This window comes from Aphidius gifuensis, linkage group LG4, assembly GCF_014905175.1.
Source record: "Aphidius gifuensis isolate YNYX2018 linkage group LG4, ASM1490517v1, whole genome shotgun sequence".
NCBI lineage: Eukaryota > Metazoa > Arthropoda > Insecta > Hymenoptera > Braconidae > Aphidius > Aphidius gifuensis.
The window spans coordinates 16,824,175-17,050,269 of NC_057791.1; the positions used below are offsets into that span (position 1 = coordinate 16,824,175).

Below are 226,095 nucleotides of genomic sequence, written 5' to 3' on the forward strand. Positions count from 1 at the left end.
TTTTTTTTTGTTGAATTACCGGTATTGATGAATCAATATTTATTAATTCAAATGATGAACAAAATACATGTTAGATTGATTGATTGATTGGTATGCATTTTTTTTTTTATATATACACTTTTTTCCAATCGGGAAAATTAATGTCATTAGCACGACTCGTGTGAGTCTCATGCCCTCATTAACTCAACACTTGATTTATAAGTTGTATGGTTTTTTTTATTTTTTAATATTACGTAGGCGGGAGAGCCACAGGCTTCAAACTACTGTGTTGCTTTTGCTGATCAAAAAAATTGAAATATAACTAGCTCCTGAATGAATCGACTCAACGACTCCCCAATAAATCCTGAACTTTTAGTAAATTTTTTTTGGTAAATAATTTAGTACTCTATTTTTTTCATCAATTTTTTTACTGATGAACATGAATTTTGACAATGATATCCACCTGATAGTCTCAGGAAAAATTGAGACAATCATAGAAAAATCTCAGGCAACTTTCTGAATATTACCAAAAGTTTAAAAGTAATTTTTTAAATCGTCCTTGGAGCTTTATGGGTCGTTATATTTTATTCTGAGGTTGATAATAAAATCATCGTTTATTTAAACAGTGATGTAGTAAATAATTTTAAAAAGTTTGAAACGATCTTTCTAATGTCATATGTTAAATTAAGTATTTCAAAATTTCACAAGTATTTTTTGAATTTAGTGAATAACAAATATTAAAAAAAAAAAAAAAGTTTTCTTAATTTTAAATAGCAGAAAGGACGGTTTATAAATTGCACAATACATAATTATTTGAATATATATTTTCATTAAAATATTATTAAATAATTTTAACAATTACATTAGATAATTTTGATATTTTAATACAACAAATAAATTGATCATATAATATAATTATAATCAATACAACAAGTTATAATTCTTGACGGTCATCAGCCACAAGAGAAAGTATTTAATATATATTTATCATTTCATTTAATTTAAATTTTTATACAGATAAATTTGATGAATCATCATCAGTGTGTTGGTTATTATTATGACATAATATTTATAATGTATATGCGGTTTTTAAAGAGACCAAAATGTGCAAACGATATACTCGTTTATTCGATGGGGAAAGCAGTTAACTTAAATTGTATACACATATATATAAATAAACAAAATATACATTAATACATATACAACAACTTTCACCAGTGATCAAACAAATAAATGTAAAAATTGCACAGAAAGGCAATAGGACATCTATCTTTGTTTTCTTACCAAAGACTTGAATTTTCTCACTATATATTTTATTTGTTTTATTTTTTTTATTTAAATTTATACAAAACACTTGTTTATTTAAATTTTTCATATTTAAACTTTCATTTTTTTATTAAAAATAAAAATATAAAAAAAAAAGTTTTTTGAAAATGTCAAATGGATTTTCCATCATCATGAAACTACATTAAAAATCATCAACTTATGAACTATATAAAAATATTTCTATATCCACTAGAAAATGTATATAAAAATGCAAGTAGATGGATTTTATATTTTTTTATTTCTTTGAACGTGTCTGACTTAACGCTCCTGTAAAGGGAGTGCCCTTTAATAGCCATAGCACGATCATTCGTCGTGTTGTTGGACCCTCCCCCTCACCCAGCCCTCTCAAGCAATTCTCCTTATTCCAGTATGAGTATAATACAACTAAAGAAAATATAAAAAGGGGCAAAAAACTAGTCAACATCGTAGACAGTTAAAAGAAACAGCTAAGAAGTGAACTAGAAAAATGGAAAAAAAAATAAAAAAAAAAATGTTAAAAAGACTGATGGAAGACGAAGAGAATCAAGTCGGGCACACTTTGGCTAGTACTTGAGGCCTTTGACTCCATCAATGGTCTATACAATATATATTCCATCAAGAATAGTATCAAAAAAAAAAAAAATGTAAAATGTATACAGAAGAAAAAAAAAATGATGATGGAAAAAAAAAAGAGTATGTTTATATATGGTACACAAAAGATATATGCAAGTTTAATATTTTTAAATAAATCAGTATGAGGTGGTTGTTGAGTAGACAGTTATAATCCATAGATAATATGTACAGACAGAGATATAATATTGTACGTAAAGTAAGGCGGGCACTTTCGAATTGCATAATATGCAAGCAACCCGCGACTTCTTATTCGGTTATGTCAGAAGAAAGTTGCTGGCGCTTATACTCTTTCCTGGGAAATTTATATTTTATTTTTGAACGAATTATTTCAACTGAGAATATAACACGATGATGATTATGATGAAGTAATATTTAATAAATTTTTTTAAAAATTATAAATGTAATTTTATTATTTTTTTTTTTCATGAAGAAAAAATTATTTAAATAAAATTTCTTTCGAGTGTAAAATTAATGTAGGAAGTAATGATTATTTTTGTTGGTATAATGACGATTGTTAATGAATCATATGAGACATATTAGTGAGAAGGAAATGAACAATATTATTAAGTTTAAAAATATAATAAGTTAAATTAAATAAAAACATGTTAAACGTGATAAAATAATAAAACAAAAAAGAAAAAAAAGTTAAATAATAGAAATTAGATTTAAAAAAGAATAAATGATAGTTTTCATTGTAAAACTTTTTTTTCGGGTAGAAAAATATATAAAAGAAGAAAAAAAAGAAAAATGTAGAAAAGTAAGAAATTTAGTTTTTAAGTTGACATGGTGATTTTAAAGTAAATTAACCCCCTGTTGTATGTCCTAAGGAGCTACAAACTAACTTAAATCATCAAAGACACCGTAAGTCTATTGATTTATCACCCACTGTTACTCAAACTTATTTTATTTTATTTTTTTTTTCCGAATACTTTCACGTTGAATACTGATCGTCATTCATTTCATCAATTATTTGCTCAACACTTTCATCGTTATCCCTTTTTTTTTTTTTTTTTTCTTTTTTGTATAATCCATTCATCTGACAACCCTATTTCCATTTAAGAAAATAAGAAAAACAAGGTCAAAAGTGTGACTAGACAGATCAGAAGAACTTTGACTCAAAAAATAAAAAAAAAAAAAACTAAAATTTCTGAATATATTTATCACAGTGCTATTGTTCATTGTGGAAAGCATTCAAACTCTTTTGCTCGTAATAAATTGTTTCTTAAAAAAAAAGATAAAAAAAATTCTCGTTTTCAGTATATTTGGCAATAAAAGAAATGTATTATTTTACATTTTAAAATAATTGGAAAAATTCAAAATTATTAAGAAAAATAAAGTAAAAAAAAAAAATTGTCGGAAAATTTGTATGATAAATAGGTCATGTCATTAAATTGACATAACAAAAATAAGGAATAAGACCCTGGAAACTTTCTTTGTGACCTTCCTTTTCCTCCTACAATTCAGTCATATAAATTAAGCTAAAAATAAAATTAAATACATTATTCGTGGCAATTTAACAATTTTCTAGTTTGCCTTGAATATATTTTTCTTCTTTTTTTTTTTTTTTTTTTTTCATCGACCTGAATCTAATCATAGAACAAATAGACGAAAAAAAATAATAAAAATCTTCGTTATAAAAAAAAATTCCATAAAACTAAAAAACAAATAAAAAAATCTACGAAATATATGAAAAATAGAAAAAAAAATTGCTTCATTTGATTAATGATACCTGTTGAAATCACGGAAGTGAATTAGTGATTTTTTTGGTATTTATTTATTTTTGAATTTTATCAAATGAACAAGAGATAAGAGAATTTTTATTGTGTAGTATATACATATAGTAGAATTTTTTTTTTATCTTTTTTTTTGGTGACCGTGTTAAAATGCAAATAAAGAAAAAAATAAATAAATAAAATGTGAATAAATAATGAAAAGAATGAAGAGAGAAAATTAGGTCAGAGGCAGATGATGATGATGATGATGTGTGTGTGTCTGTTTATTCTTCTTTGCTTACGTTATTTTGCTGCTCTATAAATAATAATAAAAAATAAAATAAAATACTCACTAGCGCACGCATGTGGCTTTTTTAAATTATGGCGGGAGCGTGTGTATACATGCGCCAGTTAAAATACAAACCACAACAACGACAATTGCGACACGAAAAAAAATAAAAAAAAAAAAATTAAATGAGAGAAAGAAAAATAAAAGTATATATATGACGTGGGAGTATTATTAGGTCTCTTCATCATCTTAATTTTATTTTAAATATAAAACTTTAATACCATTTGCAACCTTATAAATTGTTACAACAATGAGCTTGTGTCCGAGGGCGATAAACTTTCATAACATTATTGCCTCATTATTATTATCTATTTCAAGACCTTCCAATATATACTAACAAATAATTATCTATCATTTTTTCATTATATTATTAACATATATACTTTCTAGTTAGACAAAACGATTACATATTGGCCATTTAGTTATTTTATGCCTCAACAATTGATCACATATTATTGTTATATATATATCAAACTTTCTCATTGACATGACCTCTGAAATATATATTTGTTTTTGTCTTCAATAAATTTACAAGAGTTAAAAATCAGCTTTAAATAATAATAAATATTTCATACAGATATAAAATTTATTTAAAATCGCAGTTGGTGGTATTTCAGAGGTGTCCCAAATCAATTGCAAAAAAAAAAAATAAATACATTTATTGTCGATCGATTGGGTGAGTTAAAAAGTATATATCGGTTACTCTCAATTCGTGTGGATCGTTAGATTCAATGTGCGATATCGATGGGTTTAAATAATAGTGGGGAGAAGTGATCGAAATACATTGATTCTATCGGTGAAACTGTGTTCGATTTATCACGGATAAATACAATGGTGTAACGAATTTCTGTGGTAAAAATAATAAAATATATAAGATTAACAAAATGGATATAAAAAAGAGAATTAAAAAATAAAATAAATGTATACAATGTATTGTAATAATGATAAAATTACTAGATGATGATATTGAGTTGAAAGTTTTTTGCTTTTTATATTGATTCAAATATATATATTTGCAAATAGATTCTATCAATGTGGCATATAAGAAAAATTGTGATGTAATATTTTAAAATTTTGTAAGAAAATAAGAAGGCCAAAATAATATAATAAAAATAAAATAGATAAAATATAAATATTAATCAATTATAAAGAAAAAAAAAACACTTTTATAATCAAATAAAAAAAAAAAATAATATATAGATAAAAATATTTTTTATTTGTAAATTATATAAATGATAAATATATAAAAAATTATATATTTTTTAGGTGAATTTTGTTGGCAAGAAAACGAGATACACGATTGTGTCCCAGTGGAATACTAAAGGGGCAAAAATGTCTGCAAGGCACATAATAAAAGTGGCCATTATTTCGACACACAACATCCAAGTTAAAGCTAAGATATTACATAATATCAAACTGCTGTTATTGTAGAGTTGTTGGTTAAAGTATTTTTAAGAGAGGGCCCTATAGCTAAATAAAATTTTAAATATATAAAATTTTTCAATGAATTAAAATGAGAGAATGGAAAATATATTAACAAACAAGTAAAAGGGAAATTTATTATATTATTTTTTCTACATTCAAATAAAGTTTATTATTTTTTTTTTTTTTTTATAGAGGAAAATATGGTACCTCCCATTAGCATGTCATCTTATTATCTGGTGGTCCTCTTGATGTACATGAGAATTTTATTTTCAAGGATGCAATACGTCTGTTTCCGGTCAGACCAACAACAAAATGAAAAATTATATTTCTATATAATTTAATTTTTTTTTTCCTCAAATAGAATTTTAAAATATTTTTTTATCATTTTTATTTTTATATTAATAGAATTTTAAATATATATATGTTTTTTTATTAAAAAAAAAATATTCTTTTTCTTTGTATATTTTAATAGAATTTTAAAATAATTTTTTTTATCTATTTTATTTTTTTTTTAGAATCGAAAAGAGGTTTGCGTTTTTTTTCTGGGTGCTTTTTTTTTTTTTTTTGATTGTATATTTCTTGGTTGAGTAAGGTAACTTGGCCAACATTAAATTGGGCAATAGCCCAACACCTTAGATGCTTCTCCCCTGGACCTTGCTCCCATTTCTCCACCCGAGGCTAGATTTACAAATAGAATGTGTCGTTACCTCGGCTTTAATGTCTAATCATATAGACTGCGTGGTGTGTGAAAGGCCCTTGCCATCAGCAAAATTAACAATCACATTATAAGTACAATAAAATTATTTAAAATATGTACTTAAAAAATTAATTAATTAATGTATAATTATATATTTCAACAACTTTATACTTTTTTTGTTATATTTATCTTAATTATAATTTTTACTAGAAAGTTTAACATACCGGAAATATTATTATCATTAAAAAAATATAATTTAATTCATAAAAATTCAAACAATTAAAATTAATTTACGTATTTTTATATTGTTACATTTCAATTTCGTTTTTTTCTTTAAACAAAAATTATATCTTTTTTCTCTGAATTATGCTATAATATATTGATTTTTTTTTTACAAATTTTAAAACTCATAAATCACGAAATTTTCTACTGACCTAAAATCCCAAAACGAGATAGTTTATGGCCTCGAAAAAATAAAAATAAAATAGGCCAAAGGGTGAGAGAAAATAAGAATAAAAAAAAAGGGTAGGTATTGTGGTGGAATTTTAAGGTCAAAATAAATATAGCTGTACATCGTAAATGGTATAAAAAAAAAAAAAGGAAAAAAAAAAAAATTGTCTATTGTAGGAAAAATCTTGGAAATTTGTTGAATTATAAATTTTCCCCACCACAAAAATGACGTGTCCTTCTGCTTTTGCTTACCTAATCTCTTACGTCTTTTTATTTTTCTTTTTGCTCATTATTATATTTTTATAAACATACATTTTTTTTTTTTCGCGTCCTCGAGTTGTAAAACATATACTGACTGAGAATATTGTCCATAAAAAAATGAATAAATAAAATGTTAAGGAAGGAGCTGAAGAGGTGCACGATGATGAGACATTCACGAGACTTGAAAAAAAAAAAACAACCGGTTAGAAAAGTATAAAATTAAATGATTAAAAAAAAAAAGGCTAAATGATCTTGTACTATATTTAACATAGTCAATGTATACCAAAGATAAAAATGAAAAAAATAAGGAGCAATATTATGCGAAGAGAATTGGTGAACAATTGGTTGAACGGCCATGAGACTTTTTTTTTTTATTTATTTTTTTAACTTGGCAACCATCACGCGTCAAATACCGATTCTGAAACGATTAGTTTCTTACATAACCCTGAATTATTCCTTTTTAAATAAAATTCTAAAATTTCTTATATGTAACATTTCCGTTTTCTTCTTTTTTCCTTTCATCTGAAATTTGATGTAGAAAATATGGCTTTTTTCTTTTTTTTTTTAATGGTTTTATCCTAAATCCAAAAAGTCATAAAATTTTTGAAAATAAAGAAAAAGTAACAGATGAAAAAAAGGAAGAAAAAAAAAAAAACCTTTCGTAGAAGATTTTTATGTGCCATCGGTATTTTCAAACTTTTGTTCATCACATGATCTGTAAAATTTCGGGGAAAGAGGGTGTTAAGCAACAAGGGGTCTTTTTATAAGTGTGTTTATTACTCTAGTACAAAATTGCGGAAGTTGGAAGTTTGAAAAAAAAAAAAAAAACTAGTCCTCGATCGTAAAAATCGAACACTACTGGACGCTTTCCATTGAGGGTTGTCCTGTCGTCATGGCCGCTGCCATTTTGCTACGCAAGAAAATTCAACTACAAAAAAAAAAAGGTGGAGAAAAAAAAATACATAATCGAAAGTGGACGTGGCTTCCATTACAAATATCATGACCTTTTTTTTTTTTTTTCTATTTTTAAGCTTAAAATTTGGAGGTCAAATATTATTATCCTACAAGGATTCTTGTTGTGTAAATTATTTAGTATCTTTTCAATACAAAAATAAAAAAAAATAGACAATATTTTACAATAATTTTACGGCTTTTCTCTTTTTTTTTTTCCCTTTTTTCATGCTCTTGTTTTTTTTTTTTTGAACGGTCTCAAACTTTGGTCCCCTTACAAACCGTAAAAGAATATATTTTTTTTTTCATTTCCCCCTTTTTTTTTTATCATATAGTTTTTGCTATGGTAAAAACCGAACTAGTTTCACTTTTCCTTGGGCTTAATGCGAGAATTAGAAATTGACCTTCATCATGTTGCAATGTTATGCTTTCAAGGGCTATTACATATTTGATCTGAAATTTTTTTTTATAGGTATACTAAAAATTACTTTGACCTTCTCAATATATTTTTTCAAAATGATGATAGTCTTTCAAACTAATTCAAGGATCACTGTATATTTAAATAAAAAAAACATGACTATTAAATAATTTATAAAGCTTTAATAAATAATTATAAATATTAAATTAAAAATAAATTCATAAAAATAGTAATAAAATAAATAAATATACAAGAAGAAATCTTTTGATCTTTGAATCTAATTTTATCTATAGCCCATTACTTTATTGCACAATTTCATGTCCCCAATAGTTTCAATTTCTTTTGCTGACTATCCTTCAATAGTTTTATTTATATATATATTTTTTTTTTTTATATTTTTCTATCTATTCGTGGCTACCGTTGAATATACGTCTTGTATGGTTAGATATCTCTAAGTTGGCCGAGGCTATATACATTTCACATATTATTTGTGTTTAAACATATATATATACATAATATATCAGTGCTCATTTCGTTCCTATCTGTCGCGTCAAGGTTGACACTTAATCTCGCAATATTCGTGGCGCCCTTTCTCATCCAAAGCAAATGTTATGACGTATATTTGAAAATAACAAAAAAATATATATATCATTAAAATCATATACCTAAACTATTTTATATTTTTTTAAAGATTTAGATAAACTGCGAATAATAAAATATAAATAATCATAATAGCATTGTCGTAAATAAATCTATGGTGATGGGAAGAAGTGATAATGTCACGAGTGTCTCTCTGTGTGTATTGAGTAAAAACTATCACGATAAAAAATAAGAAAATAACAAAAAATTAAATACGATATAAATGTGAAGCTTGAAAGATTTATTGATAGTATCAAGTCCATATTAAATTTATTTTTTTCAAGGTTATCAGCAAGCTGAGATAGAGAATAATATCATTTAGTGTTTTTAAAAATAAATAGAATTATTAAAAAAAAACAAGTTTTATGTGTTTTTTATTATTTTTTTTTTTGGCTGTTTTATTATTTGGTTTTTTTTTTTTTTTATGTGGTAATCTGAAGAAGCCTAACCTCTGGGAATGAAAATATGGTAGTTTTAGTATGTTGAATATATATTTGTTGACCTAATTACGCAATATGCACATACGCGTGTCACTTTGAGAATATAATCTACGACAAGAAAGAAAAATATAAATGAAAGTGTGAAATATATTTCTCTCTTGGAGTCTTGGTTCATAAAAAATTTTTTTTATTATTTATTTTTCATGTTGCAAATGAAGTTGATATGTTTATGAGTTTAAATATTATTCATCTATTTATATATCTACTGTATTTTTTTTTTTTTTTTTTAAATAAAATTTTTCATTTAGAAATAGCTGAACAAAAAAAAAAAAATTGTTTTCACTATTGTTTTGTTTGTGTAAATTTATGTTATTTATTTTTTTAAAAAATATATTGCAACTATGTATATTTAACAACATAATAAATAAAAGAAAAAAAAAAAACTTAAAAAATATATCATGTATTTAAAGTGACAATGTGTCGATTTAACAACAATTTTATCACCGAGAAAAAATTCAAGGCTTAAAAACTCAACCAACTAAAACACTTGTTGCAAAGTAAAAAAAAAAAAATACAATAAAATGTTTTTATTTGAAAAATAAAAATGTGGTTAGTTTGTGTATGTCCACACTGATCCAAATCAAGAGTTAAATTTTTTTTTTCTTCAATATAATGATAAAATAAATAATAAAATAAAAAATTGTTATCAGAGGTAGAAAAGTTGAGTATAGTTATTGTTAAAAGTAGAACAACCTTAAGAATGTTTTTTTCCTTCAATTTTTTCTTTTTAAATCATAAAATGTCGAATGAATTGAAGACACAGTGCTTACAGTCGTTTATTATTTTTAAACACAAAATGAAACATACACATACACACAGTATGGTATAAAGTCTTTGAGGTCTCCGGCGCTCGAGTGTAATCTCAATTACATACAATGAATATTATCACATAATAGAAATTAAATAATAATAATAACAACAATAAAAATAATCAGAAAATTACCGTTATGTTTTCTTATCTTAATATCACGATGATAATTAATTTTTGACAATTTAAATTAACCTCCATTATAAATTTAATAACAAATAAAAATTCTTGTACAATTGAAAATAAAAAATAGTATATTTGTATTAATATTATGTATGATATTGATGGGTTATATATAAAATGGGTTAGAAATAAATGCACAGAAGCCGGGTAACATAAAAACCAAAGAGTTGTGTATGTTTATATTCATGCATACACTTTTACAATTGTAAGTAAGTAGGCCACGGTGCTTTCACACGATAAGGTCTTATCAAACGCATGCGTAAATATTAAAAATTACATTTTTTTAAATTTTTTTTCTCATGCAGTGTATAGAGTACATTATATCTCAATGGAATTTATTTTTCCTCTCATCATTTGTCGGTAAAAAAAATGACAAAAAAAATGAAAAAAAAAGTCTCACGCGACATGAAGATTTGCAAAGCTTCTTGCGACACTGAATTAAAGTGGATTTACACGACCACTCGATTTTCTACCATCATTCATTCTTTGCTTTTTCTGATATGTATTTTTTTATTTTAGGGATGAAAGCACATGTATACTTGACATCAGTATATGAACATTTTAGAAAAGAGGCCTTGTGCGTTTATAAGGTTGAAAAGAGGGCTTCGAGAAACCCACTCGACACCTCTAAAGCCTTTTTTAGATTTTTACAAACTCTTTGTACATTTTTACACCTACCCTATTTTTACTTTTTTTTTATCTTTTTTTTTTTTTTCTCTTTGTTTTTCATTACCTTTTTTCAAACCGTCTTTTGATGTCTTTTAATAATTTTGAAATTTTTTTTTTTTCTTTTTTATATTCACTGTAAACATAGGTATACCTTTTTGTTTCTTTTTTTTTTACAAATTTTTGTATTATTAACAAAAATATTTTTTTATAATTATGATAATAATTTTTATATGTAATGTTGATCTTTAAAGGTTCTTTTTCTAATTGAGATCAAAGAGAATCTGTGTGAGAGAAAATAGGGCAAAGATTTTTATTTGGCAAGTCACCTTGAAAATTTTATTGTTTTAAATATATTTTTTCATTTTTTTCATTTTATTTGTTGGCGCAATATGCTTTGCTTGCTTTCACCGATTTTATTGACATATCTGTCTGTTCAACGAGCATGAAGGCCCATTGTTCAAAGCACGTACAAATATATATATTTCAGGGTTTTTATTAACAAAAAAAAAAAACTAAAATTCAGCTTCTTTACTGGACATATGATTTTTGGTAATTTTGTGTAAAGAGGAAATTGGGAGGAGCATTAACTATTGTTATATCAGCAATATTATTATGATTATAATAATTTAATTTTTTAGTTTTTTATTCATTTATTTTCTATTATTGTTTTATTATTTGTTTGAGAAGGATGCGTATGGGAGTTACCGCATGTTTTGTCTGTAATGCAGCTGATGTCCCTGGAATATTGAAAGAAAAAATAAAATTTTTCTACAAGTGTATATCTGTGTTTATAAAGTAACAAACAATGCCGAGACCTTGAAATTGTAATACATAATATTGCAAGAAGAGAAGGAGTGAAGTTTAAAAAGAAAAAATAAATAAATTATTGAGTCTATATGCATTTATTTTATGTATTAAATATTCGCATAATTTTATAGATAAATTACGCAAGAGAAAATGAAATGCATGACTTGGTGAATGTGTGATGCTGTCGTTGGTATTACACTTATTTAAAATAAAAAAAAAATAAAAAAAACGATAATCATTAGAACATAAATAAAGTAAGATATTTTTGCAATAAACAAGAAATTATAAAGGAAATTACAATATCAACAGAAAAACAATTTTTAATTTCAATTATCATCTTTAAAAATTATTGCTTTTTCAATGCATAATTAATTTTTAATTGTATATTTTAAACAATGCAATTTATTTCAATAAACCACTCATAATATTTCAAGTTAAAAATTTAAATATATATTTGTTTTTTTTTAAAACAAGAAAATCTTCAAGAAAATTCTCATAAAATACGTCTTGTTTTTTTACAAAATCATCTGATCTGTATTACTTGCACATTAGTTACAAGTAAACTAAAAAAAAAAAAAAGTGCAGCGAGGGGGTTTCAGGGGGTGCCAAAGAAATAAATATATACTTGCAAACCATGTACGTTCAATTGCTTCTAAGAATGAGATCTAAAGTTGATTATAAAAGAAAATGAAAAAAAAAAAAAGTTAAAACGCCGGCGCATCATGCGTTTATATATATGTCGTTTACTTTTAAATCCACATAAAATAATGAGAAAACGATTTATCGATATGTACAAATCGTGATGTGTATTTTAAATGTTAAAAATAAAAAATATATTGTAAAGTAGTATTTAATATAAAAAATAATGAATAAAATAAATCAAATAAAATTTAAAATAATACCGATAATATAAACAAATAAATAATTATTGAGTATGTATTTGTTTACCTATGATTTTATCAAAATACCCAATTGAAACACTAATTGCTAAAATAATGTCTAAATATGTATAATTCAACGATCCGATTGCAATCACATATTATGTCATGCATGATCGCACACTTTACTCTCTAGTCATTTAACCACCAATACATGCCTATTACCATTGACTTAATTTTTTTTTTTTCATTTTTTAAATATTATTATTATAAACATGTATATATTTTATTATAATTTAAAAAACATATCATGTTAAGAAAAAAATAAATATAAAAGATATAATGAATAATTTTAAGTCAAGTATATTTTTTACACGTGTATAAAAGTAATTAAATTTACATGGTAATGGTAATGAATGAGTGTGAGTATATCGGTGTATGTATGTGTATATTTAAATATAATTGTAAGCAATGTATAAGCATGATGTCTAGTCAAGTTAAATTTTTTAAACAGTGTAGACATTTTTTGCAACATTTTGCACGTAATTTGCGTGACAGTGTGGATATCGTACAGTTGCAATTGCACAGGAGTTACCAACCTTGAAAATTATAAACCAGCTACATACATATTATCCACCTTCTTGTCACCTCAACACTAATATACATTTATGTATATATTATATATACACCACATTATATTTAAATGAAATACATTTATTAAAATTGTATGAAAAATAAAATTTTATTTCTTTTTTAAAAATATTGCATGAGTCAATTGTAATTAATTATATCATTCAACAATAAAAATAAAATAATAATTATATCCGGTAATGTTTTTTCTTTTTTAATATAATTTTGTTTCTTTTTTTTTTTTTTAAATAATTTTTTTGATTATTTCATGTTTAATTTTAGAATTTTTTATGTCAAAGAATTATTGTTGAATGGAAAAGTGAATTTTACAAGTTAATAGCTTGTGAAATATATATTTTTTTTTTAAAATTACTGATGTACATATGGATAAAAAAATATGAATGAATATATATTATACAAAAAATAATTTCAAAAGATAAATAAAGAAAACATTTTGCATATAAAATAATAATCATGTTAGAATAGAGTAAAAGGGATGTGGATTCTTTTTTTTTTTTTTGATATATGTATTAATAAATTTTTTTTTTTCTGTATATTTGTAAGAAAGGTGCAAGTGCGATTCAAATAATGTGGGAGGAAGTTGTGAATGAAGTATAGCTGGACAACGGAGGAAACGGAAGTCGAATTGAAGAAGAGGGAGGTACATTGGGTGAATTTATTTCAGCAAAAAATAATCTTCTTTTGCTTTATTTATTTATTTATTTTTTGTATATAAATATAGTCAAATTTTTTCGAAAAGATAAAAGTGAATGGAAGAAAAAAAAATACCAAGAAACTCAAAATGCTAAAAATTGGCATTATGATCTATTGGTATGATTAAAATTGTAAAATAATTTTTTTTGTCTAGCTTAGTTAAGCGCAATTTAGTTTTACGACTCTATTCTTTTTTTCATTTGCAAATTTTACCGTCAGTTATTTGTAAATCTTATTCTAATTTTATTTTCTCAGGCTACTGTATAGAGATAAGTATAAAAATAAAATAAACAATAGGTATATTATTAAAAAAAAATATAGATAAATATTTATGGTTTTGTAGAAATTTGTAATTAGTTAACTAATTAGTGGAGCTGAATATGAAGATAATATGATTACAACTTTTGATATTGGAAAAAAATAAAATTAACTGTAAAGGGTCGGAGTCGAATTCTATAGTCGGACCGACTCTGTTTGCATTATTCTTTGTTCTAACTCAACGCAACGTACGAAAACTCTAAAAATTTGTCAGTTTATACTTTAAATCATTGAGAAAACAATTGATAAATTTTTGATGTAATATGAATCTTCGGTATTAGGGAAAAAGAGAATTTGGCATAGGGTCAGAGTTGAGTTGCATGGTCGGCACCGACTCTTTTGCATTTATCTTCGTTCCAACTCAACAAAAAATATGAAGACTGTAAAAATTTGTCAGTTCATACTCTGAATCATTGAAAAGACAGCTGATAAATTTCTGATGTGATAAAAAAATTCGGTAATAGAGAACGAGAGAATTTAGCGTAGGGTCGGAGTTGAGTTGTATGGTCGGCACCGACTCTGCAGAGTCGGACTGTTTGGACTTTTCTTTGTTCCAACTTAAGGAAACATACGAAGACTCTAAAAATTTGTCAGTTTATAGTTTGAATCATTGAGAAGACAGCTGATAAATTTCTAATGTGATAAAAACCTCTGGTATTAGACTAAAAGAGAATTCGCCTGAGGGTCGGAGTCAAACTCGCGCAGTTAAGTCGTGCGGTCACCGACTCAACTACACTATCCCGTATACCAACTCAACGATTCATTCAAATGACTTGAAAATTTGAATGAATATACTTTGAACCATCTCAAAGACAGTCAATGAATTAATAAAGTGATTACAACAATCATTACCGGTAAAAACTTGAATTAAACCAAAGTCGAAAAAACCAAACGAACGAAAAAAATATTAACCGCACAAATATCGTAAAATTAAAATTAAATAACATATTCATTCTTGATTTTTATTATTATAATTTTCTTTTAATTATACTGCTAATATATAATATATTTTGAAAAATAAATAAATGATACATATGTGCAATAATAATAATTTATTGTACTGGTAATTTTGAAATATAATAAATTGAATGCAAGTTACTGTATATATGGATATGCACAAGTACATGTACATTTCCGTATACCAATTACGCATTGGTTGGCCTTCCGAGTGTGCATTTAATTTAGCTCAACTGTTCAGCGTCTACATTTAAAAAAAATAAATAATATAATATATATATAAGTCAGAAATAAAGCGATAACTCACATATTATAAAAAAAAAATTAAAAAAAAAATATTGTAAAATAATTTTATATGTATAAATTAAAAACTTGATAACTTTGATTATTATTAAACTCATTAATAATAATTCCATTAAATATTTATCATTATTTAATAATGTATTATATATATTTTTTTTAATATAATTATAAAAGTGTGAAATTCTTTAACAAGAAAAGCGTGAGAATTATAACAACCACAATTTTTTTAATTTAATTTTTTTTTTTTAATTCAATAAATTTATCTGTGCTCTAGATGTGTAAAAAAAATTAATTTATCTTATCATGTAGAAAATTTAAAATTGATAAGAAGAATGGAGAAAAAATAAAATTTAATTTTTTCATATATTATACGTTTATATTTTTCTTAATATAAAAAACAATTTTTAGAGAGGAGTTTAATTATAGATATTTAAAAAATGTATGTAGTAAATAAATAAAAGACCGGAAATTAAAAAAATAGTTTATATATATATATATTCATTTGATATGTATTAACCTTGAAAAAAAAAAATATAAAAATAAATTTTTCTTGGATTTAAAACTTGTAATTTTAGATAATATTCGACCTCACTTGTTCTTATCAAATATATATAAAATAATGAAGACAAAACACGTGTATCAAAACATTAAATTTCCCCACAAATAAAAATAATTTAAAAAAGTAAAACAGTCTCGAGGCCAACGGCAGAAATTTTCCGACCCAATTTCTCAAATTCTTTGGCAACAAAATCAACATCCTGCACACCCAAAAATGTTATATATATTTAGTTTAAAAATATAATTTTATTTTTCATTATTTAATACTGTGAATGAAATTATTAGCATTGATACTATCAAAACTATTGAATAATTTATCATCCAACATAATACAAAACAAAAAAATCATAAATAATTGTGTAATATGAAAATTGCAAATGAAAAATAGTTAAGTAAATTTGTGGCGCGTTAAAATATCGAGTGCCTGGATAGAAATAAAAATAGATCTAAACATATATGTACATGAAAAACAGTAGTAAGTTGTCATGTTAAAAAAATAAATAATATCCAGATCAAGTGTGCCAAGGGAAATGCCCTTAAATAATTTTTATCTTAAAAGAAGCAAAAAATAAAAATTATTATTGTAAAATATAAAAATAATAATAGTGAAAGGAATATTGCAGATAAAATTCAACGGAAAAGAGGATAAATGATAAAACGTCATAGTATATTTCAAGTGCTTTCATCATTGAATGAAAAGATCAGAGAGGAAGAGGAGGGTATGTACCTATATAGAAAATAAAAATAAAAAAAGATAAAAAAAAAATTGACCGACAAAACCGCAGTTGTATTAAATTCAGTTCACGTTACCGCATCAGGGCCAAATAAAAATATGAGAGTTTGATTCTCACAATATAAAATTGAAAAAACATATAAATTTGGATAGAAACGAAAAATTAAGAAAAATAAATAACTGAGAAAAATAATAATAGGAAGACTAGAAGGTTGTATAGAAAAAAAAAAATAAAAATAATAATAAATAAATAAATAAAAGTCACACGTAGTTGAAGCTGGCGCAGTGATGACGCGGTTGCCTAGACAAGAGTGCTATTTGTAATGTAATAGTTACGCGAGAGAGAGAGATAAAGATAATAAAAATAGAGAGAGAAAAAAAGAGAGAATAAAAGATTGAGTGTGGGGAGAAAGGGAGAGTAACTTTGTCGAGAGCAAAAAGCAGCGCACGAGGCTAAAGTTTAAAATATTATGGTGGGAGTGTCCGGTAGTATATACATTGTTGATGATGGTAGTGGGATTGGCTCTGGTGGTATATCTAATAGTACTGGTACTAGCATATGCTTAGAAATAAATAATAATAAAAGGATCACAATTCCCAAATGAGCTTAACAACTTTGACGAAAAAAAAAAAAAAAAAAGAAAAATAAAAGAAAATAGTGAAAGAAGAAAAAAAAAAAAGTCAAATCATCGTTGAACAATTGATGAAAATAATCCCTTTTTCATTGGAAAAAGTACTTTCTCCAAATCTTTCCATATGTATTTTTCAACCATTAATCAAACAGCATTAACTCAAAAATTTTATTATTATAAAATCGATGTATATAATTTTTTTAATTTTTTAAAATACAAATCTAATATATCATCTATATATACATGTATTTAAAGCTTCTCAGTATATATGTATATGATGATAATGATGATGATGATGATGATGATGTTGCATTAGTATCTGTTATTTACCCCTACTATTATTCTTAAATTCACCCGCCCTCTACCAGTTCTCTTGCCTTCATATTTCCCCCGCCCTATTGACACAAGTTTATTTTCTCTGTTACTCCAGTTGAGTAAAAACCTGACAACAAGTAGAAAAACTAATACATATACAGACATCAGTGAGATAGGTAGTAGACTTACAGAGTAAACTTGACTACTACCTACCTATAAACCTACCTCTTTAAACAAGGATAGAATTTATAGTTTTTCCAGTTGGTAAAGTTAGGGTTCTCTCACCCGCAGGTTTCTGCAAAAATTTCGAAAGAACGTGGTGTCAGTGAGGAATACAACATCAAAGACACCGGAATAAAAATTTATTGTAGTTGTTGTTTCTTGTTTAATTTTTTTTATTTATTTATTTATTTATAAATATTATTATTTATTTATTTAATAATATTTATCATTTAATAATTAACAAAATAAAGTATATTATTTTTTTTTTTAAATACAAAATAAACAAATTGTGACAAGTGTGGATTAATTTTTTGTATTTACATTTATTTATTTAATTTTTTCGGACTTTTCAAAAATATTCTCGACTATCAAAGTACCCGGGTTTATAAATCGCGCGTGCGCATTATTAAAAACGCATGCGCAACAGCTAGAAAGCGAAATCCGAGGGAAATATAATAAGGAGTGCGAAAGCGAAAGTGAGAATTAATCCAACCTCGGGAGTGAATTGTAAAAAAAAAAAAAAAAATAATAAATTTGAAAATAATATTTAAGAAAGAAAGAGAAAAAATAAAAGATATATAATAAATTCAAGTGAAAGCAAATATGGATAATTAAGAATAATATTTTGAATATTATAGTGAAGTGGATAAAAAAAAAAAAATAAATAAATAGACACAAAACTATGTATATAAAATAATAAAAGTTTTCAAAATTTTACACTAACATTTGTGTGGCATAGTGAGGCAAAAGTTTATGTGGCGCTGGTGTATATATATATATTATTATTTTTTTTGAGGTATATAGGAGAGAAGAAGTTGTGTAAGAGCTTGAAAGTAAAAGTTGAAACCGCGCCGACTTCATCGGTGACGGTGTGAGCGCGTTAAAATTCGATTCAAGCGACCAGACCCGAATATACCTTTCCATTTCATCGCTTTCGCTTTATCAAAAAAAAAAACACCAGATAATAACACAAATTTTTATAAAATTATTATCTATTTTTTTAATTGATCTCTGTGAATGATGCTCATCATCATCAGTAATTAAATGAAGTTAAAAAAAAATATATATATAACAAATAAACAAACATAATAAAAATTAATTTTGATAGACGAAAATTGATCGAATTTAGTATCTTCACGTGTGTTTGTCCTTGAAATAGAAGAGACGGGAGTGAAGAAAGCGGGGTAAAAAAATTATGTTATAGTGATGAAGAGCGGGAGTAACTCAAAAGATAGATACAAGAGAGGTGGAATTCTCGTTGATGATCCGCATTGCGTAACCGGAACGTAACGCGAGCCAACGTAACGAGCTAAAGAAAATATATATAAAAATTTATAAAAAAATAGAAAAAGAAAGAAAGACATTTGCAACGTGTCGAGGACGAGGACACTCGTTGACGTTACAGAGAGAATATAAAAAATAATATAAAAAAAATAAGGAAAAAATAAAAAAAAAAGCGTGATAACGCCACTGTGTTTTTTTTTTATTTTAAAATTTTTTTGCTCCGAAGAAAGACGAGTTTTCATTCTGTACAAAGTCACACGAGTAGTTAGACCACGATCTTCGACAACGCAACTTCCAAGCAAAGTCACGCACATACACAATATATGGCCCTCGACGATTATGGAATTTTAAGTGTTTCATTCAAGAACAAAAGATAATATTATAAATAAATAAAAAACAAGTGATTTATTTAAAAAATATATTTTTAAATTTTTAAAAATGAAAAATATTGATAAATTTTTGGCTGATAATTTAAATAAATATATGAAAAAAAATTTAACTATTATTATGAAGAGACAATAAATAAATAAATATAAAATTTTCATTTTACAACTAAAATAAGGAAGTGATAATATTTCGGAAGTCATGCTGATACTATTTTTGTGTTTATCTAATTTGACTTTTACTTTGGTTTAATATTATACCTTGGTAGTTTTGTGGCGTTTCGTAAAAGGGATTACAAAATCGACAAGAGGCCAGATATAAAAAAAAAAAAGAGAAAGAAATATTTATAATATATCCAAGCAAAGGAAACCAATGTGGGGAAAGTAAATGTGGCAGCGTTGATGTGTGACTTGAAGCAAACGTTTAGTGAAATTTTTCCCTTTTTTATATAAAAAAAAAAAACGAAAAATTTATACACAATAATTTAACAATATCAAAGACAAATTTAATAAAAAAAAAAAAATTAAATATAGTCGGTTATTTGTTGAATTAAAAGTATGCTTAAAAAGGTTAGCGGGATAAAAAAAAGTTGTGAAGAAAAAGGTAAAAAAGACACGCGAAAGGATAAGAGAAAGGAATAGTTAGGAGACTTCTTGCGCGAGTCCTTGAGAGTAACCAACGGGTAAAAGTGCCGAGCCACAGCCGGCTGACCCTGGAGAACACACGCCAGTCAGGGAGATACTGAAGAGGGAATATTTTTCAAACGTGTGTGTACAGTACAACCCGCCGACAGTGGCGGGTGTGACGAGTAAGAGACCAGAGGAAAAACTCCCAACAATTTTTCTTTTAAAAAAATAAAATAAATATAAAACAATTATTAACTTAATAATTTTTTTTTTTTTTTATTAATACAAATAATATAATTAATTAAATAAATAAATTATTGTGTTGTGCTTCACGCTTTGATCGAGATAAATATGGATTTAAAGTGAATCAACCGGAAGAAGAACAGTAAAATAATACAAACACACACAGGAAGTGACAGTGAAAGTGTCAAAAAGTTTTATTTAAATTCATAAATAAATTAATTCAATTAAGCAAAGTGTGTTAATGAAAATAAGTGAAGCTTTTAATTATTTTTAAGTGATTATCAAAATAATTTAAGTATATGGATCTCTTAGTGTCAATGTGTTTAGCAAATTTTAATACTCATAAATATATGGATCATCAGTGCATCGTTAAAATGTTCCGGAACTCTTCCAGAGAGTCCTAGTTTTTATTTATTTATATTATTATTATTATTGTTATATTATTGTTTCAATAATAATTGTTTAAAAAAGTGACAATCGGTAAAGAAAATTTATCGTCATACAGGATAATTATTGATGTCAGTTGCGTGACTGGACGGAGGATTAATCAAGGTGGGTGTTACTAAGAAATTTTTTTTTTTTTTTATGTAAAATTTATTTTCTAGTTTATTTATTATGACAAAAAAAAACAAACATAATAAAATAATTTATTAAATGTTTATAAACATTTGTAAATTAAAATTATTTAATCGTGTGTCGTTGACCTATAAATAATTTTATTTCATTGATAATTTATAAATAATATTAATATATAAATAAAAATATATATGCTTAATATCATTGCCAAGTATTTAAAATGTATATAAATGACCTCAAATTGATAAATAATGCATAATATATTGCATGCAATTTAAAGCTTATCAAAAATAAAAAAAAGTAAATGTAAAAGAAGCCGAGAAAAATTCTAACGATTACGTGCAACCTATAGAATTGCTAACAAGTTGACGCAAAGCTTACAAGATTACAAGAGTGATATTTACAATCTCATGAGTATCGACATAGGTACATTTAAAAATATATATATTATATATTTGTACATTAAATAAATTACACAAATAAATATAGCTAAAGTAAGTGAAAGTTTTCAGTGACAAAATCAACTTAATCGTTGAGCTGCATAAAAATCACAATCACAAAGAATAAAATGAATTTTTTAATATTATATTTGAAAAACTAATTATTACAATTATCATAATTTTTATCTAATTTATTGTTTGTTTGTTTTTTTTTTTTTTTTTCAATTTTAATAGTATTTGTTGTTGCTTTTGATACGTAGTTTTTTTAGTTATTAATGGAAAAACGAGGAAAAGTATTTACAAGGTCAAATACCGATATCGAAAATAGAAAAAAATAAAAACATTCTAGATAAGGATATATTTATTTTGCCATTATTATTATTAAAAACTTGATAAATAATTATCCACTTGTTCTATCGTTATTTGAAAATTAATTTTAAATTAAAAGTAATAAATAAATAAAAAGTAGCAAAAGTAAGACATTGAAAAAAAAAAAAAAAATACAGTCGATTTTTCTTTTGAATTATCAAATTATTTTCCAATATGGATAATAAAAAAAAAGGATAAAAAAGTAGTAGCAGTAAGTACGAGTCAGTCATTGAAAAAAGAAAAAAATGAAATAATTAATTTTTTTTATTTAAAAAAAAAAAAAAAAAATAGAAATAATAATTAAAAAAAAAAGCTTTTCAAAGTGTTTTTTCTTCACTAGAAATTAAAAAAAATATTTTAAATTGCAAATTAATCAATCGCATTTGAATTTGAAGAATTAAAACAAGTAGAATTAGTAAATATAGGTCAGACATTGAAAAAATCAATTAAAAAACTTTTTTATTTAAACTAACAAAAAAAAATATAAAAAAATTGAATTATCCTAGTTTTTTTTTTTTTTACCCTTTGATACTTATCATATACTCGACATAATAATTGTGGTTTAAAACTGCATACTCTTCGTGTCACTACAAATAATAAAATAAAAAAAAAAAAAAATACAAAATAATGCTCGGTATATTATAGGACGTCCCGGATTAAGAACATTGTAAGTATTATACTATGTCATTACACGTGTCAACTTTGTATAAATGGATTAAAATTTTTAAATATCATTTTTAATAACAAAAAAAAATATATTTACAAAATAAATATACAATAAAACTCAACACTTAATACGACAATTTTAATAAAATATTTGCATCAATTAAATACCATTCAAAAATAAATAAATATCATATTTATTTAAAATTAAAAATCAAAATTATCTTGTCAATTTGACACATTGTCTTCGAACATAAATATCTGATGATAAAAAAAATTAATAAATAATTTAAATCGATCATTTTTGTTGTGATATTATTAGCTCATGTGTTGAACAATTTTTTTTTTTTTATCATTATTATACAAACAATTAATTAACTTGTGTTTCGAATTATCTAATTAACACCATTTGTCACTTAAGTAAATACTCGATATATAAATTCTGATGTGTTGATTTTTTTTTTTTATAATTTTTTCCTAGAATCCTCTCTCAATCAAATTATACCGTTTATAATTTCAAACTTTCTCTTTGGTCTAATCGTTGTTTTTTTTTTTTCAAACACAAATTTTTTTATAATAATTTTTTTGTTTTTTTAAATTGACTTATCAATGAGTGATAAAGAAATACTATTATAAAAAAATTGATAAAAATCGTCTATCGATTATTTGTAATTCTTTGAAATAAGCTTTTTTTAAAAATTAAAATAGATACATGTTTACGAAGAATAAATTAGATGATAAAAATGGAGGATAAAAAAAAATGATTATTTAAATAATAATATAGATAATAAAAATAATAAAAATAACGTATTTGTCCGTCGGATGAGAGAAGACAACAACAATGTGGGAAAAGAGGAAGCTAATCAGGTAGCGGAGGTACGCTCCGATGAATCTCAGGGCCTTGAGAAAAAAAAACACACACACACTGATATAAATATTATTTTAAGTCAGTGTAATTTTAAAAATTTTTAATTGCAACTACATTTATACACTGTACATTCATTGCATTTTATGTGTAAATTCATACTCAAACAAATAAAATAAATAAATTATTCTCTGGCTCATTCGCATTTCTTTTTTCTCTTCAAGTCTTCTTAATTTTTTTTTTTTCAAATTGCTTCTGTGTCTTTTCATCACACATATAGTCTTGTAAGTTTAAGCCGACGGCAAACGAGTGATGGCCATGATCATTGAGAAAGGTACAACAGCAATGCGTGAGGAAGACTACTTTTTTTTTAAATACAAAAATAACCTGCACTTTGTTCATTCTCATTAATGCTCGATGGGAATCGCTGCATTAAATTGAATATATAATTAAAAATATTTTTTTTTTTTTTTTTATAAATTCTATTTTTTATTATTTATTTATAATATTTAATTAATTAATTAACATTATGAGGGACGAAAAAAAAAAAAAAAAAAATTATATAAAAAAAAAATCCTCAAGTGGGTGTGGATTTAAAATTTTTTTTATTTGGTCATACCCTTCCTCAAGTTTTTATTACAAACTTGTTTGTTAGTATCCGGACAATGTGGGTCATAGTGACGTTTTTTTTTTTTTTTCATTTTTTTTTCGGTCACTTTGTCAGTCTCTCCATTCAACTGACCAGTGGGTTACCCCCTCTTACATATTACCCAATTAGCGAAAGTGGTCAGGAACACTGACCCGCAAATATTTCAGTCAAACGTGTCAGTGGCAATTTTTTTTTTTTTTTTTTTATTATGTACTAACTATTATGCTTCAAAGAAAATTATGTTTATTTAATGCACGTGATCATGGGGTGTCTTAAATTACCTGTTGCTTCAAAGAAATAAAATTTAAATTTTCATCCCTTATTTATTTATCTTTTGATACTTTTGTTGTACCATAACAATGCTTTTAACTTATTAGCTATTTAAAAAAAATGATGATTCATCTGTCTGACTAACCCAAAGGTAATTAAATTCTCTCTTGTAATATTTTTATTATTGTTTTTTAATATCTTTGTTAGTTTATCAAAATTCAAGAATTTTTTTTTTTTACCAAGAAATATCATTTTTATGACTTTTTATATTTTTTTACATTATTATTGGAATATTTGATATGTATAATTTTTAATGTACAATAAATTGTTTATTTTATGATTTATAAATATTTTTTTTTTTTTTTAAATTACTGATGATGGGTGAATAATATTAACAGTGGGTAATTCTCATGGTGATTGTAAAAGTTAAAATGAATTATATGAAATATTTTATATTCACTGTGTTCCAATGACGAATGAAGCAAACATTGATAAACAAGGACAACTAGATTGTTGTAAGAACAAGGAAAAGAAGGAAAATAAATTTGAAAATGAAAAAAAAAAAGAGCAATATACCACGAGCACCCTTTCTACCTTCCCTTTCACTTTCATCAATCCGTGTTATATTCAGCCACTAGACTCGTTCTTACAACTTGAATATATCCGCCTCGCTGGTTTTTATATTTATATATATAAATAAAAATTCTTTTTACGTCTTATTCATTTTTTTATTTTTCTCTTTTTTCATTTTTTTTAAAACCCACAAGTTGAAAAGGATACAAACTAACTCACGAGACATATACTGCGATCTGTCTAGTTAGCAATTTTATTTTATTATTATTTCCCTTCATCTTTAAAAAAATAAAGAAAATAATATATTTTTTTTTTTATACCCTTCTATTCAATTGGTACTTGAAACGAGTTTATCCTAGTGTCTTGACTTGTTTCTTATTCTAGAAAAAAATTTTATCCAGGTGTTTTACGCATGCCTGGATCATATTTGTAACGAGAGATAAAATTTCTGAGTAATAAAACGATGAGCACATGGATATCCTCGATATGGTCTTGGTTGGGTGAATCATGTACCAGAATATTTAAAAGATAATAAAGAAAAACTACTAGCTGAATTACAAGTCTGCAATAATTTTTTTTCCAAGCAAAAACAATACAGATTTTTAAAATTGAAAATTTTTTTAAAGCTTTTTTCATTATTCATTCATTTAACAATTAAAAAAATTTTTTAGTTTAAAAATTAAGTAATTTGTGTTAAATCTGATTAATGTTGATTGTTGGAATATTAAATTTTTTTTTTTTTATTTTTTTTGCCAACGTCATTTTAGCGATAAGCATTATCGTGAATTGTTTAACGACCTTTCTCAACAATTTTTTTATTTTCGCAAGTCAATGCTTGAGAAAAAAAATAAAATAAATAAATAAATAAAAATATTATGACATTTGGTAAGAGAGTTTTTGCAAATGTTAAAAAATAAAAAAAATAAATATATAGTAACACTTATATATGAAATTTATTATACTCCGAAATACCATTATTTTAAACTAAAAGATAAAAATAAATAAATAGTTCATATTATCAATAAAACTCTATTTTTTTTTTCTTTTACAACCAATAAAAAAATATATATATAAGACACGATTTGAAAATATAAAAAAATTTATAAAAAATAAACTAAAATAATAAAAAAAATATCAAAATGTTTAAAAAGAAAAAACAGGTTATGAAATTGTATTTTACCTTGAGGTAAAATGACGCATCACAATATGTTTTTATGATTTTTTTTTGTCTTGATTGCGTGTGTTTGAAACTCAAAAAATATCAAATTTGATAACCTTTGAATTTATACTATTCATATTCACCCACATAGACTTATTTATTTATTATTTCTTTAAACTACTGCATTTTCCGGTGAGTGTTTGTTTAACATACCCGACCTCTTTTATTCTGTAACAGATCTCGCAATAGTCTCTCTTTCATGACACACGCTAATCATCCACGGTGCTTGTTTTGTCACCACTACAAACACACACATTGACCCAAATAAAATTATAAATATTATCTATAATATTTAAAATACCATATAATGATAACAAAAAAAAAACAAAAAATTAAATTATTTTTTAAATTATAAAAGCTGAGCCAAACAAATATAAAAAAAATAAATAATCATTATCATTTTTATAAAGTTGAAATATATAATTAAATATTATTAAAAAAAAAAAAAATAAATTTTAATTTAACACGAGGGCAATATCATTCAACTGGATATAAATTTAAACGATCCTCTCCGGAGGATATGCATCGCCACACTCTCACCACCTATAAAATCATATATATATTTAAGTAAAAAATAAACGATGATAGTCACGTTCCCCTACAGTGGATCCAAAATGTCTCTTATGCAATAGCTGATCAAAAAAAATAACTGCATAATATATACACACAACTACTGTCACAAATAAACCATCAACAAATTCTGAAGGGCAACAACAAAGAATTAAAAAATCAACATAATCATTGTGTGTCATTTTAATCAGCCCATTAAAAATCAACGTGTTGAAATTTTTAAAATACATATACATTTCATTTATTTTATTTTCAGGTCATTTTTAAATATTATATTTTAAAACACCTTGAAATCAATAAACAAATTTAATATTATAAAGCTTTTTTTTTTTTCTATTACAAAAAAAAATTTAAATTAAACAGGAAATAAAAAATTTTAATTTTCAATTTCTATAATATTTCATTGTAATATTAATTTTCTTTTTTATTCATTTTTCATTTCATTATCCTCACCCACATATAGACCCAAGTATCGTCACCTTACGTAAGAAATGATCGTGCTGCACGATACATAATAATGACGACGAGAAGAACACAAGAAGGAGAAATATATAAAATAAAATAAAATTGTTAAACATAAAAATGAGAGAGAGAGAGAAATAATAAAGAAAAAAAAAATTTATATATAAGGAATAATATGTGTGTATATAATCTTGTGAGGCCCATTGTAATCCTTTCACTTTTCGTCGTTATAGTCGTTATAATATTCCCACGTCCTGATGGCAACGAGATCTCCTTATTTTATTCGAACGATTCTCGTCCTTGATGACTCCCTTTTTTTTTTTTTTTTTATTATTCTATTATTTATAATAATTTTAATAATAAAAATTTTCTCTCTATATATAAATAGATATAATTTTTAAATGCAAACAAAGAAAAGGAAGAATAAGATGATAAAAAAAATATATAAAAATTTTTTAAGGACAATGAGATATATATTTTTTTGTGGTTTAGTTGTGACAAGGTGCGTCCATGTCAGCTGGACAAGTAACATATATTGTGGGTGGGTTTAACAATATGACATTTGCACAAGAGCATTTGTGTATTTTAACTCTTGTCATATCAAATCATCCGTTACATCTCAATTATCTTTTATTAATTAACCTATATATTATTATTTATATTATTATGTTTATATTTTGTAGAATTAAATTATTTTTTTTGTAATTATAATTATATATTTATATATATCAAGTATAATATTAAGTACAAAGATTATTAATGATTGAAATAAAAATTAATTCATCTTTCTATGTGTGTTGAGTTGTAATGAATATATGTTTGTCTATTTAATCCCCACTTGATGGAAATAACTCTTTTAACCCCCTTCTCTAATTTAAACACATTAAAGATGCTATATGCATTGAGGCCTTGGATGGTACGACGCAATGAAAATGATCGACATAGTTTAAAAAGTGCATTATAAAAAATCGACATTATTACACTTTATCATATACAATTGATTAATTTTTCCTTGGAGACAATACAAATATAACAAATAAATAAATAGATTAAATAACAATTTATCATTTTATTTATCAATTTATATTGTAAATTAATATATGTTTTTTGAGCTTAGAAAATTCATAATTGACTGACTAAAAATTTCAAGTATATTTTGAAAGGAAAGTTTTATTTCGTATCTGTTTATTAGAAATCTAAAAATTATTATAGTTATTTGTTTAAATAAAGAAGGAAAAAATTTAAAACATAATAAAAAATATATATTTAAACTGTGATGCCCTTCAGAATAATAATGATGAAACATTTGTCGATTAAAAAAAAAAAACATGATTGTTCTTATATAATAGATCATATAACTAGCAACTTTATTCGGTTTAACTCTCCATTTGATGTTCAAAGAAACGCCTACATGTAAATGTTTCTCTTCATCACGTAGAAAAATAAAATAACAAAATTAATATATATAGAGTTAGTTGGTTGGATGATTTAACTCTAGTGCAAGTGCATAGAGTTAGTTGCAAAGTGAAATTGTATTGGTGCACGTGGAAGGGAAGTAATCATGATGATGATGATGATGATGATAGAGACTAGTTATAATGTTGATGATGGAGGCCACACGAGTCAGCCTCAAAAGGCTTTTTACTTATGACCTTGAACGAAATTTATCATTCATGTTTCTTTATAACTGCAATATGCATTTACGAAGAAAATGCATTAATGATGTGATCACGTTATTCATATTATAAATTCATATATGATTTTATTATCTACAAATTATTTTATTAAATAATAAAATAAACTATTTATTTTTATTAATGGTTTTAAATAAATTTCATAGTTATTTGTATTTTGAATTATTTGAATTTATTTTTTTTTGAATCATTCAATAACTTTGTGTGTGGTAAATGTTTTTTTTTTTTTTTTTTTGTAAAAAAAAAACAGAGAAAGAAAGATAAATGTCCGACAGATGGATGTTTATATATAAAATTCTTCAAAGAAAAGATGACCCAGTGACACAAGAATTTTGAACATAATAGAATTAAGGTTTTGTAGATTAATTGTGCTAATAAATCAGAAAATAAAATATACATTGAAATTTTTAGATTCAATGATCAGATGAAATATTGAATTTACAATAATAGAATGTCATTTATAAAAATAAACAAATACGTAAATAAATAATTAAACAAAACTCGTTAAAAAAAAAAAAAATAAATAAATAATTATTTTAAATAATTTTTTTTCTTCTAAATACATAAATAAATAAAAAAATTTACAAGGCACTTAGGCACTTATTACATCACATAGTTAAAATGAAAAAAAAAAAAAAATATATAAAATAAAAAAATACACTGACAATTATACCTTTCAAATCATTTGAAACAATCATGGTCACGTAAATAAACTTATTGTCAGATTTTATTTCAAGGACTTTTTATAATTTTCCAGATTTCTTTTTTTATATATTTTATTAGTGACTCAAAATGAATAGACATTTATACCTGTTTTTTTTTTTTTACATGGTCCTGATTGTGTATTGTGTTGCTCAATGAAAGTGGTGACTCGATCCACGAAAAAATAAATAAATTTAAAAAAGAAAAAATAGAGCGGAAATGTCGGGCCCGTAACGAGTAATTTCAGTATCTATATACACATTGCTCAATTTATAAACAGTGTATATATATATGCCTCACCTTAATCATCAGTTGAATAATCGTAATCATAAATATACGCCCTAAAAAAATAATCAGTTCACCTCAATAATAAAAAATCATCATATTGTCTAGCTTGTTAATCTAAAGAAATCAATTTTTAAATTAAAAAATAAGCTACTAAAATAATTCTTAATATTATTTTTATATATTTATTTATGGAGAATGAAAATGAATATATAAACAGTCCCCTGGTAATGTACATTAACATATATATATGTATATAAACGCATTTTCATTTACCGCGACATTTGCGTAACCCAGATTTAGCCATTGTTCGATTCAATGGTTGATCGTAACGTCCGCCATTCGACAAAGATTACAATGAGTAAACTCGTGTGCTTGTTCTATATATTTTATTTATATATACACACACACAATACCAACACATGTATTTAAAAAAAAAAATTGAATATTTACTTCCACGTGTAATATATATACGGGTAATCTTTTTTTGATAAAACGATGTGTCATCATACCTTAACAGTAAAATTTACAGAAAAATAAAAATATAAAAAAAAATATCAAAAGTCATGAACTTTCTCTTATATTGTTTTACTCAATGCTTATATTATTTTTTAAATTTATCAAACAATATCTAGCCTAAATGCATAATAAAGTGTCTTTTGTAAAATTAAAAAATGAAAAAATAAAATTCCCATTGATTTATTTTAACTTTACACAATTTAACATGATATTAGAATACGAAAGTTTAAATTGATAAATTGTCTGACTGACATTACACGATTTTGTAAATATTATTTATTATTATTATTATTATTAATAATATTTTTTTTTTTTAATTTTAAAAGCAACCCTCGTTGTTGATTTTAACCCGATACAATAAATTTTAAAATACAAAAAAATAATGTGTGTGTTGAAAGATATCAACAGGTGGTTAACTAGTTGAACACGAGTTAAAAGTGAGTGGGATTTTTTGTGTTATGTAATAATACAGTAATAATATCACATCATTTATCATTTTAATGGTTATCAATTTTACAAATACTGTATATAATATTTATTAAATATAATATACTGTAAATAATAATTGTCACTTTTTCTTTTCTTTTTTTTTTGCGATGATTTTTATTGTAAATTGACTCTGTAAATTTCCATTTAATATTGTGAATAATAGAATTTACGGGATTATATTTAAATATCAATAGAAAAAATGGTTAATAATATAAAAAAAAAAAATGATATTTGTATGGAATGTTAGATGTGTTGAAATAAATTTACCGACTGCAGGCCGCACCTGATAACTTGTAGGTAGTTTTTTTATTAAAATAGAGTGCAGCACCTGCAGAGTAAAAGGTATCACTGGGTATCACGAAGAAAAGTAGGAGTGGTATATAAAAATTTAAATAAAATAAAAGGCCCCAAGTCTCCTCCTACACAAATATTTTGCGTGCGCGCAACTTTATCCCTCTTAAAAAAATTTCTCAACGATCTATTGATCTATTGCACACGCGCAGTAAAAAACTCAAGGCCCAAACATTAAAAATGTAAAAATAATAGTAATATAAAAAATAAAAAAAAAGAAGACGAAGAAAGACTTGTTGCGCTGCGTAATCCTGACAATTGACCCTGAACTTCAGGTGCTATATAATATCACCTTGGATGCCGCAGTAAATACGATCATTCAGTTAACAACAATTTCCTTATTCAGTTATTTTTTATATATGAGAATTAATGATTTATAACCTATGCATAATATTAATAGTTTAAATAATTATATTCTCATATATATATATATTTCAAGGATTATTATCATTTTAATATTTTTAAAATAAATTTATAATAAATGTGTCATAATATCATCGTTAGTTTTCATCAGAATTCCTCTCTATTCTCAAGATCATAACGTGAGAAAGTAAATTGGCATTTTCCTTATTTTTATTATAAAACAACAATATTACTTAATATATTATTTTGTCTATGCAATCGCCGCATCATCATGAAAATAATATTAAAAATATATATTCAGAAATTAGAATTATAATTTTATTTTCTTCTTTTTATTTCTTATTATTTTTTAATATAACTACTATGCACTCAATTATAAAAAATAATTATTATTATTAATCAAATATTATTTAATTTTTTTTTGTTGTGCTTTTAAGCTTTTTCATGTAAATAATTATGATAACTTCCCGTTGTCTTTGTGCATATATAGCTTTATTTTTTTTTTCACCTTGATAAATAATTATATCAGACATGACCAGCACATATGAATATTCATATTAAAAATATGAAAAAAAAATTAAACTCAATATTATGCACATAGCTAAAAGGTTGTTTAGCTCAATGAAATTAATTTTAAAGAATTAATCAAATTGACATATTATAATATTTGTACTTGAAGTTTTGAATTAAAATATTTTTTATTTAATATAATTAAGTATATTAGTGTGTGATTGTTTTGTTGATTTTTATTAATCCTATTTGTAGAATAATAAAAATTTATAAAAATGCATAAAATGTAGGTGTTTTTTATTTATTTATTTATAATAAATATAAATAAAAGTATTTGTGACGGCAACTTCGTGACTCTTACTCAAGGTCTTCCCCTTTCCAATTCTGTGGCGATCGAAGGTCACATATTCATTGCAATAACGACAATGTTATTATATATTATCATAAAAATATATAGATACAAAATATATGACAATTGAGAATTATATACTCTTGAAATTTACACTACCACAAACATATAGAGTGGAGTAAATATTTTTAATTTTCACGACGTATTTATAATAATTTTTTCATATTTTTTTAAATAAACTTTTGCTTGTCGTTAGCGTGACAATGTCAAAGACAGATAAATATTATATTTTCTACTGTGATAATAAAGGTAATAATAAAATTGAATATTATTATATATATTTTTTTAATATATAAATGACAATGATAAAATAAAAAAATAAAAAAAACTTGTCCTTCAATTTGTGTTTAAAAAAATTATTATAATAATAATTTCATTGTACTGATTGAGTATCAGTGACAAAAAACAAAAAGAAAATAAAAAAAAAAAAAATTTAAACGACTTTATTTTCTGCATAATATTATGTTATTACAGTTAATTCATCAATCTAACAAATTGACCTCCCTCTAAAGATATATCCCGGAAAATTACACCCTAATGAATCATAGAGAAACATGTGTGATATTAAGTAAAGTATTTTTCTTTTTTTCCATTTAAATTTGCAACATGCTGAGCAAAAAAAAAGCCTATAAATTAAATATCTTATGCAATAAAAATAAAATGTAAAAGAAAAATATTTTTAAAACTTGCTACAAATGATGTATGATCAATCAATCAATTCTTGGTTATTAAAAAATCAAGTGCTAGTATGATAGATGATAAATTATAGACAGGATGTTGATTAAAAAAAAAAAAAAGAAGCATGTTTTTTTAAATTGTATATTTATAATTATTTTCTTACCTTACAGACGATGTATACAGACGGTCTACTGACACTCCATTATGGGAAACATCCCGCAACATTGGCTGCTGAAGTTGGAGCATGGTATGCTGGTGATCGTCATGTTGACGTTACACTTGCATGTGATGATGGTTCAGTTGTTCGAGCCCATAGAGTTGTATTAGCTGCTGCAAGTCCATTATTAGCTAATTTACTTTGTAATGAAGCACTTGATCATGTTGTTCATTTATCTGGAGTCAAAAAAATACAATTAAATCATTTACTAGAATTTTTATACAATGGTGAAGCACTTATACCAGTAAGTAAAAATTATCATTATTAAAAATAACATAATTAAGTTATTTTTAAAAACAATTATTGTGTCATATATTACAGTATATATTAATTTTAGTCAACAGAGCTGACACCACTGAGAGAATTATTTGAATTATTACAAATAAAATCAGAATTATTTGATCCAAATCAACCACAAACATCAACTGATTCTGAATCATTGAGAATACCAACACCACATCCATCAGATAGTCAAGAAAGTTCAAGTTATGAATCACAATATGACAGCAGGTAAATTATTTTCAAAATTAAAAAACAAAATACAAATATACAATTGTTTTTCGTACTAATAATATTTGTTTATTTTTTTTTTTTTAGTAGACAATCAAATAATCCAGCAGATTGTTGTTCAGTTTTAATAAAAAGTGAAGGTTGTGATGAAGAGGATAATGAGCAAGATGTTGATGTTGAAGGTGTTGAAAGTGATGCTATACATTCAGATAATAGGGAAAGTAGTATTGAACCACCAAGAAGAAGGGACAGTTCAGATCCAGTTAATTTAAGTCTTAATTCTGGTACCTCATCAAAAAGTGATAGTTCTCATGATGCAAGTCATAGGTAATTAATATAAACAAACAATAAATTTATAATAAATAAATAATATTTAATTTTTATTTTTAGACCAGAAAAAACACTTTTAGAAAGAAGAGAATCATTAGAAGAAGCAGAAGAAAGACGAAGACAGCTAGCAGCAAGATTATCACTTGGTCTTGAACCAGGTAAAAGAAAACCCGAAGAAATACCAATACCAATACCAGCTGAAGCATATGTTGTAACACCACATCGTAAAAGACGACCTGGTTTTCACAATGCACCAGCACAAAATCCAGCTTTTGTACCATTTAATCCTGGTTTTGAAACACCAAGAAGACTGGCAGCACCACATCCACTTAGTGTATCAGCACCACCATATCTGGTATGATTAATTTAATTTTTTTTTCATTAAAATTTAAACAAGATTCAAGAAGACAATTAATATTAATTTTTTGGATTTGTGTTTTTTTAGCAGGACAGATCATTAACACCACCAGGTGGTTCACATAGACCACCAAGTGCTGATCCAGCATCAGTATCAAGTATTGAACAACCTTGGGGTGCATGGGCATTACCACCAGCAAGAGCACCACCACCATCATCACATGATGATCAACCAAAATGTAATCCAGTTCGTGAATATCGTTGTACATATTGTGGTAAACAATTTGGAATGTCATGGAATTTAAAAACTCATTTACGTGTACATACAGGTGAAAAACCATTTGCATGTCGTTTATGTGTTGCAATGTTTAAACAAAAAGCACATTTATTAAAACATTTATGTTCTGTACACAGAGGTGTTATTGCTGCACCAGATAATACATTTTCATGTTGTTTTTGTTCATTAAGTTTTGATAGTTTACAAGAACTTATACGTCATTTATCTGGACCACATAATAATTTATTACTCAGTAAAAATTTACATGACTAACGATGGCATTAAAGCTCATCGAGCGAATTTATCCAAATAATTTAATACAAGTAATACTGAATTTAAAATCAGCTCTTTATTTTTCATTTTTTTTTTTATCTTGTATTTTACAATAACTTTTCGCTACGATAGCTTTACATATTTATGTCATGTTAACAAAAAAATAGGACAAAAAATATACAGTGATATATTGTTAAACAAGAAAAAAAACAACAAATAAGAAAATAATAATTACAAAACAAAGGAAATAATAATTTTCAGTTTACTAATTAAAAATCAAGAACTTTGAAAATTTTTATTTATAAGTAAAAATAAAATAACAACATCCAATCAAGGAATAAAATTGATTATAGTTTGTAATGAATGTATTGATAATGATTAATGAGTAACGAGTATGTGAGTGAGAATAAATGAGTAGTGTTATAAAATTAATAATAAAAATAATTAAAAAAAAAAAACCAATAGTATAAAGTATTTGAAGTAATAGATAGCATTGAGGAAAACGAGGGGTTTAATAGCATAATGATTTTTATTATTATTATTGTTTTTAAAATTCAATTTTTTATAAATTTCATAATAAATAAAATAAATTCCACAATATTGTGACTTTAAAAGTGAATGCAATAAATTCCCCTCGTTAAAAAAAAAAAAAAAAAATACAATAATAAAATTTTATACAATCCTCATTTATTTTGTAAATAATGTTAAATAATTATAGATAAAAATATATTAAAAAATGAATATTATTATTTATTTAACATCTTGAAAAGGGACCAACCGACTTTCCACCGATTTTTTGTTTTAAGTATTTAAGTTTTTAGTAGATTTTTTTTTTTTCTGCCCGTCGTTGCTGTGTTTAGATATTTTTTTTTTTTTCTTTTTTTTTTGTCTCATGTGTAAGTTTGTTTGTTATTTTAATTAAGTAATAATATAAATTAATAAAAATTAAACAAAGTAATAAAACATTATCCACCGACAACCACCGATTTTTAGTTTTTTTTTTTTCATTTTTTTTTTTTTATATATAAGTCTATGACTAGAAAGAAATTAAAAGTAAAAAAAAGAAAAAAAAATTGTTGTTTGAAATTATTATTATTATTTATAGATAAAAAAAAATAATTGTTAATGATGACCTTGGCGAAGCGAGTGCCTTGTCATGTGGGTCCAAATTTGGTTGATTGGGCAGTGATTTCATGTGTTCATAGACTAGATTTTACGAAAGTATACACCTGCTTAATAAACGTCAATATTAATAATTAACGTAAGCAGGTTATTTACAATAATAATAATTGAGATTATCTCAGCTTTTTTTTTTTTTTTTTCTAGTTTTTACAGTAATATTTAAGTATCAATTTGACGCAGGACGTCAAATTAATTTCTTCTTTTTTAAGCTGCCTTTGGCTCGGTTAGAATTGTTTTAATTTTTTTCTTTAAATTTTCATTAAATTTTCTTTACTTTTATGTAAATTAAAATTCACTGTTTTTAGTTAAATAATTAAGTAAATGACAAAATAATAATAGCGCACATTTTGTAAAAATTATTTTAAATTTTTCTTTTTATTTTCAAGCAGTACACCAAAGATTTTGTTCGTAGGGCTATTCGAATGTGTAATAGTAAGTTATCATTTCTCTTTGTTTGTAATTTATGAAAATAATAAATAATGCCGAATTTCACAATGTAACGAAAAAAAAGACCACAAATAATAATTAAAATTTAAAATGAAAAAAAAAACAACGTCGAGACCTGAGAAAATAAAAAAACATTGAATGAATTTGATACAATGCCTACGACAGATCGCTGTACACGCATAATTTAATTAGAAAAAAAATTAAATAAATAAATCAACAAAGAATAAATAAATATTGGATGATACCCAAAATATAAATATTCCTTTTCCCAATGAATGAAACATAAAAAAAAAAAATACAACGAAGTTTTAAAAAATCTGTAAATGTGTGATATTTGTAATTTTTTTTTTTTTTTAATTAACATTAATGAAAGATCAGAAATTGACGAATAATATGCACAATAATATGCAGTTGTAATTGGCAATTTAATTAGCTATTAAAATAATTAAAAACAGTCAAATTTATTTATGCGTTTGATTATTCAAGTATCAACGAGATTTAAATATCTATAGTTAAAAATTCAAACGAGCATTAATACTATTTCTACTTATTTTATTAACTAATTAATCATTTTCAACTGCGCCACAACAACAGTGAATGCAATGTGATACTAAATAATAGTAATAATTAATAATTAAAATAATGTAATTATTTTTAAGGGTATCAACATCACGACGGGCAACGAAATAATACCAATAATTCACAAATTGTGATTAATATTGTTTTAAATTTAAGATAGAATTAAATTAATATACAATTAATAAAAAAATTTAAAAAAAAAAACATTATTTTGACGACATTTCATTGTATAGATGCACGAAAAAAAAAAATAAACTCGCCCAGTAATTTTTGATAGTAACTTTTCGTCGAACATTTCGATTACTATAAAAATTATATAATTTAAAATTTTGTAAAAGAAAAAAATTATGGGCCTTGTTAAAATACTTTATTAAAAGAATAATTTTTGCATTATATTGCTAAATTGATTATTCTTAGTGTTCATAGATTTTTAATAAATAAATTAATTGAAAAAAAAAAAAAAAACAAATCAGACGCAAGCAAAGAAGGAATTGATTGGAATACTGATTTTCATCGTTTCGAAATACCTCACTATACATAATCCTGTTTATCTAATATCCCGTTTTTATTTTTTCTATCAAATAAAAGACATTTTAGAAATGAAAAAAAAAAATTTCAACATTATTAGGATAATAATTATTTTTATATTAATTTTTTAAGTTTGATATATTTGGATGAATAAAAGTGCATTTAAATATTTGAAAAAAAATATATAAATTAACGATTAAATAAAAGTAATAAACATAAAAAAAGATCCGTTATCATGAGCTTAGCTTCAACATATGCAAACAAAGTCAAAAGGTAAACCCTACTTTTCTATGCTAGCAACGATTATTTAAATAAATAATTGATGTACCTAGTAAATTTAAAAGTAACTTGCAATTTCCTGTGCAACAACTATTAACCACCTGTCCAGTTTTATGCTCTTTCTCTCTTATTTTTTTTTTTATTTCTAACCACTCGTCTGGTTTTATAAATCTGTTTCTATTTATGGAACAACACTTGAACACCCTACGAATTTAAAACTACAATTGAATTTATATATGCGTTGAAATGGGCCACGCCTATGTGCATTTAAAAATAAATAGAAACAAAAAAAAAAAAATATATATTACGTTCCAGGAGCTGTCAACTTGGATCAATTGATGTCAGGAAACGATGCAAAATAATGTGTTTACTTCGAATAAATTTATAATAAACGACTTTGAGGCAAGAGTTATCTTGACTTGGTCCATAATTTTACCCACACTCATAAACACAAACCTGATATTCAACGTTACAAATGAGAGAGGGCTTTGACCATCATGTGGTTTGTCCGCAAAAGTTCAATACACCCTCCAAGATGACCAGTAATATTTTTAAATTTCTTAATATTATTATTTTTAATGCTTCTTAATATTCAATTCTCCTTTTATTTTTTATTTTATCAATTTTATTTTCGATGATATTAAAAAAATAATATTATGAAATTTTTAGTCAGTGTGATCGTTGTAAAGATACATCCAAAGCTTATGGAGTTTGAAATGAAAAAAAAATAAAATAATAAATATACAAAGATAAAAACATAGGTCCCGTTAAATTTGAATAAATTAAACTGAAAAAAAAATAACCATAAGGTTTGATATTAATTATTATAAACAAAAATATAGATAGACAAAAATTATATGACATTGTTGAATGAAAGTCGGAACATGCTGTTGTTCAATAATGTGGATAATGAAAAAGATATAAAAAAAATCCTTTGTATTAATTTTTTTGAATTAAAGGAAGTTGAAGATAAAACAACAAGTGATGCTGCAAGTAAGCAGACACGCAACAAGTCAGTATGTCTCGAGCATCATCATGAATGTTCATATTTTTTTTGATGGCAATTGATTGTCGAGTGGACCGGTACCGTAAATATAAGTACATAGGTATACATACTAAGCTGACAAGGATCAAATGTCTCGATGGGATTTCTTAGTGAGTCTGATGCCAAAGGCAAAGAAAAAATAAAATAAATATAAGTTTGCAGGAGAGGTAAGTGAGGAAATAAAAAAAAAAAAAGAAGAAGTGTCCGGTCAACGCTCCTCACCTTCTACCAGTTGTATAAAAGCCCAAGCAATCGACTAACCATACGCCATAACGTTAAGAAATGTTGAAGACAGTCTTTCTCATTGTATCAGCCCTAGCAATTGCTGGGGCACAAGTGCCTAGTTTAGGATGGTGTCCTGAATACGTACCAATGGCTAATTTTGACATGTCACGGGTAAGACTATATTGTCAATAATATTAATTTTTTATTTTACAAATAAATAATTAATTTTTAAAATATTTTTTTTATAGTTTTTGGGAGTATGGTACGAAGCTGAAAGATACTTTCAATTATCTGAAGTTGTGTCACGTTGTGTAATGGCTAATTATACAGAAGGACCTGATGGTAAATTACGTGTTAGTAATGAAGTTACAAACAGATTGTAAGTACTATTATTTAAATAAAATAATTAAGTAATAAAAATTTTAAATTATATAGTGTTAATAATAAATTATGTTTTTTTTGTAAATTATTCTAGTACTGGAATAAAGAGAATTCTTGAGGGTGAAATTAAAAAAGCTGCATCAAGATCAGAAGAGGGTAAACTTAATGTTAAATACACAACATTCCCATTAACACCAGAAACAAATTATGCTGTTCTTGAGACTGATTATAAAAATTATGCTGTTTTATGGAGTTGTCAGGGAATTGGACCAATTCATGCACAAAATGCATGGTTAATGACAAGATCACGTCGTCCAGCAGGCGAAGTTATGCAAATGGTATAATAAATTTAAAAAAAAACAATATACTTTTATTGATAAATCAATCAATTAAAATAAATTATAAAATGTTATTTTTTTTTTTTTCATAGGCTTATGGAGTACTTGATAAATACAAAATATCAAAAATATCAAGAGACATAATATAGATACCTGAATAACAATTACCAATTGAAGAAGCACATGTAACAAATAATTTAAGATCAGCAATTATTCCAGATGCTGCTGATGTTATTATTCAAACAAGAAAAACAGAAATTGCTGATCAACAAGAAGTTGTTAAACCAATTGAAAAGGTACAAGAAACAATTAAATCAGAGATAAAAAGTGAGGAGCTTGTCAAGACAGTACCAATTGAAAAACAAACAATTGAAATTGTCAAAATAGAAGAACAAGAAAAACCAATTGTTCCTGCTGCTGCTGCTGCTCCTGTTGTTACTGTACCAGAAGCAATTTTAAAAGCTGCTGATACTGACAAAGAAAAAAAAATAATTTCAGACTTTATTCCAAATACACCAATCATTCCACCAACACCATTTCCAGCTACGTTGATAGATGATCTTAATGACTTAGAAAAACAGTTAAATGCCACAAAATCGTAATAACATTTTTACAACTCATATCATAGTAATTAATCATTAAACATAAATACAATGATCATTTATTTTTTTTAAATTTTATTTTCTGATCATGCTTCATGGTGATTATTCATTTTTCATAATAATTTTAAGATCAGTCTTTATTAATTTCAGCATAATAATATTTCACATAATACTTAATTTTAGACTGAGCAAAGAAATATATTTAAGAAACTTAAAAATAAAAAATAAAAAAAAAAAAATGAATAAAAACCAATTGTTAATGTACAAAAAAAGAAAAAGAAAAAAAATCACACAAAAAAAGATGTGAATAAATTGTTACAAAAAAAAATACTGTTTTAATTTATTTAATTATACTATTTTTTTTTCTAATTGATGATTATTAAAAGTAGAATTATTTCTATGAAAAATATTTTAAATAAGAAAGTTGAATAAAATTAGCAAAGATGTTGAGGATAAAAAAAATGAAAATGATGATGAGCCAGGTTCGAGTAGGAAAGAAAGTCGTTAATGAATTGTCACTAAAAAAAAATCCCCATGAAATTTTTTTTTTAATTGATTGGTAAAATAAAAGAGTAATCAGTGATTGGCAGGAAATAATTAACTATTTTTCAATTGGTTAAAAAAAAAAACAAAGAAATAAAAAGTAAAAAAAAATAAAATTTTTGCAGACGCAGTTGTAGTTTCTTGAACCTCAACTTTCGATACCGTTATTGACCCACAAACAGACAAAAGTTGTTGGTCGTGTATATGAGAAAATTTCAATGCCAGTCAACGATACGTGGTACATAAGACAAGTTCAAGGGTCTGTTTTCTCACAGCTTGTGTTAATCTATGGGTTTATTGAGTCTTTTTAAATAATATTAAATTTCTAAAATTATTAAAACTAAATCAATCATTAAGATTTGCATTAAACGTGTCACCAAATTTAAACTGTCTTTATACAATTTCAATAAATAGAGTGATTTTAATTTTTAATAATGTTGTGGTTAGCATTAATTATTTGTTTAATAAACACAAGTTTAGCATTACTACCAACATTTGGTGCATGTCCAGATGTGGAAACAATTGATCGATTAAACATGACCAGGGTTTGTATATTGAAAATTAATTTTAAATCATAAATAACAATTATTTAAAAAAAATATTTGTTTTTTTTTTTTCGTTCTAGTTTATGGGAAAGTGGTTCGAAGCTGAAAGATACTTTTCACTCGTTGACATTGGAGCTAAATGTGGAACTTTTAATTATAGCAGTGGTGATAATGGCTCATTAAAACTTGTTAATTCACAAATATCAACAATGTAAAATTATTTAATAAATAATTAAATTAATAAAGCTTTTATTTCTCAATCAAATGATATTTATATTTAATTTATAGTACTGGAATTGAATCAACAGTTGAAGGTATAGCAAGACCATTGACACGTGCTGATGATCCAAAGCTATTAATGTCATATCCATCACTGCCAATTCAATATCCATTACCATATTGGATATTGGGAACTGATTATGATACGTTTGCTGTTTGTTGGAGCTGCACAAACATGGGTGTATTTAGGTAAATAAAAAATTTAATACCATCAACTTGTATTAATAATTTTATGCTAGACTTAATGCTAATCATTTTTCTTTTTGATTTTTTTTTTGTTTTTTAGCCTCAAAAGTGCCTGGATATTAACAAGAGAACAAAAACCACCAATACCAGTTTTGGAAAAAGCTTATCATATACTTGATAAAAATACTATTAGCAGGGCATATTTTTCACGTACTGATCAAAAAAATTGTCCATCAGTAAATTAATTATCTTAAAATTAAAAAACAAAAAATATTTATATCTTCATATTTAATTATAAAACGTCTGTGTTATATTTATTAATTTGATGTAATAATTATATTCATATACTGTTATTTATTTATTCAAATAAAAATTATTTATGCAAGTGTCAAGTTAGTAGCCTCGTCTGTCAATCAACATCATAGTTATCTTTAAATGAAAAAAATAAAAAATGAATTTATTAGATATAATTTAATAATAATCTATGAGAGACAAAGTATAAAAATGAATGAAAAAAATGAAAATGTTATCGTTCTTTTTTTAAGTAAAATATTATTATGTTGTTTATTATTTATTTGTTGATTATTATTAAATTGTCTGAAGGACAAATTGCAGAAGATGGAAATTGTTCTGTTGTTGAATCGAATAAAAAAATTGACATATCCAAGGTAAATTTATTATTTCATATAATTATAAATATTAATTAAATTTTTTTTTTTAAAGTTTACTGGAGAATGGTATGAAGTTGCAAATATTCCAAATGAATATGAACAATTTGTCAAGTGTACAACTTTTAATTTAACATTAAATTCAAATAAAACAATTGACATAGTTGTCACATCACTTGGTTCAATGTGAGTTAATTTATAGATAAATATAAAAAATAGAAAATTATTGCTATTGAATAATTTATGTTACATTGTCAGAGGTGGAAATGTTTTTCAATGGCAAGGCCTTGGTACTAGAAGTGATGAAAATTCAATGTCGTATTTTATTGAATTTCCTGAATTGGCAATTAAAGGAAAAACAATATTAACTATTATTGATACGGATTATGTCAACTATGGAATTTTATTTATGTGTCAGAATGTTGGGGAATTGAGGTAATATTGATTTTTTTTTTTTTTATAATTATCTTATTAATGTAAATCAAATTTTTTCCAGATTTGAGTATGCTTCGATCTTGTCGAGAAAGAGAAAATTTAATCGAAATATATTTAAACATGCACGAAATACATTTAAACACAACTTATTAGTGGCTGAAAATTTAGTTCGTGTTGATCAACATAATTGTCCGTCATCAATTGAATATAATAATGATAAATAATTTATTTAAATAAATTCTAATTGTTCAATAGAATTATTTTACTTTACAGTAATTTTGGTTCAATAAATTTTAATGAGTATTCACTTATAATCTTTCTTTTTTTCATATTTAAATATTGATAATAATTGGAATACATAAATGTCATTATCATATTAATAAATTTAAAAAAAAAATCTATATAAAACGTGAAACTTAATGTGAAAATATATTTCCAACTTGAATCTCATCATGGAGAAAATTTTGCTTTTCATATTTTTAATTAATTCAATAAATTTACAGGGTACTTTAGGTTATTGTCTATCAAATCCTGGAGCTGATAATTTGAATTTAAAAAAGGTAAATCAAATATTAATTAATAAATTGAAATGATCATCGTTTTTTCTTTTTTTTATGCAAATAGATTTCAGGAATTTGGTATGAAATTCAACGTACGCCAAGTTTGTTGCAACTAAATGAAGAATGCACGTATTATAATTTAATTATTGCCAACAATAATTCAATAATAATTGAAGGACATTCTCGAGACGAAATGTAAGAATTAATAAATTTATAAACAAGTATTTATGATTATTATATTGGAAATAAAAAATTACAGATCAGGAGCTAAAAAAAGTTGGAATGGAATAGCAATAAAAAATAAAAATACCGGATTATATCATTTTGAAGGAAAATATTCACATTCTAACAGTGAACAATGTGGAATTCTTGAAACAGACTATGATAATTATTTAATTATTTACAGCTGTGTATCCGTGTCTCGTTCAAAGTAAATTATCAATTGCTTATTTATAATTCAATGATAAATAATGATAATTAAATTTATAATTGATTTTTTTCAGTTACATTTTATTAGCCTGGTTACTCGGAAGATCACCTCAATTAAGTCAAAATCATAAAGACCATTATATTGACGTTTTAAAATCAATACAATGGCCAATTGAGACTATCAACATTAATCAAATTAATTGTTAAATAAATATTAATTTAAAAAATTATATCATTAATGGCAATGGAATAAATAAATTACCATTTTTCTTTTCGTTTGTAATATGAAAATATAATTCGAATAAATAATAAATGCTAATTAATTATTGTAATTGTTAAAAATCATTTTATATCTATAAAAATATTTTTTAATTTAATATTCATTAATTTTTTTTTTAAAGCTTTTTTCTAGCATTAAATTAAATGATTTTTTTTTTATGATAAACTATTATTTAATAATGAAAAAAAAATTAATAATAATATGAGTAATTTCATGAATTTTTTATGTTAATTATCAATGATATATCTAATCTCCAAAAAAAAATATCATTTAATATAATTTTTTTATCATAATCCAGTTTAAACAAAACGTAGTATTTTTTATTAATATAATTGCTTGAAATAAACTAAGTAATTATAATGATACGCTTTATGTAGCTAAGGAAAAATAGAAAAAAATGACAAGCATAAATAGTGTATTGTCGTGGCATTTGTATGTATACATGAACTCAGTGAGTGATAATCTATATCTCATTTAGAATCACCTTGAATATTGTCACAAAAAAAAAATTTATAAAACACCAACAAGGAAGATAGTATAAAAATAAATTAATAAATAGAACTGACTGTTGAAATTATTGTTTAGTTGTCGTGTTTTTTCATAAACAGAAACATTACTCATTGTTGTCTATTTTTTTTTATCTAGAGTTTTTATCGAGTACTGTGTTATTATTTGTGACGAATAAAAATATACGGCTTACGTAAATTTATAATACCACAAGCGAAATAAAAAAGTAAAAAATGTGGCAGGTATTATTTATGTTTTGTATTATTGGAGGAGTTTTTGGACAATCACCAGGTCTAGGTGCTTGTCCAGATGTTAAGACTGTGTCATCAATTGATCTAAGCAGGGTGAGACACATTTAAAAATATAAATTTCATTTTTAAATATAAAAACAGAAATGAGCTAACAGAAGTTGTTTTTTTTATTTGCAAGTATGCTGGAAGATGGTACGAAGCTATGAGATTTTTTACTGTTTTTGAATTGACAGGAAAATGTGTTACTGCTGACTATACTTTGATTGATTCAAATGGAACTGTCAATGTTGTTAATTCACAAATATCTACACTGTAAGATTTACCAACGCATTAATTATCATTTTTTATTATGAAAAATAATATTAAAGAATTGTATTGTTGTGAATAAATTTGTATGTATTTTTAAAATTCAATAGAACAAATAAACGATCAAGTATTGAAGGAACAGCAGAAATAGTTGATCTAGCTGAACCAGGTAAATTGAAAGTTACATTTCCATCAGTTCCAATTAAAAATTCTGGATCTTATTGGGTACTTGGTACTGACTATGATTCATATGCAGCAGTATGGAGCTGTACAAGTCTTAAAATAGCCAAGTAAGTTTAGTTACTAATTTATTTTTTCATGAATTGATAATATTGATAATGCTTTTTGTAATTTTTATTTACAGTCTACAATTTGGATGGATATTAACGAGAGAAAAAAATCCACCTGAATCGGTTATTCAAAAAGCAACCAATGTTTTCAAGTTAAACGATTTAAAACCAAGCAAATTTTACAAAACAAATCAATTAGATTGTCCAGATGACAAATGAATATCATAAAATTCATCAAGATAAATAAATTGAATTATAAAAATTTAATATAGTTTCGAAAATCCAACAATTTTAATAATTTTTCTTGTAAAAATATAATTTTTTCTGTTAAATACAATTGATTTTTAGCAACTAATTACCAATGAATTTTTGCATTTTTTACACGGAAAAAAATTTTTAGCTGCAGCAACGAGCTGGATAGCTGTCTCTCCTATCCACGGCTAACTAACCTTTGGATAGTTAGCAGAGGATTGTTATTTTGGCAATCCACATTTGACAGGTTACTATTTGAAAACAGTGCCTAAGTTACATTATTACTAATTGATAGCTGTGGTATCCAAAGCCTGACAAGCTGGTATCGCTGTAGTATTATTTAGGATTGCGTATGCATAACTATAAGTATATAGACATACGAAGTACAAACAATATATTAATGTACATTTACTAATTTTTAAAATTATTATCTAATTAATTTTATACTAAATTTGATGCACCAAATAAACGCCAACTTGAATACAAAATCTTATGCTAAATTTTTAATAACTATATGGATTATTTTAGTCATTGTTAATAATAATTTGGTGGATCTGTCAAAAAAGAGAGGTTATGAACACAACAGCTGTTGACATTGAGATTATGTCGAATCTGACGAGTTGGTTAGCCACGCTAGCTATCCAGTCGGCTGGAATAACTAACCGATTGTCTTTTTAATATATCGGGCTTGATTATTAAATCAACTATCCTTTTTTAACTATCCAAACGCCTCGTGACTGCAGCTAAAAATTTTTTTCCGTGTATTTTATTTAATTATTGTGATAATAATGATAAAGAAAAATTATAATTTTTTCGTTATTTAGCTTTTTAAATATTCTATCTATCAATCGAAAAAATTATTGACAAGTCGTTGAGAATAAATTAAACTAATCTTATCACCACAATGAATATTCTTCTAAAAATCAGTCATAAATTTAAAAAAAAAAAGAGTATATAAGTACTAGAACTTATTACTCTCAATTAGTATCAACAGGTTTGTTAATTAACAAAAAATTAAAAATTGAAACTATCAAAAAATCATCATGCTTCAAATTATTTTTATATCGACATTGATTGTCAGTGCTTTTGCACAGTTAACAATTTTAGAAATGCCAAATTATACACCAATGGCCAACTTTGATCTTTCCAAGGTGATAACTTTGATTTATCAAAATAATATAAGTTTAAAAATAATATTAAATTTATTTACAGTTTGTTGGAAGATGGTACGAGTTTGCAAGAATTTCAAATATGTATGAACCGTTTCATTCATGTTCAGTAGTTGATTATAGATTGCTAAGCAATGGGACATGGGACATACAGATAAATTCTCTAAGTCATCTGTAAGTTTTTGCTAATATTAAAATATTAATATTATTTTTTACATAATGAATTAAATGAATAAACAATCTTGATAATTTTCCTCAAGTACTGGTGATGTGGTACACTGGAGTGGACAAGGAGATCCAATTAATCAACAAAGCTCACAACTCAATATTCGTTTTCCTCAATTTGCAATGCAAATGAAAACAACATGGTCTCTTCTTGACACTGATTATGAAAATTTCAGTGTGGTATTGGTGATTCAAAATAACAACGACGCTTCGTAAATATAAATTTGATTTAATATTTATTTATATAGCCACAAGCAATTTGATTATTAAATTTTTTTTTGATATCACAGATATTTGGAGTATGTGTGGATCATGTCAAAAAAACCGACACTTGATGAAAAATATTTCACTCGTGCAATTGATGTTTTGAATGCAAATTATATTGTTACCGATCAATTGGAATATATTAAGCAGGACAATTGTCCCGGAAGATTTTAAATGATAAATATAAAAAAAGGAGGATTAATTCAACTAAAGGACTGGCTCTAAATATTTCTTGAAAAATAATTTAATATTATATTGTTGAAAATTTGGGATAACTTTCTTGTTAAATGGTATAATTTTTCTTAGCAATAAACTTCAATAAAAAAATATATTACGATTATTTTGATTATTTATTATTATTTTATTATTCAATGATATATAAATTTTTTTGTAAATTGGCTCAAACTCAAATATTTACAAGAGCAGTGTTATTTATTTATTGTTTAAAAATATAATAATTTATAATTTATAGTTGCACTTTTAAAATTAAATTTGCAAATTTAAAATTAATTTTTTATTTTATTTTTTTTTATTTATTTAATGAAATTGACACTGTGGTCATTTAAGATTGCTACCGGTAGAGTGTGGTCAGTAGATTGGAAAGAGTTTCGAAATGATTTGAAGAAAATTTTACGTAATTTATCAACAGCTCTTGAAGAAAATAACACGACGCAAGTTTATCATTTTCTACATTCTCTGCAGAATGTAACGTACCGGTGCCGGAACGAAAAGAAAAAGAAGAAAATTCAATAGCAGCGTTAAAAACTAAATACAAAATTATCTCTATTGAATTTTTTAATTTAAAATTTCATTAATAACTTTCAAATTAAAAAACAATTTATAATTATTTAAATTCAAACTCATAATTTTATTGTAAAAAATTTTAGAAAAAAAAAGCCTATTCAAAATTTATACATTATTCTAATAATTCTAATTTAATTAACATTTATCTGTCAATCAAAAAAATCAATGACAAGTCATTAAGAATAAATTAAACTAATAAATAAATTAGGAAAAAAGTTATCTAACGATCCAGTTGATAATCCGTTGTTGAGGTTTTATACGACATAATTTTGCATCTGTTTAATATTTAAGCCACAAATTATCTCGTAAATAAAATATATTTTTATATATATTATTACCACAACCGATAAGAAAATTTAATTAGACAGGTAAAATTATTATACAAGATTAAATCTACAACACACATATTAATTATGATTGAGTTATCTATTTTTTAGTTTATGCTGTCACACGTTAGTATATAATTTTTGTCTATCTATTATCTTTAAACTGTTAATCATCAAAGAATAATGTCACAACTTGCCGGGGAAAATATCATGTTTAGTGTCTAATTTAACATTTGTTTGTGGGTTATAAATAAGTAAAGTTTCAAGGGGTAGTTTTACTCGAAGGGTGACAAGTCCCCTGGTACGTCGTATTCATGGTAGAATAAACTACTTCACATAAAAAATTTAAAAACAATAAATAAATTTTCAAATATTATCGTCATCAATATAAGTTATCTCAATAATTTTTTTGAATTTTTAAAAATATTAAAAATACATTTTTATCATTCAAATAGACATTATAAATTTAAATTTTTTACACGTATATTTATAAATTTATTTATTTTTCATTTTGATATATTAGTATCTTGTTACCTTTTCATTTCACGTTTAAAAACATATTTATATATTTAAGTCTCACGCTTATTATACATGAATAATTCATGTCTCATGGGACAAAAATATTTTAAGTATGTCAAAAGTAAATACTAACGACAATACATGTTAAATTGAACAAATAAATAAATTCTAGTATTTATTATTATTTATATTGTAAGGCCACGTGCGCGAAGTAATGCATTATTTTATTTTTTTCTTTTTAGACACGTGTTATTTCAGTGTAAACAGACACTCAGTTGGTCTATTCAATTGCAAACGCTGCGGGATATAATAACCATTGAATTCATTGAATCTATGAAAAATTAATAATCAACAATTCTCACCCCAAAACAAATGATACGGGTTTATTATTTTACACGAGTATAATTTTTTATTTTGTAAATAAACCCCCAGAAAATATTAATAATAAATAATTTTATTTATTATTAAATTTATTCGATGTCGATCAAAAGATGAAAAAAAAGAATTTGAATTTGTCAAAAGAGTGGCGCGCTTTTTTATCAAAGATGACGGCTTGGCAATGAAGATGGTTGACATCTATCGGTGTAATTGCTCAACAAAAACTTGTAGTTTTTTTTTTTTTTTTTTTTTTGAGGAAATAATAATAATAGTAATATAAAAAATTTTAGACAAGGTTTTATGACATAAATTGATATAAATATCGAGTCTTATTGCCGGATAATGATAGCTATTTATTAATTTTATAAAAAACAAATAAGTTTATTGATAAAAAACAACGAAACATTAAAAATCGACGCCGACAAAAAAAATGTCATTGTCGCGGCTTCTTCAATAATAAATCTGTCTGATTTTTCATACGCATCGATATAAAAAAAATTAATTAAAAATATAAATAATAAAGCGGTGTAAAAAAAATTGATAATATTGAGTAATAATTTGAGTAAAAAAAAAATGAGTAAAAATGAATTTGCAACGCAATAATTAGACGGCCATTTTAGGAGCAAAAAAATGTCACGGATTAATGATAAAATTGAAAAATTAAAAATTTATTTTTGAATAGATAAAATATAATTATTAAAAATAAAAAGAGCACTCACCAGAAAAGCAACAGGATTTAGAGTTACGAGTTGTTTAGATCTACACAAACACTGGGAAATAAAACTTAATAAATACTCAAAAAAAACACAACACAATTTACAAAACACATCCTTTGTCTTTCAGTTCACACACACATACTGATGCCTCACTGATATATATTTACGATATTTACCCCCTTGACCGATTAATGCGACGCAATTCGTCAAGACCAATCAAAAAGTGCCACCGCAAAAAATTTTGCGCATGCTCATTGCTCAATAAAGATGTAAAAAATTGCCACAAATTAACAACATAATAATTACGACAATAACAACATTATAAACAAAGGTAAATAATAAAAAAATTAATTAATTAATTATTACAATTTAGTCAAATTATTAATTATATATTTATTTAAAAAAAAAAGGATTAAATTGTGGATGTCGAATGGAGTCTAAAGCACCTTCATGTGATCCAGTTTTAATGACTCATGAAGCATCAAAAATATTGGCTAAAGTGAAAAAAAATAAATATCAAATAATGCAAAATACTATGATAAATTGGTAGTTTCATAGTTGAATACATTATTTATGAAATATTCAACTTTCAAGTGACAATTACATTACGAATTATGATGCTTGTAAGACAAGTCTCTCCAATCAAAAGTGACGTGATAATTAACCTTCAATAATAAAAAAAATTAACAAAATTTGTTGCAGCAAAATTGGAGATAAGTCATGATAATCATTAACATGAAATTGATGTTTATCAACTATTGGTAAATGTTGTTATCATGATGATATATTTGGGGACATTTAGACAATGAATCATCAGTCAAACCATCGTAAGTACCAACTGATAATCAGCCATAAATTATTTATCAATTATCATGATAAAAATTAATTATTAATTATGTACAGATCATAAAAACTTGGTGTATCCAAATATTTTATCATAAAAAGCTTTGAAAATTGCCATCAACTTGACCAACAAAACTGACAAGCAAAAAAATCTTGTTTTAAATGAAAATAATATCAACAATTTAAAACAGATGGTAAAAAATATGGTGATAATTGAATAATTGATTTAAAATATAAAATGAAATAATTAAAAATAAATAAAATTAAATTTATTTTCTAGATTCTTTGAAAATAGTGTGTAAATAGTTCAAGTGATAAAGTGTTTTAAACTTTTTATGGACATTCCACCTGTCTGCTAATTGAAATCATGAGGATGATGATTATGGATAAGCTGAGTTGAAGCATCTGAATACTTCGTGGCTTGTTAAGATTGTTGTCTGTTCTTTGTTGTTTGCTCTTCGTTGGATGCTAAAAAAGGTTAGTGGTGGCCTTGGTTTATAAATTTGACCCCTCAACGAAATGGGCATCAATGACCTCAGTACTTGAAAGAATTTATGATGATGCTCTTTGAAACATCGTGATAATCCTCAAATATATTTTTTGTTATTTATATTCTTTTGACAACTTGGCTCAGCTTGGTCATCTTTTTTTATTTATTAAATTGCATATTAGAGAAAATGGGATTTGATTGATCAGGGTGTTTACATGGATCAATCTCATCCAGCTTTGTTATATATTAATCGTACACTTGCAGCTTTGAGCGCAGAAAATTATAATCAATATATTTTTTATTATTTGCTTCAGGTACTTTGAAAGTTTTCAATTTCTTTTTGTATTTTATTTAGTGATTATTTAGTTAACTTTTCATAGCAAATAGCAACTTGACTGTGTAAGTCTGTAGCATTCGTTTTGGGGGGTTGAATTATTATTAATCTGGTATTTTTATTTCATTATCTATATTCTTGAAAAATCATTTTACATTTTGCCACAATTATTGTTATTTTAATCAGGGATCCATCAGAATATCAAGGGATAAAAATTAAAATGAAAAATGAATTTTTCTTTCAATTTAAAAAATACGATACATATAAAATTTTTTCGATTGTACATCCTGTTCAATTTTTGGATAATTTTTTTCGAGAACTTTAACCATGTCCCTTGCCAAAATTGAAAAAAATAAAATTTTTAAAAAATAATTTTTTTTTACAAAACGGTTTCACGTTGGAACGGACGTACGATCCTTAATAACAGGGTAAAGATGAAGCTAAACAAACATACACGCCCATGGCATGTCTCGCTGTAGGTATATACGAAAAAAAAAAAAATTAAAATTACAAAAATGCAAAAAAAAAAAAGGGAAAAAATACAGGGAGTAAGAATAAAAATAGAATGTTAAAAAGATGCATTAAGATTTTAACGAGAAAAAATTTTTAAAAAAAGGCAAAATTTCAATGCACTTGCGTATATATCCAAGGTCGATATATCACGAATAAAAATGAAAAAAAAAAAAAGGTTCTACATAATGTAATCCAATGTAAGAGAATAACATATATATATAAAAGTTTTTTTATGTTTACGATGTTATATACCCAGGGGATAGGTGCACGCCTTGAGAGATTGCAATCCGTCAAGATTCATGAATTTTTTTTTATTTATTTACTCTGTTCATGAACTGTAGTTTATACTGGCAAATGTGATTATAGTATATGCTTTCAGGGCATCCATTAAATTTGGATTACAATCGTGCAACTCAAGTTTGTTATTTAATCAAAAAAAAAAATATAATAATAAATACTTAAAAAAATATTTGATTTAATTTCACATATGCAAATATCAAAATTCATTTAAGAAAACAAATAAAAAATAAATCAGCTAAAACAAAAAAAAAAGAATAATAGGATGCGATTAAATATAGTATCGTTTTTAAATGTTAAAATAAAATAATAAAAAAAAAAATTATAAATTTAATTGTTGATGATTTGTGCAACGAATCGAGTCAAGAAGCCGAACGAACGACTTCCCATTATATGTCAGTCAAAACATACGTGACTTTTTATTATTATTATTTTATTTCTCATGGTTGAATACACATGGAAAAAAACATTTTTATATATACGATACCCTGGAGGGTTGTGTTCGAGTAATTCACGTCGTTTAGAAATAAAGAAATCTTGAAATACACAGCAAGTGGTCTTGGATTTTATGAATGTATGTCGTATTGTCAGTAACGTATAAAGTACTTGAATAGAACGGTTACGATTTGAAAAGTCCTTAAAAAAAAAAAATAGACAAGAATGAGAGAGAGTAAAAGCTCAAAACCAATAATCTATATAATAGGGAGTGAGGGGAGAAATTGTGAAAAGCACCAGATTGCAAGTTAACGTGGGAATTTCTTGGTAGTTGGTTTGTACAAAATTGCCTTGTTGTAAAATTAACTAATCATGAAGAGAAAAAATAAATAAAAAAAGATGATGATGAAAATGAAAGAATCAAAAATAAAAAAGCAATTTAATTTGTTAAAAAAAAAAAAATTAAATAAAAAATTTTAAGTAGGGATGAAGTTCATAAAAAGGACAGACGAGAGAATAAAATGAGTGTGGCTCATGTCGAGTTTGATTTCGCTCAGGGTGGTCTAACGTCAACATTCAGCCCTCATGAAAACGTTTCAAACTTAATCACCAAGTGCTTGAGAATGTGTATCAAAATGAGAAAAAAAAAAAATAATACGTAACCCAAAGCTTCAAATTTCAAGGGAGTCATGCAAAAAAACATCTGTTGATATTTTAAAATAAATTTATTTTAAAATAAAATATTATAAAGAATAAAATTAATTAAATATATATCAATGTCTCAAGTGAATTTTAAATATTCAAATAAAAAAATAATTAATTTCTCTTTTAATTACATATAATTTGAAAATTAAAATAACGTGACAAAATTGCATAATGAGGGAAAAAAAAGTTTTTTGTTAAAATAACCAGGGAATATAAAAAATTGATGAGCAAAAAAAAAGAGCATGTATTTTTATTTCTAGTGTGAAATGATAAAAATATTATGACAAAAAAAAAATACGTAACAACAGTATTGTATGCTCAATGAGTGTAAGGAAGTAGCAAAAAATAAAAAAAAAAAGAATGAAAATGAGACTCTCTGAGGAGTTTCAAAGAGTGCAAAAGAGGTAAGAGGATAAGTTTTTTAAGTGAAAAAAATATTTAAATAAAAAAAATAATAAAAGAGGCACATGATGATGAGGCAACAAGGGATTCTGGTTTGTGGGCACAGCCGTTGTTGCCTGCAGCCCACAATTATGATAATAGCCCCCTGAGTATCTGAGTCTTGTTAGCCCAACGCGTACATATCCAAGTCTCAATTTTTTATGTATATATTTTTTTTATTTCCACTCTCTTCCTCGTCATTTCATATGTACTTATTCTCAAATTTCTTTATCCTTACTCAAATAGAAAAATAAAAAAACCTTTTTTTTTATATGAAAAATATAATTTTTATACATTTTTCTTCTTCACACATAAGAAAAAAAAAAAAAAATAACAATATTTCTTATATTTGACACTTCTCTTGTGCCTTACAACACCTCTTTAAAAAACTTTTAAATTTTTTTTTCGCATTTTTTCTTATATTTCCATTTCTGTGTTTCTTCGTGCACAACCTTTTATACCCTTGGGGGTTAAAAAATGTATATTTGCACGAGATATGACGAGGAAAAGAGTCTTGAGTTATATGTATCAAAAAAAATAAAAAAAATAAATATATCATTTAGGGTCAGGTGAGTTCAAACACCGTAAAATGCCAAGTGTCGAGGCATGCTGAGGGCAAAAATTTTCCGCGTGAATGATTTTTCCAACGAATAAAACTAAAAAAAAAAATTATTTAAAACTATTTTTTTTTGATTTTCTATATACTTTTGTGTTGTCTTGAACAAATTCTCATCTTAAAGTACACTTCAGTGATTTATAAAACTGGTAATTGAATAAAGTTTTTGGCAGACTTTTATATATACATCATCTTCTTTATTCAACAATTTTTTTTCATCTGGATTAAAGTCTTATAAACAAACGAATAGAAAATGAATCTCTCTCTCAAAGGATTTCATTGACTCTTATTTTTCTTATAAAACTTTTGTATTATTTTTTAATCTTTATTCAATTTAAATTTAATATTATTTTATATATGTTTTTCATCAAATTCGATTTACTTATACGATGCGTAAGACGAAACTAAATAAATAAAAAAAAAATAAATAAATTTTATTATGGTCTGGCGGTTCTTTTGAACGGGTGGAAAAAGATAAAGGGTGGCCATGTCGGTGAATGCGTTAATTGGAGACTGTGTGCATGATCAAGTAAACAACACGATTTTAAAGCGGTATATATTTTACTTTTTGCTTCTGAATAAATTAAAAAAAATATATATAATATTATCAACAAAAGATTTTCATTGAAAGTTGAATAAATTTATTTTTTCTTTCACTTGAAATTAAATTATACATTTGATAAATTGAAAACAAAAAATTAATTAAAAACTCGTTAGAAATATTAAATTTTTAATATATAAAAAAAATTAATTTAAATGTTTATTTAAAGTTTTATTTAGTATACTAAATTTATATATACTTGATGATGTAATTTAAGCTCACATAAATTTATTAAACTTACACTAATTGCAGAGTGTTTTAATTTAAAACGATGGTGATTTATTTATTAATTTTTTTTTCAAATTAAATTAAGACGAGTTTGTGTGTATACTTGAATATACTTGAGAAAAAATGATTAATATATGTAGTTGTTTTTTTTTTAATTATCAAAAATAGCTTCTGTTTGCATTTTGCTGTGAATTTTTATTTTTTTTTCGAAGTATATTATTATATATAGCTTGAATATAACATAACGTGTAAAGAAAGTACCGAGAGAGCAAAGCTGTTTCGTCTGACATACGACTGTTTGTCCTGGATTACGTATTAAGTCCCGACAAAGAGGGCCTTTTTTAGTTTATATATATATTTTTTTTTTTGTTAAGGTAAATTCTATCTCGTATATATTTGATCTAGATTAAAAGACCAGCAGGCGTCGCGGCTTCCAGGCCTTTTTGTCTGAAAAAAAAAAAATTCATAAATATAATCATTATTCAAATAAAAACAATGATATTATTTCTTTTTTTTTTTTAATTCAATTTATAATTCAAAAAAAAAAAAAGGAAAACTACTTGATAGACAGTAAAAATAAAAGGGGATTTTTTTATTTACAAATATGATTATAAATATAATAATAATCGTCGAGATGATAAGTGGTTTTGGCAAATTAAATTTACCTGTTTTATACGTGTACATGATATTTGCAGTATGAGAATAATGGTGAAAGAGAAAATTAAATAAAAAAAAAATTAATCGACAAGGATATAAATGGCAAGATTCAAGGTTCAGTTTGTCTTGATTGGTAATTGTAAATTAACTGTGAATACAGTCTTGCTAACAAAGTGTAAAAAATAGTAATCACATAATAAATATAAAAATATATATAAAAATTATATATTTTTTTTAACTCACGTATTATTCAATCAGCTAAAAATTTATATAAAAAATTAATCTCTGCGTATAATGATGTTTCTCAACTCGATTTATGTTTCATTTTTTAGAAAATATAAATTACAAAAAAATTCGTATTAATATTTGATGGAAAATTTAAAATATAAAAAAAATATTATTATCAAATTTGTAAAAAATATTTTCGGACGATTAGATGACCCACGATTTATTTGATTTTTTTTAACCTACCCTATTTGTAAAAATATTATTAGGGGATGTTTAGAGGGTACATGTAATCATAAAAAAAAATTTAACAATTCAAGCATGAAAAATAGATTTTTGATGTGGTAGAAAAATTTTCTAGCAATATGTCGTTTGAAAAATATGTAAAAATGAAAATTTTTTTTGATCAAATTTCATGAAATCCCTGAGGCAATTTTAAAATTTTATGTAATACATATTCTCAGAAAATATACCAGGAGTATCTTCTTCTCAAAAAGATCAAATATACAAAATTTTGAGCATCTCAATTGTAGAAAAAAAAAAAAAAAAAAAACAATAGTATCTCTATTGTTCAAAGAATAAAATGTTAGCAAACATTGCAAGATCGTAACAAATTCATATTGTCATTCGACATATATGAAAGCGAACAAAATCAATTCATTCCAGATAATATTGTCACAAAAGTATTGAAACCACCTTGGTCAACCTTGTATATATTTTTTCCTATTAACTTTCTTATTCTCTTTTATTTTATTTTTCCAAATGGTTTCCTTTACCACTTGTTATGAATTGTCTGAAGCCATTTTACTCGGAAAACCATTTATCTATTTTCATGGATCCATGTATCTCCTATAACACACCAGGTGCATTTTCAATTGTTGTAGAAAAAAATTGACGGGGGTCTAGTCAGTCTCAAAGAAATAAAAAAAGTCATAGAATATATTTGTGAATATTATGTTATGTAAAAAGACAACTCAAAAAATAAAATACAATAGATTTTTCACGAAAAAAAAATATTAAAACTACCTGTTACATTTTAGAAGGTTTAGAAAATTATCAAGTCCAAGGTAATATCATCAACTTGTGAGATCAACTTCAATATCTAAAATGAAAAAAAAAGAAAATTCATTTAATTTACAATATTTCTATGTATTTCAAGCTTATAATAATTTATTTATCATGAAAATTTAAAGTTTATTTTTGCTATTTAACGTCCTATACAAAAAATACCACCCAACTTTTTTGGTCTATCAAATATTTTATAAATTCATAGTGAGTATATATGAATAATAAGTAAATAATTTGATAAATCTACTAACCAGTAAGAATACTAATTGACATTGATAAAAATAGTAATTTCATTTTAGATATTAAGTACAATTGATGAGTCTTTGGACCTCGATTTTTCGTATTCTACAAGCGAACATCTTTTTTTTTTCTATTTGTTATTCTTCTATATTTTTTTCTGTCTCTCTTGTCAATATGTCTCTCTTTCTCCTATGGTTTTAACCGTGATGACTCGTGTAAGGTCGTATCAACTCGAGTAACATCGGTCTGGTGGCTTAACGTCGACCCTGGACGACCCATGGCGGCTGTAGCAGAACTGGTTGTGGCATTCACGAGGCAACACATACAGTTTTTACAACGCCAATAAAATAACATATTCAACAATTTATTTATCTTAAATATCACAATCATTTAAATTATTTAATATTTTTAATAACAATTATCATACTGTTTTAATTATTGTGATAATTAGTGGACAATTATCGTTAACGTGTTGCTTTTTTATCATCACGTGCAAGTGTTTAACTGTCAAATGATTATATAAAAAAAACAAGAATTGTGCGTTTGTGTATAGTTTGTATATCAATGCTACTGTCGGTTTTTTATTTTATATAAAAATTCATCGTGAGTTTTATAATTTAAATTCAAATATTTACAAATGAAAATTTAAAATGTTCATGTTGTGGTAAAAGTACACTTGAAGTGCATCATTATTATTTGAGAGTTTTTTTAAATATTATTTATTAATTTGTTGTATGAAAAAGTGCGAGTGAATATTTTAAATGTGAAATTGAACCAAGTTTAAAAACGTTTTAAGAAATTATTAATTGGAAAATATATTACGTAGATTTTTCGATTTTTTTGGAGCAATAAAAAATTATTTTATTTGTGATTGACGAAAAAGTTAAGGCGCGCGCATATACACGCGGTATTATCTGTCTTTGTCAAACATATATAGTATTTGTGGTACACGTGGTTTTTAAAATTATTTAAACAATCATGATATTGTTAAAATTATTGGTGTTTATGTTTATCATTGCAAAGCCTTGTTATGGCTATTTTAATTTTTTTCTCAACAAGGCTGAAGTTCGTAAACTTATGGGTGAGTTTCTTTTTTAAATTTATAAATTTTTATTTATTTAAATATTATAATAATTTATTATTAATCTGATTACTCTGATTTTTTATCTCACTAAAACTAAATACAATATTCAATCCCAAAAATAAAAAAATGAAACCAAAATCAATCAACAAAAAATAAATATTAAATCCCAGAAAAAAAAATAAAATAAAAAAATCAGTTCAGCTTTTAAAACCCATAAAGATTATTATTTTATTTTTTCAATTTTTGTATGACCTTTTAATTTCACATGAAAAAAAGCTGCTAATAAATTGCTGTCATTTGATTTTAAAAATTAAATTAAAAAAATTAAAAAAATATTCTTTAAATTGTTAATCGAAAAAGCATATTCATTTATGACAGTGGTTTTAATATGTGTCAAAAAATGCGGTAAATTCAACACCAATAAACATTGGTAACATCACATTCCCCACGAATGATTTTCACAACTGGAAATAATTTGTTTTCAGTTCGTTGGCTTGCAAAAAATTTTCAGCTCGCTGATTCGAAATTGCATGATGCGACATTCAAACACCTGAACATGAGAATTAGTAAAATTTTCTTCCATTCCCCATTCATTCTACTTTATTTATTTATTTTTAAAAAACTTTTTTTTTTATTTATTTTACACACAGTCTGGCTTGTTACGTAATTTGCCCAATTTCAAAAAAAATAAAAACCTATTTACCCTTTTTCTTTTTATCTTTGAATTCTTTTGAATTCTTCAATATTTTTAGAAAAAAAAAAAAAATGTAAGATAAATATTTGATGATTTAATATTAATATAAACTGTTGATGGGCAAAATAGATTATCTAAAAAATGATGAGAGACTTAATCAACACCAGTATAATATTATTGATGATTTTTCATAAGAAAAATTGAACATGTCTATTCCCCTATTGCTCTAGATTATTTTTTCTATCACACTCTATTGTTAGACATATGAAATTCGAAATTGTTGAAATAGCATATGAATTTTTTTGTGTCTGTTTCGAGTCAATTTATGTTATTTTATTAATTTTCCATGTTGCCAGAGACATTTAAATAAACACATTATATATTTTTTATTTTTTCAATTTTATTTCTAAATAATCTTTCCTAAAATTACGGTGTGTTTGTTTAGGACAGATCTCTGCACTATTTAAAATTTTTTTAAACCTCCCCCAGGTCATTTTTATATATTTTCTAAACTTGCTGCTGGTTGGTGTATTTTTCTATAGTTGAATCAGACCAGATCACGAGAATACACATCAATACTATATGCTTGTATTTTCTTTCTCGAACCTCGAGGGGTTTTGCCTGGTCGAGTCGAAAAATTTACGATCCATTACACCTTCACTGGTCGAACACAGTCTTATATTTTTTTATATATTTTTTTATTTTTCTTTTATCTCGCGGTTAACCCGTGTATTTACGCACCAATACGTATATTTACGTACATGAATTATATATCGTGATTTACCATCAAGCATGTTCAATTTCATGATAATGACGTGTCGACAGAAATAATGGATAATTTTTTTATATTTATTTATTTTTGACACAATAGAAACTAGCAAATTGTAATGTTTATTTTTTTTTTTAAATTTATTATTCATTATTATTTTATTTAAAATTCAAGTCCATACAATAAATATTATAATATATTTTTTGTTTAGTCGTTAGTCACATGTACTTACTCATCTTTGGGTTCGAAAAAAGTTTTAAAAAAAAAATTGACCGGAGAGTCGCCGCACCTTTAATCTGATGTATGAAAGTGTTTCGAGGTAATAAAATATTATAACGAGGTCCTTGTTAAGCTATATTTGTGTATAGTATGTTTAGACCTGGTAGGGGACCAAAATTCTGTGTGTGTGGACCCGGTTTTCTAGTTTGTTTAGACACCGAATAATCGAGTCTCATCTTATTTTTTTTTTTTACTCAAGATTCTTTTTTTTTTTTTTTTACCATCTTCGTATTATCCTAGTAGCATCTCATTTTTATAACCACGAATATATGCACAGTTCTTGACGACCATAAAACTATATACACACGCACATTTAAATAAGAAACTCGAGATTATGACTTTTTTTTATTGAAAAAAAAATATTAAAGGTTTGTCGTTAAAACATGTTAGAAGATCTTTTTCGATATGAACAATATATTAAATATTAAAAAAAAAAAAAAATGTTATATTCGTCTTAAATTTCGTGGTCAAATGTGGCTTCTTCCACCAAGTCAAGAACTTTGATAAATCAATACTCTCGTTAACCATGTAAAAAATAGAAAAAATAAAAAATCTATCCATAAAACTAGTATCGATAACTGGATAAATCATTCTACTTTCTCGCATTACCCAACTGAAAAACGTCTCGTTTTACAATGCACAATGAAATTTACTTTTTTATTTTTAAATTGTTCGATTGCCAGTGAAATATAATCTATTGTCCTGCAGGGTTTTGAGCCTATTCGTTTATTCACTCGTAAAATAATCATAACAGTCATAAAAACCCAATGAATGTTCCCCGTTGAGACTAAATCACTTATGAATATATTCATAATTTTTTTTTTTTAAATGTACCTGTTGTTGTTGTTTTATTTTAAATTTTTATTTGCTCGTCATGATGAATCGACTGTGGTTTTGATGGATGAACAAATAGCAATGTTGTTATCTATATATTGTGGTGGTAATCGTTTATATTTCTCAATTTTTATTTTTAACAGAGAGACATATTATAAAAAAATTCCGATAGCAAAAAGCAATTTCAAAGGGACATGAATCAACCACCACAGACTCTCTGTTGGCTATGATTTTTTATATTTATATTTATACTTTTTTTTTGTCGTTGAATTGCTAATAAAACTTTCACTTCTTTTGGCTATTTTCCTCACGCTTCTACTACACCATCCAGTATAATAAATTCATTGCTCGACAAATTTAAAACTCGAGGAGGATATACTTGTTCGTAGTTTATTTTCCAATTGGAGTTCTCGTTGAAAATTTAAAAGTTTCCGGTAATTTTAAAATTATAAATTACTAAATCTTTGAGTTAAAAATTTTAATCTTTTTTTTTGTTTAAAAATAGTATATATAAATTTTATTTTTAAAAAAAACATTGTAAATTCAACACCACATAAATAAGACAACTCTTTTGTTGAATAAAATATTTTAATATTAAATATTTAAATTTTTTTTTAAAGATAAAAATCCTCATCATCATTTTCCCACTGATCTTAAAAAATGCTCATTTAAATAATTCAAAAATAACTATCCATAACATTGATGTTTATACAAACTTTGTAGATAAAAATCACTAAACAAAAAAAAAATAATAATATTAATGTTGAAATTTTTTTTCGAAACTTATCTTGATATAAAATTTCACAGAATTGATTATAAATATTTATTTATTTAATGTTGTAAATTAATATAATATGAATTATATAAGAAAAAATAATATTTCAATATTAAAAATTTAATTTATTACTTGAAAAATATATTTTATTAACTTGTTTTTTTTCTTTATTTTATTATTATAACTTGTAAAAGTCATTTCGAAAAATTGTGGTCCAAGTATTCTCAGTAAAACTTGTCCAAATAATCTGCAGAAAACCAAAGAAAATATACAAAAATAAATCAAAAGATTTACTTCAAAAAACGTGCAAAAAACATCTTTTTTTTTATTGAATAATAAATTAAATATTCCGTTAAAATTGGACAAATCATCTGTCAGAAGGTCCCATGTCAAAACAGCCCTCATCTCGGATACACTTAAAATATATTTTTATTTTTTTTTCTTGACTTCATGGTGGTGTAGCCTCAGGGCCCAATAGTAACTATCCCCACTCCTGATAGGGAACTTCTTGTTGGCAAGTACGGCCCTATCTTGTTAGGGCCTGACATGCCTATCTTTCTCTCGATTGTATTGCCAAGGTAGCGCGCAATGGGCCTTTTTCTCTCAAAGGACCCGACGGGGATCCCATAAAACCGTTTATATTTACGTACACTGGCGTCACTTATAGTGGTCCTTATATTTTTTAAAATTCATTTTCTATTTAGATTATTTTTTTTATTACCTTTACTTTATTTTAAAAATATTTGTTTTATTTTATTTTATTTTTTTGTTATTATTCTTTTTATTTTGCAAACATTTATATAAATTGAAAACGTTTTGAATTAATGAAGCTTGATTAAGAAACCATAAAAATATGCATTTGTATAATGAAAAAAAAAAATAAATAAAAAGAAATGAATGAATCTTTACATAAAAATCCTTTAATCTTGGTTGACATTAATAAAAAAATAAAAAAGAACTCAATTTGAATGAGAAAAAATTGCAAGTTGACGTTGCACGAAAAGTGCAGTATGTCACGACATAGTGAATAGTAAAAAATTTAAAATAAAAAAAAAAAAAGAGTAAAAGTCGTTTGAAATGTTTTGTATAATATATGTACAATGCATACATCTTGCTTTGGTTATACACACTTGGATCGATAAATGTGCATGATGCACGTGCCAAATAGTGGGTCTTTTCAAGTTGGTACCTTGTCGAATAGAAAGTGCACAGTTGAGATTTACCTTCAACAATGGAGCGTGTCTCGGTCATGCTGATGAAGATGAATAAAAGAACGGGGTGTGAGTTGGAAAATATAAAAAAAAGGGAGAGAGATTTTTATAGTGTGAAAAATAGCAAAAAAAAAAAATATATATATATGTAAAATGAGGACAAAACCAAGTGCTAAAAGGCGACAAAATTTAGGCCAAGTGGTATTTGACAGGTTGTGCATTGAATTGACTTGCTTCAATATTACTTTTTTCTTAAATATATAATTTAAAAAAAAAAAGGGTCAAGTAACACATTAATAGGTTAAAATTTTTTTACTTAAAATATAAAATTAAACTTTTATTTTATACAGAGCTTATATTTTTCCATCAAGTCGGTTTTATTTTTCTTTTTTTTTTTTTCTTTCGAGTATATTTATATGTCGAATAAAATATCGTGACTTGCTGCGCCGTTGTGAGCATCAATTTGCCTTCAACTCCTCGTTAAGAAACTCGCAATATTACCACTTGTGGTGTGACTCAAGCATATCCAACACACCACGTGCATACATTTAAAAACCAAGAAAAAAAATAAATAAAAATTCCCATTTACATGAAAATGAAAAAAAATATCCATAACCATTTCGAAGACGAGTTGTACAGGAAAACCCCCCGTTGATAGTCTTGTAAAAACAATTCACAATAAAAAAAATAACTTTTTTTTTTTCGTTTCATTTTAAAACCTGACACAGTGTTATTTCAGGTCTGAATACCATACCAAATTGCAGACTATAAACTTGTTAATAAATTTAAAATATACAAGCTTTAAATAAAGATAGAAAAAAAAAAAATTACACCAATTTTATATATCTTTAAAACACAAAATTATTTACATACAAAATTGAATGTGTTTTTTAAACTATCTGAATTTTATTTTAAGCTTTATTTCTTGGTAGAAAAAATAAAAAATATAATAACTTAAATTTCGTGTCTTCCGCTTCACTGACCCTTCTCAAATTTACAAAATTTGAGCATCAAATTTCCCAACGTTTTGTGATGGTCTCTTGAGGTTATATCAATCGAATATCAAGGAGTATATAATGGAATTGACTTTGGGATTTTTTCTCGTGGACCCTTGAGGACAAAAAAAAGCAAATTCGATAGGACATAAGACGGTTCATGTCACTTGCCAGTCACAGCTTGGATTTACCTCAAGTCTCAAGAGATTTTCCTAGATTTTTTTATTCTGCAAAGTCAACGTATATAAAATTTTCTTGTGGGAGGTACCAAAAAACGAAGAAAAAAAAAATAGTAATAATCGTGGGGTTTTAAAAAGCACTCGGAAAAAAACGAAAATAAAAATTTCTCTCTTTCTCTCCCCTAGCATCATCATCATCATCATCCACTGACATTATTCATCATATTTTTAAAAAAATATTCTCATCCCTTTTCGTATTTATCCGCATCTAAAAATCTTTTAATCCTCGTCAACACATACGTGTTCGACGTTTACCTGAATGAATAAGGCTCTTGCTATTTGATTGACAGAATCTTAACGAGCATCTGTTAGTCTCGAAGATGAGTGATCTTAAAAAAAAATATTCAGACTCTTCGTATATTTATTAAGTCCTACAATGACGTCTAATAATAAAATCATCGCTGTTTATTATTATGCATTTTATTTATTTTTATAATACTATCATTATTATATTTCTCAATTTAAATTTAATTAAATATTTTCTTTACTTTTTTAAGTTGCTCTTCAACCTGATGTGTTTGATCAGTTTGAACAGGTACTTATGTACAATGACAAACTAAAAAACTGTTAGCATTTATTTTTCCTTCATCAAACAATTTATACATAAAAAATATTCGTCTTTTATAAATTATATATTCAGAATAACTTAAAATAAATATTTATATATATTTTTAAATGAAATAATTTATTAAAAAATTGAATAATAAAATAAAAATAATTAATTTAACATTATTTATTTTTTAGTTTAATAAAAATAAAATTAGTAATTACTGATTTATTTATTTTTATTTTTTATAACCCTTGAGACGATAAGTCTCTTTCGTGCTCTTGAATATCTACAAAATTCGTATTTCGTTCGGTACACAATTTTCTATAGTTGTTAGAAGAGAGGGTGGTGGTTCGGGGAGAGATTGAGGGAGTTGTAGAAGAGTGTCTCCAAGGCTTATCTTAACATCGACGCCAAGATCGAGGGGACAAGAGAAATAAGCAAGCCCAGGTCGAGCATCGAGGACCCTCAAAGAAGATACTATAAAAAAAAAAACTGAGACGAAAAAAAAATATATAAAAAAAAAATTTCAAGTTTTCGTCTGCATCAAGTTTTGGGATCTGCTAAGGAGAAGATTTCTCTCTCACGATAGGGGGGCTTTTCTGGGGACTGAATGACCCCAAGGGGTCCCATACGACCCAATACCATCTAAAAGTTATAAATCGTTCACGACATTTTATACAAACGTCACCACAGGGTTTCCTCAAGTAAAAAATAAAAAAAATATACAATTTTATATTCACAAGTGAAAAAAAATTATCTTATTTCAATTTTTCACCAGATGGTGGTATTCTTAGAAATTATTTACTCATTTTTTTTTTTTTCATTTTTAGATAACATATATTTTTCCAATATGAGGTCAATTTTTATCAATAGTAAATACTTGTAATCAATTATTTAAAAATGATTACAAAATTTATAGAAACGTTTTAGTTTTAAAAGAAAAAATAATACATTTAGTTTTTGTTGTATTTATGATAACTATTATTTTTAAAAGCAAAAAATGATGATCATGATGATGATGATAAAAAAAAGAATAAGGGAAAATAAATATTTATTTTTTTATCTTGTGAGAGTGCTGCTACAGCATAGTTTCAAGTGAATCCAGACGTCTCATAATCCAAGAAAAAGGCTTCCGCCCCCAAGATTAACTTTCCTTTATGGATCCTAAAAAATAAAAATAAAAAAAACAAGAAACGCAAAGTAAAAAAAAAGTAAAAATAAATAAAAAAATGTCTCGGCAAGGATTTTTCCGGATTAAGATACACGCGTTGTAAATCTGACTGGTCGATTTTTTTTCCTTTTTCATTTTACATCCATAGAATATTTTTTTTTTTCATTTCATTTTCATTTTTTTCTCGGCTATTCATCCAATTTCCATTGCCTCATATAATCTGCGTTTTGATTTGAATTGAATAATAGAGCGAAAGAAAGAGGGAAAAAAAAAATATATATATAGAAAAATTGTATTATTATTTTTTTAATCAGACGAGTATTGTAAAAGAAATAATTGGCAAGTCAGTTGAAGGATTTCACACGTATATTACTACTGTATATCGATAAATCCAATGGAAATTGAGTTGACGATTTTGTTGGAATAACTAAGAACTTCTGTGGCAAGTCTGTGTGGTTTATATTGAAATCAGAAATCAGATATATGTATAGATTGGATGAGAATATAGACATGAATTAACGTGAATGTTTGGTGACTGAGTTATGCGACACATGGCACGACAACTATTTCTCTTCACTACATCTCAATCAGTGCTCTCCATCTGTTAATTCTCTCTTTTTTTTTCCGACCCCCCTTGTTGATATTCCCCCTTTAAATTCTATCCACTAATAAACTCGACAAACTGATGGAAAATCAGCGAAACACAATCATGCCTAGGGGTTGTCAAGAGACAATATTATTTTAGCTCTAAATTCAACCAACTTGAACACGTCATAATAGGAAAAAAAAAAAAAGGGGCACATCATGGTTTACTTTGGAGTTCATATTTCAACTATTCAATGTCCCCTGTGATGAATACACTTAGACTATACTGTCTCATGTGTTTTATTTCTCACCCTTTTTTCCTCTCTCTTCTCACTTTTTTTTTTTTAGTTTGATTTACAGTTAAATAAATATACATGTCGTTGAATTTTCTCGTCTTTTAAAAACCACAAATATGTTAATTTTTTTCTCCTTCAATTAACAAGTAGTTTTTTTTAAATATATTATTTTTCTTTCAGTAGTTTATATATATATTAAATATTTACCTGTATAATTCTAGTTACTGTTGGTGTTATAAGCATTGTTTAAATTATGTTTGTTAATATATACATGGCAAACTTGACGCCCATTCACGCCTACACAAAATGTAATATGATATACTCAAACTTAATATCCACAAACATCATATAAATTTAAATATTTTTATTTACTTTTTTATTTTACACACAAGTAGGATGTTTCTCGTTATGGTATAAACTGAATAATTATTTATTTTGCAAGTCCATTTATATTATCAACAAGTGACAAATTACTTAATCATTCTTTTTTTTTTTTTATTTATTTTTTATATTAAAGATAAATTTAAAAATCCATTTTCAACCAAGTCATAAATTAATTGTCAAGTATATAATAAAAAAAATAAATAAAAGACTTGATAAAAAAAAAAAAGAAATTTATACTCAATGTTAAATACAACCAAACGTAAATAAAAATAATAAAAAGACAAATTGGCTAGTTGTTTTTTTTATTTTTAAATTGGCCTGTTTGCAATTTCGTCGACTAGACCATTGAATTTTTATATTTTTTATTTTTAAGGTACAATAAGAATGTAAGAATAGTGTACCAGACCGAAAACCATTGCCAAGTGTTCATGAAAAAGTCCAAAAAAATATTGAGATAAAAAAATTCCTTAGATTTTCGTTGGTTTAAAATGTTGAATATTTTTATTATTTTTTCAAGTAGACTACGACCTTTACCCATCTTACTCAAATACCAACAAAGTTGAATGCATCCATATACATTTATATATCTTAACATCCGGGTTTATAATCCTTCCGGAGGGACAAATGGCATCGTAAAGTCGCCCTCACATAACCAGAGGCCAAAAATGTATACTTAAAATACCAAAAACCATGAATTTCATTTCAAACTTAAATCTAAATTGCCATCACATTTAAATATATCAAAAATATACTAGAAAATATGTATTATCATGTGTGAATTACTTCTATTTTAAGAGGGTTAAAATAGACGCGTATAAATTCAAACACACCCTATCACTTTTTAAAGGATAAAAATCCAAATGAAAAATAAATAAAAATAATTATATATTTGTCGCATGCACATGGGGTAAATTTTATTTTTCTTATTATTATATTTGTCATGTGGGTTTATTTTATTTATATGTATTTTACATATTGTATATGAAAAGAGGAAATAAAGGTTGGGTCAAATATATACTACAACTACTTGCATTTTACCTTATGGGTTATTCAAAAGTACCCGGACTTTTCTCTCTCTGTGTCCTGATGTGGTCGTCGTTCAATATATGCAAAACAGGGTATTTTCTGTCGCGTTGTCATTTATTATCTTAACATATATATATATTTTTTTTTTCATGGGTGTGGGTGGACATTGAATATGGCACACATGATGCACATGAGAAATAATATACAAACTTTTATGAATGCATCATGTGTGCCATTCTACCAACAAAACAAATATATATTATATATTTTTTTATATATAAAAATAAAAAAAAAGTTTTGTATACTTTACTGAATGCAAAATTATATATATTAAATATTTTTTTATCATTTTTTTTTATATTATAAATATGACAAAACAATGATAATAACAGACAAACTTTTTTTGTTGTCAAATCGTTTTTTTTTTTTTTCTCACCAAACACAAGTGACAAATGAAAAAAATGTCGAGGTGTGAAAGGGCTTATATTTATTCCCCTCTTTTCTATTATATTTCTCAAAATAAACTTACACAAAACGTCTGTGTACTTATCGTCTGGAGGAAACGAAAAAAAATATAGACTAATGTCCATTTGTATTGTATAAAAAAGAACATTATTTATTTAATATTTATCAAGAATAAAAAAATAATTTTATAACTTTAAAATATGATGAATTTAAAAATTCACTTTTGCTGAAATATAAAAATAAAAAATTATGGTTTATAAATATTTCTAAGCAAAAATTTTGATGGTATTGTTGATGGGCGTTGGTTCAAGTAAAATCAACGTTTTTTTTTCTTCTTTATTTTTGGATCCATTTTGGATTTTAGCGCCTTGGCTATTGTGGACCTATTTGATCCATTCCCTTTAGTATTATTGGGTCGTACCTTTACTCTTGGCATTCATGTCTTTTGTGATATATTCAGTGACACCACCGGGCACGGTGGGACCTTGTTATAATAGTCGGGATCTTGGTAGTTTTTTTTAAATATTTTTTTTTTTTCTAAAAGGTGTCGGATTCTAGGGAGACCATAGTGAGTCGATCAAATTTTTCGATTGTAATATATTTCAGTGTGTGTGTCTGTGTATTTTGCTGTATGCATAAAAACTTTGCATTCAAAAAAAATTTATTATTCATTCTTCATTTTTATTGTTATATATATTTATTTTTCTTCTTTTTTTACCATCATAAAATCCCAGCGTTCTTATATGCATTTTATTTTTATTTTTTTTCTTATTTCTCATCCGGTTTTTTTTTCGTTTCGTCAACTTGGCTCAATGCACGTATTTTGACAGTCGAGGACACGGATGTCTGCAAAATTTTACCGGGTGTTTCACGCCTCACTATTTAAATACAATTTTTTTTTATTTTTTGTTAATCATATTATCTTGTGTTTATAGCTTTTTTTTTTTTATTTAAATTATTCTAAATTGCGTGTGGTTTTGTTCAAATAGATTTGAATAATTTTTTCTTATTTAATTTTAAAAATATAAAATAAAACTTACCTGGCTGAGGAAAGGTTATAGTAATTTTTTACTTTGAAAATTTTTGAGTACATGAAACTGAAGTATCATCATCTTTTCTTTTACTTTATATGTAACTTTTTATTTTTATTATAAAGAAAGAAAAATACCCAACGAGAATATATACTGTTATAAAAAATCCCTTGTACTTACCTATCCACTATATATATCTTGGTTCATACTTGCGACAATTGTGTCTGGGGCACCACCAAGAGTCCTCAAGGGTCGACGCCTTCGTTGAAAAAGGCCTGTGTTTTCTACTCAATTCTTAGACTTCAAAGGGTCTTTTTTTTTTTTTTTTGCTCTACACATGACTACTTTTCTATTTTTTTATTTTTATTTTTTCTATTCTTTGTAACCTACCTTCTCAAGATATGAGTATGTTTCTCACTTGATAACATAAAAGCAAAATTTGAAAAAAAAATGAAAAAAAAAAAGCTCCAAGTAGTGACCGAAATTAAATTGAAAAGTAGTCTCTTTGTATCGTAATTAAAAGACAAAATGACGTCGAGTGAAAATGCTATCAGTGTTGGAAAATAGCCCAATGGGTTATTATTACATTCACACACACATACACATACATATTTTAATGAAAAGTGGATTTAATTTCACGAGATTTAGGACATACCGTTTTCCACAAATGGTGCACGTTTGTACAACTAATATTATATGTGCAGAATACCAATTAACCAAAATGGTTAAATGTCTAAATTAAACTTTATGAATTTCCAAACACGTATTATATACATCTATAATTATTATGAATATAATTTCACGTTGTAATTAACATCTTGTTATTACAAAAATTCCAATCAACTTAATAAATCTCAATTTCATATAATATGTAGTTCAAAATTAATGTATCATTATTTACCAAACTATTTTAGGTAATATAAATTACTAAAAACCAGCAAATGAGATTTAACATATTATTTAATATTTTTTTTTTTAATTTATAAAAAAAAAATAGACAAAGAGATAGAAAAAATAAATAAACGTGCAGACGATATATATCTGTTGCATCAGTTTAAGATAATAAAATGAGTAAAAAAAAAATCTAAAGACAGGGGTATTGTCTCATGCTGATTTAAAAATTCACTCGTGGCTCGTTAACCAGTGCTGGTATATTATCGGATGCTCTTCGAGGCCAATGTAACACAGCCGGAACCAGCACGACTATATACACTGTACCCTTTAACATCTTTTATACATATATATTTTTTTTTTTTCTTATTTATATCTTTGGGAATAAACTATCTCTCCCAATAGCTTCTGAAACACACACATGTATATTCAGCGTTTAAAAAGAGAAAAATAAAAAAGACTTATTGGTAGGGGAGGTTTATAGAAAATGATCATATATCTCATTGGCCAACTGAAAAAATAATTCATGTTTAAATTTATATTTATTCGTTTATTTATATTTTAATACATGTTAACATTGTATATAACCATTATCAAATATTATATGTATAATCATAAATTTATATATAATTTTATTTGAATAAAAAAAAATTTTATTTACCACTCGAGACACATCAAGTCACTCAACTATTTTATTATTTTTTGTGTTTTGACTTGAGTATTATGTGGTGTATAAATAAACATTTATAAACTAATTTAAAATGAAAATTATGGAAATCATAAAATTCGATAACACGTTCAATGTTTTTTTCCTTTGTATTTATTTACTATATTTTTTTTTTTTTTGTTACTCAAAAGTGTTATTTAAGATGTAAAAAAAAAATACAAAAATATCGATTTTATAAAATAATTTTTCGATTACAAATTCAGCTGTAAATATCAAATTATTTATCGTATAAATTTTTTTCGATTTCGTTTGTATACATACGAGTATAAATTTACCTCAATTTTTTTTTTCATTTCCAATTTTTCTATTTTGTTTTTTTCATTGTAATTATTATTTTTATTATCATTGTTATATTTTTACCTGTCGGCTTTTTTAAAGGTACATAAAAAGAGGTGAATTTATTTTATATAAATTTTTTTTTTCGGGTTTATGTGGGTGAACAACAAGAGATCCTAAAAGATTTTTCAATATGTACACGCGGTTGTATTTCATGTATAAAGGAAAAATTTTTTTTAGTAACCTTACACACTGTCAACAACACACCTGTCAAATGCCAGGTTCCAAAGCATTTTTTTTTCTCCTATTATTAACAATAATACATATTTGTATTGAAAAAACAAAAATTGAAAAACAATTGATTTTATTTTTCAAATAATAATCATTATATTTTTTATAAATCAATAATTAATTTGAATTATTTATTCAATTAATAATACAATCGTTGAATATATTATTAACAACATTTAATAATAATATTTCATCTAATATGTAAATTTTACATTGATAGAAATATGTTTATACAAGAAAAATATAAAATTAAATTTTCACACATAAAAGCTTTTAATGCATGCTTGAATAATCATCCATGGTAAAACTAATTTAACTTAAGCCAAGCAAAGACACAAGAAAAGGATATTTATCATCTATATATTGTATAATAATAATGTACATTTATGTATGTATATTGTATGGGTGTTGGTATAAGCGCACGGGTGCGAACAATGAACAAAGCAAAATCTCTCAACACGACTAACAATGGACTTTCAGGATCGTTCGGGTTTTGCACACATTATTATATCGATACCCCTTTACTTCAACGATCCGCCTATCGTAAAAAAAATTATATAAAAATATATATATATATTTTCTTGTCTGTTCTCAAGGCAAAGTGAGTGTACTCCATTTTCTACTCCATTTTTTTTTTTTTATTTATAAATCAGAGTACATCCTTTCACAGATTTTTCATAAAATATTTTTTCTTTTTTAATTTTAATAAAAACGATTACTTTGAGTTTAAAAATAGTGAAAAAAAAAATTTTTATTTTTTTATTTTTCACATGGGAAAATTCATTTAATCGCTGAGTTTTTTTTTTGCTTCAAGAGCAATTGCGTATATTTGAGGCATTATATAGTAAAATCAATTTTATGGAAATGAATGGGGATTTGTGAATTCAATTTCTTTCTGATAAATTGATTCGTTGGTTGGATTTTTTTTTTTTGAATATATTTTTTCAATGATAAAGTAGGAGAAAAGGTACAAAAACGTGATATGGGGAGAGACACTGGATACAATGAAATGTCGCGTGGGTCAATGTAGATAAATAATAAAATATATATACAATGAATATAAGAAAATAAAGAATTTTTTTTTTTTCGAATGAGTCACGGTTGCTTCGCGTGCGCGATATTCGATATTCGATATGAAAACCAGTATTTCTGGATAAATAAATTTCTTTTTTTTATATTGTTTTTTCAGCTGTGTATTACTGGAGTCACTTTTAAACTTGGTAAATAAAGTCCATCGATGTGATATCGCTGTAGACAACAGTCACGAAATGTCTGCATCCACATGTTTTTATTTCTTTAACATTTACCAAGTGTGTTGTTATCGGTTTCGAATAATCCTCAACACCAATCGAAACTGTCTTAACGTTTTTTTTTTTTTCTCTTTATTTCTCACTGATTACATTGACACTGCCTCGATAAATTTAAAAATAAAAACATCCAGAGCGATAAGAGCTTTTTTTCTATTCAATATATTCTACAAAATTAATAAAATTAAAATATCAAGTAAATTTAACAAAATTTATGTACGTTATTTATGAATTTTATTATTTTTTGTTACAGGTTTACAAGCTGAATTATTTTATGTCAAAGAAGGAGTTGTAAATGACTATGCAATGAAATTTATACTTCAAGTACCAGCACAAACTCAAGAGCTTCATTTTACATGGGAAAATCTTGCTGGTAAATCTGTAAGTACAAAAAAAATTACTTATTTTTTATATAAAATATTTAGTCTTATTAAAAATTTATAAAATCAATTTTTACAATTTTTTATTTCTCTTTTGTATTTTTATATATAAAACTTTTTTCATTGCGAAAATATAAAAAAATTAATTTAACAAGTTCATAGTTTACTGAACTTGATGCTTAGTGAGAAAACTATTTGAATATAAATCGATTGTTCAACTTGCATGACCACACTCCTTCAATTTAAAAGCAAAAAATAATAATAATAATAAAAACTTTACCAATATACCAATATGAACACAAAAAAGAAAAAAAAGAATTTCAAGCTTGACTACACGATAAGATTATTTTGATAACCATATTATACTTAAAAAATTTATTATACAATTTTCCATTTTTAATTTAAAAATATTTAATGATAAAAAAAAAAAAAGAAAGTTTTTTAAAAATATTATTTAAAAATTTATTATTATCTTGGCTACTGAATTATTCTGTATATAAAAAATAAATGGCAACAAAAATATCATGTTACAAATATTTTTGCTGTTTCTATTTCAATGTTTTATATTTATTTATTTTTTTTGATACTGTTAAGACAAGTGATACCAAGATGATAAAGTCAATCTCAAGAAATTTAATATTATTTTTTTACATTCCATTTTATTTTCATGTATCGTATTTCAAATTATTTTTTTTATTTTAAAATTTTTCAACAATAATAATGATTTTTTATTTATTCATTTTATTCATGAATATATTTTTGGCATGTTGATACTGTACGACAAGGTATAGATAATATCAATTAAGTTATGTAACAATGTGACTCTAAATGATTATCAAAGTGTTGAATGTAAATATTTGAGTAAATTCATGACACTAAAATTGACTTGTTCAATGTTAAATAAATATAAAAATCATTGCCAAAAAATACAAAAATAAAATTCAATGGTATTTGTAAAAGAACATACGACAAAGTGGTCAAGCCACTTACTCTTCTTCTTATATATTTTTTATGTTTGATTTTTGTCTTTTTCTCTCAATCACAGTCACCATGTTTGGACTCTAATGTCCCAAGACGAATGAACGAGTTGAATTTAAAGCAAAAAAAAAATAATCCCTTTACTTCTTGATCTTTCTCGATCTCTATACGTGAAAATAAAATGTGAAAAATAAAAAGACTTACAGTTGTCAAAAGAGTGACGGGGATATGTGTGTGTACTACGACATCCGTCACTTCATGACAAAATCGAATTTGTTACTCCAAGTCCCTTTAAACGAATCGTGCTGTCTGACAAACTGCATTCTCCCACTTGCTATAACGGGATCGATCAAACCAACACAAATGTTAAGTTTAAAAAGGGTAAATTTGGCAAAAAAAAACGACATGTATTTATTTTATCATCATCGACAAATTGTTTTCACTTTATTTAATTTTTTTTTTTTTTTATATATTTTATAACTTGAATATTATTGTTCATTTTTGGATATTGCAATTTAAAGTTTTTTTTAATTTCAAGCCAAATAAAGTATTGAATTTAAACTCAAACTTTTTATTATCATATTTAAATGAAAAATTATATTAAAATTTAATTAAAGTTGATTATTTGATAATTTAATATTTAAATAATTCACATTTAATTAACAAGCAATATTCATACACATAAATACAAAATACTTTCTCACACATACATTATACATTATACCTTATTTCTTGCTCGGATAATCCTCATCTCGATGCTCTACTTTACTATACAGTTTTACTGCAACGGAAATCGCTTTCCAAGAAGTAAAGGCAGTTGAGATATCCCTTTTTTTTTTTCATGATAAAAAAATAAACGAATAAAAAAAAAAAACAACAAGTAGTTTAAACATTTCGAGATTCCAACGAGCTGTCTGATCATCTCAGTTTTATTTATTTTCTTTTTTTTTTATTCTTCTTTTTCATTTACGTTTTCTTTTTTTATGTACTTGTTTTTTTTTCAAGTCAATCATTTTCTTCATTTGGTGTATTTACTTTTGCGCAATGTTTGCAACGAAAAACAAAAAAAATAAGAAGATAAAAAAATTAAAAAATGATTTTATATAGAAAAGTAAAATTTACTTGATAAATGGTATTTAAAAATTTTATTAAAATTGTATTTAAATTAATTTACAGTTGCAGTATCAAGTGTTAGTTGATATAAGTACTCCAGCAGCTTTAACAAGTACATTGGATATATCTGAAAATGGTGAAATACCAGTTGGTAATAAACAAACATGGACATTATCACTTCATTGTGGTCCATATGATGCTGAAATTGATCTAACAATACGTGTAAAAGTATTTTTAAATCGTCGTAATGAAACACATCTTGAATTTAGAAGAAAAAAAATATGTTTAAAAGCTGAAAAAATTCATCATTTGGAAGAAGTTCTTGTTGCTGCATCTGGTACAACAACAGGAGGTCAAATTTTTTATGCTGCTATTGGTTGTGCTTGTGCATTTATTGCAGCAATACTTGTTGTTATAGCTGCATATTATGTACGTGATAAAAAAACAAGAAGACACCGAGATCCACTTCAGTAAGTTTATTTTAAATTTTAATTTCTTAATTATATTATAATTCATTTTTTAATTATTAAAATTAATTATGTTTTTTTTTCTTCTTTTAATTTCTACAGAGAATCAAGAGCTTTAAGCTCAGCTTGTAGTGTTGAAAGAGGTACTGGTATTGGACCAGCACAAACTTTTCTATCACCAGAAACTCCACCACCACCATCATGTGCTTCAGCAACGAGTTATAGACGACTCGATGATCGTCCAAGTCGTGAACTTCATGAAAGAATTCAAGAAATCACTGTACAAAGGTATGAAACTTGAGAAAAAAAAAAATTTCCTCTTTTTTCTTCTACAAATGTTTTGCTTCATTCAACTTGAAAGTTTCGAAATATATATTTTTCTTTTTGACACAATAAATTGTTTTTTTTTTTCTTCATCAAACTACAGAGAAAAACTTGAGAAAACATATTAAACAAAAAAAAACAAAAAAAAAGTATAAAAAATTGTTTTTTTAAAATAGTAAAAAGAAAAAATAAAAAAATATTCTTTGATGTCATGCCAACAATAGATTTTTCTGGGTTGAGTAAACCTAACTTTTACGTGAAAAAAAAAAAAAATATATAAAATACAAAATTGCTTCTGATACTGCAACCGGGTAAAATGACAGTCAAAAAGTCACGTACCAATTTTGTGGTACTAGCTGTAACAAACACAAATACAAACCCCAGTAAATTTCGATTTTATCGTTGGTCTCTCAATCGATAGACTTGTGTTCTTGTATATATAAAACGAAAATAAATTTAAAATTATAATAATAAATAAGCATTTAAAATACAAGTTAAATATAACACAATGATTAATATAATTTTATATTTGACATAACTGATGTATGTCTTGTTTATCATGTGTTTGTAATATTTTTATTTTATTTCTTAAGACGAGAATTTTTTTAAATTACGTAATATAATGATTCGGGAGAGACACATTTACACTGTAACACTTTATGCACATAGTCATGATTAATGAAGATTGATGAAACATCCAGGGGACACGAAACATAATTCTTTGGGTGTTGCTACTACTAATTTTCGAAATCCCAAACTCTCAACTAAATTATAAATACATTTTAATAAAAGAAATTTATTAAGCAATATACTCATTAAATGTACATTATTAAAATTGCTATAAATAACAGCAAAGTATTCTTTTAAATTAATTAGTTAATTAATTTTTTTTTACAGATGTCGAGTGAGACTTTTGAGCATTGAAATGGAAGGTACTTTTGGACGTGTTTATCGTGGTAGTTATCACGAAGAGGGTGCTATAACACCACGTGATGTTTTAGTTAAAACAGCAGCTGAACATGCATCTCAAGCTCAGGTAAGTTATCTTAAATAGAAAAAAATAATAGCAAACATTAAAAATAGTTATAATTATCTAATATTATAATTTAAATTTAATATTTAAAGGTTGCTTTATTATTGAGAGAGGGTCTTGCATTATATGGATTAAGTCATCCAGGATTACTTCCAGTTCTTGGTGTATCAATTGAAGATAGAAGTGCACCATTTTTATTATATCCACATACAAATTATAGAAATATGAAAAGATTTTTAATAAGATGTAAACAAAGTTGTGAAGGTCCACCACGTGCACTTACAACTCAAGAAGTTGTTGAAATGGCATTACAAGCAGCAAGAGGAGTACAATATTTACATAGAAAAAGACTTGTACACAGAGATATTGCTGCTAGAAATTGTGTGTAAGTATTATTTAAGTATACATATTTATTTGAGTCCAATTGGAAATTCTATTATCGATTTTTTTTATTATTGTGAAATAAAAAGTATATTTAAAATTCAATCAGAATGAAAACAGTGAGCGTATTCATTAAGAATACGTCAATACGTCATAAACATAAATTTTAATATTTGTATTAATAATTATCAGCATGATTCAATGATCATTCACAATTCAAGCATGACAATTGATTTTAATGAAATATTAATTGAATTATTTCATTAAAAATTAATTATTATTTTATTATTTATATTAAATTATAAATGTTTTTTAATATTATTACAGTGTTGATGATAACCTGACAGTACAGATAACAGATAATGCACTTGCAAGAGATTTATTTCCACAAGATTATCATTGTCTTGGTGATAATGAAAATAGACCAATCAAATGGCTTGCAATTGAGAGTCTTCTTAGTAAAACATTTACAACTTCTTCTGATGTGGTAAGTTATAAATAATATTTTATTTTTTATGTTCTTTGATTATTATTTAAATATATGTTTAACATTTTTATTTTGTTTTGTTTTTCTTAGTGGGCATTTGGTGTTCTTTTATGGGAATTAACAACACTTGCACAACAACCATACGTTGAAGTTGATCCATTTGAAATGGCAACTTATTTGAGAAATGGTTATAGACTTGCACAGCCAATAAATTGTCCCGATGAATTATTTGCAGTAATGGCATACTGTTGGGCAATGTCACCCGATGAAAGACCAACATTCAGTCAACTAATTGTATGCCTTCAAGAGTTTCACACTCAACTAACCAGATACGTTTAATAACTATAATTTAATGCAAAAAAAAATAAGAAAATTATTATATTTATCAAAGGCTGTTTCTAAATATCAGACTTGCAAAAAAAAAAAAATATTTATCTTCAATTTGCTTGCAAAGTTTTAAAAGAACAAAGAATTTTTTTTTGTTTTTTTTTTATCTATGTATATATTTTATTGGTAATTATAAATGTATATTATTTTTTTTTTTTTCATAGTTGTTGTTTTTTATAAAAAACAATAGAGTATTTAAAAATAATGGTTTTATACTAGTGAATTTAACAGTAGATTATTAATGATAAAAAAAAAAAAAGAAAAATTAACATTTTTGCATGAAAAGTTTTATTATATTCACTGCCAAGTATTAAACAATGCCAAGAAAAACAAAAAAAATAAATAAAAAAAAATATGTATACAACAATTAGGATATAATGAGAATATGTAATATGTGATAGACAATTCTCACTTTTTTTTTTTATTATCCAACGTGCCAAGTTAATTTTTTTTTTTTTTTTTTTTTAAATTTTTGTATATATTATATATAACATTATTATTAACAATTATTAATTGATAGGTTGAAAAACCTAATTTATCAAAGACTGTAAATATCGAACAGATAAAAAAAAATATTATATATTAAAAATAAAACCTTGACGTTATTGATATCAAACAATAAATTTATTTAATCGTGTAAAAAAAAAAAAAAAAACGACATAATGATATGCAAACTGGGAAATTAATCCAGACATTTTTTTTAATACTTGTCATGAAAATTATTCTTTATAGGCGTTGCCGAACATGAAACGGATGGAAGACATAAATCTTGAAAATTATTTTTTATTTTCAAGATATACGCATAGAGACGACATTTGAACGAGTTATTTCCGACTCAAGCAACTTTAGCATGCTTTTGCAAATTTATTTTATCCCTCTGAAATATTATTTTTAAAACTTTTTTTTTTATATATATATAAAAATAAAAGTTGTATTTATTTAGATGTAATTTTTTTTAAATAATTCATCAAATGATAAGACGATGTCGTGCTTGAGTAAGTAAAGTTGTATTTCGTGAATTTTATGATTATAATTATTAATGGTTTGCCAAAAAAACAAACGTCTTGTTTAATATGATTAATGATGACATGACATGTGGTATTTTTTTAAATTTAAAAAACTGATATAAAAAAATATTTTAAATCTTTTATTTCTTTATATTTATTTTATTTTATTTAGATATATATTTAAATATTTGTTTGTATTTAAATTCAATGATTTTATATTTACAAATATTTGATAATAATCGAGTGTAAATATCGGAAATGAATTTCTGTTATTATCCGGTTCAAGTTCTCCTATTTTCAATATCAAACAATGTCCATTAACAAACACGGTATATCTACTTTTATCTATACAAAACAATGTACACATTGAGATGATTGTATCCTGACTATTCTCCCTCATTCAACAACACAATTAGCCACAGTACATTAATCATGACTTATCCTAAAAATGGCTTTGTAGAATCAAAATAAAAAATAAAGTCATTCAACAAAAAAAAAAACAAGTAAAACAAATATATCTCAGCTAATTACATGATGCAAAATGAGTCATCATGTAGTTAAGTTTAAAATTGATCACCTGCAAAAACATAAAAAGAAAGAAAAAAAAAATCATATATAAACAAAACAAACATCTGGATTGTTAATTATAAATTTTTTTTTATCTTTCACTCCAAGTGGAAAATAAATTCATCAGTTTTATGACCTTGCTCCTCCTCAAGCATCTCTTTAACAGAAAATAAAAATATATTATTACTCGGTGAATGGATCATTTGATATATCATTCAGTATTTTTTTTTTTTTACATAACAAATACTTGATGCACATTTATTGCATCAAGGTTTATAAAAAAAAAAAAAATACATATATTGACTACAATAACTAAAGTGACTAATTTGATATAAAAAGAAAGGGTTGCTAAATTAATTTGACATAATATAATTATGATAATAGAAACAAAATAAAAAAATTTTGATTCTGAAGAAAAGTCAAAAGTTTAAAGGTAGTTATGGGGAACACTTCAAAAGCACTTTGAAGTGTGATGGCAAGAGGCCATGATGGTTAATGAATTTCAATGGGCTTGTTGGACAGGGGGTGGTGGCAAACCCTTTTGTCTGGGTGTCCCCTCTTACTCAAACGTTATATTATATAGTATCCAAAATTGCTTTAAGCTAGTATATAGACTTGGTGCAATCATCGTGCTTTGTATGACTATATATGGGGTTGCATTTTCTCTACAAGAATCTCACCCTCAATTTCTCCATTTAACTATCTTTCTCTCTCTTTTTTTTTCTGTTCCCCTTAAACCCTCTATTCACTTGTGTTGGTACATATATAACTGACAAGTTGATAATAGCATTTGGTAATAAATGTTGCTTGCTGGCAGGTCGTAAACGAGCTAGTTTAGTTTGTTACTATAATACCCAGTCTCAATTATTATCAGTCAATTTTTTTTAGATATTATTTTTTCATCCGTGAGGAAAAAAAAAAAGATTACAACTTTCTGGAGATACTTAATTGGATCGTAAAAGATATAAAATTATATCGAAATCAGCAGAACAGTTGGAAAACTCTTCAAAGAATTTAAATTATAGAAAAAAAAAAAATTACTTTTTATTCATCTTAATTATAATTTTTATTAATATATATATTTTTTTCCTTTTTTAGCATTGAGGATCAATAATTGTGTTGTATTATTTTAATGAAAAAATTGGTATGTATATATAAATTTTATTATTACTTATTCATTTTCATTTTAAAATAATTTTATTATTTCTTCCAGGAAAAAGTTACCAAGGGGTTTGCTAAATTTATTGCAGCACAATCAAGACCTGACCCACTTGTGGATATATATGTACAAATTTAAAATAGATTTTTAGATGGTTACGATCGTAAAACTGTATAGTCGTTATGGATTTATAGGACGTTCTCTTAAGAATCATAAATACATTCAGGACTTTTATAAGAGCTACGATTTTACTGGTTAAATTATTTAAAATACGAACGTGTATTTCAATTAATGTCAATGATTTTTTTTTCATATTTTAATTATTCAGTTAGTGGTAATACCATTGACAGGTTATTTCAATTGTGTGGCTCGTAAAATTTTTATTTATACTATGATTTATTTTTAAATTTTTTTAGTTTAAAATTTAGTGTATATTTTAGGCTTTTGTGATAATTTAAATGATTAAATTTTTACATATTTAATTTTAATATTATCGTCGTTTAATAATGTGCTGACGTTCATATAAAAAGGTGGTGGATTTTTTTGAAGATTACAGTTGTAACTAGTTGGAGCAAAACAAGGATCTAACAAATTTCGTTGAGTTAATTCCAAATAGTCCTGAAACCAGTTGCGTTGTGTTGTTGGTATAATTTCAGGATCATCTTTAACACATATTACACTGAGGTTATCAATAATTTAATATTATAATTTTACTAAAAAATTAAATATACTTACAATTTTCTAATCCGTTTTTGTTGCTGGGAGCAGCATTAGAAATACTTACAATTATCATCAAAGCGAAAAATATAATGATATTCATGTTAATCATGCTACAGATTATTGACGATTGATTTGTTGGTTAAAAAGTTCAACTTATATATAGTTTTGAAAAACAAAGTGTTGAGGAAATAAATATATTTATTAAAAGATTATCATTAATGACCTATTGATACAAGACATAATATCTAGATTTGAATTATATTAATTTTTATTCATTCAAAGTATATATGCGAGTTGATCACTCGATGCAACAATTATTAGAGATTATTTATTTATATAGAATGTTTATCTATTATTTCAATTAGATCGATATTTCTGGACTTGATTCTAGTCCAGTTGTATAAAGTTCACCAGTTGTTAAACCTGGATCTACTTGGAGTATGCTAGTGGAGGGAAGACCCATTAATCCATCAGTTGAATAACTAGGTATTTGATAAATGGAAGGTTGAGTAAATGAAGTTTGATAACCAGTTATTCCTGTGTTTGGAAAACCACCCAATCCTGTGGTTGGAAAACTAACCATTCCTGGATTTAAAAAATCAGGTTGGGTTTGGAAACCACCTGGATTTTGAAAACCAAATGTAGTTGGGAAACCCATACCAGGTATACCAGTTTGTGTTCGAATGATTTGTTGACGCACAACATTTCCATATTGATCTATAAAAGAAAATTAATTTAATTTTAATAAACATAACAATTTGATATTGAATAAATATAATAAAAATTACTTACCATTTGGTGATCGTCTGTTTCTACTTGGAGCAGCATCAGAGATGCTTGCAATTATTAACACAGCACAAATAATGATGATCTTCATGTTGATACAGTTGATTAATTGATTGATTTGTTTGAATGAATATCGTTGCTTTTATACCACTTAAAAGTCGTAGTTTATAATTTTTTTTTTATTCAAAAAATTTCTTGTGTATTTATTCAAAGCATATTTATTCAAAGGTTATCAAAAATCGAAAAAAAAAAGTTATATGTTTCCATTGAGGAAAAAGTTAAAATTCAAAGGTCAATAAATTTTTTGTGATAATCTGATGATTTATTCTGGAAAAAAATTAAGAGGAAACTATAATATTTTATTGCGAGTTATTTTAAATTCTCAACTTTCTAGGAATTCCCAATAATCTTTTGATGACGATCATGGTTATTTATATTTTTAAAAACAACAACATTTCTTGACATACGAGGTAAATAATAAAATTCTCTTTTAGAAAAAATGTTCAACTAAGAACCTGTTAATGGTATTATCACCAATTTGATAATTTAAAAATAAGAAGAAAATTTTGAACAGAAAAAAAAAAATATGCAGGATATTTTCTGGGTATTCAAGATTTGTGGAACTAAAGTTTCCTTATCAGTTATGACGATAATCTTTGAATAAGTAAAAAAAGAAACTACGTCTATCGAATGGTATAAAAGCTACGCTATTCAGTTAAAAAGATTATAATTATAATAAATTATTCAACATGAAGTTTATCATTATTTGTGCTGTGTTAATAATTGCCAGCATTGCTGATGCTGCTCCGAGTGGAAATAAACAATCACAAAATGGTAAGAAATTGTAGTTTTTTTTTATTCATCATAAATAATAAATTAATTTTTTTTTTATAGACGAAATTAAAAATGTTACGCTTCAACAACCACGCATGAATGCACAAGTTGAAACTCAAACTTTGAGTTTTCCAAGTCAAGATGATTTTTCACATCAAGAACAATCTGCAGACAATGATTTTTCAAACACAAAACGGACAAGTCATCAAAATCCATTTACTGATGAGCTTTTGCATTCTTCCATTTTTCAAATACCCACTTTTCCAGGTGAGAGATCATCTGTTTTATCCTCGACCAACATGGTCAGAGAGCTCCAGGCTTAACATCTTGTGGAAATGTAATTTTTACTAGTCCTGGATTAGAAACAACCTCCCACATGTATTTATCTAATTGTAATAATTGATACCAATCATTCCAAGTATTCATTTATTCTTAAAAAAATAATTTATAAGGTTCATTCTATTTAATATTAATTGAATCTTTTTACTTAAAATTAATAAAAATTAAATAATCAATCCTCCATTTACATTTATTTTATTGAGAGTTATATTTATAATGAATGTTTCGAATTATCATAATATGTTATCTCAAATGACCCAGTGATAAAATATCATTTACAAAACTCAGTCATACAAATAATTATCTAAATAAATATCATTGCCAAGGTTATACACTGAATAAATAAAAAACTTTCAAATACTTCAATTTTAAATAATAATAAAATAACTTTTTATTTAAAAAAAAAAAAAAAAAGTAATTTAATTTTTAGTATACATTTTTTTTTTTTTTTTTTGAATTAATATTTTTAAATATTTTTACAGATTACATAATTGCAACACATGAATTTACATAAAACTAATAAATAACATGTTAAACATATTTAACATTTTATTTTTACAATAAAAAAAATAACATTTTAATAAGGAATGTATTTTTTTCTTTTTTTTTTTCTTTAAGAATGATCAAAAACAATATCTTTAACTTTTAATTGTTTTGACGGAGACTTTTCCATTATTGTTGACGCCAGTTGTGACTTCTTTGGTAGTGATGACCTTGCCATCTGGACCAACCTTGGAACTTGTACTGGAGCTAGAAAAACTACTGTAAGAACCATCACCACCTGGAGATGGTACATCTTCAGCGAATCTTGATTCAATTCCAGGTGCAACCTTGAAAAGAAAATATAAATTTTACAATAAATAAAATAAATTAAATATGAATATAGACAAGATAATATTTCTTACTGGTCCTATTGCACCAGCTTGTGATCCTCCACTTGGTCCAGCATTGGCATTTCCCCATGCCCAGGCATCATTTGAACCACCTTTTCCCCAATTTTGCCCCATATTATCAAAGCTAGAGGATAAACAAAAAAAAAATGTGCGATAAAAATACTGTAAAAAATAAATAAATAAAAAATATTAATATGTAAACCATCACCTATCAGCTGGATAAAAATTATTATGTTCAGGATAGTTCATTGGATGAACTGGATATGAATTAAATTGTGGAATGTTAACAACACCAGGAAAATCATCAGCATGATTAACAGGTTGCTGCATTCCCCAATTTGAAAAAGGACTAACAACTCGGGTTCTTGAATATATTTTATTTGGATTTGAATGACCACCATGATCATTCATAGATGCTGATGCTGTTGCAAATGAACCCATATTCCTTTTTAAATAAATTTGTTAATTGTTAAACCATCACCATTGAAAATTAAATTACAATATTAGCAAGTAAATTTAGGATTAAAGCAAAGGTATAAAAAATTACTGGGATTGTTGATTGCTTAATTGACGAAAATGTTCAATCTGAGCTTGTATTTTAGCCTGAATCAATTGATTCTGCTCTTGTACCCACTTAAAATGATCAGCTCCATGATTCGGAAATCCAAAGTCAAGGTCTTGACCTAAAAATAAAAAAAATAAAAAATTAATTATTTCAATTTTTAAATAACATTTTAACAAAAAATTAAAATCATGCATTAATTTTTTAAAACAGTTTAACATGCTATGAATATTAATTAAATTTCATGCAATAAAAAAAAAAAACCTGTAATAAAATTACACAAATTATTTTTTATTAAAAATTAATTACTATTTTGAAAAATTAGTCACTTGTCTTACACATGCTTTGTAAACAATATTTTTTTTCATGCTTTTATAGAAAAAAAAAAAAAAAAGAAATTTCTTTTGTCCTTTTCCCTTTATCCATATATCCTTGGTGCAAAATATTGATTCGTTTTTTAATTATTTTTACCTGGACCGAATCTAGAGTTCACAACGATTTCATTATTCCCAGGATACATTGGATTGTTGACTGATGATGGATAACCACCAACCCCGCCATTCGCAAAACTCCCAGCACTAGCATAGCCCCCACTATTACTTGGATTACCATATTGTGTATTGCCATAATTGGGTTTTGAATATGTATTTTGATTGTAACCCATTTGATTTGGATATTGTTGTGGTTGATAATTATTATTATTATTTGTCATGGGATAATTTTGTGAGTATATTGGATTGGTATTAGTTGGATTAAAATTTTTATTACAATTATTTGTATTACAGTTTACTGAATTTATTGGATAATTTGTATTTTTATCATTGTCATCAAATGTACCAGATATACTAACAACTGGTGTATATCGACCTGGAATAATTCTATCAGGTGATGATTGAATATCATTTGATGGTTTTGAATTTAATGAAGGATTAAAATTAGTTGGATTTGTTGATGGTGGTATCATCCAAGATGTTGATGGTGAATTAATTGCATTATTAGGATAATTTAATGGAGGATTCATGTAATTTTTATTATTATCTGGCCATGAATTTGAAAATTCAGGGTTTGCTCCTGTGCTAGCGCTGGTGAATGAGTTTGCATTTCCAGTTGAAGATGCTGATGCACTTGCTGATGCACCGGCAAATGCATTTGCATTTCCAAAACTGGAGGCTGAACTGAAGGCATTTGCTGGATTTCCTGGAGATGATTGTGAATTTGGATAATTTGGATTATCTAATTGTGCTGATGGTAATTTTGACGCGGGTGAATTTAAATTAGGACTATTTTTATCAGGTATATCACCTCCGAATCTAGGTGCTAATTGTGTATTAATATTAGATTCTAATTCTGGCGCTTCGTCATAATCTAAAGGTGTTTGTGTTGTTGTTGTTGTTGTAGTGGTTGTTTTATTTTTAGTTAATTTTTGTTTTGGACGAGGGCGTGAAGGACGATTTCTAGGAGAATTTTTAGTACTAGGACGAGTTTTTGGTCTTGCTGTTGTGACTGAATCATCATTGTCACTGGAATTTGGATCATTAATACTGGAATTTGGATTATTTTCAGCAGAAATTGGATAAATGTCATCGGATTCGTTAAAACTGTCTTCTGGTATTGTAGAAGGAGAAGGAGACTGAGTTGGTCGAGCTGTTGTTGTTGATTGTTTTGGTTTTTTTTTAATAACAGGTCTTTGTCTTTGTCTTGGAGCAGAAGTACTACTTGGTTTTGGTTCTTCATCAGGATCCATTGACTCGTCAGTTGGTTCATTTGGATATTCAGAGTCTTTAATTAATGGAGACGTGGTTGTCCTACTGGATCGCGTTGGAGAAGGTCTTCGAGTTCTATCAAAACTACCAGAAGAAGGCCTCGTTGGTCCTGGAAATCGTGGTGGTGGTGGTTTTGTTGATGAACGCCTCCCCGAGTTTGTTGGCTTATTGTCGTTGGAATTTATAGGTTTTGGAGCTGGTGTAGAAGGCTCTTTAGCAGCATCATCATTTTCATTTCCATCATCTTCATCATAATCATTCGGATCTTGTTGATTATCATCTTCAGATTCAGTTTCATCTTCTTCTGGAGTTTCTTTATCAACTGATTCTTCTGGTTCTTCTGTATCCTCAGGTTCCTCTTTTTCTTCTGGTTCTTCTTTTTCTTCAGGTTCTTCTTTTTCTTCTGGCTCTTCTTGTTCATCAGGCTCTTCTTGTTCATCTGTCTCTTCTGGCTCTTCTGTCACTTCAACTGGTCTTGGAGTTGTTCTGTTACGTCTATTTGTCTTTTTATTTGGTATGTCTGAATCTTGTGGTAATATTCTAATATTAAGAAGTCGTTTTGTCGTTGATTCTGGTTCATTAGGATTATCATGTAAATTAGGATTATTTAATGGTGTTTTTCTATTAATATTTGATCTTTTATTTTGGGAATTTTTAATATTGGGTGTTGCTTTAGTGCTGGGAGTTATTTTAGTTGGATTTTTAATTTGCGTTTTAGGTGTGGTTGGAGGCATTACGGGAGGACCTGTGTCAGGGTCAGACGATGAGTCAGGCTCGGTGTTAGTATTTGTTGATTCCAAATTAGTCGTGTCATTATCAGCTACAGCTTCATTTGATTTTGTTGGTTTTTTATGATCGCGAGGCACTTGACGTTTCCATAAACGTCTTTCATTATCTCCATTGACCACTAGATCCATCAACGACAGCTCACCTTTTTGACAAAAGCAAGTTTTTTTTTTGTTTTCTCTAACGTTAAGCATTTTTAATTGTTTTTTTTTTTTGTTTTTATCTAGGCGTGCTTCTGATGATGACTGTGAATATTATATCAATTAAATTCTAAACGCATTAAATTTATTTTTTTAAATAATAATTATAATAAATTATACAAAAGCATATTTAAAGTCATTATCTTGTATTATATTTTAAACATTATTCGTGATAATCAGGAAAAGCAAAAATAAAAAAATATAAATTAATATACGCGTAGCTTGTTTTTTTTTTAAATTTGGTTAAATGTCCTTGAAAAAAATAAAAATTTTAACGTTCGATGAATATAAATTTCTCTAAAATTTTATTGATCAAGTTTTTCGGATTAACTATGGTGTAATAATAATAAAAAACAGGTCGAGGTTTATAATATTAAATCTTTTAAACAACAAATTTTATTTAAAAAAATTTTGATAATTATTAAAAAACAATAACCGATTTGTGTATTAAAATTATGACGTTTTATTATATTTATTTATTCAAGTGGCATATAATAATATGTCATTTAAAAAATATGACAAAAAAAAATTTCATTATATTGTGAAAAAATTAAAATTATTTTGCTTGTATTATTAGCCTCTATTATTTCTTAGATATATTTATATTAAAACCAACAACATTGTATAAAATAGTTAAATCAAAAGAACATTTTAAATAAAAAAAAAAAAATATTTAAAAAATAAATACGTATGTCCATGAGAAGATACGAGGAAGTTGTATCTGGGAAATCCAACTCTGACGTATTTAAAAAACTTTCAAAATAATCATTGAAAAAATTTGATAACAAAATTAAATTATCTAGTTATAAATTAAATTATAATTGTAATTATTGTTTTGTTTTTTTTTTAATTATTAAATTACAAGTTGTGTCAATGAACCTACCCGATGGAGATCTCTTCTTCATTCCATGACCCTGAGAGTTGTTGGCCATGCTTACAATGATCAACACAACACAAAATGCGACCTTGATATCCATCATTGTGTTAAAAAAATTCTTTTACGCAATTCTCTTGTTTGAGAATTATTTTTTTAATTAAAAAAAAAAAATAATTATTAATAAAATAATATTACTTTTTATTTATTTGTTAAACACTTTTTTTTAAATTCACAAGTAATCGTTTGGCGGTTGGCAAGAGAATGACTAACTTAACAAGTTTCACAATCATCTTATATAGCATCGACATCATTTGCCTTTCAGGTTGTTTTCTATATATCTTTGTGGATATTATACTCATTATGAGTTTGTGTCTGTTTCGTTTGACGTTATGCGTATATATTTTAAAGATAACATCAATAAAAAAATATAATAAGCTATCGATATTTTGGCTACATGTCCTTGGATTGACCTGACCAAACACATTAACAATCTATTAAATAACTATTAGAAAAAAAATTAAAATTTGTTTATATAAAATAATCATAAAATTCTTAGTAATTATTATATATTTTCTTTTTGTTTTTTTTTTAAATATAAATAACAAAATATCAACAGATATTATTCAAGTTATAATGAAAATAATATATTTTCATTTTTCTTTTAATGTTTATCAAATAAATAAATTTACTGGTTCAAGGTTTCACGGAAATTTTAGATATAAACAATGTCTGTACTTGAATTATTATCAAAAATAAAACAAAAAAAAAAAAGAAAGTAATAAATTTTTAAACAAAAATAATAAATTTAGAAAAAATAAATAATGCTATTATTATTAATTAATAATTATATAGTAAAAAAGATATTCTTTTATAGTAAAGAAAAATGAAATAAAACAAGTTATAAAACAATTAAATTTATTTTAATGTTAAGTTTAATAATAAGGTATAAATGATAGTTCAACTTAAAAGACTGAATGTTTGTCATGGTCATAATTATTCATTGTATATTTTTTTAATGATAGACATGCTTATCATGATGTGATATTCAAGTGGTAACACATCCTGGATAAATGAGATAATCGATCGATACTCAACACTACACGCGATTTTATCTTCTCTATTATTAAAGCCACTATTATTTCATAAAACAAACACATAAATACATGTTTTTCATTTTTATTTTGTTTACTGATTTTCATAGTAAACCATTAATTGATTATTCATGTAATTGATTAGGCTGAAGTGAATATAAATCTATATAAATTAATGACATGATCGGGATTACCTTTGTTCTTTTTTTTTCTTCGAAAAAAAAATAATATTCTCTCATTAAAAATAACTTTTTAAATATTTAATTTTTTTTTTTTTCAGTTAAATACATTTTCTAGTGTAGATAAAAACTTTGAAATTTATGTTTTTTATAATGTCGAGAGTGCTACATTAACAAAAATGAAAAAAATGTTTTAAGAGCATTCACAGTATATAACTGATAAAACAATAGACCATTTTTATCACAGGCACTTTGATAAATTTTTCTGTTCGTTTTTTATATTCATTTCGAATGAAAAATGAATAATAAAGAAATGTAAGAATAAAAGATGAACATAATAAAGGGATAAAGAGAATAAGGATGAGTGGATTTTTTTTATTTTTTTCGATGGGTCGTATATGTGAAAGATAGGTCAGAGATTCGTTAGACTAATGGCTTCGTATTGTTTATCAATACGAATAGAAATATCTAGAACTAGTTTTAGCCTATATAAGCCGGTAAAAAAAATTATTAGGCTCAGTATGAGAAATATATTTCTTACTGTAGTATCATAAAACGTTAGAAACGAAAAAAAAAATTTAATTTCAAAAGAAAATGAAGTTTGTAATTGTATTGATTTTATTTTTTTTCTTAAAAAATACTTATGGTGAGTAAAGTGAAAAAAGAAATATGTTAAAGTAATGTATTTTTATATTTTATTGATAGTTTTGTAAAATAATAAAATTTCAGGAGATCCAGTTATGACAACAAGTATTACAAAAAATGATTCATCAATGTCAACTGAAGCAAGGGCAAAGGAATGGATTAATTCTGGACCCAGTTGGGTATTTCCATCAGTCAGTGGATTATTTTGGAAAAATAATCCTTCAAAAGACAATGAAATTAATCAAATGAAAAATAGACTTTATAGTCTAGAAGTATCACAGAATTATATTATCCACACACTTGAAGCAATTAAGACAAGTAAATATATTACATAAATTAATTATAATAATGTTGGTGTATTTTTTAAATTATATTTTTATGTATTTTAGATATGGAACGGATAAATTATTCTTCAAAAATGTATCCAACAACTCCAAGCTTTTTACGACGAGTACTTTTTAAACCAACTGAAAAATCAAAAATAACAAATGAAAATTTACAAGTATTATCATCATCATCATCATCATCATCATCATCATCATCATCATCAACATCGACTAGTCAACCATCAGCTTCAAGTATTATTGATCAGTCTGATGTTGGTACAAACTCGACAATTTCATCAACTGAGTATGAAAGTTCTTCAAGTGAAAAACCGATAATAGATGCTAATACAAAAACAAATATACAAACAACAAAACAAACTGTTGTTGAAATGAGTGATGCTGTTAATACAAAGCCAATCAATAATATTATTTTTCCAAGCTACACATCAGTTAATTCACTATTGGAAAATACAACAATGAAAAATAATAACACTGAATTATCGAGAGATAATAATTCTCATCAATTTGATAAAATTAGAAAAAATGCTAGAAAACCCTCAAGTGATGATAAATAAAACCTTTTTAAAAAAAATATTTTCACATGTAAAATTAAAAAAAAAAATACATTGAACTCTTCTCAGCTTTTTTTGTAATTATTATTTTTTTTTTATTTTCATTTTACTCCAATTTATTATTCTGAAATTCTATTATTATTAAAAAAAAAAATATTAATATATTATTTTTTTTTTTCTTAGAAATAAAATGTATGCTTCAATAAATAACTAGGATTGCAATTTAAAAAAAAAAAAATGCTTATAAATAGAATAAAAAATAATTAAAAAAAAAAAAATTTCATTTACGCAGTTGTTTGATTATTATAAAAGCTTCATTACATATTTTTAAATATATATAGTAGAAAAAAAAAAAAGTCAATAATCATTGTTAAGTAATTTTTTACAGAATGAAAAAAAAAAAAAAAATGATTTATTTATTTTCATGTGTGTACTGAATTTGGACGTGGGTAAAACCAAGTGGCAATCGTAAAACACTACTTGCATCTTAATAACTTCACTGAGGTCATTCATACTTGTTAAAAAAAGCCAGGACATCATGACATCAAGACAGAATACTTTCAATCATGGCAATGTGCACATGTATTTATTTTATTTTTATAAATTTTTTAACACTTAATTTTGTGTCAACAGGTGAGATAATTTAAATCTTTTTATCAAACTTATTATAATTAGTTTAATTAAATCTCGTGTAAACTGTAAATTTACAAAAACTATTTAGACATTTTCAAGTTGAAATAATAATAATTGACTCAGTGTTATAAAAAGTTTAAAAACGAAATTTAATAAAAATAGGAAACATAGTTGATTAAAGAAAAAATTAAATTAATTAAAATTGTTAATTACAGTGGAAGATAAATTTTAATATTAAATGATTTGTTTGTTTCTTTTATTTCTATGTTGCTTATCAATTTTAAAATCTTTAATGTCACATTTGTTTAAATGATTAATATATCGTTCATTGAAAAAATAAAAAATTATAAGAAAAATTTCAAGGTCATCATTTAGTCTGGAAAAATAATTTAATTGATGACCGTGAAAGACAATTCTCATGGTCAATATTCCTCGTAAAACATACGTAATTATTTTTTTTTTTCGTTATAAAAATATTGCCACAACAATCATTTCATTATATGAATAATATTTAAAAAGAAATAAATTAGAAAATACGTAAAATAAAATAATAGTAATAATGCTAGAAATAAAATATTAAATATTGATTTTAGTTGAGAGAAAGAATTACAATTCTGATAATGAAAAACGTTGGAATACACCACCAGAATTAATACCAGAAGCATTGTCTGATATGATAAAAATTCAACATTCATCCCAGCCAAGATTTCTACCATTTTCTGCAAGTTTTACTGTAAATTCTGGATCAAGTAATTCTCATTCATTAAGTATTGCAGGCACAAATAATGGCATCAGTTTATCACAATCACAAAGTATGGCTTCAAGCGCATTTGAAAATGTCGGGTTAGTGATTAACGTTTATTTTTTTATCAATATAAAAAAATTCAATTTAATCATATTATTTAAAATATGATTAACGAGACTACATTTACATTTTTTTATTTTCCACAAATTTATTATCGATAATTCTATTATCATATAAATTATTACAGACGAGACCTTTATTCTGAAAAATAATAATAACACGTGCGTCATAAACTAACAGTGAAATTCACCTGCAACTTAACAAAGTGAAATATTATTTTTAACAAGTAACATAAATATTTAAACATTGATAAAAATTCAAAAATAATAGTATTTATTTAAAAAACATATTGAAATTTAGATGATTCAATAAAAATGATTCATCATTACGTAGGTGGAATATTTTTTTGTTTATATTATTATTTCGTCAATAAATTTTTCACGAAATAATAATTAATTTACAAAAAAATAAATTAATTATATTATTTACTATTTAAATTTTTTTTTAGATCAACTTTATCAACAAGTCAATCAAGTTCATTTTCAGCTGGTTTATCAGGATTGTCATCGTCTAATTCAAATGCATTTAATTTAAATCAATTTGGTGGTCAATCAAATGTTAATTCAAATTCATTTGCAATTGGTCAGGCAAGTTCATCGTCAAATGGAAAAATAAATAATAATAATCAAGCAGTGAGTAGTGCTCAATCAAGCGTTGGATCATGGAATTCAGCAACAGCATCTGGTCTTGGTGGTAGTGGAGCAGCAGTTGGATCATCATATGAAGAAAATAATAAACGACGTGGTAAACCTTCATGGACAAACATAAGTCCCAATTACAATGTTGGAGGTAATTATTTATTGAAAGATATTCTATTTTTTTTTTTAATTAAATGGTATAATTTTTTTTCTAGGAGTTTATATGACACCTGGAGGAGAATATTCTGGTCGGGGTGGATTTTATGGAGGACATGACAATCGACCACTTCGTCTTGATATTGATGTGGATGATTCACAGTATCAACAGACTCGTCCAACAGTTTTAATCAGTGATTATCGGCCATCATCTGTTAGAAATCATCGAGCTTTTATTGATGAACACAGTGGAAATATTCAACGATATCCTAAACAACCATCTCTACAAGTTTCAGCAGCATCAGCAAGTTCATCTTCTAATTCACAAAATGGTTTTTCTACTGGACAATCATCTTCTTACAGTGGACATGGTCAACCATCATCTTGGACTCAAAATTATGGTCAAACAACAGGAAATGCTCAGAGTCATTCTCAAGCTACTTCATCAGCTTTTGAACAAAATAATAATGAAAAAATTCAAGCTAGTTTTAGCTCTGGTTCACTGGCATTAAATTCATATGAAAATGGTCAATCTCAGGGTTTATCTTCAAGTGGAAATCATGGACAACAATCACATGGTCATGTTAAACATCAAACATTTGGCCAGGCAAATGTTCAAGGCTCAGCAAATTCTGGATCAGTTATTAAATTTCCAAATGATAATTATAATAATCAAAATATTCAAAGAGAATTTATAAGAAGTAGAACTAAAAAATCATCGAAAAATCCAATCAATGAATTTTTTACTGATTTATCTGATACAGTTGTTGATTTGTTTGAATTTTAAATAATAAATTATGTAAATTATTTATTAATTGATTTTTAAATAAGAAACTTTTTCTTTTTAATTTTTAACATTATTAAATTTATATGTTATTTTATTTTATCGACTGTTTATTAAATAATTTTAATAATCATTCTTAGATGTCAGAGCTTTGATATTCTTGGAGGTCATTGATATATTTTTATTACAATATTTTCTTTGTGATTATTATTAAAACGCAATAATCAAGTATTCTATTTCCTAGGAATAATCAAACGAAAAAATAATAAGAGAAAAAAAACAAATTCATTGAATCATTTATGAATTCATTAGAAAAAAAAAAAAAAATTAATTAATTAATTTAAATACAAGTTGGGAAAATCCCAGAATTGTATTATTTTTTTTATTTTGTCTATTTATATGACTAATCATTTATCATATAAATTTAAAACACTAAAAAATATATATTTTTTTAAATAAGTCTTTTTTTTTTTTTGTAAATAATTTTACTATAGGCACCATTGAACTAGTGTCTGTGATAATTTTAATAGCATCATTCAATATTCAAACATCTTCAAGGCCGTTTGAGTATTAACATTCTTCAATTACATGAGAATAAATTGAAGAAATATTATAATGAATATATAAAAAAATAAATAACGAAATGCTATTATTAATATTATGGAAATTATAAATTTCCAACGAGGTTATAATTTTAAATCGAAAAAAGTTATTAACAAAAATATACAAAGAAGAAAATAAATTCCCTAAAATTTTATACTTTCGATAATTCAAATCGAAACAAGCTGCAGGAAAAATTAAATACTACTGTTGATTTTTCGTCTTTAGTTTAAGTCAATGCCATTGTTAATGTCGTAAATAAAAAAAAAAATCTATTCATGGTCAAATTCATTAATCATAAAGTTTAATCAAACTCTTCTATTCTTTTGCATATTTGTGACATAATATTGACAATTTAAAAAATAAATAATAATTCTTTAAATAAATAAAATATATTGTTTTTAATTAAAAAAAAAAACGGTAAAAATAGAATCATTAATTTGTTGGAATAAAAAGAAAAACATAATTATGCAAACGTGTAGAAAAAAAAAAAAAATAATTAATTGTTATATTTTCCATATGAAGGGGAAATACCAAAAGTGTAAATTTAAATTTCCTCTGATGAGCAAAATGAAATAAACAATACCGGAATATTAGTCATTTGTTGACTTATGCAATAACCATTAGAAGATCACACTTGCTTATGAGTTACAAAGGTGGATATCGTTTGCTATAAAAGAAGAAAAAATCAAAGAATATTTATCAAAGAGTATTTATCCGTTGAATTGATATATCTAAAGATTACTTGTTGTATTTTATATTTATTCTGCAGTTTTTTTAAATTTATTCCAACATGTGGAAGTCATTATTTTTATGTTTATTTATAACAACAGCACTTGATGCTTTGCCACTTGATAAAGGTAACTTGTTTGCTATAATAATTTTTATAAATATATATTTATTAATAATTTAATTTATTTATTTTAATTTTTTATATTATTGCAGAGTCTTATGAAGAGGTTCCAATTCCTCCAACTGAATTGTTACCACCACTTGCTGATGCTGAAGAATCAAAATTTGCTGTTGATATATTTAATGAAAATGTAACACTTGCAAATGAATTATTACCACCATTTGAAAATAATAAAACAGATAAATTAGGTGTTGTTTATATTATTAATTTATATGCTGTAAGAAATGCAACAGAAGATAATGATAATGACGAAGAAGTATTGAATGCCGATATTACCGGAAAAATACCAGGAATACTTGGTAAATATATTTAATAATTATTAAATCAATAAATAATTAAAATTATTTAAATATTAATTTGTGTTTTTTATTTTTTAGAACCAATTGCAACGGTATTATTGATTCTTGAAGAAGAAGATGAAAATAAACCAGTAAGTCTTGATGAATTCGCTAAAGATCTTGAAGATGATGGTTTTAAAGTTGAAAGAATTGGTGATGATAATGAAATAAAAGTAATTAAAATTGATATGGATGGTACAGAAGAACCAGATTTTGAGCTAATTAAACCAGGACAACTCAATAAAATACGTCGACGTAGATCACCAGAACCACATCTTGGTCTTCTTAATAAATTATTGGACAAACATAGAGGTGATGATTGTGATCCTTGTCGTCAAAAACAATATTATCAACAACCACCTCAATATTATCAGCCACCACCTCAACAATATCAACCACCACCTCAATATTATCAACCACCACGTCAACATTACCAACCACCACCCCAGCATTATCAACCACCACAGTATGAACCATATCGACAACACTATCGTCCACCACCCCAGCAACAACCTTGTGATGTCTGCGGTCAAACTGGAGGGTATTTATTTAAATTTATTTACATCATAATAAATAATAACTAAAATACTAACTGGAGATAAAATTTTTCTCTTTATCATACTCGAAATAAAAAAATTATGTATAGCTTCTGTCGGTGAATGAGAAATCTAAAAGATTTCTCTACAAACAATTGTTGATATATATTAGTAAATTTATTTTAACAAATGACAGTATATTATCTTCAATTGTTATAATAATTATAAATTATTATTTCAATTATTTTATTAATTAAAATCTTTTTAATTTTACAGAAATCATGGCTCACACAGCCAATCGTCAGCTCAAGCATCAGCTCAGTCATCTTCAAATAGTTGGTAAGAAATATAAAACTAACAGTAAAAAATAATTCCATTAAAATATAAATTTATAATAATTTTTTTTTCATATTTTTACAGGTAAAGAAAAAGTTGAATAATTATTTTTTCTTGATCATTGAAGAATTTAATTTAACGAGATACACTGATTCATCGATGTGTCATCAAACCTTATTATTTACAAATGCTTTTGGCCTTCAATTTTTATAACTCAATGTATAAATAATAAATATTTTCATTTTGAATTAACAATATGATTTGCTTAACGAAAAAAAAAAAAAAAAAATACAAATTTTATTTGCTGTTGTTGAGTGTACATGAATTATTATTTTTATATTTTCCTGGTACCTGGTATAATTGTGGCTTATTCCACTGGATCGTGACCTCATCACTTGTGTTGTTCACGCACAGTGATACTTTTCACAATCATTATTTATCATACAAGTCATTTTATTATAAAGAAAATATTAAATTTAATTTTTAACCATTTTTTTTTTTTCGTATTTTCTACTAAAATGATTGCATAAAAATTACTATATAATTATACAAGCACAGGTATTTTTAAGAGTGAATAGATGAAATATAATTCTGTAGAATTATTGATACTGATGAACCGATATTTATATTCATAAAAACTTCCGGTATTTAATGGTAAAAATAAAAAAAAAATAACAACGTACAGATAAAAATAAAAGGTATTTTTATTACTCGGTAATCAAATTTTTATATTTATCGAAAAACTATCAATATAATTGTTTTTTAACAACCTATTATTATCATAAAAAAAATAATTTAAAAAAATAAAATTATTATTTTCATAAAAGTATTAAAATAATGGATATTTTAATTTAACAATTTGATGAAATAACTTGATATTTTTTAGATAAGATTTTAGTTTTTCATACAACTAAAAAAATAATAATAAAATATGAAAAATAATAAAAAAAATTTACGTGTATCACGGAGTAAATAATGGCGCAGTTGAAATATTGTTACATAATGATTTTTGAATGATGCACTGACAGGTGCTTATCAAAGTATAAAAGAGACAAGGCTAAATATATTTACGTTCAGTTGCGTGCTGATATTTGGAGGTGACTTAGTTTAATTTTTAATTTTTATATATCATTTTTTAATTATGCAAATGATTGTCATTTCGTTTGGGCTTGTTCTACTAGCAACTTGTCTAAGTGCTTTACCAGCAACTTTAGATTCAGGTAACAAGTAGAAACATTTAAAAAGTCGATAATTTAATTATTTAATTTTTAATAATTTTTAGATGGAGATGTATCATACGAAGAGAATGGTGTTGTTTATATATTTGATATTTATGCAGTGAGAAAATCAAATAGTGCAAGTGTTGGAAAAATACTTAATGATGGAGGTATCGAAAAAATAAAATCATCAGCAGGTAAATAATATAAAATATAATAATTATAAATGTAAATATAATAATTATTAAACAATGTGTTAATTATTTTTTATTTTTAATATTTAAGATAAAATTGGAACGGTAGTTATGGCTGATGAAGATTCAGAAGTTCCAATAACACTTGGTGAATTTTCAGACATTGTTGAAGACTTAGGAATGACTGTTGAAAAATTAAATGACGGTGATGAATTGAAAATCATTGAAATAAAATTTGAAGATATGTCAATGGAAGATTTTGATGATTTTATGAGTTTTGAAGAACTTATTAGAGTATTAAAAGCCGAAGGTATAATATTAGAATTAAATGAAGAAAATTCATCGAGATTTATACAAGTTTCGTTTGATGAAAAACTTAAAAATTCCGATGATCAACCATTTACACTTGATGAACTTGCTGAATTTTTTGAAAAAGAAGGATATACTGTTGATGTTATTAAAGCTAAGAACAAAGTTATGGCAATAAGAATTCATGTTGATGATATTCCTGATGTTGTAACAACAAAACAAACATCACCAAAAAAAGATAATAAAAAATATGATATAAATGATAAAAAAGACGATCATTTTTCAACATTTGATCATATTACCAAGTCTGATTCAATGAATAAAATTAGAAAACGTAGAACTCCATGTTCTGAATGTCAAACTGGTACAATGATTAAAAATATGATTGAGAAATACAAAGAAACAAAATAATTATTGACATTTAAATATCAATTATTTCGATAATAATTGAATTTGTTTCTGTTATCATATTCGAATGATAATTTATATATTATACTATTTTAAATAAATTATATTTAATTCATAATGTGATTAATAAATAAAACAACAAAAAAAATTTTGAAAAATTGATAATTATTATTTATATTTAATAGAAAAATAATAATTAACAAATGGTAGAAAAAAATAATAAATGAAAAATTAGAAACTTATATTTATTGTTGAAGAAAAATAATAAAAAAAATTAATTAATCATCTTCATCATCACTGATGATTCTACGTGATTGTTTTGTGATATTTTTTTCTGGTGTTTCATTATTTTTTTCTTCATTTTTATCAGCATCATTGTCTTTGTCATCATCAGTATCATCATCGCTGTTAATTTGAATTACTCGACGTTTTTTACTTATTGGAGTTTCATTGTCAGAATTGTCTGAACGATTTCTTTTTGTTTCAGCTAAAAATAAATGATAAAAAATTTAATAAAATACAAAAAAAAAAAAATAAGTAATAAAATTTTACTCATACCAATGCTATTTTCATCATCGTTATTATCAATTTTCATTTCAGAGTCTGAGTCTGAAGAATCTTGCATTACTTTAAGACGACTCTTGTTCAATTTTAATTTTTCATTTTTATTATTATCTTGACTATTGTCACTATTTTTCATCTTGGGGGTCAACTTGTTCTCAACACTTTTCTTCATCATTGTTTTTGTTGGCAAAGTATCTTCATCACTGCTTGAGTCATCGCCTTCAGCTATTTGACGACTTTCCACTGAGTTGACTAAATAATAAAAGAAAAAAAAAAAAGAAAACAAAAAGATTGAGTAAAAATTTTTTAATAATAATTTAATTATATAAATGAAAAATAAACTTTATATAAATAATTACATTTTTTTTTGTTTGAATTATTGTTGAATAATTTTTTAATATTATCCAAATCAGATTGATGATTATCATCGCTTGAATCACTGTCATCATTATCATTGTCATCATTATCACTTCTAATCTCAGGAACTTCTGTATTTTCTTTAAATAATAAAGTAAATAAATAATTTCTCTCTAGCTCTTGAATAATAATTAAATTGAATTATAGAATAAATAAAATACATACCTTCTTCAATGAAATTTCCAGCAAGTGAATTTGTAATAAGTTCACAACGTTTTCTTATTGTTGATGGTAACATAGTTGCTGGTATACGCCAATGAATTTCTTGTTCATTAGCTGGTGGTTCAATTCCAAATGCACGTAATAATTTACGAAAACTTGGTGTCTCCATTGCAAATGATGAATCATCAGTCAATGGTACCAATGATATACCATCATTACTTTCTTCATCTCTATCATCAAGTGCATCTTGAAGAGATTCTCTCAACCATTCAAGTACTTTATTCATTTCTTTTCCTATCGAAAAAAAAGTATTTATAAAATTAATTGATTGAAAAAATAAAAAACAAAAATCAACTCTCTTACCTTCTCTTATAACTTGTTTTATTAATACTGACAATTGTCCATCAGAATAAACAATAGCAGGTTGTTTATTATTTTTAAATGATTTTTTATTATTATTTTTAATTATTTTTAATGAATTGCTTTTTGATGCTGTATCAGAAGTTTCACTATCAGAGTTGTCACTGCTATCTGACCTTTCACTTGATGATTGAGTTTCCAATGAAGCTTTTTGTGCTTTTTAAATAAAAAATAAAATAGATATGTATTAATAGATAAAATAAAAATTATAAAAAAGTATTTTTATCATTATGATAAAAATAATTTAACAATATATTTTTTTTTACATTTCATAATAAAAATATAAATAAAAATTTAAAAACACTACAAAGGTTAATGGTTATATAAATGAAAAATGAAAAAATATTTTCAATTGATAATAGATTTAAATTAATAATAAATGACTAATGAAATTTTAATTAATCAATTAATTAAAATTTTATAGATAAATTTAATTTTATTATTAAATTGTAAAGCTTTTGACATTTGTTAAAAGTATTTTAATAATGTTTCTCTAATGATAATAAATTAGATTTAAAAAAAATTAGTCATATCTATAATAATGAAATTATGATGATGATGATAGTTGAAGGAAACACACACACAGACATTTTAGAAGTACGATAATAGGAATAGTATTTTCTCAGTTAAAGGGTAAAATATAATATACTGCGTCATGCTGCGTGACACAAAGTATGACACGGTGGATGTAGTTTAAGTGTCAGAGAGGATGAGACAGGGTGAGAAGAAAGGGGGTTTATAAATGGATGGCAATGTTTAGATGCACCACAAACCCCAGATATATATATGTCACATAACATGCATATATTATGTGAATATTTACTATGATTTTATGTCATTTGTAAATTAATTTCAAACTTATATTATTGAATTTATAATAAATATTATTTCAACGTTTGTTGTTATTATATTAATTATTTTAAAATAATAAAATCTTGCCAATTAAAAAATAACAATAGTAAAATTCGATTTCAAGCTTTTAACTTGCATCATTTATTTATTTTTTTTTTTTGTTGAATTAAAAAAATAAATAAATAGACAAGAAACTTTGTAAAACTAAAAGTATACGATACAATTGAAATTGGATAATGGATTGAACAAACGTTGAAAGTATTTATATATATATATGTTTTTTAAAAAAAAAAAATTAAAACTTACATCCATCGCTTTTCTTCTTTCTTTTTTTATGAAGTTCTTTTTTGTCTTTAGCCAATCCAAGTTCCAAAAGCTTTTCTTTTATTTTATTTTTTTTTCTTTTTATTGTCAAACCATTGCTTATAGATTCAACTACATCTATTTAAATAAAAATTAAAATATATTTAAACTTATAAATAGTTTTTTAAAAATTAATTTCAATTGATAATGTCTCGATCATATTGATCTTATTGTTTAATTAGGGTAATAAATAAATGACGATAGCAAGTCAAATATATATGCAATTGATTATTTATTAATATTATTTAATGCGAATTCGTATAAAGAGTAGAATTAATTATTTAAAACAGTAATAATCTTAGTATAATGAACAGCCATATCGTGATACACGTTTCAATGATGTTTTACTGATACCGTTAAGTTCTAAAGCATGATCAGCACGATCACAACTTTGTGCATCGAGTGTAGCATTTTTAGATAGAACCCAAGCATATTGCAACATACTATTGAAACGAAAAAAGTTATTAGTAATAATTACTTGGTAATATATACATAAATATAAAAAAAATAATTATGTTCAACTTAGTACCTTCCATCTTCGGCCATTTGAATCATTTCGAGAACATAAAAGTGAATATAATCAGTATCTAAAATAATTCCAACACTGTTTCTTTCAAGTGCAAGTGGTTGGAATTTTAAATCAAATTGTGATCGAGATCCTTGAATTGGATATGCAGAGAAATTGAATTTATTTGTACTTCCAGTTCTTGAAATTATAATTTTATGATTTTTTAAATTATTGGCTATATTTTATTTCAATGAAATTTTGTTTAATAAATTATAGATAGTCTTGTAATTAACTTACAGAATACTTATATATGAAACAGTTGCTGAAAAACCTCCTTCTTTATTTAAAACAACTTCAACGGTACTACATTTTTGACTTGGTTCATATCCATTTGGAATTGCTGACCATGTATACCAAGTTCCTACTAACTATATCATAAAAATATATAAATATTTTAGACTATAAAATAATTAATAAGATTTAATTGGTATATTACCTTTTCAAGATCACAAGTTGGCAATGATTTAACAAGAGGATAAGTTGGTACTACAATTTGTGATGAAATACCAGCAATAAGTGCCGATAAAATTACAATTAAAAACTTCATGATGATTTTACTTTCAATTTTTCTTTTGAATGTACTGAATTTGTAAGAAACTTTTTTCGATATTTATACGGTTTTTTTTGGAATTAATTATCATATTAAATTATGCTAATAATAATGACATGTTTAAAAAAATATTTAAACATATTGATGAATTTATAATTAGATTTTAAAATATATATTTCAAATGTAATGCTTAATCAACGATAAGCACAATTTGGTTTTTATTTCTACAAGTGTTTAGGTACACTTGACTTGTTGGCTTTAATTTTTTCTCAACGAGTTTAATGATTAACTAATTACTTATGAAGGCACGGCCACGCTTTTTATTTTATTTTACTAAATAATAATTCTCAACTCGGTAATTTTAGATCATTCAAATTTCTCATATCTGCAATTATGCAACCATTCAAATACAAGTCAAGTCAAGTGTACATAGACACTTGTAAAAATAAAAAAATCGATTGATTAAGCATTTGAAATATAAATTTTTAAAACAACGTCATTGAGTTCTAAATATAACTATGAAAATTGAAAATTATTTCTTTTAAATTTTGTACTTTTGAAAGAAAATAAGGGCTATGATAAATATTGATTTATGAAATTTTTTAATTGTAATTTTGTCGGTACTTTTTTACAATTTCAACTGGAAACATATCGTCTTGTTAAACCATTGCTAAATTAAGTAATTCAAAAAGTAATATAAATAAAATCTTATTGATTACTTTATAGTTTAATATTTTTATAATTTTATCCAGTCAAAAATGCTCCTTTACCAAAATTTCTTATTTCGATTGTTCGTTTACTACAACTTGCACTTCAATTGGAATTATTTTAGATACTGATTCAAATTTTTAAAAGATAGAAAACAATAAATTTACAACTATTATTCATATTGATATTAATATATTACCAAGTAATTATTAATAATAATTATTTTTACTCAAATAGTCTTTTAGAATTTGCTTGGATCGACCTTGAAATTCTCACTCGTGTTTATACTGCTTTAGTAAAAAATATTATTAATCCAGCTTTACTGAAATTTATATCGCAAGATGGATGTTCATTATACAATAATTATTGATATTAATAAATATTTATCTTGCAAAATAGAATGTAAAAACAATTTAAATAAAAAAATAATAAAATTGGATTTTATCAAGTACAATTGCCACGAAATTTTTCATTTATTGAGGTAATAATCTAAAAGTTATGAAATTTATCAAATTTAATCGAGTATGTACTTGTTCTTATTTTAGCAATTGAATTTTTTTTACGATTGAGTATTTAATATGAAAAAAAATAAATGGAAATTTACACTCAAATACTTACCGATATCATTTCTATGAATTTCCCACAATTCTGTGAGCTGGGTTATTTCCTCTTCTGACCATTCTTCTGGTAAATGAATTCTCGTTGATTTCTAAAATAATAAATTCAAATAAGTATTATTATAAAATAATTTACGCAATCTTATTTTGAATATTATTTTAACAGTTTAAAAAATTTTCAAGTAAGACACATGAAAGTTTTTTTTAAGGATAAAAAAGTTGTCTTTTTTTCACAAGCAAGTAAGATGGTTTTGAATGAGAAAAATAGTAAAAGTGTGCATGCTATTCTATAGCAAATAAAAAGTAATTTAAGCTGAAGAAAAAAAAAATATAAAATGAAAAATAAATTCCAGACAAAGAGAGAATATTGTCTTCTTGGAATTTTCAATTTCTCGAGGTCTCTCGAAATTTATTTATTTATTTTTTCAAAATTATATTTTTTTACTATGCAGATGAAGAATTTCTTCGTCTTTTTTTTCTTTACTTTGCTTATTTTATTCCTTTAAAGTTTACATGTATTTTTTTTATTTTTTATTATTATTTTCTTAACGATAAATCATTGATCTTTTGATGTTCTTTGAGGGTTGGTATTGTCGGAAGGTGGGTATGTTCAAGAAGCAACTGATACTGAAACCACAAATATGCATGCAAAGGGCATGTGTGGGTGTGTATGTGGAAATTTAATAACAAACTATAGATGTTAAAATAAAAGATGCAAAAAAAAAATGTTTAAAAATACCAATATAATCTAATCCCCCAGTAATAAAATATATAATTTTTTTAAAAATAATTTTACCAACAAACTGGATTATTTTTTTACATTTAAAAAATAGAAATTCATGCTTGTTTGGTAAAAGATTAAAGCTCTTTTCTACCGATTCAACAAAAAATAAATAAAAATTTAAAATTGCTTTTACAGAAAATATTTTTTTTTCTCTATATTTCTACGGCTATTCTTCAAGATATATATTTTTTTTTCTTTTTTATAATACCATTTTGCCCTTACGGATATTATTGTTCATTTCGATCTTTATCCAACGTTTATTTTTTGTAATAGCATAAAAAAAAAAAAATTATCAGAAACTATAAAGAAAGTTTTAATTGCTCTTAACAACTGTACAAGTCAATTATCCAAAAAAACTTGTAAATGATTCAAATAATTACCTTGGTATTTGTTATGAGATAAAGTTCTTTGAGTTTTTTAACAACACTACGACGAGTACGATCTTCTCTTATCATGTTTTCAAGTATCCAATCAACAACATCTAAAAAACAAAAAAAAACAAACCAAAGTTTAACTTGAAAAATATATTTTTTAATTAAATAAATTAATAATAATTAATGAAAAATAATTAAAGAATATAATTTAAAAAATAAAATAAATAAGATGAAAAAAAATTAAAGTTACCTTGAGAATGCTTATTAGTTTGATGTTCCATGAACAAAGTACGTAACTCATCTTCTTCAGTTTCCGTCCAGCCGGTGCGTTTAAGTTTTTTATTTTCAACTTGAATGTCATAGCCCTCAACCATCTCAACTGCCTGAGATGTATTCTTCCAGAAGAGTAATTCCATGTACGCTTTTTGGTTTTTTTCAGCTACTTCCGCAAACTGGCGTATTATAAAGACAGCAAACTTTTTCAACTCCTGTTATATTTCGACATTTTACCAAGTTGTATTCAACACGTACATGAAAAATTTTTAAAAATTAAAATATAAATAATAGTACTAAGTTTTTTTTTATAATAATTATTTTTAATATTACTTTGTGTTCTGGTTTTTTCGATTCAAAAATACGTTGAAATGAACGAAATATTGTTGCTTGAAATATCATTGATGGCATTTTACAATCCCATGCAATTCTGTGTAACATTTTAACAATAATATGATTAAGTTCAGCTGAATTATTATCAAAATTACTCAGAAGAATTGCCATTCCTTTGACGATTTTAACATTGACAAATCTGTAAACAAAAAACACAATATATTCAAAATAAAATAATGAAATTCAAATAAAATATGGTAATACCTTCGTAGAAATTCATCATAGTTAAATTCTGTTTCATGATATTGTGGTTCATCATCATTTTCTTCATCTTCTTCATCATCACCATCATCTCTTTCATCTAAAATGAAAAAAAATTCAAATAAAATTAAGAAAATAATAATTAAATAAAAATAAACTGACCATTTTCATTGTTCAAAAAGGTCTCGACATTTTCCTCTTCCGTTTTGTCAGCTTCAACTTCCTCAACAACTGAAACAAAAATACATACAATCATTAAATTTCATAGAGAAAATAATTAAAGCTTTGATAATAATTTACAAGTTTGTTAAGTTATATAAAATTTTCATAAGCGGATATTACACTAAAAGTCTGACCATTTGGTCAAATATATGTTGTAGTATAAGTATATAGTTTTGCTTAGTCGACAGTAACCAACATGAAAGTTGACACATTGTAGTTTATAAAAGTACCAATGAACAATTTTACTTTGTTGTGATGTTATTTTGAAATGTACGATCAGTAAAATAACACTGACAAACAAAATATAACTTTTGTATAGATGTTATTTGTCAGTAAGTGTGTATGTGTACTATAAAATTTGAGAGAGAGATAGTTTTGTTAAAGTACAGAAGGAATGAAAAACCACTAGCTGATGCATCTGCCAACATTCAGTAATGAATAGCCTTGTATTCGTTGTTAAAGCCGGCGTCGCGATTCACTGTTTGTGTTTCTACAGAAGAAAAAAATATTCAAATGAAAAAAAAAGGGAAAAAAAAAATATAAAACATAGACAATGAAGTGATTTATATATAAAAGCAGACGACAGCTACTGACACAAACGTACATCAACAAAAGTTTGATTATCATTTAGCTATATATACATCAACATTCGTTAAATTGCTAATAGATTGACCCTCGAACGCAATTTTCAAGTGCTATCCAATCAACAATATTATATTCTACTTGTTATTTTATTTAATTGAATTTTTTTGGATTGTTTTTACCTTTTTATTACTCATATAAATAAATAAATAAATAAATAAACCAAAATATCAATATTCAAATAAACGAGAATGCGCTTTAAATTTAATTTTAAATGAATTTATTAGTTTTATTCTTCTTTTTAAATCAGTTTTTATGTATTGATTTATTTTATATTTAGTTAATGATTGACTAAAGCCATATTTCTACTTGATATTATTTTTTCTATTTCCATACACGAGAATAAGCTCACGCTTCTAGCTCGTGATTGCATATATACCTGTGTATTTTTATTGTAAACATTTTATTCATCATAATTATAATTTTAATCAATCACTTTTTTTATTTTTCATAACTCATTGAATACCTCTTTGCCCATTCTATTATCCTGATACAAATTTTTTTTTTTTTTTATTCAAAAAGTATCAGGCGATATAAAATCAAGGAGGTAAATTTTCAAAAATATCGAATACCTCTTCAGTCATTCTATGTTCCTAATACAATTGAATTTTTTTTTTTCAAAGTATCAGGCAAATATATAATCGAGGAAGTAAATTTCAAAAAATGTCGAATACCTCTTCGGTCATTCTATGTTCCTGATACAAAAAAAAATTATTTTTTTTTCAAAAAGTATCAGGCGATATAATATCAAGGAGGTAAATTTTCAAAAATATCAAATACCTCTTCGCTCATTCTATGTTCCTGATACTCGAAAATTTTTTTTTTCCATCAAATTTCAAAAAATTTTTCGAGTATCAGGAACATAGAATAAGCAAAGAGGTATTTGATATTTTTGAAAATACCTCCTCACTCATTCTATGTTCCTGATACTCGAAAAATTTTTTGGATGGAAAAAAAAATTTTTGAGTATCAGGAACATAGAATGAGCGAAGAGGTATTGGATATTTTTTCAAATTTTTTCGAACAAGTGGCGCCATCTATTGATTTTTTAAGAACTATAGGGTAAAAACATTTAAATATCATAGATAGAAGAGGGCTGTTTTATCAGGAGTATAGAACAGGGAAAGAGGTATATTTTGAGTTAACGAGTTCAGCGCCAACTATTATTTTTTTTAGGAACTATAGGGTAAACACATTTAAATATCATAGATAGAAGAAGGCTGTTTTATCAGGGTTATAGAACAGGAAAAGAGGTATTTTTTGAGTCCACGAGTTCAGCACCATCTATAATTTTTCTTAGGAACTATAGGGTAAACACATTTAAATATCATAGATAGAAGAGGGCTGTTTTATCAGGGTTATAGAATAGGAAAAGAGGTATTTTTTGACTCAACAAATTCAGCGCCATCTATTATTTTTCTGAGGAACTATAGGGTAAACACAGTTAAATATCATAGATAGAAGAGAGTCGTTCATCCGGGTTATAAAACAGGCAAAGAGGTATTATTCAAGTCAACAAGTTCAGCGCCATCTATGATTTTTTTAGGAACTATAAGGGTAAAACATTTAAATTTAATAGAAAAAAATAAATTGTTTTATCAGGGTTATAGAACAGAAAAAGAGGTATTTTTTGAGTTAACAAGTTCAGCGCCATCTATTGTTTTTTATGTTTTACCTTCATTGTTTTGAAAAAAAACAATAGATAGCGCTAAACTTGTTAACTCAAAAAATACCTCTTCGCCTGTTTTATACTCCTGATAAAACAGCCTTCTTCTATCTTTGATATTTAAATGTGTTCACTCTATAGTTCCAAAGAAATATAATAGATGGCGCTGAACTTGTTAACTCAAAAAATACCTCTTTTCCTATTCTATAACCCTGATAAAACAGCCCTTTTTTATCTATAATATTTTAATGTTTTTACCTTATAGTTCCAAGAAAATACAATAGATGGCGCTTCGTAGTGTGACATACAAAATACCTCTTTACCTGTTCTATAATTCTGATACAACACTTTATTTTTTTCTATTAAATTTAAATGTTTTACCGGTATAGTTCTCAAGAAAAACAATAGATGGCGCTCAACTTGTTAACTCAAAAAATACCTCTTCGCTTGTTCTATAACCCTGATAAAACAGCCCTTTTCTATCTATGATATTTCAATATTTTTACCCTGTAGTTCCAAAGAAAAATAATAGATGGCCCTTTTTTTACTGTCACTCTTTTTTTTAAAAAGTATCAGGCAAATATAAAATCGAGGAAGTAAATTTCTCAAAATGCCGAATACCTCTTAAGTCATTCTATGTTCCTGATACAATTCGAATTTTTTTTTTTTTCATTTTTCTAAAGTATTAGGTAAATATAAAATCGAGGAGGTAAGTTTTCAAAAATTCCGAATACCTCTCTAGTCATTTTATGTTCCTGATACAAATTGAAATTTTTTTTTTAAAAAGTATTAGGCAAATATAAAATCGAGGAGGTAAGTTTTTTAAAATTCCGAAAACCTCTTCGGTCATTCTATGTTCCTGATACAAATTGAAATTTTTTTTTCAAAGTATCAGGCATATATAAAATCGAGGAGGTAATTTTTCAAAAATTCCGAATACCTCTTTAATTATTCTATGTTCCTGATACAAATCTTTAAAATTTTTTTCTAAAAATATTAGGCTAACAGAAATCCGAAGAAGTAATTTTTAAAGATTTTACTTATTATTTATCAGGAATGTAGAATACTAAAAGAGGTATTATTGAATTTTTCAAATACTAACTTAACATTAAAATAAGTTATTACTATTTAAATAAAAGAGCGACTCTGCGCCTCCGGTGCTAATTATATATATTCTTGTGTATCCTTAATACACCATTTTATTTATTATAATTATAATTTATATCAATCACTTTTCTTATTCTCCATTTTCATAACCCAAATAAATGAATTGCCGAAAATAAATAAACGTAACAACTACACAACAACATGTAGTAGCGTGTCAATGTGAGAGAGAAAACAAAGTAAAAATCTAAAGTTATTTAATATTATAAAATAAATATTTAATATAATATTTATTTACATGAGATAACATTTGATAATTATAAAGATATATTAATTTTATTTCAAGAATTTATCATGAAAGTTTTCACTTGATATTATTAAATTAGACTGAATGTACTGGAAATATCAAGATTTTCAGTTTAAAGAGGCCAGATAAATGAGGCAATAGAAAATGATTGATATAATAATAACAGTAACAAGACTAAGTATAAGATAGTTAATATTGAAATTCTGATAAAATAATATCAACATTCAACATTGTGTAGAAGCAATATATTAACCATTTGTAATAACCGTCGAGTGATCATAATCTGTGGATAGTTACATTTCATCGAAACAGCAACTTGGGAGTTTCTGATGATGATTATAGTAACAATATAGCAACTAAGCTAATATATATGATGTACAAGCTTTAGACTAAATTCTGAATCATGTCTAAGGTTACTCATATTAACAATATTAACAAAATTTATATATACGTATATATATTTAACAATATTACACGTACATTGCAAGTAGTTAATTAGCTATACTGTCTATAACAATTTATATCAAAGTATTTACAGTCATGTCAAATAATATTCTAACATTGAAAATATAAACAAAGTACATAACAAACATAATACTATTAATGAGCTATATAAAAAATAATTAATAATAAAATTTAAAAAATAAAATAAATAAATAAATGAAAAATATCAAAGCTAGTAAAATTATTAAAATATATTTTCATGTTTTTTTTTAACACAAGTCTTGTGAATAATAAAAAAAAATTAAATAGATTTTTAATATGAATTTTTTATCATTACTATTTTATCTATTAACATCAAAGAAAATTTTAAAAAATATAATAAGGTAAATAAATTTAAATAAATAGAATTTTTTTAAATAGCAAAGATAAATTTAGTAAAATATTTGAATTTCAGTTTAGTCAGTCTGATGAGAAGCTCAAGTTCTTGTTTTCTCGATTACCACATTGTCTCAATATATAACTATATAGTTGTGTTGAAGCAAGATGATACATGGCACCTTTTTCAACAGTATTATTAACGTAATAAGGGTTATGCGTTGAGTATATTGTGAAATCTACAACATTGTCTTACACTTTGGAGAATATAACTTGGATCCTTATCGTATACCTATGCTTGTATCGAGCCAGGTAGTAAGTTGGCTAATATTCTGAGACTTTATGAAGCTTATATCTCGGTAAATACATATACAAATATATATATCCTACATGGTATATTGTGGTTTGTTGCCCAACCGACCAAAGTCAGCTGTAACCTTAAATATCCAGCTAATTTCCAAATATATTATTCAAACTATAATTATTATTTCAACACCGGAAAATCATACATTATTCGAATAAATAATTAGTTAAACTAATAACTAATATTATTTTAAAAAAATAATAAACTTTTAGTAAATAAAAATAAATATTAAAAAATATAAAGCCAATTGAAAAAAATAAATAAAAATTGGTCAATATTTCATATTTTCTTTTTCACATAAGGTGACTTACTCGAGGGTTATTCAAGCACACTCATAAACCATATTGTCTCCAAAAAAATACTTTTTTTTTTATTTATTTTTATCAACATACATTATGATGGTAAAGTTATATTTCTATTGAGCATCACCCTTAAATATTTTAAGCGATAAAAAAAAAAAATAGGTAGATGGTTTTCAGAGAGTATAGCGAGAAAACTTCGTTTATCGGTTGGTCATAAATTATTCGTGAACGAAGCGTCGAAACAATTTTCAGAGAGTTTGGGCATAGATGAAATAGTGGTTGTGCTATATGAGTGTGTGTGGTGATGGCAAGAAAACAAGTAAAAGGGTAAAAAAAAAAAAGAGAAAACATGAATTTTCACCACTTTTTTTTTATGAGCTTTTCTAGTCTCGAAAGCTTTTGTATATATATACACGTTGTGTATACTGGTTGTTTAGTTTCCCGCGAAAAATCGTTTTTTACTTTTACTGTAAATATAGTTTAAAAAAATAAATACTAATAAAAATAAAAATAAAAAAATTAAGACAAAAAAAAGATAGTGTTTATCGTGGTTAGATGAAATCTTAAATTTTTAGAATGTAGAGCTTTTAGCTATATATGTGGCTAGCCTTTTTATTTTTTTTTTTTCAATGGTTTTACTAGTGCCCTGAAAATTGAGTATTCAAGAAACGTCATAGTCCGGCACACTGCTATTAAGGTAGTAACTACTTATTCAAACTGGATCGCTTGGAGGCCACCATCATGAGCTTTTTATTTTTTTTTACTTTAAGGGGTTGTTGACAACGCAAGCACGTCCATAGCAGAGCCTCCAACTCAAGCTTTCTTTGTCTCTTTTACCTCACCCTTATTTTCCAACCCTGCTATTTCTTTTTCTTTTATTTTTTTATAGTCGATATTTTTTTATTTTGTTCTTTCAACGAATCCAAAAGCTCTTTTCCACCTCTATGTCGTTTGTTTCATCTGTAACGACACCACACTGGCCGACTGTACCGTGTGTTACTTAAGAATTTATCCGATTTTTTTTCTCGTTTTTTTTATTTTTTATTTTTATTTATTTATTTTTTCATACGACTACTGCTACTTTGCCTCTTGTCTTGCTTTTACCCCCAAAAAGATGAAAGTCTTGAAAAGTTTGTTGAGCGTTTGGTTCATTTTACCTCCCTTCTATCACCACTTTGTCCTTGGTTACAAGGAGAAAATAATAAAGCTCATGCTGAAGAAAGAAAGAAAAACTTTGAAAGCTATTGGGCCACATCCGGTTGAGGGGGTAAAAAAGAATGTATTTTTTTATTTATATTTATTTTTCTTTTTTCTCAATTCAGATTTAATGTCAGACACAGAATTGAGTATACACCAAAGAATATATTTGAGAGGGTGATTTATATTATTTTTATTATTTGCTCTACTGAATTCTGTAAAATTTTATTTTTTTTTTTTCTTTATTTTACGCTTTTGTAAATTAAATTAACAAACTACATAATGAAAAAATAATAATGATAGACTATTTATAACGGTTTATGATGGAAGTAAAGCATTTTTTCAATTTATATCGTTTATAATTTTTTTTTATTTTTTATTATTTAACGAGAAATACGATTCACTAAGAGGATTTACTCAGAATTTATCTTTGATCCTCTCAGGTTGGATAAACTTTACTTGGATTTAAGATTTTTTTTTTTTTTTACTTTTTCTAATTACAATTATTTTTTATATGAATATTATCTACTGTACGGTTAATTTTATGTTTTTAATATAAATTGAAAATAAAAGTTTATTAATGAAAAAAAAAAATGAGAAAAAAATGTTTAATAGTTAGATGAAAGTCGATAGTATATTACAGTATAGAAACTTTATACGGTATTGTAATTTATTTTGTAATTTTAGTCTATGTTATTACGATATATATCGTAAATGCATCAAATTCATGGGTAATTGATATATGTAAGTTGAAAGTTTTTATCGAATAAATAGTATGCAATGAAAGTTTATTATAGTTTTTAATTATATATTTTTGTGTTTGTGTGTGATGGTTAAACGAGGGTAAATATATATACTAAATGAACATGTAAAAGTCCTTTAAAGAGAATCAACTCGTGCAGCACTAAGGTGGTCCTTACAACAAAATTAAACGACCCTTCTTTTATATATAAATTACCAAGTCTCTAATTATCTAAGAATTACTATTTTAAAAATTTTTTTTAAAACACATTAAACTATACAAACATTTTGTGTTTGTATTAAAAATAAATAATAAAAACTCTTTAACTATTAAATAAATAAATGAAAAAAAAATAAAAACACTTTACCAATTTTTTAAAAAAGCACTTTTTATATAATCACACTGAATGCCTAAATAAAAGCTTCATTGAAAAATTTATGAAAAGCTCAATATCGATTATGTCGAGTAACAAGCACAAAATAATTGGTAATAAAAAAAATAAATAAATAAAAAGTTTTTATAGGTGATGAAAGAGCGTGAAATTAAAAAAAAAATATATATATATATGTGTATATTTTTGATTGTTAAAAAAAGAAAAAAGAGTTTATCCCCTTGAACTTTTCCATCCCCCGGATAATTATGTCGAGTGAAAAGGCATTTCTCTGAGTGTATTTCATCAAGTTAATTGCTAGAGGGGTCTGTCTGTGATGTTTGTAAAAAAGTTATAATAATAATAATGATAATAATATAAAAAAAATTACGTGAGTATCGATTAGCTTGGATTACAGTGCACAAAATTATTTTTTTAAAACTGATAAATGGAAAAGCTTTGAGGGAACCTTAATGATATCACCAGTGACTATTAATTATTCATAGAAAATTTGATATTAATCAGTATGAGTTTTCTATTTGAATTATAATTTTATATATAATATTACAAAAGTTCTTGATGCTTGTCAATTATATAAAATTACATAATATGTTGATTAAAATTTTAATAATTATTATTTCAGGTAGTTATTTGCTTAATTGTTATAATGATAAAGGTTAATTGATATTGAATTTATAAATTAATGTAAAAGAAGTTTATTTCGATGGTAAAAAAAAACAAAATCGATAAAAATAAATTTAAATTTTTTTATCAATTTATTTTATGTAATTCAATCGAATAAGTTTGATTACTTTAACATCGAGAATATTTTTCATAAAGCTACGTATTTTTTTTCTTTGGTTTAGTCATTCTCATCAGTTATTGATGGTTATTCCAGTTGAGAGAAAAAACAAATTACGAAAGAATATATAAGGGATAAAAAAAAAAAAAAAGTATATTCAAGAAGATCATTTATGCAAGCTTGATTACCAACCAAAAATGTGTATTTATCCATCGATCAAACTCTTCTAGAATTTTTGTGTGATTCGAATGACAAAAAATACAAAAAAAAAAAATGATGAAAAAGGGAAAAAAAATATGTAGGGTCAAAATTGGAAACTAGGGGAGTGACCCATTCTGAGTCAGACAAAAAAAAGAATAAAAAGAAAAAGTATCTTCGATCTTTGTGCTATCCACAAGATATGTTACATCTTTTTTTGATAGCATTTAAAGATTGTGTCTTGCACGTGACAATCGTGAAATTTTATCACGACTATTATAAGCTATATCTTAAATTGATGAGAGTGCTTGTACTTCAATTTTGATTTTTTTCTCTTTATCGATAGAAAAAAAATAAAAATGAAAAATAGAGTCAAGTGGTTTTAAAAAAAGTTTATAAAAATATTTATCCTCATGATATGTGAAGTTACTATTATTAGTTCAAATAAATCACTCATACTGCAATTGTCATTATAATTTATTTAATTTTTTTTTAAACTGACAGTTCTATGTGATTAATAAAAATATAAATGACAAGTTAATTGAAAAACCATTAGTTGAGTTATTAAATTATTAATAAAATTTTCAAAAAAACTAATAATAACAATTTTTTTATTAATTATTTATTAATTTTAAAAATAAATTGTGCAAGTGAATTTTTTTATTATGATGTCTATTAGTTCATAGCACGTTTCAATGTGTACATAATTTTATTTTCACAAAATGACGAAGACAGAATTTTGAGTTGGCATGAATGTGGACAGAATATTATATAAATTTTATTTTACTACAAAAATAAGTTAGTAAATAAATAAAAATAAATACAAGCTTAAATATACTTGTGTTTTATATACTTTTTTTTTTTTCTATTCTTGATAATACAGTAGAATTTGCGTCAAAACAATGACAAAATTATCATCGGTTGGCAATTTTCCAAGACACTCAAAAATATAAGTTGAGAGTGTCGAACAGGGAAATTGCTTTTGTTGGAAAAAATAAATTGTTGTCTTAGAAAATAAAAATAAAAATGTAATAAAAATTCTCTTTAAATTTTTTTTATTTTCTCAATGCCACAATAAATATAAAAAAAACCAACTAAATATATAAATTTTTCAATTTTTTTTTATCATTATAAATTAAAACAAATTAAAACATAAAAATAATAAAACTAAATGAATAAATAAATAAATTAAAAAATACTTTTTAAATGAGTTTATTGTGCAATACCGTTTTTTGTTCTCTAAAGTATCTACGTGTACATAAAATAATAAAAATAAAAAAAAAAGATAATAGCCAAGTACACTGATATCCCCAGAGGTAGCATTGTTAGTAAATCCACTTTTCATAGTTGCTTGCTACCCTTCTACACAAAACTAGATAACCAGTGATTTAGTAATAGATAAACTATAAAGTCAAGGGACAAAAAAAAAAGAAAAAAATAATAAAAATAAGATAATAATACATATGAACCCTCAAACAATATCCCTATTTTGTATATAAATATATACACACAAAAATATTCATTGTCATGAGATGAAAGCAGGCAACTTTGTACTTGTGCTTATAAATATTTTACGACAAGGGCATACAATTAAAGAAGATTGTTGGGCGGTCAGCCAAATTACGATATCAATGGTAATAGCCCATGGGGATGTCTCACTGTAATTGCCACTTGTTATTTTAATTTTTTTCGATTGTTTCATTGTACAACATGACTAACAAAATAACATCCATATTATAAAAAAAAATTACAACATATAAATAAATAATATTAATCAAAAATTAGATTGAAAATAAACATGAATTAATTAAAATAATAAATATTTTAATAAATTAATTTCAATGATAATAATTAAATACAAACAGTTGTTAAAATTTAATTTTCTTTTTTATAATTTGATTGTAAAATATTAAACAATGAATAAACAATCAAGTTATTTAATTAACTTTAAATACACATAAAAAAAATAATAATAAATTAAAGTTAAAAATAATAAAGCTTGTAATAAATGATATTATTATTTTTAAATTATATTTAAAGTTGATAACTAGTTTAATTTTTGAATTAATATACTGAGCTTTATATGAGCAATAGTAATGAGCTGAAATTTACAAGAGATAATTGCTACAGTAGGTCATCAAGTGCCAACTACCGGTCAATTACTTTTCCACCAAAGCCAATGTATATACGTGGTTGTATTTGTACAGCATGTTACACTACTTGAAATACAACAACGACCATACAACTGGAATTGCAAGTTGGAACCTTGGATTATGCTGGACATGCTTTTCACTACACTTGGTTTGTTATGTAATCGAGTATTTATAAAATTATTTGTCTCTCTTTCTCTCTGTGTTTTTGTCTCTTTAACTATCTTGGTTTTTGTCTTTATCTCTCTTATTGTATCTGGCGACTAACTTTATTATTTTCTCAGCTTGTCGTTTATCCTCATCGACCAACATAGTGAATCTTGAATGTGTTTGTCATTCAGCATATTACCATGATTATGTTTTTTTATACTTTATAATACTAACTAAACCGTTGCAGATGTTGCAACATACACAAAATCTTCTATTTTGTCTTTCTTCCTTTCTATATTGCTACTATTATTTTACCATAGAAAATCCCTTTCGTGTATTAAATTATTGAAGATATGCAGGTGCATTAAATCCATACCAACAAAACAACAACAACAACAAGGGATACCTACTTTTAGATAAGCTTCGTGTATTTTATTTAGACTACAAATGATTGTGTTAAAAATAAAATTAATTATTCTTGAAAAGAAAAAAATTATTTATTAAATTTTAAAAAAATATCAAGTGAAAAATATATTATATAAAAATTAATACAGAGTATGATGATGGTATTTTAAAATTAATTATATATTTTCCTCTTGAATGAAAGTAAATGACGTTAATAATTAATAACTTTTTTATTTTTTTTTTAATGTCATCCCTGTTATCAGAAAAAAATTGTTTTTTTCTTTTTCAAGTGTTTTTTTTTTATGTTTAGTCATTCTGTTCATGCTGGAGTTTATCATGATAAATAAAAAAAAAATAATAATTTTTTTTTGTTTATTTTGAGGGTGTTATAATATTAAAATAATTATTATTTTATATTGTTTGTTTATTTATTTTTTGGAGAGATGAAAGTATGATAATAAGCACGAAGAAGGAAAATGGAAATTGAATTTCCATTCATGTACCTTCAATCGATATGGCACCATTAAATTTTTATTTTCTGAAGATCGATCTCAAAAGGAAATGGAAAATAAGGATAGACAGACAGTTGAATGTCAGTATTATTATTATTTTTTTTTTTTTCAATATTGGAGTATTCTATATTTACTTTGAGGCATGAAATCTTGAGTTTTATTTTTCTCTATCTAGTGATGAAAGAGTCAGTAAAAGAGTTGACCTACTAGCATCAATCCAAAAAATTCATAAAATAGATTAGAAAAAAAAATAATAATAAAACAGACTATTTGAATACATTTGAATATCAATGGAAAAAAATAGAGTATTTAAACTTCTGTAAACAAAAAAGTACAATGCCTTAAAAAAGCAATTTAAAAATATATAAAATTCAAATAAAAGAGCCTATTTTTAGGAAAATCTTTATTCAAAACTTGTTTAATAAAATTTGAAGAATAAAAAAATTATAAAATAAACAAAATCAATTTTAAATTGATGTCATTGAAAAATAATCCAAAATTTTATTGAATAATTTTAGTTTTTATTATTAAAATCTAACTTGTAAAAAAATAATATAAAAATTCTTATCAGTATAAAGTGCGGAGAGAAAAAACAAGAAGTTATGATCAACAAATCTTTCGGAAGTGTATAAAGTATATTTTGAACTATCTAATATGTTTTATTTTTTTACTTTTTTATTCCACCTTATATTCTCATTGTTTGTTCCCAATGGTATCCTCGAGATGTTTCACAGAGCGCTTGAAAAGTTTGTTGTAGTTTTTATGTTGTGACTTTGTCCCGTACTACTATACCACATACAAACAGTACAAAGTCGAGTGTATATATATCATAGCTATGCTACATCTTGCACTGTGCGTTAACTTATATATTTCAAGTACGAGATTTCATAAGGGCAAAACTTTCAATGCACGTAATACACAACAACAAAATCCACAAACAAAAAAAAAATCTTCAATTTTATTTTATTTTTCTTGTGCGTATATAGAAATTTTTCCTTTTTTTTATTTATTTATATTTTTATAACTTGTAAATAGAGTTATTGTCGCGTGTTTCAACAATAATATTTTTATTGGTCTCTCGAGATTTTTTTTTCTGTTTTTGTTCAAACTCTCCATCTCACATCTTACCACTACTTTTTTAAGTTTTATTTTGTTTTTTTTTATTTTATTCTGGTATACATATAAAGAGATTTCATATCCGCTTTTCCAAGATATTCTTGTTTGTGTCATTTCTACGGTAAACTGGGACCTTTTATTCATTTTTATTTTTATACTTTTATCTTTTTTATAAAAATAAAAATATAAATAATACAATGAAATAATAAAAAGGGCAAAGTGTATTCAAATTCACTACATACAGGTAGATATGATAAAAAAAAATTCAAAAAAAAAAAAAAATAATACAGAATGCATATATTTCCCTGAGGAAAAAATATGCAAATTTTCATTTTTCAAAAAAATCGACGCTTTTATATATATCTTCAAAAAATTTTATCTGCATTTTAAACTAAAAAAAGAAAAAAAAAAAAGAATCATAATAAATAAATACTTCTAAAAATTTTCAAGTAACAACAAAATTTTTTGCCAATAAAAAAAAAAAAAAAAAAAACTAACATCTGTAAAATTTTTTTTATACATCTATAAAAATTGTACATTAAAATATTTCCATTTTTTTTTTTTTTTTTAATACTTTATGTTACATTATAAACGCGTAAAACAGACAAAACTCGAAGGGGATAAAAAAAAATAAAGAAGAAATATTTTAAAGTCAGTCGAGAAGAGAAATGTTAAAACGTGCGGTTGAAAAGATCAATGAGCCAGATGTGGATAATTTTCTCGAAGCATTTTGAAGATTATGGAGATAAAAATAAAGTGAAGATGTACGTGCAATTTTCTATTTTACAATAATAATAATACCAAAGCTAAAAATTAACAGAAAATCAATAAAAAAAAAAGACATATTAAAATAGAAAGTCAATATAAAAGTTAGAATAAAAATATTTTATCAAAATGACTATATGTATATATTGCTAAATATGATAAAAGTCTATTATTAACATTCATCATTGAAATAGAAATTTTCATGGAATTGCTGGGACACTGTGATTATACCGACTCTGTTGAAGTAGTCAAGCCACATATTCAGTCAGCCAAGAGGAGTCTGATACCTTCCGTTGCACGCGCGGACAATGTATTTCATTTCACTGAACACGAATGATAATTTGCTTACATTCCACTGTATACGAGATTCCTCTCTCTCATATCCATACATTTAAATATATTTTTATTATATTATTTACACTTGACCAAAAACTATCTAATTGATATAAACAGTAACAACCAAAAAATAAAAATTTTAATGAGTTTTAAAATTATTTCTAAGTAGAAAAATCAATTTAAAAAAATCTATCCCTATGATGGATTAAGAATAGACAGATAATACAACAAAATAGCAAATAAAAATCAACATTTGAGGGCTAAAAATGTAAATTGAGTTGTACTTAAATTTGAAGAATGGATTTAAAAGCTTACTTGAGATTATTTAAGACCAAAGAGAAAGGGAGAGAAATAAAAAAGTGAGTGAACAAGAAAAAAGGTTAAAAGAAGGGTAAAAGTGTACTGATGGATCGACCAATTTGGAATTCTATCGTGGATCAACTGGCCGTTTGTCAGACCCTTGGTACCATAACCCCAGTATTGGTTGAAAAAAAAATAGTAAGGCAATAGCTGTTTGAATGGTACAAGTATGAGGGTTAAAAGAAATAAAGTTTTAGCCAAAGAGTGTGTAATCTGATGGATTTAAAAAACCTCTCACTTTTTAGTACATATATATATTCACGTCAATCGATCTGTACCAATACGTCAAATTAAATAATAAAAAAAAATGTAAAAAGAAAAAAATAAATGATAAATGTGTGATGTGTAATTATTCAAATAATATATTATCATAGATGATGAAAATATATCAACTAAATGTTGGAGATAAGTGAAAGATTTTAATGGTCAAAATGTGTCAACATATATATATATCTGGAAAATACTTTGATGACTAAAATGTGGTGCAATTACGATAGTAGATGAGGAAATGGAGGAGATATATGATAAAAGGTTTGTCATTACGTTGAAGTTAGTTAAAGAGGATACTCTTTGATAGGAATATTTCACAAATGAATAAAGTAAAATATAGTGAATGATAGATCTTGATAGTGGTTGTCTGTTTGCTTCTTCATACGACTGGAAGAACATCAGATAACCCTTGGTACATATACTATTGAAACTTTAGTCACTTTTCATCTTCATAATGTGGAAAGTCTGCGTATATCATATAGATATTGTGTCATTATGTATAAATTCAACAACGAAAATGATAAAGCCAAAGAGAAAATTCCCTTGTGGTGTTCACTTTTGGGTAAGGCTTTTGTGCCACTTGAATTGACTTAGTCCTAACTCATCTCAGTCTTTTTCACTTGTTCTTTATCTTTGACTCACTCTGGATTTTTTTTTATATAGTACTTTTTTTATTTTTCATAAGAATTCTCAAGACTTTGGATAGATATGAGAAAATAAAAATGAAATGAGGGTTGGTTCATTTTTAGTAAACTCGTTACAAGCTGTGATGTGCGATTATTGAGAGAAGAGTTTCAAGCACTAAGTTGACAATTTTGTTTTTTTTTTTATACGCGTTTTCAATGTAGATGTAGACGGACAAGAGTGATAGAAAAAGAGAAAAAATGCTTTCAGGTGAAATGGAGTATATTCTTGGATATTGTTAAAAGTTTTTCATCCACAATTTCTGGGTGTTTAGTGTGTCTGGCTGATATTGCTCTTTGCATGAAATAAACTTGACTGTATATATTTTCAACGGATTTTTTAAATATAATTTTTTTATTTTATGCATTTAGGAGAACTATAATTTTTTATTTATATATTAATATTCTTTTTTTATTTTGAGCTGTAATTTTTTAAATGTATGTAAAATATAATTGACAAAAAATATGAAATATATATTTAATGTTATAATAAGAAAATAAAATACAAAAATAAATTCAAGTATTGTGTTATTAAAAATTCCAAGCAAATAATAAAAATTATCAGTTTGAAATTATTATTTATTTTCAGAAACGATACATCGTTTTACATACAATTATAAGTTTTATATATTTTATTAATCATAATGAAGATTGGAAACAAAAAAAAAACGTTTTTTTTTTAACCTCATGCTTTATACTACATGCTTTACATCGGTATTTGTAAGATTTTTTATACATTTAGTGCCTTTGATGTACGTATTTTAAATATCATCACTATCACTGATAATAATTTTCGTTTTTTTTTTTTTATTTAAATATTTTCGTTTAGATAGTCTGTTATTTTTATAATAAAATTTCGAAAATGATTAATAACAATGCAACGCTGATAGTGTGAATGAGAAGATATTGAAAAAAAAAAAAACATTTATCAGTAAAATTATCAGTCTAGGCATACATATTTTATTTAAAATAGAAAAAAAATTTTTTTTAGCCTCATGCTTTATACTACATGCTTTACATCGATATTTGTAAGATTTTTCATACAGTCAGTGCCATTATTTTTTATATCAATCAATGTATTATTGATTTTCAATTCGAAATTAAAAATATATTTTTTTTGTGCTTCTGATAATTGTGTTTCACTTGTGTTTGGCATTGAAAGCAGTGCTAATGTTGCATTACGGTACACGTCTTCAGTAGGATAACGCATATCGCTCACTTTGAAACACTGACCATCCTGTAGTGAAGAGTTTGATGATTGTTCGTAATTATTAATTTCATTACCGATAAGTAGACGGTAATACTCTGCGTTATCGTAAATATTTCTCATATTATAAACAATCGTGTAAACTTTCATACATATAGAAGCTCTTTTTAAAATTTTATTCAATGTGATATTAGTTTGAAACTCCAATAGGTCAAGATCGTTTTTGTACTCTTCTAACGATTGATTGGTATTTATTTCTTCCATTTTTTCAAGCATTGATAACGCGAAATGGTGTACTTGGTCAGTAGAATAGCCTTTCTGTGTGCGATTTTTGAAACAATTACCATACTCAACTTTGGAACTTGATGATTTTTTAGCTTCATTAATTTTTGCCAAGATAATATTTCTATAATATAGTGCGTTTCGCTGAATTTGGTCTCCCATCTTATGAATCATTTGTGAATTGTAATAAATGGTATTGCCATTGCTGATAGATTGAGATGTGTTGTAACGACGAATCCAATCTTCTACCGTCATGCTATTCGGCATAACGACTGAATCCTGTTAATATCATATATATAATTATAAATATGTAAATACATGATAATATTTTTATAAAAAATAAAAGAGAGATAGTTATAAACGTACTTGTTCTTCCTCTGAATCTTCATATTCGTTCTGTAGTCTTCCAACAGCTCGTAGCCAGTTTTCATGATCCATGTTCTCAGAAAAATACTGATTCTGTTGATTATATAAATAAAAAATGTAATCATTATGTATAATTAATAATCATTACAATAAGACATTTATATACATGTTTTAGTTGTATAAATAAAGAAAATAAATAAATTAAAATTATTAAAATAACTAACCTGAGCAGCAGCACACCCAATCAAAACAAACAATATTAAAACTTTATTCATTTTGAATAATTATGAGGAAGATACTCGTTGCACTTTTTTCGTTGACTATTTATTGAATAACTTTTCAGAAATTTCAGCTGTTTGTGAAGATCTTCATTTGCTTGAGTTTATATAGCGACCGACACCTCCCAGAAATTTTAATTGTCACGATCATCAGGTAAAAAAAAGAACTATCATTGGATTTACTCCTACTCTTTTCTAAACTATATTAAATATGATTGGTAAAATATAATTGATAACGAGTCTTTTTTTTTTTTCTTAGTAGTCAACATGACAACGCATTTTCTTTCATCTTTGTCTAGACCGTCTATTATTTTTTTTTCTTTAAAAATATAGAACATAATACAATTTTGAAAATGATTAACAGAAATTCAACACTGATAATCTAATTGTAGACAGAGATATGAAAAACAAAATATTTATTAGTAAAATTATGAGTCTAGCCATACATATTTTTTTTAGAATATATATAAAGTTTTAATATCGTAAAAAATTTTTTCTTTCGCGAAATAAATAACTGAATGAAAAAAAATAAAGCGGAATATGTATTAAATAAATTTTATTTATTAGAAGAATTATTTATTTAATAATATATCTATCACTAATAACTTTAGGTAGTTTTTAATTTTAAAGAAATGATGAAAGTAGTTAACAAAGAACAATCTTGACCTATCACTCATATTGTCTAAAAATAAAATAAAATAAAAAAAAAAAAAAAACACATTAAAATTCAATAAATAAAATAATTTTAAAAAATGAGGTCAGCTTATCACCTTGAATTATCATTTTTATATTTTAAATAAAATAAAATGAACAAAATAAAATAATATAATTTCATATCAAAATAGATAAATAAATAATATTATGTTTCTAATAATGTTATTTTTAAAAAATTCAATAAAAAATAAATTAAATAAAATAATAAAATAAAGTGGTTAATAATTAATGTCATGATGGTATGTGTCTCACAATTGCAACACTAAAAAACTTGCCAATAAATTTTTATTGCTATTTCATGATAATAACATTGTAGATGATAGTTCTCAGTCGATCCACTTTTATCATAATAGGATTCTAAATCATACTTCAACGATGCAACCGCATGTGCAAGACTGTAAAATAACTCAACTATCTATCGTACATTTTAAATTTTATTTTTTTCATTTATAAAAAATGTCATTGAATATTTTAATAAAATGCCAAATGATCTAATATTTTTATTTATTTATTTGTATACTAAAAATAAAATTTATCTTATTTTTTAAAAGTTTTATCATTAAAAATTTATTTTTGATATAATATATAACTAATATAATATTTGATGAATATTAAATTTCACATAAAATATTTTACAAAAGATTGAAGAAGAAAAAAGAATACACAAAGGCTTATTTTATAATATTAATTTAAAAAAAAAAAAGAAAAGTGCAGTGAAAATAAAAATGAGAGCTCAACGAATAGTCAGACATCGTGTTGTCATGGACGCAGCTTTCCATTCATCTCACGATGAAAGGGATTTTACGAAGTTGAATGCGACAAAGTCGATAGATAGAGAAAGAGTGTTGAGATAGATAGATAGAGAGAGAGACAAATAGAAGAGAGCCATCACATGCATTCAGAAATGTTAAGAGACCCTACAAACGATTAATATGCAGACAGATACCTCCTGTTCAGTATGCGGGACATCATCATCATCACCACTATGATAGCATGATTGTCAACGACTTGACATACACATATATGTTCTAAAATACTTGAAAGCTTTTGGACTTAAGCTTTCATTAATACACATATATTCAAGTTATTTCTAAATGTCAATATTTATAATTCATAGTCTTACTAAAATAAGTAAATTCACAATTTTTATCGATAATTATATCGACACTTTACCAACAAATATTTAAAAATAAAAATTATTTCTCTATGCAATCGATAAATGCAAAATTAGATAAACTCAATTTTAATAATTCTGTATGATACTGTTAATTATTGATGATAGACAGATTAATTATTAAAAAAAATTTATTTCAGTTTAAATTATTGAAAATTAAAAAAAATCTAATAATCAGTCAATTATTTTTATTTATTATTTCAATAAATCAGTCTTGATATGATTAAATTTTCAATATATCAATGATTGAGCCTATTAAATTGGACTGCTATTGTGAATTTTTCTTTTACAATTTGATTATAAAATCAAACGGTATAGTATTTTAACAAAATTAATTTCTTTAATTGTCGTTTTATAGTTGCTGTGATTTCAACTGGATTTAAAGAAGATGGAATTTTTTTAGTATGGTTTGACAATGAAATAATGCATTTGCAAGTTAGTAAAATAAGAGATAAAAATAAAATATGAGAGAGAGAGGGTTAATTCATTTAAATGGTCTATCGAGCTGTGACTGGTCAGTCTGGCTGTGCTTTTCCAGTCGTTCAACGCACTGAATCCTGCCATTTATTAAACGTACCGTCCATTGAATTTTCACCCTCTAAAATTCCAATTCACATAACACCCAGCATCCTCATAAACCACACAAGTAAAAAGTTAAAAAAAAAAAAAACATAACGTAAATTGAGTTCTTAAAAATCATGAAAATCTCCCACAAAAGCAGTAAAGCTCTTTGATATTTAAGAGATACAATATTAAATTTTCATTGAATAAGCTTTTGTACATTTGCTATCATTTCTCTTTTGAACCCTCAAAACATTTTCCCTTTCAATAATTTAAAATCCTTATATACCCTTTTTTGGGGTATTATAAAATATATATATCATTTAAAAAAAAAAATATTTATCGTTACATTTATTTTAAAAGTTTTAAGAAGATTAAATAAATTTTTCATTTAAATATATGAAAATTTTTGTTTTATGATTTTTTGTTTTTTAATTTAAATATTAATAAATTAATAAATAATGTTATTGGTTTGAAATTATTAATAAGACGGTTTGATATTGTAATGGAAACTTGGTAGATTATTAAATGCATAATTAAGTAGAAGGGTGGATTATATATATGTGTAGCAAGTCATGCATAAATGAAAGCAAACGAGAGTCAGAGTTGAGAAAGTGCTACTTGGTTTGACGATCAGGTTAGTTGAAAATATATCCAAGTGAATTAACATTAGAGACAAGTTTTGTAAAATTATAATTAATCAAAATTATAAAAAAATATATTCATACAAATTAAAAAAAAAAAATAATATTTTTCTTTTTTTTAATTTAATTTTGATGAGTTGAATTATACTTTAAAGTCAATGAGATAATTTCATAAAATACTTTATTTAATTCATTTGAAGAGTGACAATTTTTTAATATATATTTTTAAGCTTTTATCCAACATAAAAATATATGAGCTTTAAAAATTTGTTGAAAATAAATGAGTGTTTTTTTAATGTTGATATATATTAAAATTTTTTTAGAAAAATAAATGTCACAAAATGAATGAGAAATGTGTCATGAGTAAGTATCAACGAGTGGAGCAAGCAACCTGAAGCCATTAAACTCGTAATTCATCAAGCTGCTGTCACTATCGCTGTCCAATTTTTATGGTTTTAATGAATCGATTCTCTATGACGTTGTTTCCAATTGCAATAATATATACCAATCTATATCAACACCTTATAATTTAACAAACCATCTCGTTTTTATTTTATTATTTTATATTCAAAAATCAAATGAACAGTAAAAAAAAAAATAAATAAATAAATATAAAGTGTAATTTATTTTTTATTTGTTTAGTTGTTTTTTTTTTTTTATTAAACGGTACTGTAAATTTTTGAAAATGATTAACAGTAATACAACGCTGATAATGTGATCGTAGACAAAGATATGGAAAGCAAAATATTTATCAGTAATATTATCAGTCTAGACATACATCTTTTGTTTAGAATAGAAAAAAAATATTATTTTCAATTTTGTATATCACCAGAATTGAAATTTATTATTGTAAAATTAATTATTAACAATCGACATATTTTTTCTTTATAATAATAAAAAAAATAAATGAATGAAAAGTGTATCAACCAACATGTAAACATTTATCTTTAATTTTTTCTTTTTTAATTACTATATGGTTTTAATTATCACACATAATAGTAATACTGTCATTGTCATTGATAATAATATATTTACTTACATAGATTAATTAACTCTACCGTCAAGTGAAAGAAAAAGCTCTCATTGGATGCACTTTTACTCTCTTCTCAAGACTTCAGATAGATATGAAAATAAGAAATAACAATAAAATGAGGATTGGCTCATTTTTAGTAAACTCGTTACAAGCTGTGATGTGCGATTATTGAGAGAAGAGTTTCAAGCACTAAGTTGACAATTTTGTTTTTTTTTTTTATACGCGTTTTCAATGTAGATGTAGACGGACAAGAGTGATAGAAAAAGAGAAAAAATGCTTTCAGGTGAAATGGAGTATATTCTTGGATATTGTTAAAAGTTTTTCATCCACAATTTCTGGGTGTTTAGTGTGTCTGGCTGATATTGCTCTTTGCATGAAATAAACTTGACTGTATATATTTTCAACGGATTTTTTAAATATAATTTTTTTATTTTATGCATTTAGGAGAACTATAATTTTTTATTTATATATTAATATTCTTTTTTTATTTTGAGCTGTAATTTTTTAAATATATGTAAAATAAAATTGATAAAAAATATGAAATATAAATTTAAAGTTACATAATAAGAAAATAAAATAAAAAAATAAATTCAAGTATTGTGTTATTAAAAATTACAAGCAAATAATAAAAATTATCAGTTTGAAATTATTATTTATTTTCAGAAACGATACATCGTTTTACATATAATTATAAGTTTTATATATTTTATTAATCATAATGAAGATTGGAAACAAAAAAAAAGGTTTTTTTTTTTCAACTTGATGATTTTTAAGCTTCAATAATTTTAGCCAAGGGAATATCTCTATAATATAGTGCCTTCCGATGAATTGGTTTGAGTTTTTGGTTGACCACGAATCCACTCTTCAATGGTCATGTTGATCGGCACATAGATTGAATCCTGATAATATCATAAATATAAATTAATAAAAACATAATAATGCGTATTCATTAAAAATAACAAAAGACAGATAATTATAAACATACTTGTTCCTCCTCCGTTTTTATATATTCATTCCGTAATTTTTCAACACTCTCTAGCCAGGCTGCATGACTCATGTTTGCAGATAAAGTCCAATTCTGTTGATTATATAAATATAAAATGTAATTATTACGCATAATTATAGATCACTACAAGAATAAATTTATATTCATGTTTTAGTTTTATAAATAAAGAAAATAAATAAATTAAAAATATACTACATGCTTTACCTTGGTTTTTCCAAGATTTTCCATACAGTCAGTGCCTTTATTTTTTATACCAATCAATGTATTATTAATTTTCAATTCGAAATTGAATAGATATTCTTTTTGCGCTTCTGATAATTGTGCTTCATTTGTGTTTGGCATTGATTGAAGTTCTGATTTTGCGTTACGGTACACATCGTCGTTAGGATAAAGCATATCTCTCAGTTCGTAACACTGACCATTTTCCAGTGAAGAGTTTGATGAACGTTCATAATTATCAACGTCATCATTGAAAAGTTGACGGTAATACTGTACGTTATCGTGAATTTTTTCCATATTATAAAGAATTGTTTCAGTATTCATACATATAGAAGATCTGTTTGAAATTTTATTTAATGTTTTATTAGTTTCAACCTCCAATACTTCAAGACGATTTTTGTACTCTTCGAACGATTGGTTGGTATTCATTTCTTTTATTTTTTCGAGCATTGATAATGCAAGATGGTGTACTTGGTCAGTAGAATAGCCTTTCTGTGTTCGATTTTTGAAACATTTACCATACTCAACTTTGGAACTTGATAATTTTTTAGCTTCATTAATTTTGGCCAAGATAATATCTCTGTAATATAGTGCGTTTCGCTGAATTTTGTGTCCCATATTATCAATCATTTGTGAGCTGTCATAAATGGTATTGCCGTCGCTGGTAGATTGAGATGTGTTGTAACCGCGAATCCAATCTTCTACAGTCATGTTGTTTGGCACATAGGCTGAATCCTGTTAATATCATATATATATAATTATAAATATAAAAATCTATAATGATGCGTATTTATTAAAAATAATAAAGGAGGGATAGTTATATACATACTTGTTCCTCCTCCGAATCTACATATTCGTTCTGTAGTGTTTCAACATTCTTTAGCCAGTCGTCATGAGTCATGTTTGCAGAAAAAGTCCAATTCTGTTGATTATATAAATATAAAATGTAATTATTACGTATAATTAATAATCATTACAAGAATACATTTATATACATGTTTTAGCTGAGTGAATAAAGAAAATAAATAAATTAAAATTATTAAAATAACTAACCTGTGCAGCAGCACACCCAATCAAAACGAACAATATTAAAACTTTATTCATTTTGAATAATTATGATGAAGATACTTGTTGCACTTTTTTCGTTGACTATTTATTGAATAACTTTTCAGAAATTTCAGCTGTTTGTGAAGATCTTCATTTGCTCGAGTTTATATAGCGACCGACACCTCCCAGAAATTTTAATTGTCATGATCGTCAGGTAAAAAAAAGAACTATCATTGGATTTACTCCTACTCTTTCTTTAACTATATTTCATATGATTGGTAAAATAATTGATAACAAGTCTTTTTTTTTTTTATTTTTATTATTTAATATGACCACGCATTTTTTTTTATCTTTGACGCACGTATTTTAAATATCATCACTATCACTGATCATAATAATTTCGTTTTTTTTTTTTTATATTTAAATATTTTCGTCTAGACAGTCTATTAGTTTTTCTTTTGAAATATAGAAAATGATAAAATTTTGAAAATGATTAACAGCAATGCAACGCTGATAATCTGATTGTAGACAAAGATAATGAAAAGCAAAATATTTATCAGTAAAGTTTTCAGTCTAGACATACATCTTTTGTTTAGAATAGAAAAAAAATATTATTTTCTATTTTGTGTATTATTAGAATTGAAAATTATTATTGTAAAATTAATTATTAACAATCGACATATTTTTTTTTTATATTAAAAAAACATACAATATGTATTATATTTTATTTTTTTTGCATAAAGTTTTAATATCGTGACAAATAATTTTTTCTTTCCAGGGAATAAAAAAAAGAATGCGGAATATATATAAAATAAATTTTTATGTTTTTCTTTCAATTTTAAATGGCACTTGATATATATTGATAAGAAAAAATATAAACATTTAACCTTCATTATTAAAATACAAGAATTTTTTTTTCCAGAATAATAAAAAAATAAATGAATGAAAAGTGTATCAACCAAAATGTTTTTTTAAAATGGTAATACTGTCATTGTCTTTGATAATAATATTTTTATCGACATAAATACATCCATATGTTCCATAATATTTTTGTTTGAACAAAATGAATTATTTATTTAATAATACATTTATCACTAATAACTTTAGATAGTTTCTAATTTTAAAGAAATGATGAAAGTAGTTAACAATCTTGACCTATCACGCATATTGTCCAAAAATAAAATAAAATAAAATAAAAAAAACACATTAAAATTCAATAAATAAAATAATTTAAAAAAATGAGGTCAGCTTATCACCTTGAATTATCATTTTTATAATTTAAATAAAATAAAATGAACAAAATAAAATAATATAATTTCATATTAAAATAGATAAATAAACTATATTATCTTTTCAATAATTTTATTTTTAAAAAAGTCAAGAAAAAATAAATAAAATAAAATAATAAAATAAAGTCGTTAATAATTAATGTCATGATGGTATGTGTCTCACAATTGCAACACTAAAAAACGTGCCAATAATTTTTTGTAGCTATTTTATAAAAAATAAATAATTATAATACTCTTTTATTAGACGAAAAAAAAAAATAAATATATACACTTTTTCTTTTATTTATAATGAAAATGACTTTGGGAAATTGATTGATAGTGTTATCTGATTGATCGACAATGTACTTTCACAATATTCCATCAATGCAATTCTTTTTTTATTTTTCCCCTCAAATAATCATTATTCTGCCATCTTCTTGAATCCCATTCAATTCCCGATTAATTTTTTTCTTTTTTTTTTATTATTTTCTCATTTAATTTATCTACTCTTACTAAAGTCAATAAAATTAATTAGTTTAATGCTTTATCAAATAATGGTATTGTATTTTATTTTTATTATTTTCATTATATTCAAATATATTTTTGTTTATTTATTTTTCAAAATAAAATTTAATAAAGTATTCATGGATCTAATGGAATATTCTGATGATGAGAGTAATGTCCCTTTGCGAAGGCAAAAAAAATAAAAAAATTGAGAAAAAATAGAAGATAAGAGAAGCTGTCATGCTTGAAGATAGTTGAAAAGACAGTCTGAGAAATCCCTTGTGCTCCTTCACGACAGAAAATATATATATATAGATTTTACAAGAGACATTTTTGCTGCTTAGGTTTATATATATCTCTTTTTTTTTTATTACTTTATTCTTGGGTTTCATCACAAAGAAAGAATATCGTCTCGTTTAGAATACAGTAGCATGAGATTCATTTTTTTTTTTTTTTTATTTTTCTTTTCCTTATATTCAAGAGATTGGTAAGTTTTGGCGCGCGAAATAGCAAATGCCACGTATCACAGTGTGGAATTGAAAAATTCTAATAAAAAACGATTTAGTTTGTGTATAGATGTGAAAAGGCTTACATAGACCACCTACAGAGGATGGAAATCAATTTCTTATACGACACAAGAAGATGTAAGAAAAATATGAAAAAATAAAAATCAAAATAACAATGATAGATAAAAAAAAAAAAATTGATTTTCTTTTTTAACTATTTATACAGCTATCATCAAGTGTATTTGAATGATTTTTAGTGTTTTTTTTTTAACGTTAAATAAATGCACGAATATGTGCTCAAAGAAAATTGAAGGGGTAAATTTTATCGATGATATATATTAAAATGTTAAAGCAAGAAATATTCATTTCAGCATTTTTTCTATTTACTTAATTTGCATACGTGAATTCATTGGTATTTTTGTTTAAAAAAAAAATTGAAAAAACTATTTTTTTTGTTTTTTTCTTTTAGTAAATTTTATATTTTATATATAAAATAAAATCTTTTGGTATATTGAAGCAATGTTTTCATTGATTTGTTATATTATTATTATTTTTTTATTTTTCGTATAAACCAAGAGTGGTATCCTCATGACTGGACGAATTTTATTGGCCAGTGAGCCAATTCGCTAAGCCGGAAAGGGCCGTTTGGCTAGTCTAACTGCATATAAATTTCTATACACTTTGGAATAATAATAAAAAAATAAATTTACCGCCCATATCTTCAATTCACTTTTTATCTTATCTTAATACTTATATATCTATATATAAGCCATCTAACCAAGAAAATGAGTCGTGTGCCTCTGGCTGGCTACCGTCTTTTTGACCCCTTCTCTCTTTAAATTTGATTTTTTTTTTTTTTTTCTACTTTATTTTCTGAGTTCGCGATTCTTCGGGTAATCGAATTCTCAACGTTATCAAGTTTTCACATTCATTCAAAAGGAAAAAACCACAGTTGAATTTATTTGATAAAAAAAAAAAAAAATTATATTTTTTTCTTCAACTTTATTTTATACCATTAAATCTCTACTGCTCTACATATATTTTATCATTTGAATTTAAATTGAATTGCATTTGACAGAAGAAAATATCTAGAAAAAAAAAAAAAAATTAATATATATTTTTTTTTTGTTAACTAACAATGCGATATTAATTTTTATATATTTTTTTTTTCTTCGAATGAAACACACGATAATAATGGTTTATTAAATATATGTGAATAGAGGATTGAATGGAATGTGTATTAGTTTTCGTGATAATAATCGATGCAATGGAATTTCGTATTTAAAGGCATCTTGCGTAGTATAAAAAAAAAAAAATTCTTTACTTTTTCTTTTTTCCCTCAATAATATTTTATTTCCATGTTTAGTAGAAATATAATATTGCTGTATGAGAATATTAAATTAAATATATAGATATTAAATAAAAAAATAATGATGAAGTGTATATAAAAGAGTAATTTAATAGAGTTAATATAAAATCATGTAAAATAAGTTTTTTTGATGGTCAATTTTATGGGGATCAACAATTTTCATGTACAAAATTGACTGGTATTTTTACCGTTAAATATATGACAGAATTTCAATGGTATTTTTGGAATTCACATATTCTAAGAATTCATTTGATACGACTTTTTGTCTGTGTATATTTTCACTACCTTTTTTGACCTTATCAACGTAGATATATATATATTAGACTAGTAATAGTTCTGTCATTTTACACTTGGTTACACAGCATATCCTCTCACATGAACAACTATGTATTTTTACCGTTAAATATATGACAGAATTTCAATGGTATTTTTGGAATTCACATATTCTAAGAATTCATTTGATACGACTTTTTGTCTGTGTATATTTTCACTACCTTTTTTGACCTTATCAACGTAGATATATATACAGATATAAAGAGTGCTGGAGCTCCTGCTGTAATCCCAGAGCTTCGTGTCAATTTTATTTTTTTCACTTGGTTTCACACAGCACAGAACAGTATCCTCTCACATACGAACAACTATGAAACTCTCCTTTCACCAAAAGATATCAAAATCTGTTGGTAACTTTATGAGCACATGAAAAACATTTTCATAGTAAAACAAAACACTTTTTTATTTATTTATTTTAATACTCAAATGCTGTTATTTTTTTATTTATTTTATATTTAAATAAATAATTTTTTAAATGATATAATACTATTATAATTTTATATTTATTTTTGCAATAAAATAAAAAAAAATAATTTGTAAAACATAAAATGAAATGAAAATAAAAAAAAGAGGCTTCATTGATTGAACATGTGAATGCATTTATTTGATATTGAATAGAAAATGGCCACGTACAACTGACAAACGCGCAATGAAAAAAAAAAATATACCATTGGTAAAACTATTCACGAATGCCAATATACAATCGTAACGGATTTTCGACATTATATATAAAAAAAAATACCCAGCGATACATACAAACAAACAAAAAAATCTACACACGAAAATAAAGGGCAAAAAGGACTCTCAGTCTATACAAAAGGATTAAGAAAAGGATAAAAAATAAATAAAAAAAAAAAAACGTAAAGGAAATGAAAAAAAAAAGCTTTTTTTTTTTAAATAAAAATTGAAGAGAATTTTCTGCAAGGCTGACGCGAGTGAGTGAGGGATTTTCTGTGAAAAAAAACTGTACTCAACTAATTCAAATAATCCTCGTGTATATTGACAGGGTGTTTGGACGTAGTGAATAAAGACCCCTGTCTGATATCTCATCAAAGTTGACTATAAAAAAGCATAAAACGAAAATACACAAAAAGCTCCCAATAATAAATTTAATTTTTTTAAATTTATCATTTTTTTTTAGAGACATAAATTTAAAAATTTTTTGAGATATAAAGTCTAAAATAATCATCATTAGTCAAAGCTCCCTTGTCATTTAAAAAAAAAATATATAAATAATACCATCTGGTTTGTATATGTTTGTATTAAATATATGAAATACTTGTTTGTATATATTTTCTCAGTGGTAATATATATAACTGAAGCAAAATGAAAATATAATAACATCAAAAGAAGGATATACAAGCATCGTAACTATTAATGAAACGAGCTAAAAGAGGGGTGAAAATGAAGGGTAAATTTATACCTAGATTTATATCAAATTCTGTCAATTATCGAAATATTCTGTCAAGTTATACATTTTATCAATAACCGGGTTTAAAAAATAATATTTTATATTTTTACTGATCACAATAACATCAATTTCATGAGCTTTATATTTTTTTTTTTTATTAGTACATACAGTATTTGTAAAAAAACATATTCAATGCACAATATATATTTTTTTTTTCACTTGTAAATTTAAAAATATGAGAAAATAGTAAATCTGGGAATATACAAAATTTTTTCAAGAAGTCTGAAGGGTTTATGGGGTTTATTGAAAGAATAAATAAATATTGAGAAAAAAAATTCGTTGGCCTTTACATATGTTGGTCATATACTTAAGCCTAATGGTACAATGTTAAAGAAGAAAAAAATAGAAAAAAAAAAAAGCTTTTTCGTTTTCCCTTTTTCCCACGGGACGAGTATTTCTTCTAGAAAAATGCTAAAGTCTTCTTTACGATCTAACAATTCACCCCGAAGCATCACTTTCGAATCAATGGTCAAAAACAAAAATAAGAAAAAATAATAAATTTAATTTACAAAGAAAATATAAAAAAAATATATAAATACAATTTTTTGATACAAAGAAAAAATAATTTATCTTAAACAAGTAGTAAAGGTCAGTATATGATCAAACGTATTTCAATAAATTTTCCAGTATTTTCAATTTGAAATTGATTATTTTTATTTCAACAAATTTAAAGAATAAAAATTAGAAATAATTATTAAATTCAATGACTAATTTCCATTTATTATTTTCACAATTTGTTCATGATATATTTTTATAAGTTTATTAAAATATTCATTGTCTTTTGCAGATTTTTTCTTTTGTTTCAAGTGGAATATTTTACATTTGAATACCACAAAGTTACAGGATTATATACTTGGATATGTTTTTTTTTAAATTTAACTTTTCGTAAAAAAAAATATCTAACTTGAATGATATTGATCAAATTTTCTAATGTTGTTTTTTTTTTTTTTCCAAAGTTAAATTAGCTATACAAGTTGGCCTGAGTCAGTAAAACTGGATTAAAACTATTTACTAGACATACAAGAAATAAAAAAAAAAATTATTATTTATTTTTCATAAGATTATTGGATTGTGTTTTTGTTCTTCAGGCAATTTGATAAAACCCCCGGATAAATAGCAAAAAAATAATAAAAGTAAAAAAGTAAAATCATGTCTATTCATACTAAATTCATACAGTTGTGGAGACTTATTTTTGATGTAACCCCCCACGGCAAAAACAAAAACATTTATCAGGATTTTACTGATAAAATAAAATAAATGACTCAAATAAATGACAGCTCAATTATAAGGGCGTATGATGTATAGATCTATTTTCATTTGTTTATTTTTTCACAAATAAATATTGATCAATTAGACGAAAGTCAAAAAAGTAAATATTTAAAATTAAATAATAATGATAAAAAATTTAAAAAACAATAGTTTACATTTTTATTTTTGTAGATAAAGTGTATATATATCAAACTGACAATGAAAAAAAAAATATATATATAAAGTATCTTAACAGCAATTTGTCGCACCTTGTAAAGCCTCAACATTTTGTAGTATTTTATATTCAAAAACTTGAAGGAAAAATATAAATGTCTGTCACATATCACAAGGGTTATCATTTATCATAAATATAAACACCATTGTGGTTTATAAAACTGGCCAAAAATCGATAAATCTTTTTCATCTATTTGTATATACGACAAACTCAGTATCATCAACTCAAAAAAATCTATCCTCTCTATTTACTCACTCGAAAATTTTTTTTATTTTTTCATTTTTATACAATTTAGTATCCATATTTATTTATTTATTTTTTATTATTTTGTTCCCGCATGCTGGCTTTACATTGGCTTCTTCAGACTATACTCGACTTGTGGGATATAGCAAAAAATTGCTGACAGTGAAGAATGCCCTTCTACAAGGATTGCCAGATTTACGGGGTCAATCTGTAGTGTGTGAAAAAAGTATAGAAAAAAAAAATTGGGTTGAAAGAAAATAGAGAAGCTTTCTTTCAAGAAAAAAAAAAAAAAAAATGAAAAACTCAATTCTTTACAACCCCTATGACTGAGCGAAAAATTTTTTCTCTTTTTAAATTTTCTCAATGACGTTAGGACAGTGATTTTAGGAAAAAAAAAAATATTAAATATAATTTTTTTGTTTTATTTTTTGTTGTTGGTTTTTTTTTTTTCAAGCTGAGTGGTATTTTTTTTTTTTTTTATTTCGAAACATGGGGTGGCTATATAATCAGACTAGATTTTTTTTTTGTTTTGTTTTTTTCTCTTTGATCTAGGCAAACTGATGCGTATAAAAATAACAAATTTATCTCGACTAATAGCTTTTTTTTTTTTCTATAGAAAAACTAATTTTTCAACAATAGTATTATGTTTTTATTTTTTAGAATAATTTTTTTTTATTTATATAATGAATAAAAAAAATTTGATAATAAAAACAGTGTGTGTGTGTGTATATGTGTAGCATCCGGTATTTCAACATGAGAAAATAGTAAGGTCATAACGTGCTTTTTTGCAGATGATGCCAAGCGCGCTTTCGATTGCCCATGAAAAGCACTTTGAAACTTTCAAATAACGCGATACTAAAATGAGAAAAAAAAATATATATATTTTTAAATTTCTATACTCGCATGAACGGAAAAGTTGAAATAAGAAGTGGGAGAAAGTAACAAAAATAAGAAAGCACTACTTTGAATTTTGAATTCACCTGGTTGTCGGATAGAAAAGTACTTTCGAAAGAAAAGATTCTTTTCTTTCTTATTGCACTTTTTTTCTTTAGCCCTTATTTTAAGTTTTTCACTTTATTCTATCGAGCTAAGCTGAAAAACTGGTCATACATTGGAAAATCGATATACAAAAAAATACAAAAAAAAAATTGTTAAAAATAATCGTCAACTCTTGCTTTCCATTGGCTCATATATATTCCAGGAGTTTTATTTTTTCAAGATGGTAAATTTACTGATCAAAGTAAATATACATTAAAAATATAATCCAAATTGAAAATAAAAGTATAAGTCTTACTTTTCAAATGTAAATTGATAACTTTCATTTTTACTAAAAATATACATAAGCAAGCTTTTAAATCGCTTTATTCAATAAAAGTCATGTTTTTTATTTAAAAAAAAATAGTAAAAGTTACAAAGGAAAAAAATATATATATAATATAAATAAATGTTATGTAAATATAAGTCGAGAATATAATAATAAACGAAAACGAGAAAATTTTAAAATGGTAGAGAAAAAGAGAGAGAAAGAAAAGAGATTGAAAGAAATGAGTTGGTTGGTGCTTTTGTGACGTTAAAATTGTCGACGATGCCGTTGAACGACGAAGCTTTAAAAATTCTCAGAGTTTTTAAAAGTCAGTGTCGAGTCTTGCCACGAGTTAGACGGGATAAATTGAATTATGGCGTTTGCCGTTCTACGGCGTTTCTCTTACCACCTATTTTACATCCCTTTCCAAGCTACCCCTCGAAAAGCCTCTATGTTATTTTCATGACAAGGATACCAAGCCCCATGTTGTATACAACACCAAGATATTTATGATATACACAAATTTTGGCTATTTTAAAATTTATTTATTTTTTTATTTTTATATTTTTTTTTTTTTTAGTCTTGCACGCATACAACGTCCATTTATTTCATGGATAATTATTTCGTCCTGCCACGGCTCGATAAACGTAGCCCATATTTTTTATAGAGAAAAATAAATTAAAAAAAAAGGCATAAAATTAAAAGAAAAATATTTAAATAATAATAATCATCAGCAGCAAACGAACCAACCAACATAAAGTTAGGGGGGTAAAATGGAGTTGAGTGACTGCTTGCTGCTGTACGTGACATGCGTTTAAAAGGTTTTTGAATTTTAAAAATTATATATGAATAGAAAAATATATAAAAATAAATAATTGTTTTATTTATTTATTCATTTTTTTTTTTTCAAAACTAAAAACCAAATCCGTTGAGTTATATACGACAGATGCAAAAACGCGCTTAAAATTATGTGAATGATTTTTTTTTCTATTTTTGATTTACTTGGTTGAGAGATAAAATTTAAAAAAATATATTTTTATATAGCAATAGAAATGAAATAAAAAAAAAACATAGATATATGAAATATAAAATAATAAAAAAAATCAAAAGTTGAGGTAAATAAAATATAGGTCAGTTGATTTTTAGCCAATTGTATTTTGCTATTTATTCTATGTATCATTGGGGAATTTAGTTTGTGATTTTTATTTTTATTTTTTAAAAGAGAATCAACTAATAAAGATGAATTTTATCGATATGAAAAAAGGTCGGTTGTGTGCAATTTTCAAATTTATTTATCACAGATATTTAAAAATTTATTGGACGACCTTTTTCATTATTTATTTATTTTTTTTTTGTTCAACAAAAATTCACCACACCTTCCGGCGTTTTATCCCAAAATTCCCATTGGAATAAGGAAACGTATATAACCTCACGTGATCGACCGAAACAAAGAAAAAATAATAAAATTATTATCAAAAAAAAAAAAAAAGAATATAAAATACGAGGGTGTTAGATTTTAACATTTCTAACCATCTTTGAATTTTTATTAATTTTTTTATATGGTTTTTTTATTTTTCGTGTTAAATTTATGATAAAATTGAAAATTGACGTTACCACAGTTTTAACATAAATTTGCATATCTGATGAGATAACTTGGCTGATTCACCAGCCATGAAAAGACGAAATGAACGACAAAATATTATTAACAACAGCTGTGAATTTTTTATATTATAAAAAAAAATATATATATAAAATTTGAAAATCATGAGCTTTTCACTCTCGAATAAACTTTTGTTAAAGCTTCAAGACTTACAATATTTTATAATCCGATTTCTTACTTTTGCATTTGCTACTTTTCATTCAATCCTCGAATTGTGTAATACCACTGGCCAAAAATAAGAAATAAACTGTCTTTATGATCCAACAGAATATATTTGTGAATAACTTGGCTAAATTAAAATATTTAAATAAAAAATAAATATATATGAAAATAAATAAATAAATAAACTGAGGATAAAGAAAATTTTTAAGTAGTTATTATATCCAAAAGAATTGGCACAAGTTAAATGGAAAAATAAAAAAAAAAACAAATAAGGAAAAAACAATATCGTCAACCTTAAAAACTGATATCAACGTTGTATATATCGAAAAAGTTTCGAGGACATTTTGACTCAAAAAACAAAACGAAATTGCACACAATATGACGTTTTTCGTTATTGGCAAAAGATCTGTATATATTTTTATATCTTTTATTTTATCTAATACATTTATTTATTTATTTGTAAAAAATAAAAACAATGTAATAGCAATGGACCATGTGTATACAAATATCCATGTATGATAGTCAAACACACTTTAAACTTAGCATAACATAAATAATTCAAAACAATGCAAACAAAAGCATGGATTTACTATTTCAAGTTAGAATAAGATTTTTCATGATATCCATGAAGCTTTAGAATAAACTGTCCGCAATATTTTTCATACATATTAGCATAACAATTGTCAAATTGAATAAATAAAATATATATTTATTTATTATTATATTTGTTTATTTATATTTCATATGAAATATTTAAATAAAAACTTGACAAAAAAATCTTGTTTGAATAAAATACATACAAATGTCACCTGAATTGGTAATCCAAAAAATATTGGTATAAAGAGAAGAGATTGAACTGATGATCCAGAGCGAAACGAGAACATATACCCAGGGCTATATAAAGCCAGGATTCTATATCGTTTTTGATACGTCTATTATTTTATTTTTTATTATATATAGATTTTTTTTTTATTATTTTCTTGAAATTCTGAACTCATCATTTGACATAGAAAAGCAAAATCCAACAAATCCATGAGGGCTTCCCGCAATTTTCTTCGGATCGGAAAATTCAATTGCCGCTTCTTTACTTTCATCCAATTTTTTTTTTATTTGTTATTTTATTTTTTTAGGGATATATTTTTTAGTTAAACTTGCCACCTAGATACCCGGATTTTTTTACTGAACAAAATTTATCATCAAAATATAAAACAAAAGATAAAAAAAATATTATGAGTTTAAACAAAGATTTACTTGGGATGAAAAATAAAAAAGAAGGAAATGAAATGAACGAGTCAACAATGAAGAGTTTGAGCTTAACTTTTTTGTTGCATCAAGCCTAAATATACCTCGTTGAATATCTCATCAATTTACTCGAGGCTTTGCTAGCTACGAAAAGTTAGAACAAACATAATGGCAGAATCAAACTGAACCTTATCTCGAATTATATGCAATTTTTGTGCATTAAGATATTTTTTTTAAAAGGCTAGAGCTTGCAATTCAAGATAGCACAGCTTTTTTATTTATCATGTGACTTGAAAGCTCGGTCTGAATTGTTTTTCGAAAATACTGATGCCAGGTTAATCGAAATTTCACCTTCATTAAAACAAATACTCTGTTTTGTAATTTTTTATGCCCAAAGTAATTCAACCTTCAATGAAAATTGCAGAAAAAATTCTGCTAGCTTTTGCACTCAACCATAACATTATGACCCTCAAGCTAGCCATAATATTTTTTTTTTTTTTTATACATTTTTCTGTGAAAAGAATAAAACTACGTTTTCATAAAACCAAAAAAAAAAATATAATAAAATAAGAAGAAGAAAAAAAAATAAAAAACATCTCACTGAAACATAAAGAAAAATATGTAAAATGAGAATTTTTAATAAGCCAGACTCAAGAGTTGCCAGCAGAATAAAAAAAAAAAAAGTTTTTTCATTCAATCTTGGAAAATTGGCTGACACTAAAAGTGCCATATCAACTTTCACAAGTAAAATTTTCATCCTTTTTCTTTTCTATTAAATAGCTAATTGAATTTTTAGAATAAAAATATAAATTGATTGTTTTTAAAGACTAGATAACAGAGTAGTTGAGTTGATCTTATCAAAAACATGTGAAAATAATAATAATATAGATGTGTATGTTTGTGGCTGAAAGGAAGAGGATTAATTTGAGGGAAAACTGTACAAACATAGTGTGCATAATATCCTAGGTCAGTTACAATATACGTTTACATAAGTGTTGAGAATATATTCATGAGTTGAATTTAAATCCTCAAATAAACAATTCATGGATGTTGTTCCCTTTGGTCTAAAGACACACACACACTTGTCAAATTCCCTGACAATGACCAGGCAGTTACAACAATCAAGGGTGTTAGGATCAGTTAGGATGGATCAATCAACATCCTACTTTGTCACCTACTTAATCCCCAAAATATATTTCATCATTTATACTGTCATGATATTTATTTTTATTTAAAAAGGTTAAGTGGTTCTTGAAGCAATTTTAAGGGGTGAATTATTTACCATTATTTATATATATTTTTTTATTTCATTTATTTACTATTTGTCTTATTTTTATTAAATTTTTTTTATCACAATTTTTTGAAGATATTTAAAGAGCTTCAAGATTGTATTCCCATATAAGGACCTGCCAGTTGCACAACACGAGTCACAAGAATGACGCTATCTAAAAAAGATCACACGATATTGTTGATGTTGTTGTTGTTGTTGTTGTTGAGGGGGTGAGGAATAAAGGGGAGAAAGATAAATAAAAAAAAATAGAGTAAAAAGCAAACCAATGAACGACGAGGTCGAGAATTTTCAACAAACAGAAATACATCATTCGTCATTGTGGCAGATACAATGCAATTTCGTTAGTACAACCAAGGTGACATGCAATTTTCTCGTGTCATTTTCATTTTTTTTTTTCTGCTTCAAATAAGTTTACACGGTTGTTTTTATTTTTTATCGCAAATTAAAAATTGTGATGGATATTATTATTTTATTTATTTATTTTTCTTTGACATATATTACTGATAGGTTGTACCAAGAAAAAAATAAAAAAATTTTTCAACAAATATTTCACTGGTGAAAATAGAATAGCAAAAAAAAAAAAAAATATAATAAATTAGATATCTGATATGATTCAAGAAAAAAAAAATGAAGTGAAAAGAATAAAAAATAAAACAATTTATATTACTTTATTTTTTATACAACACAAAAGACAATTCGTATCTTGAAAAATAAAAAATAATATATATATAAAAAATAGTGTCATACAGAAAATATAAAAAACAAAAGTTGAATTATAGTATGAACATAGAGTTACGAGCTTCATCACACTTTTTTAAAAGACATTTTTATTTTTCATGTTGGACGGTTAAAGTTGTAAAATTATATGACGTTGAAAAGAAGTGAATGTATCTTACAGCCCTATCAAAGTTTTCCACGATCTTGGCTGAATATTATAAACTAAAATCCCTTTTTTTTTTTTACCAAATGAAATGAAAATAAATATACCAAAAAAGAAAATAGTAAATAAATAAAAACAGAAACACATTTGATAAGTGTCTGATGAAACAACAATTTATATCCCCGAGGTCATCAAATGGTAAAAAATAAAAAAGTTTTAGATAAATCTTTAACATACATATATTCTCCGAAGACTTGTATGTTTCTGCGTATACACCTTATTCACCTTAACGCCAAAGAACAAACTTGGAATAAAAAAAAAAAAATACCAAGCCGAGGGAAAAATAAATGTGTGTGTGTGCGGAAAAGAAGGTGGGTTTGGTGGCCATGAAGAAGACATGTTTTCATCATAAATTATAAAGTTTTCTACATAACGTTGCCTACTTGCTCCAGGTACAACGTTGGACTTTACACTCAACCAACTCTTTCTTCTTTCTCTTTACTATCTCACCTTTATTTAAACTCCTAAAAATTTTATATATATATTTATAAAATTTATTTATCCATGCATGTGTTAATATATGTATTTTTATAGTAAATGTATGGGTAAATAATCCTTCCGGGACTTGCACGTGCATTTATAAATTTACGACCGAAGAAAGACAAAAATCATTGGGGAATTTATTTTTGAAAAAAAAAAAAAAAAATTGTCGATGCTGGTTTTGACTTATTTAATATTTTGAAATATTATTTTTCGAGTTATTTATAAAAATATATGTTCAAAAAATAATATATAATATTATTATTATTTTTATTGTTATGTGGAAAATTTAATTATTTTAGTTAATGTATATTTTAGATGAAATATAAATGCAACATATGGTTAAACTATGTTTGTGGATGTATATAATATTTTGATGCTGAATAAGGTTGCCACAATTAAAATTGCAAAAGCCATACAATGACATTTGCAATTATTACAAACAAGCAAACCAATATTACCATATAAATATATATAAAATATATTAATGTATATAATAATAAATTAAATCATTAATAATATTGTGCTTGATAAATTACAATATTCTGTTTATTATGATGGTTAGTCTGCTGGATTAATATAAAATTTTTTTTCATCAAGTATAATTCAAAGTTTAATATATATTCTTGTCAATTGTCTGAAGAGGAATGCTTAATGAATTTATATATATATGACGTTATTATACTACAGTAACAAGTAAAATGTCATTAAATCTTATTATCAAATTATTTATTCATTAATGTTTATATATAAATTACCAATAAATTAAAATCAAACATAAAATCTCAGTGATAAAATATAAAAAATATAATGATGTATTATTAACTGAATTATAGAATTTCATTTATACCAAAATTTTTTCATCAGAGTAAACTCATGAAATAATATGGAATATCTATAAAAACATTATGAATGAAAATAAAATAAGATATATTAATAATATATAATAATTAATAAAAAAAAAAATTAGTCATTAATAATAAAAAATTTAAAAATTTATCAAGAAATCAAAGAACTATTAAATGAATATTTATATATAACATATAAATATCTTAATTTAAAAAGATCAAGATAAAAGATATAAAATCTATTATAATAACTGAATTTATATATATATTTTTTCCAGAGACCTCTTGGTACTTTTTGGTCTGGTGAATAACCAAAGGGACTCTCAGAAAAATTTAAAATGAATATAAAATAAAACACTATTTTAAAAAAATAAATAAAATTAATGAAAAATTTACAAGTAAGTTTATGGAAAAAATTTAATCTTTGAAGATTTCACCATTCTACTCGGAAAAAAGAGATAAAGATTTCAAGATATAAAAAAAAATATAAAAATAATAAAACAAGCTTTGGAAAAAAAATCAATTATAAATCATGTAAAATTTAAGTAGTATAAAAACTGAATAGTCAGCCAATCTAAAATTAAAAACCTTCACTTGTTAAATAGAAAAAAAAAAATAATAATTTTATGATAAAAAATGTGAAATAGTTTTTGATTTACTTGCTAAAATGATGTAAGAATGAAATTGAACTACGAAAAAAGAAAATATATATACACAGAAAATAAAGATAAAATAGAGATAAAATTTTATGCACTGTAAAGACAAGAAAAAATGAAAAAAAAAAAGATTATGTATAAACGTTAATGCAAGCCGATAAAGAGTATATATATATATGAAAATAGAGTGAATATATGTAGCTAAGGAAAATGAGAAAAGAAGATGGCACATAGAATGACACCCGTCGATCGTCGTTCTGGTACATCAACGAGGTAAAGGCGTTGGTGCATATATTCGGCTCGCGTCTCGTTTTTCTCTATGGCTTCGTTTTTCATCTGTTATATAGTTGGTAATAGGATCAACATGAATAGTGAGAATATCCGTCTTCTCAGTATCGTCGTCGATGTCATTGTCGTTGACGTTGTCAAGATATAACGAAGATAGAAACACGAATGTGCTATTATTTGACGCTCGATTATACACAGTCACATCTTTGAGCTTTTGATTCCAAAGAAATTATGTTTATTTAACGAGAGTTATGTATATACATTTGGCAAATACACAAGCACAGACAAAAGTGTCTATTATGTACTCCATTAAATTTTCAAGCAGACTATACTAAATAATAAATGCATTTACTTTTTTATTTTTATTCATTCATCCCTTCTAATGTCTACAAATTTATTTATTCATCTTGATTTTTTTTTTTTTATTTAAAAAGGATTTTCCCACATCAATGGTACCCTTAATGTCATGTCAAACATACCACCTGAATATCATTATAACTGGGAGTAGCTCCATCGTGAATTAATTTAAAATAAATAATTTATTTTCTTTTTTTTTTTTTTAGTCTGTGTATTGGAAAATTATAAAAAATTCAAGAGCTATTATTTGTTGTTTTTTTTTTGGTCGACTATTTTTGCTATTCAATTTTTAAATGTTTATTATTTATGAAAATTGATTATATAAATATTTTGGATATTATACTAATGTATGTATTTTGAAAAAATATCAAAACATTTGTGGATTACAAAGAGACCAAAAGAGGGAACAACAGTATTTTGTAAATTATTCATGACAGAGTCTCTCTGGTGTTCTATATGAAAATAAAAAATTCAGGTAAGTTGCTCGTAAAACTGGGGAAGAAGATAAACATATATTTAATCCTCATCTCGTTTAAATTACACAATGGCCGTATGAGAACAAAAAAAATAAATAAAAAAAATTCTTATAAATTTAAATTAAAATAAAAAAAGATATTTTTCATATTTTTTTTTCTGGAATTCTATTATTAAATAATAAAATTGATTTGCAAAGTTCAAATTGAAAATCAAGGTCTCAAGTTTAAGGTCAAAATGTGAACATAAATAAATACCAAGGAACTTGAGCTTTCAATAAATATTCAACAGTTTTTTTTTTAGCCAGATAATATCTATAATATATTTTAATCAAAAATTAATTTAAAAATGATAATAATTTTAGGGATATAATTTTAAATAAAAAAATGATTGTAAATAAATTTTTTTCCAATATTTTTCATTTAAAAAATTTAATTTTTTTTTCGTTTAAAAAATCAATGAGTAAAAAGGTCAATAGAATATTTTCATATTGTGATTTATCTGAAGAGATTTATACTATGATCCGCTTATTCAAAGTTGAACATTACTTGAGAATTTATATGAAATCACTTTTGAATTTATGAAAATATAATCGTTATGATTTACTGTCTGGTCTATTGTTCAGTGATTGAGTATAACCAATTATAGACTTTTAACAATGTCAAAATTTAATTGTTCCGTCATCAAACTATTGACAGATGATATTCAACAAACTAAAATTATCAAATATATAATTAGAAAAATTTAATCTCTATTATAGATATTTTAAATCGAAAGTTTTAGGTCTGACACTGCTTGACTTGTACTACTGAAATATCTAATAGTATATAAATAAAATAAAATATCAAACAATGAAACCGTTTATTACATTTAAAAAATAAAAAACAAATAAAAAAATTTTTATGTTTTAACAATTTTACGAAATTTTATTTTTATATCTTCATGCACTTAATCTTAGTCTCTTATCGTATTTCAACTTGTACCATCTTCATGTCTTAAAAAACATACTGTTTTTTTTTTTTAATGTACATTTTCTTGTACTTTTCAGAGCGTCTTACATTGTGTGCCAACAGTATAATATATATCCTATTTTATACTACTATATTTACACACATGTGCATTTCAAGATTGTTAGCTTTTACAATGTTCAAGTGTACTAATTAATTAAGCTTATTGTCATGTTGTAACCACGAATATCTGGCAATGTCACATTGGTCTGTTTGTTGATTTAAATTAACTCTGAGTTATGTTTCCTAATATTGTAATATAAAATAATATTTAAACTTTGCAAATATTTATTTATTTATAATTACAAAATAATATTTATTCATTAAAAATAATAATACAACAAATTAATATATAATTCACATAATAGCTGATTAAAAATATTTTTAAAAAATTCAATTCAATGAAATGTGCTTTTATATTTATTTATTTTTTTCATCAAATCAATTGAATATATATTATTTATAAATTGTTATTGGTTAAATTGGTATTGGTTCAAGTGAATTCATGCAAATTTTCGATATCGATTCTCTAATCCGGGCATTTGAAAGGTCGTTATGTAAATATCAAATCGACCATAGGCTTGCTCATCTTTCTCCCCTCATATATACACCCCTAACTTAAGGCTACATTAATGCTATGAACAGGCCCCTCTAGTCTATACTATGTGCCACTGTGTGGATATTTTATAACCTATATTGATAGTAACTAATTTAAACTGATTGCATTTACAAATCCCCTCGTAAATGCTTACTCATTTGTAATTAACAAGGTTAAAAATGCAACATACTTTACAAAAGTATATATTGATGTTTTTATGACTATACAAAATCGTGTTTTATTTTGTAAATAGTTTCATTATAATTTTATTATAATTAACTTAATCATGATGCTATTATTCAATTATTACTTTTTTTATTTAAAGTTTTATTTTTTTATTTTTTATTGTGTTTACGCTTGGGGTATCAAAACGGTATCGATCACTATTTTATAATGCTCATCATTTCCGGCTTTCTACTTTGATGTTACATTACATATTTTTTATTTTTCCATTACAAAAGAAAATCTTTGCAAGGTCAGCGATCGTGCGTTGAAATTATTTTTTTTTTTTTCATGGCATTTGGCCAATGTGGGGTGAAGAGGGTTGTGTAGTTAAAAAAAAAAGCATTGTCTGAAAGTACGTTACGTTAGTGAATGGTTATTTTATAATCCAACGTTAAAAAAAAAATTGAAAAGATGAAAAAAAAAAAAAATATTTGAGAATGTCTGGAATAAAAGAGATGGTTTACAATTGGTCCAATATTGAGGGTAGATGTCTGTGCCAACGTAGATTCTCACTACTCTCTTTTTGCCAAAATAAAAAAACAAAAAAAAAATTTATTTAATGTTTGCAGAAGGAATTAAAGATAAATCACAAAGTATACACAGTTTATATATGAAGAAAAAAGTATGAGAAGTGGAAATGAAACGAAAGTGGAAAGAGATGAATAAAGTACAAATCCCAATGCCACTTGTCCATTCTGTATGATGTAGTTGTTGTAATACGATATTCTTCTATACTGATTTATTTTTTTATTTTTAAAAACTTTTTCGTATTACATTTTTCTTGTATGTACATGATATTTTATCATAGGTATCTCTCGATATGGAAACGATAAATCATGGATGAGCACTCACTATTCTTGAGATTGTGTATGCACGTATGTGTATGTCGGTATGTGTTTCAGAACGACAAAAAAAAATTGTAATGAAATGGAAAAAAATCTGATGATAAAAAGTAAAAGTTTTTTAAATCAATGCCAGTTGTTGACTTGCCAAAATTGAATCAAGTTTTTTCAAATATTTAATAAACATAAAATTCCAGAGAAAAAAAAAACCAAGTAGATATAATAAATATTTTAAAAATGAAAAAAATGTATTATGATTTTTTTTTTTATCATAATGATAAACTTGGAATTTTAAAGTACAATAGAAAATATATTAAAAAATATTTTTCAGCTCTGTGATAATGATAATATGTTGAGTATTTAATTTTAAAATAATCTATAGATTATGAGAGTTATTTTTATAGTTGGTTATTTTTTTTGTGTTAAATATTTTATAAATTATAATAAAATATTAATTTTATTTTTTAAATATTTTATTCAACTGAGTGGATTAACCTAACTTCTTAATGACTTTTTAATTTTCATGAATATCTAAAAATAAAATAAATCTAACGAATAGAATCATCGATTAACTTTGAGTGAGATATATATTTTTTATTACATATATTTTAAATATTTTATTTGATACATTAAATTTTTATTGACAACTTTTTTTAAATTTGATGAAAGCAATTTTATTACTTTTGTAGAAGATAATATTTAGTGATATTATGCTTATCGAAAAAATATAAAATTATTTATTTAAAATTGAACTTTTTTTTTTTGATTAATTAGGTTTTGCTTTTTTTCCTCGATACATTGTAATGCTTTATCTTTAATATTTTTTAATCTCAATTTCATATTATTTTTTTTAATTTCAATACATGTTATTTCTTTTTCTGATGATTTTCTTCTAGGTACACTTCTGAAACATGGAATAGTTTCTTTCAACATATACGAGAACAGCATATCATATTCTTTATTTTTTAAGCATTCATCAAAATAACCAGTTTCATACGGTGATTTTGTAGCCTTTTTGATGTTATCTTCTATTAATATTTTATTTTCGTTGATTAAATTTATGTTTTGTTTCAATGCGATCACAATTTTATTCTTTGCCAGGAATTTGTTCGGCTGGTTCTAAATATTTATGAAATAATAATCAAAAACTTATTAAATTTGTTTATTGGTTAAGTTAAGTGATAATAAAAATTTAAATAAAGGTATCAACTTTCAATTAAAATATATATCATAATTTAAAAATTATTCTTCAAATTGATATATAAATTACTTACCTCAGCTAAGACACTTGTCAGCAAAACAAAAATAATCACAATTTTATACATTTTAAATTGTGGAAGAAAAATATGTATAGTAACAACTGATGGTTGTAATATGAAGTGATCTATTCAAAAGGTTCGTCTTTATTATATACTGAACTTTATTCGATGCCAGTTAATGTGTTCCCCACTTTCTTTTTTAAAATAGATTTGATAAAGCAATCATTTAAAAAAATATATACATCTTTTGTTTCCGATGTTATATTTTTAAAAAATTTATCAATAAATGTTATTTTTAGCAAAAGCAATAAAATAGCTTACATAAAATAGTATAATATTAAAAATAAAAAATAATTAAGATATTTATAAAAATAAATTAAGATATTTATAAAAATAATTAAATATATTTATAAAAATAAACACTTATCTTCATAAAAAACGATTAATTTGTTTTTTTTTTTTCTATTTAAGTTTTTTCAAGATATTAATAAAAAAAAAACTTGAAAAAAAAAAATTATTTAATTTTGGCAAATTAACAATTGGCAGTGATTTAAAAAACTTTTTATTATAATTTTTTTTTTCTTCCTTTTGTAGTAAAGGTATTTTTTCATTTTTTCAATTACATATTTATTATTATTTTAAATTTTCGACTAATTTAAATTGTCGATGAAAAAAAATAATATAATATTTTATATTTTTTTAATTATATTTTAAATTTTATAAACACAATACTCTTTATGAAACACACCAGTATAAAATTTAAAATATCCATCAAAATTGTTATTTCATAAATTCCCACAGGATTAGCTTGCCGAGTATCTATCTTTATTCTACTTTATTAATCTATGCCTCTGCATAGCCTTGCTTTTTCATAAAATACTTTCACCGGAAAGCTCCGATTAAAACTTTCACAAATTATTATACATCAACAAACGCTTACGGAAAACATTATTGTTAATTCATTATTTAAACTAATAAAAATAATTTTAAAAAAATTCTAATTCAATTTTTTTCTTTATATCATCATTATTTAAATAATAATCATAATAAAATTTAGAAAAAAAAAGTGATAATATTATTTATTAAAATAAAATAAATTTTTCATATATTCAAGAATTTACTGACTCGATTATAACGAAACGAAAAAGCGTATAACGCATTAGAAAAATGCAAAAAAAAAATAACAAAAAATATAAAATGAGAAAAAAATTGGCGGTAAAAAAGAGTTTAAAAAAAATATAATGAACTTGATAAAAAAATTCAGATGACTTGCAAATCTGATGCAAATGGATTCTGCACTTTGATACCGATTTTCGCTTCCAAATATCAGACTTTCTCATTTTTCTATATACACATAGACATTGTGCATATACACAGTATATAATGACACTCGTTGTATTCTCATTATTTTTTTTTTTTATTGTTCTTTTCATTGTTATTTTTTTTTTATATCTCGAACTATTTTATTTGCTTCCTCATTTTTTTTCGTAGTTTGTTACGCTTCTTTCAAGCATTAAAAAAAAAATGATAATAAAAAAACATGCACATAAACAATGTATATGTTTTTCTAGAAACATTGTTTGGTGCTTTAAGCTCAATTCAAAAATAATAAAAATAAATAACAACAAAATCAACAAAATCAAATCGTTAAAAAAACGTAAGAAAATAAAAATAGATTGACGTGAAAAAGATGCTTATTGACGTAAGAATACAGTGTAGTGAGAGCTTTTACTTAAGACAAAAAACATGAGCTTTTGAATAAAAGTGCATAGGACCATTCAAAAATTTTCTTTTAGCATTCTTTAAGAAATATTTTGCACCTGGGTTTTAAAACATTCTTGTACTTAGTATATACTTTGAGAAGAAAAAAAAATAATTAACTAAGACAGTTGATGGTATAATGAAAATTCATAAATAAAAACTACCCCTTTTCATTCTCCAACGTCACTCAAGTAAATTTATTTGAAAACAAAAAAAAATAAATCAACTGATTAAATTTGTGAATTTTATTCAAATAATTATTTAATGTTTAAAATCAACGTGATGAATAAAAGCATACGTCAAAAAGGTGAAATTCAAGTTGAGATGAGCAAGAAAAGCTGCATTGTATACAAAAGTATATTATGCATATATGAGTGTGTGTGTGTGTGCTTGCTTATCCGTTGAATGAGAAATGCAAGTAGTGGTATGAAAAAAAAAGCTTCAAGCTTTTTTCGTCGGGTAATTTTTATTTTTTTTTTTGTTTCTTTTATTTTCTCAAGCTGGGTAAAGGTATACATAGCGACTACTCAACAAAGTGAAGGGTGATTTAAATATTTGTACGTCCAAGACTGAGCACACAAAAAGAAACAAAAAAAAAATATTTAAAAAAAAAAAAAAATGGTCAAAGTGAAAAGTTACGTGTCGGTTATTTCATGCATTTTGACTTGACTTTGTGTCAAAAAGAGAATTTAAAAAAAACTGTCTGAATAAAAATTTTATTATTTTTTTTTTTTTAAATATTATATATTTTATGATAAAAATTTATTTTATATTTGTCAAAATTCATTATGATTTTTATGATGTGAATAAAATAAATTGATGAAGAAGAAAAAAATTATAAAATCCAGACAAATCTATTTTAGTATTTTTCAACTCTTTTTTTTTTTTTTTTTAGTCAGCTTTCAGTTTTGTTATACCATTGCAATTTTTTTATTTTTATTTGATCATATATTGCTGTATTCGTGACACATAAGAGTAAAATTTATTTTCATTTTTTTTTTTTATTTTTCATGATAGTAGAAGCCCCAAATGTAACGTGAGAAAATAAAAAATGTAAAACTTACAGTCAGTTGAAAAAATCAAAATAAAGTATGCAAAAAAAGGTGGTTGTAGATGGCATGTGTTATTTATTTTTTTTTTATTTCGTTTTTTCTTTATTTCGATAGTGTATTCATTTTTATTTTAAGTTGAATTTGTATGTATATATATTTGAATTTGCAACAGTACAAAGTGCCACTGGCTGATTTAAATATTTGCATGGGATATAGCTAGGTGCAACATTGCTCAAGGAGAGTACCTTACTTCTCGCTTGTTGCATGTTCAATGGATGATGGCCTGATTGAAGAGCTTGGGTTAAATGAGCCGAAGAAAACAGATTTTACCAATACTATCGTGAATCTTGTCCTCCAAGTAAAAAATAAACCAACCAAAATAACATTGCAAAAAAAAAATAAATAAATACAAATTGAAGTCAAGAAAAAAAAGGTCATTTTAAATATTTAATCTTGGTTTTCAAGACTAATACTTGAGACTAAATTTAATCATTTTATAAGTACCTCTTCAATTTTATATGCATAATTTATACATTTTTTTTGTTATTAAAAAAAAACTGGTAGTTTAATTTTTTTTATATTTGATTTACCCTTGAAAAGAGAAAAAAAAAACGACCTAAATTTTTTTTTGTATCATGACTGAATTTGTAGAATCATGAATTGCAAGAAATCCCTGTGCAATTACAGATCTTCATACTAAAGAGATTTTAGTTAAATCTAGTTAAATCTTTCATCAAAAAATTTACATCTTGAACTCGTAAAATGTCATACGATTATTTATTTTTGGCTTCACTAACCCATCTTGAAATTTAGCCTGTGTAATTTCGACAAAATTGCGCGTAAAATAATAAAAAAAAAAAAAAACCAGCACACAAAAAGATCTAAAAAAGAAGAATAAAAACAAGAAAAAATAAAAAAAAACCATCTCTATCAACGCCAAGAGATGTCTTATGAGAGCAATCACAGAGTCCTTGTGATTGTCGTTTTTTTTTTCGCGATTTTCTTCCATTCTATCACCCCTGAAGAATAGAAATAAAAATAAAAAAAAAACACATCGTTTAATTCTCAGCTCCTCTTTCTTCGCTAATTGGAAATGTTCCCTGTGGTGAGAAACAGTAGATTGGATTTTCGTGAGAAAAGCTTATACGATATTCAAGAGCATAAGTATTTTAGTTGAAACAAGGCGAAATTAACATGAAATATATAAATATTTAAAATAAATATTATATATCATTCAGTAATTATTATAAATTTACTAAAATAAAAACTATAAATTGAATATAAATTCATAATTAATTTTGTATAATATATTTTTCTCTCAACTATTTTTTTTATATTTTAATTTTTCAAGAAAAGACATTTATTTTTATTTTTCTTTCTAACCCTTGGTGATCTGGCTTTTAACCCACTTCACTACCCGGCCTCATTATTTGCCCCTTGTCAACCTAAGCGAAACTAAATTTTAATTTTGTCGAAAAAAAAAAAAAATAAAGGCAAGGCCTAGGCTCTAAAAAGACACTAGTAAATTTCGTATCAAATAAAAATTACAAGTCGTAAAAAAACGAAATAATATATATTTTTAAAAAACGCCCATCAGAATGTTGAATTTCAAAAAAAAATAAAATAAAATAATAGTACCAATATTTACCCTGAAGGATTTTATTATAACACGACAAAGAAATTTTCACGTTAACATATATATTTGAAAAAAGTATAAAAATATTCAAGCCAATTCAAGCCTATAAACGATTTTTAAAAAATATATGAAATATCACAACATTGCTTTGTGTTTTGCTTCAAATATAGAGACACGTTTGTGTCCTTCTGAATCGTGATATGAATATCATATGATTTTGCTAGTATATTTGAATATTATGCAAATTATTTGCTGCACTATTTTCAACATGTTTCATCATATATACACACAGAAGCAACAAACGCATGTTTATCAATATACAAAATATAATTTAACTAATTGTTTGTTACTGACAATAATATTTAATAATAAATATTTCATTTTGAATATTTAAATTGCACATTTAACCTTTGAAAAGATTAATTAATTAAAATATATTTCATTATTATACTATTCTACATAAAAAATTACTGATAAATTTGTAGATTTTATTTTTCGTTTTAATTTCAGCCTTGTATTTTATTTGGAAAAAAAAAACTATGAAGCTTAATTTTCTTGTAATTTCATGATGTCTGATTACTGTCAATTAAAAAGAAAAGACAATTACATAAAGTCGTATAAAAAAAAAAATAAATAAAATAAAAAATAATTCATGGCAAGAGGTCAAAAAGAATTTATATATAAACAACCACCAATGTGAGTATAAAAGCCACAACACAAAACTCGTATAGTTGTAGATTTTGCCCCATGTCCAAGTTAGCTTGCCAGGCAATTATTATCAGATGAGAAACGAGTCTGAGAAAGCAACGCTGACGGTTCGTGAAATCGGCGTTTTTACTTGGTTGCCGCACATTGCATTGCATCGTATCCCATCAAATGAGAAAAGAGTAGAAAAGAAAAAGCATAGTAAGCGTATAAAACAAAGATAAAATTTTCATTGGTATATACATGTATAGTAACTATTATAAAATAAATATATATAGAGAAGCGCTTGCGCATTTTATCCCTTATCGAATTCAAGAGGTAAAATGAGATGAAAGTTGGTGGGTGGCAGTGGTGATGGTGGTAGTGGTGGCCGATGGATTTGGCAGGAGCTACAGCAATACCAGTGGTGAATGGTGGTGGTTAAAATGGTCGGAAGGGTGGTAAATTTAAGGGGCAAAAGATACTCAGCGTGATAGGGGAAATTTTATAGCTAGTAGCATAGACTCAAGTCGACTTGAGTTGGTTGAACCGACAGTATTAGTTGGTTCGTCATCGTGTCAAGTTGAATTTGCAAAAAAAAAAAAATAATAAAAATTCATTGTTAATTGAATAAATTGTTTGTGATTTTATTAATCACATTTAAAGTGAAATATAAATATTATCAATTGACAATGCTGATTGTTTGGATACAACGAAATAATAATGTGTTTAAAATAATATGTAAACATATTAATTTAAGTGATACGTGAAGACTAAAAAAAAAGTTGGTATGGTGATAAATTTTATTGCAATGTGGCTGTTGACATTTTTTATTGCCATTACGGCAGTTTTGTGTAGTGATATTAAAACAACAACAACAACAACAACAACGATTACAAAAACAACAATAACAATACCAACAATAAAGCCACGTACTATTACAACATCTACATCAACATCAACACCAACAATAACAACGTCAACAACACCAGTAATCATAACAACAACAAGAAATTCATCAGTAAATAATATTGCCAACAATAATAATACTGGATCTTACAATGTTATCGAGTGTTTTGATAAAATGACAACACTTGTAGATGACATCTGTGAGTGTCATGCTGTATCACATAACAATAGCCAAGTTGAGGTCAAATGCCATAATGGAATACCACTGATTGACACTATACCCCGGGATATTAACCAACTTGCAATTTATGAAATTGATGAATATCAAATGATAAATTTCATAAAAGAATTTGATAATAATATAACATTTAATTATCTTGATAATTTAATTATTAATAATAGTACTATTACTGGTGCAAATATAACATTATCAAAATTTCAAAAATATAAATTATTAAATTTATCTAGTAATGATATTGTGGAATTTTTTTTTGATAAAAGTGATACAATAATAAATAATAAAACAAATATAATAAGTGATATAATGATATTGGATTTATCAAAAAATTTTATATGTGAACTAACAGTTAATGCATTTAGGACGCTTGATAATTTAATAAAATTATATTTACGTGATAATGTTATTGATAAAATTGATGAAAATACATTTATTGATCAAATGAGACTTGAAAATCTTGATATTTCAGATAATAAATTAAGCAATTTACCAGATGGTACATTAACATATTTATCATCATTACAAATATTAAATTTAAGTGGTAATCAATTAACATTTTTGGGTGTAAGATGGTTTGAGACACTTGGTAAATTACGTGTACTTGATGTATCAAGAAATGGTTTAACAAAAGCAGCATCAGATGCATTACAACCATTGCCTGGTTTATCTGTATTACGTCTTGCTGAAAATCCATTGATGGAACGTGATGTATCATTGTTACTAGGTACTGGTAGACGTCTTGAAACAGTTGATGCTTCACGTACTGGTTTACTTCGTGTACCAGCAGCATTAACAAGATCAGTTAGAGCATTAAGATTAGCTGGTAATAAATTAACATGTATACGTGATGGTGATTTTGATGGTTATCCATTATTAAAAATACTTGATTTATCAAATAATCAATTATTTAATATTGAAGATGATTCATTGGGTCGTCTTGATGTACTTGAAGAACTTGATTTATCTGGTAATAAACTTAAAATAATACCACAAAGTTTACCAAATAGTTTATTATCACTTAATTTACGTGATAATATTATTGATAAATTAACAATTGATGATTTTCAAGGTATTGATAATATACAAATATTAATACTTGATAATAATTTAATTGATATTATTGATGAGGGTACATTTAGTCATGTACAAAATTTAATAAAACTTGATATATCAAATAATCCAATAAAAAAACTTGCTGCAAATTCACTATATGGACCAGTAAGTTTAATTAATTTACGTATGTCAAATTTACAATATCTTGAATGGAATAATGAACAACAACATGGTGATATGGAATTTCCATTACCAATACCAGATAGACTTGTTTATCTTGATGTTTCATATAGTCCAATATTAGCTGAACAATTATTTTCCGATAATGCAGCTTTATCAGCATGTAAAAGTCTTGTTGAATTAAATTTAATAAATACAGGATTAACAACATTACGTTCTGATATTATTTATTTACTACCACAATTAAAAATACTTGGTTTATCAAATAACAATTGGAATTGTACTGATAATAATTTATTATGGCTTGGTGAATGGATACGATTAAATCAAGAATTACAACCATCTGGAATATGTAGTGATGATAATTATGAATATAATAATACACTTCTTGTTGATTTACCATCACCACCAACACCATCTATACCATCAACAACAACAACAACATATAATATTACAAAACAAAGTGATTATTTCAGTGATGATTTTAAACTCAATCATTATTATCAAGATGCCATTGTGCCAAATATGTCTTCCATCATCAATATTGATAGTAATAGCAATACAGAAAAATCAATAACAGCCAAGGAAATTGAAAATCCAATAGCAATTGATACAGAAACTCAACAAAAGTTTGTAAATTATACAAGTAAATCAAGCGTTGATCATGTCAATGAAGTAATAATAAATAAAAAAAATAATAGTAGCATTTATAATATTAAACAACAAAAATATCAATTTAAAAAAAAACAGCTAACTAAAAAAATTGATAATATCAATGATAATCAAAGGTTTCATAATGAAAATAAATTAAAAAAAGAAAGAGATAAAACACAAAACCAAATAAATAATAATAAAACAAATGGAATTATTAAAAATTACATTAATCAACATGAAATAAAAAACAATCATGTTGATTTAAAAAAAATTAATAATAATAAAATTGATATTAAAATAAAAAGAAAAAATATCAATAATGTTAATGATAAAATCATTAATAATTTAAATAATAATATTATTAATAATGAAAAATCGTTGATTGATGAAAAAAAAATTAATAATGTTGTTGATAATAAAAATCATGATAAATATGATGATGATGATTTAATTCATGATGATACAATGACAAATACAATTGCACAAGAATTAAATAGACGTGATTCTGAATTGAATGAAAGAATAAAAAATTTAAATTCACATCCAGGTATGTTAATATTAATTGGTGCAATAATTGGAGCTGGTATTGTGCTGACAATAATTTTATCAAGACGTGCAACATTAAGATACAAAGAAAGGTATCAACGTCATGAAAATATTGAAGTACATACACTGACACCGACAATTGAACTTTGGTGACCATCTTAAATAAATTTAAATTAATTATTCATATAAACAAAGCAATCGTGCCAACATGGTCAATTTACATCAATACACATACATATACGCATTTATACAAAACAATTATTATTATTGATATTATTATCACCTCATTGTAACATAAACAAACATACACATACACATGGAAAAAAAAGTGAAATTATTACTCAGTATTTATGAGTGTATAAAAAATAAATGTCGATAAGTTTGAGCATTAATTTTGTAAGAAGCGATGAGAGACTATGAGATTGTGAAATTTTCTTTTAAATTATAAATATTATTTTTTTTTTTTCCTTGATTTATAATGAATGGGTAATTTTTTTTTTTTTAAATGATAATTTAAGTTCAGACTGATCGAGCATTATAGTGACAATAAAATAATTTTCAGTAAAAAAATAATAAAAAATAAAAAAAAAAAAAAAGTAGTGACATTATATAGAATTGTCCGACAGCTCGACGAAAAAAAAAAATTAATTATTTTCATTTAGAAATTGTAGAACGTCACAAATTGAAAAATCAACAAAAAAAAAAATTGAACATAAAAACTCATTACCTGATGGAACAATGATTTTTTCATTATTTTTTTGATTTTCTTTCATTGCATAAAATAACGAGGGGTTTATTTTTTATTTTTTTTTTTTTTGTTTAGTAAATAAAATTTTTGTTTTTCCCTTTTTTTTTGAGATTAATAAAAAATTTAATGAGAATAAAAAAAAAACAATTGTGAAAAATAAAAAAAAAATGATAACTATGATAATAATGTAATAATAATATGAATAATAAAGAGGTTAGATATTATCTTTCGTAAAAATAACCAGTGTCAAAATAACATTTAAGATAATAAAAGAAAAAAAAAAAAAAAAAACGTTGTACAAAGATATTAAAAAATTGTAGTTGATTTTTTCTGAAACCCTATATTTATTAAAATAATTTAACATTATGTATTCTTGAATATATTTATGACTAATTTATTTATTCCTTGTTTTTAGAAATTTTAATAAAAATTAATATCCACTAGCGGTTTAAAGTCAGAATAATTATTTATTGGATCTGACATTGGCCACATTAAATAATGTTCTATATAAAAATTTTAAAGTCTATATGAATTTTTTGAATACAGCAAGAAGAGAAAAAGCTCAGAGAAAAGCTTCAGAAAACACTTTGATTTTTAGAGTGAGCTTAAAAATGAAAGAGGTCAACAGATAATCCGGCAAGCAGTCGAAAGGAAATGGATGAGATAAAAAGAAAAAAAATAAATAAATAAAAAAAGAATAAAGAAATGAAGAAGAAAGAAAAGAACAAAAGAAAAATAATAATAAAAAGTAAAAAATACAAATGACCGAAGGCGGAACGGAGTGAAAAGCTAAGGGGAAATCTTGACTTTTCATGTTAAAATGATATTTTATTTATTTATATAAATATATTTCGCAAAAATCCCTCAAGTATTTATAAAAAAAATATATAGGTATACATATAAGAAAAAAAAACCATAACACATACTTTTGTATCCATTAAAATTATTAAATATTAATTCGAGAGCTTTCGAACATTATCTAGTTCATTATACATTCACTGAATAAATTATCATAAATAATTAATACCTTGCACGAACAAACCCTTGAAAAAATTTCTTTCAAAAAAAAAAAAAAAGAATTTTCTTTTAAATAAAAAACTACCTCACGTATCCAATTTACAGGTAACGTCAGAATAAAATTGGAGCAAGTTATATGACAAGAATATACCTCAAAAAAAAAAAAAAAAAAAAATACAATATATATACTTTTTCATTATGCACTGTATTGTATTAAGCTCATAGCAAAGAAAAAAAAGGAAAAAAAAAATATTAAATCACTAAATATTTTTCAATATTTATACAAGGTATATAATTTTATATTTATAAAAATTTTTTTATACTTATTTGATAAACATGAATAGACTGTATAAAAAATATAAACTTGAATTGTGGTTGGGTGTAAGAATTTTGTTATCATAGCACGTACGAATATTGGATGAATATTGGAGTTAAAATAGAGAAGAAAGTGAGTACCAAAAAGAAGGGGGGGGAGGGGAAATTGAACCAGAATACAGGTGTAGGTGGTACCATAATAATTCAGGAGATAAAGCATCGATCCATGCTGTCTACATGATACTATTACACTTATCTAACACATACAAAAATTATCAAGAGTGTTGTGTATAAAACCAACCAACATATATATGTGAGTTGATGGTGGACATATGCCCATATAGCCACACAGTGATACGACTAAAGCCTCGACATGTTCTCATGGTCCAGCTCGTATAAACCTGTCGTTGTGTTCCCAGCACGAATATCACATCTTTCGCTATCCAACTAGGAGCTTAGCTTCTTTCAACGTCTCTTTTTTTTTTTTCTTCTATTTTTATTTTTATCTTACATACGATGTTTTATACACACAAGAAAAAGAAAAAAAGCAAAATTTATATAAACAGTAAAATGGGAAAAAAAAGAACGTATAAGCCTTAAAGACTCGTTCATTCTGATCACTGTCAATAAAACATAATGTAGCCTAGTTTTAAATTTTTATTGAGAATAAAAATAATAGTTTATATATAGGAAATAATTTTATATACGTTAATAATTGATTGGGAAATTTGCATTGGTATGTAGCGAGTAATAAAAAATATATATAAATTAGATTAAAAATAAATTTGGATTATATTAAAAATATAAATTATATTTTAAAACTGTTTTATGGTTTTTATAGAAAAATAAATAGTTTAAATTTAATATAATTTAAATATATTTTTTAATATAATTTAAATTTAATTTTAATGCAATTTGAATATATTTTTTTTCACTTTGGATCGATAAAGTTCATTGGTTTATTTTTCATCTTTATTATGTTTTTTAAAATTTATCTATTGATTATTTGAAAATGTGATTAAAAACCACGATATTGTAATGAATTTATGTTCTTGCATTACCATCGAATTGTGGGTAACACGTGGAGGCTTTTTCAATTAGCTTATACAAACCATAAATGAACTCACGCAGTTGCAACATTCATCTTGTTTTACCAATGATTATCGAATAATCGAGAAAACTTTTTGTCCATTAAATAATTGAGATCGATAGATAACAGTATAAAATATTAACGAAATAAATAATTTCGCATAGATATTATGTAAATTTAAATTTCATTTTGAATTTTCTAGTTAGTTTTATATTCTGGAATAAAAAAAATTTAACTTCAACTAAATTTAATAAATATAATAAAATAAAAAATTAATAGTAAATAAAATTTTATTTATTCTATTAATTAAAATAACCCAACTTTTAAAATAGCTAAAAAAAAATAAATTTTATATAAATTTATAAATACAATGTAGTTTTTTTCTTTTGTTTATATATTTTTTTTTTTAAATCAAAATTTTTGTTCATTGGTAAGCGAGAACAATAATGAAATAAATGTCCTCAGGGCATCAGCAAATATAAAGCTTGTGCTTATACTATCCACAGCTCTTGGGACTTGAAAATATATTATAAAAAAAATTTTTTTTTTTTCATTTTATTTTAACCGTGGATATTGTGGACAACAATAACTATGGAAGTAGAAAAAAATGAATTATATTATATAAGCAGGTAAATAAATAAAATATAAAAATTTATATTGTACATTGCCATTTATCGATTTTAGGATTACTCGTTGGTGCATTCAAAAACTTGATATTTATGAGCCCACAAACAGCGGATGCATAGAAAAGTAAAAAAAAGTATTGATTTTAAAGCGAAAATAAACAGAACAATGTGTAACATATGAAAAATAATATCAGCAATAATATCAAAGCTCGAAATATCCATAAAATTCAAATAAATAAAAAACAGAAAATATATATACACAAAAAACAACTAAATAAATAAATTTAAAAAAAAATAATAAAAAGAAAATGAGTAATAAAAATAAATTAAAAAATACTCTACACTCACTAATTTTAAATTAAATTCAAAAAACGAGAAAATTAATGTCAACGTTGGAAGCTTTCTGATGTTTTATTCTGATTATTTAATTTTATCTTATAATTTCCGTCTTTTACGTAAGAAAATCTTTGAGAGCACACTCATACAAACAAGAAAAATAATTGTTTGTAATCACAGAAATATATACCACAAAGAAATATTATTATATCAAAGAATTTTCGAGGGTAAACTTTTATTTCTTATATAATTAATTAAATTATTTTATTATTTAAATAATGATCTTAAAAATGCATTGAAAATTCCAGAAAAAAATTGACTGAATCCGAACATTTACGTAGGTAATTGCAATTAGTAAGTACCTTCGTTTAAAATTTATCAAGTAAAAATATTATATTTCATAGATAAAACTAGAAATAATATTTTAATTTTTTTTTTTTTTTTTACTTTTATTGATCTTTTAGTTTCTATACTCTTTCTTTGCACACAATTAAAACCCAATTAATAACCATAATTAGAAGAAGAAAAAAAAAAAAAAGGATCTTAATTTTAAAATATTCAGCGATATGTAATTATAATATTGAATATAATATAAATAGAGTGTGAGAAGACTAAAAGAGACTATATCAATTTGATATGAATTTATGAGATTAACCCGCCTACATTTTGTACGTGCATACTGGTACTTTTGTTACTAATGTGAATATATCTAGAAAATATACAGTGTGGTCTGTAATACTTGAGATTTATATTTAATACTCGATCTACATTAATTTATACAATTTAACAGCCAATCGCAAATGTACCAGCTAGCAATTATTTTGAATATCATTCTGTATTATTAATTCATTACCTTTAATTTTTTTAATATTATTATTTAATATATATCTATATATATATTAATTGAAAATTTTACTTTAAATATTTTATCAATTTTAAAATAAATTATATGACAGATATAATTTTATAATTTTTACTTTAATTAGTGACATGGAAATATTCAAAAAAAAAAATTGAATAAAAAATTTAAAAATACACTCAACACCTGTACAAATTAATGTACAGCTGTTAAAATTATTCATAAAAACTAATTGAAATTATTAAAATGATGAGGTTTAAATCGATGATTTATTAATCGAAAAAAAAGAATGAAATCAAATTATAAAAAAAAAAAAGACGTTAATTTGAATGAAAGAAAAAAAATTAAATGAAGAATATATAACAATCTTAATATTGATGATTATTTTTAAATTGATTTCAAGAAACTTGAGACTAAAGTTTCAATTAATTTACTTATCTTTTGTGTTGAGGGTTTGTATGTAGGATAGTATTGAAAGCCAACAATATTCTGACAGCTTAATGGAAAATATCATATATATCTCAATTGAATTTCCAGTTTGACAATGTATCTATGTGTGTATATATAAATATATATGTAGGTATTATTGTGAGTTGTAATATTGTACAAGACGATAGTAAATTCACATATAGACCATAGTTATCTTGCCTTGGGGTAAGATTTACATTCGGCAGGAGATTTGCATTAATTTACGTTGTGCTGACGCTACACCGTATCCAATATCCGTAAGGATATTGAACAAGGAACCCTGAACTAAGCTTAATATTACGCAAAATTTAAAATTTATATAACACTAGTTTATTTACTATAAATTATTTAAATATTAATTTTAAATATTACGTTATTTATCATCAAATTAATGATATTAAATTAAAAAATTTTCATCAATTAATTATAGATATTTAAATACAAAAGCACGTATTATAATAATAAAATAAAAAACTTTTAGAGACAATGAGTTTAAGTGTAAGTTCAAAAAAAGTACTCACAAAATCGTCTAAAGTTTTTTTTTTTTTTTTTTGTCGTTTAAGAACTCAGCAAACATCAACCGAGCTTATTATGCCAAGTATGAAAGCCAATGTCGGTGTGTCTAACGTTTAAGAGTGCTCTGTTTACTATCATCAAGACAAAAGCACAAAAAAAAAAAAAGGGAAAAAAACAAAGCGATAATAATATATTAAGACTTTTTAAAAATAATAAGAATTTTTTTCCTCTTTTTTTTTTCAAACTCAAAACTCATTGAGAAATAATTTCCTTTTCATATTGTATTTTTATTATTTTTTGTTTCTATAATTGTCGTTATTTCGAAACTGAAATTACTTTTTTTTTTTTTCAATAATTCAAAGCTTCATTCAAGTACGATTTCTCCTTCTCTTTTTTTATCACAAGACAAAGGTATACCAGAGTAATTTCCGGAAAGTTATCCACGGCTATGATAGTTGTGGAGACCATGATGATAAAAAAATAAAATATATACGGAAATAGGAATGGAATTTAAAGTGAAAAGAGACAGAGATGATGAGATATATAAACTTGGTTGGTATTTCAGTCGTTGAGAGAGTTCATCGATCCATCGAGACACTCCTTGAAGCAAACTCCGATCAAACACATCAACCGATTACCTAAAGCTGTAGAGAAAATTAACTCGGAACTCTCAGTTCAAGTATTTCTCCTCTTTTTTTTTTTTCATATTTATATATTTTTCTTCTTTGATCATGCTATTTCGCGTGGTTATCATAAATAAATATATATATTTTTTATTGACATATCTTTAATCAAAGAATTTAGTCTTTCATCTTGAAGTGCTGCTGGTCTATCACCTCGGTGTTATCTTGATAACTTTAACCCCTCATCAGATTATTTTCTTATAAATATATTTTTTTTTTTTATCATAATAGCTGCCTCGGGGTAGCTCATATTAGCTTCAAAAATAATCGAACCATAGAGATTTCATCAGACTATCATGTTACATGAAGAAAAAAAAAATCGATTGAGTAATATTATATTGTCATTGGAAAATTCACCCTCTTTTTTGGTGTATATATATTTTTTTTATATTATTTTCTCTATCGCTTTCAACAGACCACCACTATAACAACCTATTAAATTTTTTTATACTCTCTATTTTTATTCTCAGCATGTCTAGAATTTGAGAAAATCCTACTGCAATTTTCAAGATATATTTTCGACATGACATTAATTATTTTGATTGTACAATACATGTGGATTTTGTTGTCAAATTATATAAGAGTGTATTTTCTCAAGGGATTTGATGACTCAATTGCCAATTATCGTTATTTTTTATGGGTTATTGGGTAGTACTTGTTTGTACTTTGTAGAGTTGGGGTAAAAATAGATAGAGATGAAAAAGAAAAAAAAAAAAACTTTACATCTATTTTATTGATATGATAAGCTTTGAGTAAGACAGTTTTTCTTGAAGCAAATTAAAATTGGTTACGCCTTTTAACTGGTGACTTGTAATTTGTGATGAAAAAAAAATATAATATATTTTAATGGTATCGAGTAACGTTTAAAAAAATAAAAAAAATTATTAAATTGGAAACAATGCATCAATTTTTTTGTTTGTTTTTAAATTTAGAATGTTTTTGTTTTTTTTTTTTTTTTTATGCCTTCTAGCGTTTTCAAGAATCTTTCAGCCCAGTTGACCCACATTCCAAGGAGTACTGTGTCCCCCTGGGGTAGTTCGAATAATTTCTTTTAAGAAAAATAGCTTACTGTGGAACAAACTGCTTCACATATACACACAATGTTAGATAATATATAATTCTCTGCAGTGTACTCATGGAATCTTGGAAAATAATATGCTCGGTAATATCTTATAGGCAAGAAAAAAAAACAAATCAACTAAACTGAAAAAAAAATTGGCATAATCTGTTATATATTATTTAAATAACTCTCTTTACTCGGTACACTGTATTTATGAGAATATTTATATATTTTTTCGACATTTTTACTTGAGATAAAAAAGAAATTCTTTATTTTAATTTTTTTTTTTCTTTTTGTTGACCTACTTTTTATTTTAATCGTCTACAGAGTGTATATCTCATTTGCTTATTCAAAAAATTCTTTGAATAACATCATATATTTCTTTGATGTATATATTTCATCCTTTAAATAATGCAATAGTTTTTGATAAATAAAAAATTTAAAAAAAAAAAAAAACGATTCATGTACTCATAAATCCCGAGTTATTAAGAAGTGTATTTATAAATTTTTTAACTAGTTAATTAAATTCATTGTTAAAATATTAATGAGAAAATATTTTTTTTTTTTTTTATGTTTCAGTACGTTCACCTTAAAATACTTATAACTTTTATTAATAATAAAACTTAATTTGTTCATATTTTTCATTTGGACATTTTTTGTAAAAAAAAAAAAACTCACATCTTATCTTGATCGATATAAAATGCAAATTAAAAGAGAAAAAAAAATATGAAAAAGCAATTGAAATTTTATGCCAAAAAATTTTATAGTTAATGTCACTGTCGGCAATTTGCCAAATAAAATTTTCAACTTTCAAAATGAGTCCTCAATATATAAATACAATCGTGAATATTTTTTTGATTTTTTTTTACATTTACTTTTATATTTTATTTGATTTTTTTATCTAACTGGACCTAGTGATAAAATATATATAGAAAAAATAAAAATCGATAAAAAGACTTTGATATTTTTATTCAAAGATAAAGATTTTAGAATTTTTTATTTTATTGTAGAAAATTCAAGGGACAATAATCCTTCCTGGACATTTAAAATGAAGAGAGCAAGTAAGTCACTGAGAAAATCGGATAAACTTTAGCCTGACTATATCCGTTAGCATTTGGTAAAATTTTTTAAAATAGGATTTCAACGTGCGTATATATATCAGCAAGATAACTGCATGAAGAAACATTTGATATCTGTGTTCACTTTTACATTTAGATATTTACTGTATGTAATGTTCACCCTGAATAATATCATGATTCAGTTCAATTCATTTGAAACATATCTTCAACTTTAAATCAACATAAACATGATATCATCAAATTTCAATATCACAAAGTCTCATCAAGTCTTCAATAAATCATCATCATATAATTATCTCAACTTTAATTAATTTATGTTGTTCAACAAATTTGATACAATTCTCAAAACAATAAAAAAAAAAACTCACAACAATCAAAAGTATACAACGTTCTTTTTTATACTCGGATTAAAAAATAAATATAAAAAAAAAAAAAAACAATTGTTACTATACCAACAAAAGTTTTTCTAAGCAAACTTTATAGTGAACTATTTACTTTTTATATTTTTTTTTATATTATAGTCATGAATTTCAGTTACAAATACTAATTTTTTACTAAAAATAATTTTTATTAATAATAAAATTTGATGGAAAAATTTATTTTATTATTAAATTATTATATTATATTTTTAAAAAAATAATTTATAGTATTGTGTTATTATAATTAAATTTTTTTTAATTAAAAAAAAAATATATATGTATTTTATGAAGAAGAAACATGATTAATCTGACCACAACGGCTGCAAAAATTCATTGGTGCAATTCTTTTTATTCATTTTCATTGTTATTATTATATTTTTTTATTTATAAAAAATAATTTAATAAAAAATAAAAATACTAGCACAGTATATTCACCCCCGTTGATTTTAATGGATTATTATTATTTGAATTTTATGATTTTTTTACGAAAAAAAAAAATGAAAAAAAAATGATGTGAAAAAGTTATTAATAACCGACAATGCAGGTGCGAGAGAAATGACCATGTCGATTAAACTTGCACCCCTTTTTATTTCAAGTACACGCTATTTTGATAATCGCTTTTTCACCGAGTATATCCAATCATTTATTTATTTTTTTATATTCTTTCTCTCATCATCCGGCAACCACCTCGAAAAAATAAAAATAAAAAAAAAGATAAAAACAATTACTCTATTCTTTTGTATACCAACTGTCTCTTGTTTTAATAAAATTAATTCAGACTGACTGAAATAACTAGACATCTTCATGCATATCAATTTTTCTATAATTATATTTATTCTTTTTATCTCATGTGTAAATATTTGATTTGTGGAATCAAAATTCATACAATTGTGAAATTAAATTGTCAAAAAATTTAATATATATTGCCAACAATTTTTTATCTTTCACAAATGTATAATATTTATTCAAGACTTATTTATTTTAAAAAAATATATATATATAATTTTTTAGTAAAGCAGTGAGCTGCACGAAATATTCTCAATTTTTTTTTTTCATTTTCTTGAGAATATATATTTGTGAAAATATATATAACATTGTCGTTTGATCTTTTCTCTTTGGTTGTAAAATATACTCGAGTTAAAAATAAACGAAAAAAGTGTAACTGTAACCGCGCTCAATTTATTTTTTTATTTTTTTTTCATTCTGTCAAGGCAAAGAGAGAAAAATTTTATCAAGTTTACAAATATACAGAAGCATAAAACTCACACGACTTTTTTTTTTATTTAATTTATATTTAAAAAAAAAAAATTCCTGCAGCTTTTATCAGAACTAGTAATTCAACGCTTTGATATACTTATTATGTAATTTATTATTCAAAAGTAAATTTTATAATACGACATTAATTTAGTGTATGTGTGTTCTTGTGGTGGGGGATGTAATTATAAATATTATACCTGTGGGCAAAGCACAACTTTCTTGATAATATTTTCCTGTACGAAATTGAGTTTAATGACCGTTTATTTTGAGCGTATAATAATAATTAAATATAGTAAATGGAAAAAAATGTCAAACGAAAAAATAAAAAAAAATTTTTTGTTTGTATAAGTTGATGTAAAAATAAAAATTTACCTGTTAATTAATTTACAAAGGTGTGTCAATAACACACCGCCTGCGCGTATCAATTTAGTTATTAAATAAAATTAAATATTTAAACACTGTTAATAACTTGTTTTTTTTTAAATAATAATTTAATAAAAATAAATAAATTATTTACTTTTTAAATCAAAACATTTTTCAATAAAAATAAAAAATATTCTCATAAAGTTTCATTTTTTTTCTTTCATTTTATATTTCATTAAAACTTTTTTACTGCAAAACAAAATTTTATCAAAAGCTAGAATTTTTTTATTTTTATTATTATATACGCTATCGATAAATGATCTTAAACTTTTTTTTTTTTAATCTTTTTGAAGTATATTATAGAGCTAATTATAAAAAAGAAAAATCTCAAATGAATATATAACTGTTTTATTTAATAAAAAAAAAATTTACTACTTGAATTTTTCTTTTTTTTTTAATCATTATTATTTTCATTGAATCGTAGAATTTGAACTATCTTACCGTCTGGCATGAGAAAGACATTTTACGAAAAAAAGAAATTTTTTTTTAAAAATAGTTGGATGCAACCTGGTTGAATTGGTTTGTCCAAATGGCATAAAATTGTGAGAGAAAGAAATCATGCGCATATACTTCGCGAAAATCGTAGTTTGATCTTGAAAAATAATAAAAAAAAATTGATAAAAAGAAAAGGTAAAAAAGAAAAAAAATAAAAGAACGTAGCCTCGGGTATTTCTATAGGTAAATTGGAGGTTCTTGAGAGAGAGACAAGATTTGGTTGGTTCAATTGTAAGAAACAGGGACAAAATAAAAATATATAAAAGAGATAAAAAATTGTAAAAAGAGTGAGATAATATGATGTGGGATACAGACATATGAAGGCGATCTGTCGAATGGACGTGTATTTAGGGGTGAGGTAAAAATTGAAGATGTGAATTTCGACGCTCTTCCACTTTAAGGATCTCCAAAATCCTCGACGTTTTCAACATTACGTACGTGACGTTAGAAACGAAAAGGTATATTGGAAATACTTTTTCAACAAAAAACAGATTTTTCATGTCTTTTTTTTTTTCCTTTTCTTTTTATAAAATTTTTCATCTCGATTTTTTGACTACAATGGATTTTTTTTTTTTAAATAAATGAATTTACAATAAAAAAAATAAATATAATTTTTTGATATCTAAAGAAAAATCGTTCTAAACTAAAAAAAGATTTGTCCTTTTTTTTTTTTTTTTATAAACATCAGTTTTTATATTTGAAAAAAAAAAACTTGACGTCTAGAAAAAATGTAAAAAAAAAAAAATTCAAGTCTGACATTACTTGACTTGTACTACTGAAATGTTGTGCTCATTTTTTGGATTGACAAGTACTATACTGAGATATTTTGATCATAAAATAATAATGTTTAATAATTTTGTAAAAATTTTACATTTTAAAAAATCCATCCAAATAAAATAATATGTTTTTGAAATCAACTGTAAAGTGTCAATGATAAATATTCGTACAATCAAATTCTCTTTATGAAAATTTAATTATTATTGTTTGAGGGTTAAATTGCAAAGGGTGAACTTGTTTAAAACACAAAATCATAGTGACCAACGTTGAAGCACGATTTTGGAAAATATACATACGCTATTTTGTGTGAAGCAGACATTCATTTATAGAATACGTGATGGTAGAGACGTGACATACCACGCAGATTTATCAATGAAAATCTAGCTGGGGCTAAACTGATGGCATCGCGACTGGCCATGCAATTAATGTCAATCAATACGTCAGTTTGTTCATATAGAAGGGTAACACTGACAGAGATAATAAAATTAAAATCGAAAAAAAAAAAGGCTCTAGATGACGTTAAAAATGCAACAAGTTGAAAGAAACATGAAACAATAATAAATAATTTTATATATATATTTTTTATAGCGTTTTTTTTTTCTCTCAATTTAATTCGCTCAGACAAGTATACATATTTCATGTTTCAGGGAATACTAAATGAGGAAAGAGCACATGGTGCTGGAGCGCGTCCTTTAATTAAATTGCTTCTGTGCAATACGAGAATCTATTTCTTTTTTTTTTTAATTTTTATTTTTAATGAAAAAGATAAAAAAAAAAAAAGCTTTATTCCCTTTTGGCAGTATATACTCAACATTTCATAAATTTTATTAAATTAATTTTAGATACACAAAATATATCATGGTATTAGTAACACGCACCTGGGACCTCAAATGTCATCATTGAAATTTCAAGTTAGAAATTCTTTCTGATTTATTACAGTCCCAGAAGAGAAACGTAATTTATATATCATAAATTTCATTTTTTTATTTTAAATAATATATTTTTTTATCTAAAACTTTACTGCAGTAATAAATATCTCAATTTTATTAATATCTCTCGATGAAATTTGTTTTTTTTCTTTATTAAATATAAGTTTGTTAAAAAAAATTTTTTTTATATTTTTAAATGGTATTTTGTATAATGAAAATATGAAATGCTAATGGAGATTTATTTTTATTATTAAAATTAACGTTTAGCTGGGAAAATACTGAGACAAAATCGAGGGGGAGATGAAAATTTAAAAAAAAAAAACTAGTGTTGGTGAATATTTTTGATATGAAATATAAACGATAAACAGGGTAGTTATTCATACATAAATTAGAAATACGAAGTGAAAACCAGAAGAAGGAGGAGAGGTTAGAGCCAACGTTTAATTAAATTTTATGTTATGATATACGCCTTGGTTATTGCATTGTAAAGGTACAACCGGTACACTCTTTTGTCCAGCTGTACGCCAAAAATAAAATCATAATTTTCATAAACTATTTAATATTTATCGTATATAATTATATTAATTTTTATAATTTATATAATTTTAAATGATAAAAATAAATATATATATTTAAAATTAATCGTTGACATTAATTTGCAAACTTGTTTCTATATGATCAGTGTAAGTGATCTTTTGATATAAGTTTTCCGAGTATTGGTAAAATCAATAATAAATTTTAGAGGATAATTTTCATGTCTGGTTTGTGACAGTTGTGTCGAGGGAATTGTGACATATTGTCAAAAGCCATAAATTTAAATGCATCAAAACTGTTGCTGAAATTTATAACCCATTAAAATTGACCCTGATAATTCAAGTGAATTTCATTGACGTCATAATTCATAATAATATTTATATATTTATAATGTTTTAATAATTAAATTATTTGTCATTTTTGTTTATATTAATTTTACGTTGGTAAAATTGAGTAAAATTATAAATAAAATATTGTTATTTAAATTATTGAAATTTTAAATTTTAACTTCATTAATAATTCAATAGATGTTGATTTAGTCTTGATGGTAAATAAAAAAGTATGCAAATTTCAAGTTAAAATGTATATATAAAAAAAATAAAAAATAAAAACTCACCCCCAAGATCAGCCAAGAATATTTCACGCAGTGCAAGAAATTCTTCCTCAACTAAAATATCTGCTTTTCCAAAGCAATCATTTTCTGGCCAAACTTCTCTGCAAAATAAATAAATAAATATTAAAATTAGAATATCACATTTTTTTTATTTTTCTTATCAGATTTAAAAAAAATCAATATAATCAATTTTTTTTATTTTCTTCAAATAATAAATAAATAAAATTTCATCAACTCTATTATTTGAAGAGTAAAATAAAATACAATCATTCAATGTAAATTGGTAGCATACAACTTTGATTTTCGTATTGAAATTGAAATGAATATATGATCAGATACAGCACATGTATAACAAGCTATAAGAATAAAAAAAAATAATAATAATATAAAAAGATTGGAAAGAGCCACAGTGGCACACAAGTGCTAAAAGAGATAGCTCAATTGGTCCAAAAGGAGCTTTACAAAGCGTGAGTGCAGCATGACCTATATCAACCCAACATTTTCTTTCAACAATCTAACATTTTATCTATTTTTTTTTACTCATTCTTCATCTATTTTTTTTTTTTTTTTTTGAATCGTTGACTCTATACTGTCCTTACAAAATACATTGAAAACATTTATGAATTTTATAGACTTTTACTTTTTTATATTGAACACCATTAAAATCAAAAATAAAACAATAAATAAAAATTTTTTATACAGTGAAATTGAAATACAGCAAAAGGAAATGCAATTTGAAAATTTTATAGGACACAATATGAGAATTTTAGACAGTAAAATTTTTATTATACATAAAAGATATGAAATATATAAAAAAAAAAAAAAAAAAACAAATTTTGAGCACAGCCCGGTCAATTCAATAAGTAGAAAAGGTCACAAAGAACGACACTTTTATGATGCCTAGAGGGCGAATAAGGTAAACTGACTGAACCAGAGGTTTTTTTGTATTTTTGAATTGAATATTTAGTCACTATACAATTTCCATTATTCCCTTTTTCAATTTTCAGTTGTTGTGTGACAACAATAAATTTACTTCAAATCACTCTCTATCCAAGCTTTAATCTTTTTTTTATTTTTTATTATTATTATTTTTATCAGCACAAATTTAAAATCCATTTTTTATTTGACTAATATACTTGTCTGATAAATTTATATATTTTTTTTTCAAAATTAAATAAAAGTTTAAAAACAAAAATACTTGTTTATTTATTTAAGTTAATTATTTATTTATTCATTCATTATTATAAAAGTTTAAAAGTTAAAATAATTCAAAAGACTATTTAAAATTTAAATTATGAAAAAGAAAAATGAAAAAAAATAAATAAAAATGTTCATAGACGTTATAAACTTAAAAATTAATTTGATAAATTTTGTAAGTAAACAAAGAAAGAAAATGAAGAAGGGTGGTTGAGTATATAGGTACGATGGGTTCTGGTGTAAGTAATAGATGAGTAGAAACATTGTTTACCGTAATACTCTGCCAGTATTATAGTATAAATGTGGTTAATACCTAATATCATCCTGACAAAGATGACGATGATGAAGGAAAAAAAATAATAAAAGAAAATACATATATAAAAATTAAGATAAAGAAAGATATATATTTTTTTTCAACCAAAAGCTATATGCAAAGAGTGAACAGCTTTAGTTAAAAATACGAGACAGAAATCGTTTGGCAGTCTGCTGCCTTCGAGCTTTTACCCCATTCAAATTGTTGTATGCACAAGGCAAGGTATAACCGTAGCTTGGATTTTCATTGTCCTCTACCACAGCAGAGCTTTTATAATAGAACAAGCAAGTCACCAGAGTGATAGAGAAAAAGAAGGTAAGCAAGCGAATAAAAAAAAAAAAAAAAAGAGAGAAAACAAATGAGGTAAATAAAGAGAAAGAAAAAGATGAGAATGTGTGTGAGGATATTCTTCTTTTTCTACGTTATATCCACCTACCCATTTACTGATCCATAAGTCCGAGAAGCACGGATGGTAGTAATGAAACGTGAAGAGGGTCGCGTAGGGAACGATTCTACCAATAGGTTGCATTATTGAACCAATTTCAAAAGTAAAAAAAAAGTATTGAAGGAAAATGAAGACGACAAGGTGGAGGCTATTTTCCCCACTGGAATACGATAGAAAAACTGGGGAGGAACAGTTGAGACACTGAAAACGATAACGAGTCCCACGAAACTCTTCAGATATATTTTTTTTTTTTTTTCTTTTTCTTTTTCCTTTCGACGATATGTTTGATAGAAAATGATTTTATTTTCTAGTGTATCTGATTCTACCAATAGTAATATGATTTTGTTATATTTTATTTTTATTTATTTTGTAATAAATATTTAAATAAATATATTTTTCGAAAAGTAATTTTAATAACTTGTTTTTTAAATGAATTTAAGAGAAATATTTTATTGTTTAATGTCATGTAAAAGTTATGGAAAAGCAAGTGAATTGATTTAAACATTCAAATGTCAACGATTTGAACAATGAAAAGTACTTGAAAATTTGTTTTGTGAGATATTTTACAGACATCATACAAATATCACAAAGAAGTTGTATATATTAGCATGTTTATGCATTGTGATGATGAAATATTTGTGTACATGACTGACAACTACTTCGTCAAAAGTTTCACAAGTACAAAACACCTGTCACAAAGTCACTTGGATTCTCAAATACTAATTAGTTACTAGTCAATACTAAAGTTCTAAAAAATCAACAAACAAACTTACTTTTAAAATAAAAAAAAATTCAAGTAATTTAGGTTAATGTGAATAACATTGTGAATGGTAGAAGAAAATTTGAATATCAAAACTTGCGAGTAAATAATTAAAATAAATATAAATAATTCGATTTTTTTTTTTTGCTTTGTTTTTGACGTTTTTAGTGGAAGACAGAAAAAGAAAAATCGACAAATTCAAATGAATTTTTTATATATTTAGTATAATTAGTAAAAAAAAAAAATTAATAATTAAAATTAATTTTAATTATACCATTGTTTTTAATATAAAAACGAAATATATAATAGAAAATAAATAAATAAATAAAAATCTTATACGATAAAGAATTATTGAAGAAAAAATTTAATAGAAAAAAATTTTTTTTCAATGAAATTACTTTAGCGTCAATGTAAGTTCAACGAAAAAAAAAAATAGTTGAATAACATGGAAAATGAAATTTCTTAGTAATCAGTAAAATAAGAGTTAATGGTAAAAAATTCATTGAACGTACAAAAGTAAATCCTGGCTCCTGTTCACTTTTCACTTCCTATTACGATACCAAAGTCTTTTGTTTGTCGAAACAATGACTTCAACCTTGCTTTTCGTTGGGTCGAAAGTTTTTTTTTTTTTATATTTTTTTCATTTTATTTTTTATTATTCTCATAGAACCACACGTACAATCTCACAAAGGCACTCATCTCATTGCACACGATGGACTGCATTGTACATGCAATGTTCTAGCAACCGAAAAAAAACGAAAAAAAAAAAAAAAACTGTATCTAAAAGAATAGGGGCTACTCGTCTTTGCCAAGATGGATCGAATAGCAACTTTACACTCGAATCTATGGGCGACAAGGCATGAAAAATGAAAAGATATTCACTTTCAAGAATTTGCAATTGTTTCAGATTAAAAAGAATAAAATGCCGAGTTTGTGATTTTATCGTTGCGAAAAATAAAAAGGTTTAAAATTCTATTAAAAATCGAAAATAAAGAAAAAACGAAAAAGCTTACCTTGCACTACGAAGAAGACCAACTGCTTGATCGAATTCTTTTTTCCTCAAAAATTTCTGAATTTTCTTCATTGCAGTACTCCTGCAAATAACGAAAATTACAAAAAAATATTAATAAAACAATTTGTAATTTTTTTAAATAATTAAAAAAAAATTATTTAAATACTTTTGTTCTTCAATTGGAGAGTCTAGAGTTGCATCAAATGGTATGACATCTGGTATAACTGCGTCTTGCATAACTGCTGATAATTCTGGACCAATATCATCCCATTTTTCTTCAAGACTTTTTATTACTTTTGGATTTTCTTCAGTTGTTTTTTTCTTATTTTTATTATTTTTTTTACGTCTTTTTTGTTTAGTTTTTCTTACAATTAGTGCACGTCCAGCTTTGTTAAACTGTTCAAGCATCTTCAAGAAAATGTGAGCCGTACATGCCAAGTCCTCCAAGTAATCCCTGGATATTTACAAACAAATAAATAAATAAATAATAAATAAAATAAAGATTGATGAAATAAAATAAAAAAGTTATCGTGTCGATTACATCAAGACGATGGAAAAACTTTTTCTACATGATAGCAATTAAAAACACCAAATAATAATAATAACAAAAAAAAAACGAGATAAAATGAGATGAGGGTAATACAAGAATTGAAGATATTTTTAAAACTCTCAGACATCTTGGTATATAAAAATAAAAAAAAAAAAAAAACTATTGAACTCTTTATCCTCCTGTTCACTCAATGACGTCGATAAAAGTTGTTTATTCCATCGAGTAACGGCAGCACAATGTCTGTACAATAAAAAAAAAAAAAACAAAAAATTGCTGAGAATAAAAAAAAGGAATGGGGGATCGTCTCGACATTTTAGTGAGGCCCACGACTGGCAAAAGTGGAGTCAATATGTCTGTGGTAGATAAAAGTTTAGGTTAACAGTTACCCTTACTTTTTGCAATACTTTTGGACAACTTCAAAACCAGCCCAAGTCGCCATGACATAAAAAAAAAAACAGAGCAAATATACAGCGTGGACGAGTTGATGGTACATCGATTTTTAAAAAACTTGTATGTATAGACTCGCTGTATTAAGTTATTGGCCTTAAGTCATAAAAGAAAAAAAAAAAAACTTCAAGAGGTGTAGCGACGATTGGATATAACGCTTCAAAAACTTTTAAACTACTTTATGTTATCGAATTTTTTTTGTTTCTTTTTTCAGTAATAAACTGGTAAAAAACTCATTTGACAAACCAAAAGATTCAGGTAATCCTGTAAACTCGTTAAAGAAAAAAAAATAATATACAAGAAAAAAGAAACTGATCAATATAAAAACGAATTTTTTAGTTGATTAAGACGATTCTGTTTTTTGATTAAAAAATATTGTTCGAGATATTAAAAGAAATAGCAAAGCAGGTGTTTAAAATTGTTTAAAAGTTTGAAAAATAAATGATAAGAAACTAGTGAAATTAAAATATAAATGATAGTCGAAAATATATAAATACTTTGAATACAATGGCTCGTAATGATCGTTAAATATTATTATAATCGAGAAACCAAGAGTTAAGTATACTAACCGTGACATTTTAACTCCATCGTAGGATAGAAATTGTGTGAGTATCGTTTCCCGATATTCTGGTATATAAAATATATTGCTTTTAATGACCTTACTGGATTCTCTAACACCAGCATCAATATCTTTATCCATGGTAATTAAAGTAAGCAAAAGTTCCTTAAGTAAAAACAAACAATAATTATTTTAAAAAAAGAAACAAAATTTCATGGTAAAATAAACTAAACAATTAAAAATTATTTACCTGATATGCTTTGAGTGCAATATGCAATCTTTTTGCCCAAAAAATACCTTTTTTTTTATCAGTAATAAGTAATTCGTAATATTGTTCCATTTGTCTCTGTGTCAAGTGAAATATTTCAGTTCCCATAGTCTCACTAAAATTAAAAAAAATATATATAACAAATTATAAAATATTGAGAATAAATTCAAAGTACTGAAAGTGTTAAAATAAATGGTTGACACTTGGAAATAAAATTGTGAAAATAAAAGTAAAAGAAAAAGGAAAAAAAAAAAAAAGTTTTTTAAAAATTGGAAGTGACATTGGAAACCCGTTGGAAATAAATTCTTATGGTTAAGTCGTGGCCAATATATCTGGGCTCTTTTTATTTTTTTTTATCTTTTACTTTTATAAATTAACAAAAAAAAAAAAAAATGTGATGAATATTTAATGGTTAATAATACATACCAGATATATTTAACTTGAAATTTATGATGACGATTAAATTCCATAAAGAAACGTAGAGTCCAAAAAAAATAACTGACATCTAATGAAGCTGCTTGATTACTACCAACGATACAATGTTTTGCATATTTCATAACAGCATTGTATGAAGCATTCAAAAATTCCACACAAAATTCTTTTAAAAATAGACGAACGCTCAATGCTGATATGCGTTCTTCAAGTCTTGCTTCAACAAATCTACGGTTTTTAGCTACTTTTAATTTTGGCTGTTGATTAAATTAAACAATTTACATTAATTAGCATTTAATAATTTATAAAATAATTATAAAATATAGCTGATGGTTAAATAAAAAGAAAAAATAAATAAAAAATTGATTACAAAAAAAAATGTAAAGCACGTTGAGAAGATTCAAAAAAAAAAAAAAAATTACTAATTTTCTTCAAGATGTTTTGAATATTTTCCAGATAGCTCTCAAGCCAAATGGTCTAAGATTGAAAAAGAATTTTTTTTTTCTTCTCTACGTTTTCATTTAAGGAAGAAAAAAAATATAATATTCTGTAAAAAAATGACCCACTTTTTTGTGTGTGTTGTATTCAAAGCCGTTAAGCAAGACCGAGCTTAATTACACATTGAAATATACCTAATTAACAGACGTATTTTAATTTTAATTTGTATAACCAACCTTTTGTACTCGTTATATTTTTTTATTATCATTTTTTTCTTTTCATTTAACTCGATGCTAATAGAAAAAACCACCAGCTAATTGAATGTTATTTTTATTTATTTAATTTATGAAATATATATAGCTTTATCTTTAAATTTTGTTGGTAGATTAAATAACTTGACCTTATTATTAATATATTTTTAAAAAAATAAAATTTACCTTGTCTCGTGCTAATTCAAGAGCCTCAACTTTTTGAAATGGTTTATGACAAATCATCTGGTTGTCCCCAATGGCTTTCATATTTTCCACCACAAATGTACCACCAAATCTTGAATGCCTTGAACATAAAATAACAAAATTCATTTAATATTCAAATGACATCATAAAATTATCATATTAATATAAACCTGGCAAAAAAAAATTACGCTAAAATAACAACGTCAAATTAATTAAATGATATTCATATTGGAAAATCGATTTATTACAAAATAAACCAATTTAAGTTCAAACTATTGGAATCATATATAATTGAGTTTTGGATAGCAAACGTTTGGCAACTAGCCTTTATGAGTTAACTCAATAATTTTCAGGATTAATTTGAAATTGAGAATAATTAATATTATTATTATTTTCATATTAATTTTATAGTTAATAATAATGGAGGAAAAAATAAAAAAATAATTGACAATTTAGCGATGGTTAATAAAAAAAAATTATAATCAAATTTTTACTGAATTTAAATTAATGTTTATGTAAATTACTTGAGTGAAAATAAAAAATATATTGTTCCTCGTATGAAGTGAATTAAATGATATTTTGCCTTTATTTTATCCTTTTATTTATATTATTTTTCTATTCTTTTGTTTAATCTCATTCTCATGAGGCATTACGCATTAAAAATACTAGAATACTAGCTCGTTATAAAAATGCACCTCGCTTCTTTTCAACAAGTGGATAAAAAGCCTTTTGCCATTCATATTTCAAACGTTATATATATGATTAAGACTAAAAAAATAAAACTGGGTCATAATCATTATATCGCCAGAGTGGCTGAACCAACCACAGGTCTTATTTTTATTCTGGTAATAATGTGCATTCTGTCTTTTTGATGCAATTATAAGGTCCAACTTTTTTCCCGAGGGCAAATAATTTTAAAAAAAATTATATATATAATAAAAAATAAATGCAAAAAACATTGGACAGTAAAAAAGTATAAAATTATAGTTTTTTTTTCGTTTAAAAATATATAGATATATATCATTTGAAGTAACTTATATACTTGATAATTAATAATAAATATATATGCTTTTTCGTAACATACCTTGAACCACTGTATTTTTTAATTTTCTCAATTTTTTCAGTTATTTCTTTTCGACGTATTAACAATAATTCTTCTTCTTCACGTTTTTTTTCAGCAACTGTACGTTCAATTCCAGTTGTTGCTAATTTCATGGCATTTTGTTGACGTAGCATAAGTGCAATAATCTATAAAAAAAAAAATAAATAAAGACCATCAAACATAACATCTAAAACAAATATTTATAAAAATAACAATCAATTATTTTTTTTAATTACCTCCAATATTTGCATATGATATTGCTGCTCACTGCTATTACTACTAATAAATAAAAGTAAATCAACAATCCTTGATGTATGAAGTGCAAACAATACCTAAAAAAAAAAGTCAGTTTATTATGAAAATAAATAAACAATGAAAAACAGAGAAAAATGATGAATAAATAAAAGAAAAAAAAAAAAATTCATTCAATTTTATTTAATTAAAAATAAATAGTACCTCATCATGAACAGTGGCCTCAGTATTTGCACGTTTTTCATTATCGTCTGGTGGAACTTGAAGAATATTTCTAATCAATGTCAATATACGTTCAATAATTAAACTATTTTCTTCTCCTCTTTCACCTGGTTCCTGATTAAAACAAATTAATTTTAGTTTTATATTTTATTTAACAATTAATTATCATTAGTTAAATAATTAATGATAAAAATTAACATACCATTTCTAATATTTTACTCAAACGACTACTGGCAACTTTCCAAAGACGATCATCAGTCAATGATGTTTTGTATGATTGTAAATAACCAACTAATTGTAAATACAAATTTCTATTTGTTTTTTCTTTTGGTATTTCTTCATTGTAAACCATCAAAGCTGGACTTGTTAAATTTATCATTAATCTCAATAATACATCCCAAAGTTCTTCATTATTACTATGATGAATTGCTATTTGTAATAAATCATTTTCCAATAATTTTGTTTGTCCCAAATACCGACGTACTGTATGAGTATCATCATCTCTTTTCAAATATTTTATCAAATCTTTTATAACATCTGCAACAAAAAACAATTATATTAATTAATTATATGTATTAATTACATTAAAATGATTTATTATTAACTCACTGAGTGCATCAGCATCCAAATGATATTTTACACCATCATAAAATCCCAAAGCATCACATGTTGCTGCCAACTCAGCTGATATATAATCAGTCATCTTGCCAAGCACAAATTTAATTAATTCAATCGAAATACTATTCAACAATGTCAATGTTTATAATCAATACTAAAGTTATAAATGTATTTTTTTTTTGTTGAAATATTTTTTTCTACAATAAAAACAAAACACACACACACACATAAAATATCAAAACATTGTTGAAGGTTATGCTGTCTTTATGTGTAATAAAACATTAAAAAAATATACAAAAAAAAAACACAACACTGCAAAAAACTTTTTATATTCTACATCACTAGACTTGATTAATGCTTTTTGCAAATGATAAATAAATACTTGACGTTGTTTTTGTAATTTTTTATTGATATTTCTTGTCGGTTTTTGAGGAGCTGTAGTTGATCGTTTTTTTATTATTTTTTTTTCGGTGTAAGTGTGTGTTAGTGCAACAGGTTAACGCGGGAAAATGGTCGTTTACACAACGACACCTTGCTTGTATTATTTAAGGCTCAACTATGGCGCTGTTGGTATAGCCGCCATGTTGTCTAGATAAATGATAATCATGATGATATGCGTATGTGTGCATCGTTCCATCACGATCGTTTGTAATGTTATTTTCACTCCGAAAAATTATAACATAACGTTTCATTAAACTCATAAAATGTTCATTTATCTTCAACGTGTATTTGATTTGATTGATAAATTGATTTATTGATGTATTTAATTAACCTGGAAAATATCATTGTCATTGACAATCAACAAAACAAAAGACTGATGACGAATAATATGGAAAATGAAAAAATGCAAACTCAAGGCAAAAATAGGTAAGCAAAAATATAAAAATTACTCAATTTTTTATTTATTAATTTTTCTAATTAATTAATCTTACATTATTTTTTAATTTTATTTACAGAATCCATCTAAATATCAGAATTAAAAATGACAATTTACGTGGAGTCAAGGTGAGTCTAAATCAGACAATTTTGGAGGAAAAAAAAAAATGTATTTGTCCATTTTTTTAATGAATTTATATTTGATATTATTTGTTGATTTTATTTGTAGAATGGACACAAAAACAACCATATAAAATAATAAAACAAGAAATGAAAATTCACATGCGGTTTAGGTGAGTGCATCAAACAATTTATTATTTTTTTTTATAAAAAAGCATTTTGTTTATTGTTCAAACATCAATACAATTTATTCACAAAAAAAAAAATACCAACAACATTCATTCTTTGTAATGAAACCATTTTCATTACTAGTATTTATTTATTTTTTTAACTTGTTTTTGTTTGAAAATTGAAACAAAGCTAGAATAAAAAAATAAACATATAAAAAATACAAACTATAAAAACTATTTTATATTATCTTAAAACTAAAAAATAACAATGTTAATTTTTAACAATAAACAAATGTTTTATATTATTTAAAAAAATTATGTATACTTTAAAGTAAAATAATAATAATTAATTGAAAATATCAAATTGATATATAATTATCATGAAAATTGAAACTTCCCTTTGAATTGACCCCACAACAAAAAGACCCTTATCAGCTCGACAATGACCACATTAAAAAATAAACAAGATTATTCAAATAAATGTCCCACACGTATTTATAAAATTTAAATATTTAGTTGAACAATAAATTAAACAATATAATGAATAATTAAATTTGACATTATCATATTAAAAAACTACCAATGCGCAAAGAAATATACAAAGTATAAAAATAAATTATAGTAATTTACAAAACATTAAATTTCAACTATACTCGAGAATAAAATTCTCACTCCCTTAATTTTACTCACACACTGTCGTTTATGTCATTTGTAATTTTATACATATATATTATATATATACATAATTACCACACTAAAAGTACCATGCCGAATCGTTATCTGTTACAACCCCTTCTCCATGACTAAACACAACGGTGAGTAATAATTTAACTCGAGCGTTAAACGATGCCAAAATGAGGCCAATGAAAATGTGAAAATAAAAAAATTAAAAATCATAATGATAGTAAAAATATAGACATAAAAATGTTGAAGAATAAAAAAGATATAATAGATGAAATATATATATAAAAATAAGCACTTGAAATAAACATAATACTCGTCATAATAATTATAGGAAAAACAGTGATTGTGTTGGTGGTTTGATATTGCCAGTAAAACTACGGAAGGTAAAACGTTTATATACACACCAGAGGGTGAAAACTTTGCGCAATCTAACGACCTTCCATTATCACTTTTTTTTTAGCTCAAAAGAAATAAATATACATCATTTTTTTTGTTATTTAAAAAAAATATTTAAATCAAAGAAATATGAAAATTTTCTAAAAATAAATTAAACTCATAAAATAATATTAAAATTATAAATTCAATGATGATAATTTGAATATTATAAAAAAATAAAAATACATATATTTTATAAATAATATAGTCTTTTTATATACTAGCTCAAAAAGTGGTGAAAAAATAATATAAGCGGATAAAGTTAAAAAAAAATAAAAATTATAAAACGAAAGAGGATAAAAATACCCTTGACCAAAAATAGAAATTGCATTTGATGGTGAATGGTGGGAAAATGTACACAAGCTACTCTAATCCATGAGAAATATATAAACATATATATATTTTTTTTTCACTTATATATGTACAAATTTCATTCGTGGTACTATATGAACCGAATGAGTATCCTCGGGTTCTATTGTCCACTTGAATATCCACTGGGTATTTTCTCCCTCGAGATAAAACCACACATGCCCTCACAGCTTCGTTGTGTGTTGATCCCTCAAAATTCGTGAAAAGCTCTCTCGACTTTATGCTATATCGTTATCTGTATGAAATAAAAATATATATAAACATTTTTTAATGTGTGTATATGTTCGTGTTGAATGATAATAGACACTGGCCACTTTCAATGTGATCAACTGCACGATGAGATTATATAATGTCTCTTAATAAAACTCGACAAAATATTAGCATTAAATTTATTACACTTTTTCCCCCTAATATATTATAAATAATTTTCAAAACGAAATTGAAATTACATTAGTTAAAATTAATTTATATATATATTTTTTTTTGTATTTTATTATTACCTTCTGCAGTTATTTTCTGTGCAGTTAAGGGTATTTTAAAATTACTCGCCAAATTAAAAATTTCGAGGGATTATTGTTTTGATAATTTGATTATTTCAAAATTATTCTTCAAGTATTAAATATGTTATTGACTTTGAATTAATTTTATAATTATAAAATTAACAATTTTCTTTTTTTTAAATTGATTATTAATAGTATATTTTGTCGTATTTTTTATTTGAAATTTTGAATAGTTTTTTTAATTTAACTGTAACACGTGGTTGACTAAAAATTCCAAAATCATTTGTTACATCTGTCGTGTGTGTGTACTTAAAAAATGAATTTTTAACATTTACCTTTCGATATACTTTCACAATGGTTTTCATCCCTAAAAACTTTACACTTTTCCCTTCTTCATTTTTCTTTACCTATTTATATTGGTATACGTAAAACGAATGGGAGCATGGGTTGAACATTCATTAAATTCCATCTGATCTTAACTTTTCCTTGTTCATATCGATTTAACCAAAAATAAACCATTATTTTATACCACTATAAATTCCACTATGTAAAATATTTTTTAATATTATTTAAAATAAGTTTATCTTTTTTCTAAAAAATCTCATTTATTTATTAGAGTATAAAAACTATTTAAATTTTTCAATAAACATTGCATAAAAATAGAAATTATATTTTATTAATTTTTTTTTAATTCTAAACTTGTAGTATTTTATTATTTCTTGTCACTTTTTATTTTTCTAATTTTATTATTTAAATAAAAAAAAAAAAAAAAAACTTTTGAATTGGCAAATTTCAAATGTGATGGTTTTTTTTATATTGTAAAAATTGTATAATAGAGATATTTATATGCAAGTCTTGTGTTAGAAGGGTCTCTACACGACTTCTATCTACATACGTTGTCGTGGTTGTTTTGGTAACTAGTACATATTCAAATTTCAAAATGTCCTTTTGTCCTATTCACGTATTCAATGGCTTTAACAAAAATAACATTCGACACTAAAGCTATATACATTTATTCGTGTGTGTTAGTTTATATAGAACCTTTTTATTTTGTCTCATTCTAAGCGTGTTTTTTTTTTTTTTTTTTTTGCCACCTGATAAACTCAAAAAGAAAAAAAAAAAAAAGGGTTTAACTCGCAGAATATGTTCTTTATATATATAACAAAAATCACATTTACAGTCCACCCATATAGTAAAAAAAAAATATATATACGTCAATAAAAACACGCCTAAGCAATACACTTTAGAAAATTCAATACGATCGTGAAAAAAGCTTGTCATCTTTTATTTTTTCCGAACGCACAAACTCAATTTTATTTCTTACAATTTTGATTTTCTATTTAATTCAAACGATGTTATTTATTTATTGATAAAAAAAATATACCTGTATTAATTTTATTTATTTATTTACTTATTTTTTTGTCGTCTTTTGGTAATAGAATAAAAAAAATAAATAAAGTCTCAGCTGTGCTTGCTGAACGAAAAACATTAATCGTGACAAAACTGTTGCTCACAATGTTTTCGATACAAGTATATACGAAATTTACGATAATGTATTTTTAAATTTTATGTAAGGGAACTTTTGAAAAGAACAAAAGTCTTGGGTACATAATCTTTGTTAAAAAAAAATACACTGTAAAAGTTTAAAGCTGATTTTCAAGGTCGGAGAAAAAAAAAAAAAATCGCTTCGAGCTCTTATTTCGAAATTCGCTGCGTTTCATTTTATATATTTATTATTTTTTTCGATCTAATTTAACTTTGATATGACTTGATAACAGAGCACCGAATAAATTATAAAAAATTATTTTTCAAAAGTTTGGTGGATAAGGAAAGTAGTGATAAATTTATTTTCATGTTCGACATCAAACAAATTACAGACCAGGGGTGTGTTTTATTTTTTTTTTTTAATTTAAAAAAATTATTTTTGACTTCTGTGTTCAGCATCACCAAAAGCACCAATTAACGCACCAAATTTACATCAAAAGACAACGGGAGATAATTTCTTCTCTTTCACTAATAAGCTTTTTTTTTTCAACTTGTCAACCGAAAGATTAATAAATTAAACTTGATTTACATATTTTTTTAAATTTTAATTTTTATCATGAAAATTATTAAACTTTAAAAAGTAAAATTAATAATAAAGCATTATTAAAGATAATATTTTATAAATAATTTACTTTTGAAACAAAAACTTTATTCAATTTGCATTACATTCAATTTTGATCCAATATTTATTTTTATTTTTTAAATTTGAAAACATGAAAATTCAATCAATTCAATCAAAAAAAATAAAAAAAATAAAAAGTTTTGAATACAAAGTTTGAAATGATTTTTCCATTTTAAAAACTGAATGAGTTTTTGGAAAAACTTTCATGGAGATGACATACGATTTCGGCACTGGGAATTGTGGATGAAGTGACTGTCGTGATTATTGAACCGTCGATTGTTCGTATTTGACGTATTTTTTTTTTTTTTAAAGTGCAAACAATATCAGTAAACACCAAATATTCAATAGATGAAAATTTAGGTCAGCAGATATACACACTAATATCATTGACTATTTATATTTGTATAGATAAATTCCCTTTAAAAATAAATTTCAAAAAAAAATGGAAATATTTTAAAAGATATCTCAAATTAAATATTATATAGAATTATATATTTTTTTTAAAAATTAACAATTCAATAAGTCCTTATGGCTATTTAAATGATTTAAAAAATTTATATATTTGAATTTGATTTCCATTTGAATTAGTGAAAAATAAATTCATAAAATCCAAACAAAACGTAAAAGAAAATATATTAAAAAAACATTTTCATGCTTCATTTAGAGCTCATTATAATATTATCTTTCATACTAAAAATTTTAAACCTATACCTTTCATTTTTAGATTTTCATTTATCATTTTAAAACATCTCTTAATGATGTAAAATAATAATAATAATAGTCTCTGGGTATTATAAATTTTCGAAGAAAATCAACATATATTTTCATGTTGAATAATGAGCTCTATTCATAAAAGATAAATTTAATTTTACCAAACAAATATATTTTCACAAAAAACATGTGAATGAAAAAGGGTATATATAAAAATAAAATTTTAGCATAAATTCAAGCTCTGATATTTTTTTATTCAAATAATTTTAATATTATAATAATAATAATTAATATTATAAGTGAATAAATTGTATAAATATTATTTTTGATATTTAATTAAAACTTATAATTCAGAAAATATTTTATAGACATTTATTTAAATATTCAGTGTTGTAGTCGTTGTTGTTGTCTTGAAATAATTATTTGTATTTATAATTTTATTGTCATTTGAAGACACAAGTAGCATTCATAATTATTTTTATTGTCGTTTAAATTATTGTTGAGAAATTATTAAATTTCAGAGAAAGCACGAAGACTATTTTATATTCATTGTCGTTATATTATGTATATTTATAAATGACAATAATTGTCATCTCATTTTTTAGTTGTGTATTTTATAATGTAATGTTTTGAGCATTACAAAATTTCTGCCTATGAATCGTTTTTCCAATGAATCGTATGTGCACCAGTGCTTTCAAAAGCCATTTCCTCTCTCTTTACCTTCAGGGCCAATTCCCGTGTGTTTCATCTGTTTTGCGTAGTGCGATAATTAGGGATAACCACTGTATTTGTAGTTACCATTTATAAAATATATATATACACACACAAACTGCCAGCAATGTATGATTTTCAGTGAGTCGTTGGAAAATGAGAGTTTTGCATTTCCTCAGGGATAAGCATTTGGATATTTTAGGCAAACACATGGGAAAACATTTATTTACATAAAAACTACAAAAAAAAACTAAAGAATATATATTTATCTATTAAAAAAAATATATAATATTATATAATAATTATTTTACTTTTTAAAAGTATATAAAGCCCTCCAGTCAAAGAGTAACCTCAATATTATAAAATTTTAAAAAATAATATTTTTTATCTCTACATGAGAAAAAAAAAGAAAAAATTACTTTTTAAAATATACCATATTATTTTTTTAACAAATGTATGTTATATTTTTAAAAAATTTATATATCTACTATATTTTTATTTCAATTTTTAAACTTTGTTATTTTATATAATATTATTTTCACTTAGAAGTTGTGCCATTATCGTCAACCAACTGTGTTATCTACTGTTTCACATAGATATATGGTAGCCTTCAATTTTGAGGGTCGACAAAGCTTCGTGTTTCATGTTGCGGATATAGACATTGTCATTTGACATATACATATACATAGATACGGTAGAATTGTATAGAGAAAAGCTCTCTCAAGTGTGGACCATAAAGTTTGAGATTGTCGAGTCAGTCTCGTTACCTCGCTTACGTACCTATTTAACGTTCGCCATTTTAACTCTAAACCGTTGATTTAAAATAAAATTACATGCTCATACTTGACATTAAATAATAATAAATTTTATTAAATACATTTGGAATGCACGTTTAAATTTGACATTGAAAAAATATGTTGTAAAAAAATGTAATTGGTCACGGCCGTTAAAAAAATACAATTTATTCATTTTTCATATTATCATGAGACTGATATTAATGTCTTTAAACGTAGCTAATCATCTTGAAATAATTTTCTCTCTTATAATTTTTATTAAATCTCATTATTTTTAGTAGAAATAAATTCTCTTTCAAACTGTCAATCATTGAATGAAAAAAAAACCTGATAATACTTTTTATTTAGAAATGAAAAGCTCACGTATTTTTTTTCTATCATATTTATATATAAATTTTTCAATTAATATTATCAAAGGTATACAGAGAGAAGGTTGAATATTTCAATATATATGCGCGAGCTTTCACATTGTAATATGTACAATAATGTAGAGTATTACTTCGACTGAAGTCATACATGTGCCTCTTCGTTGGCAACGCCAGATGTTGTCTCTCTCAGTAACATAAGCGTGTTTGACGTTTACTGAGCTTTATTGCTGTACAAAATTCACGCACATATTTATTTTATACATGTGTAGGTACAACAGAGTTATATAAGCTTTTGTTCCAATATTGAAGCTTGCTCATTCCATCAACGTACCTTTATCAAATGCAATGTCAAATGTGTTATTATCATAATTCATATTTTATATATAAAAAATACTTTAACATTATCAATTTCATTAAAAAATATATATTTTTTTTTCAATAATAATATTAAATAAATCATTAAACTGTTGATATAACTTGAAGATAATTTTATTTTTAATTTAAAAAGAGAAAAACTATTTTACATATTATTTTTATTAAAATAATTTAATTTCTATTGTTCATATGGCAAAAAATTATCTGGCGATGGACATCTATCATGATTGACGAGTTCAAAACAATTTAAGTTTATAGTATTTCTTTGCAAAACATCAAGAGCACGATTTAAATATGTTTGATGAAATTTACGTGATCTTGACCAAATCCAGGCATATTGCAAGATCCTTGATAAATTTAAAAATAAATTAATAAAAATATATGTAAATAGAAAATAAATATATATTACCTTGCATCTTCGCTTATTTGAATAAGCTCTATAACTGCAAAATTTTTATAGTCAGTATTTAATACAGTTACAACACTATCTCTTTGACGTGCAAGTGGTAGAAATTTAAGATTATATTGAGATGAAAATCCTCTAGGAACTGGAACACCAAAACTGCCCCATTGTTCGACAAATCCAGTTCTAAAATTATAATTTTCTTTAAAAACGTTTTTAATTATTAAATAATTTTAGTCATATAAACTTACTGGTTATTTAAAGATGACATAGTTAGTTCTAAAGTATTGTTATTTATACTCATATCGACAATGCTGCAGTCAGCAAATGTTTCATATTCATTTGGTATTCTAGCATATGTATACCATCTTCCAAGAAGCTAAAAATAATTAATAAATATTTTATCGTCATTTATTAATATTTTAATTTTAACTTATAATTATTTACATTTGTAATATTAAAATGTAGCATTGGTATGACAAAAGGATAACTATAAAGTACTTGTTGTGAAACACTAACAGCAATTAATGCTGAAAAACAACTAATTAAAAATTTCATTATAAAAACTTTTTTTTTCTTACTCAATATAAATTAAAGTGATTCGATATTTTTAATAATTTAAACTGATATGAATTTTTAGAAACCTGATAATTTATATATTCAATTTTATCAACTTTTATAAATGATCAATGATTGTCATTCAAATATTTATACAGTTTTTTAAATAGATAATCTTGAATTAAAATACGACTGGTTAAATAATAAAAAAATTTTTTTTTTTATTTAATTGTGTACACAGCTTTGTAGATTACTTTGATTGATTTCAATTTATTTTTTAATATTCAAGTTTATGTTATCAGTATGATAATAAATTTTATTTAAAAAAATGGAATTTTTTCTTAACAAAAAAAATTATTTACATTGCATTATATAATAATTTTTTGTATTTTTTGACCTCAATATGAACGCTATATTTATTGTTACCAGGAAAACTGTACATTGTCATTTTCTGTCTCTTTCTATTTTCCCTCGGCTATGCCTCGTTGCTCACCTTTTTCCCTCCGGCATTGAGCTAATTAACTTGGTCAATTTTGTCAAAATTATTTGCACTAATTATAGAATTAACATTGTTTCATAAAAAAAAAGAAAAAGATAAAGATGTTTCAAATTTTTTAATATTATAAATCCTATATATATTCAAAGATTTTTTATTATTTTTATTTTATATTTATTATTAAAAGCAAAATAATATAGTGGTTGTATTTTTATTTGTAAATATTTAGTAATTAACTAATTAATTAATTATTACGATTCAATGCTGACAGTGATATGAACATTTCAGTGTAACCAAAACACTGCACAATTCCAAATATTAGCCATACACACTATAATCAAATACTAATTTGATAGTCATGTTTCAATGATTTTTATTTCAACTCAATGAACTATTTTTCATGCACTAATTCCTCAATTTAATTTTAAAAGTGAATATTTCATTTTTAAACTAATATTTTTATTTTTCTTTTTCGTTTGAATTTATATTTTTGATAAAATAATTTTTCATTCTCTGAACGCTTTGTTAATTTTTTTTTTATATTTTCATTTGATTTTTTATTCATTGACAATTCTCTTTATATATGAATAAAAAAAATTATATATATACAACAAAGCTTCGAGCTAGCAGGTACAATAAAGCTTCTGATTTTTATGACAATTTTATGTGATCCCATTGACCAGCAAGTAGAAAATTGCTATGGTTTTTTATTACGTTTTTCCGTTACGAAACCAATATATATATATATACATTACAACAACACCTTGTTTCCATTTTTCTATAACAATTTTATACCTTTCATATACATATTGTTTTTTATTATTATTTTTCATTTTTATTACCTTCATATTTTCTTTTATTCTATTTATATAAAAAAATTCAATTGACAAAAAGAATAAAAAACAAAATATTAAATTTAATGATAAATATAAACTACAATATATTTATTTAACAATAAAAATTAATAACAATTTATATTAGTTGAAGATTTAAATTAAAGTACATTGTGTATATGTAGCTTATAAAATTTTGTGTGTAATTCTTATTTTAATTTTTCATCGTCTCATTGTCAATTGAGGTGGCTGGCACGTGATGCGATTTCGTGGTTACAATTAGACGCAACCAGACATTTTCTCCATCCTCCTATTTTCCAACCCCTTTTATCTTCGTATTCTCGCCTCACTATCCTTATAGTTGGCCGGTTCGTGGTATTATAATATGTAACCAAGTTTTGTGGTTATCGTTTACTTGAAACAGCTGTGAACAATGCGTATTAATTAATAAAAGTAGAAATTCTAAACCTTCTTCAAGTATTTTCAAAAAAATTTAAAATTATCACAACCCTTATCAATTAAATTTATTTTAACAATAAAATTTTATAAATTTTTTATAAACTTTTTATTCTATAAATTAAGTTTTAGTAAAATAAAAAGGTTTGAAGCACATAAAAATATAAAAATGACAAAAAAAAATACATAATGTTTTTAAGAAGACCCTTAAATTCTTGGCTTCTGTATTCTCCCTTAAAATAAATTTATTTTCTCATTTAAAGCCCACAATCTTGAAAATAATTAATAATTAATTACCTTCACCCTCAACCACTTGGTTGCTTTTTCAAGCAAAAGTAATTTCATCCATCCCCTCTGATTGCAACACAATGTGTATATAAGTTCTTTTTTCTTTAGAAATACTATGAAAGATTTTTATATATATTTCTTTTTTTTTTTCTTAAAGAGGGTGGTTTATCCTTGTCAGTATCGTAAAACTCAGCATGTCGATATTCTCATCTCTATCCCATAAGGCTTGTCCCCCAAGGGACAATAACTTGACTGGTAACTTGCATATATATCCATATCGTAATAAAAGGCAGAGAATTGAATAGACCATAAGGAACGAAAATAGGGGTTCAAACTAACCAAAAAAAAAAAAAATAGTATATTTGAGAATCTGAAAACGGCAAATGTCGCGCAATAGTATAATAGAGTTACTCGAGTGAATATCTCTTGCAAATCCATAAAAAAAAATAAAAAAAAATTTAACTGTATGTGGGATGAAGTTGTTGGACAGTCTGAGGATTGTTGGCTGATTCCCATTGGAAAAAAAAAGAATGAGAAATATATGGCACAGCAATATTTACTGCCTTTATACTATTTTCTTTTTTCTCTTGTTTTTGTGTAGCACAAAAAATAAAATAAGATTAATTCGTTATGTTAGTAAATTTTAAAATAAAGTATTATTTATTTTTTTTTATTTTTAAATTTTTAAAATAAATAAAATAAATCATGCATACTTTGACTGTTGAGATGTGAAAAGTCTCATGTGACTAAACTTGAATTTGCAATTGTATTGTATGGTAATTTTCATGCAATTCAAGTACTCAATATTCCTGGATATTTTGTCATTGATTTTCAGTGTATGTTCATTTAGGATACATGATGATTAACATCAATCGAATTACACTGTAAATAAGCTTAAACATTTCAATGAATTTATAAATATAAAAGAAAATTAAATATTTAATTCTATATAAAAAAATTTCAGTATATATTTAGAAATAAAAATAGAAAAAAAAAAAGAAAATATATATATGATGAAATGGCGTTAAATTCCAAGGGTGAAAAACAGCCACAGTACTACAGTCAAGTGTGTCTTGATTCATTCGATTGAGTCTACTTCAAACTGGCATTGTTCAAGTGTCATTTCAATCAACCAACATTTAACCACCACTATATTTTTCACCTTTTTAAATAACTTTTCTTTTTTTTTTTACCTTTTCAATAATTTATTCATTCAAATGTTCTTTTTTTTTTAACTTTTCAACAAAATACCAAATGGAAAATAAAAAAAAATCAATTAATTAATTTTTCAAATCAAATTTCTCTCTCTTTTTTTTTGTATAAATGAAAAAATCTCGATATGAAAATTTCAATTATTATTATTATTCAATAGCAGAAAATTAATTTACATTTTTTTTTTTTTTTAACATGATATTATCAAAAGGTTTAATTTCAATAATATTAATGATAATTTTTATAAAAAGTACAATCAAAATTGAATTTAAATATTTAAAAAAATAATAAAAGTTTATGACCTCTGTAATTTCAAATTTATTTTCATTGCATCATATAATATTTAAAAAATTTTCATATGAAAATTTTCTATTTTATGGAAATCAGTAATGACAGATATATATGCATGAATGACACTTAATCAATGGATCAATATATTCATCGAGTAAATGGGATTTGCATTTTCCATAGTCATCATATATGTATTGATGATATTACCTCGTTTGAATTTTAACACTCAATATTAATATACAAAACTACAAGGTATATTTTCATCAACATATACAACACATAAATATAATTTAAATACATATACATACGTAACAAATTGAGATGTCAGTTTGTTCATATTTTACTTGGTGCATCATCCACTTGTTCATGTCAATATTGAACATTGTATTATCTACGAATATCCCTGGAGAAAATTCAATAACAGTCAGCACAATAAATAATATACAAAAATATTATTGGCACATGAAACTAATGAAAAAAAAAATTCATTAAAATTATTAATTGATTTTAAATTTGAAATTTAATAAAATTAAATATTAATTTGAAATTTAATAGAATTAAATATTAATTTTAATCAATGCAAAAATAAAAAAAATTTATAAATTTTATATGAGCTAATTAAAATAGAATGGAATATTAATTTAATTAATTTAAAAAATTATTTATAAAATTAAAATAAATGTATTTTTATTTTTTTATATTTTCAATTATTTAAATAATGAATTTAAAAAAAAAAAGAATGAATAAATTGACGAAAAATTTTTTTAATTTATTTATTTACACATAAATCACACATAATTCACACGTAATTTTTAGTCTAATAACATCAAGATTGAATGTTTACTGAAAAAGTTGTGCTACCTTAATATGTCAATTTTGAAAAAAAATATAATAAATATTTAAAAAAATTTTGTTTTTGAATTATTTCTTCACACATAAAAAACACATAATTCGCACAAAATTTTGAGCCCAATTGCATTAAGATCCGATGATTATTGAAAAAGTTGTGCTAGCTTAATATGTCAATTTTTAAAAAAAATATAAAAAATATTTAAAAAAATTTTCTTTCAAATTTATTTCTTCACACATAAAAAACACATAATTCGCACGAAATTTTCAGCCCAATTGCATTAAGATCCAATGACTATTGAAAAAGTTGTGCTAGCTTAATATGTGAATTTAAAAAAAAAATATAAAAAATATTTAAAAAAATTTTCTTTCAAATTTATTTCTCCACACACGAAAAACACATGATTCGCACAAAATTTTAAGCCCAATTGCATCGAGATCCGATGATTATTGAGAAAGTTGTGCTAGCTTAATATTTGAATTTTTTAAAAAAATGTAAATAATAAAAAAAAATTTTCTTTCAAATTCATTTCTTCACACATGAAAAACACATAATTCGCACAAAATTTTAAGCCCAATTGCATCGAGATCCGATGATTATTGAGAAAGTTGTGCTAGCTTAATATTTGAATTTTTTTAAAAAATGTAAAAAATAAAAAAAAAATATTCTTTCAAATTTATTTCTTCACACATAAAAAACACACAATTTGCACAAAATTTCAAGTCCAATTGCATCGAGATCCGATGATTATTGAGAAAGTTGTGCTAGCTTAATATTTGAATTTTTTAAAAAAATGTAAAAAAATAAAAAAAAATTTTCTTTTAAATTAATTTCTTCACACATAAAAAACACATAATTCGCACAAAATTTTAAGTCCAATTGCATCGAAATCTGATGATTATTAAAAAAGTTGTGCTAGCTTAATATGTCAATTTTTTAAAAAAATATAGAAAATATTTAAAAAATTTTCTTTCAAATTAATTTCTTCACACATAAAAAACACATAATTCGCACAAAATTTCAAGCCCAATTGCATCGAGATCCGATGATTATTGAAAAAGCTGTGCTAGCTTAATATTTGAAATTGAGATGTCAGTTTGTTCATATTTTACTTGGTGCATCATCCACTTGTTCATGTCAATATTGAACATTGTATTATCTACGAATATCCCTGGAGAAAATTCAATAACAGTCAGCACAATAAATAATATACAAAAATATTATTGGCACATGAAACTAATGAAAAAAAAAATTCATTAAAATTATTAATTGATTTTAAATTTGAAATTTAATAAAATTAAATATTAATTTGAAATTTAATAGAATTAAATATTAATTTTAATCAATGCAAAAATAAAAAAAAATTATAAATTTTATATGAGCTAATTAAAATAGAATGGAATATTAATTTAATTAATTTAAAAAATTATTTATAAAATTAAAATAAATGTATTTTTATTTTTTTATATTTTCAATTATTTAAATAATTATTATAATTTTTTTTTTTTTTTATCTTTTATAACATAAAAATAACTTGTTTTTTATTATACTATTTTTTTTTTTTTTTGTTATTTATTTATTTATTTTTTATTACTTTGAGCTTGAATGCACAAGTTCGACAGTTGGGTGGAGTAAAACTTGAAAAATGACCTGAAGAAGCTGACTTTGGTATAGCATTGTATGGTGCATACAAATGTGAATTTTCTCTATATATTTTTCTTTACAACTTTTGCTGACTAGTGTATGCTTGGTTTATATATATTTATATAGATTTAAGATTCACCCCAAGTCGGATACACATAAGGATAAGTGCGCCAATCAGCCGATGTTATTTTTTAAAATGGCGTCTAACTGTGTAGACATTCCAATGCGTAATGTTAAAAGTTAAAGTACACGCGGAAACCGGATGGCGCCAGACAAATTGTTTTTTTTTCTTTTATTTTTTACTATTATATAAACAGTAATAAAAATATTTTATTATCTGTTGAATAACTGTCAATTAATAATAATAAATAAAAATATATCAAAAATTTTTTTTTGTTCTTTAAACTATTTTTTTATAAAATTTTTTGTCTGACGAGATACTGAGTATTACTACTTACTTTTTATAATTCTATTAATTTTTTTTTAAGCTTAAAATTATCATTTTTTATAATGTAAAAGTTTATAAAAATTTTAAATCTGACAAGTTTCTGAGTATTACTATTTTTTTGATAATAAAATCATCAATGTGCCAATGTCTGTTGACCTATACACATGAAAATTTTCCGAAGAGTGTGAGTGAAAGAGCTTTTGAGATAGAAAGATGAGAGGTTTATGTGCACTTGTAGACAAGTCCATCCGTAGAATTTCCATTTGCGTGGAAGCAACCCTCGTTGGTTGCTTGAGTTCAAGTATTCGACAGACTCTGTACTACTCTCTTACTCTGCTCGTACATCGTTACTGCTTTGCTCGATATGTCCTTCTGAACATTGTATTGATCCTTGTCAACGGGTCATCTCGCTTTAAACTTTTTCTAGTAAATTTATATTGGCGGTTTTTTTTTTTTTAAATCTAAATAAAATATTAATGACCAATTAAATGAAATGACTCTAAAAATTTTTCAAATTTCTCAAATTAAAACATCAATTTATTTAAAAATATTATTTCAACTAAAAAATAAAAAACCAATCAATTTTAATATTTTTAAAAATTTTATTTCGATAAAAATTATTTTATAGAATTTTTTTTTTTTTGCCAATAAAACTTTTATATTAAATAGTTATTTTTTATTTGAAAAATAATAATTATTAAATAAATAAATTACTAAATATATAAAAAATAAAATTCAAATAACAAAATTACAAAAAAAAAAAAACAAAACAAGAAGGTTATTGTCACTGCCAGGGTAATAATAATAAAATAGCAAGTCAACCTCAACAGAAAATTTTATCATTGATAAATAATGCATAAGGATATATTTTTTTATTTTTTATTTTATCATCATTTTCGGTGCGAGAATTAGGAGGCGAAACCAAGAGATAGACCTTGAGGTTGAATAAAACAAGGGAAAAAAATTCTTTGAAAAAATATACAGTAAAATGTTGAGAAAAGAATATAACACAAAACGACTATAGTGATTTTATTTCCACTTTATTCTTATTGTAATAAATTCCGTATTAAGTGGGCTCCTTCGTCGTTGAGAAAAAAACTTGCCTTTTCTTCATTTTCGTATATTTCTTTTCATTCCACTTTCCCATTGAATTCCCAATGGAAAAAATACTGCATATCTCATCAACTTATATAAGATGAAATAAAATCTTGATTCTAATCTAATCAAATTTCCATAAAAAAAAAAAAAAACAAATAACAAAATTTTCAAAGCATATTTACTTTATATATATAATATAATTTATTTTACAAATATTATCAACATTATTTTGTTATTTTTACGATAAAAAATAGTCCCCACTGAATTTATAAAAAAAAAATTGTTAATCCTCATGATGATCAGTACCAAGTGGATGAATAAAATGTATTTCACTCAATAAATTAATAAATATAAATGTAAAATATAGAGAATAAAGTAAAAAACCATATGATCTTCTTGCAATAAAACCAACAATATTTAAATAAATAAATGATGCAATTAATGAGCATAATAAAAATGCAAGACATCCAGGCATCATGTCACTACTACGAATTTTAGTTTGATAATTTGGATGATTAAATGCTGATATTGTCCATGTTAGACCAAGACCCAACAGTGTGTTAAACATTGGACCACCAAAACATGCTGAATATCCCATCCGTGGATATCCCCTTCGTGCTATCGTTACGTTTGAGATAAGATCTAAAAAAAAATTGGGATGAAAAAAAAATATATACATGTATATAAAGAGAAAAAAAAAAAAAAAAAAAAAAAAGTTCAATGAGTTTTAGGTGTACAAGAGTGAAAATTTCATGCTTGAGATGTTGGCTATACAGCCAATATTATGATCAAAGTGAATTCAGTTGGCGTAATAATCTCATCTCTGGCTCTCGTGTTTATACATTCTTGTAATTTTATCACTCACCTTTTATATATATATATACATAAGCAAAGTGGGATTTTTCATTACAACTCACTTAGCTCACCTTACGCATTAATGACTTAATATATTTTATACTTCATTAAGTTAATTAAATTAACTAAATATTTTTTTTTTAATTTTATTAAATTACCTCCAATGCTATTTCCCCAAGCAAGAAGTGTTATACCCAACATTGCATCTGATATACCACTTGCAAAACCAATACATTGTAATATTGCCATAACTTCATTTGCAACTGAATAAACAACAAGCATAGCACTCATAAATCCAAGAAATGCAAATATCTAAAATTAAAAAAAAATTATCAATATATCATTTATTATTTATTTATTATATTAATAAATTACATTATGATATTTTGGTGGTTTATCTTTATGTGTTGTTAAAAATAATACAACTCCAATGATAAGACCAAGAGAAAAAAATAATACAACAATTGGCAATGGTCCAAAACTAACTCTCCAAACTATTTCAACAATTAAGCATGATAATAATCAAAATTATTTTATAGATATAATTGTTGTTTAAAATTTATAGTTTTAAATTAAAAATATACTTCACCATCCAACTTGAAGAGTGCTACAGTTGGTGTTATACAAAGTTGTATACAATTAAGTAATTTTGACCATCCATTTTTAACAGCTGTTTCATTAACAACTGGTATTAATAATTGCAATATAATCATTGCTGGTGAACGTACAACAAGTATTATTTTCATTATTAAATTTGATTTTTTCCAATCATTTTTACTTATTGGATTAATGTCATATATAAATTCACTGTATATATTATCAGGTCTATCTGTTTGTGATGTTGTTGACTCATTATCATTATTTTCTTTTTCAATTGATTCACCTCTTGCACGTGCATTTGCCATTTCAGCAGCAATTGCTACATCTATTTTTATTTTGTTTAAAATTTCTAAGTAATTAATATGTATTATATTATTTCAAAAAAAATATATATACTTTTATTTTTAATGTTTTTTAATTGATTGACGTATCCCGAATTTAAAAGGATAAATATTTTAGTAAATGAAAAATAATGTTGTCATATAATAAATTAATTATTGATTTACCAAGTTTAGCTTTCACACTGAATGCAGTTGATCGTACTGGTAAATGTACTTCCGGTTCATTATCTTGATTTGCTAAAAATGTTTTCAACATTTCTGGATCATGAAGAGCTGGTATTCTTGCTGAAAAAAAAAATTAAATTACTTAAAAATTAATTGACATATTGAATTGGCTATTATTATTGTTGTTGGTATTTTTAAATTTCAAAAATAATAAGTAATAACCTTTTCTACGTTCTTCTTTGTTATCCCAAAATTGCATTGCAACGACAGTAAGAATAAAAAGTAGATAAAATATAATAAAACCTAGAAAAAAAATAATAATTAATTAATAATAAATGATGTAAAATAGGTGGATGATTATATATACTTAGACCCTCCCAAAGATGTACAATTTCATCTTGGCTAATATATGTAATCCAACAAACAGCTGCTATATAAAAACAACAATCTCTTATAAATGGTTTTGGTGATATTCTAAATGGTGATACAATTGCAATTGAACCAGCAATAATTGCTGTTACAAATATACCAGCACCAATTAATTCAGTAAACATTATAACCATCTCATCGTCATCTGCAACGAGTGACGTAAATATATCTGGTGCACCATTTCCAAATGCTAAAATTGTAACACCAGCAATATTATCAGATAAATGAAGTTCAGCAGCAATTACTGAGAGTGATGGACAAAAGCTATAAATAATAATGAAAATAAAAATATATATATAAATACTTTGTCAATCAGTAAATTGAATGTTTTTTTTTATTTTTCTTTTGGTTCATTCAACCAAAAGCAACGAAATTTAATTAAATTTGATTTATATTTTTATCAACATTAAATGATCATCTTTTTGTGAATGAGTATTTCCATAACTGAGATTACTTTTTCAACAAATTTCATTCAGATAAATTATTTTATATTTTTTACTTTTGTTATTATTTTGATAAAAATAAATATCACAATTCAAGATTATCATTCAACTCGTAATATTTTATTTAGTTATTTTTAATTTTTTTTTTTTTTTTTTGAAATGATACTTTGTCAGTTATCGCGGAAACACGAGTGTCATTATGTCCTTGGATAAACATTTTAACCACAAAACAAAAGCGTGGGTAGAAAATAAAATAAATGATATTAAAAAAAAATTTTAAATATATAAAATAAGAAAATAATAATAAAATAAAAAAATAGAATGAAGAAAGATCAAAAGTGCCCGAAGAGTTGTTTAAAACTTTTACTGTACAAGTTGTCTGCCGTTGTGCCCAGAATGAGAAATAGATACAATAGCCACAGGACAAATACAAGAAGACCAAGAATGAATAAAGCTGGATATTCAGTGGTAAATGTACAGAATAGTATTTCTGCGTATTGAATTAAAGAATCCAAGTTGCAATCGTCAGTTTTCTTGACCCATTCACAACGTTCATTTGCTGGTATTTGCCATACAAAAGAGCAATCATCCTTGATAAAAAGAAAATAAATAAAAAACACACTTGTCAAATAATAGGTTACTTTTTATTCAACTAATTAATTGGCTTTTAAACATTTAGATTATTTTTTTTATTATTTATTTATTTATTTTTTACCTCTCGTATTTGTAAACCACCATATCTGTGTATTGATTTTTTCCACCACTTCATTTAATTTTTTAATTTTTATTTTATTTATCTTTATAAAATTATTTATCACTTTATTGTTGCTACTTTCACAGTGAAAGGTTTTTATTTTTCATTGTGAAAGTAGCTACAATAGAATAATCTTAGAAAAGATTTTGTTTTTCTTTTTTTTTTTTTTTATTAATTGAAATTAAATTTTGAAACTTTATTGAAATTGGATTTTGTTTATTGCTACTATTTATTTTTTTATTCCTTTTTTTTTTAAATTTCATTTACATATTTTTTACAGCTGCTTTCTTTTGATCTTGGTTTATTTTATTTTATCTAGCCCAAAGATAAAATGGTGATAACTCGGTTCGAAATAATCGCTGGTTCAAGTCAAGTGACTTTTTATTTTTTTCAAGTTTCTATTTTTAACCAAAATTGGCTTGTTGTTTACTAAAAATGTAAATTGTCTATAACTTAGTTATATAAATAAAATTTTTCTCTAAATATTATTTTTGTATATTAAAAAATTTATCATTGAAAAGTTTTATTTTTTTTAAAACATAAAACGTTGACTAATGTTGAGAAAAAAATGAAAATGATGAAAGAAAAAGTTTGTTTTTATTTTGTTTTGTAATTTTAATTTGAGCTTTTTTTAAGTAAAAGATATTTTCTCTGGTGACACAAGGTTTTCTTAGTTTTTTAAAACAATGTACCCAGTGAACAAACCAGCATCACATTATTAATTACGAGGGACTCATTTTACCACTGAAAAAGAAGCTTTTGCATATTATTACTTGCACTTTATGCACTTATATACATCTCACGTTACTTGTTATAATAAATATATAAAATCTAGAGTTGTACAAATTGTATAAGAAAACAGGAAACTTGAAGGTTTCATCAAGTACTTGGTGGTTTCTTTTGTTTTTATCAAAAAGTTACCCTCAGGTGACCTGTACACTATAAAGCTTTTTTTTTTATTCATTTTAACAATGTATATAAAATATAAAATGAAAACTTTTGAGTTACTTTCAATTCAATAAAATCCTTTTATTTACACTTGTAAAAATATTGAGGTATATTCAATTCATGACTTTCAAAGTAATTCAATTCTTTATGACAATTTTATTTTTTTATTCTCTACTTTTATTGAAGCTTTTTTGAATAACCCTGTATTTTAGCTATCCTAATTATCATTTGTAAGATGACATATATGTAAATGTGTTATTCAGAGCATGTTTGATTACTTATACTCTCTGAATATTATTTGATTGGAAATACCAAATTTATAGGCTGTAATTATCCAAGTATTCATGATTTTGTGTGGTTGATTTTCGCCAAATTTCATATGCACAACTAAACGAATTTTAAATGAACCATATAGTTCATACATCCTACTACTAAGTTACAAACATCTCATAAAATAACTAAAAAGATTCAACTTTTTCTTATACTATTTCTCTCTTTCTTATTTTGCTCATACAAATATATATTTAATGAATGATAAAAGACAATTAACACATTCTTTATTTCTTATCTACATCGTATATATAAACTGATCATTTTTATTTTAGGTTTATTCATATGTGACCTTAATGTGACTTATTTTTTTATCCTTTTTCAATTTTTTGTTTCCCTTTTTTTTTTTTTATCTTATTTATGTTTAAATTCTGATAGTGAATTGAATTAATAATATATATTTTTATGAGTAATTTAGTTGGTTTTTTAAAAAAGGCAAATGAAAAAAAAATATTTTAGATAATAAAAAAGATTGACATTTATAATTCACAAGTCTTGTTAGTGAGCAAATAAAAAACATTTGATTTACGTATTTGTAATTTTTATGTTTGTAAAAATAATGATCCATTTGGCTTAGTTAAGTCTAGACAATGTAGATACATGATGAGAACAAGGAACACTTTGAGCTTAATGAGCAACCTCTCGTTTGCCTTGCGGACAAAAATTTTTTCACTTGACTTGTGTAAAAATAAAAATAAAAAAAACTCTTCATACTTGGAATCTAGAATTGTTTGAAGTATAATCATTATCTTGACATGCTTTTTTTTTTCATTTTAAATATATACTCAACGTATATTCCAAGAATATATAGTAATAAAATAAATAATAACTATATTGTTTGATTAATCAAATATTATTTTGATAAACATATAAATATAAAATTCAATTAGTCATGTTATTATGAGATGGATTCAACAACTGATAATTTGCTGCATCCTGTTATTTTGATATGACATACTGAGTGTCAAAACAATGAACATTATAGAACATTATAGAGTAGGGAGTTGTTACTGATAGCAAACCACAGGCCTATATGTGAAAGACATATTCTGAAATACTCTTCACAACGACGTGATAGTGAGACTCTCTACGACATCAAAATACGTGATATTACGTCGTAAATAAATAAATTATAATCATCTTCTAAGAGACACAAATAATTTGTGAATAATCATGAATTTGATTGATTTATTTATAACGATTATTGTACTATATGTGATGATTATTACAACACAACAATCATTGATCGATTGGGATGGTAATTCAATTTGTCCAAAAACTGTAAGGTACGTGTTATACTTTTTATTTTTTAAATAATATTTTTATGGAGTTTAAAATAAATATAACTAATTCATAATAATTAATTTTTTTTATCTCTTATTTTAGCCATCAAGTTTCCAAACTAGTTCCATACACAGAAACATATAAAAAATTTTGGAGATATCGAACAAGAACCAACTACAAATGGGAGGTAATTATCATAATATTATTATTTTTTTAAATTAAAAAAAATGTTTGTATCTTTTTTTTTCAAGTATCACACTGAGTGGATCTCGGAAGATGCATGTTGCAATGGTTATAAGGAACAAAGTGGTGAATGTTGGCCTGTTTGTAATGGAGGTGATGGTTGTCAACATGGATTATGTATTCGTCCAAATCAATGTAATTGCGACGTTGGCTATAAACTTGTGACAGTCAATCAAGAACAAAAATGTTATCCCGAGTGTTCAAACTGCATCAATGGACAGTGAGTATTACTAAATAATTATTTAGTAATTTAAATGAAATATAAAAAATAATTAAAATTTAATGACGTTTATTAAGGTGTACAGCGCCTAATGTTTGTAAATGCAATGATGGTTATGAGAAATCATTAACAGGATCAGATGAATGTCGTCCAAGTTGTAAACCTCGTTGTCCATATATGTCAACATGTCACGAGGGAAATAAATGCATTTGTATGCATGGTTATACACTTGCTAATGTTACAGTAAAATTATTACCAGATTCGGCAGATTATCGTTGCAAGCCTGTTTGTTCACCAGAATGTGATGAAAATAGTTTTTGTTTGGCTCCTGGTGTTTGTATGTGTAATGCTGGCTATGAAAAAAAACGTGTAAATGGTATTAAATCATCAAATGAATGTGTACCATATTGTGAAACTCCATGTGGTGATCATAGCACTTGTACTAAACCTGATTTTTGTGAATGTAATGCGGGCTATGCTCCACTGAGTAATAAAGATGACGACGACCAACTTGCATCTACAAATATATCAGCAAACAAATGTGTTCCAGTATGTCTACCATCATGTGGAGAATTTGGTCGTTGCCAATCACCAAATTCATGTGTATGCAACCAAGGATATAATTTAATACTCGGTCATGATAATAAAACATCACAAACAACAGTGACATGTGAGCCACAGTGTGATCCACCATGTGGAATTAGAGGTAGCTGTATTGCACCACCAAGTAAATGCTCTTGTGAAATTGGCTGGAAATTGAAACATACTATTGGTAAAAATTTAAAAAATATATCATACTGTGAGCCACACTGTGAATCATGTCCAAAATTTTCAGTTTGTACTAAACCAAATGAGTGTGAATGTCATCATGGTTATGAAAAAATAACTGATAATTTAAATATAACAAGTTGTCGTCCAGTATGTGATAAAATGTGTATCAATGGAATTTGTGATACTCCAAATGTTTGTAAATGCAATGATGGATATATTTTAGATACTGATGATCCATTTAATTGTGAACCAAATTGTGGTTTTCCAGGTTGTCAAGGAGGCCATTGTACAGCTCCTCAAGTTTGTACATGCAATGATAAATATCGTCCATCAAAAATTAAGAATGTTTGTGATCCAATATGTAGCCAGTGTGATAATGGTACATGTATTGCTCCAGAATTGTGTATTTGCAATGATGGTTTTGTTAAAAATTCAACTGATCATTGTGAACCAAGCTGTGATGACAAGTGTTTCAATGGAACTTGCACAGCTCCATTTACTTGTGAATGTGATCCAGGATATACAGCTTCAAATTCAACAAATTCAACAAGTATGTGCCAGCCATTTTGTCAATCAGGCTGTCCAAATGCAACTTGCATTGGTCCAAATGAATGTCTTTGTATTGATGGTTTTATAAGAAATGATAATGGTGATTGTATACCAGACTGTAATGAGCTGTGTAAATTTAATAATTTAACTGTTGGAAATTGCATAGCACCAAATCAATGTACATGTTATTCTGGATATGTTTTTAATAATACAACTGAAAGTAGTGAACAATGCCAGCCACTTTGTACAAATTCTTGTGTCAATGGACAATGTATTTCACCAGAAGTTTGCAAATGTAATGATGGTTATATTCAAGATAATTTAAATGGAAGTATTTGCAATCCAGTTTGTAATATAGACTGTGGTTATGGTGACTGTCTTGGACCTGATCAGTGTGTTTGTCACGATGGTTTTATTCAAATGAATAATACAAATTTTAAAAATCAAACTGGTCCTTGTGTACATCCATGTCAACATGAATGTGGCTATGGAAAATGTAACACTGATAATCAAACTTGTGAGTGTGATTATGGCTGGACTGGTGAATACTGTAATACAACTAAATTATGTGGATTAATTCGTACTGAAAATGATATTGATTATCATAAATGGTAAGTTAAAAAAAAAATTAAAAAGTTAGATAGAATAACTTGTTTATTATCTTATTTTTAAAGTATTTTTTCTCTTTATCAATTTTAATTTAAATCAAGTAAATATTAAATCATGACATAATTTATCTTGAATAAAGTAAAAGAAATTGATAAGTAAAATCAGATAAAAATTTCTTTGTTCATTGTTCTAAAGTTTTAGAGCTTTTGATGTCTGTGATTTAATGCACTATTTTATTGAACTAAAGAATTGTAGAATAAGAAATGAATCATTGAATTATTTATGTACTTTACAAAGGTATTTATATTGATCTTGAATCGTTTCAAACCATCTAGAATTTTTTATTTTTATTTTTATTCTATTTTTATATTAGTTTACAAAGGGTAATTTGATGATAAGAACCTTCACACTATTGATTATTTTGTTTACTGATTGTCTGTGTTCAAGTATTCATTCTTCAACCAATAAATTATTATTCTATATATTTTTTATTTATTTATTCTCAATAATATTATTTATTTTTATTTGGTTTATTACTATTACTTTTTTTCCATTCTATTAATTTTATTTTATTCATGACAAAAGAATAAATGAAGACAGCAAACTGGATAAATTTACGAGTGTCATAAAAGTACACCAAGCGAATCACAAGTAACCATCACGATTGCATACATTTTTTATATTGATTTTAGTGTATATATATTAATAAAACTTGATATAAATTATCTAACATTTGTTGACATATATTTCTGTAGGTTTGCTGATAAAAATGAAATGAATGACACAGCCGGATATCTAGAAGCTGTTAAATGGCAAGGACCAATGTGTAATGAAATGTGTTATTCTGATGATGTCAACAATACAAAAAAATGCTTTCATTTATCAACTGACGAGGAACAATTTAATAATGCAACTTCAATCATTTGCTTTATCAATAATGGTACGTCAAAATATAACTGACATTAAACGATTTAAAAAAAAAAATCAAATTTATATATTTTTTTAAAATTTATTTTCAGCTGCAATATGTAATTTAAAACAAGTATCTATTAATAATCAACTAGCATCAGGAGTTACTTTTGGAATAATTATTTTTGTTGTTGGAATTATCAGTATGATTGGTGTAATTCATCTAATCACAAGAAGACGTAAAATACAAGATTATAAATGTAAGAAAAATTTAAATTTCATACTAATTGTTACAAAGAAAAAATAATTTTAACTAAATTTTAATTCAAGTAGGTAATCCACAAATGGTATCAGCAGATTCATCAAGTCGTGGAAATTTATTAAAACAATCAGAATTGGCTGATTCACTTCTTCAATTCGATGAAAATTCATACCTTTAGAAAAAACAAAAGAAAAAAAAATTATTAAAAATTTAAAAAATCAATGATTTTTAAACTTAAAATATCTAATTTTATAATTTATAAAAATAAATATTAATAAGGTAATAAAGATTAAATTTTTAATTAATATTAAATCTACAATTTACTGGTTTTAATATATTTTTAATTATTTTATTTTTAATGTATGACAAGTCGCTTCTGTTCTAAGATAATTTTAATGACATGATATTATATTTTTATTTTTTAGTATCTTTGTTTGAACTTAACATTCACAAATATAGCAATAAAATGACTCACCAATGAGTTTGGTTTGATGATAATATCATCGTCATTGTGGAATTTGGTCAGACTGATCATCTCATCAAAGTCATGACAGTCGCCTGCATCCTGTCATTCAGATATGAGCGCAGAAATGCAATATGAAGTAGAATGATACTGATAACATACTGTATGTATTTTAGCTCGTATTTATGTACTAAGTACATATTCCAAAATACACTTAATAACAACTGTGATATTGAGAATCCCTTGGACATTAAATCAAGTGATATTTTATCGTAAATAAACCATCAATAATCATCGTCTATACGATATGCTTTGTGAACAATCATAAATTTAATAATTCTCTTGATAATGATAATTTTGTTGTACATAATCATTATCACAACTCAACAGACTTCAATTAATTTTAATACTCATTTGATTTATCTATACAAACCACAAGATACATGTCATACATATTAAATTTTATTGGAGAAAATTATATTTTTTTTTTTACTCCATTAAAATGATTTAATCTCTTTGAGATGTTTGAAATATTTTCTATACAAAGTTATCGTGTCATAAACATTTTTATGAAATGGGAAATAAATTATACTTGAAATTAAATTATTAGCTTTATAATTATTCATAAAAGTAGATATTAATAGGGTCATTTAAAATATAAATAGTTTTAAAAATAACACCATATTTTTTAAATTGTATTTTAAAAAAATTATTGTCCTAGTTTTATAATTTACAATTGAGATATATAAAATTTTAAATTTTCTAGTCTTAAAAAAATTAATACAAAAAAAAAAGTATGGTAATTAGGGTGGTACTTATTATTTGCATTAATTAGTACCCACGTGATAGCTAAAAGTTTTACAGTCAAAAAAAAAAAAAAGAAATAGTAAAAAAGTAATAATAAATGAAATCAAGAAACCAAGAACAAAGAAAAAAAAATATACCACAAATATATACCTTGATTTTGTACTGTTAAAAATTTTACCTGAATGTGAGATAAGAAAAGCTTCTCTTCTATCTAAAACAAACCTCGTGAAATCTTCTTTATTTCTTTTGTTTTATTGTTTCACTTTTTTTCCTTCTTTTTTTTTTATTTTAATTCTTATTTTTTTATATTTCACTGTGCTTTCGTTGTTGAAACTTATTCTCCACAACTGACGAGAAAATCTTTTTCACTCACAACTGGATAACTTTTTTACAGTGTAATTATAAAAACAATCGTAATTATATATATTATCTGCAAGTGGATTTTATTCTTTTAAACAAACAATTTTTAAGTTTATCTTAAACTAAAAAATATCGTGATTTTTATGATTGCTTTTATTATAAAAGTAAACACTAAAAAATTATAATAATTTGATGTTACATTTTTTTTTTGTTGTTGTTTTATAAAATAAAAAAAAAAATATCGTTAAAATTACGTCAGACATTTTTTTTTTTTTACTTAAATTGAAAATGTATGAAAATGCCTTACAATTTTTGGATGTTACGAGTATAATCAAACTCATTTTGTCTCGTTGACGAGCCCTACGGCAATGACGACAACGTCCGGTATATCATTGTGATACTCATTAGAGTTTACTCGCTGTGTTATAGCTTCACGAGCTTTTCACTTGAATTTTTTTTTGATATTTTATATCCTTCTATCATCTTCTTTTAATCATCCACTAGTGCTATAGCTTTTTTAGCTTTTTATAAAAATTCTATACTCTTGCCTCGACTGGATTCGAGACTCTTTTTCTAGTTTTTATTTTTTTAATATTTTATTGCCATTTATTTTTGAGCTTCTCTTGTCTGATGGAGTGACCAGATTATCATGTTACATAACTTTTTATCACAATAAAATTATTTTTTAAATATAACAAATATTTATAATTATTATTTTATTATTGAAAAATCATTGAAATTTATAAAATCATTTTTTATATGTCATTTTATTTCATACACAATTTAATTATATATATATTTTTTTGTTTTTATAACTGATAGGTTGTCATGCAGATTGATTGAAATCCAACTATTTTTATCTACGGGTACCACAATGTTTGTTGGAATATCATTGGCATGTATAAGCTGATTACAGAATGAATTTAATCATAAAAAAATTGCAGGTAATTTTTGAATTTCATTCTAATATAATAAATTGATTTTTATTTTTTTTACAATATACATTGTATACGTCATAGGGTGATGTCGATTTATATTATATTAAATTAGAGAAGACTCGATTAAATAGATTAGATTAAATTGATGAAATTCCCAAGTGCGTCGTGCGTGCGTAAAACACATATACACTTCTCCCATTAATACGTAATCGATATACCTTTCTATTTTTCCTAATATTCAATTAATACAAATGCCCATTGGCAATTTGTTTCACTATTTTATTTTTCTTTTCTATCAATTATTTGAGCTTTTTTTTTTGTCTATTTTTCTTGTCACAATTTGACGAAACAAATTGGAACTCGGGTGATTTTTTGTTTAAATTGACATTCATGGATGAAATGGATAAAGTTGTTGAGAGAAAAATAAATTGTGTAAAAATAAGTAAGACGATAAGGAAAAAAAAAAAAAAGAAAAGAAGCAATCACAGTATGCACCTGTCCCTTTAGTTTTTAGTCAACCAAAGCTAAATGGGATTTTATTTAGTTTTACTGCTGATTGGAAGACTTTAAATAAAGTGAAAAACAGACACCAAAACTTTAAATAAAAAAGAAATGTATATACTAAATATTCTTTCCTTCAAATCTGAATTATCAATTGAAAATTATACAACCTAATTTTAAAGTATAATTTAATTTTAAATGTTTATTTTTTTTAAACAGCGAAAGATTATTTCTAATAATTTAATTATTTTTTTATTTTATACAAACTTTATTATTCACGTTAAAAAAGGTAAAATAAAAAATACAAAGGTTAAATATAAAAACAGGCCAGCAAAAGCAAGCTAAAGTTGGCGCATGTAGGAATAGACGTAAAACGATAACCATAATTATTCGGACAATAATTTATCTCTAGACATAAAATATGTTCACCAAAAGCCAACCAAGTTTTTCATATTTATTAATTTTTTTTTCTACTCTTAACTACATGTACAAGAGAAAAAATATAATAATTTTAAATTACAGTGTTTGATTTTTTTTTTATTTCTTTTAATTTAACAAACACGTAAAACAATTTATTAAAAAATTTTTATTTTTTTTTATTTATCCTATATACAATTAAAATAATATTGATAAAAAAATTTAACACCTCAACAATTGTTTTAGAATTATTAACAAAAAATAATGATGATCTATAATTTTCATTTAATTATAAATTATATGGATTAAAATAAAAAAATAACGATACAATCAAAAAAATAAAAAATTGAATGAGAAGTTAGCTTGTGAGAAATAAGATATTTGGAGGGTGAGTTTGTCTAGAAGATAAACTCACCCGACTGTTCAAAATAAAAGAGAGAAAAAAAAAAAAAAAATGTATTGCAATTCCACGCGTGCTCGCCTCAGATAACCACCTATAAGTAGAGATAATGATGAAACACGTTAACACCCACATTGCTACGTAATAAGGGTTCACTTTTTTATTTTTTTCAATTCATTTGTCTCAATTTCTTCATGAAAAGATATAAAAAATAAAAAAATACAAATCTCATTCCCGACTAAATAAACAATTGTTATTTATATAATTATATATATATATTAATAATAATTTAAATTTAATTTATAAAAATTTTATAAATACGTGAAAAATTTTATCAAGTTTTATCTATCAAGGATATTCTGAATAGCATATTGTTCAAGTTTATTCTCGACTTCCAATCTCGTTGTTACCCTCATTTCCTTGACTTTGGTACTAGCTGAAAGAGAGAGAGGATCACAAGACGTCATCATACCCCTTTGTACCATAATTCTCATTCCTCTTATGCTCAATTGCCTTGGTTTCCCGCATGACCCTCTTTTCGGACAATTCTATCTTTAGTATTGTTTCATATCTTCTATCTTTGGCTTTTCATGATTGTGAATTCCAACCACGATTTAACAAAAGGTAGAGAGACAGAAGTGTGCCATTTCCTGGTTTTTCTTTGTTTTCATAAAATATACATGAACAAATTTAGATCTTTTCTTGACAATTTGATTTATATTTTTTGTTTTAAATAATACTTATTTATCATCTTTTATTTTTTCAACAACTTGAATGATAAATTATTGTAAATTTATTTATAGATATATTGGATAATTCTAAATTGAAGAAAAATTATTAAATATTATTTGAAAAAATGAACAAAACATTTGGCTCATTGTGTTTGTTATTTGATAATTTTTTTTTAAATTATACATATCGGATAAAAAAAAAAATAATGAATTCGGTCTGACATTGCTTGACTTGTACTACTGAAAATTTAAACACGTTCAAATTTTTTATCGTTAAATTGATTTGAGATATTTAATATCATGAAAATTTTTAATTTATTCTTTTCTATATTTTTCGCAAACTTTTATGACATTGTTTTATTTTTTTTTCATAGAATGTTTATTGTTCAGCTTGAATAAAATAAAATAACAATTAATCAAAATTTTTTTTTTTATTTTGTTAACTCAACTAAAAATGAGGTCAAATTTATTTTTATTTTTAAACTTAAATTATTTCATGTTACATAATTTTTTTAGACAATATTTTACACCTGAAACAATGCTCATTTTAGACTAAAGGTCATCTATCTTTAATACAAAAGAGATAATAAATAAAAAAAAAAGTAAATAAATCATTGATTTATTTTTTTATTATTTTTATATTTTTAAATTTAAATAAAATTTTATTTACTGAATTTGATTGTGATGAAAAGTTTTATAAATGTAACCATCACAAGCACTCTTCGACAAGTCAATGTAATATTCATGACCCAACGTTGATTGGATGTTTTGATTTGAAGTTTATATACTCCAGAAATTTGTATATTTCAAAAGTTTTCTATTCTCAAAGTTTGCAAATCAAGTTATGTAATTAAGTTAAAATAAAAATATCTAAAATAAAAAAATTTAAAAAAAGTATGGCTATTAACTGGCTAGAGACTCACGACAAAAATCGTACAGTTGTAATTGGACAAGTTAACTGCTTCAAGCCCTGCAAAACTGATACCGTTGTCCAGAGCAATTAACAGAGATTTTAACCCACAAATACATAGCCATATAAACACACACATATAAACATTTGATATTTTGAGGGCTTCCTAGTCTTTTCCTACAAATTGCTTTGTGCATTTGCGGCCAGAAAACTCATTTATACAAACAACAATGAATATAATTCTCTACCATAAAATATAATATTTATTTTTATCTAAAACATCAATTAAATTTATAAAAAAAATATAAACAAAATGATGAAAAACAATATTTTGAATTATCATTAAATTAATCCATAGTGAAATAAAACTTTGTTTGTATTTTTTTTTTAAATATACTGTAAATAAAAAAGAAATAAAAAAAATTACCAATGAGGAGTAAAATAGAGTGAGTAAGTAAAATAGGGATGAGAAGAGTAATATATTCGTGAGCATCGCATGGTTAATTTCATGCATGTGCGCACCGATGGAAAATCGATCGACTGTATAACATCATAGGGATGGACAATGGGAAACGAATCACGAAATTTCCATACTAAGTGGCTTGTACAATGCTACTTGCTATCAGAGAGAGAGAAGAAGAGATATAAAAAGAAAGAGAGACAAAGTGAGGGTACTAGTATTATAGCTGATTTAAATTAAAGAGAAAATAGATATATGATCGAGACAATGAGTTACTAAAATTATATATGACTTATGCAGCGACAAGATCATGTAACATCACATATAATTTACATATGTCAATGATCCACAATGTACTTGCAATATGTGATGTTGTATTATGGCTGTGTATGGATGGTTGAGTTAGGTTAAAGAGAGATAATTGTAGATGGACTATAACCAAACCCCTCCTGACACATTGTGGCTACCCTCACCTCATTAATGTTACAATATAGCAATATATCTAAATTGTGTCGAAGTATGTATAGTTTCAAGTACTAATTACAATTCTATCATTCACCAATGATATTCCCAATAGAATTGAGACAATTTCAAATAATATTATATTTATAATGATCAAGGAAACAAACCCTTGTCAGTATATATTTTTAAAATCCATCAGAATATTTGTAAATAGCTTTTTTATTAATTCCAAAATTATAAATATTATATATTTTTTTCAAGTTTAATTTAACTTGTTTGATGAATTTTGATTTTTTTTTCAAGTCAAATAATTTATCATTCATGAGCTATATATAATATAATAATTTATTTTTTAAATTTTAAGCGTATTTTTGTTTTATAAATTTTGTTTATCTTACGTTATCAAATTTCTTTACATCATATATTAAACTATCAATTTCTCATAGTCTCTAATTAACTCCTTGACTCTTGAATTTACTATATCCCTCAATTTTGTATGACTGAATTCGCACACCGAAAATAAACCTTGTTATCGTCCATTTTGATCACTCGAGTCGACTCTATCAACATCCAATGACTTGCTATTTTCTCATAATATTATATAGTATTTATTCACTAATTGGCGTTAAATTGGAAGCTTGAGCTGTGGACCATTACTAAATCTTACTGCCTTTTCTCAAAATCTTTTGACATCCAGACAAATCTCACTCTTGAGTTGATCGCTTAAACTTTTGCTTTCCAGTTTATTCAGTGTATGAAGATAGCTCAAATTGAATTTGTAGAATAATAAAGCACTTATAATAATATTAAAGAATAGATTTTGTTGAAATAATTTAAGATAACTATAATTAAATTTTCTTATTTTATATGCAATTTTAAACACAACCACATAATATACCAAAAATACATAGAAAAATATTCTATTTATAAATTGTAAATTATTTCATGAAGTAAAAGAATAATGTTAGTTATTTAGTTAAAAAAAAAATAAAATAAATAATGACTGGCACAATGCTGATATCTCTAGTGTATTAAAGATTCAATTAAGCATTTCTGGACGCGTGAAATCGTTCGTAAATGAGGATAGAGAGAAGGCATGAAATTTGGTATGCATTGAGGTGTGTTAAACACAGTAGAAATTGCTGACAAGCAAGTTTACTAAAACGTCGACCTCGTCTGTACTTGAGAACTATATTTTACTCAAATTGAATTTCCATTTGACTTCTCATTTTATATATACATATTTATCTATATATATATCTATTCTATTCATTTCCATTTATAAGCAAATAGTTTAAGCATAAAATTTTATTGACATTAGTTTTAGTTTAGTATATAAAATATTTATACAAAATGTACATTCAGCATATAAATAAACATAAATAATAATAAATAAATTTGTAATTTTATTTTCATATTATTCAACAAAGAAGAAGAAGAAGAAGATAAAGAGGACATTTTGTAATTTTACAGACGGTAGAATATACTTTGTTTATAAAACGACAGCTCAACAACGAGTTGGCATCGTGCTTCATGGGTCATGAATTGAATGGGTAAGTGGTACGCTGTTGATCTTATTGTTTGTTCGACGTAAGCACTCTCCACCACCAAACTCAGAGAGTAGAAGATGAAAGTTTTACTCTTTCCCTCTCTCTCTCTCTCTCTCTCTGCTTCTCTCTACTATGTATATATGTATAAACTAAAAAAGGAATGAGAAAACTATTCACTTTTCTCCTTTGTCATCCAATCACCAACTTGCCAAAAATCTTGACTGTCAAAATGCATAAATTTAAATATTCAACTCACGCAAAACACTCAATTATATGACATTATATATTTCAAACATTTTCATGGTTAATAAAACAATAATCATTTACTTTTTAAATAATTTAATCATAAATTTTCATTGTCATTTAATTTTAAATACCTAGACACAAAAATTATAAATAAAAAAATATTCATTGACTAAATACTGAAGAAGAAAAAGAAAAAAGTAAAAGCTCTTTGAACAGTGGAAATAATTTAATCCAAATTCAGATATAATTTTGGTATTCGATATTTACCACGTCAAAGTGGATACTGTAATCCGGGCCAAATGAGAAGAATGAGAAGATATAAAGTATAAATTATAAAAGATAAAAAGAGATGAAAATGAGTAAGTTGAAACTTGTATATATATAGGTTTGAGGACGATTTTGGTTTGGCACACTATATGCTGGTTAAAAGGGTAAAGAGAAAAGGGGTGTTAGAGTAAAAGGTGAATACTATGGGGAGTGCGAGATAACGAACGATGGCAGCGTTAATTGTGATCGTTAATTCAAGTCACGTCGGAAGGGCTGGCGGCCAAAGCTTATCCCTCTGTCCGCTTGACGAGATGAGAGATAGTTTATAGAGACAAGTTTATATATGTATTTTATATAAGAGAAATGTTTGTCAGTGTTATATACAAGGTAAAAGGGATACACTGAAAAGTAAAAACCACAGCAAAATAAAGCATGGCAATGTCTCATCAATTGTTTTATAATATTACACAACAACGACAATTATCAAAGACCAAAAAAATAAGCTAATAAAATAAATTAAATTTTCAGTTTTATTGAAGTTGTGTATCATTTATATATATATGTATGATTTTAGCGAGTGCCAACGGGTATGACGTATAAATGGAAAGGCGAGCATTTTGTTGGAACACCTGCTGCTAGTAAATCAATAACAGATATGCTGTGTAATTTGAGTTTGAGGACACCAAGAACGAATGTTGTCAACGACAAGGGGAGGGTTAAAGTTTAAGTGGGAGTTTGTGAGGTTGATATCGTAACTCTAAAAGGTGGAAGTAAAGAGGAATCGAGAGAGAAAGAGATGCTTGAAGCCCTGTGGGTGCTGTAAGGTAAATTCTCTTTGGCATTAATAGCTGTTAAATATTGGTTATCCTCTCCAGGGATCTACCTGAAACGCGGACGTAGCATAATTTTGTAATCATGGCGGCAATGATCCTGCTTCTACTCCTCTTACAAGAGCCAATAAACTGTATATATATTTAAACAATCCTCAGTTATGTTGAATAAACAACACAAAAGAATTTAATTCAATTTTTTTTTTTTTACTCCTTCATTATTTTGATGCTTGTATATTATATAATGAGAAAAAAACATTATTATTTATGTTATGTATATATATTTTATGATTATTATTTATTTATTTCTAGAAAAAAAAATGTAATATTGAACTTTGAAGATAGAATAAAATATATATGAATTTTTCATTTTTTTTTTTCATTGGAAAATATTATGTTTTCTTGAAATGTCGAAGTCCCATAAAGAAAGTAATGACGCAAAGCTTATTAGTAATGTTGGAACTTTACTCCACTCAGAAGTAAGGTAAATTGCTTCATAAATAGGAATGGGTATCTTTCAGTGCAAGGCATCTTTGGCCCAAGCATCTTGCAGTACAAGGTAAGCTAATGAATGCTGGAGGAGTGACTAAAACGACAAGGAAAAGCCAAAAAAAAAAATTCAAATAAATAAATAACGTTAGAGAAGATATAAGAGGGAAAATTTTGCATTACAGACATGGTATATATTTTTATTTACGTGAACCTTCGTCAATTTATGCGTCTGGAAGTGGTAACGAGAAAAATTTTTAAATTTAAGAAGGAATTATAAAATAAAAGGAGTAACTTGAAAAATAAAAATACCTCCTTGCTCATTCTATGTTCCTAATACAAATATTCAATTTTCAAAAAAATCTGTCCGAAAAATTTTTAAATTTAACAAGGAATTATAAAATAAAAGAGGGTAACTTGAAAAATAAAAATACCTCCTTGCTCATTCTATGTTCCTAATACAAATATTCATTTTTTTAAAAAATCTGTCCGAAGAATTTTCGATTTTATCAAGGAATTATAAAATAAAAGAGGTTAACTCGAAAAATAAAAATACCTCTTCGCTCATTCTATGTTCCTAATACAAATATTCATTTTTTTAAAAAATCTGTCCGAAAAATTTTCGATTTTATTAAGGAATTATAAGATAAAAGAGGTGATCTCGAAAAATAAAAATACCTCCTTGCTCATTCTATGTTCCTAATACAAATATTCAATTTTCAAAAAAATCTGTCCGAAAATTTTTTAAATTTATCAAGGAATTATAAAATAAAAGGGGGTAACTTGAAAAATAAAAATACCTCTTTGCTCATTCTATGTTCCTAATACAAATATTCAATTTTTAAGAAAATCTGTCCGAAAAATTTTTAAATTTATCAAGGAATTATAAAATAAAAGAGGGTAACTTGAAAAATAAAAATACCTCCTTGCTCATTCTATGTTCCTAATACAAATATTCAATTTTATAAAAAATCTGTCCGAAGAATTTTCGATTTTATCAAGGAATTATACGATAAAAGAGGGTAACTTGAAAAATAAAAATACCTCCTTGCTCATTCTATGTTCCTAATACAAATATTCAATTTTTAAGAAAATCTGTCCGAAAAATTTTCAAATTTATCAAGGAATTATACAATAAAAGAGGGTAACTTGAAAAATAAAAATACCTCCTTGCTCATTCTATGTTCCTAATACAAATATTCAATTTTCAAGAAAATCTGTCCGAAAAATTTTTAAATTTATCAAGGAATTATAAAATAAAAGAGGTTAACTTGAAAAATAAAAATACCTCCTTGCTCATTCTATGTTCCTAATACAAATATTCAATTTTTAAGAAAATCTGTCCGAAAAATTTTCAAATTTATCAAGGAATTATACAATAAAAGAGGGTAACTTGAAAAATAAAAATACCTCCTTGCTCATTCTATGTTCCTAATACAAATATTCAATTTTTAAGAAAATCTGTCCGAAAAATTTTTAAATTTATCAAGGAATTATAAAATAAAAGAGGGTAACTTGAAAAATAAAAATACCTCCTTGCTCATTCTATGTTCCTAATACAAATATTCAATTTTTTAAAAAATCTGTCGGAAAAATTTTCGATTTTATCAAGGAATTATAAGATAAAAGAGGGTAACTTGAAAAATAAAAATACCTCCTTGCTCATTCTATGTTCCTAATACAAATATTCAATTTTCAAGAAAATCTGTCCGAAAAATTTTTAAATTTATCAAGGAATTATAAAATAAAAGAGGTGATCTCGGAAAATAAAAATACCTCCTTGCTCATTCTATGTTCCTAATACAAATATTCAATTTTCAAGAAAATCTGTCCGAAAAATTTTCAAATTTATCAAGGAATTATAAAATAAAAGAGGTTAACTTGAAAAATAAAAATACCTCCTTGCTCATTCTATGTTCCTAATACAAATATTCAATTTTATAAAAAATCTGTCCGAAGAATTTTCGATTTCATCAAGGAATTATAAGATAAAGGAGGTGATCTCGAAAAATAAAAATACCTCCTTGCTCATTCTATGTTCCTAATACAAATATTCAATTTTATAAAAAATCTGTCCGAAGAATTTTCGATTTCATCAAGGAATTATAAGATAAAAGAGGTGATCTCGAAAAATAAAAATACCTCCTTGCTCATTCTATGTTCCTAATACAAATATTCAATTTTAAAGAAAATCTGTCCGAAAAATTTTTAAATTTATCAAGGAATTTTAAAATAAAAGAGGGTAACTTGAAAAATAAAAATACCTCCTTGCTCATTCTATGTTCCTAATACAAATATTCAATTTTAAAGAAAATCTGTCCGAAAAATTTTTAAATTTATCAAGGAATTATAAAATAAAAGAGGGTAACTTGAAAAATAAAAATACCTCCTTGCTCATTCTATGTTCCTAATACAAATATTCAATTTTTTAAAAAATCTGTCGGAAAAATTTTCGATTTTATCAAGGAATTATAAGATAAAAGAGGTGATCTCGAAAAATAAAAATACCTCCTTGCTCATTCTATGTTCCTGTAACTTAAATTCAATTTCTTAAAGAAATCTGTCCGAAGAATTTCTGAAATTATTAAGGAATTATAGTTTTGCTCATTTTATTTTCCTGATACTTCAATGTAATTTAAACAAAAAACTGTCCTAAGAATCTTCGAAATTATTAAGCAATTATAAAATACAAGAGGTAATTTAAAAAAAAAATACCTCTTTACTCATTCTTTAAATAATAAATCCATAATTCCATGACAATCTTTTTAGCAATATTTATGACTGGCTATGAACAAATAGAAGCCTACAAACATGAAGAGTACAACCTAGTAATATAGAAAAGTATGTATAGAAAAAAAAAAAAAAAAAAGAAAACATTGGGAATACAAAAGTGACGTGGCGTTAAGTTTATGAAAGTTTTCAATTTTTGAGTGTATTCTTTCAGAACCTTTGATAAAATCAATAAAAAAAAAATTATAAAAATAATAAAAATAAACTTTTAAATAGGGTATTCATCTGAAAAATTCTATTGATCTCTTTTAAGTTACGAGGATATTTAACTGATTTTATTGCAAACACATCATTTTTTATATTATTTTTTATTTTATCTCATCTTTTGCACTGATGAAAAATCTTTTTAATATTTTCCATGATCAATATTTGTTCTGTAAAAATAATAAATTAAAAATGAAAAATATATCTATAAAAAAGTCAGTGGTAATATTGATAGCTCGTTTGAAAATTAATCATAAATTTCATAATATTAATAATGTTGAATAAAAAAAACTTATTATTATTATATATTTGTTATGTCATAAATTATCATCTAAATACAAAATTTTCACAAGTAGTATTCAAAGTGGTTCAATTATTATTTATTAATTTAAAATATAAATTTTGTTTGTATTTATGAATTTTTCAAATTAATATTACTAATTTATTTTGTTATTTGATATTTATTGAATTAATTAAATTTAATATTGTAAATTTATACAATCGTAATTTGGATTATTCGAATTTATAATATCTTCAATCCCTAGGGGATAAATCCTTTAACAAGATAGTTGTATCACTTGGAATTTGACCACGAGAATAAAATTGATTAATGAACAGGACAATATTGGAATTCGATATACTGAAACTCAATGCATTTTCAAAATTACTAGTAAATTATTATGCACATATTTTTCAAGTTTTGATTCATCAATGTTATCAACTTACTGATTGTCTTTCTAGTTCGAATGTCAAAAGAACTAACAATGTTACGTAACGAACTAAAAATAAAATATACATCAAACGAAAAAAGTATAATCCTTGATTTTATGTATATAAAAAAAATTCATTATACATTTTTTTAATTTTTAATACTTTTAAAGTAAGATAAAAAATATAATCCTTTCTTTTTTTAATTTATAAACAATATATATTGTTCAGAGGATTATTAAAAGTTATTATTTAATTTTTTTTAATTAATGAGAAATATTTAGCAACTTGGAATTTGTTAATTTTAATAACGCTATTAAATATCCGTTGAAACAATAATAATTTATAATCATCCAATATTAATTATTATATAATAAATATATATTTAATGAAAATTGTTTACTTACTATTACAGAATCAGTGTTGCCATCTGTATTATTTTCTTGGAAAATTTTCACAACGAACTCAGTAGATTCATCTGCTTTTTTTTAATTCTGTTTTATTAAATGTCTGACATATTAAAACTCGTACTACTAGAAATCAAATAAACACATATTTATATAATTTTTTTTTCTTTTTAAATTTTTTATTAACTTCACGTGTTAATGATTTATTAACTTATTTTTCACATACAATAGTATTATGCGTGAACGATCAAACATTGTATAAACAAAATTTACAAAATAAAGTATAAGTCTTTACATCTAAAAGCTACTAAATTTAGTAGCTTCATACCTTTTTTATATTTTAATATTTCAATAAACTGTAATTCTATTAATTTTTATTTTTTTCTTATTTCATTTT

At 24.8% G+C, this 226,095-nt stretch overlaps 20 protein-coding genes and 2 long non-coding RNA genes across 25 annotated transcripts; 17 read left to right on the forward strand and 5 right to left on the reverse strand.

Moving 5' to 3' along the window:
• Nucleotides 1-18,536: 18,536 nt before the first annotated feature.
• LOC122855323 (transcription factor Ken-like) lies at nucleotides 18,537-36,935 on the forward strand. Of its 3 annotated transcripts, none has more exons than XM_044156609.1 (6): nucleotides 18,537-21,135; nucleotides 33,410-33,700; nucleotides 33,794-33,966; nucleotides 34,054-34,293; nucleotides 34,357-34,651; nucleotides 34,742-36,935. In XM_044156609.1, exons 2-6 carry the CDS (start codon nucleotides 33,413-33,415, stop codon nucleotides 35,201-35,203), a joined length of 1,458 nt encoding a protein of 485 aa, XP_044012544.1. In that variant the 5' UTR covers nucleotides 18,537-21,135; nucleotides 33,410-33,412; the 3' UTR covers nucleotides 35,204-36,935. The 3 variants fall into 3 exon arrangements, with proteins under 3 accessions (XP_044012544.1, XP_044012546.1, XP_044012545.1); XM_044156611.1 differs by having other exon boundaries at nucleotides 34,745-36,935; XM_044156610.1 differs by having other exon boundaries at nucleotides 34,057-34,293.
• A 2,573-nt stretch (nucleotides 36,936-39,508) lies between these two features.
• LOC122855324 lies at nucleotides 39,509-41,006 on the forward strand. The gene is given in 4 exon segments (XM_044156612.1): nucleotides 39,509-39,659; nucleotides 39,737-39,867; nucleotides 39,964-40,207; nucleotides 40,300-41,006. Coding segments are annotated over 4 exon segments (999 nt in total). The 5' UTR covers nucleotides 39,509-39,545; the 3' UTR covers nucleotides 40,810-41,006.
• A 178-nt stretch (nucleotides 41,007-41,184) lies between these two features.
• Nucleotides 41,185-42,659, forward strand: LOC122855325 (apolipoprotein D-like). Its single transcript, XM_044156614.1, has 4 exons — nucleotides 41,185-41,897; nucleotides 41,978-42,108; nucleotides 42,186-42,365; nucleotides 42,463-42,659. Exons 1-4 carry the CDS (start codon nucleotides 41,787-41,789, stop codon nucleotides 42,605-42,607), a joined length of 567 nt encoding a protein of 188 aa, XP_044012549.1. The 5' UTR covers nucleotides 41,185-41,786; the 3' UTR covers nucleotides 42,608-42,659.
• A 115-nt stretch (nucleotides 42,660-42,774) lies between these two features.
• Nucleotides 42,775-43,652, forward strand: LOC122855328. The gene is made up of 3 exons (XM_044156617.1): nucleotides 42,775-43,030; nucleotides 43,086-43,216; nucleotides 43,289-43,652. The coding sequence occupies exons 1-3, from the start codon at nucleotides 42,920-42,922 to the stop codon at nucleotides 43,467-43,469; spliced, it is 423 nt and encodes a 140-aa protein (XP_044012552.1). The 5' UTR covers nucleotides 42,775-42,919; the 3' UTR covers nucleotides 43,470-43,652.
• A 214-nt stretch (nucleotides 43,653-43,866) lies between these two features.
• LOC122853989 (apolipoprotein D-like) lies at nucleotides 43,867-44,661 on the forward strand. The gene is made up of 4 exons (XM_044154399.1): nucleotides 43,867-44,025; nucleotides 44,090-44,220; nucleotides 44,285-44,455; nucleotides 44,529-44,661. Exons 1-4 carry the CDS (start codon nucleotides 43,918-43,920, stop codon nucleotides 44,659-44,661), a joined length of 543 nt encoding a protein of 180 aa, XP_044010334.1. The 5' UTR covers nucleotides 43,867-43,917.
• Nucleotides 44,662-45,410: 749 nt separating this feature from the next.
• On the forward strand, nucleotides 45,411-46,454 carry LOC122855326 (apolipoprotein D-like). Its single transcript, XM_044156615.1, has 4 exons — nucleotides 45,411-45,585; nucleotides 45,671-45,804; nucleotides 45,909-46,088; nucleotides 46,163-46,454. Exons 1-4 carry the CDS (start codon nucleotides 45,475-45,477, stop codon nucleotides 46,305-46,307), a joined length of 570 nt encoding a protein of 189 aa, XP_044012550.1. The 5' UTR covers nucleotides 45,411-45,474; the 3' UTR covers nucleotides 46,308-46,454.
• A 243-nt stretch (nucleotides 46,455-46,697) lies between these two features.
• Nucleotides 46,698-48,351, forward strand: LOC122855327 (apolipoprotein D-like). The gene is made up of 4 exons (XM_044156616.1): nucleotides 46,698-47,491; nucleotides 47,553-47,683; nucleotides 47,770-47,946; nucleotides 48,025-48,351. The coding sequence occupies exons 1-4, from the start codon at nucleotides 47,384-47,386 to the stop codon at nucleotides 48,170-48,172; spliced, it is 564 nt and encodes a 187-aa protein (XP_044012551.1). The 5' UTR covers nucleotides 46,698-47,383; the 3' UTR covers nucleotides 48,173-48,351.
• A 10,359-nt stretch (nucleotides 48,352-58,710) lies between these two features.
• LOC122855331 (tyrosine-protein kinase Dnt) lies at nucleotides 58,711-80,141 on the forward strand. Its single transcript, XM_044156619.1, has 8 exons — nucleotides 58,711-59,515; nucleotides 74,568-74,695; nucleotides 76,849-77,255; nucleotides 77,355-77,540; nucleotides 78,474-78,612; nucleotides 78,702-78,994; nucleotides 79,318-79,477; nucleotides 79,568-80,141. Exons 1-8 carry the CDS (start codon nucleotides 59,413-59,415, stop codon nucleotides 79,814-79,816), a joined length of 1,665 nt encoding a protein of 554 aa, XP_044012554.1. The 5' UTR covers nucleotides 58,711-59,412; the 3' UTR covers nucleotides 79,817-80,141.
• A 3,537-nt stretch (nucleotides 80,142-83,678) lies between these two features.
• Nucleotides 83,679-84,194, reverse strand: LOC122853990. Its single transcript, XM_044154401.1, has 2 exons — nucleotides 84,110-84,194; nucleotides 83,679-84,034 (listed from the first exon to the last, which is right to left on the reverse strand). Exons 1-2 carry the CDS (start codon nucleotides 84,192-84,194, stop codon nucleotides 83,679-83,681), a joined length of 441 nt encoding a protein of 146 aa, XP_044010336.1.
• Nucleotides 84,195-84,519: 325 nt separating this feature from the next.
• LOC122855333 lies at nucleotides 84,520-86,077 on the forward strand. Its single transcript, XM_044156622.1, has 2 exons — nucleotides 84,520-84,937; nucleotides 84,998-86,077. The coding sequence occupies exons 1-2, from the start codon at nucleotides 84,853-84,855 to the stop codon at nucleotides 85,258-85,260; spliced, it is 348 nt and encodes a 115-aa protein (XP_044012557.1). The 5' UTR covers nucleotides 84,520-84,852; the 3' UTR covers nucleotides 85,261-86,077.
• Nucleotides 85,861-90,658, reverse strand: LOC122853991 (homeobox protein 2-like). Its single transcript, XM_044154402.1, has 7 exons — nucleotides 90,364-90,658; nucleotides 89,601-89,623; nucleotides 87,203-89,525; nucleotides 86,717-86,852; nucleotides 86,378-86,614; nucleotides 86,182-86,293; nucleotides 85,861-86,106 (listed from the first exon to the last, which is right to left on the reverse strand). The coding sequence occupies exons 1-7, from the start codon at nucleotides 90,458-90,460 to the stop codon at nucleotides 85,915-85,917; spliced, it is 3,120 nt and encodes a 1,039-aa protein (XP_044010337.1). The 5' UTR covers nucleotides 90,461-90,658; the 3' UTR covers nucleotides 85,861-85,914.
• Nucleotides 90,659-92,145: 1,487 nt separating this feature from the next.
• Nucleotides 92,146-93,461, forward strand: LOC122855332 (zinc finger CCHC domain-containing protein 10-like). The gene is made up of 3 exons (XM_044156621.1): nucleotides 92,146-92,273; nucleotides 92,357-92,590; nucleotides 92,662-93,461. Exons 1-3 carry the CDS (start codon nucleotides 92,222-92,224, stop codon nucleotides 93,171-93,173), a joined length of 798 nt encoding a protein of 265 aa, XP_044012556.1. The 5' UTR covers nucleotides 92,146-92,221; the 3' UTR covers nucleotides 93,174-93,461.
• Nucleotides 93,462-93,592: 131 nt separating this feature from the next.
• On the forward strand, nucleotides 93,593-96,249 carry LOC122855334 (hornerin-like). The gene is made up of 4 exons (XM_044156623.1): nucleotides 93,593-93,803; nucleotides 94,397-94,646; nucleotides 95,117-95,457; nucleotides 95,522-96,249. The coding sequence occupies exons 1-4, from the start codon at nucleotides 93,737-93,739 to the stop codon at nucleotides 96,247-96,249; spliced, it is 1,386 nt and encodes a 461-aa protein (XP_044012558.1). The 5' UTR covers nucleotides 93,593-93,736.
• Nucleotides 96,250-97,546: 1,297 nt separating this feature from the next.
• Nucleotides 97,547-99,798, forward strand: LOC122855335. Its single transcript, XM_044156624.1, has 5 exons — nucleotides 97,547-97,706; nucleotides 97,792-98,058; nucleotides 98,137-98,638; nucleotides 98,910-98,972; nucleotides 99,054-99,798. The coding sequence occupies exons 1-5, from the start codon at nucleotides 97,640-97,642 to the stop codon at nucleotides 99,055-99,057; spliced, it is 903 nt and encodes a 300-aa protein (XP_044012559.1). The 5' UTR covers nucleotides 97,547-97,639; the 3' UTR covers nucleotides 99,058-99,798.
• A 108-nt stretch (nucleotides 99,799-99,906) lies between these two features.
• On the forward strand, nucleotides 99,907-101,403 carry LOC122855338. Its single transcript, XM_044156627.1, has 3 exons — nucleotides 99,907-100,189; nucleotides 100,252-100,383; nucleotides 100,472-101,403. Exons 1-3 carry the CDS (start codon nucleotides 100,111-100,113, stop codon nucleotides 101,098-101,100), a joined length of 840 nt encoding a protein of 279 aa, XP_044012562.1. The 5' UTR covers nucleotides 99,907-100,110; the 3' UTR covers nucleotides 101,101-101,403.
• Nucleotides 101,376-185,669, reverse strand: LOC122855336 (protein timeless homolog). Its single transcript, XM_044156625.1, has 24 exons — nucleotides 185,181-185,669; nucleotides 184,774-185,108; nucleotides 184,554-184,685; nucleotides 184,334-184,429; nucleotides 184,080-184,243; nucleotides 182,978-183,095; nucleotides 182,097-182,359; nucleotides 181,653-181,785; nucleotides 181,413-181,567; nucleotides 180,013-180,300; nucleotides 179,848-179,928; nucleotides 176,123-176,220; nucleotides 108,506-108,574; nucleotides 108,347-108,443; nucleotides 108,083-108,281; nucleotides 107,727-107,964; nucleotides 107,483-107,583; nucleotides 106,320-106,410; nucleotides 103,819-103,953; nucleotides 102,604-102,816; nucleotides 102,244-102,534; nucleotides 102,021-102,158; nucleotides 101,656-101,913; nucleotides 101,376-101,584 (listed from the first exon to the last, which is right to left on the reverse strand). The coding sequence occupies exons 1-24, from the start codon at nucleotides 185,272-185,274 to the stop codon at nucleotides 101,376-101,378; spliced, it is 3,996 nt and encodes a 1,331-aa protein (XP_044012560.1). The 5' UTR covers nucleotides 185,275-185,669.
• On the reverse strand, nucleotides 104,101-105,013 carry LOC122855339. Its single transcript, XM_044156629.1, has 4 exons — nucleotides 104,880-105,013; nucleotides 104,681-104,811; nucleotides 104,405-104,581; nucleotides 104,101-104,318 (listed from the first exon to the last, which is right to left on the reverse strand). The coding sequence occupies exons 1-4, from the start codon at nucleotides 104,988-104,990 to the stop codon at nucleotides 104,174-104,176; spliced, it is 564 nt and encodes a 187-aa protein (XP_044012564.1). The 5' UTR covers nucleotides 104,991-105,013; the 3' UTR covers nucleotides 104,101-104,173.
• Nucleotides 158,848-162,471, forward strand: LOC122855337 (chaoptin-like). The gene has a single exon (XM_044156626.1). It carries the CDS (start codon nucleotides 159,086-159,088, stop codon nucleotides 162,026-162,028), a length of 2,943 nt encoding a protein of 980 aa, XP_044012561.1. The 5' UTR covers nucleotides 158,848-159,085; the 3' UTR covers nucleotides 162,029-162,471.
• Nucleotides 185,670-185,812: 143 nt separating the features above from the next.
• Nucleotides 185,813-186,360, forward strand: LOC122855342. The gene is made up of 3 exons (XR_006374060.1): nucleotides 185,813-186,056; nucleotides 186,146-186,194; nucleotides 186,295-186,360. It is a non-coding gene; the product is annotated as an uncharacterized LOC122855342 (long non-coding RNA).
• Nucleotides 186,361-193,647: 7,287 nt separating this feature from the next.
• Nucleotides 193,648-205,717, reverse strand: LOC122853992 (mitochondrial sodium/calcium exchanger protein-like). The gene is made up of 13 exons (XM_044154403.1): nucleotides 205,595-205,717; nucleotides 205,252-205,469; nucleotides 204,375-204,700; nucleotides 204,230-204,310; nucleotides 204,008-204,127; nucleotides 203,491-203,826; nucleotides 203,277-203,395; nucleotides 203,060-203,213; nucleotides 202,431-202,688; nucleotides 194,320-194,402; nucleotides 194,124-194,251; nucleotides 193,879-194,058; nucleotides 193,648-193,816 (listed from the first exon to the last, which is right to left on the reverse strand). Exons 1-13 carry the CDS (start codon nucleotides 205,646-205,648, stop codon nucleotides 193,648-193,650), a joined length of 2,226 nt encoding a protein of 741 aa, XP_044010338.1. The 5' UTR covers nucleotides 205,649-205,717.
• Nucleotides 205,718-207,779: 2,062 nt separating this feature from the next.
• Nucleotides 207,780-212,084, forward strand: LOC122855340 (tenascin-like). 2 transcript variants are annotated; one of them, XM_044156631.1, is made up of 7 exons: nucleotides 207,780-208,197; nucleotides 208,298-208,382; nucleotides 208,447-208,658; nucleotides 208,736-210,589; nucleotides 211,343-211,527; nucleotides 211,607-211,756; nucleotides 211,830-212,084. In XM_044156631.1, the coding sequence occupies exons 1-7, from the start codon at nucleotides 208,085-208,087 to the stop codon at nucleotides 211,934-211,936; spliced, it is 2,706 nt and encodes a 901-aa protein (XP_044012566.1). In that variant the 5' UTR covers nucleotides 207,780-208,084; the 3' UTR covers nucleotides 211,937-212,084. The 2 variants fall into 2 exon arrangements, with proteins under 2 accessions (XP_044012566.1, XP_044012565.1); XM_044156630.1 differs by having other exon boundaries at nucleotides 207,781-208,197; nucleotides 211,827-212,074.
• A 2,081-nt stretch (nucleotides 212,085-214,165) lies between these two features.
• On the forward strand, nucleotides 214,166-221,243 carry LOC122855341. The gene is made up of 3 exons (XR_006374059.1): nucleotides 214,166-214,332; nucleotides 219,641-219,760; nucleotides 220,845-221,243. It is a non-coding gene; the product is annotated as an uncharacterized LOC122855341 (long non-coding RNA).
• Nucleotides 221,244-226,095: the final 4,852 nt, after the last annotated feature.

Bases quoted from the DNA above. Each gene is read 5' to 3' on its own strand.
- LOC122855323 (XM_044156609.1), top strand. From the start codon at position 33,413: ATGTATACAGACGGTCTACTGACACTCCATTATGGGAAACATCCCGCA. The intron at 33,967-34,053 runs GTAAATTATTTT...TTTTTTTTTTAG, and splicing joins GAATCACAATATGACAGCAG to TAGACAATCAAATAATCCAG. The intron at 34,652-34,741 runs GTATGATTAATT...GTGTTTTTTTAG, and splicing joins TATCAGCACCACCATATCTG to CAGGACAGATCATTAACACC.
- LOC122855325 (XM_044156614.1), top strand. From the start codon at position 41,787: ATGTTGTGGTTAGCATTAATTATTTGTTTAATAAACACAAGTTTAGCA. The intron at 41,898-41,977 runs GTTTGTATATTG...TTTTCGTTCTAG, and splicing joins ATCGATTAAACATGACCAGG to TTTATGGGAAAGTGGTTCGA. The intron at 42,109-42,185 runs GTAAAATTATTT...TTTAATTTATAG, and splicing joins AATTCACAAATATCAACAAT to TACTGGAATTGAATCAACAG.
- LOC122855328 (XM_044156617.1), top strand. From the start codon at position 42,920: ATGTTGTTTATTATTTATTTGTTGATTATTATTAAATTGTCTGAAGGA. The intron at 43,031-43,085 runs GTAAATTTATTA...TTTTTTTTAAAG, and splicing joins AAAAAATTGACATATCCAAG to TTTACTGGAGAATGGTATGA. The intron at 43,217-43,288 runs GTGAGTTAATTT...TTACATTGTCAG, and splicing joins GTCACATCACTTGGTTCAAT to AGGTGGAAATGTTTTTCAAT.
- LOC122853989 (XM_044154399.1), top strand. From the start codon at position 43,918: ATGGAGAAAATTTTGCTTTTCATATTTTTAATTAATTCAATAAATTTA. The intron at 44,026-44,089 runs GTAAATCAAATA...TTATGCAAATAG, and splicing joins ATAATTTGAATTTAAAAAAG to ATTTCAGGAATTTGGTATGA. The intron at 44,221-44,284 runs GTAAGAATTAAT...AAAAAATTACAG, and splicing joins GGACATTCTCGAGACGAAAT to ATCAGGAGCTAAAAAAAGTT.
- LOC122855326 (XM_044156615.1), top strand. From the start codon at position 45,475: ATGTGGCAGGTATTATTTATGTTTTGTATTATTGGAGGAGTTTTTGGA. The intron at 45,586-45,670 runs GTGAGACACATT...TTTATTTGCAAG, and splicing joins CATCAATTGATCTAAGCAGG to TATGCTGGAAGATGGTACGA. The intron at 46,089-46,162 runs GTAAGTTTAGTT...TTTTATTTACAG, and splicing joins ACAAGTCTTAAAATAGCCAA to TCTACAATTTGGATGGATAT.
- LOC122855327 (XM_044156616.1), top strand. From the start codon at position 47,384: ATGCTTCAAATTATTTTTATATCGACATTGATTGTCAGTGCTTTTGCA. The intron at 47,492-47,552 runs GTGATAACTTTG...ATTTATTTACAG, and splicing joins CCAACTTTGATCTTTCCAAG to TTTGTTGGAAGATGGTACGA. The intron at 47,947-48,024 runs GTAAATATAAAT...TTGATATCACAG, and splicing joins CAAAATAACAACGACGCTTC to ATATTTGGAGTATGTGTGGA.
- LOC122855331 (XM_044156619.1), top strand. From the start codon at position 59,413: ATGATATTGTTAAAATTATTGGTGTTTATGTTTATCATTGCAAAGCCT. The intron at 77,256-77,354 runs GTAAGTTTATTT...TAATTTCTACAG, and splicing joins AGACACCGAGATCCACTTCA to AGAATCAAGAGCTTTAAGCT. The intron at 78,995-79,317 runs GTAAGTATTATT...ATATTATTACAG, and splicing joins ATTGCTGCTAGAAATTGTGT to TGTTGATGATAACCTGACAG.
- LOC122853990 (XM_044154401.1), bottom strand. From the start codon at position 84,194: ATGAAGATCATCATTATTTGTGCTGTGTTAATAATTGCAAGCATCTCT. The intron at 84,035-84,109 runs GTAAGTAATTTT...TTTCTTTTATAG, and splicing joins AAACAGACGATCACCAAATG to ATCAATATGGAAATGTTGTG.
- LOC122855333 (XM_044156622.1), top strand. From the start codon at position 84,853: ATGAAGTTTATCATTATTTGTGCTGTGTTAATAATTGCCAGCATTGCT. The intron at 84,938-84,997 runs GTAAGAAATTGT...TTTTTTTTATAG, and splicing joins AAATAAACAATCACAAAATG to ACGAAATTAAAAATGTTACG.
- LOC122853991 (XM_044154402.1), bottom strand. From the start codon at position 90,460: ATGATGGATATCAAGGTCGCATTTTGTGTTGTGTTGATCATTGTAAGC. The intron at 86,294-86,377 runs GTGATGGTTTAC...TTTATCCTCTAG, and splicing joins AATTTTTATCCAGCTGATAG to CTTTGATAATATGGGGCAAA. The intron at 86,107-86,181 runs GTAAGAAATATT...TTTCTTTTCAAG, and splicing joins AAGCTGGTGCAATAGGACCA to GTTGCACCTGGAATTGAATC.
- LOC122855332 (XM_044156621.1), top strand. From the start codon at position 92,222: ATGAAGTTTGTAATTGTATTGATTTTATTTTTTTTCTTAAAAAATACT. The intron at 92,274-92,356 runs GTGAGTAAAGTG...ATAAAATTTCAG, and splicing joins TTTCTTAAAAAATACTTATG to GAGATCCAGTTATGACAACA. The intron at 92,591-92,661 runs GTAAATATATTA...TATGTATTTTAG, and splicing joins ACTTGAAGCAATTAAGACAA to ATATGGAACGGATAAATTAT.
- LOC122855334 (XM_044156623.1), top strand. From the start codon at position 93,737: ATGGCAATGTGCACATGTATTTATTTTATTTTTATAAATTTTTTAACA. The intron at 94,647-95,116 runs GTTAGTGATTAA...ATTTTTTTTTAG, and splicing joins AGCGCATTTGAAAATGTCGG to ATCAACTTTATCAACAAGTC. The intron at 95,458-95,521 runs GTAATTATTTAT...TTTTTTTTCTAG, and splicing joins TCCCAATTACAATGTTGGAG to GAGTTTATATGACACCTGGA.
- LOC122855335 (XM_044156624.1), top strand. From the start codon at position 97,640: ATGTGGAAGTCATTATTTTTATGTTTATTTATAACAACAGCACTTGAT. The intron at 98,059-98,136 runs GTAAATATATTT...TTTATTTTTTAG, and splicing joins AAAAATACCAGGAATACTTG to AACCAATTGCAACGGTATTA. The intron at 98,639-98,909 runs GTATTTATTTAA...TTAATTTTACAG, and splicing joins GTCTGCGGTCAAACTGGAGG to AAATCATGGCTCACACAGCC.
- LOC122855338 (XM_044156627.1), top strand. From the start codon at position 100,111: ATGCAAATGATTGTCATTTCGTTTGGGCTTGTTCTACTAGCAACTTGT. The intron at 100,190-100,251 runs GTAACAAGTAGA...AATAATTTTTAG, and splicing joins ACCAGCAACTTTAGATTCAG to ATGGAGATGTATCATACGAA. The intron at 100,384-100,471 runs GTAAATAATATA...TTAATATTTAAG, and splicing joins AAAAATAAAATCATCAGCAG to ATAAAATTGGAACGGTAGTT.
- LOC122855339 (XM_044156629.1), bottom strand. From the start codon at position 104,990: ATGAAGTTTTTAATTGTAATTTTATCGGCACTTATTGCTGGTATTTCA. The intron at 104,812-104,879 runs GTAATATACCAA...TTTATGATATAG, and splicing joins CAACTTGTGATCTTGAAAAG to TTAGTAGGAACTTGGTATAC. The intron at 104,319-104,404 runs GTACTAAGTTGA...TCGTTTCAATAG, and splicing joins CAAATGGCCGAAGATGGAAG to TATGTTGCAATATGCTTGGG.
- LOC122855337 (XM_044156626.1), top strand. From the start codon at position 159,086: ATGGTGATAAATTTTATTGCAATGTGGCTGTTGACATTTTTTATTGCC.
- LOC122855336 (XM_044156625.1), bottom strand. From the start codon at position 185,274: ATGACTGATTATATATCAGCTGAGTTGGCAGCAACATGTGATGCTTTG. The intron at 107,584-107,726 runs GTAACTTTAATT...TTTGTTTTTTAG, and splicing joins AACTAATAAGCATTCTCAAG to ATGTTGTTGATTGGATACTT. The intron at 102,535-102,603 runs GTAAGAGAGTTG...TTTTTTCGATAG, and splicing joins AAAACAAGTTATAAGAGAAG to GAAAAGAAATGAATAAAGTA.
- LOC122853992 (XM_044154403.1), bottom strand. From the start codon at position 205,648: ATGAAGTGGTGGAAAAAATCAATACACAGATATGGTGGTTTACAAATA. The intron at 194,403-202,430 runs GTTTTTTACTTT...GTTGTTTTTCAG, and splicing joins TATTGCAAGAAGATCATATG to CATTAATTGCTGTTAGTGTT. The intron at 193,817-193,878 runs GTAATATATATT...AAATTTATCAAG, and splicing joins CAAATAAGCGAAGATGCAAG to GATCTTGCAATATGCCTGGA.
- LOC122855340 (XM_044156630.1), top strand. From the start codon at position 208,085: ATGAATTTGATTGATTTATTTATAACGATTATTGTACTATATGTGATG. The intron at 208,383-208,446 runs GTAATTATCATA...TTTTTTTTCAAG, and splicing joins GAACCAACTACAAATGGGAG to TATCACACTGAGTGGATCTC. The intron at 210,590-211,342 runs GTAAGTTAAAAA...ATATTTCTGTAG, and splicing joins GATATTGATTATCATAAATG to GTTTGCTGATAAAAATGAAA.